Source organism: Salmo salar, chromosome ssa10, assembly GCF_905237065.1.
Source record: "Salmo salar chromosome ssa10, Ssal_v3.1, whole genome shotgun sequence".
Classification (NCBI taxonomy): Eukaryota; Metazoa; Chordata; class Actinopteri; order Salmoniformes; family Salmonidae; genus Salmo; species Salmo salar.
Window position 1 is genome coordinate 87482713 of NC_059451.1, and position 256037 is coordinate 87738749.

The window sequence follows — 256037 nt, forward strand, 5'->3', positions numbered from 1 at the left end:
CTTAATCACAATCCATATATTTCCCTTGAAACAGTGCTTTTGTGCACTCCTGTGCACAAGAGTAACTTAGACAAATTGTTAGTCAAATTTAAAACAAGGAGGTAGATGACCCAACTTCAGCTGGAGTTTAGATAAGATCAATGTGTAGACTCACTAAACAGGGAGGAAAGAGAGATGTACTAGTGTCACTAAACCCATGTCTGCCTATTTGTCTTTTTTCTTCCATCCATATAACTTTCGAGCTACTACATCTCTCTTTTTTTCTGACTAGTTTAACATTATTTACTATAGATAAACATTATGACCTTCCATTGATTTTAGTGGTGGATAGAGGCAAAGTAACGTTTGATTTCAAGACAGATGAAGAGCCTCCCTAGAGCATTTGGACTCTATGATGCCTCCATTTGTTTCAGAGACAGGCCAAATCCCATATTGGGATTATACACAATATACAAACAAAAGTATGTGGACACCCCTTCAAATTAGTGTATTTGGCTATTTCAGCCAGACCCGTTGCTGACAGGTGCATAAAATAGAGGACACAGCCATACAGTCTCAATAGACGAACATTGGCAGTAGACTGGCCTTACTGAAGAGCTCAGTGACTTTCAATGTGGCACCGTCATAGGATGCCACCTTTCCAACAATCAGTTCGTCAAATTTCTGCCCTGCTAGAGCTGCCCCGGTCAATTGTAAGCAATGTAATTGTGAAGTGGAAACATCTGGGAGCAACAACGGCTTAGCCGCGAAGTGGTAGGCCACACAAGCTCACAGAACAGGAAAGCTGAAGTGCACAGCACATAAAAATCATCTGTCCTCGGTTGCAACACTCACTACCAAGTTCCAAACTGCCTCTGGAAGCAACGTCAGCTCAAGAACTGTTCTTCGGGAGCTTCATAAAATAGGTTTCCATGGCAAAGCAGCCACACACAAGCCTAGGATCACAATGTGGAATACCAAGCGTAGGCTGGAGTGGTGTAAAGCTTGCCACCATTGGACTCTGGAGCAGTGGAAATGCGTTCTCTGGAGTGATGAATCATGCTTCACCATCTGGCAGTCCGACGGACAAATCTGGGTTTGGTGGATGCCAGGAGAATGCTACCTGCCCCAATGCATAGTGTCAACTGTAAAGTTTGGTGAAGGAGGAATAATGGTCTGGGGCTGTTCATGGTTCGGGCTAGGCCCCTTAGTTCCAGTGAAGGGAAATCTTAACGCTACAGCATACAATGACATTCTAGATGATTCTGTGCTTCCAACTTTGTGGCAACAGTTTGGGGAAGGCCCCCTGTTTCAGCATGACAATGCCCCTGTGCACAAATAAGACCCATACAGAAATGGTTTGTGGAGATCGGTGTGGGAGATCTTGACTTGACTGGCCTGAGCATAGCTCTGACCTCAACCCCATCGAACACTTTTGGGATGAATTGGAACGCAGACTGTGAGCCAGGCCTAATCGCCCAACATCAGTGCCCAACCTCACTAATGGCTGAATGGAAGCAAGTCCCTGCAGCAATGTGGATCTAGTTTCCACATCTAGTGGAAAGCCTTCCCAGAAGAGTGGAGGCTGTTATAGCAGCAAGTAGGGGACGCACTCCATATTAATGCCCATAATTTTGGAATGAGATGTTCGACGAGCAGGTGTCCACATACTTTTGGTCATGTAGTGTATCTTTCTTATACAAACTCCAGAAGGTATGGATGTAGACTGATGATGTAGGAGGGGGTGCAATAACCCCCCCCCCCCCCACCCTCTTTCTCAATGATCTGAGCAGGCTCATATGATTTTGATAGACATCCTATATTCCTCAGATAATTTGGAATTTCTGGAAAACCATTAGAATCTGAAGAAACACCAGTGCACTTCCTTTGACTGTGGAGGACACATCTACATGGAAAACAGCCCAGGTCTTGACAATCTTCCTTTTGAACTGATAATACTATACTGTGCAATATTACAGAGTTGTGAGAATTCACAAGGTTGCAATACATCAATGACCCTTGGAATGTATAAAGTAACTGTATCAGAGGCTGCATCATAAGTAACACCTGTAGACTATAATCTTATAAGAGGGAAATGTAAGGTGGCGTATAATTGAAATTGCACTAAGAATTATCATTGTATTAGATTTAGCAGTGTTCATTTAGACTTAGTATTTGTATCAGTGTTTTCTTTATTACTGAAATATGAGTTTCTCTGATTTGCTAGGAGTGATACTTTACATTCAATTGGCGTTGTATTTATTTTTTATTCATTTGCACTGATTGGATGTTGACGATCGGATGTTTTTAAATATACATAATGCTTGTCAAGATTGCAGACATCAAAATATTTTTATTTTTTTGATTAATCATCATCTTCTGTAACAAAAGAAATCCATGGTTATAATGCATCATTGTCTATGGCTTTGCAAGGACAGTATTGTACATGGGCAGAACTGGACTAAAGTCACAATGAAACAAAACATGTATGCAATGACAATAAATGTAGTTAAAAATAAAAGTGAGCATTTTACAAGTGCTCTCGTTTGTGTGTGGGGAAGAGGGAGGGGTGGAGTATTTTACCAAAAGGAGGCCTATCATGAAATTATAGTATTTTACCAAAAAGAGGCCTATCATGAAATTATAGTATTTTCTAATGTATATGTGATCAGTTTATTTTCTAAGCAGAATAATTATTTTACATGATTTCTGTAAGAACTATATGATAGCTGTTAGCTCATCAAAAATGTAAGGAAAACTCAATTTTGGGGGTGGGAGTAGAGGGTGCCACTGAGGGTAGAGGTTAACAAGCAGTACAGATTCTAAGTATTTTTGCTCCTTCATTACTTTCATCCAGTGGGATATGATCCTGCTTACAAGACTCTGGGAAACAGGAAAAAAAAACTGCAAGATCTCATTGGATTAGGTTGAATTTCTGCCTCATCAGGGTCATCAGTATTAGATCCATGATGTCCAGTTTGAAGTTGGTGCTGTTGAAAGGTGTAAGGAAAGAAACGTGCAAAGAATGCAAGAAAAGGTAGGCCAGTGTAAATTGTTGAGCTGGTGTCGTTCTTGAACGGTTTTGGTTAATAGTTCCTCAACTTTGTTACATTGGATTTGTTTATGACAGGTGGATTTGTTTGGAGGCCATTTTGTCATGTAGCTGAATCTTCCCACTTGATTTGAATTCCGCAGTTTGCATCTGGTCATCCTCATATTTAGTAAAGTTACAGCTTTGCGGTAAACTGTCACCATGACGATCATCTGTACAAAATGTAAGAGTGTTAACTACTTATTTTTTGCAAACTTGACCAATGCCACATACACGTCATGTTGGGAACTGTAAATACGACCTTCCTACTGGGAAAATACACATGAAGGCCCCTCCAACTTGTAATTACGACTGGAAACGACTGATTTCAGTCCCTGAACTCTGATGTCATGCACCGCTGAAAATGGCAGCGATTTCGGCTATCAATGATGAGAAGGTTTCTTGCTTTCCTTCCGAGCACTTGAATGCTCAGTCGTTCCTCCGATCACTCCGACATGACACACCACTCAAACATAAAAAACAAGTAAGTTAGCTAAATACAATGTGTCTCAAATCAATTAGGTAACGTTAGCTAGCTACATTTTCTAACCTGAATGCATGTTCTCATATCTACACAGACTAGCAGCTTGTTGTTGGCAAAGAAAGTAAACAGGTAGGCTACCATGTGACTAACATTAATTGCAGCTGACCTACTAGTATGGTCAATGTGTTCAGAGTTGGATCGTGTTTACATAGCTAGAGCAGCATGTAAGTATATTATTTCATTACATGTTAGCACCTTTCCCACTTGGCTAGCTAGTGTTAGCTTTAACGTTACACACATTACTTGTTTGAATTGATGACGTCCTGAACAGTAGTTGCCTTTCCTTCTTTACATGGGCATCGTAGCCAAGATACTTTTCTGGAATAGGGTGCTCCTCTGTAGGTTTCCTGTCCACAAAGTGGAAAGAGCAATTCAGGGTAGTTTCGGGTATTTATTCAAATGTGTGGCTTTAAGCCAAATCTGAATGGATGCCTCGTCTTTTGAGGTGGGTGCAGATCGTATGGCAGTCCAGGGCGACCAAATGTCCCAGATTGTGCGGGACAGTCCTGCATTTTGGCTCTTTGTCCCGTGTCCTGCAACCAAACAATCATGTCTCGCATTTAATCAACGAATTCAAACACCTCAAATTTAGAATAAAAATGTAGATTTGCCCCATATTCTAGTCAGACATTCCAACCTGTCTCTTGCATCGCGTGGCATTTATGAAAATATATACAGTTGATGTCAGAAGTTTACATACACTTACGTTGGAGTCACTAAAACTTGTTTTTCAACCACTCCACAAATGTCAAATGTTAATTAACAAACTATGGTTTTGGCAAGTCTGTTAGGACATCTACTTTGTGCATGACACAAGTAATTTTTTCCAACAATTGTTTACAGACAGATTATTTCACTTATAATTCACTGTATCACAATTCCAGTGGGTCAGAAGTTTACATACACTAAGTTGACTGTGCCTTTAAACAGTTTGAAAATTCCAGAAAATGATGTCATGGCTTTAGAAGCTTCTGATAGGCTAATTGACATAATTTGAGTCAATTGGAGGTGTACCTGTGGATGTATTTCAAGGCCTACCTTCAAACTCAGTGCCTCTTTGCTTGACATCATGGGAAAATCAAAATAAATCAGTCAAGACCTCAGAAAAAAAATTGTAGAGCTCCATAAGTCTGGTTTATCCTTGGGAGCAATTTCCAAATGCCTGAAGGTACCACGTTCATCTGTACAAACAATAGTACGCAAGTATAAACACCTTTGGGACCACGCAGCCATCATACCGCTCAGGAAGGAGAAGCGTTCTGTCTCCTAAAGATGAACGTACTTTGGTGCGAAAAGTGCAAATTAATCCCAGATCAACAGCAAAGGATCTACTGAAGATGCTGGAGGAAACAGGTACAAAAGTATCTATATCCACAGTAAAACAAGTCCTATATTGACATAACCTGAAGGCCGTTCAGCAAGGAAGAAGCCACTGCTCCAAAACCGCAATAAAAAAGCCAGACTATGGTTTGCAACTGCACATGGGGACAAAGATCATACTTTTTGGAGAAATGTCCTCTGGTCTGATGAAACAAAAATAGAACTGTTTGGTCATAATGACCATCATTATGTTTAGAGGAGAAAGGGGGAGGCTTGCAAGCCGAAGCACACCATCCCAACTGTGAAGCACGGTGGTGGCAGCATCATGTTGTGGGGGTGCTTTGCTGCAGGAGGGACTGGTGCACTTCACAAAATAGATGGAATCATGAGGATGGAAAATTATGTGAATATATTGAAGCAACATCTCAAGACATCAGTCAGGAAGTTAAAGCTTGGTTGCAAATGGATCTTCCAAATGGACAATGACCCCAAGCATACTTCCAAAGTTGTGGCAAAATGCCTTAAAGACAACAAAGTCAAGGTATGGGAGTGGCCATCACAAAGCCCTGACCTCAATCCTATAGAAAATGTGTGGGCAGAACTGAAAAAGCGTGTGCAAGCAAGGAGGCCTACAAACCTGACTCAGTTACACCAGCTCTGTCAGGAGGAATGGTGTCACGGGCTGGCTCGAAAAAACAGGAGAGGTAGAGTCAGGCGCAGGAGACAGAGAGTTCTTGACCACACTTCTTTATTCAAGAAAACTGGATGTGGTCGCCAAAAACATAGGGACGCAGTCCTTAAATAATTCTGCGGTGGTGTACACAATGAAACCAACTACAGGCAGAGGAAAACCAGCACACGTTCCTCAAGCACATAAACCGGACAAGAAACACAATCACGCACAAACACAAACATCCTACGCTAAACTAAATACCCCCCCCCCCTACTAATGACTAACCCAAAACAGGTGCGTGCCTACCTAGACCTAACCAACAGAAAGTGAAACAAAAAGGATCGATGGCAGCTAGTAGGCCGGGCGACGACGACCGCCGAGCTCCGCCCGGCCGAGGAGGGGCGCCACCATCCGTCGGTGTCGTGACAGTACTCCCCCTGACGCGGCTCCCGCAGCGCGCCGACGCTCGGCCTCGAGGACGCCCGGAGGGCGAGGCGCAGGGGCGATCCGGATGGAGGCTGTGGAACTCCCGGATGAGCGCTGGGTCCAGTATGTCCTCCACCGGTACCCAGCACCTCTCCTCCGGGCCGTACCCCTCCCAGTCCACGAGGTACTGCAGGCCCCTCGCCCGGCGTCTGGAGTCCAAGATGGACCGGACTGTGTACGCCGGGGGCCCCCCAATGTCCAGGGGGGGTGGAGGGACCTCCCGTACCTCATTTTCCTGCAGCGGACCAGCTACCACCGGCCTGAGGAGAGACACATGAAACGAGGGGTTAATACGATGATAAGAAGGAAGTTGTAATCTGTAACACACCTCGTTTATTCTCCTCAGGACTTTAAATGGCCCCACAACCCGCGGACCCAGTTTCCGGCAGGGCAGGCGGAGGGGCAGGTTCCGGGTCGAGAGCCAGACTCTCTCCCCTAGGGTGAACACGGGGGCCTCGCTGCGGTGCCGGTCAGCGCTCGCCTTTTGTCGCTCCCTGGCTCGTTCCAGGGATTCCTGCACAGCGTCCCAGGTCTCCCTTGAGCGCTGAACCCATTCCTCCACCGCAGGGGCCTCCGTCTGGCTCTGATGCCATGGCCCCAGGACCGGCTGATAACCCAACACACATTGGAATGGTGACATGTTGGTGGAGGAGTGGCGCAAAGAGTTCTGAGACATTTCGGCCCATGGCACGAACCTTGCCCACTCCCCTGGCCGGTCCTGGCAGTAGGACCGCAGAAACCTGTCCACCTCCTGGTTTACCCTTTCTACCTGCCCATCACTTTCGGGGTGAAACCCCGAGGTCAAACTGACCGAAACCCCCAGTCGCTCCATAAACGCCCGCCACACTCGGGACGTGAACTGGGGGCCTCGATCTGAGACGATATCCTCGGGCACCCCGTAGTGCCGGAAGACGTGGGTGAATAAGGCTTCCGCGGTCTGCAGGGCCGTAGGAAGACTGGGTAACGGAAGCAGACGGCAGGATTTAGAGAACCGGTCCACAACGACCAGGATCGTAGTGTTGCCCTGAGACGGCGGGAGATCGGTCAGGAAATCCACCGCCAGGTGGGACCATGGTCGTTGTGGAACCGGGAGGGGCTGTAATTTCCCTCTAGGCAGGTGCCTGGGAGCCTTACTCTGAGCGCACACCGAACAGGAGGAGACATAGTGCCTCACGTCCCTCACCAAGGTGGGCCACCAGTACCTCCCACTAAGACCACACACTGTCCGCTCAACCCCTGGGTGACCCGAGGAGGGAAGCTTGTGAGCCCACCGAATCAGACGATCGCGAACACCGAGCGGAACGTACTTACGACCCACTGGACACTGCGGAGGAGTAGGCTCCGTCCGTAACGCCCGCTCGATGTCCGCGTCCACCTCCCAGACCACCGGTGCCACCAGGCAGGAGGCTGGAAGTATGGGAGTGGGATCGGTGGACCGTTCCTCGGCGTCATGGAGACGAGACAGTGCGTCGGCCTTAGTGTTCCGGGAACCTGGGATATACGAGATGTTAAACTGAAATCTCGTAAAGAACATCGCCCACCTGGCTTGACGCGGGTTCAGTCTCCTCGCCGCCCGGATGTACTCCAGATTGCGGTGGTCAGTCCAGATGAGAAAAGGGTGACGCGCCCCCTCAAGCCAATGTCTCCACACCTTCAGGGCTCTGACCACAGCCAACAGCTCCCTGTCCCCCACATCATAGTTACGCTCCGCCGGACTCAACTTCCTAGAGAAGAAGGCGCAGGGGCGGAGCTTGGGGGGGGCGCCCGAGCGCTGGGACAGCACGGCTCCTACCCCAGCCTCGGACGCGTCCACCTCCACTATGAAGGGCAAAGAGGGGTCCGGGTGCGCCAGCACCGGAGCGTCGGTGAACAAAACCTTCAGACGACTAAAGGCCCTGTCCGCCTCTGCGGACCACCGCAACCGCACCGGGCCCCCCTTCATCAGTGAGGTAATGGGAGCCGCCACCTGCCCAAAGCCCCGGATAAACCTCCGGTAGTAATTGGCAAATCCCAAAAACCGCTGCACCTCCTTCACCGTGGTGGGAGTCGGCCAATTACGCACGGCTGAGACGCGGTCACATTCCATCACTACCCCTGATGTGGAAATTCGATACCCCAAGAAAGAGACGGCTGGTTTGGAAAACTCACATTTCTCAGCCTTGACGTATAGGTCATGCTCCACCAGTCGCCCAAGCACTTTACGCACCAGAGACACATGCTCGGCGCGTGTAGCGGAGTAGACCAGAATGTCATCGATGTACACCACTACACCCTGACCGAGCAGGTCCCGGAGAATCTCGTCCACAAAGGATTGGAAGACTGCGGGAGCATTCTTTAACCCATACGGCATGACGAGGTACTCATAATGGCCAGAAGTGGTACTAAATGCAGTTTTCCACTCGTCCCCTCCTCGGATACGCACCAGATTATATGCACTCCTGAGATCCAATTTCGTGAAGAAGCGTGCCCCGTGAAATGACTCCATCGCCGAGGCGATGAGAGGTAGTGGGTAACTGAAACCCACTGTGATGGCATTTAGACCTCTATAGTCAATGCACGGGCGCAGACCTCCCTCCTTCTTCTTCACAAAAAAGAAGCTCGAGGAGACGGGTAAGTTAGATGGCCGAATGTATCCCTGCCTCAAAGACTCAGTGACGTATGTTTCCATAGCCACTGTTTCCTCCTGAGACAGGGGCGTGACTACGAGGAAGTGCAGCGCCCACCTGGAGGTTTATTGCACAGTCTCCTCGTCGATGAGGTGGTAATTGGGTCGCCTTCGTTTTACTGAAGGCGATAGCCAAATCGGCATACTCTGAGGGAATGTGCACGGTGGAGACTTGGTCTGGACTCTCCACCGTAGTCGCACCGATGGAAACTCCTATGCACCTGCCCGAGCACTCATTTGACCACCCCTTAAGAGCCCTCTGTCCCCACGAAATCTTAGGGTTGTGAGTGGCTAGCCAGGGAATCCCTAGAACCACTGGAAACACTGGGGAATCAATGAGGAAAATACTAATCCGCTCCTCATGACCCCCCCGCATTACCATGACCAGTGGCACAGTGACCTCCCTGACCAGCCCTGACCCTAGTGGTCGACTGTCTAGGGCGTGCACGGGGAAGGGTTGGTCCAACTGGACCAGGGGAATCCCTAACTTAGCCGCGACCCCACGGTCCATAAAACTCCCCGCCGCGCCTGAATCGACTAGCGCCTTAAACCGGGAGTGAGGGGAGAAACAAGGAAAAGACACTGACACATACATGTGACGGACAGGGGGCTCTGGGTGAGGCTGGTGCTGACTCACCTGAGGTGTCAAAGGAGCGCTCTGCCTGCCTTCTGGACTCCCAGGTGAGTCTCTCCAGCACCGGTCCACAGTGGTTAACCAATAGTAAAGGGCTTACATGTGTTCCATATATATATATATATATATATATATATATATATATATATATGTTACAGGAGAAGGTCAATTTGAATGAGGTGCACATGAGGTGCAGGAGCGAACTCCCCCTCCAGTCTTCCTGGCTGCTGCCCCCCCTATCTCCATAGGCATGGGAGCAGGAGGGCTGGAGGGTGGAATGAGCAGGGCCAGGGTCGGACGTCCGCGGGCGGCCAGCAGATTGTCCAGTCGGATGGACAGGTCCACCAGTTGGTCCAGGGTGATGGTCGTGTCCCGACAGGCTAATTCCCGGCGGACGTCCTCCCTCAAACTACAACGGTAGTGATCTATAAGGGCCCTCTCATTCCACCCTGCTCCCGCGGCCAGGGTCCGGAACTCGAGAGCAAAATCCTGCGTGCTCCTCGTCTCCTGCCTCAGGTGAAACAGCCGCTCACCCGCCGCTCTCCCCTCCGGGGGATGATCGAATACTGCCCGAAAGCGGCGGGTGAACTCTGGGTAGTTGTCCCTGGCTGAGTCCGGACTGTCCCACACGGCGTTTGCCCATTCCAGGGCCTTACCCGTGAGACAGGAGACGAGGACGCTGATGCTCTCCTCCCCCGAGGGAGAGGGACGAACGGTCGCCAGGTATAACTCCAACTGGAGTAAGAAGCCCTTACACCCAGCGGCCGTCCCATCGTACTCCCTGGGGGGAGCGAGTTTCACCCCACTGGTACTGGGTGCTGTGGGTGCTGGTGGGGGCGCAGGCTGTTGACCTGCAGCGTTCAGGGGGCCGATTTCTGTCACGGGCTGGCTCGAAAAAACAGGAGAGGTAGAGTCAGGCGCAGGAGACAGAGAGTTCTTGACCACACTTCTTTATTCAAGAAAACTGGATGTGGTCGCCAAAAATATAGGGACGCAGCCCTTAAATAATTCTGCGGTGGTGTACACAATGAAAACAAACCACAGGCAGAGGAAAACCAGCACACGTTCCTCAAGCACATAAACCGGACAAGAAACACAATCACGCACAAACACAGACATCCTACGCTAAACTAAATAACCCCCCTCCTACTAATGACTAACCCAAAACAGGTGCGTGCCTACCTAGACCTAACCAACAGAAAGTGAAACAAAAAAGGATCGATGGCAGCTAGTAGGCCGGCGACGACGACCGCCGAGCTCCGCCCGGCCGAGGAGGGGCGCCACCATCCGTCGGTGTCGTGACAAATGGGCCAAAATTCACCCACTTTATTGTGGGAAGCTTGTGGAAGGCTACCCGAAACGTTTTACCCAAGTGAAACAATTTAAAGGCAATGCTACCACTTACTAATTGAGTGTATGTAAACTTCTGAACCCACTGGGAATGTGATGAAAGAAATGAAAGCTAAAATAAATCATTATCTCTACTATTATTCTGACATTTCACATTCTTAAAATAAAGTGGTGATCCTAACTGACCTAAGACAGGGAATTTGAATGACTTTCTGAGACATTGCTTAACTTCAGATGAATTATCTCTAGACTAGGAAGTTCCAGACTAAGGTAAGTAAGGACTAACCAGTTCATCTTTGTAAAGCCTAATTAGAGCTGACCTGAGGATTCTTCAGAAATCAGGGATGGGACATTAATAAGCATTGTGTGGAATTGGAGCAAGTCACCTAAACCAAAAAAGGTTGATGATCAAAACATTGTTTTAAAAAATCCCTCACTTTCCCCCAATTATTATGATAGGTGTATACTGATGATATTATAGTAGTCATCGTCAAACAGAGTCAAGTATACTGAACAAAATGATAAACGCCACATGCAATAATTTCTAAGATTTTAATGAGTTACAGTTCATATAAGGAAATCAGTCAATTGAAATAAAATCATTAGGCCCTAATCTATGGATTTCACATGACTGGGTAGGGGTACAGCCATGGTTGGGCCTGGGAGGGCATAGGCCTACCCACTTTGCAGCCAGGCCTAACCACTGGGGAGACAGGCCCAGCCAATCAGAATGAGTTTTTTCCCCACAAAATGGCTTTGTTACAGAGAGAATTTCCCCCACCCCCTTCAGATGATCCCGCAGGTGAAGAAGCTGGATGTGGGCGTCCAGGGAAGGCGATTATGAGCCCGGTTGGACTTACTGACAAATTCTCTAAAACAATATGTGAGAGAACTTGGGAAGGTTGAACACCAGACGGGCTGCGGCGTTCTGGATGAGTTGTAGGGGTTTAATGGCACAGGCAGGGAGCCCAGCCAACAACGAGTTGCAGTAATCCAGACGGGAGATGACAAGTGCCTGGATTAGGACCTGCGCCGCTTCCTGTGTGAGGCAGGGTCGTACTCTGCGAATGTTGTAGAGCATGAACCTACAGGATCGGATCACCGCCTTGATGTTAGTGGAGAACGACAGGGTGTTGTCCAGGGTCACGCCGAGGCTCTTAGCACTCTGGGAGGAGGACACAAGGGAGTTGTCAACCGTGATGGCAAGATCATGGAACGGGCAGTCCTTCCCCGGGAGGAAGAGCAGCTCCGTCTTGCCGAGGTTCAGCTTGAGGTGGTGATCCGTCATCCACACTGATATGTCTGACAGACATGCAGAGATGCGATTCGCCACCTGGTTGTCAGAAGGGGGAAAGGAGAAGATTAATTGTGTGTCATCTGCATAGCAATGATATGAGAGACCATGTGAGGATATGACAGAGCCAAGTGACTTGGTGTATAGCGAGAATAGGAGAGGGCCTAGAACAGAGCCCTGGGGGACACCAGTGGTGAGAGCACGTGGTGCGGAGACAGATTCTCGCCACGCCACCTGGTAGGAGCGACCTGTCAGGTAGGACGCAATCCAAGCCTGGGCCGCGCCGGAGATGCCCAACTCGGAGAGGGTGGAGAGGAGGATCTGATGGTTCACAGTATCAAAGGCAGCAGATAGGTCTAGAAGGATGAGAGCAGAGGGGAGAGAGTTAGCTTTAGCAGTGCGGAGAGCCTCCGTGACACAGAGAAGAGCAGTCTCAGTTGAATGCCCAGTCTTGAAACCTGACTGATTAGGATCAAGAAGGTCATTCTGAGAGAGATAGCAAGAGAGCTGGCCAAGGACGGCACGTTCAAGAGTTTTGGAGAGAAAGGAAAGAAGGGATACTGGTCTGTAGTTGTTGACATCAGAGGGATCGAGTGTAGTTTTTTTCAGAAGGGGTGCAACTCTCGCTCTCTTGAAGACGGAAGGGACGTAGCCAGCGGTCAAGGATGAGTTGATGAGCGAGGTGAGGTAGGGGAGAAGGTCTCCGGAAATGGTCTGGAGAAGAGAGGAGGGGATAGGGTCAAGTGGGCAGGTTGTTGGGCGGCCGGCCGTCACAAGACGCGAGATTTCATCTGGAGAGAGAGGGGAGAAAGAGGTCAAAGCACAGGGTAGGGCAGTGTGAGCAGGACCAGCGGTGTCGTTTGACTTAGCAAACGAGGATCGGATGTCGTCAACCTTCTTTTCAAAATGGTTGACGAAGTCATCTGCAGAGAGGGAGGAGGGGGGAGGAGGATTCAGGAGGGAGGAGAAGGTAGCAAAGAGCTTCCTAGGGTTAGAGGCAGATGCTTCGAGTTTAGAGTGGTAGAAAGTGGCTTTAGCAGCAGAGACAAAAGAGGAAAATGTAGAGAGGAGGGAGTGAAAGGATGCCAGGTCCGCAGGGAGGCGAGTTTTCCTCCATTTCCGCTCGGCTGCCCGGAGCCCTGAACTGAATGCCCAAAAAACATTTCCACTGCATTTCAGCCCTGCCTCAAAAGGACCAGCTGACATCATGTCAGTGATTCTCTCGTTAACACAGGTGTGAGTGTAGATGAGGACAAGGCTGGAGATCACTCTGTCATGCTGATTGAGTTCGAATAACAGACTGGAAGCTTCAAAAGGAGGGTGGTGCTTGGACTCATTGTTCTTCCTCTGTCAACCATGGTTACCTGCAAGGAAACACATGCTGTCATCATTGCTTTGCACAAAAAGGGCTTCACAGGCAAGGATATTGCTACCAGTAAGATTGCACCTAAATCAACCATTTATCGGATCATCAAGAACTTCAAGGAGAGCGGTTCAATTGTTGTGAAGAAGGCTTCAGGGCGCCCAAGAAAGTCCAGCAAGCGCCAGGACCATCTCCTAAATGTGATTCAGCTGCGGGATCGGGGCACCACCAGCGCAGAGCTTGCTCAGGAATGGCAGCAGGCAGGTGTGAGTGCATCTGCATGCATATTGAGGTGAAGACTTTTTGTGGATGGCCTGGTGTCAAGAAGGGTAGCAAAGAAGCCACTTCTCACCAGGAAAAACATCAGGGACAGACTGATATTCTGCAACAGGTACAGGGATTGGACTGGGGTAAAGTCATTTTCTCTGATGAATCCCCTTTCCGATTGTTTGGGGCATCCGGGAAAAAGCTTGTCCGGAGAAGACAAGGTGAGTGCTAACATCAGTCCTGTGTCATGCCATCAGTAAAGCATCCTGAGACCATTCATGTGTGGGGTTTCTTCTCAGCCAAGGGAGTGGGCTCACTCACAATTTTGCCTAAGAACACAGCCATGAATAAAGAATGATACCAACACATCCTCCGAGAGCAACTTCTCCCAACCATCCAGGAACAGTTTGGTGATGAACAATGCCTTTTCATGCATGATGGAGCACCTTGCCATAAGGAAAAAGTGATAACTAAGTGGCTCGGGGAACAAAACATTGATATTTTGGGTCCATGGCCAGGAAACTCCCCAGACCTTAATCCCATTGAGAACTTGTGGTCAATCCTCAAGAGGCGGGTGGACAAACAAAAACCCACAAATTCTGACAAACTCCAAGCATTAATTATGCAAGAATGGGCTGCCATCAGTCAGGATGTGGCCCAGAAGTTAATTGACAGCATGCCAGGGCGGATTGCAGAGGTCTTTAAAAAGAAGGGTCAACACTGCAAATATTGACTCTTTGCATCAACTTCATGTAATTGTCAATAAAAGCCTTTGACACTTATGAAATGCTTGGAATTATACTTCACTATTCCATAGTAACATCTGACAAAAATATCTAAAGACCCTGAAGCAGCAGACTGTGTAAATTAATATTTGTCTTTCTCAAAACTTTTGGCCATGACTGTACACCTCAAGCAAAGGTGTATACTCAGGAGATGAATCTCTGAACTTAACAGCGGCATTTTTACACTTTTGTGTCATCGCACTTCCCTTACTCGATGGTGGTGACTCTGCTTCTAAAATACGTAGTGGTCACGTTCCAGGCTGGCAGCATTGCAGGCACATGACAGATCTTATCAGATTTCCACAGCATGTGATATAGCAATATTTTGGGGGGTTGTTTGTGTTTGGCGTCGTATCAAACAGCTGCTGTTGTACATCTATTTGCCTTTCTCGGCATTGATCTTCCTCAGGCATAACTTTGTCTCCTTGCCTTCCCGCTCGTAGATGCAATACAACCAGAGAGGAAGAAGCAAATATGCTCTTTGATACAACATCTGCAATGCAGTCAGTCTGGAACAAGGGACCATGGTTTCGGTCTGGAAGTATGCCTTTGACTGCACATACAGGATTGCAGTTTAACTGAAGAACGGCCCAGAAAAATAATTCCCATGGAAGGCCCCATAGACAAGTCAAATTTGAAAATTCCTAGTAAGACACACAAAACATCCATTAAATTATTCAAATAATTGTCACTGAGGACGATTTATTTTCCATCACTCACAGCCGAAGATATTAACATTTTATATTCATACTCTGATGTTACGAGCCCAGCTAGACAAGACCCCTGACCTGGAATACCTCATGATCAAAGGCCGACCCAACTATCTCCCAAGAGAATTCTCAACTGTTTGTATCATTGTGTACATCCCCATACAAGCCAACACCATGTGGCACTCAAGGAATTACACAGGACTTTAATAAATCGGTAACAGCTTTTACCGAGGCTGCATTCATTGGACTTTTAAGGAAATTTAATGAAAAGTCTCTTTCAATTCAACACGTCTGTCACGTCCTGACCAGCAGAGGGCGTTTTGCTTAGTCTTGGTCAGGATGTGGCAGGGGGTTTGTGTTTGTTAAATGTTGGGTTGATGATTGGGACTTCCAATTCAAGGCAGGTGTGTATAGTTGCCTTTGATTGGAAGTCCTATATAGGTGTGAGCCGCCCGCCAGTCAACAGTCACCAGAGCCGCCCGCCAGTCAACAGTCACCAGAGCCGCCCGCCAGTCAACAGTCACCAGAGCCGCCCGCCAGTCATACGTCACCAGAGCAGCCCGCCAGTCATACGTCACCAGAGCCGCCCGCCAGTCATACGTCACCAGAGCCGCCCGCTAGTCAGGAGCCGCCAGAGCCGCCCGCTAGTCAGAAGCCGCCAGAGTGGCCAGACTGCCCGGAACTGCCAGAGTGGCCAGACTGCCCGGAACTGCCAGAGTGGCCAGACTGCCCGGAACTGCCAGAGTGGCCAGACTGTCCGGAACTGCCAGAGTGGCCAGACTGCCCGGAACTGCCAGAGTGGCCAGACTGCCCGGAAATGCCAGAGTGGCCCGTCAGTCAGGATCAGCCCGAGGGGCCCTCCTGTCCCCCGGCCCAGCCCGAGGGGCCCTCCTGTCCTCCGGCCCAGCCCGAGGGGCCCTCCTCCGGCCCAGCCCGAGGGGCCCTCCTGTCCTCCGGCCCAGCCCGAGGGGCCCTCCTGTCCTCCGGCCCTGCCCGAGGGGCCCGTCTGCCAGGGTCAGCCCGAGTGGCACGTCTGCCCGGCGCAGCTAGCGGCGCCACCAAAGTGGGCGACGCCAAAGGGGGAACGAGGTCCACGTCCTGCACCTGAGCCACCTCCATGATAGGTGGGTTGGGGAGGGAGGGTGTAGCACAGTGCCGTCGGTGACGGCAGCCACCCTCTGTTCCCTCCCCTTATGGTTTAGGGGTTATTGTTTGTTGGTTTTGTTGGGGTATTGGGGATTTTCTTGTGTTTTTCTTTTTTAAGGTGCATCCCGGAGTCTGCACCTTGAGGGGGGGTACTGTCACGTCCTGACCAGCAGAGGGCGTTTTGCTTAGTCTTGGTCAGGATGTGGCAGGGGGTTTGTGTTTGTTAAATGTTGGGTTGATGATTGGGACTTCCAATTCAAGGCAGGTGTGTATAGTTGCCTTTGATTGGAAGTCCTATATAGGTGTGTGTGTTTGTCTTTGGGGTTGTGGGGAATTGGTTTTGTACTGCGTTTCATCGCCTGCAGAACTGTTGTAAATCGTGAGTACCGTTCATTGTTTTGTTTTCCCTGTGGATGCTTTTTTCATTTACCAATTAAAATAATGAGTGTCCACACTTCCGCTGCGCCTTGGTCCTTCTCTCTCCTGTCTGACATTTTCGCCGAAGAGTACGACTTATTTTGTGACAACGTCTCTTGCCTCACTCGCAGGGGAAAAACTTTAGACCATTGTTATTCTCCATTCTGAGACAAATGCAAAGTCCTCCCTTGCCCCCCCCATTCTGAAAATCTGACCACGCCTCCATTCTGCTACTCCCCGCCTATAGGCAGAAATTAAATTACCCGTGGTAAGGTCTGTTCAATGCTGGTTAACCAATCGGAATCCATGCTACAGGAAAGCTTGATCACACGGACTGGGATATGTTCTGGGCCGCCTCTGGGAATAACATTGACAAATACACTGACACAGTCTCTGGGTTCATCAGGAAGTTTATAGAGGATGTTGTTCCTAAAGTGAGGATTAGAACATACCCAACCAGAAACCGTGGATAGAAGGCAGCATTCACGCCAAACTGAAACCACCGCTTTAACCACGGTAAAGTGACTGGAAACATGGATGATGACCTCTGCAAGACAATCAGAGGCAAAAAAACAGTAAAGGGATAAAGTTGAGTCGCAATTCAATGGCTCAGACAAAAGACACGTGGTAGGGACTTCAGACAATCATGGATTATAAATGGAAAACCAGCCACCTCGAGGACACAGAGGCCTCACTGCCAGATAAGCTAAACACCTTTTCACCCTCTTCGAGGAAAACAACACAGAGCCGCTGCTCACGAGATCTGTGGGCCCCCGATCTCTGTAGCTGATGTGAGTAGGACCTTCAAGGACCTTGCAAGGCCTCCGGCCCAGACTGCATCCCAAGCTGCGTCCTCAGAGCATGCCACGGCCAGCTGGCTGGAGTGTTTACAGGCCTTTTCCAACTTCTCACTATCCCAGTCTGTCATCACCACTTGCTTCAAAATGGCCACCATTGTTCCTGTACCCAAGCCAGCGAGGGTAACTGAACTAAATAACTATCACAACCCTCACTTCTGTCATCATCAAGTGCTTTGAAAGTCGAGGACCATATCACCTCCACCATACCCGACATCCTTCACCCACTACCATTTGCATACCGCCCCAACAGATCCACGGACAACTCAATCGCCGTTGCACTGCACACCGCCCCATCCCACCTGGACAAGAGGAATACCTACAGTACCAGTCAAAAGTTTGGACAACCTACTCCTTCCAGGGTTTTAATTTATTTTTACTATTTCTACATTGTAGAATAATAGTGAAGACATCAAAACTATGAAACAATACATATGGAATCATGTAGTAACCAAAAAAGTGTTAAACAAATCAAAATATATTTTATATTTGAGATACTTCATTGTAGCCACCCTTTGCCTTGATGACAGCTTTGCACACTCTTGGCATTCTCTCAACCAGCTTCATGAGGCATGTAGTCACCTGGAATGCATTTCTATTAACAGGTGTGCCTTGTTATAAGTTAATTTGTGGAATGTCTTTCCTTAATGTGTTTGAGCCAATCAGGTGTGTTGTGACAAGGTGGGTGGGGGGGGGGTACAGTATACAGAAGATAGCCCTATTTAGTAAAATACCAAGTCCATATTATGGCAAGAACAGCCCAAATAAGCAAAGAAACAACAGTCCATCATTACTTTAAGACATGAAGGTCAGTCAATCTGGGAAACTTTCAAAGTTATTGAAATTTCTTCAACAATGACCCAACACACCTCCAGGCTGTGTAGGGGGTATTTGACCAAAAAGGAGAGTGATGGAGTGCTGCATTAGATGACCTGGCCTCCACAATCACCCTACCTCAACCCAATTGAGATGGTTTGGGATGAATTGGACCGCAAAGTGAAGGAAAATCAGCCAACAGGTGCTCAGCATATGTAGGAATTTCTTCAAGACTGTTGGAAAATCATTCCAGGTGAAGCTGGTTGAGATAATGTCAAGAGTGCAAAGCTGTCATCAAAGCAAAGGGTGGTTACTTTGAAGAATCTAAACTATAAAATATATAGTGCTCAAAACTTGAGAGAAATAATATTTTTGTGCTAATGGCGCGTTTCTGCAAACTTTTTTTTCAGCTCATGAAACGTGGGACCAACACTTTTTGGTTACTACATGATTCCATATGTGTTATTTCATAGTTTTGATGTCTTCACTATTATTTTACAAAATAGAAAACAGTATAATTAAAGAAACCCTTGAATGAGTAGGTGTGTCCAAACTTTTGACAGGTATTGTATATCACAGTAAACTTGAAGTCATGCGATGATATGTTGTGTGGTCCTTCCACTATGACCCAGGAAAACATGCGGTTTATTAGGCTATAGACAGTGCTGTAAAGTACTTAAGTAAAAATACTTTAAAGTACTACTTAAGTAGTTTTTTGTGGTATCTGTACTTTACTATTTATATTTTTGATTACTTTTACTTACTACATTTCTAAAGAAAATAATGTACTTTCTACTCCTTACATTTTCCTTGACCGTCAAAAGTACTCGTTACATTTTGAATGCTTAACAGGACAGGAAAATGGTCAAATTCACGCACTTATCAAGAGAACATCCCTGGTCATCCCTAATGGCTCTGATTTGGCGGACTCACTAAACACAAATGCTTCATTTGTAAATTATGTCAGTGTTGGATTGTGCTCCTCACTATCCATAAATAAATAAAAAAACAAGAAAATTGTGCCGTCGGGTTTGCCTAATACAAGGAATGTGAGATGATTTATACTTTTACTTTTGATACTTAATTATATTTTTTAAATTACATTTACTTTTCATACTTAAGTATATTTAAAATCAAATACTTTTAGACTTTTACTGAAGTAGTATTATACTGGGTGACTTTCACTTTTACTTGAGTCATTTTCTGTTAAGTTATCTTTACTTTTACTCAAGTATGACATTTGGATACTTTTTCCACCACTGGCTATAGATGAAATAAGTTATGAACTTCACAAGGTGGTGAATGTGCAAGGTGATGAGCTTGATGCTTCTTTCCAATAAATATCGAGTGTCTTATTCTGGTGACATGATGATCGATGTTTGGCTGCCGTTTGACAAATACAAATAATATCGCTCTTATCCATAATAATCTCATACTGTAGGTACTGTAGCCTTCTGGCACTGTATCAGCGAGCTGTTGGATGTAGCGCATGTGCCGAGACCAGAGTCGGCACATCTGCTAAATAACGCAACACTTTTGTGTTTTGGTTTTTGTGACAAAACCATCAGTAGAGTTGAAAATGCAATGCAAACCCATTTAACTTGTATTTTTATTCAGTACATGGGATTTTGACAGTAAATGTAATTTTATGTGAACTGCATCATTGGGAAAAATGCGCATATTATTTTATGCAGATTTTTGAATATTCGCATGAAAATCGGTCGCAAATTGGATGGAAACCTAGCTATTGTCAACAATAGACAATAAAACCACTTTGCCATTACGTTCTAGGTAAAAGGGTTACACTTTGAGCCCTTCTGAATGGTAAGACATTGACAAGAAATTGTAATTTTCCCATCACAGAGTAAAACCACAAGTGTGATGAGTGATGCATTCCAGGGAAGGAGGAGTTGATTATTTCAGTTTCATTTTAGATAGTTAACCAAATGACTAGACAGCTTTTTCCTGTCTTCTGGAGAATTCTGTGGTGGCAAACACGCATGCGTAGTCGTGTTGGTCTCATGTTTCATGAGCTGAAATAAAAGATCCCAGACATGTTCCATATGCAAAAAAAGCTTATTTCTCTCATTTTGTGCACAAAAGAGACTGAAAAACAGCTATCTCAAGGCCATCAGACTGTAAAACAGCCATCACTAACACAGAGAGGCTGCTGCCTACATACAGACTTGAAATCATTGGCCACTTTAATAAATGGATCACTAGTCACTTTAATAATGCCACTTGAATAATGTTTACATATCTCGCATTACTACTCTCATATGTATATACTGTATTTTATACCATCTATTGCATCTTGCCTATACCGCTCTGTCATTGCTCATCCATATATTTATATGTATATATTATTATTCCATTCCTTTACTTAGATTTGTGTGTATTAGGTAGTTGTTAGATTACTTGTTAGATATTGCTGCACTGTCAGAACTAGAACCACGAGCATTTTGCTACACTCACATTAACATCTGCTATCCATGTGTATGTGACCAATATGATTTGATTTGAGGTGGGTGTGCTGTCCTTCCTGTCATCTTACTCTAATGGTGACTCAGAAGTCACCTGACCTGTCCCAGGTCTCTTGGTTTCCATAGCCTTTCATACTTATGCTGGCCTTTTTGAATTGTAATATATAAAAATCCATGTCATGAGAATCTATGAAGTATGTGTTTTTCTGTTTTATCTACAGTACCCCTACATCCCAGCACACATGACCAAACCCAAAGAGCACAATAATCTCATCCTTGTTCACTTGCAGGAAAAAGGTACTTTGACCAGCCTGTAATGTTTGACTGTGACATAGTTCATATCGATTGATTGATGCTGATGGCTGTGGTTACAAACATGATGTAGTAGTTAAGCAGACGATCACATGTTGCTGTGTAGTTATTATGTTGATATACTCTGCAGTGTGTCTGTGAGCGGATGTGGATATTGTCGTCTCCCAGATTTCCAGACTGCCCGGAACTGCCAGAGTGGCCAGACTGCCCGGAACTGCCAGAGTGGCCAGACTGCCCGGAACTGCCAGAGTGGCCAGACTGTCCGGAACTGCCAGAGTGGCCAGACTGCCCGGAACTGCCAGAGTGGCCAGACTGCCCGGAAATGCCAGAGTGGCCCGTCAGTCAGGATCAGCCCGAGGGGCCCTCCTGTCCCCCGGCCCAGCCCGAGGGGCCCTCCTGTCCTCCGGCCCAGCCCGAGGGGCCCTCCTCCGGCCCAGCCCGAGGGGCCCTCCTGTCCTCCGGCCCAGCCCGAGGGGCCCTCCTGTCCTCCGGCCCTGCCCGAGGGGCCCGTCTGCCAGGGTCAGCCCGAGTGGCACGTCTGCCCGGCGCAGCTAGCGGCGCCACCAAAGTGGGCGACGCCAAAGGGGGAACGAGGTCCACGTCCTGCACCTGAGCCACCTCCATGATAGGTGGGTTGGGGAGGGAGGGTGTAGCACAGTGCCGTCGGTGACGGCAGCCACCCTCTGTTCCCTCCCTTATGGTTTAGGGGTTATTGTTTGTTGGTTTTGTTGGGGTATTGGGGATTTTCTTGTGTTTTTCTTTTTTAAGGTGCATCCCGGAGTCTGCACCTTGAGGGGGGGGTACTGTCACGTCCTGACCAGCAGAGGGCGTTTTGCTTAGTCTTGGTCAGGATGTGGCAGGGGGTTTGTGTTTGTTAAATGTTGGGTTGATGATTGGGACTTCCAATTCAAGGCAGGTGTGTATAGTTGCCTTTGATTGGAAGTCCTATATAGGTGTGTGTGTTTGTCTTTGGGGTTGTGGGGAATTGGTTTTGTACTGCGTTTCATCGCCTGCAGAACTGTTGTAAATCGTGAGTACCGTTCATTGTTTTGTTTTCCCTGTGGATGCTTTTTTCATTTACCAATTAAAATAATGAGTGTCCACACTTCCGCTGCGCCTTGGTCCTTCTCTCTCCTGTCTGACATTTTCGCCGAAGAGTACGACTTATTTTGTGACAACGTCTCTTGCCTCACTCGCAGGGGAAAACTTTAGACCATTGTTATTCTCCATTCTGAGACAAATGCAAAGTCCTCCCTTGCCCCCCCCATTCTGAAAATCTGACCACGCCTCCATTCTGCTACTCCCCGCCTATAGGCAGAAATTAAATTACCCGTGGTAAGGTCTGTTCAATGCTGGTTAACCAATCGGAATCCATGCTACAGGAAAGCTTGATCACACGGACTGGGATATGTTCTGGGCCGCCTCTGGGAATAACATTGACAAATACACTGACACAGTCTCTGGGTTCATCAGGAAGTTTATAGAGGATGTTGTTCCTAAAGTGAGGATTAGAACATACCCAACCAGAAACCGTGGATAGAAGGCAGCATTCACGCCAAACTGAAACCACCGCTTTAACCACGGTAAAGTGACTGGAAACATGGATGATGACCTCTGCAAGACAATCAGAGGCAAAAAAACAGTAAAGGGATAAAGTTGAGTCGCAATTCAATGGCTCAGACAAAAGACACGTGGTAGGGACTTCAGACAATCATGGATTATAAATGGAAAACCAGCCACCTCGAGGACACAGAGGCCTCACTGCCAGATAAGCTAAACACCTTTTCACCCTCTTCGAGGAAAACAACACAGAGCCGCTGCTCACGAGATCTGTGGGCCCCCGATCTCTGTAGCTGATGTGAGTAGGACCTTCAAGGACCTTGCAAGGCCTCCGGCCCAGACTGCATCCCAAGCTGCGTCCTCAGAGCATGCCACGGCCAGCTGGCTGGAGTGTTTACAGGCCTTTTCCAACTTCTCACTATCCCAGTCTGTCATCACCACTTGCTTCAAAATGGCCACCATTGTTCCTGTACCCAAGCCAGCGAGGGTAACTGAACTAAATAACTATCACAACCCTCACTTCTGTCATCATCAAGTGCTTTGAAAGTCGAGGACCATATCACCTCCACCATACCCGACATCCTTCACCCACTACCATTTGCATACCGCCCCAACAGATCCACGGACAACTCAATCGCCGTTGCACTGCACACCGCCCCATCCCACCTGGACAAGAGGAATACCTACAGTACCAGTCAAAAGTTTGGACAACCTACTCCTTCCAGGGTTTTAATTTATTTTTACTATTTCTACATTGTAGAATAATAGTGAAGACATCAAAACTATGAAACAATACATATGGAATCATGTAGTAACCAAAAAAGTGTTAAACAAATCAAAATATATTTTATATTTGAGATACTTCATTGTAGCCACCCTTTGCCTTGATGACAGCTTTGCACACTCTTGGCATTCTCTCAACCAGCTTCATGAGGCATGTAGTCACCTGGAATGCATTTCTATTAACAGGTGTGCCTTGTTATAAGTTAATTTGTGGAATGTCTTTCCTTAATGTGTTTGAGCCAATCAGGTGTGTTGTGACAAGGTGGGTGGGGGGGGTACAGTATACAGAAGATAGCCCTATTTAGTAAAATACCAAGTCCATATTATGGCAAGAACAGCCCAAATAAGCAAAGAAACAACAGTCCATCATTACTTTAAGACATGAAGGTCAGTCAATCTGGGAAACTTTCAAAGTTATTGAAATTTCTTCAACAATGACCCAACACACCTCCAGGCTGTGTAGGGGTATTTGACCAAAAAGGAGAGTGATGGAGTGCTGCATTAGATGACCTGGCCTCCACAATCACCCTACCTCAACCCAATTGAGATGGTTTGGGATGAATTGGACCGCAAAGTGAAGGAAAATCAGCCAACAGGTGCTCAGCATATGTAGGAATTTCTTCAAGACTGTTGGAAAATCATTCCAGGTGAAGCTGGTTGAGATAATGTCAAGAGTGCAAAGCTGTCATCAAAGCAAAGGGTGGTTACTTTGAAGAATCTAAACTATAAAATATATAGTGCTCAAAACTTGAGAGAAATAATATTTTTGTGCTAATGGCGCGTTTCTGCAAACTTTTTTTTCAGCTCATGAAACGTGGGACCAACACTTTTTTGGTTACTACATGATTCCATATGTGTTATTTCATAGTTTTGATGTCTTCACTATTATTTTACAAAATAGAAAACAGTATAATTAAAGAAACCCTTGAATGAGTAGGTGTGTCCAAACTTTTGACAGGTATTGTATATCACAGTAAACTTGAAGTCATGCGATGATATGTTGTGTGGTCCTTCCACTATGACCCAGGAAAACATGCGGTTTATTAGGCTATAGACAGTGCTGTAAAGTACTTAAGTAAAAATACTTTAAAGTACTACTTAAGTAGTTTTTTGTGGTATCTGTACTTTACTATTTATATTTTTGATTACTTTTACTTACTACATTTCTAAAGAAAATAATGTACTTTCTACTCCTTACATTTTCCTTGACCGTCAAAAGTACTCGTTACATTTTGAATGCTTAACAGGACAGGAAAATGGTCAAATTCACGCACTTATCAAGAGAACATCCCTGGTCATCCCTAATGGCTCTGATTTGGCGGACTCACTAAACACAAATGCTTCATTTGTAAATTATGTCAGTGTTGGATTGTGCTCCTCACTATCCATAAATAAATAAAAAAACAAGAAAATTGTGCCGTCGGGTTTGCCTAATACAAGGAATGTGAGATGATTTATACTTTTACTTTTGATACTTAATTATATTTTTTAAATTACATTTACTTTTCATACTTAAGTATATTTAAAATCAAATACTTTTAGACTTTTACTGAAGTAGTATTATACTGGGTGACTTTCACTTTTACTTGAGTCATTTTCTGTTAAGTTATCTTTACTTTTACTCAAGTATGACATTTGGATACTTTTTCCACCACTGGCTATAGATGAAATAAGTTATGAACTTCACAAGGTGGTGAATGTGCAAGGTGATGAGCTTGATGCTTCTTTCCAATAAATATCGAGTGTCTTATTCTGGTGACATGATGATCGATGTTTGGCTGCCGTTTGACAAATACAAATAATATCGCTCTTATCCATAATAATCTCATACTGTAGGTACTGTAGCCTTCTGGCACTGTATCAGCGAGCTGTTGGATGTAGCGCATGTGCCGAGACCAGAGTCGGCACATCTGCTAAATAACGCAACACTTTTGTGTTTTGGTTTTTGTGACAAAACCATCAGTAGAGTTGAAAATGCAATGCAAACCCATTTAACTTGTATTTTTATTCAGTACATGGGATTTTGACAGTAAATGTAATTTTATGTGAACTGCATCATTGGGAAAAATGCGCATATTATTTTATGCAGATTTTTGAATATTCGCATGAAAATCGGTCGCAAATTGGATGGAAACCTAGCTATTGTCAACAATAGACAATAAAACCACTTTGCCATTACGTTCTAGGTAAAAGGGTTACACTTTGAGCCCTTCTGAATGGTAAGACATTGACAAGAAATTGTAATTTTCCCATCACAGAGTAAAACCACAAGTGTGATGAGTGATGCATTCCAGGGAAGGAGGAGTTGATTATTTCAGTTTCATTTTAGATAGTTAACCAAATGACTAGACAGCTTTTTCCTGTCTTCTGGAGAATTCTGTGGTGGCAAACACGCATGCGTAGTCGTGTTGGTCTCATGTTTCATGAGCTGAAATAAAAGATCCCAGACATGTTCCATATGCAAAAAAGCTTATTTCTCTCATTTTGTGCACAAAAGAGACTGAAAAACAGCTATCTCAAGGCCATCAGACTGTAAAACAGCCATCACTAACACAGAGAGGCTGCTGCCTACATACAGACTTGAAATCATTGGCCACTTTAATAAATGGATCACTAGTCACTTTAATAATGCCACTTGAATAATGTTTACATATCTCGCATTACTACTCTCATATGTATATACTGTATTTTATACCATCTATTGCATCTTGCCTATACCGCTCTGTCATTGCTCATCCATATATTTATATGTATATATTATTATTCCATTCCTTTACTTAGATTTGTGTGTATTAGGTAGTTGTTAGATTACTTGTTAGATATTGCTGCACTGTCAGAACTAGAACCACGAGCATTTTGCTACACTCACATTAACATCTGCTATCCATGTGTATGTGACCAATATGATTTGATTTGAGGTGGGTGTGCTGTCCTTCCTGTCATCTTACTCTAATGGTGACTCAGAAGTCACCTGACCTGTCCCAGGTCTCTTGGTTTCCATAGCCTTTCATACTTATGCTGGCCTTTTTGAATTGTAATATATAAAAATCCATGTCATGAGAATCTATGAAGTATGTGTTTTTCTGTTTTATCTACAGTACCCCTACATCCCAGCACACATGACCAAACCCAAAGAGCACAATAATCTCATCCTTGTTCACTTGCAGGAAAAAGGTACTTTGACCAGCCTGTAATGTTTGACTGTGACATAGTTCATATCGATTGATTGATGCTGATGGCTGTGGTTACAAACATGATGTAGTAGTTAAGCAGACGATCACATGTTGCTGTGTAGTTATTATGTTGATATACTCTGCAGTGTGTCTGTGAGCGGATGTGGATATTGTCGTCTCCCAGATTTCTCCCAGCACTGTTTGCAGTCCCAAGAACTATAAGCTGGTGACTGCCTCTCTGTTTGAGCTGTATGACAATGCACCAGGCTACGGGCCAATCATATCCAGTCTCCCACAGCTTGTGAGCAGGTAAGGTACTCCTGTATATTCACCATAATATGAAATACTGTAATTCATAAGACAAAATTAAATTAATTCAGCTTGAAGATGGACAGACGTGCATTGTTTTTAGATTCGTTTGTATATTCACAATACAAGCTTTTTATTTTTGTTGCAGGTTCAACTTCATTTACAATGAAATCCCAACAACCTGAGTGTGGTGACCAAGGACTGTCTCTGTGAGTTCAGTGTGAGCAGAGGAAAAGGGGCAAGCAGGATTCCACTACACCTGCCTTTAAACAGAGTGCCCAGTGGTACTAAACATTTGAATATTGATCTGTATAGAAAATAAGATGTTTTTAATCGTTTTCTGTGTCAACTTTTTTATTCTTACAGAATTATAACTTTGTGACATGAAACCTTTTTGTATTCACAGAAAAGTAGAATTTTTATGTTGGTGTAGATGTTAACAAAATAAAACAGTGTGCTTTTGTGTTTTTAATCATTGTAACATACTTCATTGTCTTTCTTGACTTTTTAATGAATTACCAAGGAGTTATCTTTTATTTTCAATTAAAGATGGTTTTAAAACATTAAACTAAGAAACAGTTTTCTTTAATATACTGACCAGATTGTAATATTGCTGTTTCAATACTAGTGATAGCATAGCTATTACACCAGTCTTAAAAAGTTTCAAAAGTTTGTCTATTCCAACTGATCACCATAAGACTATTCTACATCAATAGCGGTGTATAGAATGTTGTTCATTTGTCAATTAAGCATATTGTTCAGATGATGACAATATGACAACTTTCATCTTAGTGGCCATAAGTGACAGCATGTCTAGACTGATATTGAAAGCAAGACTTGTACTGCCAGTGTGTCATTTGTGCCAACAACTTACACAACAGTTGTGGTCATTGGTTTTGTGGTCAAATGGTGTTGTCATAAACTCAATTCGTGACACTGGTAATGTGGCATATGCTGATAAAGAATGTTACAAGATAGCATTGTAAAAATGGAATAGCCTACACAAGGATCAAACAGAACTAGCTATAAATGTCCAGTATAGTCAGAGCATTGGGAATGGAGAATAGCAGAGCTTCTAACCTCCAGGATCACAGCTTTGTCAGGCAACTACTGACCATAACATCTATAAGCAAGAAAAATGGATAGACAATGTCCACAGATTGTTTATTTTCTTCAAAAGATTTTTAGTATGAGGACAGTTTCCTTTCTTGTAATCTGCTATCTACCACTGTTGCCCTCAAATATCTATCTTCTTAATAAATGCAAAATTATGTAAAATGCTTCAGGTGATACACAATGTATAGAATATTTTTGAAAAGGTGCCAAGTAGGCTAACATTTGATTGGTGAACCAAGTGTGTGTGGGGGGAGGAGTAGATGTTGTCATGCTCATTTAAAACATGAACCAAGTTATTTTCCTGAGCTTCTGTTTCTCTTCACTCTGCTGCGGAGTACTAACACAAAGCCATTTCACCATGCAGCCGACCAACTTTTCTACCTCCTTCAACTTTGATGGGAACTTTACTTCCAACCGTACCACCATCTTGGACAGCAATCTCACCTCCAACAATACCTCCAGGGACTTTAATGTTCTAGCCCCTTGCTTGGTTCTGGGGCTGTGCTTTCTAGTGGGACTGCCTTGCAATATAGCAGTGATCGTCACCATTGCTAAAAAAATCAAGCACGTGAGGTTGAAGGAGAACAAGAGCTTCTCTCTGAAGTTGATCCTGAGCCTAGCTGTTTCAGACGCTTTGTCCCTCAGCACCATCCCTCTGGTCATCTACGTACTGACCTATGAATGGACCCTTGGTACTTGGATGTGTGGCCTCTCCACCTACGGCCTGTACTGCTGTTTGTATGGCAGTGTTCTGAATGTCACTTTGATAGGTGTGCACCGGCTCTGCATTGCGAAGAATGAGACTAGAAACACAATGAGCAACCCTTCCAAGGAGCAACACCTCAAGAAGCGACATAATAAGATGCTGGTGGGCCTCTGGGTACTGGTGTGTGTTCTCGCCTTCCCCATTGTCTTCACTCGAGGGGTTGAGCCCAAGAGGGGGCGGCTGAGGTGCCAAAGGAGTACAAGGTTGGAATGGGAGAAAGTGTCCATTCTTCTGATGGAGACTATTTTTGGGTTTGTCATCCCTTTCTCCATCCTGGCCACATGTTACTTTTGTTTGCAGAAGAGGACCAAGCCAGAGGACACAGAAGAGGAATGCTCAATGCATCGAAAGGCTGTCTCAAGGCATCAGAGAATGAAAAATCTAGTGACCAGCATTTTAGTAAGCTTCTTTATATTCTGGATACCTGTAAATGTCATCAATGTGGTAGATATTGTAACTACTTTAGTCAGAACGGCTCATCCGGGGGACTACAACAACATTAAATCTTTTAGGAGGATGGTTGGGGATAATGCCAAGGCTCTGATCTTAATCAACAGCTGTTTGAACCCCTTCTTGTATGCCCTTGTTTATGAAAGGCAAGTGAGAATTAAGCCACAGAATCAGAATCAAACCAACCCCATGAATGCAACTTCACGTCTATCTGATTAGTGTGATTACTGCAGTAGCTTCATGTGGAGCCAACACAGTGGTGTAGTGCAATCAGGCAGGTGATCAAACAAGTTCTTTGGCGGAATATGTGTCTGCATTTTGGTTGTAACATTTACATTACTTTGAACTTTCAGTGGACAACCCCATCAGTGTCTTTCAGAACCCCTCCTAAAACCCCACCTGTTTCGTTTAGGTTGTTTTCAGTGACTCTTTTACTTCCCCTTTCTGTTTGAGCAAAATGTTTGGTTTTCTTGCTGGGGAATGTAAAATATGTTCTAAATGAATGTTTTTATTACCAACCAATAATGATCTTATGATTAGAAGAATGTAAGGATACATTTTGTGGTATCTTTTTAGATACTTAGCTACATCATTGTGTTTTACACAAGCCAGAATCCGAATGAATCAAAGTCGAATAGTGGATGATCTGAATTTCTCTGCAAGCCCTCTCCTTTTGTCTTTTTCTGTTATCAAAGCGTGTTTGATTTGTCTATATTTATTTGATGGGTAATATTTTGTGATCGCTTGTCAAGTAGGCAAGTGTGGTTTGTCTCTGACATGTATAGCTCTCTGTCTCTCAAAAGCTTAAGCCTCACAGTTTCCAGTGAAACACCAAAACACTTGGTGGATGAAAAATCATCAGAGCAAAACTATCAAATGATGTGTGCTATAAAACAGGCCTCCTGAATATTTCACAATCTTTTCACAATCTAAAACTCATTGATTTGCTGAATTAAATGTTTGACGCTAAATTGGTATCAGATACCTGATTATGAACTGACCAAATAACTATTTTATATGAAGAAGAAAAACCATATCAAGGCTTTGAATAAAGTGCATATTGTAATAGTGTATCATCTGTTGTTTCTAACTGTGTAGAGAAACAATCCTGATAACATCGTTGTTTTATGTTTTAATTAATGATGAATGTAATTATCACTGAACAATGTTGCTGCATTGATGTATTTGATGTATTTTATGGTGAAAGGAATTGCTAATAAATCATTGCCTGTGGTGGCTTGATGTAGTGTACATGTAGAAGAAGTAAACAGCTATTTGTTTGTTATACATTTGCCTTTTGTGGTATGGCCTTTGTTTTATCTGATGTTTCATTTGCATACAAAGTGTGCGTGTGTGTGTGTGTGTGTGTGTGTGTGTGTGTGTGTGTGTGTGTGTGTGTGTGTGTGTGTGTGTGTGTGTGTGTGTGTGTGTGTGTGTGTGTGTGTGTGTGTGTGTGTGTGTGTGTGTGTGTGTGTGTGTGTGTGTGTGAAATTATGCCCAACTTCTTTTACACTAGCTGTGGCTATACTCCATAATCCCTCAAATACAGTAACATTGACAAAGTCAGTGTGTTAGGAATAATCAGGCAGGGTCACCGCTGTGTAGTAATAGACTGACCTTGCAATCATTGCTGAAATTCATAAGGCCACATGAAGATAAAACACAAGTAAACATTGCCATCAAGTGTCTTCATAATAGGATTCATGCTTAATATTGCTGCACTGGTATAGACCAGAGGCCTTTTCTTTCCCTGGGACCCCCTCCCAGACAAACTGGTGAACCAGGGACCCCAATCATACGTTAGCGAAAACATGTTTCCACATCTTGTCTTATCATCAGGTGAATGATAATGGCAAGGAGACGTAATCAACATTTTAACATGAATACATTTGGTTGATCGTTTTTCATTATTTTGACCTCCCCACATTATAATTGTAAGAGGTGTAAACTCTAACATAGCCTATTAGCTAGAAAGGTAACTCCAAACATACAGTTGAAGTCGGAAGTTTACATCCACCTTAGCCAAATACATTTAAACTCAGTTTTTCACAATTCCTGACATTTAATCCGAGTAAAAATCCCCTGTTTTAGGTCAGTTAGGGTCACCACTTTATTTTAAGAATGTGAAATGTCAGAATAATAGTATAGAGAATTATTTATTTCAGCTTTTATTTCTTTCATCACATTCCCAGTGGGTCAGAAGTTTACATACACTCAATTAGTATTTGGTAGCATTGCCTTTAAATTGTTTAACTTGGATCAAACGTTTTGGGTAGCCTTCCACAAGCTTCCCTCAATAAGTTGGGTGAATTTTGGCCCATTCCTCGTGACAGAGCTGGTGTAACTCAAATCAAATCAAATTTATTTATATAGCCCTTCTTACATCAGCTGATATCTCAAAGTGCTGTACAGAAACCCAGCCTAAAACCCCAAACAGCAAGCAATGCAGGTGTAGAAGCACGGTGGCTAGGAAAAACTCCCTAGAAAGGCCAAAACCTAGGAAGAAACCTAGAGAGGAACCAGGCTATGAGGGGTGGCCAGTCCTCTTCTGGCTGTGCCGGGTGGAGATTATAACAGAACATGGCCAAGATGTTCAAATGTTCATAAATGACCAGCATGGTCAAGTAATAATAATCACAGTAGTTGTAGAGGGTGCAACAGGTCAGCACCTCAGGAGTAAATGTCAGTTGGCTTTTCATAGCCGATCATTGAGAGTATCTCTACCGCTCCTGCTGTCTCTAGAGAGTTGAAAACAGCAGGTCTGGGACAGGTAGCATGTCCGGTGAACAGGTCAGGGTTCCATAGCCGCAGGCAGAACAGTTGAAACTGGAGCAGTGGCACAGCCAGGTGGACTGGGGACAGCAAGGAGTCATCATGCCAGGTAGTCCTGAGGCATGGTCCTAGGGCTCAGGCCCTCCGAGAGAAAGAAAGAAAGAAAGAGAATTAGAGCGAGCATACTTAAATTCACACTGTAACTGATTTAGGTTTGTAGGCCTCCTTGCTCGCACACACTTTTTCAGTTCTGCCCACACATTTTCTATAGGATTGAGGTCAGGGCTTTGTGATGGCCACTCCAATACCTTGACTTTATTGTCCATAAGCCATTTTGCCACAACTTTGGAAGTATGCTTGGGGTCATTGTCCATTTTGAAGACCCATTTGAGACCAACCTTTAACTTCCTGACTGATGTCTTGAGATGTTGCTTCAATATTTCCACATCATTTTCCTTCCTCCAAAATAGATGCCATCTATTTTGTAAAGTGCACCAGTCCCTCCTGCAGCAAAGCACCCCCACAACATGATGCTGCCACCCCCCGTGCTTCATGGTTGGGATGGTGTCCTTCGGCTTGCAAGCCTCCCCCTTTTTCCTCCAAACATAATGAGGGTCATTATGGCCAAACAGTTCTATTTTTGTTTCATCAGACCAGAGGACATTTCTCCAAAAACGATGATCTTTGTCCCCATGTGCAGTTGCAAACCGTAGTCTGGCTTTTTTACGGCGGATTTGGAGCAGTGGCTTCTTCCTTGCTGAGCGGTCTTCAGGTTATGTCGATATAGGATTCGTTTTACTGTGGATATAGATACTTTTGTACCTGGTTCCTCCAGCATCTTCACAAGGTCCTTTGCTGTTGTTCTGGGATTGATTTGCACTTTTCGCACCAAAGTACGTTCATCTCTAGGAGACAGAATGCATCTCCTTCCTGAGCGGTATGACGGCTGCGTGGTCCCATGGTGTTTATACTTGCGTACTATTGCTTGTACAGATGAACGTGGTACCTTCAGGCATTTGGAAATTGCTCCCAAGGATGAACCAGACTTGTGGAGGTCTATAATTCTGATTGCCTGATTTCTTTTGATTTTCCCATGATGTCAAGTGAAGAGGCACTGAGTTTGAAGGTAGGCCTTGAAATACATCCACAGGTACACCTCCAATTGACTCAAATTATGTCAATTAGCCTATCAGAAGCTTCTAAAGCCATGACATAATTTTCTGGAATTTTTCAAGCTGTTTAAAAGCACAGTCAACTTAGTGTATGTAAACTTCTGACCCACTGGAATTGTGATACAGTGAATTATAAGTGAAATAATCTGTCCGTAAACAATTGTTGGAAAAATGACTTGTGTCGTGCACAAAGTAGATGTCCTAACCGACTTGCCAAAACTATAGTTGGTTAACAAGAAATATGTGGAGTGGTTGAAAAATGAGTTTTAATGACTCCAACATAAGTGTATGTAAACTTCAAACTTCAACTGTATGTCCAAGTCAAGAAAGCTTACCAGCAGCCAGCAACACTTGCTGCACTGGTAGCCTGTTCACCAGTGCTTTTTCAAAGCCTATGTTATTCCAATGAGTGTAATTTTCTATTTTCTACCGTAGGTATGTATTCTCTTGTTGCTAGCGATAAATCCCACTAGGGACCCCAGACTCCCGGTTGAATACCTCTGGTATAGACTCATCATATCCCTAAGACATTTTTTTAAGCGTAAAGAGCTGGACTGTATCTACGTCAAGCCATAAGCATGAGTTATGATCCTTATGTGAGTAGCAGAGATTCAGTTCCATTAGAGCAGCGGTTCTTGCACTATAAGTGAGAACTATTTTCATTGTATGTTAAAAATAATACACTTTGGCTGTTAAGACAATTATACTTTGACCATTGTCTCCCATTTTATTTTATTGTGATGTTAATGACATTTGTTTTTTATTATAATTATTTGGTGCACGTCGCTAGATACAGTATAGCCTAGCTTTTAGCTAGCTAGCTGCTCTATACCCTAACTTGCTAGAAAGTTATAGAAACAAGTTGAGTAAAAAGTAATTGAACGTAATGTTTTATTATCAACTAAAACAATATGTTTATTCTGTCGAATGAAAAGGTCATATTTTGCCATCTCCCAAAATAAATGTGATCTCTGACGAGAGACTAGGCTCTCCTCCACCTTTTCTTGAGTTGTTAAACCCTATCCTATACTCTCCGTCCAGTAGCGGAACGAGATTGTATGAAGTTTAAGCACAACATAATAAAATACATCACGATCACGCTGGATCTGATTGAATGTAGGCCTTAGTTCTACATTAAGATATTAACAATTTCGTTTCTGTAATGTCCCAGAAGCCTCATTTATACCTGCCGCTAACATGCACCCTTTGTCCTAATCTTGTCCACATTCTGATTGTGCCCACATTTTCAGAAATATGTGTCTCATATCCATCCACTGTGTCCGTACTATGACCAGATTTCCAGGTCCTTCCCTGTATGCAAATTATTTGACACATATTCTTTCATTTATTTATTTATTTTAAGACATATTGATGCCATAAGTCAATGGTGCCCCCTGTCAATGATTTTAGAGGGTGGGATAATGATGGTTTAAATGGTTTCACTCTCCATGTCCATCTACATTTGTAAGATATCCAGTCACAATGCGTGTCTGACTACCTCAGGAGGTGGTCAGGAAGACCTGATCACAATCAGATCACAATGAGTCTTTTAATCATCTACACCTGTCTAAAAATGTGGACACAATCAGAATGTGAACAAGATCATGACAAAGGACGCATGTTAGAACCAGGTATAAACGGAGCTAGAATCACTGCGGCCCGGGGCCTCCTGAGTGATGCAGCGGTCTAAGGCACTTAAGCGTCACTACAGACCCAGGATTTGATCCCAGGCTGTGTCCCAACCAACCTTGACCGGGAATCCCATAGTGCGGCGCACAATTGGCCCAGTGTAGCCCGGGTTAGGGGAGGGTTTGGCCGGAGGGTCTTTACTTGGCTCATTGTGCTCTAGCGACTCCTTGTGGCATTCCGGGCGCTTGCAGGCTGACTTTGGAATCACAATTGGATATTATGAAATTGGGGAGAAAAAGGGGATAAATACAAAAAAATATGTATACAGTCGTGGCCAAAAGTTTTGAGAATGACACAAATATTAATTTCCACAAAGTTTGCTGCTTCAGTGTCTTTAGATTTTTTTGTCAGATGTTACTATGAAATACTGAAGTATAATTACAAGCATTTCATAAGTGTCAAGGCTTTTATTGACAATTATATGAAGTGACTGATGGCAGCCCATTCTTGCATAATTAATGCTTGGAGTTTGTCAGAATTTGTGGGTTTTTGTTTGTCCACCCGCCTCTTGAGGATTGACCACAAGTTCTCAATGGGATTAAGGTCTGGGGAGTTTCCTGGCCATGGACCCAAAATATCGATGTTTTGTTCCCCGAGCCACTTAGTTATGCAAGGTGCTCCATCATGCCGGAAAAGGCATTGTTCATCACCAAACTGTTCCTGGATGGTTGGGAGAAGTTGCTCTTGGAGGATGTGTTGGTTCCATTCTTTATTCATTGCCGTGTTCTTAGGCTAAATTGTGAGTGAGCCCACTCCCTTGGCTGAGAAGCAACCCCACACATGAATGGTCTCAGGATGCTTTACTGTTGGCATGACACAGGACTGATGGTAGCGCTCACCTTGTCTTCTCCGGACAAGCTTTTTTCCGGATACAATTGGAAAGGGGATTCATCAGAGAAAATGACTTTACCCCAGTCCTCAGCCGTCCGATCCCTGTACCTTTTGCAGAATATCAGTCCGTCCCTGATGTTTTTCCTGAAGAGAAGTGGCTTCTTTGCTGCCCTTCTTGACACCAGGCCATCCTCCAAAAGTCTTCGCCTCACTGTGCGTGCAGATGCACTCACACCTGCCTGCTGCCATTCCTGAGCAAGCTCTGTACTGGTGGTGCCCCGATCCCGCAGCTGAATCAACTTTAGGAGATGGTCCTGGCGCTTGCTGGACTTTCTTTGGTGCCCTGAAGCCTTCTTCACAACAATTGAACCACTCTCCTTGAAGTTCTTGATGATCCGATAAATGGTTGATTTAGGTGCAATCTTACTGGCAGCAATATCCTTGCCTGTGAAGCCCTTTTTGTGCAAAGCAATGATGACGGCATGTGTTTCCTTGCAGGTAACCATGGTTGACAGAGGAAGAACAATGATTCCAAGCACCACCCTCCTTTGAAGCTTCCAGTCTGTTATTCGAACTCAATCAGCATGACAGAGTGATCTCCAGCCTTGTCCTCGTCAACACTCACACCTGTGTTAACAAGAGAATCACTGACATTATGTTTTTTTGAGATTCAGTTCATTTGCATGGCAAAGAGGGACTTTGCAATTAGTTGCAATTCATCTGATCACTCTTCATAACATTCTGGAGTATATGCAAATTGACATCATACAAACTGAGGCAGCAGACTGAAAATTAATATTTGTGTCATTCTCAAAACTTTTGGCCACGACTGTACAGTACCAGTCAAAAGTTTGGACACACCTACTCATTCAATTGTTTTTCTTTATTTGACTATTTTCTACATTGTCGAATAATAGTGAAAACATCAAAAGTATGAAATAACACATATGGAATCATGTAGTAACCAAAAAAAGGGTTAAACAAATCAAAATATATTCTATAGTTTAGATTCTTCAAAGTAGCCAACCTTTTCCTTGATTCAGTTGGCTTCCCTGTGGCTCAGTTGGTAGAGCATGGTGATTGCAACACCAGCGGTACATTTTAGTCATTTACCACACGCTCTTATCCAGAGCAACTTACAGTAGTGAATGCATACATTTCATGCATTTTTTTTTTTTGTACTGGCCTCCCATGGGAATCGAACCCACAACCCTGGCATTGCACACACCATGCTGGCGTTGCAAACACCATGCTCTACCAACTGAGCTACAGGGAAGCATTATGTGTGCAACACCAGGGTTGTGGGTTCGATTCCCACAGGGGGCCAGTACAAAAAAAATGAAAATGAAAATGCATGAAATTAAAATGAAATGTATGTATTCACTAATGTAAGTCGCTCTGGATAAGAGCGTCTGCTAAATGACTAAAATGTAAAAAATGTAATGTAAAATGTAATGACAGCTTTGCACACTCTTGGCATTCTCTCAACCAGCTTCACCTGGAATGATTTTCCAACAGTCTTGAAGAAATTCCCACATTTGCTGAGCACTTGTTGGCTGCTTTTCCTTCACTTTGCAGTCCAATTCATCGCAAACCATCTTAATTGGGTTGAGGTAGGGTGATTGTGGAGGCCAGGTCATCTGATGCAGCACTCCATCACTCTTCTTCTTAGTCAAATACTCCTTACGCAGCCTGGAGGTGTGTTGGGTCATTGTCCTGTTGAAAAACAAATGATAGTCCCACTAAGCGCAAACCAGATGGGATGGCATATCGCTGCAGTGTCACCAGCAAAGCACCCCACACCATCACACCTCCTCCTCCATGCTTCACGGTGGGAACCACACATGCGGAGATCATCCGTTCACCTACACTGCGTCTCACAAAGACACGGTGGTTGGAATCAAAAATCTCAAATTTGGACTCATCAGACCAAAGGACAGATTTCCACCGGTCTAATGTCCATTGCGTGTGTTTCTTGGCCCAAGAAAGTCTCTTCTTCTTGTTGGTGTCCTTTAGTAGTGGTTTCTTTTCAGCAATTCGACCATGAAGGCCTGATTCAAGCAGTCTGCTCTGAACAGTTGATGTTGAGATGTGTCTGTTACTTGAACTCTGTGAAGCATTTATTTGGGCTGCAATTTCTGAGGCTCGTAACTAATGAACTTTGCCAAGAGTGTGCAAAGCTGTCATCAGGGCAAAGGGTGGCTACTTTGCAGAATGTCAAATATAAAATATTTTGTTGTTTAACACTTTTAACACTTTTTTGGTTACCACATGATTCCATGTGTTATTTCATAATTTAGATGTCTTCACTATTATTCTACAATGTAGAAAATAGTACAAATAAAGAAAAACCCTGGAATGTCCAAACCTTTATATATATATAATCATGGCGGTCCAGCATACAGAGCCCCAGGGAGGGAGAGACACACTTGACAAGGAGATCAGATATCTCTCAGGAGTTGGTGTTAGTGCTGAAGTTACTTGGGTACAATTATATTCCAATTAACTATAACCATTTCTAGTATATGCAATTTCACTCACAGCACATAGCTTCTTAAAGAGAGAGTAGGTTTGACGTTTATTTTTTAATGAAAATATATTAAACATATATTTTCCAGTTATGCAATGTCCTTAACATATATATTTCAAATCTTAAAACACAGATTTGAGACCATAATAACATCACCACAAATACCAGTCTGCTTTGTTTTCAATGTATTATTTTTACTTGATAGGGGTTTCAACTATATCCACAACAACATGTTGCAGTGCTTTATAGTACAATATGTAATCTGATACTTAGAATACAGCCAATCAGGTTTTAGAAAACTGGACAATGGAAACTGGAGTGTTAGCAGATTCCTCTGCTTCATGTGGAGATGTCTCCAGGACTCAAGAACTAGTAAAACACACCCGCTGGCCAAGCTAACTCACATCCCTCTGGTACAGCTATTGGAAGTGGGGATATGATACAGCTGCTCCAAAGTTTTTTGAAGTATCAAGAATGGTTACTGTTATGCAAACAGACATTACCATCAATATTGTGTGTGTGTGTGTGTGTGTGTGTGTACACATACATTTGGTAAAATGCAGAGATGTAGCTCACAAACAACCACTCCCTAATTTGCTCATCAATTTACAAGGGTGTTGAGTGTATGCTAATGAAACAAATGCACTTCTCACACCTTTACCCCCTTAGCGGGTTTCCCTGGCCTGCAGGGTGCAGTGTGCTGTCCAGGAAGTGCTAGGGGGAGGGAAAGCAGAGTTATTCCTGTATGAGGTGAGTGACTTCTAGAACAGTGGCGCCACAGAGGAGTCCAAACCAACCCTTTTTAGATCACAGAGAGCATGCAGGACTATGAGAGAGTCTGGGAGAGTGTGGTGGATACAACAAGCACTCTAGGAGCAGCAGACAGACGGATAAAGCTTTGTGCTTTTGAAGAACAAGGGAAGTTGTAATGCTGAAAAAAATACATCAATTCATATTTCTTTTAACCTCAGATTTTTTACCTCCAAATCAGGTTTGTTCTTTTCATTCTTACTTCTATCTCAAAGGAAGAGATGGTATTATAAGACAGTCTTCTAATTGGGGCATTTTAATTACCATGTAGAACTACTAAAATGAATCCTGTCCCATGACAGCAGTATATCTGAGAATGTTATTAACTGTCAAGGAAACCTCTCCCTCCCAGCCCCTACCCAGAATGCCTTACACTCACAACACGATCCCCAGCCTCCTTTGACAGCTCCAAGGAAAGCTATTCATTTTCTGTCAACATATCCTACAGCTCACCTGACAAGTACATTACTTTTACAAAATCCACCATATTTGATCATCTGGGATGAAAAACAGCATTAAGTACTACATACATTGTGTTTGAAATGTAAACATCCTTAATCAACGCATTATAACAATAATGATAACAATTATAATAAGCAGAGCAATAATTACAGTATAGGAATAATAATAATGGCCATTGTCTAAAAACTACATCATGTTTTCCATAAGGTCTCAAAAAACATATATATATATGTAGTGGAAGTTCATTTTCTTTGACTTTTTTTCTGGCTAATAGTAACTTAAATATTTACAATGATTAATTTACAACCAATGGCCCAGCCCAGTCAGATAATTGTCCTTTTTTTAAATGAAAAGCACAAGAGGAGGATGAAGGGCCCATGTGTCTGTGACAGTGGCCCACTGGGTGGGTGGGTGATGTGTGTCCCAGTGTGGACTCCCCATATCAGTGTCTCAGGACAGGAGGTTCACATGGCCACCAGCTGGCCCAGAGCCATGCGGAACTGCTGTGTGCAGCCGGCCAGCTCCCGCACCCTCTCCGTCATGTCTCGCGCTGCACCGGGGGACGGGTACTGCAGCGCTGCAGTCTTGGTGCTCACCACGATGTCCTTGAGTTTGTCACACAGCGTGTTACTGTGCTGGGCCACATGCGCCCGCACCTCTGGGGACTTGGCCTGTCGCGAGAGCGTGTCCCCGATGAACACCAGCTTGTGTGCGCTGAGGATGACAAACTTGCTGTGAGCCACAAAGATCTTGGGCGGCTGGTTGTTGTTGATGGAGGAGTAGAAGGCGTCGATGGCGTTGGTGAGGGTGGTGACGTTGGACTCACACTGCTCTGAGTAGAAGAGCAGCAGCTGCCGGTCGCCCATGCTCAGCTTGCTCCGCTGGGCCGTTGGGTAGTGGGGAGGCGGAGTCCAGCCTGAGATATCGTTGTTGATTGGCCGGCTGACTTCCTGCTCCAGTCGCTCAAACTGTTTCAGCTGCAGTAGATGGGAACACAGAGAGTAAATAAATATCTGCCTGATCTGTAAACATCCCATATGAACTGACTGAAACCACAGCCTCTGAGACACCAATGTAACATTACAGTCACATATAATGTCCTTCCAAACACTCCCTTATTACTGACAAAGGCTGTGTTTAGACAGGCAGCCCAATTCTGATATTTGTTTTACTAATTGGTCTTTTGACCAATCATATAAGGGCTTTCCCAAAAGCATCTTAAGGCTAAGTACATCGTTAGAACCGTTAGATCATTGTTAGAACCATTGGATCCTATTGTTCTAAGATGAACTTAACCTTAAGATGCTTTTGGGAAACCGGGCCCTTATATGATTGGTCAAAAGACCAATTAGTAAAACAAATATCAGAATTGGGCTGCCTGTCTAAACACAGCCTTTTACACATCCACTCGCTCACTGACAGACCCACAGGTCCTCACCTGCTGCTGTTCCAGTGTGGTTTTGTTGTGTCTGGTCCCTTTCTCTAATAATTGCCTCTGATTCTTCTCAAACTCCTCCTTACCCTGGAAACCAAAGGACGGAAAGAAGAGTAAACTTACTTACTGTTCCAAGCACACAGACACAAACACGCTCAGACAATGCTGGGATGGAATTTGAATTCTACTGGCTGAAGGAAGGATCACCCATATAAAATGATCCGTCTGACTCAACGTGTGATAATTCTCCTAATCAGCAGAGGGCAGTATGAGCTCATATCAGACCAGACCACACAGCAGCTCTGCCACGACCCTGAGGGTAGGTGACACATCAATTCAGGGTTTGTATGTTAGTGTGCTACACACACATAAAGCACTGAAACAGTGAATATATAAATGTCTTTTAGATAATAATAATTTGGTGGGTGCTTATATTTTTCCTATTTCACACATGAACAAGTGTGTATTAATATGTATGAGTGAATTGGAAATGTGTTTTTTTGCATATCCCAACTCAGAGAGTGGGGTCACGGCCAGGCTCTGGCATTATCAACTGCAACCCTGGAGAATTAGGGTTAAGTGCCTTGCTCAAGGGAACATCGACAGATGTTTCACCTTGTCGGCTTCGAACTAGCAACATTTTGGTCACTGGCTCAACACTCTTACCGCAAGGCTACCTGCCACCCACAATGATATCATATCGTCTTACCATCATCTGTTCCTCTTTCGCAACCACAATACTGCTGCACGTGAGAAAACAACAGCAGCAATGGACAGAGAAAGTGATGATGTATGATGGTATGTAGAGAAACACGCCTGCACATGTAGTAATGATGATTGATGATGACACCTGAAGCAGTGCACCATGGGAGTATGTGTCGCCCACATGGGGAAGCCTTGTATGGGGCGTTGATCTGCTGGCTGTGGTGTGGAAATGGAGATACACCTGGAGTCTATCCTCTCTCTCATCTCACACACCGGCGTATCATTGAACACAGACAGACACCATGGCTCGACATGCTTAACATAATCCATGGGCTAATGTAGAGTGCTGCTGATTGTTCCGAACCACCGTACCGTTATGAGGAAGTACTGGTGCTGTTGATTCAGAGTACCAATATACACCAAACTAATTCTCTACTGATAAATGAGGACATAAATGTGTGATGATCTGTGCTGTGGTTTCATAAGAGGAGGTTTTACCTGTAAATGCACATAGTCATAGTCCTCCATCCAGCCCTCCTCGGTGGTCTCGTACGGCCGGTCACGGGTCTCCTCCTCGGCTGTGAGCTTGGGCGGGGACGGCAGGGGACGGGACTGGATGTTGGCTCTCCCGTCTCCCATCTGATAGGCTGAGATGTTGTTGTTGGTCATCTGACCCATGAGGTCAGCAGTGTGGGGGACGGGGGGCAGAGGAAGCTGCTGCTGCTTGTTTGTCCTTTTGAAGAGCAGTGAGGCGTTGCCATGGAGAAAGGAGGCCAGCTGTTTGGTGTCGTCAGGCACACCCCGGGCACACATGACCAGCCGGTCCAGGTCATCCCCACTGCTGCCTGCTGAGGGCGTCATCAGGGCAGAAGGGGCCCAGGCCACAGCATCCAGAGCCTGGCTGGACTTGACAAGGCCCTGGAAGGCCTCCTCCATCTTCTGCACCTGCTTGCCTAGCTTGGCCTGTAATGTGCGGTCAGTGGCCTGGGCAGAATTGGCCACAGCCCCCCTGGCAAACTCCAGCAGGTCCCTGACAGCCACCCTCATCCTGTCCACCGCCTGCCTGATGGCTGGCAGGTTGGCCTCCATCTGGGTGGGGCTGCGCCAGTTCCCACTAATGAAGGACATGAGGAGGGAGACGGAGCCCTCCACCCCCTGCTGCAGGCGGGAGAGGCGCTCCATGGCCTGATCTAGATCCAGGATCAACAGCTTCCCCGGGCCGGCCTGGCCGGGCACCGCCAACTCCCTGACTGGCACCATGTCCAGAGAGGAGGTGGACAGGTTGCTGCGGGTGCTGCCCGTACTGGAGGCAGACAGGCGTTTGAAGCTGACCGTCAGCTCCTCTGTGGCGCCCGCATCTCGCACCACCTGAGGGGGGATGTCATAGATGGAGTCCTCGCCTGCAGGCCGCTCGCGGGGGAAATCGTACACATCCTGGGGGTCATGGGGTCCACCCTTCCTCAGACTGGCGGGGATGTCGTAGATCTCCTGACCCAGGGGGGCATCTGGGTGGTGCTTTCCGGTGAGGGGAGGGGGAGGGATATTGTACACATCTTCAGGGATGGGGGGCTCAGGCCCCCCAGGGATCAGATAGCCCTGGTTCTGGCTCTCCAGACTCTTCAGCTTGGCAAAGTGGGGGGGCACGTCATAGGTCTCCTCCCTGATAGGAGTGTCTGGAACATCCTTACTGACGGAGGGGGGGAAGTCGTACACCTGGGAGGGAGACAGAGGCAACGTCAAACACACACACTGTACTTACCCTCACTGCCATAGGACATCATAATGACATCAAACACACATTCTGATAAGGAGAAGGGGTGGTTACTTTAAGACACCACCTATCAAGTACAGATGGTAAAGCCCACTGGGATTGATGAGTATCCCCCTGTGTCCCTCCTCTACTACAACAACAGACAGAGAGGATGTGTTAGCGGTGCAGTAACTACAGCCTCACCGTTTGCTGAGAGAGCAGTTGGCTCTTGTCCACACTGGGGGGCGTGTCATAGATGTCTTGACCACTGGGGGGGCCTTTCACCGCCATTGGGGGCGTGTCATACACCTGGAGGGGGGGGGGGGACGACACAATGCACAGAGAGATAAAACACACACCCCACAATAAAGAACAATTTACATACACACATCAGATATATACACACACACACACACACGCACACACACGCACGCACGCACGCACGCACGCACGCACGCACGCACGCACGCACACACACACACACACACACACACACACACACACACACACACACACACACACACACGTTCATACTTGCACACATACAGACACACATAAATATACAATCAGCAATAAGAGCTCAGCTGCAGCAGACTCAATTTATGAGCATATTAAAAAGGGAGGAACAAATTAAATCAAGCTTCTGAGGGCGTGTTGGATGAATCCAGTTTAATGTGGAGGAGGTGGGGAGGGACCCAGACACTCTGCCCACTTTGTCCTCTAATCTCCTTTCTCCCTGGGGCCCCTCTTTTCTCCACTGCCTTCCCTACAATGAATGAGGGAGGGAGGCATTATTGAGGCTGCAGGCTGAGAGGGGGTCAGTGAGGGCGCTGACACACGCAACATGGGGACCATCTCTCCCACTCCTACACAGAGGACACACATCCTGTCTGGGACTGACACGCACACAGGGAGCTGGACGGACTGGAGCATGACCAAAGTTGGAAACAACTGGAGAAAATCTCTTATACAGCAGAGACTTAACCTCAGTGCTAACGCTGTTCTGACTAAACCTCTGTGCAACGCTGTTCTGACTAAACCTCTGTGCTAACGCTGTTCTGACTAAACCTCTGTGCAACGCTGTTCTGACTAAACCTCTGTGCTAACGCTGTTCTGACTAAACCTCTGTGCTAACGCTGTTCTGACTAAACCTCTGTGCTAACGCTGTTCTGACTAAACCTCTGTGCTAACGCTGTTCTGACTAAACCTCTGTGCTAACGCTGTTCTGACTAAACCTCTGTGACACTGGTCAGTTGTTGCCTTGCCTGACGACTCACCCTGAATTTATTCCCGCTGCTCTAGCGATCGCTACATTCAGTCTGAAACTGACAACCTAAAGTCGTTGTGTGACTTCAAAATGAGGGGCGCCGTACAAAACAAATTCATCAGCGATTGGATGGTCTCCAACAAATCTAACCAATCAGAGTATCAAAGTTGATAACGTCATCATGTAAGCCGGCTCTGGCCCAACCCATCAGTTTCTGGGGCCAATCGGAACAGTCAGAATGTGTTTACATTCTAGAAATCATATGGGAGGGAGGCAAATCCAGACTCATCGTGGAGAAAAAACGTCAGTTGGCCTGGAGCGATGTGGATATGTAGGCAGGTAAAGTTGTGCATGCATTCGCCACGGTAGGACATGTCTGAAAACTATAAGGATATGTGTGTGATGCCCACAAAATGCAACATTCAAAATAATGTGAAGATATTACTGCGACAATGCTGCAGAATGTGTGTTGAGAGGATGCCTATTGAAAAAACATTCTTTTCTAAGGCACTGTTAAATTCAATACAATCCCACAATGCACTTCAGCCTGGAGCAGCAGCTAGGGAATTAACTTTGCCGTCAGTCTTGTATGAGTAAACTTCTGGAACACTCTGCCCTGCAGCAGCCACAGTCCTGTCTCTCTCTCTCTCTCCAGCCCATGAAAAGTCTGTTGTTTTGCACACTACTTTTAGAGCTTTGATTAGTAGAGTATTTCACGACTACACTGAACAAAAATATAAACATGCACAATTTCAAAGATTTTACTGAGTTAGAGTTCATATAAGGAAATCAGTTAATTAAATTCATTCATTAGGCCCTAATCTATGGATTTCACGTGACTGGGAATACAGATATGCATCTGTTGGTCACAGATACCTTAAAAAAAGTAGGGGCGTGGATCAGAAAACAAGTCAGTGGCTGCGGTCTAAACACTTAAAAGACAAACCCTAAAAACCTTTAGGACTACCTTTAGGCCAGACTTGCAAGAGTGGCCAAAAGGGTGTTTAGCATCCCCAGTGGCTCTGCAACTGTGGAGTATATATAGGTGGTGATGGAAGTCACCAAGTCAATGAGCTTGGTAATGAGTTTTAGAGGGCAGTTTAAAGCTACAGCTTTTAGGTTATTGGCTGTATTAAACAGATCTTTATTGATAATAAACATCAGATTGATGCACCATGTGTGACACACACGTACATTCACAAACACACAACCCAATCTACTGCCAGGGTCTGACAAGGGACCCTCTCTAAAGTTTGTGATGCTGAGGCAGGATTATCTGCTAGCTGGTTGTCAATGAGCATTGCACCTGAGGAGGAACAGAGTAAGTGGTGTCTAAGATTCAACTTCATCCTCGTTTCTCTATGACCTGACGGCAAACAGCAGCAGACTGACAAGCCAACTCCTCCATCCTCGTTTCTCTATGACCTGACGGCAAACAGCAGCAGACTGACAAGCCAACTCCTCCATCCTCGTTTCTCTATGACCTGACGGCAAACAGCAGCAGACTGACAAGCCAACTCCTCCATCCTCGTTTCTCTATGACCTGACGGCAAACAGCAGCAGACTGACAAGCCAACTCCTCCATCCTCGTTTCTCTATGACCTGACGGCAAACAGCAGCAGACTGACAAGCCAACTCCTCCATCCTCGTTTCTCTATGACCTGACGGCAAACAGCAGCAGACTGACAAGCCAACTCCTCCATCCTCGTTTCTCTATGACCTGACGGCAAACAGCAGCAGACTGACAAGCCAACTCCTCCATCCTCGTTTCTCTATGACCTGACGGCAAACAGCAGCAGACTGACAAGCCAACTCCTCCATCCTCGTTTCTCTATGACCTGACGGCAAACAGCAGCAGACTGACAAGCCAACTCCTCCATCCTCGTTTCTCTATGACCTGACGGCAAACAGCAGCAGACTGACAAGCCAACTCCTCCATCCAATCTTGAACTCCTAACACACAGAAAATTGCACTCCCATCTCTCGCCATGTGACTGGCCCCAAACAAACAGATTAGCAATTATAATTCTGCACAAACAATGTGATACAATCTGTTCCCCGGGCCTTTGGGGAATTAGAGTGACAGAGAGAGGAGGCAAGAGGGACTACAGTATGAATACCAAATCCACCTCCACAACCATTGGGCACCTTGCCAAAACACTTTGTCAGAATCTTGAATTCAGGCGATGCAATTTGTTTGGAGTTGGTATTCAGCGGGTACACTGATCTGATCACAGTTTGGAGTGAAAATGAGATGGTTGTGTTACTCCTCTCAGCAGAAAACCAAAGCCAGGGCCCATTGGATTGTCCACTGAACCCACTGACTGATCCTAGGCCTGCTATCTGAACTTGAATGCAATGATATCCCTCCAGTCCCAGCACTATATTCTTTCATCAAACAGCTTTTCCTCTCTTTCCCTCATTCTCTCCTCCCTCCAGCTGGTTCTCTTTCCCTCATTCTCTCCTCCCTCCAGCTGGTTCTCTTTCCCTCATTCTCTCCTCCCTCCAGCTGGTTCTCTTTCCCTCATTCTCTCCTCCCTCCAACAGATTATCTTTCCCTCATTCTCTCCTCCCTCCAGCTGGTTCTCTTTCCCTCATTCTCTCCTCCCTCCAGCTGATTATCTTTCCCTCATTCTCTCCTCCCTCCAGCTGGTTCTCTTTCCCTCATTCTCTCCTCCCTCCAACAGATTATCTTTCCCTCATTCTCTCCTCCCTCCAGCTGGTTCTCTTTCCCTCATTCTCTCCTCCCTCCAGCTGGTTCTCTTTCCCTCATTCTCTCCTCCCTCCAGCTGGTTCTCTTTCCCTCATTCTCTCCTCCCTCCAGCTGGTTCTCTTTCCCTCATTCTCTCCTCCCTCCAGCTGGTTCTCTTTCCCTCATTCTCTCCTCCCTCCAGCTGATTATCTTTCCCTCCTTCTCTCCTCTCTCATTCTCTCCTCCCTCCAGCTGGTTCTCTTTCCCTCATTCTCTCCTCCCTCCAGCTGGTTCTCTTTCCCTCCTTCTCTCCTCTCTCATTCTCTCCTCCCTCCAGCTGGTTCTCTTTCCCTCATTCTCTCCTCCCTCCAGCTGACTATCTTTCCCTCCTTCTCTCCTCTCTCATTCTCTCCTCCCTCCAGCTGGTTCTCTTTCCCTCATTCTCTCCTCCCTCCAGCTGGTTCTCTTTCCCTCATTCTCTCCTCCCTCCAGCTGGTTCTCTTTCCCTCATTCTCTCCTCCCTCCAGCTGGTTCTCTTTCCCTCTCTTTTACCATGTCTTGCAGCCATTTGTCCTGATATGTTGTGCTTGAATGCATGTGACTTGTTTTGGGAATAGATGATGTCAGTAGAGAGAATGGCTGTGTGTTTCTCTATCTGCTTCAGGAGCCTGTGTGTGTATGTGTGCCTGTGTGTGTGTGTATGTATGTGTGCCTGTGTATGTGTGTGTATGTGTGCCTGTGTGTGTGTATGTGTGTGTATGCGTGCCTGTGTGTGTGTATGTGTGTGTGTATGCATGCCTCTGTCTGTCTGTCTGTCTGTCTGTCTGTCTGTCTGTCTGTCTGTCTGTCTGTCTGTCTGTCTGTCTGTCTGTCTGTCTGTCTGTCTGTCTGTCTGTCTGTCTGTCTGTCTGTCTGTCTGTCTGTCTGTCTGTCTGTCTGTCTGTCTGTCTGTGTTTCTGTGTGTGTGTGTGTGTGTGTGTGTGTGTGTGTGTGTGTGTGTGTGTGTGTGTGTGTGTGTGTGTGTGTGTGTGTGTGAGGAGGGATGACACAGAAAGTGGGTTCACCTTCAGATCCAGAGCGCATGCAGCTCAGGACACGCTGCTCACTGTGCTTTGTGGAAAAATACAACCTTTTTCTAACGCCTCCAGACAATGAAATATCTACTTCCCTTGCTAGTAATGTATGACCTCCTCTAAAAATAAATGTGGAATCACAGAGCCGCCGTGGGTTTAAACACACAAAGAGAGTGAGAGAGAGAGAGACAGAGAGAGGGAGAGAGAGACAGAGAGAGAGACACACAGAGGGAGAGAAAGAGAGACAGAGAGAGACAGAGAGAGGGAGAGAGAGACAGAGAGAGAGGGAGAGAGACAAACAGAGAGAGGGAGAGAGAGACAGAGAGAGGGAGAGAAAGACAGAGAGAGGGAGAGAGAGACACAGAGGGAGAGAGACACAGAGAGAGAGAAAAGAGAGAGAGAGAGAGACAGAGAGAGGGAGAGAGAGACAGAGAGAGAGGGAGAGAGACACACAGAGAGAGGGAGAGAGAGACAGAGAGAGGGAGAGAGAGACACAGAGGGAGAGAGACACAGAGAGAGGGAGAGAGAGAGAGAGAGACAGAGAGAGGGAGCGAGAGACGGAGAGAGGGAGAGAGAGACAGAGGGAGAGAGAGACAGAGAGAGAGAGAGAGAGAGACAGAGGGAGAGGAGACAAAGAGAGGGAGAGAGAGACACAGAGGGAGAGAGAGACAGAGAGAGAGAGACACACAGAGAGAGGGAGAGAGAGACAGAGAGAGGGAGAGAGAGACACAGAGGGAGAGAGACACAGAGAGAGGGGGAGAGAGACACAGAGAGAGGGAGAGAGACACAGAGAGAGAGGGAGAGAGACACAGAGAGAGAGGGAGAGAGACACAGAGAGAGAGGGAGAGAGACACACAGAGAGAGGGAGAGAGAGACAGAGAGAAGGAGAGAGAGACACAGAGGGAGAGAGAGACAGAGAGAGAGGGAGAGAGAGACACAGAGAGCGGGAGAGAGAGACACAGAGAGAGGGAGAGAGACAGAGAGAGGGAGAGAGGCAGAGAGAGGGAGAGAGACAGAGAGATACAGAGAGAGAGACAGAGAGAGGTTTAATATTCCCAATACATCAGATATTAATGAGAAGTTAATGAGACACTTCGCAGAAAGACGACCAGTCGAGTCAGGAAGTGTGTAAGCCAGCAGAGAAGAAAAATAGCCATCAATCTTGTGAAGAGGACGAAATGACTTCAGTGATATCAGAGACAATAAGTGGCGAGGCAGGACAGTGAGAGGACATGAATACCACACCCCCTCTCATACACAGGACACCACCATCACTGGGGTGGTCAAGGGTAAGAGGTCAAAACTAGTGTGGCTCAATTGCTGATGATATGGAAGATGAGAAATTGTATCTTCAGTGATGTGTGTCTGGATGTGGGTGTGTTACTGTATACTAGAAAAGCGGGAGAGTGCAGCATTTAAAACATAAATACAGGTGAGAGAGAGAGAGAGAGAGAGAGAGAGAGAGAGAGAGAGAGATGAGGCAGTGAATGAACTGAGAGAGAAAGTATGCAGGGCATTCTACGCCATTAAAAAACAAATTCAAATTGAAATACCGATTCAAATTTGGCTAAAACTAGTTGAATGTGTCATTGAACCAATTGCACTTTATGGCAGCGAGGTGTCGAGTCCACTTGCAAAACAAGATTTCACAAAATGGGACAAACACCCCATTGAAACATTGCATGCAGAGTTCTGTAAGATTCTCCTACATGTCCAGAGGAAAACTACAAACAATGCATACAGGGCAGAATTAGGCCAATATCCACTAATAATAAAAACTCAAAAAAGAGCAATTCAGTTTTGGAAACATCTAAAATACAGTGACCCCCTCTCATATCATTACCAAGACCTGCAATGCCAAGAGCTGAGCAAAGAAAATAGTCCCCTCATCCAGCTGGTCTTGGGGCTGAGTTCACAAACCTGTTCTACTAACACACTGAAGCCCCAGGACCAGAACATCCAATCAATCAGAATAAAACAAATTACAACACAATCAGAACAAAACTGCATTGCTTATTGGGAAACACAAGCACAAGCACAAAGAAAAATGCAGTGCTATCTGGCCCTAAATCGACAGTACACCGTGGCTAACTATTTTATCAGAACCTTAGAAAAACCTTGACAAAGTACAGGCTCAGTGAGCACAGTCTTGCCATTGAGAAGGGTAGACACAGGAAAACCTGGCTCCCTGTAGAGGAAAGGCTGTGCAACCACTGCACAACAGCAGAACCTGAGACAGAGCTGCATTTCCTGACAAAATGTCCAAAATATAAAACAATTAGAGACTGTCATTTCCCCAAATTTGAAACCCTTATTCAAGGTTTCAAAGACCTCTCTGATGAGAGTAGCCTACCCGTCCTGTTGGGGGAGGACGCAGAGAGCTGTGGGTTGGCAGCGCACTACATTGCTGCCTGCCATAAGATGAGGGACAGTGTCTGACAGACCAATCAACCTGCACATGTCCTCTACTGTATGCTTATTGTTATTGTTCAATGTATGGTTATTTTGACCCTTGGTTATTGTTGTTACTGTTGTCCCGTTGACAATTTTGATTCTTATTATTTTCATATTGTAAATATCAAAAGTAAGCTTTGGCAATATGTACATTGTTACGTCATGGCAATAAAGCAAATTTGAATTGAAATTGAGAGAGAGAGAGAGAGAGAGAGAGAGAGAGAGAGAGAGAGAGAGAGAGAGAGAGAGAGAGACTAGCTGACTCCTCACCTGTTGGCTGTACTGGGCGCGGGTTGGGGGAACGTCATAGATATCCTGTGACTGCTGGGAGGGAGGCATGTGTCTGGGAGGGACGTCATACTCATCCTGCTCCGACTTTCCCGTGTCATACACATACACCTGGCCCACCCGCGTCGGCACCACCACCTGACGGAGAGAGAGAGCGAGAGAGGCATGAGGTTAGTGAAATGGTCCGTTATAAGATTTTATCAAATTGATGCATCTTTAAGTCTTATGTAGAGTTGAAGTCAGAAGTTTACATACACCTTAGCCAAATACATTTAAACTCAGTTTTTCACAATTCCTGGCATTCAATCCTAGTAAACATTCCCTGTCTTAGGTCAGTTAGGATAACCACTTTATTTTAAGAATGTGAAATGTCAGAGTAATAGTAGAGAGAATTATTTATTTCAGCTTATATTTCTTTCATCACATTCCCAGTGGGTCAGAAGTTTACATACACTCAATTAGTATTTGGTAGCATTGCCTTTAAATTGTTTTACTTCGGTCAAACATTTCGGGTAGCCTTCCACAAGCTTCCCACAATAAGTCGGGTGAGTTTTGGCCCATTCCTCCTGACAGAGCTGGTGTAACTGAGTCAGGTTTGTAGGCCTCCTTGCTCGCACACACTTTTTCAGTTCTGCCCACAAATTTTCTATGGGATTGAGGTCAGGGCTTTGTGATGGCCACTCCAATACCTTGACTTTGTTGTCCTTAAGCCATTTTGCCACAACTTTGGAAGTATACTTGGGGTCATTGTCCATTTGGAAGACCCATTTGCAACCAAGCTCTTCCTGACTGATGTCTTGAGATGTTGCTTCAATATAGCCACATAATTTTCCTCCCTCATGATGCCATCTATGTTGTGAAGTCCCCCAGTCCCTCCTGCAGCAAATCAATCTTAGTGTCGGTAAACTTCTGACCCACTGGAATTGTGATACAGTGAATTATAAGTGAAATAATCTGTCTGTAAACAATTGTTGGAAACATTACTTGTGTCATGCACAAAGTAGATGTCCTAACCGACTTACTAAAAATATAGTTTGTTAACAAGAAATGTGTGGAGTGGTTGAAAAACTTCCGACTTCAACTGTACTTTATAAAAGACTGTAAAAACACCAGCAAATCAGCTCCAAGTGATTTCAATTTTCTTCTGTTCAAAAGTACTCCCACACATAACAGAGAGATATACGCTGACTGTACAAACAATGGAACACCCCCTTTTGCCCTCAGAACATGCTCCATTAGTCGGGGCATGGACTCTACAAGGTGTTGAAAGCGTTCCACAGGGATGCTGGCCCATGTGGACTCCAATGCTTTCCACAGTTGTGTCAAGTTGACTGGATGACCTTTGGGTGGTGGACCATTCTTGATACACATGGGAATCTGTTGAATGTGAAAAACCCAGCAGTGTTGCAGTTCTTGACACACTCAAACCATTGTGCCTGGCACCTACTATCATACCTCGTTCAAAGGCACTTAAATCTTTTGTCTTGCCTATTTACCCTCTGAATGACACACATACACAATCCACGTCTCAATTGTCTCAAGGCTTAAAAATCCTTCTTTAACCTGTCCCCTCCCCTTCGTCTACACTGATTGAAGTGAATTTAACAAGTGACATCAATAAGGGATCATAGCGTTCACCTGGATTCACCTGGTCAGTCTATGTCATGGAAGGAGCAGGAGTTCCAATTGCATTGAACATTCAGTGTATGTGATCATGTACAAATGTAAGCAAGGTTTGAAATGATTATGTTTTAGTCAAATATTATATCTGTTTGGGCTTCTTGCAGTCAATTTGCAGTCTACTAATTATTTGTAATTATGTTCAGGCCCCCTGACCATCCACTCAATAAAAAATTGTCCCACGGCTGAATCTAGTTGATGATCCCAGCCGTAGATGATAACAGTAGAGAACACATTATATCGACTCAAGACTCAATCTTAATGAAAACCTCCTGACCCACAGTGAGGAGCCAAAACAGCCTGTAACAGAGTCAGGGTCTGGATTAACCCCAGAGGCAGTAAAAACAGAATGGGGGTCTTGGCCGGTCAGCGTGGGAACAACGCCTGTCCTATTGTCTGCCTGTTTACCCACAGTATTATAGTCTCAGTGTTATGTCAACTGTCTGGGCCTGGGAAATGAAAACAGACTGACTGACAACAGCACACTGGCTGCTCTCAATACAGAGACAGTAACTGGAACATAAGTGTCCATCCAAACTAGTAGTCAAATGTAGTATTCAATACATCACAGGATATTGAAAATCAAATCATTAGCACTTCCTATCAGGACCATATCATGTCATGTCATCATCACATAATGTCAGTGCTCCTTGGAAGTCTATCTGAGCTCCTCTGGCTGTGTGTGTGTGTGTGTGTGTGTGTGTGTGTGTGTGTGTGTGTGTCTTTCCCCTCTCCTCTCACTTCCTTTAATCTGGCCCTGCTATCGATCCCCTGCAGGCAAGGGCTATGGAATCACACAGATAAGGAATGTTGTTATCTCTCTCCCAATCAGGGCACTGGGGAAATCTGTGATTATCTACTCCCAGCTACAGATACACTGCTGCTGCTGCATTCACTACTGATGGGAGAGGAAAATAGCAGTCCAATCACACACACACCAGTGCTAATAAACCGTCTGCAACCTCCCGACTACAGTACCAGTCAAAAGTCTGGACACACCTACTCATTCATGGGTTTTTCTTTATTTCGACTATTTTCTACATTGTAGAATAATAGTGAAGACATCAAAACTATGAAATAACCCATATGGAATCATGTAGTAACCAAGAAAGTGTTAAACAAATCAAAATATATGTTACTGTCACGTCCTGGCCAGTATAAGGTTAATTGTTTTTGTAGTTTGGTCAGGACGTGGCAGAGGGTATTTGTTTTATGTGGTTCGGGGTGGTGTGTTTGTGTAAAGGGTGTTTGATTTAGTATTTCCGGGTTTTTGGTTTATGGTCTATGTGTTTGTATTCTATGGTTAGTCTGGTGTGTGTGTTTCTATGTTTGGTTAATTGGGGTTGGGACTCTCAGTTGAAGGCAGGTGTTGTCTATCTGCCTTTGATTGAGAGTCCCATATATTAGGGTGTGTTTGTGTGTGATTTGTGGGTGATTGTTCTGTGCTTAGCCGTGTGCCTAGTCAGACTGTTATTGTCGTGTTATTGTTTTCCTGTGGATGCCTTACTGGAGTCTATTAAAGTATGAGTATTCACAGTCTCGCTGCGCCTTGGTCCTCTTCTCTCCAGTATGACATTTTCAAGGATGAGTACAACTTATTTTGTGACAGAATCACCCACCACTCAAGGACCAAGCAGCAGAAGAAGGAGCAGAGGGACTTCGAGTTGGACTGGCGGGAGAAATGGACCTGGGAGGAAGTTCTGGACGGGGCCGGACCTTGGCACCAGGCTGGGGATTATCGCCGCCCGCAGTGGGAAATTGAGGCAGCCAAGGCAGAGAGGCGGTGGTACGAGGCCAAGTACGCGCTGAAGGAGAAGCACGAGAGGCACCCCCAAGAAAATGTTTTGGGGGGCACACGGGTAGTTTGGCTAGGCGTAAGAAGAGCCGGAAGCCAGCTACCCGTGGTTATATGGAGGAGCGTATGGGGTGGAGAGCGCTATGTTTCGCTGAGGAGCGCACTATCTCACCCATACGCACGCACAGTCCGGTGCGCGTTATTCCAGCCCCTCGCAGGTGCCGTGCTAGAGCGGGCATCCAGCCTGGTAGGAGGATGCCTGCGCAGCGCATCTGGTCGCCGGTACGCCTCCGAGGACCAGGCTACCCAACTCCCGCTCTACGCACGGCTACCATCAGGCCCCTGCACAGCCCAGTCTGCCCTGTACGAGCACCCCGCTCGTACAGGGCTACTAGTTCCATCCAGCCAAGACGGGTTGTGCAGGAGGTAAGATCGAGACCGACTGTGCGCCTCCATAGCCGTGGGTTTCCAGCTCCTGTCTCTCGTGCGGACCCGGAAGTTCGTCAACCCAGTCCGACTCGTCCTGTTCCCGCTCCCCGCACTAGCCTGGAGGTGCGTGTTCATAATCTGGTAAGCCCAGTACCAGCACCACGCACCAGGCTACAAGTGCGTAAACCCAGCCACGCCAGTCAACAGTCGTCATCAGAGCTGCCCGCCAGTCAACAGTCGTCATCAGAGCTGCCCGCCAGTCAACAGTCGTCGTCAGAGCTGCCCGCCAGTCAACAGTCGTCGTCAGAGCTGCCCGCCAGTCAACAGTCGTCGTCAGAGCTGCCCGCCAGTCAACAGTCGTCGTCAGAGCTGCCCGCCAGTCAACAGTCGTCGTCAGAGCTGCCCGCCAGTCAACAGTCGTCGTCAGAGCTGCCCGCCAGTCAACAGTCGTCGTCAGAGCTGCCCGCCAGTCAACAGTCGTCGTCAGAGCTGCCCGCCAGTCAACAGTCGTCGTCAGAGCTGCCCGCCAGTCAACAGTCGTCAGAGGCCAGAGCTGCCCGCCAGTCAACAGTCGGAGTGGCCAGAGCTGCGCCGACCAGTCGACAGTGGTCAGAGCTGCCCGCCGTCAACAGTGCCGGAGAGGTCAGACTGCGCTGAACTGCCGGAGTGGCCAGACTGCGCTGAACTGCCGGAGTGGCCAGACTGCCCAGACTGTCCCGAACTGCCAGACTGCCCAGACTGTCCCGAACTGCCAGACTGTCCCGAACTGCCAGACTGCCCAGACTGTCCCGAACTGCCAGACTGACCCGAACTGCCAGAGTGGTCCGACTGCCCCCTCGGCGATGCCAGAGTGGTCCGACTGCCCCTCGGCGATGCCAGAGTGGCCCGACTGCCCCTCGCGATGCCAGAGTGGCCCGACAGCCTGGAACGGCCGGAACCAGAGCCACCTCCAGAAATAGGTGGGTTGGGGAGGGGGGGTGTAGCACAGTGCCGTCGTTGACGGCAGCCACCATCCCTTCCCTCCCTTTAGAAAAGGGGAATTTTTTTTGGTGTTGCTTGGGGTTATTTTTTGTTAAGGTGCTTCTGGGGTAGCACCTTTAAGGGGGGGGTACTGTCACGTCCTGGCCAGTATAAGGTTAATTGTTTTTGTAGTTTGGTCAGGACGTGGCAGAGGGTATTTGTTTTATGTGGTTCGGGGTGGTGTGTTTGTGTAAAGGGTGTTTTGATTTAGTATTTCCGGGTTTTTGGTTGATGGTCTATGTGTTTGTATTCTATGGTTAGTCAGGTGTGTGTGTTTCTATGTTTGGTTAATTGGGGTTGGGACTCTCAGTTGAAGGCAGGTGTTGTCTATCTGCCTTTGATTGAGAGTCCCATATATTAGGGTGTGTTTGTGTGATTTGTGGGTGATTGTTCTGTGCTTAGCCGTGTGCCTAGTCAGACTGTTATTGTTTTCCTGTGGATGCCTTACTGGAGTCTATTAAAGTATGAGTATTCACAGTCTCGCTGCGCCTTGGTCCTCTTCTCTCCAGTACGACATTTTCAAGGATGAGTACAACTTATTTTGTGACAGTTACATTTAAAATTCTTCAAAGTAGACACCATTTGCCTTGATGACAGCTTTGCACACTCTTGGCATTCTCTCAACCAGCTTCATGAGGTAGTCACCTGGAATGCATTTCAATTAACAGGTGTGCCTTGTTAATATGTGGAATTCCTTTCCTTAATGCGTTTGAGCCAATCAACTGTGTTGTGACAAGGTAGGGGTTGTATACAGAAGATGGCCCTATTTGGTAAAAGACCAAGTCCACATTATGGTAAGAACAGCTCAAATAAACAAAGAGAAATTACAGTCCATCATTACTTTAAGACATGAAGGTCAGTCAATCCGGCACTTTTCAAGAACTTTGATAGTTTCTTCAAGTGCAGTCGCAAAAACCATCAAGCGATATGATGAAACTGGCTCTCATGAGGTCCGCCACAGGAAAGGAAGACCCAGAGTTACCTCTGCTACAGAGGGTAAGGTCATTAGAGTTACCAGTCTCAGAAATTGCAGCCCAAATAAATGCTTCACAGAGTTCAAGTAACAGACACATCTCAACATCACTGTTCAGAGTAGCCTGCATGGCCTTAATGGCCGAATTGCTGCAAAGAAACGACTATTAAAGGACAATAAGAAGAAGAGACTTACTTGGGCCAAGAAACACGAGCAATAGACATTAGACCGGTGGAAATCTGTCCTTTGGTCTGATGAGTCCAAATTTGAGATTTTTGGTTACAACCGCCATGTCTTTGTGAGACGCAGAGTAGGTGAACATGTGTGGTTCCCACCATGAAGCATGGAGGAGGAGGTGTGATGGTGTAGGGGTGCTTTGCTGGTGATACTGTCGGTTATTTGTTTAGAATTCAAGGCACACTTAACCAGCACGGCTACCACAGCATTCCTAATGCAATACGCCATCCCATCTGGTTTGCGCTTAGTGGGACTATCATTTGTTTTTCAACTGGACAATGACCCAACACAACTCCAGGCTGTGTAAGGGCTATTTGACCAATAAGGAGAGGGATGGAGTGCTGCATCAGATGCCCTGGCCTCCACAATCACCCGACCTCAACCCAATTGAGATGGTTTGGGATGAGTTGGACTGCAGAGTGAAGGAAAAGCAGCCAACAAGTGCTCAGCATATGTGGAAACTCCTTCAAGACTGTTGGAAAAGCATTCCAGGTGATGCTGGTTGAGAGAATGCCAAGAAAAAACCCTTGAATGAGTAGGTGTGCCCAAACATTTGACTAGTACTGTATATGTGATAAATATAGAAAATGCACTGTACTGTTCTCTGTTTAGTGTCATTTTTGCCTCAGTGGATCGGCGTTAGTGTTTTCTGCCCAAATTCCCCAAAATATTTGGCGATTGGCGTGTATTTGGCACACGTACAGCTAGGCCTACGCACTAATGGCAGAGAAAAAAGATGACAGAAAAACTTCATGTAGCCTATAGATATGAATTGCCAAAAAATTATACATGTACGGATTTTTTCATGCATTGTTTTCTCTTAATTCAATCCGCCCGCCACCCACCCGCCCTTCATCCACACAATATTTCATGACCCTAATCCCGCCCACCCAGCGAGGTTATGAGTAAACACACACACGAGCGCAGTCAATCCCATTTCCCAAAAAACTGAAAGGATCCCTGTTCCTTTCCTCTGGAGCCTAGGCTACAGTGAGGGTGTGTGGTTCTGGTCGTGTCTGCTAGCCTGTCTCTTCAGTGCCAGACAAGGTCAAAACCAAACATGAAGAAGCAAGCTGAGGAGATCTCTAGACGTCACTAAAGCAGCCATGCCTAGCTCACTACGGGTTTCAGAGGCGATAACTTCACAGAGTTCTGACAGGTTCCCCTGGTCCCATCCCCCCTTCTCTCTAGCTGATCCCCTCACTGCCAAACACCCCACACCCCCTCTGGACACCCCAGTGAGGAACGAGGGGAGGGACTGCTCCCTATAGGGCGTCACTATCTCAGCCTGGCCGACAAAGGAAGCATTGGAGTCCATGCCGATGCATGTTAGTGTTCAGCTGATGGGGACCAGGATCAAAGGGTCGTGATTAGCATGACACAGTGACAGAGGAAGTGGATCTCTCCAGTGACTGATAGACACTGGATTAGATACAGCCAAGCCACAATCCATACAAAATAATGGAATGACATAGGGCATGGGCAAAGAAGCCCTAAAAAACACTATACTATACAATACAAAAACCTCACTGATACTAACTATACAGACTTGGATAAACTTGGATTAGCTAACACAATGTGACATTGGAACACAGGAGTGATGGTTGCTGATAATGGGCCTCTGTACGCCTATGTAGATATTCCATAAAAAATCTGCCGTTTCCAGCTACAATAGTCATTTACAACATTAACAATGTCTACACTGTATTTCTGATCAATTTTATGTTATTTTAATGGACAAAGAAATGTGCTTTTCTTTCAAAAACAAGGACATTTCTAAGTGACCCCAAACTTTTGAATGGTAGTGTATATTTGTAGCAACTTGTGCAATATGTTATGAGAAAAAGAAAATCACGTTCTTCATTTCACCTGCCATATCATTTTTCATTATGAAGCTTAAGATTTGTCCCCAGTCACATGAAATCAAATCAAATTGTATTTGTCACATGCACCGAATACACACAATTGTAGACCTTACCATGAAATGCTTACTACGGAGAGCGTTATCACACGTCCGGAACAGCTGATGCTCTCATGCATGCTTCAGTGTTGCTTGCCTCGAAGCGAGCATAAAAGGCATTTAGCTCATCTGGTAGGCTCGCGTCACTGGGCAGCTCGCGGTTGGATTTCCCTTTGTAGTCCGTAATAGTTTGCAAGCCCTGCCACATCCGACGAGCGTCAGAGCCGGTGTAGTAGGATTCAATCTTAGTCCTGTATTGACGGTTTGCCTGTTTGATGGTTCGTCTGAGGGCATAGCGGGATTTCTTATAAGCGTCCGGATTAGTGGCCCGCTCCTTGAAAGCTGCAGCTCTAGCTTTTAGCTCGGTGCGGATGTTGCCTGTAATCCATGGCTTCTGGTTGGGATATGTACGCAAAGTCACTGTGGGGACGACGTCATCGATGTACTTATTGATGAAGCCTGTGACTGAGGTGATATATTCCTCAATGCCATTGGATGAATCTTGGAACATATTCCAGTCTGTGCTAGAAAAACAGTCCTGTAGTGTAGCATCCGCGTCATCTGACCACTTCCCTATTGAGCGAGTCACTGGTAGTTTGTCACACAACACAATATGTCTCAAGTTGAGGGAGAGTGCAATTGCCACACTGACTGCAGGAATGTCCACTTGGGCTATTGCCAGAGAATTTAATGTTCATTTCTCTACCATAAGCAACCTCCAGCGTTGTTTTAGAGAATTTGGCAGTACATTCCCCCGGCCTCACCCCGCAGACAAAAGTTTACATACAGAAGTTTACATACACTAAGTTGACTGTGTCTTTAAACAGCTTCTGATAGGCTAATTGACATAATTTGAGTCAATTGGAGGTGTATCTGTGGATGTATTTCAAGGCCTACTTTCCAACTCAGTGTCTCTTTGCTTAACATCATGGGAAAATCAAAAGAAATCAGCCAAGACCTCAGAAAAAAAATGGTAGACCTCTACAAGTCTGGTTCATCCTTGGGAGCAATTTCCAAACGCCTGAAGGTACCACGTGCAACTGTACAAACAATAGTAAGCAAGGATAAACACCATGTGATCACACAGCCGTCATACCGCTCAGGGAGGAGACGCGTTCTGTCTCCTAGAGATGAACGTACTTTGGTGCAAAAAGTGCAAATCAATCCCAGAACAACAGTAAAGGACCTTGTGAAGATGCTGGACGAAACAGGCACAAAAGTATCTATATCCACAGTAAAATGAGTCCTATATCGACATAACCTGAAAGGCCACTCAGCAATGAAGAAGCCACTGTTCCCAAACCACCATAAAAAAGCCAGACTACTGTTTGCAACTGCACATGGGGAAAAATATCGTACTTTTTGGAGAAATGTCCTCTGGTCTAAAATAGAACTGTTTGGCCATAATGACCATCGTTATGTTTGGAGAAAAAAGGGGGAGGCTTGCAAGCTGAAGAACACCATCCCAACCGTGAAGGACAGGGGTGGCAGCATCATGTTGTGGGGGTGCTTTGCTGCAGGAGGGTCTGGTGCACTTCACAAAATAGATGGCATCATGAGCAAGGAAAATTATGTGGATATATTGAAGCAACATCTCAAGACATCAGTCAGGAAGTTAAAGCTTGGTCGCAAATAGGTCTTCCAAATGGACAATGACCCCAAGCATACTTCCAAAGTTGTGGCAAAATGGCTTAAGGACAACAAAGTCAAGGTATTGTAGTGGCCATCACAAAGCTCTGACCTCAATCCTATAGAAAATTTGTGGGCAGAACTGAAAAAGTGTGTGCGAGCAAGGAGGCCTACAAAACCTGACTCAGTTACACCAGCTCTGTCAGGAGGAATGGGCCATAATTCACCCAACTTATTGTGGGAAGATTGTGGAAGGCTACCTGAAATATTTGACCCAAGTTAAACAATGTAAGGGCAATGCTACCATATACTAATTGAGTGTATGTAAACTTCTGACCAACTGGGAATAAATCTAAAATCTAATAAAGCTGAAATAAATAATTCGCTCTGCTATTATTCTGACATTTCACATTCTTAAAATAAAGTGGTGATCCTAACTGATCTAAGACAGGGAATTTTTACTGGGATTAAATGTCAGGAATTGTGAAAAACTGAGTTTAAATGTATTTGGCTAAGGTGTATGTAAACTCCCGACTTCAACTGTAAACACTTGCATACACAAATTGCACGCACCCTCATGCACCAGCCTTTACTGTTCATTCTGCTCCCCTTCTCTGGCTCTACTTTGTGGAGGTTATCTCAGTAGCCTGCTTGACTGGTATTTAAGAAACCAATCACATTATTTGCTAATGAAACGCCACAACTCTCCCGGATCCTCTAATAATATTTGCTCTCCCAGTCAGGCTGCCTGCCACTTGAAAGGTGACAGCCCAGCTAAACGGGTAATTAAGCCATTGCCCATTAAATAAATCTGACAATCTGCCTCTGTTAATATGTCTCATCCCTGTGTCCTGTCTGTATCCTTCCTCCATCTCCTCCCCTACAGCTTCCCTTAGTTCCCCATTCATTCAGAACCAGTGACTAAAGAAATAGAGTAGATGTCCTTAGATTCATATTTGAATCTCTCCATACAGCAAACTCCCTCCCTCCCTCTCCCTCCTCCTCCCCCCTTTTTATTCTCCTCCTTTCCCTGCCTTCAATTCCTAGTCTCTCCAGACAACCCATTCTCCACAGAGCTAACCAGCATCACACAAGTTTAAAGAACACAGCAGGTGTTTCATCTAACACATCCTAGGACAATATCGCACAGCCTCCTCTGCAGCCTTCTCTAACACAAAACACTCATTCTCCTCTCATACTGAGATATAGATCAGATCATAACATGTACTGTAGGCTCCCCTTGAGCTAAAGAACACCTACCTTTTACAACAACATAATAACAACATACCCGATCCTTTGTGCTAGACGGGTGATGGGATGGAATATGCAAGCACTACTGACAACATGTCATTCTGAGTTTATTCATAATTATTATTCTTGACTTGTGTATTGTCTGGCATGTTGTTCTGGTTCAGATGAATGTAAACAGACTACAGAAATATGGATCACACATACCATCATGTTCCTGGGCGCGTCACACTACTATTGACAGCAGTAAGTGAGAGTCAGATATCTATCACTTAACCTGGCTCTTATCGACAGATCCTCCATAAGCTATTAAAGAGATTAGAGGGCAACATTATTGGTTTTTGGTCATTGATCACATGGTAACGAGCCAGCCCTATCAATGCCCTCCTCAGCTGGCCCTTAACCTCCTCTACGTTAATGGGGGATCCCTCTGAGGCCATGAACTGCATAACTAATGGTGATCAATAGTGTGAATTATCAATGAGGAAGGTGTTGGAGAGGGGAGGGCACGGGGGCACATATGGGCTTTGGCTCTTAGCCAAGTCCTCATCAATAGTGTTGAAAGGCTTCTGTCAATGGGAGTGGGGGGGCAACACCCAGCAGCCAGCTGTCACAACATTCTATCAGGTCATAATAATGATGTCACTAAAAGACGAGGAGCCATTGAGGTTGTGGAACAATGGGGAGCGGTGACGCTCTGACCTGAGCCCTCACTGCTTTACTGGGCTGGCAGCTGGCCATGAGGTCTGTCTGTTGGAACAGAGGTCACCCCGAGGAGAGAAACAGATTGTAGACCCCCCCACCACCCACAGTCCACTGACCCCTAACCCAGATGACACCATGTCTGTCTGTTCAGATCGTTTCAGAACACAAGGGTTTTTTCCAGTCCACCTGCAATAGGCAAGACAAATAAAACTTCTGCTGAGCCTTGTGAAGTGGTCTTTCAAGTGAACAAAGGTCAGAGTACTAAGATTAATATTCCACGTTGGATGTCACGTTTTAAAATGAAAGTGCTCACATGTTTTAAAATGAAACTGCTCATGTTTGAACATTTAACTCAGAGTTTTATGGCTTCTTTAATACCCATACCATAAGAACTTTTTGATGCTAATAAACGCCATTTAGCAGACACTTTTTTCCAAAGTGACTTACAGGACCCTGAAGTTACAAGCACCATGCTCTAACAACTGAGCTACAAATGACCACATTTAAACACCTACAGTACATTCACACACCTTAGATAAGGTGTTACCAATAACCTAATAATCATCATTTCATACCTATGATTAGGTGAATTCAATGAGATGTAGGTTTTGATAGAAAATGCAGTCTGAATATACTGCTGTGTGTTTGTTACTCCCAGAGGAAGCCCATTTCAGTTCACATGCAGCGTGAGAGTGTTGTAAAGTTAACACAGTGCCCTGACCAGACCATGAATAACAAAGCTCTGAGTGCTATTGCACAAAAAGGGTCAAAGTCCAAATGCTGAGGGGAGTTGAAGTAACTTCACACATCTTTTTTCTTCATGAGGATTAGGTGGCCGACCTTGCAGGAAAATTCCTCCACAGACCCCCCCCCCCATCTCAGCCTGATGGGAGGCCATCTGTGGCACAAGCTGTGAACATTCCTTTTTTTGTAGAGGGGGATAGAGGGATGTGTAGGAGGGACGGGGGGCACTCTGTGTCCTGCTGGCATGGAGGAATCATTCAGTTGTTCAGCAGATGATGACATTCCCTCCAAGCCTCTCTTTTCAATGTTATTGTCCTCATCTTTTCTCATACATGGCTGAGGGACTTGGGAGTGGAGCCCCTGCCTCACAGCTGCACAGGTTACAGGCATGATCAGCTGTGATGTCAGCTCCCGTCCCAGCGCAGCACAGGGCATGGCAGGCTGCAGCTGTGTCATGGCAACCCAGCTCCCGGGTCCTCAGCTGGAGTGTGATGTGGCTGCCAGAGAAGAGAGAACTCATCTGCATCACCGCCCACTCCAAGATGGCGGAGAGAGAGAGAGGGAGGCAATGTGGCTTGGACACGGTACAGGTCAGACACAGAGCACAGATTACAGGACAGAGGAAAGGTCAAATAAGGGTCAATCGAAGCAGTCCAAAAGGTAGTCATTTTATCCTATATGTACACGGTAAACTGCACATTTATAAATGAATTAGACAAGGTTCCAACAGACCACGTCAGCTAGATATAGTAGTGGCATAGGCTTTCAATTCTGAGCATGCTCTTAAATAAGGTTTTAATCCTCCCTCAGACATAGGATTGTTTAACCTAACATTTTCAAAGCAGCTGGTGTGTGACCCAGATGAGAGCTGATATCCCTCTCAGCAGCAGCAGCAGCAGCAGCAGCAGCAGCAGTAAATGGGAGCAGAGAAGTAAAGCCTGGCTGTAGCGGAGTCAGTGTGGGGGGTTGAGACGCTGACGCAGGGTGGTAGATTTACAGCCCCATATCCCTGGTTCCCTGGTCCAGGCTGCAGGATTAATCAGAGCCTAATTAACTGCATTTGTGTCGGAGCTCTCCGACATGTGGCATGCCCCGGGCCAGTGTGGTTCAGCCTGGTGAGCCTGGCAGGACTGGGGTACAGTACTCCTGGAGACAGGGAGCCCCCAACCACTAATCTGCAAAGACCCCCTCAACAGCCCCACAGGCCTGGGATGCATGCCACACATAGCTGCCATGACTGGGCAGGGCGCGAGTGGCTGGGAGCACCACTCTCTACTCCTCTCTCTGCAACTCTCTCTTTCTGTGTGTTTATCTACAGTCCCCACATAAAACACCACAATCTTTCTTCACCATCTCCTGGCAACACAACACTTAGGTCTGTCTCTGCTCTCTCCAACCTATTCATTCGAATGGACGTGACTGCGTTACCGTGGAAACGCAGTGAGAGGGTATCTGTCACAGGACAGGTCAGAGGAGAACAGGAAAAGCCTTCAATATCTATCTATTCATCTCTACTTTCTATGATTACATAGAGAGATAGTCAAGTGGGAATAGAAATGCTTGTATGTTGTTTGCATCTACTGTATGTTGTTAGCCTAACAATGAGCAGTTGTAAGCATTTCATTGTTAGTCTACACCTGTTTACGAAGCATGTGACAAATAAGACTTGATTTGTTAGGCTATGTTTTTAACATGAATGACATTAGAACATAGCCCAAAGTAGCATTTGGTCCCTATTATTTCAAGCTTCATGTATTTCCTGTCTCCTTAATGGTTAGTCCATTTTATCCCTGACCCTACTGAGAGGACCGTGAAAACATCAAAGAGCCAGCCCCTACTGAAGCCGAGACCACTGGGTTTACTACTCACTAATAGGTCCAAGCTCACACACCACACACACACCCACCCACACACACTCACAAACAAACACCCATACATGGACACAATCACACACACATCCTCACACTAATGACTCTCCTCGGAAGTCAGGAGTGTGTGTTGAGTTGACAGAGGAGATGCAGTGTGTGTGTGTGTGTGTGAGGACACGCTGAACCCTGTGTCCCTCCACTCCGACCTGGCCTCTCTCCAGTTTGCCTCTCCCAGCCCAGAACAAAGAGGCTCTGGTTCCTGTGAAATATCATCCCTTTGATGAGGGCCACTGGATAACACAGAGGCTTGTGGGGACCTGTTGTTTATGCTGAGGGCAGATCCATGTCCCCGTGTCCCTCGTTACCCCCCTATCGACTCCCCCCCATCCCGCCCCTCTATCTGATGTAGGCTTTGTGGGGAGGTGATAACAGGACCAGGGCTGGAATTGTACATGAGAGCCCAAAAAGGCCCCACCCGCGCTCCACTGCTCAGGGCACTGTGTCCCCTCTAATTCCCTCTGCACTCTCTCACTCAACCCTTCCCTCCTTCTCCCTCTTTTCTCCCTTTCTCTCCCCCTTTCTCTACACTATCAGAGCAGAAAATGAGTCCACAGCAGGTAATGGAGGAGAGACCTGGCAGGCAAGAAACAAGGCTTTTAAAAACACACACACACACACACACACACACACACACACACACACACACACACACACACACACACACACACACACACACACACACACACACACACACACACACACACACACACACACAGACCTCACTCAGACTGCATCACATCTACAGAGGCAGTGTGTGTGACTCACATATAGATTCACCTGGGTCCGCAGTGAGAGGCTATACAGTAGAGATCCCTCAGTGCTACTGACCAATGAGCCCACAGTCAGTGGTGGAAAAAGTACTCAATTATTGTCATACTTGAGTAAAAATAAAGATACCTTAAAAGAAAATGACTCAAGTAAAAGTGAAAGTCACCCAGTAAAATACTATTTGAGTAAAAGTGTAAAAGTATTTGGTTTTAAATATACTTAAGTATCAAAAGTAAATGGAATCACTAAAATGTACTCAAGTATCAAAAGTAAATCTATAAATCATTTCAACTTCCTTATATTAACCAAACCAGACGGCACCATTTTCTTGTTTTTATTTATTTACTGAAAGCCAGGGTCACACTCCAACATTCAGACATAATTTACAAACGAAGCATGTGTGTTTAGTGAGTCCACCAGATCAGAGACAGTAGGGAGACCAGGGATGTTCTGTTGATAAGTGTGTGGACCATTTTCCTGTCAAAATGTATGAATGTAGTGAAGAAAAAGTTAAAAGTTGCCAAAAAATATAAAAAGTAAAATACAGATACACCAAAAAACAACTTAAGTAGTACTTTAAAGTATTTTTACTTCGGTACTTTACACCAGTTCCCACAGTAAGAACCACTGTGAGGTGGCAGCCAGATGGACATCCTCTATCTCCTTCGTCCCTGGGTACCGGCCTGTACACACAGCTCACCAGTCCTCAACTCACGCTCACGCACCAACACCCTTCACAGAGAAATGCCTGACCAGACACCATCCATGAGAGGTTACCACATACCTACACAGTTCCCTTTGGTGATGCCATGGACTAGAAGAGTGAACTCTGTTCCTATAAAGACTAACCTAACCACTTCAGTACTTCGCTGTCCCAAACCAAACACACTTCAAGTTGGGCTTCTAAAGCTTGGGCTCAATTGAAGGCCATAACTGAGGACGGGCAGAGCAATTAAAGCTGCATGCCAGCATTGAGTCATTACTATACTAGCACTACTGTTAGTGCTGAAGCATGGGCTCAGGCTGAGGAGGACTGACTGGAGCTCCAACCACAGCTACCTGACCCTCCCAGTGTTCTCTTCCCAGAGCACAGCCCAGAACAGCTGGGCAGGGACGCTCACATCTGGAGCCTCTATTTATACACTGTCACAGTCACACAGTCCCAGTGCCACAACATTCTGAGAACCTATTCTGAATGCATGGTGGAGCACCGTGCAGAGATGCTTATGGAGTCACTCAGCTCCAGCTCTACATTACATTGCAGTGGAAAGGCCTGGGGAGCAGGGAGTCTAACGACTGTCACTGTCATTCTGCCTCTGAACAAGGCAGTTAACCCACTGTTCCTAGGCCGTCATTGAAAATAAGAATTGGTTCTTACCTGACTTGCCTAGTTAAATAAAGGTAAAATAAAAAATAAAAATAGAAATTAAGCAGCGTGGGGCAAGGCCTCCCTCCCTCCTCCCTCCTCCCTCCCTCCCTCCCTCCCTCCCTCCCTCCCTCCCTCCCTCCCTCCCTCCCTCCCTCCCTCTCTCTGCTCGGGCATGTGCAGTGATGTGGCCCGAATCAAAGAGCCCCTTTTAGAAGGGCACTCAATGCCTACCAATTAGGCCCAGAGATACCCTTTTAATCTACGGAGACATTAACCCCAGAGTGCCGCAGAGCACTGGCTACATTCACACAATCAGACAGGAACGCTTGCTTCGTTAGGAGGATGAGGGAGGGTGTGGGAGGAGGAGAGATATAGAACGGGAGTGAAGAAAGAAAGGAAAGAGACTCCTAAAAAGAATTGGGATTGTGATAGAGTGTGTGGCAGAGAAGAGAAGAGATCCTCTGGCATCCAGGCTGAGACGAAGCGAAGCTACAGAGGCAGTGTGGGAGTGAGGCACAGAGAGAGGCAGTGTGGGAGTGAGGCACAGAGAGAGGCAGTGTGGGAGTGAGGCACAGAGAGAGGCAGTGTGGGAGTGAGGGTGTGGGAGTGAGGCACAGAGAGAGGCAGTGTGGGAGTGAGGCACAGAGAGAGGCAGTGTGGGAGTGAGGCACAGAGAGAGGCAGGGCACATAGAAACGTGTGGGTTACAGCTAAAGAAGGCCACAAAATTACAAGCCCACGAGGCAATAACGGGAATACAAAGCACCCATCTCATCTCTATGGATGAGCACACTTCCAAACTCCGGACTGACAGCTGCACTGCTTTTAGACTGATGCTCCAGTCTGCGGAAGAGTGCCTCCTCGCTGTGAACATCCTCACATTCACTCTCTCTTTCAATTCAATTCTCCCTCTCCCTCTCACACACACACACGTGTGCCTGCGTGTTCACTTATATATGTGGGTGCTCACACGTACACCTAAGACCATATTTAGTATATTTATGTGCTAGATGGGTGAAGAGATAATGTCCCAGTGCTCAGTCAGAGTTACACCTACAGGCAGCAATTACACCTACAGGCAGCAATTACACCTACAGGCAGCAGTTACACCTACAGACAGCAGTTACACCTACAGGCAGCAGTTACACCTACAGACAGCAGATACACCTACAGGCAGCAGATACACCTACAGGCAGCAGTTACACCGACAGGCAGCAGTTACACCTACAGGCAGCAGTTACACCTACAGGCAGCAGTTACACATACAGACAGTAGATACACCTACAGACAGCAGTTACACCTACAGGCAGCAGTTACACCTACAGACAGCAGATACACCTACAGGCAGCAGTTACACCTACAGGCAGCAGTTACACCTACAGGCAGCAGATACACCTACAGGCAGCAGATACACCTACAGGCAGCAGTTACACCTACAGGCAGCAGTTACACCTACAGACAGCAGATACACCTACAGACAGCAGTTACACCTACAGGCAGCAGATACACCTACAGGCAGCAGATACACCTACAGGCAGCAGATACACCTACAGACAGCAGTTACACCTACAGGCAGCATATACACCTACAGGCAGCAGTTACACCTACAGGCAGCAGATACACCTACAGGCAGCAGTTACACCTACAGGCAGCAGTTACACCTACAGACAGCAGATACACCTACAGACAGCAGTTACACCTACAGGCAGCAGTTACACCTACAGGCAGCAGTTACACATACAGGCAGCAGTTACACCTACAGACAGCAGATACACCTACAGACAGCAGATACACCTACAGGCAGCAGATACATCTACAGGCAGCAGTTACACCTACAGGCAGCAGATACACCTACAGACAGCAGATACACCTACAGACAGCAGATACACCTACAGGCAGCAGATACACCTACAGGCAGCAGATACACCTACAGACAGCAGTTACACCTACAGGCAGCAGATACACCTACAGGCAGCAGATACACCTACAGACAGCAGATACACCTACAGGCAGCAGATACACCTACAGGCAGCAGATACACCTACAGGCGGCAGCATGCAGCCATTTCTTCAGCAGGAGGTCACACACACTTCATTTTCTCTCCCCTCACGTCTCACTCTCCCCCCTCACTCCACGACGACCCCTCCCCCAAAAAGTCTGCCTGCTCCTCCAGATAAGGCCCCCCTCCTCCACCCTACATTTCAGGTGAGTGCCCACCAGGTCTTTTTAAACACACATTTACTTTCAGAGCAGGGAGTCCACAAAACCACCGGCAGAATCTCAACCCCCCCCCAGAGCAGAGCAGAGGGAAGGAGAGCATAGATGAGCTTGTGCTGTTAGCCCCGGGCTGCCTGCTCCTTATCACAGCGTCTCTCACCTGCAAGCAGGTCAGGGTCATTAGAGGCTGCAGGTGATAAGAAGGCTTGATCTACCTACCTCGGCCTAATCAAAGGAGCCCAGGTTCAAACAGGCCGTCCTGCCTCCACCTCTCCCCTAACCATCTGCTTCACACAAAGCAATGAGCTCTGCCATGAACGTGTCATTCAGTCACAGACACACATTGTGCTTTGAATACTTTCTAGACAGTTGCAGGAGAGCGTGGTTGTAAAGATCAGGTAGTAGCTCCAGTCCCCACTCACAGTGGTGTCTGTCATTCCTCCCAACAGTCAAAGCCTGAGTGGTGCAACTCTCAAGCCCCTATCAGCTTAGCAGTTATCACCAGTAAATCAGTGGATTCTCCTACAGACATACAAGAGCAAGTTCATGACCTCTAATAGCAACACTACTAAAGGTACTGAGGGCGATAGCTAAGAGTCTTCATAACTTTGATCAAAGATATCCTTTCTGATGAATTGGGTTGCAGAGACACAGAGTGCAGTGGCGTTTTCAGCTCCAACGCAGTTGGGTGTTTACTGAGGCCACTCAGGTTCTGTGTCTGTCCTCTCAGAAGGGAAGAGGACGGAGGGACAGCGGTCAATTGTTTACTTGTTACTTTCTCCGGCTGGGCTAAGCTGTTGCCATGGTTTGAAGGAGAGGTGGGGGTTGTTTTTGGGGGCGGCTGGGTGGCATACCAATGCAGCATAAATGGATTAGGTAGAAAACTGAAAAACACAGTTGGTTGGAGAGTGGGGACTGAGCGAAAGGAGGGGGGGGCTGAGTGTGTCAGGGTTTTGAAGGGCGCGTGCCGCCACGCCCCTCCTCAGACGTCCTGTTTGATGTAAGGCCTGCTAACCAATCACAGTTGTTCCAGCTGCTGCTTGGCCTTCCGCAACCCTCTCCCACCTCCTGCCCCCGCCCCCCAGACCCGGACAAGGCCTGGCTGGCACAGCTGACTGGGATCAGGGCGCCCCCCTACTCCCCTTCAAACGCGCTAGTCTGCGGGAGGCTCCTTGTACAGGGGCATTCTTACCATCCTCCTCCCCCCTCCACCCATCACCCCTCCCTGAACAGCTTCTACCCCCAAGCCATAAGACTGCTAAATAGTTAGTTAAATAGTTAGTTAAATAGTTAAATAATTAGTTAAATAGTTAGTTAAATAGTTAGTTAAATAATTAGTTAAATAGTTAGCTACCTGGATGATCTGCATTAACCTTTTTTGACTCATCACATAGCTGCTGCTACTGTTTATTATCTGTCGCTTTATTCCTAGTTATATGTACATATCTACCTCAATTACCTCACACCCCTGTACATCGAATCAGGTACTGGTACCCAGTGTATATAGCCAAGTTATCGTTACTCATTGTGTATTTATTATTACTTTCATTCCATGTTTTACTTTTCTATTATTTCTCTATTTTCTTTCTCTCTGCATTGTTGGGAAGGGCCCATCAGTAAGCATTTAACTGTTAGTCTACACCTGTTGTTTACCAAGCATGTGATGAATAAAATGTGATGCCAGTCCATCTGAGGAAAAGGCTGAGGGGGTCGGGCCTGATTAACAACCTCACACTGTGGAGATGGGGTTAGAGTGAGCTTCTGAGTGTGTGTTAAGCGTCCTGCTTTTCAGATGCTTTGCCAAGTGTTCTGTGTAGCTGTAACCTTGTATCTGTACTAGTTTCTACCTCCTCCAGTTGAGCAGCAAAGGATGCTGAGACAATGCCTGGGTTTTTCATCACTCCCTAATTAGTGTTCATCCCAGTTTGTATGTGAGAGCTTTGTGTGTGTGTGTTTGTGTGTGTGCATCCATGTGTGCGTGTGTGTTGGCTCGGTGTCTGTCATCTCTTCTCTCAGCAGGAACTCCTTATCTTGTATTGAGAAACTGGAAGTGGTGGAGTAGGGGGCGGGGTGAAGCGATTCAGTATGGGCACAAGGACAAGTGATAACAATTAAGGGCATTCACAAGGTAAATGCATGCATGAAGAACCTGCACACCACAGCGTAGAGAGCAAAATTAGCTAATGCGTCAGTGAAGAATTACCTTGATAAAAATCCCTACCACTTCACCACCATGTTAGGCATTTCAGATCCTGCTAGTGCCACTAACTTGAGGCTGTGGTGAGATAAAAACCATAGGGGATTTTCACTTGTACTACTCCCTACTAGTGCTGCTTCTCCTCCCTGTACGGCCTGTTGATGACATACAGAGCATTCCAAAAGACTGAGGCATCACTCTACAATCATCCAATGGAACATTTGGAAACACCCTGCTCTGGGCTGGAGTGTGAACTCTGTTGAAGTTCTCTGATAGTCTTATCACTAGCCAGGAGCTATCATGGAAATGATGTTTCTCCTCATAGATCCTTTCCACTGTGACTCTGTGAGCCCTGGCCTTGGACTCATCTTTCGCTCCCGAGTGACGCAGCGGTCTAAGGCACTGCATCTCAGTGCTAGAGGCGTCACTACAGACCCTGGTTCGATCCTGGGCTGTAACACAACCGGCCGTGATCGGGAGTCCCATAGGGCGGCGAACAATTGGCCCAGTGTCGTCCGGGTTAGGGGAGGTTTTGGCCGGGGTAGGCCGTCATTGTAAAATAAGAGTTTGTTCTTAACTGACTTGCCTAGTTAAATCAAATCTTTGATCCACTGATGCCTTTCTCTGATGTTGCTCATGTCACCTCAAACAGAGGTTGTCTCAGCCTGGGAGCCATTCACTCTCTTTTTCTACAGCTGTTATTCTCCCCTCGTTTTCAGGTTGTTTTCAGGTTGCACCCATTGATCATTGGTGACAGGTAAAAGGTTTAACACACAGCAGGGGGACACAAAGGCAATGTATGCTTTGCTCTGTCAGTCACTTACTCACTCACTATTGTACATTTCACTCTCTTTTCCTTCTGTGTGCTTCAGTATTTCCGAGTCATCTCAGGACTTATTGAGAGGTAGATTTTCAACATGGCAAGGCCCATCTCCAGCCCCCATCCCTGTGAGGGACAAATCCCTGTGGTCATGCCTCTCACAGAGCCCTGCTAGGGGTTACGGTGGGGGGGGCTATAGGATTAGATATACAATACTGTATATATTATATCATTCCCTTTCTATGGCAGCAGCAGCCTCATCTAAGACGGTGAGCTGTCTCATGTGCGATGCCCCCTCCTGCAGGGACCAGGTGCACCTTGTCGCTGCCTCCCCATCACTCTTCCATCATCATCATCACACTTCACTTCCCAGCGCTGCTCTCACACATGGCTGAGTGCACTAAGGCAGGCCTGGGGGGCACTCCCTGCAGAACACCAGTCACAACACACTGCACAGTTACAACACTGCCTGGCTTGTACTGGTACCCCCCCCCTTTCCAGCCTGCTGCCTGCTGCCTAACAGATCAAAACGCTTACTCACCCACCTCCAGGAGATAGATACCTGAATTATTAAACACCCCATTATTTATTCCAATGTCTGTCCCCCTCTTCTCTCCCCATCCCCCCTCTCTCTCTTTTGGGTTTTCTTTTATCATTCTATCCTCTGTTTTGTTTCCTGTCATCCCTGCGGCTTTGAAAATGACAGAGAACCTTGAGCTGTTTTTTAGAGTGAGAACAGACAGAGACTGGAGGACATGAGGGAGAAACAATAACAGGAAGATGCTCAGATCCCAACCAGGATGAGGTCAGATGACAATGAGAGCTTAAAGCAGCTATTTTAGACCTGAATATCTAACAAGACAGTCTGTATTTATGGTTTTAGAGGAATGTGTTTGTTGTGTTATGTGAATATGTGTCTCAAAAAGTTTTTCTTACCTTTCCTAGAGGTTTAGAGTCCCAGCTCCTCTTTTCTATGGAGGGGGGGATCTGAGTCTGGTTCAGTGAGGGGGGAACCTGGTAGATATCCTGCCCAGGAACAGGCCCTCTTGCTGAAGGGGGCACCTGGTAGATGTCCTGGACAGGAGCTGGCCCCATGGAGGGAGGCACCTGGTAGATGTCCTGAACAGGGGCGTGGTACTGCTTCTGGGCGAGCATGGGGGCCTTGGGTGGGGCTTGGGGGCCCGTGGGTATCTGGTACAGGCTTGAAGGGGAGGGCTTGCCATGGTTGGGGGGCATCATGTAGATGCTGTCGGGTAGGGCGGGGACAGGCCCAGGGTTGGAGAAGGCAGGGTGCATGGCTGTGTACTGGGAGGAGGGGGAGGGCTTAGTGTAGGCACTCTGCGGGGGGAAGGCCAGCTGGCTCGGGCTCTGGGTCTGGGCAGAGCCAGCCTGGGAGGCCTGGAGGGGTGGAGGCTGCTGCTGCTGGCCCGCCTTGTCATACATGCCCACCAGGATCTTGAGGCGGTTGCCGGGGACGATGCCCTGGCGTCCATGCAGAGAGCAGAGCCACCAGCCGTCCAGACCCTGGGTGTCCCGCTCTAATACCGTCATGATATCACCCTTCCGGAAGGACAGCTCATCTGGGGACTCGGCCACATTGTCGTACAGGGCCTTGGCCAGAACGTTCTGCAGAAGACAGGAAAGAGAGAGTTAGTTCATTATTCCTTAACATTTACAGAAAGGATGTGTCTACTACTATTGTTGTAGTACCCTTCAGTGAGAAAAACCTCTTGCTTCCATAATGTTGGACTGTCACATGCCCTAGTGCTGGTGCAGGCTGACTCCCCAGACTTAATGCCTTCCAGGACAGTGAAATAACTATCATTTACAGCTGACACCTAGCAGGACACAACACAGGCTCCATCTGTCTGCCCAGCGCAAACAGCCACCCACTCACTCTGGGACGCTTTGAAACTAAACTAATATTTGGAGTGTGCCCCTGACCGGTACCTCCTCCTCTCCCTCCCCTGGCACTAGTACAGAGTAGTACGACAAGCCTGGCATGGGCCCAGATCACACACACACACACACACACACACACACACACACACACACACACACAGGGCCCCTTCAAGTGGCCCCCTTCACTAAACCTCAGGTCACACACAGCCCTCCATCAATGTCCCCAAGCTAAATGAACTAAGTCTGATTAGTTAATTGTGAGGAGCCTCCACTTCCTGATTTATTGCCTGGCTTCCCGTTGTCCACCTTAGTGTCTTTGTGATTATTAAGAGAGGAAGAGAGAGTGAGAGTCAATACTGCCGTATTAATCAGAGGGGCCTCTCATTCCTTGCTCCTATTCATCTGTCTATTCAGCACCCAGGCCTCTACCTAGGAGCAATGCCACACAGGACACAGGGCTGATCATTTACGTGCCCAGAGAGCTCCCGCTCTGTCTCCCGCCCGCTTGCACATGGCTCGCTCCCTCCCCAGCCCAGATTGACTATCACTGGGATAAGGATGTTTGTGCCGAGCCTGACTGGGTGTGGGGAGCGGGGTTCAAGGCAGGAGATAGTGTGCGTCTGCTCACAGTGTAGTTATTAATATGGAGTCGTCTTGTCAGGAAGCAGAGGTTCCCCCGTCTAAAACCCATTATAACACACCCTGACCTGACAACCCCCCCTCTCTCGGTCATTCTCTCTGATACAGATACACACACACACACACGTACACGTACACACTCATACGGCACAGCATTACATTTAAATAGGATAAGAGTGATGATAATTATAGATGTGCTGGCCCCAATCGAACCCACAACCCTGGTGTTGCAAACACCATGCTCTACCAACTGAGCTACAGGGAACTGAGCTACAGGGAAGGTGCTCAATACCAGAAATAAAATGTCCCACATTCTTTGTGCTGCCTGAATCCCAGTCAGGTAAGGAATGTACCATCCCCCCACCCTGGCTCCTTCAGTCTCATGATGAGATATCAAACACCCCTGTTCCCTGTTCCCTGTTCCACTGCCAGATAGACAATTACAACACACCCTGGGTTGCCTACTCTCTGTGTGCCAGATATGGTCAATTATAAACATATGGGATTATTGTGCTATTACATTACCCAGACGGTAATGGCAATGTTAATGTACGTTCAGATGGTCCCTATATGTAGTCAACGTAAGGAATCAGAATTGTCCCAGTGTTGAGTCAGGGTTGCTGTGATGTGATGCATCGCTGTCTGCGTCATGTGTATTCAGGGATTGAGTCAGAGCATATTGGGGTGGTGATGAATGCAGGGCTGTGTGCTGGTCTATTGGAGGGACAGTCAGGGCCTATCTCCCGGTCACAGTCTGATGAATGGCCTTCTTGTAATGTGAGAGGGACAGCTACTCTGAGTCCACGACCCATCACGGCTGAGGAGGTTCTGGAAGGCAGAGCCACACACACACACACAGCGCCCTACTATAGCCTCTGAGTGGTTCTCTTGTGGCCAGAAGCTGTCTGGGATGTCACCATGCAGGCCGAACACACACTGACCAGGCAGAGACACATACACATACACACACTGACACACACACATTGACTGTGAAATAATGAGGGGTCCTCAGACTAGTAGAAAGAGCCCATTATACTATGAGTTTTACTCACAGCAACATCTTTCTCAGGACTACAGAGTGATTCTCCATTTCCCACCAGGGATGTATCAAATCAGCTGGTGTTAACGGATAAATGGATTCTACTCAACGTGGACAGATAAATGGTTTAAAGTAATCCCTACCTTCAAAAAGGCCACGTGAAATTTGAATGGTTTTAAAGTGGATGTTAACTGAGGTTTGAATAGAATGAGAGTCAGAAGTATAAATTCTTCTATATGCTTAAGTGGCAATGAGGTAATGATACGGGTAGCATGGTGCCTCATATTGCCTAGTCTTCCATTTTATCTTTACTCTCCCTTTCCAGCTTGTCCTCTTTATCTATTCCATCCATCTCTCCCTTCAGAAAAAAAGAAAGAGATTCCTTTGACGGCCATGCTTTGTCTGCTGCTCTCTGTCATAAGTTCATTTCCTGTTGGAGTGAGAGAGTGGACAGAGAGGACTGATGACATCACAAGATTTGAACTTTGCCTTTATTAGCTGAAGTGCCTGCCTGCCTGCCAAATCTCAGTATAACTCACCCACAAATCTCTCCCTGTTTTTCTCCCTCTGGCCACAGAAACAGGAAGTGCTTAGAGAATGATTCATGTGCCGTTCTGATTGGGTATGAGTAAATAACTAGATGACTACTAGTCTCTCTCCCTACTATAAATTGCATATATGATGTACTCACCGCCCCAGACACAGCTGAGGGTGAGGGGAAATCAGCATGTCTAGAAAACTCAAAGTAGGCTGCCGGGTCACAATTTGTTTCTATTCTGCCAACCTCCAACTCTAGTCAAAACAGCAAGGGCTCATTTGAATCTGTTGTTCCAACAACAATGTTGTTCAGGTGGCCATACTAACCCAGTGGCTGTCTGTGCTGTGCTCCATTTCCTTTGTTTGGGTAGAAACCTGACAATAGCAACAGTGAGTCACTGGGGTCCAGCAGTTTTCTAGCTGTGTATAGCTAAGTCACTATGCTAACACATTACTGTGGAGGTCCCTGTGGTAATGGCAGGTCAAAGCTTGTCCCCATCACCTTAGAGCCGGGAGCAGACAAAGTCTGACGGCAAAGGTTATTATCACTCCACGAAAGAAAGAGTGGAGAAGAAAGAGGTGAAGAGAGAGAGAGAGTAAAAGAGAAGGATATTCATCATCCAGAGGCCTAAAAGTTCATTGATTTGCATTTAGAAGGGTCATGGCTAAACGGGGATCTTACCCATTTACACTTAACAGCAAGCTGAAGAGGTTAGGGTAAGAACTAGGGAAAGAGTGATGGTAGAAATTAAGGAAAGGGAGAGAGATCCACAGGAAGAGAGGGAGAGGAAAAAGAGGTGCAGTGGGTCTGGGAGAGGGAAGGAAACGGCTGCAGTGTCCATTCAGACAGCCACTGAGCAGGAAGTAATGTGGCAGCTGGTTGAGCACGCTCAGTGCAGAAAGGTCAGTGAAGGGGAAGGCAGCAAGCGCCTGTGTGTGTGTGTGTGTGTGTGTGTGTGTGTGTGTGTGTGTGTGTGTGTGTGTGTGTGTGTGTGTGTGTGTGTGTGTGTGTGTGTGTGTGTGTGTGTGTGTGTGTGTGTGTGTGTGTGTGTGTGTGTGTGTGTGTGTGTGTGTGTGTGTGCGTGTGAACGTGAGAGGGGAGGGCAGGGTGGCCTTTGTCTTTTGCCTCTACGTAACCCTGTGGGACACACACTGGTCACAAGGGTGTATGTGTGTTTTGTACATGACTATATATTTGTCCCACGGAGACAGGACCTTGGGCACAGACATTTTATGAAACCCCCTCTCTCCTCGACTTACAAAGCATCACAGCAATAAGTCATGTCTTTTGCAAACAATACTCTGCCCTTTCTCCTTTGTGCTGTTTCTGTCTCTCTGTTCTCCCCATCCAGCCCCTACCCTTTTAAACAAACGCCCCCTCAGTCATCCAAAGTTTTTATTAGTTTAAAACAGATAGACGCCGCAGACACAACAAGGCTGTCTCTGCTGCTTAAATCACATTAGCCACCTGAGCCTGGCCAAACAATGCCACTGGGTTACAAAAAGTCAACTTTTAGTTTTTTGGTTTGGGGGTAGACTTCTGAGAAGTCACTGGCTTTCTCTGGGGCTACGTAGCATGCAAGCACATAGCCTCTGACTCTTCAGATGCTCACAGCAGCATAGCAGCAGTGCACAGACTGCAATTACAGCAAAGCCTTGGCTAGGCCTGTGTGTAAGCCAGTGGTATATGACATACTCACAGACAGGGAGCGGACTCAGTATCAGATGGAGGGATCAGACACACTCCCTGTCTGTCTGTCTGTCTGTCTGTCTGTCTGTCTGTCTGTCTGTCTGTCTGTCTGTCTGTCTGTCTGTCTGTCTGTCTGTCTGTCTGTCTGTCTGTCTGTCTGTCTGTCTGTCTGTCTGTCTGTCTGTCTGTCTGTCTGTCAAGCAGAAAAACAGGGCCAGAGTGAGGGAATGGAGAGATGTGACTCAGTCAGTCCAATGGGGATTTTGTTTTGGTCTTTATCAGCTGAGACAGACACTGCTGTGACACACAGACACAATGTGCTGCTGCTGCTGCGGTATTGGCGTCTTCCCACAAGGTAGCATGCAACAATTTGGGTCTACCTCATAAAAAGACCAGCGAGAAGCCCATATGGGACCATTTGTAGGCAAATAATGTGAACAATAAACTACAGTAGTCAAATAGGGTCTAGCCGCAGGAAAAGAATCCTGAAGGACAAGACTTAACACAAATAACCTATAAGAGACAATAGCATAAGGTATCCTAGAGGTTAAAGAGGCACACAACACTCTCCTAGTTGAAAATAGGCTATATCAGTCAATTCCATTTTTTATGACTATTTTTGAGAATTTATGTTGTTATTCCAGTGAATGTGTGTATGTGTTGGTCTGTTACACCTTGATCTCTCTCCATGTCCTTGGTATTCTCCGGACAAGCCCAGACCCGTCTCCCAGGAGCTCCAGCTCTCAGCGGGCCACTCATCAGAACATTCCACAACCTCTACATACACCTCTCCTGTTACCTCACAATCCAAAGGTGTCACAACACCCCTTCTACAACACGCTACACAAAATACAAACACAGACGTTCATACTAGCTCTAAAGACTCATTCATAAGATGGCAATCAACATAGCATACTTTCAAATCTTATCAGTCACACCTACAATACATAGGCCAAGTCAAATAAAGGATTTCACACAAATAGACATTCACGCTAAAGCATGCTAAAATGTATGCCACTATTATGAATCATCTCTTCTCAAAGTTGAAAAAAAGAGACAAATAACACACAAAGAGCTTCAACCCCTCCTCCCTGTCAAGTTCCAACAGCGGTAAGAAAACATCTCTGAGTCTTGTAGCTACAGGCTACAACAAAGTGCTTGAGCTCTGCCCATTGCACAAGACTGAGTGACAGGCTAACTGGTGAGTGTGTGGTGGAACTCCACCCTGAACGCCACACAAAGCTGACAGCAGTTCCACTGTTGTAATCACATAGCGAGAGAGGAAGGACAATGACACCCAGTTCTGATTTCTCCTATCTACATACCAAAACAATTTCTCCTCTCATCTATAAACACAGGCAGTCGCAATGGCAAAAACATGTACAGAACTCTCAATGCCCGACAATAAATCCTAAAATTACAGCCTTGAGTGGGGATACAGTGGAGATACAATGATTTTCCAGAGCGTGAAACGTCATTGTGACCTCAGCCAAACATTCCAGTGGTTAGGTGTGAGAGACAAGGCCAGGAATTCAGGGAGCACTCTGATACATTTCAGGGGAAGGGAAATACAAAGACAAGATAAGGATAGGCCTACTGCTTAGGATGGAATGTGAAGGTTCAACCAAGCAGTAGTGGCACAGCTCCACAGGTTTTTAGAGCATCTGCATGTGCCTCACAGAACTACCTCAGTCAATCTGTTTCGATAAAATATCAGTGGATATGAGTTCTGTTCTGTTAGCTTTGACAACAGCATTCCCTGGCTCATTCAACTGCCCTGAGGGCATCAAACCAACCTGGCTGTGTGAGGAGAAAGCCCAGCGCTATTGTAACTAGATCAGACAGCTGAAAACCCAGCGCTTTGTGCAGAATCTATTTTGCCTGGTGTAGGCCTAGCTAGGTGTTCTGCTCTGCAACGGGTTTCTTATCTGAACTCCCTCCGTCTCTGCCTCTATTCCTCCAGTAAAGCCCAATTATCCCCCACATAAAGCAGGTGCCCTGGGGAGAGTGCAGTTTGACTACAGCAGAAAACATGTGCCCCCAGGCCCTGTTGTTTGCTGCTGAACTGGGAAAAGAGAGATACTGTCAGTGCTACCTGCGGAAGAGACTGGGTGAACTGTGTTTAAGAGATTAGGCCAGCCACAAACCAAGGTCTGTTTCAAACATGTAGTTTTCTTCAACGTAAAGCTCTTTGAAAAACACCATGAAATTATGATGTTTAGCATCTACATGATGACTCCTTCATGACAAAGAACCTAACAGAACAAATTCAACATAATTATTTGCATGATAGCACACTGATGCTATCGGGAAGTATTCTTCCTTGACTTTTCCATATTTTGTTACGTTACAGCCTAATTCTAAAATTGATTAAATAGTTTTTTTTGTCCCTCATCAATCTACACACAATACCCCATAATAACAATGCAAAAACAGGTTTGCATAAATTTTGCAAATGTGTTAAAACTTTAAAACTGAATTATCACATTTACAGCCTTGAGTCTTCTTGGGTATGACGCTACAATCTTGGCACCCCTGTATATGACGAGTTTCTCCCATTCTTCTCTGCAGATCCTCTCAACCTCTGTCAGGTTGGATGGGAAGCGTCGCTACACAGCTGTTTTCAGGTCTCTCCAGAGATGTTCGATCAGGTTCAAGTCTGGGCTCTGGCTGGGCAACTCGAGGACATTCAGAGACTTATCCCAAAGCCACTCCTGTGTTGTCTTGGCTGTGTGCTTGGGGTCATTGTCCTGTTGGAAGGTGAATTTTTTATCAAGGATCTCGCTGTCCTTTGCTCCGTTCATCTTTCCCTTGAGCCTGACCAGTCTCCCAGTCCCTCCCTCTGAAAAACATCCCCACAGCATGATGCTACCACCACCATGCTTCACCGTAGGGATGGTGCCAGGTTTCCTCCAGACGTGACACATGGCATTCAGGCCAAGGAGTTCAATCTTGGTTTCATCAGACCAGAGAATATTGTTTCTCATGGTTTGAGTCCTTTAGGTGCCTTTTTCCATACTCCAAGAGGGCTGTCATGTGCTTTTTACTGAAAAGTGGCTTCCGTCTGGCCACTCTACAATAAAGGCCTGATTGCTGCAGAGACGGTTGGCCTTCTGGAAGGTTCTCCCATCTCCACAAAGGAACTCTGGAGCTCTGTCAGAGTGACCATTGGGTTCTTGGTCAGCACCCTGACCAAGGCCTTTCACCCCTGATTGCTCAGCTCGTCCGGGCGGCAAGCTCTAGGAAGAGTCTTGGTGGTTCCAAACTTCTTCCATTTCAGAATGATGGAGGCCACTGTGTTCTTGTAGACCTTAAATGCTGCAGATATTTTTTTGGTATCCTATCCCCAAATGTGTACCTCGACACAATCCTGTCTCTGAGCTCTACGGACAATTGCTTTGACCTCATGCCTCGGTTTTTGCTCTGACATGCACTGTCAACTGTGGGACCTCTATATAGACAGGTATGTGCCTTTCCAAATCGTGTCCAATCAATTCAATTTACCACAGGTGGACTCCAATCAAGTTGTAGAAACATCTCAAGGATGATCAATGGAAACAGGATGCACCTGAGCTCAATTTTGAGTCTCATAGCAAAGGATCTGAATACTTATGTAAATAAGGTATTTCTGTTTTTTATTTTTAATACATTTGCAAAAATTTCTAAAAACCTGTTTTCGCTTTGTCATTATGGGGTATTTTGTGTAGATTGATGAGGGAAAACAATAATTTAATCAATCTTAGAATAAGTCTGTAAAGTAACACAATGTGGAAAAGTCAAGTGGTCTGAATACTTTCCGAATGCACTGAATTTGAGTCACTAACATCTTCACACGTTCAAGTTTGGTATATATTTTAGGTCTGTGTGTACCAATAATCTGTTTTTAACCTATATCTGAAACCCTGTGACTCATGGTTGGTTGTGCAGACACGTCAGAGCTGACAGTTTCACCAGTGTGGACTGACCCTCCTTGTATCAACCTTCCTGCTACACCTGGGCTGAGTCACAGCCTAGTGCTTGCTATCCCAGTGGGTATTACTACGCTCAGTGACTGTGTGGCACCTATAATCTCTCTGAGGGAAGGGACTGACTGACTGGGTGAGGGGTTTCACTGCCAGACCTCCCAGGGGATGACAGGGGGAAATCCACCCCAGCACCCAGGCAGACAGGGGGCTGTGAGTCAGTCAGAAATGAGTCAGGCCTAGGAGACAGGGGCGAGAGGCAAGGGCCTTCGAGTTACTCAGTTGAGCTCTCTGTAGGCCTGAGAGCCACTCTTCCTTTGACCCCCACAGACACCCCCACTTACTCATTCAGTCACTACTGCATGGTGGGAATCCACTTAATCTATTTATACCAGAGTTTCCCAAACAAGGGGTCGCCTGATTTGAAAATGGGGTCATGAGAGGAAATGTGTGTTTGGTTCATAGAACCAGGGTTAAGTCAGTAACCTCTGGTAGCAGCTAGATGCAGATGTAATTAACAGAATGGTTTCTGTTTTCTTCCTAGAAATGTGGCTCTATCTTTTTAATGCTTTAAGTTACAAAATATTAGAACATCACTGAAAGATAACTGTCAGGAACACATACATACAGTATGTGCTGTTTCCCTCTACTATGCGCACAAGTCGTTAGAACCGAGAGGACAAGACCAAGCACTAAATCAATTATGTTCTTTTCTACACAAAATATCATACAACATTATTGCCTGATGATCTTCTGAATTTACCAATACCTTTGATGCATTTCAGTCACTTCAAACCATACTGTCTACAGATTGAAATACAGTCAAAAATATTGTTAGACTGATTTGTAATAGGTTGTCATATTAATAAAAATGTTTTAAAGTTAACATTGGCCGTTGATTACATGACTTGTTTTACATGGTGGGTCACAAATTGTTTTTTATATCAAAATGGGGTCGCTGGCCAAAAACGTTTGGGAATCCCTGATTTATAAACTAGCATCACGGCTGGCTTCATTAACCCCTCCTTCTGAAATAGCAAGCCGATAGCTAGCTAGCACGTTACAAGGCATTCACTGCATTGTCAAGTTGAGCTTCTCTCAAAATGGCATCCATGATTACTAAGGCCAACCTGGGAAATAAACATCTCTTAGACATGAAGGCTAAACCCTCCATCTACATAACCTCATTACAGTCACCAATCAGCCATTGTTAATTAAAGACAGTTAAGAAAATTCTAAAAGACATATGGTAATGCCAGTGGTGTTTGTTGATTTTGTAATTACATGTGTTCTAATGTGTGTGTGAAACCCCAGGCCAAGTGATAAACAAGGGGACTATCCGAGGCCTCTCCAGGGGGTCGGCCCCAGTGCTGCTAAAGAGCATAAACCTCTCAGACGGAAATGCAGTATGGTCCTGTCAACCAAATACCAAACCCCTGTGTAATTACAGCACTACAAGCTTACAGGATGCCAACACTTTCAAACAATAGCAAGGAACGGACGGTACTGCCAAGACTCCAGCAGCAGGCCACTGCACTCTTTTCTCTCCCCTCTACTCTCTCCATAAAACCTTCATCTTTAAACTTTCTCCTGAGTCAGCAGAGCCAGCCCAGAGCAGCGGAGCTCAGTGGCTCTCCCTCCTGTCTGGCTGTTCCAAAGCCCTTTCTTCTAACAGCGTCTTAATTCCTCCAACTCTCCCCCTTTCAGAGAAGAGGGGCCTTTACAAACCATACAGGACAGCAGAAAATAACATGAAACTTTGTTCAGGAACTAGTATGAAAAAGACCAAGGAGAGTTTACTTGTGTTCTATTCTTCTCCTTTCGTGTGTAGAATTTGAACTTAACATTTCTATCTAGCTAAAATACTCAACACAATACACATTCTGAGACATAGCACAGCAAACAAAGTAAGTTGTGCTGATAACTAACAAAAGGAAAGATACAGAGAAAACATGTTAACTCAAGTTCCCCCCACTCTTGTCCTTTTCTTCCCGCAGTGTGCTGCCCTCCCTCTCTTTTTTCCACATCTCTACTCTTTCCCATTTGGGGCATTTAGTATGTCCTGACAAAAGTGTTCACACAGCAATGGGAACAGCAAACACACACATTACACACTCACCAGATAGTTCATTTTCAGCCCTCTTGTGTGAGTCCGTCTGACAGACTCCAGACAGGAGTAACAGGGCAGCGATTTGGCCCTGGAAACAGCCCCTGTGTCTAGCCACCAGTTAAAGTTCCCTGTTGTCTCGCTCCCAGGCAGAAAGACTTGGGCAGATCCTAACACATTCTCTGGCACTGTGATCTCAGAGTGCAAGAATGAGACTGTCCCATTTACATCTCTCTCTCTCTCTCTCCGTGTCTGTCCTTCGCTGCTTCTCCCGACTCCCTCTTGCTCTCCGTCTCTGGCCAGGGGAGGGAGGGAAGAATGCGCAGTAATCCGACACCCCCCAGTTCCTGCACAATCCCGACGTTCCCACTCCCGGGCTGTGATTGGTTGAAGGACCTCTTCTTATGTTAATGAATCTTGCCCTCTCTCTCCCCCTGGCTGTGTGGAATGTTTAGTGCCTGTGCTCAGACCTTGGAGGGACACAGACACTGAGTTTTTCAAAAAAATGAATTACCCCAGCAGAACACACATACCTCCCCCAGCTACCTCGGCTCACTCTTTTCCTCCTCACCAATCTCATCTCTATTTCTATTATCTGCCCACTGGCTATAGACTCACTTGGCAATCCCCTCCTCACTAAAACTATTCTTATTTCTCTTTCGTCTCATCAGTCTCCCATTGTTGCTCAGATACATAAACACATTATACACACATTATACACTCCGTATTTTATTTTATTTAACCTTAACAAATTGTTGTTTACAATGACGGCCTACCCCGGCTAAACCCGGACGACGCTGGGCCAATTGTGCGCCACCCTATGGGACTCCCAATCACGGCCGGTTGTGATATCGTTACATGTTAGTCAATCTAATAATGCATGTCTAAACACTATTACGGGCAGTGTGTTGTACTACAGCACACACATTCAAATCCAAGACAATCTATCCACCTGACAGGTGTGGCACATCACGAAGCTGATTAAACACCATGGTTATTACACAGGTGCACCTTGTGCTGGGGACAATAGAAGGCCACTCTAAAATGTGCAGTTTTGTCACACAACACAATGCCACAAATGTCTCAAGTTTTGAGGGAGCGTGCAATTGGCATGCTGACTGCAGGAATGTCCACCAGAGCTGTTGCCAGAGAATTGAATGTACATTTTTCTACCATAAGCCGCTTCCAACGTTGTTTTAGAGAATTTGGCAGTACGGCCAACCGGCCTCACAACCGCAGACCACATGTATGGTGTCGTGTGGCTGAGCGGTTTGCTGATGTTAACTTTGTGAACAGAGTGCCCCATGGTGGCTGTGAGGTTATGGTATGAGCAGGTATAAGCTACGGACAATGAACACAGTTGCATTTTATCGATGGCAATTTGAATTCACAGAGATACCGTGACGAAATCCTGAGGCCCACTGTTGTGCCATTTATCCACCGCCATCCCCTTATGTTTTAGCATGATAATGTACGGTCCCATGTCGCAAAGATCTGTACACAATCCCTGGAAGCTGAAAATGTTCCACAGGCCACAATCAACAGCACGATCAACTCTATGCGAAAGATCTGTCGCGCTGCATGAGACAAATGGTGGTCACAACAGCTCCCCTACCTTTTTTAAAGGTATCTGTGAACAGATGCATATCTGTATTCCCAGTCATGTGAAATCCATAGATTAAGGCCTAATGAATTTATTTATATTGACTGATTTCCTCATATGAACTGTGCCTCAGTAAGATCTTTGAAATTGTTGCATGTTGCGTTTATATTTATGTTCAGTATAATATCAACTGGGTAGAATATCTCAGTGTCGGTCATGCAGCCCCTACCCAACAACCACAAAATAAATTAGTAAATCATTTTTTTTATATTATACAAGGGCTGTCCTTTGAGAAATTAACTTGGTAAATCAGAGTATAACACAAAAACTGTATAAGTGTCACACCCTGATCTGTTTCACCTGTCTTGGTGATTGTCTCCACCCACCTCCAGGTGTCTCCTGTTTTCCCCATTAGTCCCCGGTGTATTTATCCCTGTGTTTCCTGTCTCTCTGTGCCAGTTCGTCTTGTTTTGCCAAGTCAACCAGCATTTCTCCTAGCTCTTATTTTTCCCAGCCTGTTTTTTTCCTAGCCCTCCTGGTTTTGACCCTTGCCTGTCCTGACGCCGAATCCGCTTGCCTGACCACTCTGCCTGTTCTGACCTCGAGCCTGCCTATCCCCTTGTACTGTTTGGACTCGACAGTTCACTGAATCCCTGCCTGTCCTGACCTCGAGCCTGCCTATCGCCTGGTACTGTTTGGACTCTGACCTGGTTTATGAACTCTCGCCTGTCCCCGACCTGCCTTTTGCCTACCCCTTTTGGTGTAATAAATATCGGAGCTCAACCATCTGCCTCCTGTGTCTGCATTTGGGTCTCGCCCTGTGCCCATATAATAAGCGTATATAACATAAGTAGTTCCACAAGGGAAATCTCACAAGACTGTTAAGATGCCATTAAAGTACTCCGAAAAATCTGGAGGTTGTTGAAGAAAGCGTTAAGTCCGTATCTAAGGTAGAGTTCACGGCTCAGGGAAAACAAACAATGAGGGATGTCATCCATTACATTACATTACATTACATTTAAGTCATTTAGCAGACGCTCTTATCCAGAGCGACTTACAAAATGGTGCATTCACCTTATGATAACCAGTGGAACAACCACTTTACAATAGTGCATCTAAATCTTTTAAGGGGGGGGGTTAGAAGGATTACTTTATCCTATCCTAGGTATTCCTTAAAGAGGTGGGGTTTCAGGTGTCTCCGGAAGGTGGTGATTGACTCCGCTGTCCTGGCGTCGTGAGGGAGCTTGTTCCACCATTGGGGTGCCAGAGCAGCGAACAGTTTTGACTGGGCTGAGCGGGAACTGTGCTTCCTCAGAGGTAGGGGGGCCAGCAGGCCAGTGGTGGATGAACGCAGTGCCCTTGTTTGGGTGTAGGGCCTGATCAGAGCCTGAAGGTATGGAGGTGCCGTTCCCTTCACAGCTCCGTAGGCAATCACCATGGTCTTGTAGCGGATGCGAGCTTCAACTGGAAGCCAGTGGAGAGAGCGGAGGAGCGGGGTGACGTGAGAGAACTTGGGAAGGTTGAACACCAGACGGGCTGCGGCGAGTTGTAGGGGTTTAATGGCACAGGCAGGGAGCCCAGCCAACAGCGAGTTGCAGTAATCCAGACGGGAGATGACAAGTGCATGGATTAGGACCTGCGCCGCTTCCTGTGTGAGGCAGGGTCGTACTCTGCGAATGTTGTAGAGCATGAACCTACAGGATCGGGTCACCGCCTTGATGTTAGTGGAGAACGACAGGGTGTTGTCCAGGATCACGCCAAGGTTCTTAGCACTCTGGGAGGAGGACACAAGGGAGTTGTCAACCGTGATGGCGAGATCATGGAATGGGCAGTCCTTCCCCGGGAGGAAGAGCAGCTCCGTCTTGCCGAGGTTCAGCTTGAGCTGGTGATCCGTCATCCACACTGATATGTCTGACAGACATGCAGAGATGCGATTCGCCGCCTGGTTATCAGAAGGGGGAAAGGAGAAGATTAATTGTGTGTCGTCTGCATAGCAATGATAGGAGAGACCATGTGAGGATATGACAGAGCCAAGTGACTTGGTGTATAGCGAGAATAGGAGAGGGCCTAGAACAGAGCCCTGGGGGACACCAGTGGTGAGAGCGCATGGTGCGGAGACAGATTCTCGCCACGCCACCTGGTAGGAGCGACCTGTCAGGTAGGACGCAATCCAAGCGTGGGCCGCGCCGGAGATGCCCAACTCGGAGTGGGTGGAGAGGAGGATCTGATGGTTCACAGTATCAAAGGCAGCAGATAGGTCTAGAAGGATGAGAGCAGAGGAGAGAGAGTTAGCTTTAGCAGTGCGGAGAGCCTCCGTGACACAGAGAAGAGCAGTCTCAGTTGAATGCCCAGTCTTGAAACCTGACTGATTAGGATCAAGAAGGTCATTCTGAGAGAGATAGCAGGAGAGCTGGCCAAGGACGGCACGTTCAAGAGTTTTGGAGAGAAAAGAAAGAAGGGATACTGGTCTGTAGTTGTTGACATCGGAGGGATCGAGTGTAGGTTTTTTCAGAAGGGGTGCAACTCTCGCTCTCTTGAAGACGGAAGGGACGTAGCCAGCGGTCAAGGATGAGTTGATGAGCGAGGTGAGGAAGGGGAGAAGGTCTCCGGAAATGGTCTGGAGAAGAGAGGAGGGGATAGGGTCAAGTGGGCAGGTTGTTGGGCGGCCGGCCGTCACAAGACGCGAGATTTCATCTGGAGAGAGAGGGGAGAAAGAGGTCAAAGCACAGGGTAGGGCAGTGTGAGCAGGACCAGCGGTGTCGTTTGACTTAGCAAACGAGGATCGGATATCGTCAACCTTCTTTTCAAAATGGTTGACGAAGTCATCCGCAGAGAGGGAGGAGGGGGGAGGGGGAGGAGGATTCAGGAGGGAGGAGAAGGTAGCAAAGAGCTTCCTAGGGTTAGAGGCAGATGCTTGGAATTTAGAGTGGTAGAAAGTGGCTTTAGCAGCAGAGACAGAAGAGGAGAATGTAGAGAGGAGTGAGTGAAAGGATGCCAGGTCCGCAGGGGAGGCGAGTTTTCCTCCATTTCCGCTCGGCTGCCCGGAGCCTTGTTCTGTGAGCTCGTAGTGAGTCGTCGAGCCACGGAGCAGGAGGGGAGGACCGAGCCGGCCTGGAGGATAGGGGACATAGAAAATCAAAGGATGCAGAAAGGGAGGAGAGGAGGGTTGAGGAGGCAGAATCAGGAGATAGGTTGGAGAAGGTTTGAGCAGAGGGAAGAGATGATAGGATGGAAGAGGAGAGAGTAGCGGGAGAGAGAGAGCGAAGGTTGGGACGGCGCAATACCATCCGAGTAGGGGCAGAGTGAGAAGTGTTGGATGAGAGCAAGAGGGAAAAGGATACAAGGTAGTGGTCGGAGATTTGGAGGGGAGTTGCAATGAGATTAGTGGAAGAACAGCATCTAGTAAAGATGAGGTCAAGCGTATTGCCTGCCTTGTGAGTAGGGGGGGAAGGTGAGAGGGTGAGGTCAAAAGAGGAGAGGAGTGTAAAGAAGGAGGCAGAGAGGAATGAGTCAAAGGTAGACGTGGGGAGGTTAAAGTCACCCAGAACTGTGAGAGGTGAGCCATCCTCAGGAAAGGAACTTATCAAGGCGTCAAGCTCATTGATGAACTCTCCAAGGGAACCTGGAGGGCGATAAATGATAAGGATGTTAAGCTTGAAAGGGCTGGTAACTGTGACAGCATGGAATTCAAATGAGGAGATAGACAGATGGGTCAGGGGAGAAAGAGAGAATGTCCACTTGGGAGAGATGAGGATTCCAGTGCCACCACCCCGCTGGCTCGATGCTCTAGGGGTATGCGAGAACACGTGGGCAGACGAAGAGAGAGCAGTAGGAGTAGCAGTGTTATCTGTGGTAATCCATGTTTCCGTCAGCGCCAGGAAGTCTAGGGACTGGAGGGTGGCATAGGCTGAGATGAACTCAGCCTTGTTGGCTGCAGACCGGCAGTTCCAGAGGCTGCCGGAGACCTGGAACTCCACGTGGGTCGTGCGCGCTGGGACCACCAGGTTAGAGTGGCAGCGGCCTCGCGGTGTGAAGCGTTTGTATGGCCTGTGCAGAGAGGAGAGAACAGGGATAGACAGACACATAGTTGACAAGCTACAGAAGTGTTGTTTCTTGTATTATTGTCTCCTGTGTCTTTAGAGAACTGTTTCACTTTGATATCCTTTTTCTTCATCCAACACCTAGTCATCCATCTAAACCAGATTAAGCAGGTCAGGAGGTCAAATACAGGCCAACTTCTCAATCAATATTCCAGAACTAAGTCAACACCAATAGCTTCAAATGGAACCATTCAGTCTCCATGCAGATATGTCTAACACTCAAACATGACTCACCTCACCTCCATGTGGCATACTACACTATTAAATCAATAGTGGCTAGACTTTGTTATGAGAAAGAAAGGTAAGCAGGATACGGTATAGTTATGAGTGAGGTATGTGAAAATGAGAGAGTTAGAAAGAGAGAGAGAGAGACTTCCTAACCTCCTGCCAAATGTATGACCATACACATACTTTCCTCAGATTACACAGACCCACAAAGAATTCAAAAACAAATCCAATTTTGATAGACTCCCATATCTATTGGGTGAAATACCACAGTGTGCCATCACAGCAGCAAGATTTGTGACCTGTTGCCACAAGAAAAGGGCAACCAGTGAAGAACAAACACCATTGTAAACCCATATTTATGTTTATTTATTTTCCCTTTTGTACTTTAACTATTTGCACATCGTTACAACACTGTATATAGACACAATATGACATTTTAAATGTATCTATTCCTTTGGAACTTTTGCTATGGCAATGTAAACATATGTTTCCCATGACAACAAATCCCTATGAATTGAATTGAATTGAATTGAGAAAGAGATAGAGAGTGTTATCTTGGAGGTGGGGGCTGTGTGGTGTGAAAAAGGGCGGGGACACATTTTCCTTACAGAATGAGGGCTATGGGTAGACCACTACGTAGCCTACATAAACTACAGTCAAAGTGGTGTAATGCATGGAGGGCAACAGCACCTACTACAATCATAGACTATGGAGAACAAAAACACCACACAAAGCACTAGAAATGTCAGTAGGCTGTGCGAGTCAGAATAGAGGTGACAGTCTAGCAGGGCTCACACTGTCCCATGGGCCGAACCACTGAGGTAGCAGGCACTACTGTCAAGCCTCAGAACTAATGTTGTCACGAAACCAGAATTTTGACTTCGATACGGATACCAGGTTTATCACCACGATATTCTATACCAAAATCATATTCAAAACCAAAACGATACTTTATACCGAAACGATACCACAGCAAAAAAAGAAAGCATATTAGCTAGTCACAGAATAAACACTGGGCTTTATCTATTTAAACATTGAAGAATATGTAGAACTGGTAGAACAACTAAAATAACAAATAGAATATACAGTGAGGGAAAAAAGTATTTGATCCCCTGCTGATTTTGTTTGTTTGCCCACTGACAAAGAAATGATCAGTCTATAATTTAAATAGTAGGTTCATTTGAACAGTGAGAGACAGAATAACAACAAAAAAATCCAGAAAAACGCATGTAAAATTTTTTATAAAATGATTTGCATTTTAATGAGGGAAATAAGTATTTGACCCCTTTGCAAAACATGACTTAGTACTTGGTGGCAAAACCCTTGTTGGCAATCACAGAGGTCAGACGTTTCTTGTAGTTGGCCACCAGGTTTGCACACATCTCAGGAGGGATTTTGTCCAACTCCTCTTTGCAGATCTTCTCCAAGTCATTAAGGTTTCGAGGCTGACGTTTGGCAACTCGAACCTTCAGCTCCCTCCACAGATTTTCTATGGGATTAAGGTCTGGAGACTGGCTAGGCCACTCCAGGACCTTAATGTGCTTCCTGTTGAGCCACTCCTTTGTTGCCTTGGCCGTGTGTTTTGGGTCATTGTCATGCTGGAATACCCATCCACGACCCATTTTCAATGCCCTGGCTGCGGGAAGGAGGTTCTCACCCAAGATTTGACAGTACATGGCCCCGTCCATCGTCCCTTTGATGCGGGGAAGTTGTCCTGTCTCCTTAGCAGAAAAACACCCCCAAAGCATAATGTTTCCACCTCCATGTTTGACGGTGGGGATGGTGTTCTTGGGGTCATAGGCAGCATTCCTCCTCTTCCAAACACGGCGAGTTGAGTCTCATCTGACCACAACACTTTCACCCAGTTGTCCTCTGAATCATTCAGATGTTCATTGGCAAACTTCAGACGGGCATGTATATGTGCTTTCTTGAGCAGGGGGACCTTGCGGGCGCTGCAGGATTTCAGTCCTTCACGGCGTAGTGTGTTACCAATTGTTTTCTTGGTGACTATGGTTCCAGCTGCCTTGAGATCATTGACAAGATCCTCCCGTGTAGTTCTGGGCTGATTCCTCACCGTTCTCATGATCATTGCAACTCCACGAGGTGAGATCTTGCATGGAGCCCCAGGCCGAGGGAGATTGACAGTTATTTTGTGTTTCTTCCATTTGCGAATAATCTCACCAACTGTTGTCACCTTCTCACCAAGCTGCTTGGCGATGGTCTTGTAGCCCATTCCAGCCTTGTGTAGGTCTACAATCTTGTCCCTGACATCCTTGGAGAGCTCTTTGGTCTTGGCCATGGTGGAGAGTTTGGAATCTGATTGATTGATTGCTTCTGTGGACAGGTCCTTTTATACAGGTAACAACCTAATTAGGAGTGCTCCTAATCTCAGCTCGTTACTTGTATAAAAGACACCTGGGAGCCAGAAATCTTTCTGATTGAGAGGGGGTCAAATACTTATTTCCCTCATTAAAATGCAAATCAATTTATAACATTTTTGACATGCATTTTTCTGGATTTTTTTGTTGTTATTCTATCTCTCACTGTTCAAATAAACCTACCATTAAAATTATAGACTGATCATTTCTTTGTCAGTGGGCAAATGTACAAAATCAGCAGGGGATCAAATACTTTTTTCCCTCACTGTATTCTATTATATATTCAATTGTTTTAATTAAACACCATATTAAATAACAGAAGAACATCTTAAATGTTCCTTATGAAAAACCATATCTGAGACTAATTTGACAATAACATCTAAATTGTTTTAAAATGTAAATTGATACATATCAGGTTTAATTTGCTCATGTACAGTATGGTCATAATATTGGTTCAAATGACATTCATTAGACCAGGGGTTCTCAAACCTCTCCTCGGGAACCCCCAGTCTTTGCATGTATTTGAACTATTCCACAGCTAGCACACCTGATTCAAATAGTCAACTAATCATCAAGCCCTTGACTGGGTGAATCAGGTGAGTTAGTTCAGGGATACAACAGAACTGTGAAATGTCTGGGGACACCAAGGAGATGTTTGAGAATCACTGCATTAGACCTATGATTCATTATTCATTACAGGAAAATAACTGAATGTATTAAATTAATAGTTTAGTTCCAAAATGACAAGCTAATTTCTGAAGCTTCTATATTGCTATAGTCTACACACCATAAAATCAAATCAAATTGTTATTGTCACATGCTTCATAAACAACACGTGTAGACTAACAGTGAAATGTTTACTTACGGCCCTTCCCAACAATGCAAAATACTTTTTATTGTATTTTTTATAATAGAAAATAAAAAATAGTAACACGAGAAATAAATACACAATGAGCTATATACATGGGGTACCAGTACCGACTCGATGTGCAATGGTACGAGGATATTGAGGTAGATATGTACATATAGGTAGGGGTAAAGTGACTAAGCAACAGGATAGATAATAGACAGTAGCGCTGACACCATAGAAATACAATGGATTTTACACAGCATACTACCAAAGACTACAATATGAAGATAGGCAGAAACTGCTTCTCCAATAATAATCCCTGATCACACTTGTAGGCGATGTCATGGCGACGTTGGCTAGCTAAACTCATGCGTAGAAACACGTCATCGGGTCTAACAGTTGTCTCGCGCTGAACCGCGCATGTGCTGGCCGTCAAATCAAAGGCACTTCTTCGATATCAAGTTGTTTTTTAAGAAAATGAAAACATGTCCTTTCACGAGGTTGGAGTTATAACATGTTCAACTACTTAAGATAGTGGCTCGAATCTAGGTTGCGCTTTTAGATTTAGAGAAAATGAACCACTAGAGAATCATTTTTCACTTTTCTCACTGACTTCTCAAATCCCAAACCCCGGCCTGGTCTGTTTGGTCTGTTTCGCAGTGTTTTTGAAAGTCTCACAATATTGCGCCTCAAATCAAATCAAATTGTATTTGTCACATACACATGGTTAGCGGATGTTAATGCGAGTGTAGCGAAATGCTTGTGCTTCTAGTTCCGACCATGCAGTAATATCTAACAAGTAATCTAACAATTTCACAACAACTACCTTATACACACAAGTGTAAAGGAATGAATAAGAATATGTACATAAAAAATATGTGAATGAGTGATGGCCGAACGGCATAGGCAAGATGCAGTAGATGGTATAGAGTACAGTATATACATATGAGATGAGTAATGTAGGGTATGTAAACATTATATAAAGTGGCATTGTTTAAAGTGGCTAGTGATACATTTATTACATCCAATTGTTAATTATTAAAGTGGCTAGAGATTGAGTCAGTATGTTGGCAGCAGCCACTCAATGTTAGTGATGGCTGTTTAACAGTCTGATGGCCTTGAGATAGAAGCTGTTTTTCAGTCTCTCGGTCCCAGCTTTGATGCACCTGTACTGACCTCGCCTTCTGGATGATAGCAGGGTGAACAGGCAGTGGCTCGGGAGGTTGTTGTCCTTGATGATCTTTTTGGCCTTCCTGTGACATCGGGTGGTGTAGGTGTCCTGGAGGGCAGGTAGTTTGCCCCCGGTGATGCGTTGTGCAGACCTCACCACCCTCTGGTGAGCCTTACGGTTGTGGGCGGAGCAGTTGCCGTACCAGGCGGGGATACAGCCCGACAGGATGCTCTCGATTGTGCATATGCAAAAGTTTGTGAGTGTTTTTGGTGACAAGCTGAATTTCTTCAGCCTCCTGAGGTTGAAGAGGCGCTGCTGCACCTTCTTCACCACGCTGTCTGTGTGAGTGGACCATTTCAGTTTGTCCGTGATGCACCTCTGGGTTTAGAAACTGTGATACTACGATTCCAAGAGTGCATTTCAACTCCCAGGGTGTAATGCGCCACCCAAGTCTGCTGGCTGGCTAGTGGCTACTGCTAGCAAGCCCAGACAAATGCAAAGTACTCTAAATATATTGCTGTCATAGCTAAGTTATGATTGCATTTCACATTACTTTTGGGTTGTAATCATATTATAATGCTCACATGAATGTCATGCTGAATATACAGTACCAGTCAAAAGTTTGGACACACCTACTCATTAAAGGGTTTTTCTTTATTTTTACTATTTTCTAATAATAGTGAAGACCTCAAAACTATGAAATAACACATAAGGAATCATGTAGTAACCAAAAAAGTGTTAAACAAATCAAAGTATATTTTATATTTGAGATTCTTCAAAGTAGCCACCTTTTGCCTTGATGACAGCTTTGCACACTCTTGGCATTCTCTCAACCAGCATCACCTGGAATGCTTTTCCAACAGTCTTGAAGGAGTTCCCACATGGGGTGGCAGTTAGCCTAGTGGTTAGAGCGTTGGACTAGTAACCGAAAGGTCGCAAGATCGAATCCCTGAGCTGACAAGGTAAAACATATGTTGTTCTGCCCCTGAAAAAGTTAGTTAACCCACTGTTCCTAGGCCGACATTGAAAATAAGAATTTGTTCTGACCTGCCTAGTTAATAAAGGTTACAATAAAATGCTGAGCACTTGGCTGCTTTTCCTTCACTCTGTGGTCCAACTCATCCCAAACCATCTCAATTTGGTTGAGGTCAGGTGATTGTGGAGGCCAGGTCATCTGATGCAGCACTCCACCACTCTCCTTCTTGGTCAAATAGCCCTTACACAGCCTGGAGGTCCTGTTGAAAAACAAATGATAGTCCCACTAAGTGCAAACCAGATGGGATGGTGTATTGCTGCAGAATGCTGTGGTAGCCATCCTGGTTAAATGTGCCTTGAATTCAAAATAAATCACAGACAGTGTCACCAGCAAAGCACCCCCACACATCACACCTCCTCCTCCTCCATGCTTCACGGTGGGAACCACACATGTGGAGATCATCCCTTCACCTACTCTGCGTCTCACAAAGACATGGCGGTTGGAACCAAACATCTCAAATTTGGACTCATCAGACCAAAGAACAGATTTCCACTGGTCTAATGTCTATTGCTCGTGTTTCTTGGCCCAAGAAAGTCTCTTCTTCTTATTGGTGTCCTTTAGTAGTGGTTTCTTTGCAGCAATTCCACCATGAAGGCCTGATTCACACAGTCTCCTCTGAACAGTTGATGTTGAGATGTGTCTGTTACTTGAACTCTGTGAAGCATTTATTTGGGCTGCAATTTGTGAGGCTGGTAACTCTTATGAACTTATCCTCTGCAGCAGAGGTTACTCTGGGTCTTCCTTTCCTGTGGCGGTCCTCATGAGAGCCAGTTTCATCATAGCGCTTGATGGTTTTTGCGACTGCACTTGAAGAAATTTTCAAAGTTCTTGAAATTTTCCGGATTGACTGATCTTCATGTCTTAAAGTAATGATGGACTGTCCTTTCTCTTTGCTTATTTGAGCTGTTTTTACCATAATATGGACTTGATCTTTTACCAAATAGGGCAATCTTCTGTACAGTATACCACCCCTACCTTGTCACAACACAACTGATTGGCTCAACCGCATTAGAAGGAAAGAAAGAAGCCAAAGGTCCTGAGTTGTATCAATCTCCATGGTGATTGAGCTGTTTCACTGAAGTAGACTCACTTCTGGTGCACAATACACACATACACAGCACTCATTCACACACACACACGTGTGAAGTTCAGAGTTTTACATGGTCTCATGGGGCTGTTGTCTCATGGGACCCGTACAACAGTCCCAGTCTCTCTCGTCAGACCCTCGGTGAGATCACAGCTATCAATTAAACAGAGAGCCAGTTCAGACACTGAGATTAGACCATCGCAAGAGTCAGACATTACTTCAATTAGACTCCCTCCCCTCCTCCCCTCTCACTACTTAGCTAATGAGCCACCCCCCACCTGGGCCCACTAATCAATCCCCCTGGCCTAGGAGAGAAGACCTGAGCCCAGAGTAACAGGCTTAACTACCTGTCAAAATACCACATGGCACAAAGAAAGACATTCAATGATGGTACACACATAGACCTGTAAACCTGACCAGAGAATATTGCGTTGGTGGCTAAATATCTCAGAAGAAGAAGATATAACAGTGGACTACAAGTCATTAACCGCAGGCACAGACAGTTGCACCCGCAGCACATAATTCAGACACATCTCTCAGCTAGACCTTCAGTCCAAGTGGGTCTGCCTGGCTTGCATCTGGGGTCTGTTGGTTCTGTCGTTGCTGTGCAGCAGAACACTGGGTCCATTGTGCTGGTGTTGTCCAGACCATAGCTGTCCAACTGCCCATGCATTCCTCACACCTACACACTGAGTGCCTCTCCTGGCCCAGCCTCACCCGCCACAGCCCTGGTCCCTGGCCCCTATGGCCCACTGCTCCAGCCAGCACACAGCCTTTGTCACTCACACATTGTACAAATGCCTGAAAACACTGGCTCCCCTTCGCCATGCTCAGACAGAACAGACTTATCATTAAGGAGGACAAGAGATGTAGTTCACCAAATGTGAATAAGGAAATATGGAAATTCTGTTTCCTAGTGAATTGAGGTTATGTTTCTGTCTCTCTGTGAATTCACAGGAAGTACAGAGGTCCTACTGGGACTGTTGCTGGGCAGGACCACAGTCTCTCCAGCTCTCTCTCCATCATCTCCCCAAAACCAGCTCACAATGGTGAATCACGTGGATCACTAATTACTTAATTAACCCCTTAAAAATGACTTATTCAATAATGTGTGTGATGTTCAGCATTAAATGAGCCCATTCTACAGTGAGAATTTATGAATTTTAGTATAAGCCTATGACAATGTGGATTTTAGTATTCCATAATTCAAATAGATATTTAATCATTATTAGGGTCTGACTAAACCTCAAGCTGTCATTTGTACTGATTAACCCTACTACTGTAAGCCTCTGGCAAGTAAGCCGTTATAATTGAAAGGCATTTCTTTTGATTCCAAACAGTTGTATCATGCACACACTCATATCCAAACTATGCATAATAACAAAGGGTGTCCTGTGGGGAATGGGCCCGTGCTGCAAAACTGTGACATCATTCATAGTGGCTGAGAGTGAAACAATGCACATCCTTGTGTACGACATCCACCCCCCTGGTCAACAGGAATATTCCCGCAGCTTCGAAGAGCAAAAACTAAAAGACTGATTATCTCGTTGTGACTGTGTCAGTCCTGCTGTGCAGTCTGTAACATAAGGCTTTTCAAAGGCTTAAGATGGAAGAGTGGGGAAATCCTCCAACAACACAGTAATACACTCATCCACAACAAAACACAACCAAGCTTGCACGCACACGTTGGATGGACAGTGACACACACACACACACACACACACACACACACACACACACACACACACACACACACACACACACACACACACACACACACACACACACACACACACACACACACACACACACACACACACACACACACACAGGACAAAGTCTGTCCTCTTACAGGATACAGCATCAAAGATTCTGAAAGTGTGATCTGACATTTTGGATCTTCGCTCCAGACTGGCAGTTTGAGGAAGGAGACTCTGCTATCTGGGATGCACAGGAAAAAACAGGCTATAGCCTACCATGATAAAATAACAATATTCACTGTAAGTGTTTACAAATCCCCGTCCCCCGAGTAATAGGATTGATCTGAACAGCTTCAACATTCATTTCCATAGATAATTGCATTTGTTTATTCTCTGATTTTATATTTCATTTGTTTTCTTATCAGGAAAGCTTGTTAATACTCTGAGATGATTAAAAACCACAAAGTGAGTATTTCTTTCATCAAAGCTCGCTCCACAAAGCTGCCTGTTCCTCAGTATAAGCGCTCTGAAGCACAGGGGTAATTTCCCTCTCTCTGTTTCGCTGCAATAAAAAGATTAGCATTAATGCGTCAGGAAGCAAATGGCATTATCTCTGTGTGTGGAGAATGGGAGGCTGATTGTATTTCCAGGCTAAACGAGAGAAGATGATCCCTGGAGGAACTCATTGTTTAGGGAAAAACGTCTTCCTCGCTGAGACGCTTAGGCGTTCTGCATGCAGAGGAGAGGAGCTCCTATAGGACCTCAAACTCTCCCAAAATATGCAATCTTTCCACTGCCAAGTTAATTAGATTCTCCTGATCTGCCTTTTCATTTTAATCTCTATTATAGTTGGATGTCGTTGTGCTGCCATTAGTTCATTTCCACTGAAGAGTAATCAGCTAAAATCTTGTGAAATCTGCTGCCTGGCTCCGGGCTCCTGGCTCCGGGCTCCTGGCTCCGGAGCCAAACACAAATACTGAGTTCAGTTTAATCCACCAGAAGAGACAGAACAAATATTACAACAAATATTATGGTTAAACTCAAATATACTAATTGATTAAAAAATATATATAATCTTTGTAAATTATATTATAAATAGGACTGGTGGAGTTCTGTCACACATGCAGCTAACAAAAATATCTACATTAGTACATTAGAGTGTCTAGTTTGAGAAACAAATGCCTCACAAGTCCTCAACTGGCAGCTTCATTAAATAGTACCCGCAAAACACCAGTCTCAACGTCAATAGTGAAGAGGAGACTCCGGGATGCTGGCCTTCTAGGCAGAGTAGCAAAGAAAAAGCCATATCTCAGACTGGGCAATAAAAAGAAAATATTAAGATGGGCAAAAGAACACAGACACTGGACAGAGGAACTCTGCCTAGAAGGCCAGCATCCCGGAGTCGCCTCTTCACTGTTGAGACGGGTGTTTTGCGGGTACTATTTAATGAAGCTGCCAGTTGAGGACTTCTGAGGCGTCTGTTTCTCAAACTAGACACTCTAATGTACTTGTCCTCTTGCTCAGTTGTGCACTGGGGCCTCCCACTCCTCTTTCTATTCTGGTTAGAGCCAGTTTGCGCTGTTCTGTGAAGGGAGTAGTACACAGCTTTGCACAAGATCTTCACTTTCTTGGCAATTTCTAGCATGGAAAGCCTTCATTTCTCAGAACAAGAATAGACTGACGAGTTTCAGAAGAAAGTTCTTTGTATCTGGCCATTTTGAGCCTGTAATCAAAACCACAAATGCTGATGCTCCAGATACTCAACTAGTCTAAAGAAGACCAGTTTTATTGCTTCTTTAATCAGAACAACAGTTTTCAGATTTGCTAACATAATTGCAAAAGGGTTTTCTAATGATCAATTAGCATTTTAACAAGATGATAAACTTGGATTAGCTAACACAGCGTGCCATTGGAACACAGGAGTGATGGTTGCTGATAATGGGCCTCTGTACGCCTATGTAGATATTCCATAAAAAAATCTAAATTCCCTGGCTTTCCAGAAATCCTGGTTAGAGGAATGCGGGTTTCCTGCTTATTTCCTCCTAATTCTAGGAAACCTCCGACCGGGTCTTCGGGAAATCCAGGGAATTTATTGAAAGTTTTATTTTGCAACCCTAACTCTACCATAACTTCGGACTTTCCAACCATCATTTCCAGGAAGGGGACCTTTTCCTATGGGCACAGTGGCAGGACTGAGTCACTTCAAAAATAATGACGCTAGTTGGTCACCATCACTAAGCACGTCAAAATAGGCATGACACAATTACAATACTTGTAATATACCTGTAATATTGATGTTTATCACTATAACCTATAGCTTGAACAACACAGCCAAACCATTGTTTGGAGCAGATGTCTGGAGAATTGGAGATATATGAAGGATTTCCGCTATGTTCCTTCAAATAACTGCAATAATCCCACTAGTCATAGGCAGAGTTATATCTCTGAAGATGCCTTTCCCTCTCTCCATCTAACTGATGTGTGTTTGTATTACTGACTCTGCTCTGTGGTCTTGTATCTGAGGTGTTGGGTGTGAACCGGAGCCCAGCCGTAGCCCTGTACAGATGAAATAACAGGCAGCCCCAGAGAGGTGTTGAGGTGAGAGCACCGGCGCCAGCCATGACAGGCCATCAGTAACTGCCATCTAATGTAATATCATTACAATTCTTACTGAAGTGTGACTACGGTCTAATTTAATTTGATTAGTCAGCTCAGCCATTTGTAACTGTCAACTAGGCTACTGTAATATTACCACCATACAGCCACAGCCTCCCTTGTGGATGGGGATCACGGACCAGGCAAGCTTCTTGAGAGAAATATGGACTATAAATACACTTGTTCAAACGGTAAAGTTTGACAAAAAAAATATGTATTCATTTCAACACAGGTACAATACCTAACCGTGTTCAAGTGCCACACGGATGTTCCTAGCCCTGTGAAACCATGACAACAGATGACAGCTAATGAGGAATAAGTGAACAGTGTGGGTCAGGGTTCACAGAGCTATAATGAGTTCTGTAGCTATGCACTGCATTCCAATCAGCTTTCTTCATCATTTATGGGAAAAAATGTATGAAATGTATGAAATGAAATGTATGCATTCACTACTGTAAGTCGCTCTGGATAAGAGCGTCTGCTAAATGACTAAAATGTAAAATGTAAAAAAATGTAAAAGAGCTCTCGACTAGTGGAACCATAAAAATAAAATAAAAAAAACAGCCCAAAAACTATTAATTGGAGGAAAATAACATACAGGTCAGAGCTGTTAACTAACTAGTCAACACATACCAGGGCTGAGCAGAGAGAAATGTATACAGAGATATATAGGTAGTGTATTCTGTATATGGCTCTGGGGATGAGAGCGCACTACTGCCCCCTAGGAGATTACATACATCAAGGTAACCATGGAATCAGTGGCCACCATAACGGTTGTATTTGTTTATACTGCAAACATAAGACAAGCATCCCATAATCACGTCCAAATGTCCTTGCAGTATAACCAAAGAGATCTATGTAATTGGACAGCCTTCGACCAAATTAGCACATGGTGCCAACCAGTGGTAGATTTTCCAGGACACTACTGGCCCTCTCTGATATGTTAGTGATCTGGTGAAGTGACAGGAGTGAACCGTGGTCAAATTTCCATGTCTCTGTTCTGTGTTTGTCCTACAAGGCCAAAGTGGTGTAAGGTCAGGCATCTTCACCTTGCAGCTATCACCTTGAGGGCCATCCATTACCCCTGTGAGGCCCACAACCTCTAAGGTTCGCTGGCTCCACTACAGCCCAGTGAAACATGACACTCATTCATGAGGGCCTGGAATGTGTGTTAGTGAGAAACAAGAGGTGAAGGGACCGTTGTTTTAACAAAAAGATTTAAGAGCAGGTAGGGTGGTGGCTGTAGTGGTGACAAATCATCTGACGACCCACCCCACTGACTATCCCTCTCTATGACATCACCACACGGACGAGGTCAGGGGTCAGTCAGATCCGGCATCGTGATCGGTGCGTTCCACTGAGCTTTGTGACAGAGGAGGCGGTGTGTGTCAGAGCTGCATGGGGAATAACGGTGTCTAATGAGCAGATCAGTATCAGCACAGCTCTCTGATGCCTGCTGTGTCGCTAACACCACCAAGACACTTAAACACCAGCTCCCTGCTCCACACACTAACTCACACACTCAGCCTGCCTGCCTGCTTGGGATTAAGTGAATAGGCGCTTGTGCCAGTCAAACTGAAAGACAGGCCGGGCTAATAAACCAATTAGTGGCTTGGATAGCATGGAAGCGAAAGGGCTCTTAGACCTCATATAGATGAATTGTAAGGAAACAGACACACTATTCACACTGCTGGTGAACACATACAGTAGGCATACTGTAGTGGCCACACTGCCAACGGCACCACTTCACTGGAACCAACTATTCGTCCATGCCTTGATGTCACCCTCTAGACAAAGCCACCATGCACATTCATCTCCTTGCCTCTCACCCCCTGGAATAGGAATGACATCATACACAATACGTTTAGAATGGCAAATGAGATTGCTAGGTTGTGTTCCACTTCCAAGAGGCAAAAACACTGGGGGGCACTGGAATTCATTGGACAATTTGGAGGCTCCACTTTTAGACAGCAGGAGGTGCTTCACAGTCAATCCCAACCCCAGAGCCAAGGCAGCAAGAGCACTGCCTACAACCACATCACGAGCACATCATGGTGTCATTATCTCTGGGTGGTGGGGTCAGAACCAACGCAGCCTGGGAAATTGCTATAAAACCTGTGAAAGCCTCTAACAGACTGTAGTGTAGAGAATACCGATTGTGGTATTACAGCCCATCACCATGGAGTTCAGTGAATATGAAGAGAGGAGGGTTATAATCAAAATGATGACAGGGACAAGAAGGACTGATGGACAGTCACATTACAGGCTGATAGCGGACCATGAAGCAACCCCTGTGCAGTGGCACTGTTGTGTTGGACCCTCCCTCTGCTAATGCTGTAGTACCCTCCCTCTGCTAATGCTGTAGTACCCTCCCTCTGCTAATGCTGTAGTACCCTCCCTCTGCTAATGCTGTTGTGTTGTACCCTCCCTCTGCTAATGGTGTAGTACCCTCCCTCTGCTAATGCTGTTGTGTTGTACCCTCCCTCTGCTAATGCTGTAGTACCCTCCCTCTGCTAATGCTGTGTGTTGTACCCTCCCTCTGCTAATGCTGTTGTGTGTACCCTCCCTCTGCTAATGCTGGTGTTGTACCCTCCCTCTGCTAATGCTGTTGTGTTGTACCCTCCCTCTGCTAATGCTGTGTGTTGTACCCTCCCTCTGCTAATGCTGTAGTACCCTCCCTCTGCTAATGCTGTTGTGTTGTACCCTCCCTCTGCTAATGCTGTAGTACCCTCCCTCTGCTAATGCTGTAGTACCCTCCCTCTGCTAATGCTGTTGTGTTGTACCCTCCCTCTGCTAATGGTGCAGTACCCTCCCTCTGCTAATGCTGTTGTACCCTCCCTCTGCTAATGCTGTAGTACCCTCCCTCTGCTAATGCTGTTGTGTTGTACCCTCCCTCTGCTAATGCTGTTGTACCCTCCCTCTGCTAATGCTGTTGTGTTGTACCCTCCCTCTGCTAATGCTGTTGTGTTGTACCCTCCCTCTGCTAATGGTGCAGTACCCTCCCTCTGCTAATGCTGTTGTGTTGTACCCTCCCTCTGCTAATGGGTGTTGTACCCTCCCTCTGCTAATGATGTTGTGTTGTACCCTCCCTCTGCTAATGGTGTAGTACCCTCCCTCTGCTAATGCTGTTGTGTTGTACCCTCCCTCTGCTAATGATGTTGTGTAGTACCCTCCCTCTGCTAATGCTGTGTGTTGTACCCTCCCTCTGCTAATGCTGTTGTGTTGTACCCTCCCTCTGCTAATGATGTTGTGTAGTACCCTCCCTCTGCTAATGCTGTTGTGTTGTACCCTCCCTCTGCTAATGCGGTGTAGTACCCTCCCTCTGCATAATGATGTTGTGTTGTACCCTCCCTCTCCTATAATGATGTTGTGTAGTACCCTCCCTCTCCTAATGCTGTTGTGTAGTACCCTCCCTCTCCTATAATGCTGTTGTGTTGTACCCTCCCTCTCCTAATGCTGTTGTGTTGTACCCTCCCTCTCCTAATGATGTTGTGTTGTACCCTCCCTCTCCTAATGCTGTTGTGTTGTACCCTCCCTCTCCTAATGCTGTTGTGTTGTACCCTCCCTCTGCTAATGCTGTTGTGTTGTACCCTCCCTCTGCTAATGCTGTTGTGTTGTACCCTCCCTCTCCTAATGCTGTTGTGTTGTACCCTCCCTCTCCTAATGCTGTTGTGTTGTACCCTCCCTCTCCTAATGATGTTGTGTTGTACCCTCCCTCTCCTAATGCTGTTGTGTTGTACCCTCCCTCTCCTAATGCTGTTGTGTTGTACCCTCCCTCTCCTATAATGCTGTTGTGTTGTACCCTCCCTCTCCTAATGCTGTTGTGTTGTACCCTCCCTCTCCTATAATGATGTTGTGTTGTACCCTCCCTCTCCTAATGCTGTTGTGTTGTACCCTCCCTCTCCTAATGGTGCAGTACCCTCCCTCTGCTAATGCTGTTGTGTTGTACCCTCCCTCTGCTAATGGTGTAGTACCCTCCCTCTGCTAATGATGTTGTGTTGTACCCTCCCTCTCCTAATGATGTTGTGTTGTACCCTCCCTCTCCTAATGATGTTGTGTTGTACCCTCCCTCTCCTATAATGCTGTTGTGTTGTACCCTCCCTCTCCTAATGATGTTGTGTTGTACCCTCCCTCTGCTAATGATGTTGTGTTGTACCCTCCCTCTCCTATAATGCTGTTGTGTTGTACCCTCCCTCTCCTAATGATGTTGTGTTGTACCCTCCCTCTCCTAATGCTGTTGTGTTGTACCCTCCCTCTCCTATAATGTTGTTGTGTTGTACCCTCCCTCTCCTAATGCTGTTGTGTTGTACCCTCCCTCTGCTAATGCTGTTGTGTTGTACCCTCCCTCTGCTAATGGTGTAGTACCCTCCCTCTGCTAATGCTGTTGTGTTGTACCCTCCCTCTGCTAATGCTGTTGTGTTGTACCCTCCCTCTGCTAATGCTGTTGTGTTGTACCCTCCCTCTGCTAATGCTGTTGTGTTGTACCCTCCCTCTGCTAATGCTGTTGTGTTGTACCCTCCCTCTGCTAATGCTGTTGTGTTGTACCCTCCCTCTGCTAATGCTGTTGTGTTGTACCCTCCCTCTGCTAATGTTGTGTAGTACCCTCCCTCTGCTAATGCTGTTGTGTTGTACCCTCCCTCTGCTAATGCTGTTGTGTAGTACCCTCCCTCTGCTAATGCTGTTGTGTTGTACCCTCCCTCTGCTAATGCTGTTGTGTTGTACCCTCCCTCTGCTAATGCTGTAGTACCCTCCCTCTGCTAATGCTGTTGTGTTGTACCCTCCCTCTGCTAATGCTGTTGTGTTGTACACTCCCTCTGCTAATGGTGTTGAGTTGTACCCTCCCTCTGCTAATGGTGTTGTGTTGTACCCTCCCTCTGCTAATGCTGTAGTACCCTCCCTCTGCTAATGCTGTAGTACCCTCCCTCTGCTAATGCTGTAGTACCCTCCCTCTGCTAATGATGTTGTACCCTCCCTCTGCTAATGCTGTTGTGTTGTACCCTCCCTCTGCTAATGCTGTAGTACCCTCCCTCTGCTAATGCTGTTGTGTTGTACCCTCCCTCTGCTAATGCTGTTGTGTTGTACCCTCCCTCTGCTAATGCTGTAGTACCCTCCCTCTGCTAATGCTGTTGTGTTGTACCCTCCCTCTGCTAATGCTGTTGTGTAGTACCCTCCCTCTGCTAATGCTGTTGTGTTGTACCCTCCCTCTGCTAATGGTGTTGTGTAGTACCCTCCCTCTGCTAATGCTGTAGTACCCTCCCTCTGCTAATGCTGTTGTGTTGTACCCTCCCTCTGCTAATGGTGTAGTACCCTCCCTCTGCTAATGCTGTTGTGTTGTACCCTCCCTCTGCTAATGCTGTAGTACCCTCCCTCTGCTAATGCTGTTGTGTTGTACCCTCCCTCTGCTAATGCTGTTGTGTTGTACCCTCCCTCTGCTAATGCTGTTGTGTTGTACCCTCCCTCTGCTAATGCTGTTGTGTTGTACCCTCCCTCTGCTAATGCTGTTGTGTTGTACCCTCCCTCTGCTAATGGTGTAGTACCCTCCCTCTGCTAATGCTGTTGTGTTGTACCCTCCCTCTGCTAATGCTGTTGTGTAGTACCCTCCCTCTGCTAATGCTGTTGTGTTGTACCCTCCCTCTGCTAATGCTGTTGTGTTGTACCCTCCCTCTGCTAATGCTGTAGTACCCTCCCTCTGCTAATGCTGTTGTGTTGTACCCTCCCTCTGCTAATGCTGTAGTACCCTCCCTCTGCTAATGCTGTTGTGTTGTACCCTCCCTCTGCTAATGCTGTTGTGTAGTACCCTCCCTCTGCTAATGGTGTTGTGTTGTACCCTCCCTCTGCTAATGCTGTAGTACCCTCCCTCTGCTAATGCTGTAGTACCCTCCCTCTGCTAATGCTGTAGTACCCTCCCTCTGCTAATGCTGTTGTGTTGTACCCTCCCTCTGCTAATGCTGTAGTACCCTCCCTCTGCTAATGCTGTTGTGTTGTACCCTCCCTCTGCTAATGCTGTTGTGTTGTACCCTCCCTCTGCTAATGCTGTTGTGTTGTACCCTCCCTCTGCTAATGCTGTTGTGTAGTACCCTCCCTCTGCTAATGCTGTTGTGTTGTACCCTCCCTCTGCTAATGCTGTTGTGTAGTACCCTCCCTCTGCTAATGCTGTTGTGTAGTACCCTCCCTCTGCTAATGCTGTTGTGTAGTACCCTCCCTCTGCTAATGCTGTAGTACCCTCCCTCTGCTAATGCTGTTGTGTTGTACCCTCCCTCTGCTAATGGTGTAGTACCCTCCCTCTGCTAATGCTGTTGTGTTGTACCCTCCCTCTGCTAATGCTGTAGTACCCTCCCTCTGCTAATGCTGTTGTGTTGTACCCTCCCTCTGCTAATGCTGTTGTGTAGTACCCTCCCTCTGCTAATGCTGTTGTGTTGTACCCTCCCTCTGCTAATGCTGTTGTGTTGTACCCTCCCTCTGCTAATGCTGTTGTACCCTCCCTCTGCTAATGCTGTAGTACCCTCCCTCTGCTAATGCTGTTGTGTTGTACCCTCCCTCTGCTAATGGTGCAGTACCCTCCCTCTGCTAATGCTGTTGTACCCTCCCTCTGCTAATGCTGTAGTACCCTCCCTCTGCTAATGCTGTTGTGTTGTACCCTCCCTCTGCTAATGCTGTTGTACCCTCCCTCTGCTAATGCTGTTGTGTTGTACCCTCCCTCTGCTAATGCTGTTGTGTTGTACCCTCCCTCTGCTAATGGTGCAGTACCCTCCCTCTGCTAATGCTGTTGTGTTGTACCCTCCCTCTGCTAATGGTGTAGTACCCTCCCTCTGCTAATGATGTTGTGTTGTACCCTCCCTCTGCTAATGGTGTAGTACCCTCCCTCTGCTAATGCTGTTGTGTTGTACCCTCCCTCTGCTAATGATGTTGTGTAGTACCCTCCCTCTGCTAATGCTGTTGTGTTGTACCCTCCCTCTGCTAATGCTGTTGTGTTGTACCCTCCCTCTGCTAATGGTGTAGTACCCTCCCTCTGCTAATGGTGTTGTGTTGTACCCTCCCTTTGCTAATGCTGTTGTGTTGTACCCTCCCTCTCCTAATGCTGTTGTGTTGTACCCTCCCTCTCCTATAATGCTGTTGTGTTGTACCCTCCCTCTCCTATAATGCTGTTGTGTTGTACCCTCCCTCTCCTAATGCTGTTGTGTTGTACCCTCCCTCTCCTAATGCTGTTGTGTTGTACCCTCCCTCTCCTAATGCTGTTGTGTTGTACCCTCCCTCTCCTAATGCTGTTGTGTTGTACCCTCCCTCTGCTAATGCTGTTGTGTTGTACCCTCCCTCTCCTAATGCTGTTGTGTTGTACCCTCCCTCTCCTATAATGATGTTGTGTTGTACCCTCCCTCTCCTATAATGTTGTTGTGTTGTACCCTCCCTCTCCTAATGCTGTTGTGTTGTACCCTCCCTCTCCTAATGCTGTTGTGTTGTACCCTCCCTCTCCTATAATGCTGTTGTGTTGTACCCTCCCTCTCCTAATGCTGTTGTGTTGTACCCTCCCTCTCCTAATGCTGTTGTGTTGTACCCTCCCTCTCCTAATGCTGTTGTGTTGTACCCTCCCTCTCCTATAATGATGTTGTGTTGTACCCTCCCTCTCCTAATGATGTTGTGTTGTACCCTCCCTCTCCTAATGCTGTTGTGTTGTACCCTCCCTCTCCTAATGCTGTTGTGTTGTACCCTCCCTCTCCTAATGGTGTTGTGTTGTACCCTCCCTCTCCTAATGCTGTTGTGTTGTACCCTCCCTCTCCTAATGCTGTTGTGTTGTACCCTCCCTCTCCTAATGCTGTTGTGTTGTACCCTCCCTCTCCTAATGTTGTTGTGTTGTACCCTCCCTCTCCTAATGCTGTTGTGTTGTACCCTCCCTCTCCTATAATGATGTTGTGTTGTACCCTCCCTCTCCTAATGCTGTTGTGTTGTACCCTCCCTCTCCTAATGCTGTTGTGTTGTACCCTCCCTCTCCTAATGCTGTTGTGTTGTACCCTCCCTCTCCTAATGCTGTTGTGTTGTACCCTCCCTCTCCTAATGCTGTTGTGTTGTACCCTCCCTCTCCTATAATGCTGTTGTGTTGTACCCTCCCTCTCCTAATGCTGTTGTGTTGTACCCTCCCTCTCCTTAATGCTGTTGTGTTGTACCCTCCCTCTCCTAATGTTGTTGTGTTGTACCCTCCCTCTCCTAATGCTGTTGTGTTGTACCCTCCCTCTCCTAATGCTGTTGTGTTGTACCCTCCCTCTCCTAATGCTGTTGTGTTGTACCCTCCCTCTCCTAATGCTGTTGTGTTGTACCCTCCCTCTCCTAATGATGTTGTGTTGTACCCTCCCTCTCCTAATGATGTTGTGTTGTACCCTCCCTCTCCTATAATGCTGTTGTGTAGTACCCTCCCTCTCCTAATGATGTTGTGTTGTACCCTCCCTCTCCTAATGCTGTTGTGTTGTACCCTCCCTCTCCTAATGATGTTGTGTTGTACCCTCCCTCTCCTAATGCTGTTGTGTTGTACCCTCCCTCTCCTAATGCTGTTGTGTTGTACCCTCCCTCTCCTAATGCTGTTGTGTTGTACCCTCCCTCTCCTAATGCTGTTGTGTTGTACCCTCCCTCTCCTATAATGCTGTTGTGTTGTACCCTCCCTCTCCTAATGCTGTTGTGTTGTACCCTCCCTCTCCTATAATGCTGTTGTGTTGTACCCTCCCTCTCCTAATGCTGTTGTGTTGTACCCTCCCTCTCCTAATGATGTTGTGTTGTACCCTCCCTCTCCTATAATGCTGTTGTGTTGTACCCTCCCTCTCCTAATGATGTTGTGTTGTACCCTCCCTCTCCTAATGCTGTTGTGTTGTACCCTCCCTCTCCTAATGCTGTTGTGTTGTACCCTCCCTCTCCTAATGCTGTTGTGTTGTACCCTCCCTCTCCTAATGCTGTTGTGTTGTACCCTCCCTCTCCTATAATGCTGTTGTGTTGTACCCTCCCTCTCCTAATGCTGTTGTGTTGTACCCTCCCTCTCCTAATGTTGTTGTGTTGTACCCTCCCTCTCCTAATGTTGTTGTGTTGTACCCTCCCTCTCCTAATGTTGTTGTGTTGTACCCTCCCTCTCCTAATGCTGTTGTGTTGTACCCTCCCTCTCCTAATGCTGTTGTGTTGTACCCTCCCTCTCCTATAATGCTGTTGTGTTGTACCCTCCCTCTCCTAATGCTGTTGTGTTGTACCCTCCCTCTCCTAATGCTGTTGTGTTGTACCCTCCCTCTCCTAATGATGTTGTGTTGTACCCTCCCTCTCCTATAATGCTGTTGTGTTGTACCCTCCCTCTCCTAATGTTGTTGTGTTGTACCCTCCCTCTCCTAATGCTGTTGTGTTGTACCCTCCCTCTCCTAATGCTGTTGTGTTGTACCCTCCCTCTCCTAATGCTGTTGTGTTGTACCCTCCCTCTCCTAATGCTGTTGTGTTGTACCCTCCCTCTCCTAATGCTGTTGTGTTGTACCCTCCCTCTCCTATAATGCTGTTGTGTTGTACCCTCCCTCTCCTAATGTTGTTGTGTTGTACCCTCCCTCTCCTAATGCTGTTGTGTTGTACCCTCCCTCTCCTAATGTTGTTGTGTTGTACCCTCCCTCTCCTAATGCTGTTGTGTTGTACCCTCCCTCTCCTAATGCTGTTGTGTTGTACCCTCCCTCTCCTAATGATGTTGTGTTGTACCCTCCCTCTCCTAATGCTGTTGTGTTGTACCCTCCCTCTCCTAATGTTGTTGTGTTGTACCCTCCCTCTCCTAATGCTGTTGTGTTGTACCCTCCCTCTCCTAATGCTGTTGTGTTGTACCCTCCCTCTCCTAATGATGTTGTGTTGTACCCTCCCTCTCCTAATGTTGTTGTGTTGTACCCTCCCTCTCCTATAATGATGTTGTGTTGTACCCTCCCTCTCCTAATGCTGTTGTGTTGTACCCTCCCTCTCCTAATGTTGTTGTGTTGTACCCTCCCTCTCCTAATGTTGTTGTGTTGTACCCTCCCTCTCCTATAATGCTGTTGTGTTGTACCCTCCCTCTCCTATAATGCTGTTGTGTTGTACCCTCCCTCTCCTAATGATGTTGTGTTGTACCCTCCCTCTCCTAATGATGTTGTGTTGTACCCTCCCTCTCCTAATGCTGTTGTGTTGTACCCTCCCTCTCCTAATGCTGTTGTGTTGTACCCTCCCTCTCCTAATGATGTTGTGTTGTACCCTCCCTCTCCTAATGTTGTTGTGTAGTACCCTCCCTCCCCTATAATGATGTTGTGTTGTACCCTCCCTCTCCTAATGTTGTTGTGTTGTACCCTCCCTCTCCTAATGCTGTTGTGTTGTACCCTCCCTCTCCTAATGCTGTTGTGTTGTACCCTCCCTCTCCTAATGCTGTTGTGTTGTACCCTCCCTCTCCTAATGCTGTTGTGTTGTACCCTCCCTCTCCTAATGCTGTTGTGTTGTACCCTCCCTCTCCTAATGCTGTTGTGTTGTACCCTCCCTCTGCTAATGGTGTAGTACCCTCCCTCTGCTAATGCTGTTGTGTTGTACCCTCCCTCTGCTAATGATGTTGTGTAGTACCCTCCCTCTGCTAATGCTGTTGTGTTGTACCCTCCCTCTGCTAATGCTGTTGTGTTGTACCCTCCCTCTGCTAATGGTGTAGTACCCTCCCTCTGCTAATGGTGTTGTGTTGTACCCTCCCTCTGCTAATGATGTTGTGTAGTACCCTCCCTCTCCTAATGCTGTTGTGTTGTACCCTCCCTCTCCTATAATGCTGTTGTGTTGTACCCTCCCTCTCCTAATGCTGTTGTGTTGTACCCTCCCTCTCCTAATGCTGTTGTGTTGTACCCTCCCTCTGCTAATGCTGTTGTGTTGTACCCTCCCTCTCCTAATGCTGTTGTGTTGTACCCTCCCTCTCCTAAAATGCTGTTGTGTTGTACCCTCCCTCTCCTAATGCTGTTGTGTTGTACCCTCCCTCTCCTAATGCTGTTGTGTTGTACCCTCCCTCTCCTAATGCTGTTGTGTTGTACCCTCCCTCTCCTAATGTTGTTGTGTTGTACCCTCCCTCTCCTAATGTTGTTGTGTTGTACCCTCCCTCTCCTAATGCTGTTGTGTTGTACCCTCCCTCTCCTAATGCTGTTGTGTTGTACCCTCCCTCTCCTAATGCTGTTGTGTTGTACCCTCCCTCTCCTAATGCTGTTGTGTTGTACCCTCCCTCTCCTAATGCTGTTGTGTTGTACCCTCCCTCTCCTAATGTTGTTGTGTTGTACCCTCCCTCTCCTAATGCTGTTGTGTTGTACCCTCCCTCTCCTAATGCTGTTGTGTTGTACCCTCCCTCTCCTAATGATGTTGTGTTGTACCCTCCCTCTCCTAATGCTGTTGTGTTGTACCCTCCCTCTCCTAATGCTGTTGTGTTGTACCCTCCCTCTCCTATAATGCTGTTGTGTTGTACCCTCCCTCTCCTAATGCTGTTGTGTTGTACCCTCCCTCTCCTATAATGCTGTTGTGTTGTACCCTCCCTCTCCTAATGCTGTTGTGTTGTACCCTCCCTCTCCTATAATGCTGTTGTGTTGTACCCTCCCTCTCCTAATGCTGTTGTGTTGTACCCTCCCTCTCCTAATGCTGTTGTGTTGTACCCTCCCTCTCCTAATGATGTTGTGTTGTACCCTCCCTCTCCTATAATGATGTTGTGTTGTACCCTCCCTCTCCTATAATGATGTTGTGTTGTACCCTCCCTCTCCTAATGCTGTTGTGTTGTACCCTCCCTCTCCTAATGCTGTTGTGTTGTACCCTCCCTCTCCTAATGCTGTTGTGTTGTACCCTCCCTCTCCTATAATGATGTTGTGTTGTACCCTCCCTCTCCTAATGCTGTTGTGTTGTACCCTCCCTCTCCTATAATGATGTTGTGTTGTACCCTCCCTCTCCTAATGCTGTTGTGTTGTACCCTCCCTCTCCTAATGCTGTTGTGTTGTACCCTCCCTCTCCTATAATGATGTTGTGTTGTACCCTCCCTCTCCTAATGATGTTGTGTTGTACCCTCCCTCTCCTAATGCTGTTGTGTTGTACCCTCCCTCTCCTAATGATGTTGTGTTGTACCCTCCCTCTCCTAATGCTGTTGTGTTGTACCCTCCCTCTCCTAATGCTGTTGTGTTGTACCCTCCCTCTCCTAATGTTGTTGTGTAGTACCCTCCCTCCCCTATAATGCTGTTGTGTTGTACCCTCCCTCTCCTAATGCTGTTGTGTTGTACCCTCCCTCTCCTAATGATGTTGTGTAGTACCCTCCCTCTCCTAATGCTGTTGTGTTGTACCCTCCCTCTCCTAATGCTGTTGTGTTGTACCCTCCCTCTCCTAATGCTGTTGTGTTGTACCCTCCCTCTCCTAATGCTGTTGTGTTGTACCCTCCCTCTCCTAATGCTGTTGTGTTGTACCCTCCCTCTCCTAATGATGTTGTGTTGTACCCTCCCTCTCCTATAATGATGTTGTGTTGTACCCTCCCTCTCCTAATGCTGTTGTGTTGTACCCTCCCTCTCCTAATGTTGTTGTGTTGTACCCTCCCTCTCCTAATGATGTTGTGTTGTACCCTCCCTCTCCTATAATGCTGTTGTGTTGTACCCTCCCTCTCCTAATGATGTTGTGTTGTACCCTCCCTCTCCTATAATGCTGTTGTGTTGTACCCTCCCTCTCCTAATGCTGTTGTGTTGTACCCTCCCTCTCCTAATGCTGTTGTGTTGTACCCTCCCTCTCCTATAATGCTGTTGTGTTGTACCCTCCCTCTCCTAATGCTGTTGTGTTGTACCCTCCCTCTCCTAATGCTGTTGTGTTGTACCCTCCCTCTCCTATAATGATGTTGTGTTGTACCCTCCCTCTCCTAATGCTGTTGTGTTGTACCCTCCCTCTCCTAATGCTGTTGTGTTGTACCCTCCCTCTCCTAATGCTGTTGTGTTGTACCCTCCCTCTCCTAATGCTGTTGTGTTGTACCCTCCCTCTCCTAATGCTGTTGTGTTGTACCCTCCCTCTCCTATAATGCTGTTGTGTTGTACCCTCCCTCTCCTAATGCTGTTGTGTTGTACCCTCCCTCTCCTAATGCTGTTGTGTTGTACCCTCCCTCTCCTAATGATGTTGTGTTGTACCCTCCCTCTCCTAATGATGTTGTGTTGTACCCTCCCTCTCCTAATGCTGTTGTGTTGTACCCTCCCTCTCCTAATGATGTTGTGTTGTACCCTCCCTCTCCTAATGCTGTTGTGTTGTACCCTCCCTCTCCTAATGCTGTTGTGTTGTACCCTCCCTCTCCTAATGCTGTTGTGTTGTACCCTCCCTCTCCTAATGCTGTTGTGTTGTACCCTCCCTCTCCTAATGATGTTGTGTTGTACCCTCCCTCTCCTAATGCTGTTGTGTTGTACCCTCCCTCTCCTATAATGATGTTGTGTTGTACCCTCCCTCTCCTATAATGATGTTGTGTTGTACCCTCCCTCTCCTAATGCTGTTGTGTTGTACCCTCCCTCTCCTAATGCTGTTGTGTTGTACCCTCCCTCTCCTATAATGCTGTTGTGTTGTACCCTCCCTCTCCTAATGATGTTGTGTTGTACCCTCCCTCTCCTATAATGCTGTTGTGTTGTACCCTCCCTCTCCTAATGCTGTTGTGTTGTACCCTCCCTCTCCTAATGCTGTTGTGTTGTACCCTCCCTCTCCTAATGCTGTTGTGTTGTACCCTCCCTCTCCTATAATGCTGTTGTGTTGTACCCTCCCTCTCCTATAATGATGTTGTGTTGTACCCTCCCTCTCCTATAATGATGTTGTGTTGTACCCTCCCTCTCCTATAATGATGTTGTGTTGTACCCTCCCTCTCCTATAATGATGTTGTGTTGTACCCTCCCTCTCCTAATGATGTTGTGTTGTACCCTCCCTCTCCTATAATGATGTTGTGTTGTACCCTCCCTCTCCTAATGCTGTTGTGTTGTACCCTCCCTCTCCTAATGTTGTTGTGTTGTACCCTCCCTCTCCTAATGTTGTTGTGTTGTACCCTCCCTCTCCTAATGTTGTTGTGTTGTACCCTCCCTCTCCTAATGTTGTTGTGTTGTACCCTCCCTCTCCTATAATGCTGTTGTGTTGTACCCTCCCTCTCCTATAATGATGTTGTGTTGTACCCTCCCTCTCCTATAATGCTGTTGTGTTGTACCCTCCCTCTCCTAATGCTGTTGTGTTGTACCCTCCCTCTCCTAATGCTGTTGTGTTGTACCCTCCCTCTCCTAATGCTGTTGTGTTGTACCCTCCCTCTCCTATAATGCTGTTGTGTTGTACCCTCCCTCTCCTAATGCTGTTGTGTTGTACCCTCCCTCTCCTAATGCTGTTGTGTTGTACCCTCCCTCTCCTAATGCTGTTGTGTTGTACCCTCCCTCTCCTAATGCTGTTGTGTTGTACCCTCCCTCTCCTAATGCTGTTGTGTTGTACCCTCCCTCTCCTAATGATGTTGTGTTGTACCCTCCCTCTCCTAATGCTGTTGTGTTGTACCCTCCCTCTCCTATAATGCTGTTGTGTTGTACCCTCCCTCTCCTATAATGATGTTGTGTTGTACCCTCCCTCTCCTAATGCTGTTGTGTTGTACCCTCCCTCTCCTAATGCTGTTGTGTTGTACCCTCCCTCTCCTAATGCTGTTGTGTTGTACCCTCCCTCTCCTAATGCTGTTGTGTTGTACCCTCCCTCTGCTAATGCTGTTGTGTTGTACCCTCCCTCTCCTATAATGCTGTTGTGTTGTACCCTCCCTCTCCTAATGCTGTTGTGTTGTACCCTCCCTCTCCTAATGCTGTTGTGTTGTACCCTCCCTCTCCTAATGCTGTTGTGTTGTACCCTCCCTCTCCTAATGTTGTTGTTGTGTTGTACCCTCCCTCTCCTAATGCTGTTGTGTTGTACCCTCCCTCTCCTAATGCTGTTGTGTTGTACCCTCCCTCTCCTATAATGATGTTGTGTTGTACCCTCCCTCTCCTATAATGTTGTTGTGTTGTACCCTCCCTCTGCTAATGCTGTTGTGTTGTACCCTCCCTCTCCTAATGCTGTTGTGTTGTACCCTCCCTCTCCTAATGCTGTTGTGTTGTACCCTCCCTCTCCTAATGTTGTTGTTGTGTTGTACCCTCCCTCTCCTAATGATGTTGTGTTGTACCCTCCCTCTCCTAATGCTGTTGTGTTGTACCCTCCCTCTCCTATAATGTTGTTGTGTTGTACCCTCCCTCTCCTATAATGTTGTTGTGTTGTACCCTCCCTCTCCTATAATGCTGTTGTGTTGTACCCTCCCTCTCCTATAATGTTGTTGTGTTGTACCCTCCCTCTCCTAATGTTGTTGTGTTGTACCCTCCCTCTCCTAATGCTGTTGTGTTGTACCCTCCCTCTCCTATAATGTTGTTGTGTTGTACCCTCCCTCTCCTATAATGTTGTTGTGTTGTACCCTCCCTCTCCTAATGCTGTTGTGTTGTACCCTCCCTCTCCTATAATGTTGTTGTGTTGTACCCTCCCTCTCCTATAATGTTGTTGTGTTGTACCCTCCCTCTCCTAATGTTGCTGTTGTGTTGTACCCTCCCTCTCCATAATGCTGTTGTGTTGTACCCTCCCTCTCCTATAATGCTGTTGTGTTGTACCCTCCCTCTCCATAATGCTGTTGTGTTGTACCCTCCCTCTCCTAATGCTGTTGTGTTGTACCCTCCCTCTCCATAATGCTGTTGTGTTGTACCCTCCCTCTCCTAATGATGTTGTGTTGTACCCTCCCTCTCCTAATGCTGTTGTGTTGTACCCTCCCTCTCCTAATGCTGTTGTGTTGTACCCTCCCTCTCCTAATGATGTTGTGTTGTACCCTCCCTCTCCTATAATGCTGTTGTGTTGTACCCTCCCTCTCCTAATGCTGTTGTGTTGTACCCTCCCTCTCCTAATGCTGTTGTGTTGTACCCTCCCTCTCCTATAATGTTGTTGTGTTGTACCCTCCCTCTCCTAATGATGTTGTGTTGTACCCTCCCTCTCCTATAATGTTGTTGTGTTGTACCCTCCCTCTCCTAATGCTGTTGTGTTGTACCCTCCCTCTCCTAATGATGTTGTGTTGTACCCTCCCTCTCCTAATGGTGTTGTGTTGTACCCTCCCTCTCCTATAATGTTGTTGTGTTGTACCCTCCCTCTCCTATAATGATGTTGTGTTGTACCCTCCCTCTCCTATAATGATGTTGTGTTGTACCCTCCCTCTCCTAATGCTGTTGTGTTGTACCCTCCCTCTCCTAATGCTGTTGTGTTGTACCCTCCCTCTCCTAATGCTGTTGTGTTGTACCCTCCCTCTCCTATAATGCTGTTGTGTTGTACCCTCCCTCTCCTATAATGATGTTGTGTTGTACCCTCCCTCTCCTAATGCTGTTGTGTTGTACCCTCCCTCTCCTAATGCTGTTGTGTTGTACCCTCCCTCTCCTAATGATGTTGTGTTGTACCCTCCCTCTCCTAATGCTGTTGTGTTGTACCCTCCCTCTCCTAATGCTGTTGTGTTGTACCCTCCCTCTCCTAATGCTGTTGTGTTGTACCCTCCCTCTCCTAATGCTGTTGTGTTGTACCCTCCCTCTCCTATAATGCTGTTGTGTTGTACCCTCCCTCTCCTAATGTTGTTGTGTTGTACCCTCCCTCTCCTAATGTTGTTGTGTTGTACCCTCCCTCTCCTATAATGCTGTTGTGTTGTACCCTCCCTCTCCTAATGTTGTTGTGTTGTACCCTCCCTCTCCTAATGATGTTGTGTTGTACCCTCCCTCTCCTATAATGCTGTTGTGTTGTACCCTCCCTCTCCTAATGTTGTTGTGTTGTACCCTCCCTCTCCTAATGATGTTGTGTTGTACCCTCCCTCTCCTATAATGCTGTTGTGTTGTACCCTCCCTCTCCTAATGCTGTTGTGTTGTACCCTCCCTCTCCTATAATGTTGTTGTGTTGTACCCTCCCTCTCCTAATGCTGTTGTGTTGTACCCTCCCTCTCCTAATGCTGTTGTGTTGTACCCTCCCTCTCCTAATGATGTTGTGTTGTACCCTCCCTCTCCTAATGCTGTTGTGTTGTACCCTCCCTCTCCTAATGCTGTTGTGTTGTACCCTCCCTCTCCTAATGCTGTTGTGTTGTACCCTCCCTCTCCTAATGCTGTTGTGTTGTACCCTCCCTCTCCTAATGCTGTTGTGTTGTACCCTCCCTCTCCTAATGCTGTTGTGTTGTACCCTCCCTCTCCTAATGCTGTTGTGTTGTACCCTCCCTCTCCTAATGCTGTTGTGTTGTACCCTCCCTCTCCTAATGCTGTTGTGTTGTACCCTCCCTCTCCTAATGCTGTTGTGTTGTACCCTCCCTCTCCTAATGCTGTTGTGTTGTACCCTCCCTCTCCTAATGCTGTTGTTTTGTACCCTCCCTCTCCTAATGCTGTTGTGTTGGACCCTCCCTCTCCTAATGATGTTGTGTTGTACCCTCCCTCTCCTAATGATGTTGTGTTGTACCCTCCCTCTCCTAATGATGTTGTGTTGTACCCTCCCTCTCCTATAATGCTGTTGTGTTGTACCCTCCCTCTCCTATAATGCTGTTGTGTTGTACCCTCCCTCTCCTAATGCTGTTGTGTTGTACCCTCCCTCTCCTAATGCTGTTGTGTTGTACCCTCCCTCTCCTAATGCTGTTGTGTTGTACCCTCCCTCTCCTAATGCTGTTGTGTTGTACCCTCCCTCTCCTAATGATGTTGTGTTGTACCCTCCCTCTCCTATAATGCTGTTGTGTTGTACCCTCCCTCTCCTAATGATGTTGTGTTGTACCCTCCCTCTCCTATAATGTTGTTGTGTTGTACCCTCCCTCTCCTAATGATGTTGTGTTGTACCCTCCCTCTCCTAATGCTGTTGTGTTGTACCCTCCCTCTCCTAATGTTGTTGTGTTGTACCCTCCCTCTCCTAATGCTGTTGTGTTGTACCCTCCCTCTCCTAATGCTGTTGTGTTGTACCCTCCCTCTCCTATAATGTTGTTGTGTTGTACCCTCCCTCTCCTAATGCTGTTGTGTTGTAACCTCCCTCTCCTATAATGCTGTTGTGTTGTACCCTCCCTCTCCTATAATGCTGTTGTGTTGTACCCTCCCTCTCCTAATGCTGTTGTGTTGTACCCTCCCTCTCCTAATGCTGTTGTGTTGTACCCTCCCTCTCCTAATGCTGTTGTGTTGTACCCTCCCTCTCCTAATGCTGTTGTGTTGTACCCTCCCTCTCCTATAATGCTGTTGTGTTGTACCCTCCCTCTCCTATAATGCTGTTGTGTTGTACCCTCCCTCTCCTAATGATGTTGTGTTGTACCCTCCCTCTCCTATAATGCTGTTGTGTTGTACCCTCCCTCTCCTAATGCTGTTGTGTTGTACCCTCCCTCTCCTAATGATGTTGTGTTGTACCCTCCCTCTCCTATAATGCTGTTGTGTTGTACCCTCCCTCTCCTAATGCTGTTGTGTTGTACCCTCCCTCTCCTAATGATGTTGTGTTGTACCCTCCCTCTCCTAATGCTGTTGTGTTGTACCCTCCCTCTCCTAATGCTGTTGTGTTGTACCCTCCCTCTCCTAATGCTGTTGTGTTGTACCCTCCCTCTCCTAATGCTGTTGTGTTGTACCCTCCCTCTCCTATAATGCTGTTGTGTTGTACCCTCCCTCTCCTAATGTTGTTGTGTTGTACCCTCCCTCTCCTAATGCTGTTGTGTTGTACCCTCCCTCTCCTATAATGATGTTGTGTTGTACCCTCCCTCTCCTAATGCTGTTGTGTTGTACCCTCCCTCTCCTAATGCTGTTGTGTTGTACCCTGCCTCTCCTAATGTTGTTGTGTTGTACCCTCCCTCTCCTAATGCTGTTGTGTTGTACCCTCCCTCTCCTATAATGATGTTGTGTTGTACCCTCCCTCTCCTAATGCTGTTGTGTTGTACCCTCCCTCTCCTAATGCTGTTGTGTTGTACCCTCCCTCTCCTAATGCTGTTGTGTTGTACCCTCCCTCTCCTATAATGATGTTGTGTTGTACCCTCCCTCTCCTAATGCTGTTGTGTTGTACCCTCCCTCTCCTAATGCTGTTGTGTTGTACCCTCCCTCTCCTAATGTTGTTGTGTTGTACCCTCCCTCTCCTAATGATGTTGTGTTGTACCCTCCCTCTCCTATAATGCTGTTGTGTTGTACCCTCCCTCTCCTAATGATGTTGTGTTGTACCCTCCCTCTCCTATAATGCTGTTGTGTTGTACCCTCCCTCTCCTAATGCTGTTGTGTTGTACCCTCCCTCTCCTAATGATGTTGTGTTGTACCCTCCCTCTCCTATAATGATGTTGTGTTGTACCCTCCCTCTCCTAATGTTGTTGTGTTGTACCCTCCCTCTCCTAATGCTGTTGTGTTGTACCCTCCCTCTCCTAATGCTGTTGTGTTGTACCCTCCCTCTCCTAATGCTGTTGTGTTGTACCCTCCCTCTCCTATAATGATGTTGTGTTGTACCCTCCCTCTCCTAATGATGTTGTGTTGTACCCTCCCTCTCCTAATGATGTTGTGTTGTACCCTCCCTCTCCTAATGCTGTTGTGTTGTACCCTCCCTCTCCTAATGCTGTTGTGTTGTACCCTCCCTCTCCTAATGCTGTTGTGTTGTACCCTCCCTCTCCTATAATGCTGTTGTGTTGTACCCTCCCTCTCCTAATGTTGTTGTGTTGTACCCTCCCTCTCCTATAATGCTGTTGTGTTGTACCCTCCCTCTCCTAATGCTGTTGTGTTGTACCCTCCCTCTCCTAATGCTGTTGTGTTGTACCCTCCCTCTCCTAATGATGTTGTGTTGTACCCTCCCTCTCCTATAATGCTGTTGTGTTGTACCCTCCCTCTCCTAATGCTGTTGTGTTGTACCCTCCCTCTCCTAATGTTGTTGTGTTGTACCCTCCCTCTCCTAATGCTGTTGTGTTGTACCCTCCCTCTCCTAATGTTGTTGTGTTGTACCCTCCCTCTCCTATAATGCTGTTGTGTTGTACCCTCCCTCTCCTAATGCTGTTGTGTTGTACCCTCCCTCTCCTAATGTTGTTGTGTTGTACCCTCCCTCTCCTAATGCTGTTGTGTTGTACCCTCCCTCTCCTAATGCTGTTGTGTTGTACCCTCCCTCTCCTAATGCTGTTGTGTTGTACCCTCCCTCTCCTAATGCTGTTGTGTTGTACCCTCCCTCTCCTAATGCTGTTGTGTTGTACCCTCCCTCTCCTATAATGCTGTTGTGTTGTACCCTCCCTCTCCTAATGCTGTTGTGTTGTACCCTCCCTCTCCTAATGCTGTTGTGTTGTACCCTCCCTCTCCTAATGCTGTTGTGTTGTACCCTCCCTCTCCTATAATGATGTTGTGTTGTACCCTCCCTCTCCTAATGCTGTTGTGTTGTACCCTCCCTCTCCTAATGCTGTTGTGTTGTACCCTCCCTCTCCTAATGATGTTGTGTTGTACCCTCCCTCTCCTAATGCTGTTGTGTTGTACCCTCCCTCTCCTAATGCTGTTGTGTTGTACCCTCCCTCTCCTATAATGCTGTTGTGTTGTACCCTCCCTCTCCTAATGCTGTTGTGTTGTACCCTCCCTCTCCTATAATGCTGTTGTGTTGTACCCTCCCTCTCCTAATGCTGTTGTGTTGTACCCTCCCTCTCCTAATGCTGTTGTGTTGTACCCTCCCTCTGCTAATGCTGTTGTGTTGTACCCTCCCTCTCCTAATGCTGTTGTGTTGTACCCTCCCTCTCCTAATGCTGTTGTGTTGTACCCTCCCTCTCCTATAATGCTGTTGTGTTGTACCCTCCCTCTCCTAATGCTGTTGTGTTGTACCCTCCCTCTCCTAATGCTGTTGTGTTGTACCCTCCCTCTCCTATAATGATGTTGTGTTGTACCCTCCCTCTCCTAATGCTGTTGTGTTGTACCCTCCCTCTCCTAATGATGTTGTGTTGTACCCTCCCTCTCCTAATGCTGTTGTGTTGTACCCTCCCTCTCCTATAATGCTGTTGTGTTGTACCCTCCCTCTCCTAATGCTGTTGTGTTGTACCCTCCCTCTCCATAATGCTGTTGTGTTGTACCCTCCCTCTCCTAATGCTGTTGTGTTGTACCCTCCCTCTCCTATAATGCTGTTGTGTTGTACCCTCCCTCTCCTAATGCTGTTGTGTTGTACCCTCCCTCTCCTAATGATGTTGTGTTGTACCCTCCCTCTCCTAATGTTGTTGTGTAGTACCCTCCCTCCCCTATAATGCTGTTGTGTTGTACCCTCCCTCTCCTAATGCTGTTGTGTTGTACCCTCCCTCTCCTAATGCTGTTGTGTTGTACCCTCCCTCTCCTAATGCTGTTTTAATCCCATCACATTGTTATTTGCACAGCCGCTTGGAGTCAGTGTGAGAAGACATTAGCAGTGTTTTATCAGCCCTAGATCAGATCTGCTTAAGGAATGAAGAACGCCCTGGCTGATGAGCTGGCAATTGGAGCTTCATTTAGAGGCCATGGCTGAGATAGAGACCTGCACAGTGGGAGCCGCCATTAGAGAGCTGACGGGGCGCACAGCACTGCCACACAACCAAGTATAGCTCAGAGAGAAAAAGAGAAAGAAAGAGAAAAGAGGAGAGTGGGAAGAGGAAGGAGAAGAATAAGGAGAGGGGAAATGGAGGAGATTGGCAAGTGATGAGTAGTGACTAGAGTGTAGGGGAGATTGATTAAAAGATAGAGGGAGCGATAGGATGGATGGAAGGGATGGAGATGAGAGCAGAAGGGAAGCAACACAGAAAAGAATAGCAGCCTCTACACAGTTTCAGCTCGAGAAGAGGCACCAGCCCAGCTAACAACAAATGTTCCCACAACTTTAGAGAACGTTCTCTTAAGAGTCTCATTAGGTCATTAAATAACAATTTTAGAGGAATGTTCTTGTGATGTGCAAGGATGTCTCCAAGAGACCATCCCCTTAATGTCAAATACATCTTACCCAGAACATTAAGATCGTATGTTCTGAGAACAAGGCAACCATGTCCTGTGTATGTTTGGTGGGATGTTGATGAAATATTCTCCTAACCCATAGAAAACTGGACACGAATGTTCTTGCAACGTCCCATGAAACAAATCAAATGTATTTGTCACATACACATGGTTAGCAGGTGTTAATGCGAGTGTAGCGAAATGCTTCTGCTTCTAGTTCCGACCATGCAGTAATATCTAACAAGTAATATAACCTAACAATTCCACATCAACTACCTTAAACACACAAGTGTAAAGGAATGAATACGAATATGTACATAAAAATATATAAATGAGTGATGGCCGAACGGCATAGGCAAGATGTAATAGATGGTATAGAGTACAGTATATACATATGAGATGAGTATTGTAGGGTATGTAAACATATAAAGCGGCATTGTTTAAAGTGGCTAGTGATACATTACATCAGGATGGCAAGATGCAGTAGATGGTATAGAGTACAGTATATACATATGAGATGAGTAATGTAGGTTATGAAAACATTATATAAAGTGGCATTGTTTGAAGTGGCTAGTGATACATTTAATTACATCAAGATGGCAAGATGCAGTAGATGGTATAGAGTACAGTATATACATATGAGATGAGTAATGTAGGTTATGAAAACATTATATAAAGTGGCATTGTTTGAAGTGGCTAGTGATACATTTAATTACATCAAGATGGCAAGATGCAGTAGATGGTATGGCGTACAGTATATACATATAACATTAATATTGGATATTCTGAGAACATGGTAAGCACGTTCTGGGTATGTTTTGTTTGAAATTAAGGGAACGTTCTCACTCTAACGCCAAAACACGCTAAAAAGGTTCTCAGAAGGTTTTTGCTTACATAGATATAATGTTCCCAATAACTAACAAAAAAATGGCCACTCAACCATTAGGGGAACATTACGGGTAACATTACAAACTCGTTCTCTCTCCCTAGAATTGCTAGTTGGGAGGTCAGTGGATGTCTGGAGGCAGTGGCACACTTACTCATTAATCATCACTGTAAACATGCAGTAGAGAACCCACATACATGCACAGTGCACACACCATGGATGTTTAGCTAGAACATCAATCAAACTGGTTAAGCAAACTGCACCACGCTCCAAAAACTAATCTCTCTGGTTAGTCCTGTGTTACATCTGGCCCTAGCCCATTTCTATAACAGGTTCAAGGTTCAGTTGTATATTCATCAACCAGTCAGTACTGACCACACGATGCAGTACTGTACCTACCTCTGATGATGCCCTCTGCAGGCAGTCAAACATTCTACAGAACACCTGGGAAGGAGGAAGTGATGAGATGACAATAATAAGTAAGGGAAGCGAGCAGCAGCTCGACACCAACATGCCCATCTTCATTTAATGCTAATTCTGTTTTGGAAAGCAGTGAAGCACCAACATCCCAGTGTCTGTGAGCATAAGCGTGAGCGTGTGTCAGGACCTAACTTCCTAACCTGTCAAGTCCTGTTCATATTTCATCGTTATGAATCTTGTTCTGGAGGCAGCACTGCAGAGTGGTCACTAGCTGTCACAGCCACAAAGTCATCAAATCCAAACTTTTAAACCTAACCCTAACCTTATCTCTAACCTTAACCACACTGCTAACCCTAATGCCTAACCCTAACCTTAAATGAAGACTGAAAATAACATTTTAGTTGTCATGAATTTTTACAACATAGCCAATTTTGACTTTGCAGCTGGTTTGTCTAAGGTCAAATCGCTCAGTTCTGCCTCCAGGACAAGACTCATGACAATAAACGTCAACATGCAAATGTGCCTGGAAATATTCCACCCTGTAGTAACACGCTATCATTGAGTGTGTAAAATGTCTTGTTAACCTCTCCCAAGCAGTCTCTAAGGTCTTCCTGTGGCTGCGGTGAAAACGTGTTGGGGAGGGGAAATCCCTGGTGACTTGCTGAGAGAGGTAACAGTACAGTAGAGTGCTGGGAGATAAGGGCTGATGAAACAACCTGTTGTTGACACAGCTGGCCTAGCCACCTCTGATCTGCTCTGTTTTATCTCTTTGTCTTTCATTACTTCAAAGCAACAAGGCCCTTTGAACCAACACAGACACAACCTAGGCCTAAACATAGACCTTTTCCAGGTTTAGAGAACAACTGCCAAAAAGTGTTAGTGTCACAGTTACAAAGCTTTAGCTAACGTAACATAGTGAACTAGACAGGTGAGAAGTTATTTAAGTGTGCATTATGGAAACAAACTAATTGAGGTATTAGATATCTGGTAATGTTTCAGGTGTCCATGTGTCGAGCAAACAGCACAAAAGACTGTTTGAACTGTCTGAGGAACAATAGCAGTCAGTGCTCCACCTGGGAACCCTATTATTACGCCCCCACACACAGCCAGCCCATCTCCCATGGCACTCCTAGGGACAGGCACCTCAAAGAGACCACAGCCTATATCAGCTTATCACATGATCCAGGTAACTGACCATGGATGTAGGAAACTAAACCTATGGATGTTACATTGAGCTGGGTGAATGGAATATGAATGACAGTCATCCAATATGCTGTAGTTGAAATAAGGCCATACTCGTTAAAAAAATTGTCCTCCCTAATAGTAAACAGCACTGACCACCACTGACTGACACACACACACACTAAACAGAGAGAGAGACTAGCACATTGCTGCTTCTGCTGACACAGGCCTCGGGGTCAGAGAGAGAGGTTACTATGGCTACCAGCCCTGAAGGACCCTTTGAGACAGACCGGTCTTGTCCAGTTCTGCTGATAAGACAATCGATGTGGCGCGCCGCATTCTTCTGTGGCGATCCATCAGCACAGGTCACACGCAACACGCCACAATGATTATACATGGGCTATGTCCTCTAACCCACTGCTCATTCTTCATCCTCTCTACACAGCACATAGCACAGGTTGTCTCACTGGACACAACAGAGCTGCCTCAGAACACCTACAGCTAGCGCCACTAATCACACTGCCATCAGAGCATAAAGTATGCCTGAAAACACCTCCTTCTGTTGTGGGACTCTGTAGGTTTTAACAAGTAAAACATAGTTAAATGTAGCAAAGTGTTTTCTCTGTGGTAAAACAAACAGTGACGGCGGTCAGCCAGAAAGCAGGTCAAGTAAACACGACCAATCAGCGCTGCATGGAGGGAGCGCAGGCCCTCTGATAATGCATCTCAGCCTCCTCCAATTAGCATTGCTCTGGGGCGGAGGGAGGGAAGGAGGGAAGGAGGGAGGAAGGGAGGGAGGGATGAGGAGGGAGGGAGGCAAGGAGGGACAGAGGCAAGGAAGGAGGGGGGAGAGGAGGGTGGGAGATGCAGCACATTATGGTATAACAATGTTGTAGCATCACTGTTTACAAAAAATAAACATCTAGTCACTATGTTACATAGTAATAACCGTTTCTAGCGTTTGGGTTGTACAATTATTTTAATACATTTAAAGGACGCATTAAATCAGTCTGCAGATTCTGATTTTTAAGCCTCAGACACACCAACTTTCTGTTGATCACATAGCACAGATCGTATGTCGATCAGCCTCTTTAAAAATATTCCACACCACAAGGTGGCAGTAGCTTTTTTTAAGCAAAGTTTGGCTTGTGACTGCTGTTGATAGCTAATGTTAGCTAACTAGCAAGCTGTGCTAATGTCACAGATAGAACCAGCGGAGCAACTTTGGTTTTAGAAGTGGTTTGTACAAAACGATATAATACAGTACCAGTCAAAAGTTTACTCATTCAAGGGTTTTGCTTTATTTTTACTATTTTCTACATCGTAGAAAGTGTTAAAACCTGTTGGGGCTAGGGAGCAGTATTTTCACGGCCGGATAAAAACGTACCCGATTTAAACTGGTTACTACTCTTGCCCAGAAACGAGAATATGCATATAATTAGTAGATCTGGATAGAAAACACTCTAAAGTGTCTAAAACTGTTTGAATGGTGTCTGTGAGTATAACAGAACTCATATGGCAGGCCAAAACCTGAGAAGATTCCATACAGGAAGTGCCCTGTCTGACAATTTGTTGTCCTTCTGTTGCATCTCTATCAAAAATACAGCATCTGTGCTGTAACGAGACACTTTCTAAGGCTTCCATTGGCTCTCTAAAGCCGCCAGAAAGTGGAATGGGGTGTCTGCTGTCTCTGGGCAAAGTACAGCAGCTCTGTTTGTGAGTGGTCAGCCTGGGGACAGTGAGACTGAGATGCGCGTGTGCACGAGACTTTTTCTTTCAGCCTTTGAATGAATACAACGTTGCCTGGTTGGAATATTATCGCTATTTTACGAGAAAAATAGCATAAAAATAGATTTTAAACAGCGTTTGACATGCTTCTAAGTACGGTAATGGAATATTTTGAATTTTTTTGTCACAAAATGCGCCCGCGTGTTACCCTTCGGATAGTGACCTGAACGCACGAACAAAACGGAGGTATTTGGAGATAACTATGGATTATTTGGAACCAAAACAACATTTGTTGTTGAAGTAGAAGTCCTGGGAGTGCATTCTGACGAAGAACAGCAAAGGTAATCCAATTTTTCTAATAGTAATTCTGAGTTTAGTGAGCCCCAAACTTGGTGGGTGTCAAATTAGCTAGCCTGTGATGGCCGAGCTATGTACTCAGAATATTGCAAAATGTGCTTTCACCAAAAAGCTATTTTAAAATCTGACACCGCGATTGCATAAAGGAGTTCTGTATCTATAATTCTTAAAATAATTGTTATGTATTTTGTCAACGTTTATCATGAGTAATTTAGTAAATTCACCGGAAGTTTTCGGTGGGTATGCTAGTTCTGAACATCACATGCTAATGTAAAAAGCTGTTTTTTGATATAAATATGAACTTGATTGAACAAAACATGCATGTATTGTATAACATAATGTCCTAGGAGTGTCATCTAATGAAGATCATCAAAGGTTAGTGCTGCATTTAGCTGTGGTTTTGGTTTGAGAAACATGAGCAATGGACATTACACCGGTGGAAATCTGTCCTTTGGTCTGATGAGTCCAAATTTGATATTTTTGGTTTCAACCGCCGTGTCTTTGTGAGACGCAGAGTAGGTGAACGGATGATCTCCGCATGTGTGGTTCCCACCGTGAAGCATGGAGGAGGTGTAATGGTGTGGGAGTGCTTTGCTAGTGACACTGTCTGTGATCTATTTAGCATTCAAGGCACACTTAACCAGCATGGCTACCACAGCATTCTGCAACGATACACCATCCCATCTGGTTTGCGCTTAGAGGGACTATCATTTGTTTTTCAACAGGACAATGACCCAACACCTCCAGGCTGTGTAAGGGCTATTATCCAATTGGATAAACACTCCAAACAGCCTACCCAACCGCTCGGAGGCATCTGCATGGTGCTAAAGCACACCTTTGCCTTGTTTTGTACCACATTCCAAAGATAAAACTGGGGGGGGACAAAAATGCAATTTCAGAATGTGGGGGGGACATGTCCCCAGTGAAAGTTGCGTACCTGGATAGTACAATGAGACAGATATTTCACTGTATGTATAAATGTGAAGTAGCCGGTTGGCTTTTCCACTCGCTACCAAATATGGTGGTGAGAGGAAGCTCAGTGGCCGGAAGTGGGAGAAGATGGATCATGATGGATTTTGGCAGACATTCTGCTAATTTTCTCATCGATTAAACATTTGATCTCAATACAGTTTTCTGTTTCCAAAACTAGAATATGTAATTTCCAAGATGGCGTAGCAGTCGGTCGTGTGTTGTGTCTGTCTTATTATTTTCCTTTGTCTTATCCAGTGTAAATAGCCATTTTTCTCGTATACATTTTAATCTCACTTTCTATCTACAAACTAAATATATTTTCCTGCAACCTGCCTCACCCAATGTGGTACGGTCCTGCTATTTTTATTCCTTATAACTGGAACCTTTATCAGGAGCTAGCCAGCTAACTAGCTACTAGTCTTTGTTATCCACGGTTAGCAGTCTTCACCTTTTAGCTCGGACACCGCCAGCTTTAGCTCGGACAATACATGCCAGTCTGCACAGCGCGATATCAACCCAGAGCATATCAGACTGCTTTTCTCTACCACATCACCGGATTCCTGCCGATCTGGATCATTACACCGGATCATCGCAGCTAGCTAGCTGCTACCGAGTGGCTACTGTTAGCTAACGTCTCTGTCCCGAAGCAAGCACCAGTTAGCCTTGAGCTAGGCCCATATACCAACTAATTCTAGGGCTACAATACCTCTTTTTCCAATTGGCCTGGACTCTTTGTTGTCGACGCGGACCCCCTCCGATCAATCACGACTGGTCTGCCGGTCGTGTGGTCTCAACGTGATTTTCCGTTGTGATGTAGCCGAAGACCCATCTTCTTGCCCCGGCCTGCTAGCTTTCTAAGCGCCATGTCTCCCACTTGCCTAGCGTAGTACTGACAACTGAACAGCTCCCTGACTCACCTATTGCTGTTCTTTGTACCCTATGATCACTCGGCTACACAGCTGATGCCCCCTGGTCTGTTTCAATAACACGGTACCTCATTTTGTTTATGTGTCGGCCCCAGCCTCGAACTCATGTCCTGTATGTACATAACTGACCCTCTGCCCATTCATCGCCATTTACCCGTTGTTGTCTTAGCTCTCCCGATCAACACCTGTGGCTGCTTTATGCCTCTCTCTACTGTCAATATGCCTCTCTCTTATGTCAATATGCCTTGCCAACTGCTGTCTCGGCTAGTCCTTATTGTTTTATTTCACTGTAGAGCCCTCAGTCCCGCTTGTATGTACATTATGCCCTGAATCTATTCCACCACGCCCAGAAATCTGGTCCTTTTATTCTCTGTTCCCAACGCACTAGACGACCAGTTCTTATAGCCTTTAGCCGTACCCTTATCCTACTCGTCCTCTGTTCCTCTGGTGATGTAGAGGTTAACCCAGGCCCTGTAGACTCCAGTACCACACCTATTCCCCAGGCGCTATCCTTTGTTGACTTCTGTAACCGTAAATGCCTTGGTTTCATGCATGTTAACATCAGAAGCCTCCTCCCTAAGTTTGTTTTATTCACTGCTTTAGCACACTCCGCCAACCCTGATGTCCTAGCATGTCTAAATCCTGGCTTAGCAAGGCCACCAAAAATTCTGAAATGTTCCATCCCCAACTAGAACATTTTCTGCCAAGATAGAACTGCCAAAGGGAGCGGGGTCGCAATCTACTGCAGAGAAAGTCTGCAGAGTTCTGTCATGCTATCCAGGTCTGTGCCCAAACAGTTCGAGCTTCTACTTTTAAAAATCCACCTTTCCAGAAATAAGTCTCTCACTGTTGCCGCTAGCTATAGACCCCCCTCAGCCCCCAGTTGTGCCCTAAAACACTTCATTGAGCAGGCCTTTCTAATCGACCTGTCCCGGGTATCCTGGAAGGATATTGACCTCATCCCGTCAGAATAGGATGGCTGGTTATTCTTTAAAAGTGCTTTTCTCACCATCTTAAATAAGCATGCCCCATAAAAAAATGTAGAACTAAGAACAGATATAGCCCTTGGTTCACTCCAGACTTGACTGCCCTTGACCAGCACAAAAACATCCTCTGGCGTACTGCATTAGCATCGAATAGCCCCCGATGCTAATATGCAACTTTTCAGGGAAGTTAGGAACCAATATACACAGTCAGTTAGGAGGGCAAAGCCTAGCTTTTTCAAACAGAAATTTGCATCCTGTAGCACAAATTCCCAAAAGATTTGGGACACTGTAAAGTCCATGGAGAATGAGAGCACCTCCTCCCTGCACTGAGGCTAGGAAACACTGTCACCACCGATAAATCCACGATAATTGAGAATTTCAATAAGCATTTTTCTACGGCTGGCCATTCTTTCCACCTGGCTATCCCTACCCCGGGCCAACAGCTCTGCACCCCCTGCAGCAACATGCATAAGCCCCCTTGTTCAGGGGCAGAAGAACAGATTTTTACTTTGTCAGCTTGGGGATTTGATCTTCCAACCTTTCGGTTACTAACACTCTAACCACTAGGCTACCTGCCGCCCCAATCCCTTACCGATCTCTGCACAGCCCATCTGTACACAGCCCATCTGTAAATAGCCCATCCCTATATTGTTATTTATTGCCTTACCTCCCTAATCTTATTACATTTGCACACACTGTATATCGATTTTTCTATTGTGTTATTGACTGTGTTTCTTTATCCCATGTATAACTCTGTGTTGTTGTTTTTGCCGCACTGCTTTGCTTTATCTTGGCCAGGTCGCAGTTGTAAATGAGCACTTGTTCTCAACTGGCCTACTTGGTTAAATAAAGGTGACATTTAAAAAAAAATGCGTGTTTGTTCTGCCCACTAGGATTAATTTGCTTCCTTCGGAAACAACAGGCTGTGGTCTATCTTGAGTTAGTTATACAAATCTTTGCTAATGTTGTTGCTAACTAAATATAATTTGTATTAAGCCCTTGTTGATACTAGCCAGACGGCCACAAGTAGATTAATAATGTAGCTAGCAAAATTATGAATAAATCACAATGGAATTGTTTTTGAATGAAGCAGCTGCCTGTTAGCAACCGAAAATCAGTGGAGTAGCTAGCTATGTTGTGCTAACTGGCAAATGGTGATGCGAACCGTCTAGCTAATGTTAGCTAGCAAGCAAACTAGCACTGGCAGTATGGTATAATAGAGAGTGAAATTCATTATTTCTTCATCATCTTGCTAGACAGTTAGCTTTGTAAAGTATTTAGTATTGTGTGCATTGTGCTGCACTTACCACCCCGTTTGTTACATATTAAGTGTGTGACTGCCTGGCTCAGCTAACTAATAAACAAGTCCACATTATCAAACCTAACAAAAACATCCTACTATGTTCAAGCACAAAACTCCGCCCCCAGGTGGTAAGGGTAGGTAACAACACATCTGCCACACTGATCCTCAACACAGGGGCCCCTCAGGGGTGTGTGCTCAGCCCCCTCCTGTACACCCTGTTCACTCATGACTGCATGGCCAGGCACGACTCCAACACCATCATTAAATTTGCCGATGACACAACAGTGTTAGACCTGATCACCGACAACAACGAGACAGCCTATAGGGAGGAGGTCAGAGACCTGGCCGTGTGGTGCCAGGACAACAACCTCTCCCTCAACGTGATCAAGACAAAGGAGATGATTGTGGACTACAGGAAAAAGAGGACCGAGCATGCTCCCATTCTCATCGACGGGGCTGTAGTAGAGCAGGTTGAGAGCTTCAAGTTCCTTGGTGTCCACATCACCAACAAACTAACATGGTCCAAGCACACCATGACAGTCGTGAAGCGGGCATGACAGAACCTATTCCCCCTCAGGAGACTGAAAAGATTTGTCATGGGTCCTAAGCATCCTGCCATCCCAGGACCTCTATACCAGGCGGTGTCAGAGGAAGGCCCTGAAAATTGTCAAAGACTCCAGCCACCCCAGTCATAGACTGTTCTCTCTGCTACCACACGGCAAGCTGTACCGGAGCGCCAAGTCTAGGACCAAGAGGCTTCTAAACAGCTTCTACCCCCAAGCCATAAGACTCCTGAACATCTAGTCAAATGGCTACCCAGACTATTCACATCCCCCCCCCTCACTGCCACTCTCTGTTGTCATCTATGCATAGTCACATTAATTAACTCTACCTACATGTACATACTACCTCAACTAACCGGTGCCCCCGCACATTGACTCTGTACTGGCACCCACCTGTATTTAATTACTTGTTACTTTTATCTCTTATTCTTATCTGTATTTTTTGAAACTGCACTGTCGGTTAGGGGCTCGTAAGTAAGCATTTCACTGTAAGGTCTACACCTGTTGTATTCGGCGCATGTGACTAATAGAATTTGATTTGATTTGATAAGGAGAAGACAAGCGATTAAGACATTCATTTTGATTAAGACATTAATGAGCGAGCTAGGACGGATATAACTATAACTACTATATCAATATAACTATTTATTCAGCACTTTTGAAATGTACAGCAACAGAATTCAGAACATGGACCGTTTTTACAGTGTTCTCCATGTACCTCCTGAGAAAGCACTGAGCTAGGCTGAAACACCTGTATGTTGGAGCTGCCTTACTCAAGAAAGCAAAAAAGAGACCATGTTTGTTTGTGGCTTTATTAACTCAATGATTATAAAAATAATGTTTTAGCTAAACAGGTGGGGCTCAAAACAGGTGGGGATCTTCTCCACCTGCCCTGAATGACGGGTTGCCACTGCAGCTTTATTGTTTTAGTTAGAACAATTCTGATGAAAAGGGGATGGATTACACTGGAAAAACGGCCCTATTGTTTTCCTTTTTCTTGTCATTCCTGTCGGCTCCCCTCCGTGGAGGTTCATGCTCTCTAATTGGCTCAAAGTCAAGTTGTCAGCCACTGATGAGCAGGGCGATTCTACAAGTAGAAAAGGCAGGGTCATCAGTACCAGGTCGGTACGCAGCAGGTTTGTCTATTGTTCTAGCAAGAGAAGGAACGGCCTCCTACAGTGCCTATCGGCCGTCAGTTCTCTGTGTGTCTGACCTCTTAAATCCCCTACTCTCCCTCAGCCTGCTCTCTCTCTCTTACCAGGCAGGAGAGACTGATAGGTAAAACACTGCTCAGTGATCTGTCCTCCTAGCTCCACAACAAGCCAGTGTGCCTAGGTCAGTCAGCACACACACACAAACACACACACACACAAAAACAAATACAGACACACACATCAACTCAGATCAGCATCACGTAGGGCTGTGACGATTATGGAATTTTGGGTAAAGAATAATTGTCATGCAAATGGCCATGGCTATTGTCAAACTTGTCATTTTTGTTGAAAAGTATTTTGAGCTTGTAATGTATCATCGCATCTTTGAAAATTAGCAACAACATACCTAATGAATAGAACCCACTGTTGGTGACAACCCCGTCTCAAAAACTAACTTATTTTGACACCCACCCTTCTAAAATGAATAATAGACGATTATGACGCTAAGTTCACGTTATTGTCCATAATTGTCAGTTACATGATTATGCGATTATTGTGCCAGGCCTACGTCACAGGGCACTCTGGATAGAGGGAGAAAAAATAAGGCGGGTTGAGCAGAGCTAGAACACTGCATCCCTGAGAGCACATGAGCAAGGGGTGCAGAGAGAGCTTTTTATACCTCCTCATAAGTGGAGTAGGCTAATTGGAAAATGAGTCCTACTTTAATTCAAAATAATAACAATAGCATTTCCTGGCCCTGCTTATTCAGAGATGAAAACTTTTCAAAAGGCTATGTCAGCCCACGCAGGGGAAACGCTTTTACATATTCACCTCTGGCTGTTCCTCCCAAACATGATCGATGAAGTCCCAGGAGGAAGGAGGGGCCTAAATACTGGGAGGACACTGACTGGGGAGCATACTGACAAAAACATTTCATTTCTGGTTCTTCAGTGAATGTTTGTTGTCTAGCAGCAGCATCCCATCAGGATTTAAAGGGGGAGCAGTGGGATGCGGTTTGTGCGGAGGAGGAGATGGAATGAGGGCTGGCTGGAATGAGATTTGTGTTAACGCTGATTTAGAGTCCCTCAGACCAATGTCAATCACATGTCAATGACCAGAGCCTGTAAGAAGCCTGAGAGGACTGGGGGAGGATTAAGGCTGTGAGTTCACAGATGGCACCAAAGTCATCTATTCTCAGGAGGGCACTGTAAAAAGTGAAATAAAAGCAAGCCTAAATATCTTATATTGAGTGATAATTCACTTTAAATTTGTTTTTGTTTTCTTGTTTTTTTGTACCAAGCTAAATTATCTAACATCATGTAACCTAAAAAAGTCTTAATACAAGTAATTTATCTTATTTATTTAATTTCGGAAGTCTGTTCCAAAGTATTCCCACGCATAATAGAGATATATGTGATCGTATACAAATGTAAGCAAGGTTTCAAATGATAGTTTCAGTCAAATATTACATCTATTAGATTTAACCTTTATTTAACAAGGCAAGTTAATTAAGAACAAATTCATATTTACAACGATGGCCTACCCCGGACGAGACTGGGCCAAATGTGCGCCGCCCTATGGGACTTCCGATCACGGCCGGTTGTGATACAGCCCTAGATCGAACCCGGGTCTGTAGTGACGCCTCTAGCACTGCGATGCAGTGCCTTAGACTGCACCACTGACGATCCCTGCAGTAGAGAGAATCTGAGTTGTAAGTTCCTCAGGTGGTTAAAGAAATCCAGGACCTCTCCAAATACTACCGCTGCACCACCGAATTGCTCCATCCACGACCGCAAGGCCCTCCAGCGGGTGGTAAAGACGACCAGTACATCACTGGGACTGTGCTCCCACCCATCCAGGACATCTACTCAAAACAATGCCTGAGGAAGGCCCGCAGCATCATCAAGGACCCCACACACCCCAGCCACAAGCTGTTCACTCCCTTACCATCGGGCAGATGGTATTGGAGCATGAGGTTTGATACCAACAGGCTCAGAGAAAGTTTCTATTTGCAAGCCATCAGACTGTTGAACACCTGAACTGGACTGACCACCTGCTCTGATTCTCTGCACCTTAGCACACATGCACTCACTCACATACACACAGGTCAAAACAGCTGCTACCAGACTAATTATTATAGCTAAATATGGCAAAATGTAAATACTTACCCCCCAAAACACAAGTAAATATTGGACTATAAATTGTGCCTTCCTGTATTATACTTATGCTAAAATGTTTATTCTATTCTACTGAGCCATTTACTTTAAGTTCATATTCTTATCTTTTATTATTTTTGTTGCATTGTTGAAAAGGAACCTGGAAGTAAGCATTTTGTTGGACAGTGCACGTCTCCCCTGTACATACTGTACGACTAATAGCGTTGAAAAGGGTCGAAAACTTTCCGGTAAATTTCCAAAAATTCCGATGGGAAGTTAAGCCCGGAATTTTGGGAATTTTGCTTAAATTCATCAAAAAAGTTAGCTTATAACAGTGAACCTTTTTTGTGGGATACACATAAGGCAATTCTAGGTCTTGTGGCATATTTGGTAACCTCTTACATCTAGACGTTCCGCTAGCGGAACACCTGCTCCAATATCCAATGATAGGCGTGGCGCGAATTACAAATTCCTCAAAAATACAAAAACTTCAATTTTTCAAACATATGACTATTTCACAGCATTTTAAAGACAAGACTCTCCTTTATCTAACCACACTGTCCGATTTCAAAAAGGCTTTACAGCGAAAGCAAAACATTAGATTATGTCAGCAGAGTACCAAGCCAGAAATAATCAGACACCCATTTTTCAAGCTAGCATATAATGTCACAAAAACCCAGAAGACAGCTAAATGCAGCACTAACCTTTGATGATCTTCATCAGATGACACACCTAGGACATTATGTTATACAATACATGCATGTTTTGTTCAATCAAGTTCATATTTATATCAAAAAACTGCTTTTTACATTAGCATGTGACGTTCAGAACTAGCATACCCCCGCAAACTTCCGGGGAATTTGCTAACAATTTACTAAATTACTCACGATAAACGTTCACAAAAAGCATAACAATTATTTTAAGAATTATAGATACAGAACTCCTCTATGCACTCGATATGTCCGATTTTAAAATAGCTTTTGGTGAAAGCACATTTTGCAATATTCTAAGTACATAGCCCAGCCATCACGGGCTAGCTATTTAGACACCCGGCAAGTTCAGCACTCACCAATATCAGATTTACTATTATAAAAGTTTGATTACCTTTTGTTGTCTTCGTCAGAATGCACTCCCAGGACTGCTACTTCAATAACAAATGTTGGTTTGGTCCAAAATAATCCATCGTTATATCCGAATAGCGGCGTTTTGTTCGTGCGTCCCAGACACTATCCGAAATGATAAATCAGGGTCGTGCGCATGGCGCAATTCGTGACAAAAAAAATCAAAATATTCCATTACCGTACTTCGAAGCATGTCAACCGCTGATTAGAATCCATTTTTATGCCGTATTTTTCTCGTAAAAAAGCGATAATATTCCGACCGGGAATGTCCATTTAGCTAAACAGAGGAAAGAAAACAAAGCTTTCGGTCGACGCGGGCACGAGCCTGAGTCTCACAGTACTGTAACCAGCCACTACCCAAACGCGCTACTTTTTTTCAGCCAGAGCCTGCAAAGCCACGATTCAGCATTTCACCGCCTTCTGAGAGCCTATGGCAGCCGTAGGAAGTGTCACGGGACAGCTAAGATCCTCACTCTTCAATAAACAGAGACAAGAAGAACGACACCTTGTCAGACAGGCCACTTCCTGCATGAAATCTTCTCAGGTTTTTGCCTGCCATATGAGTTCTGTTATACTCACAGACACCATTCAAACAGTTTTAGAAACTTTAGGGTGTTTTCTATCCAAAGCCAATAATTATATGCATATTCTAGTTACTGGGCAGGAGTAGTAACCAGATTAAATCGGGTACGTTTTTTATCCAGCCGTGAAAATACTGCACCCTAGCCATAACAGGTTAAACATTCCCCAAATCAATGGAATTGCAACCCTCTGCATGTACAGTGCGTTCTTCGATCACATGTACAGCTGATTCTCCAGATATTGCACACTAATGAGATGCTATTGAGCCCACACTGTCTGAGCCAAGGACTACATGCTTACAAGTTTTGATTACAATACTGGGTGGGGTGAATATATTTTATATGACATAGATGATTTTTTGTTAAATAGTAGCCTACAGCTAAGTGTTTTTAAATCATTTCTAAATTGTTAACAATTTCTGCTAATTAGTTTTTGCTACCATGTGGGTTTTAGCTTGCTTGAGCCTGCTAACTGAGGAGTGTTAATTCACCTGTTTCCATACATGTTTAATGTTAAAACATTTATCTTACAAAGGAGTTGTTTAATCCAACTGCTTAACTATTTATCTGTACATTGAATTGTATTTGGGGTTTCTTTACTTTTTTTTCTTCTAATCTTTACAGGAAAATGCCACGGGCACTATCTGATGTGTGGAGACATTTCACTGCAGCTAATGCAGAAGGAAAAGCTGTAAACACTTGCAAATACTGTGCCAAATCATATGTGAAGAATGCAACAAAGATGCAGAATCATCAGGCCAAGTGCATAAAGTTCCCTCAGCGCTCACAACAAGCAAGCTCTGACAAAAGTGCCTCCACTTATATTTGAGGGGAAAATTATGAATCAGACACCTTATCGATAGCAACAGCTCATGGTCCTCCTGGAATCTGAAGTTTTTTTTGACTCAATGGAGGAATGTAGTCAGAGAAATGCTGATGAATGTCTTGCTCGAGCTGTGTATGCAACTGGTTCACCTCTGATGCTCACAGGCAATATGTATTGGAAAAGATTTCTGAATGTTCTTCGCCCAGCATACACCCCTACAACCAGACATGCTTTATCTACTCATTTGCTGGATGCAGAGTTCAAGTGAAGGTCAAGCAAATCATAGAGAAAGCAGACTGTATTGCAATCATCTCTTATGGGTGGTTGAATGTTCGTGGGCAAGGAATAATTAACTACATCATCTCCACCCCTCAACCAATATTCTACAAGAGCACAGACACAAGGACAACAGACAAACCAGTCTCTACATTGCAGATGAGCTGAAAGCAGTCATCAATGACCTTGGACCACAGAAGGTATTTGCACTGGTGACAGACAATGCTGTGAACATGAAGGCTGCTTGGTCTAAAGTGGAGGAGTCCTACCCTCACATCACACCCATTGGCTGTGCTGCTCATGCATTGAATCTGCTCCTCAACAACATAATGGCACTGAAAACAATGGATACACTCTACAAGAGAGCCAAGGAAATGGTTATGTATGTGAAGGGTCATCAAGTTATAGCAGCAATCTACCTCACCAAGCAAAGTGAGAAGAATAAGAGCACCACATTGAAGCTGCCCAGCAATACCCGTTGGGGTGGTGTTGTCATCATGTTTGACAGTCTCCTGGAGGGGAAGGAGTCTCTCCAAGAAATGGGCATATCACAGTCTGCCGATATGGACAGCCCCATCAAGAGGTTCCTCCTGGATGATGCATTTTGGGAGAGAGTGGTAAGCAGCCTGAAACTCCTAAAACCTATAGCAGTAGCCATTGCACGTTTTGAGGTAGACAATGCCATCCTGTCTGATGTTCAGACTCTGCTTGCAGATGTAAGAGAAGAAATCCGTACTGCCCTGCCCACTTCACTGTTGCTCCAAGCATTGGAAACTGCAGTTTTGAAATATATCAAAGCAGCATACATGTTGGACCCCAAGTATGCTGGCAAAAGCATCCTGTCTGGTGCAGAGATCAACAAGGCCTATGTTGTCATCACTACCGTGTCTCGCCACTTTGGCCTGGATGAGGGCAAGGTTCTTGGCAGTCTGGCAAAGTACACTTCCAAGCAAGGGCTTTGGGATGGAGATGCAATATGGCAATCATGCCAACATATCTCATCAGCCACCTGGTGGAAGGGACTTTGTGGATCTGAGGCTCTTTCCCCTGTTGCCTCCATCATCCTCCAAATCCCATCAACATCAGCCGCCTCAGAGCGCAACTGGCCCTTGTTTGGGAACACACACACCAAAGCACGCAACAGGCTGACCAGTACAAGGGTTGGAAAAGTGGTGGCCATCTGGTCAAATTTGAGACTTTTTGAGCATGACAACGAGCCATCATCAACGAGGTTGGAAAGTGACAGTGAAGATGAGGCCTCAGAGTCTGATGTTCAAGAGGTGGACATTGAGGAGGTCCAGGGAGAAGACATGGAAGCCTGAGAGGAAGACAACCAAAGCTTTAGTATCTAGACTATCATTTTACAGATGTATGTTGAAAAAGTTTTTGGGAGATGCAATGGATCATTGAGGATCATTCAATATTTCCTTTCTTTTGTTGTTCAGTGAAATCATCCCATGTGTAGAGTCAACTCATTTAATTAAAGTTCAATTCGTAACTTTTTTAATTTCTATTAGAAGGATTTAATAATTTGCAATTATGTCTACTTATGATTAAGGTAAAAGGTTTATGTTTCTGTCTCCATATGATATGGAAAACTACATCCAATGCAAAAATATACATTCAAATGGTATTAATATTAATTTGCATATATTTCCATTAATTCCCATATATTCCCGTTCATTCCCATATATTCCCACGGAAAGTTTCCACCTCCGAATATTCCCCAAAATTTGCAAACATAACTAATAAAACGTTAAACTTGAAACATTGGAGGAGGAGCTGAAAAATAATGCCGCTGCAAAACAGCTCCTATGTTCTGTTTAAGCTCAGAGCACACATGGCTGCATGCTCACTCTACATTGTGAAACTGGGGCGAATGGCTCAAATGAACCTGCACTGGTGGCATTTAGGGCATAGACCTACTCCCTGCCGCTTGGCAAAAGCAGTATTTACGTAGCAGATTTCCCCCGCTTACAATCCTGATTCTACAAGCCCAAAGCTGTGCAGCTCTTGCATGTAATAGCTCTGAAACATTGAAAATCACCTCTACAGCAATGCAACAATGCATCGGGGGTCAGCCATCCTAACCCCCCCACACACACACACACACACAAACACACACTGGTTATAGCTAGCTAAAGCCTGTGTAGCAGAATGAGAGATATGACTGCCTTGGCTTTTGAGAGACAGACAGGCTGAGGCCCAGGGCAGGTAGTGCCAGTAGGGTGACCACATTTAAAATACCCAAATGCAGGACAACAGGGTGATTTTGCGGGACATTTGTCGGACAGTGTAGCCTACATGTACCTACACCCCCCTGCCACGCCTTACTCCGCTAATCTTAATTACCGTAAGGTCAAAATCGAAGTAAGCATACACCGATTAAAACACCCGTTTTTCTGAGCAACCTTTTGAATTATTAAAACATGTAAACTCCTTAATCGGCGTTCCAGCAGTATTTGATCCGCACATGTGCTAGCACCAGCCGAGCGAGCCTCCCTCTTTAGCACGAGTGAAGTTTGGGACAAATTAACATATACGTCTTAGAAGTAGTTTTCACATACAAACCTTATATGTCCAAACTCCAAATCAAATATGATTCCCAAAAGTAACATGTTTGCTGTGGTAGAACGTTTATTTTGATTGGTGATTTTCTGGATTTAGTGCCATCAGGTTGCCTGATTTCAGATGTGTCCATGTAAACAGGATTATTAGGGAAATCGTTCTTCTTCTTCTAAATGTTTTAATCAAAGTATTTAATTAGTCTGACTATCCAAAGTAATTATTATTGTGTGCATGTAACTATTGTGTGCATGTAACTGCACTCACTACTGTCAATCGAAAGATAATTTTTCATAATGAATTGATCTCAATCAGTTTCATGGGAATATGCAATTAGATTTTCTTGAATTAAATCAAATCAAATGTATTGATAAAGCCCTTTTTACATCAGCATATGTCACAAAGTTCCTATACAGAAACCCAGCCTAAAACCCCAAACAGCAAGCAATGCAGATGTAGAAACACGGTGGCGAGGAAAAACTCCCTAGAAATGCAGGAACCTAGGAAGAAACTTACAGAGGAACCAGGTTCTGAAGGGTAGCCAGTCCTCTTCTGGCTGTGCCGGGTAGAGATTATAAGAATACATGGCCATTAAGGCCAGATCGTTCTTCAACGATGAATGGTGGAAAAATGTATGCAAATTAGAACAGATGGTGTTAACAAACTATGTAGCCTTCCTGTATTTTGTTTTAATCCAAGCACATCCTGCCTAGTGGCACCAGGTTTTGGCAGCATCATACTTTTTTTGTGACTATTCAGTTAACCATCCTAAAATCTCATAAGAAATGAGGTGGTGTTTTCGGTGTAACAGTAAAGTTATACTAAGCTATTATATTTGGTTCTGTTATGTAGTATAGTAATTAATCATTATGTGATCTTCCAAGATTCAGCTTTGATCTAACTTGACTAAATCAACACCATTGTGAGAAGTGGCAGCTCCGGCAGCGCTACAGCCCTGCTCCTGCTGTACCGAACAAAACGTAGACTATAAGAAGTACCACAGTATGAATCATAATACCCATAAAGTGGTCAAACAAGGAAATGGTTCCAATCGTTTCTTCACCATTCATTTTTCCCATAGAGGATTTTACAAACACTTAAAATAAGGGCTGTGTTTTGTGTAAGATTACCCTGGTGTGACATTTTGCTAACCATGTAAATCTCTCGAGGACATGGTGACTTTTATCAATGTATTCGCCTGTATTTACCCTCCAAAATAGATACGCTAATTAGCTGCTAATGTGGCTATCATAAAGGACTACAAATGCCATGACGATCTGGACAAGACTGCCGAATCGAGGTAAGATTCTCGGGATTAACTTTTGAATGTTAGTGAAATGTAGTAATGAATAAATTGTTTATCTAGAATTTTGCACGAAAGGATTTGAGAAATGTGATTGGTTGATGATAGGCCTATGACATTGGCCTTCGCCTTGTCTTGCACTGCACAAAATATCAGATCTCAACAACAATTGGAGTGTTAAATATCACCAGTACCACATTATTATGATGTATATGCAATGTGCAATGTGACTACAAGACACAGGCTGGAATGTCTGACTGAAATACGTGGTGTTTGAATTTCTTGATAAAATGCGGGACAAGATTATTTGGTTGCAGGACGCGGGACAAAGGGACAAAATGCAGGACTGTCCCGCACAATCCGGAACATGTGATCATCCTAAGAGCCAGATTCTTTCCTCAGGTCTAATAGTCCTGTCAGAGCTAATAATCCCCCAGAGCATGCTGCTGAACTACAGGCCATAGCACTAACCGAGATCTCAGCGCTCATTCATAAACACATGAACAATATTCAGACCTACTGTACAGACAGACCACCTACCATCACACTAAGCTATAACAACACAGGGGGTAGATACACAAACCCTGCCATGACCTGACAGACAAACCTTACAGGCTAAGAACACAATAACAACGGCACATCCCGAGACCTCAATTATCTTACAATATTAACTCTAATGCAATAGCTGTGGATAGACTCCTCTCCGCTCCCTCCTCTTTCTACAAAACAGTATATTGCGATATATACAGTGCCTTCAAAATGTATTCATACCGCTTGACTTATTACACATTTTATTGTTTTACAGCCTGAATTCAAAATGGATTAAATATATATTTTTATCACCCATCTACACACCATACCCCATAATGACAAAGTGAAAACATGTTTTTAGAAATGTTTGCACATTTATTGAAAATTAGATACAGAAATATCTTATTTACATAAGTATTCACACCCCTGAGCCAATACATTGTAGAAGCACATTTGGCAGCAATTACAGCTGTGAGTCTTTCTGGGTAAGCCTCTAAGAGCTTCCACACCTGGATTGTGCAACATTTGCCAATTATTATTTTCAAAATTCTTCAAGCTTTGTCAAATTGGTTGTTAGTCATTGCTAAATAACTATTTTCAGGTTGCCATATGGAACTCAAAGACTACAAGGTGAAGACTCATATTTCCCATCCTTTATATCCCAGGACAGGAGCACAGCAGCAGCAGTAAAGGTTCAATGTGTGGGCTTCATCTAGGCAGCTAAACACCACAGCCTTTGTTCTGCTCCACTGAACCGTGTTATATTGATATTCACATACCATTAAAATATGCTTTAATGCATAGTGTGTTGGTATGTGTGTGATTGCGTGCGTGTGTGTAATGTTACTGGGTTCTGTAGCATGTCCAGGGGCCATGGTGATATGTAGATCAGGGGATGTGTGTGATGGACAGCAGAGGAGAGAGCCTCCACCCAGCCAGGGTAAAAGCCTACACATACTCTATATGCTGTACACGCAACCAACCCCTATACATCTCATGGCACACCATGATGTATGTAATGATGACAGCAAAAATAACCTTAAGGTTGGTAACCCAGTACCACTACCGATGGTCACACTTTTCCATTCCATGTAAGCAGAGATCTCACATGCAAACACACAGGAAACCTCAAACACTCTAAGCTATGTACACTATGGGGAAAGGTGCACATAGAGGTGCAGTAGTCAGATAGTTAAAGAGCTGCAGAACATTCCTTCTAACTGCCCTGTGCTTCCCTACCCTGCAGCAGCCTCTTCTCTCCTCAGAGACCTCACTACAATACACACAGACATGATGATAAGGAAAACGAGAAATGACTTCATTACAGAGAAATAAAATTATAAGTTGCTGGTAAATCAAAGCCTAATCATCTGAAAACCAATTAGAACTCTGAGCTACTGAGGCGGGTATCTTCCCTTAATCTACAATAATGATGTGAGACTACAGAGCCACAGAAAACTGGGAAAGTCATTTCTCTGCATGGAAATAGCACAGCCTCGTTTTTCCCATTAGAGTTAAGCCCTTAGTTTGATGTCTATCAATGCATGACATGAACAGAGGAAGGGCTATAGATAGCCAGCTACAGCTAGCTCATCTGGACTGCATGGGGAATGGGCAGAGCCTCCAACTACGATGTGGAGTTTAGAGGCCTGGGCATAAGACATGTCATTGCACATGAGACAACTCCTAACAGAGGTGACCTACATTCATATTATGGATTTCAGTGAGTTTCTGTGTTAGAGAGAGCCTCGTGTAGTCTACATAGAACATCCACATTCACAGAAAGTTTGTTTCTCCAAGTTAACTGCTTCGTTAGAGAAGATAAACTGTTTTAAAGGTTTGTTACCATGGAAATAGAACATTCTTTCCCAGGGCAGATTGTTTGGGATCTTAAGATTCCAGAATGGGAGGAGGAAATGGAATAGTGGTTGGAGAGTGGAACTACAACACTAAATCTGAAAGGATCTGTTATAGGCTATGGTAGCATTCATTGTCAGCTTTTATGTAGATTTGAATGAGGGTGCATGCTGAGAACTGGCATATAAATCAACAACTAAAATCAACACCATCGAGTTCATCCGCCACTCAATTTGCTGCGACATGTAATAAGGACACTGCTGCCACGTTGCATAAGGCCAGTGATTAGTCTCTGTTATATGCGTTAACTAGGCACTGATAGCCAGCCACCATGACTCCATTGTTTCCACAACATTGAGCCCTGCCAGCTCTTTACTCCCTGTCACCATATTTAGAGTAGCCAGCCACTCTGGAACCTGCTGCACTACACACTGACCTGCTGATGGTAGTTTGGTATTAAAGCATTATTAAAGCTGTTATGCAGCCCCCATTCACAAGTATGTCTGTCTGCCTGTTATGTGCCTGTGATTGCATGCAAGCCAACCCTCCTAAGACCTTGATACTAAAAGCTCTGAGTGTGAACGCAAAAACACACACACATAGGCTAATGTTGAAACACACACTAATGTGAGACCTTGTCAATACTGCCCTGTACCAAGCCAGCCAAGTTTCCAGGCACCCAGTGTGGACAAATGAATGCTCCATTTGTTGACCTGAGTGTACTGGGCATGCCCAGTGCGGTTGCAGCGTATCCCAAAGGGGCCTCTCGGAGATGCTGGGAACGTGATAAGGAAGTACAGATCACACGTCTCCTACTACTGTACTGTGACTACTGTAACAGCGTAATAAGGGTCGGCTGTTAGCTCTCCTTTCTGTCACAGACGTTCTGTACTACCATGTAGCTAACAACAATGCCATTATTGTACTGACAATGGAAGTCATGTTGTTAATTATTCATATACTGTACATCTCACCACTTTACCTTTTATCCACCCCTAGTAAATAGAACCACTCCTTCTACAGAACAGACTTGTAGTAAAGGAAGAGTAAGGATGAGAGTTGGTTCTGACTGCTGAAGGCAGTGCACTGTGTCTGTCCACTCATGCCCATGAGGGATAAAGGGAGGCTTGCGTGGCTGGGAGACCATTGAGTGAGATTTCCCTGAGGGCCAGCCAAGGAAATTGCAGATCTGCAGAGCTGTCTTGGGCCCTGCTTGATTCCCCTCCAGAAATCCTAGATAAGATTGTCCAATTCCTAAACTGCCCCCTTTGACCAGGAGAGGAGGATTTTCAGTAAGCCTGATGCACATTTTCACAAGTCAGGCTGCCGCTCAGACTGCTCTGCCTCATCTGCAGCTATCTCAGTGACAATCACTGGCAGCGCAATAACACACATACACACAGACACCTGATCAATGCAGATGTCAAGTCTCTCTGTCTCTCTCTCTCCGTCTCTCTCTAGACTATTAGCCAGGCAGTGATGAGAACACGTTAGCTATCTCAGCATGAAGGAACAGGAAGCTTGTAGCAGCCCAGAACAATGCTTCTCCCAGCTGGACTCTCTACCGGTGGCCATTGTGTTGATGGCCAGAGGATGTGCAGCTCTAGCCCCTGGCCTAGCACACACCAGCTAACACCGTCACTGACACACACATCACTCATACACACACAACACACCCTCAAACACATCTTTCCATCCTCACACCCATTAACACACACCAGTCAGTCATCAAACATGCATTCACCAACACATTAATCTGCCATCGAAGCACATCGATTACATAATTCAACAAAGTTAACAGGCCAGTTTTTTAGAAAGTATGTAAGAAAATATTAGCAAAAAATAAATAAATAAACGTTTGAATACACTAAAGTTAAAAAAAAGTTGCACATTAAAATAACAATAACGAGGCTATATACAGGGGGTACCGGTACCGAGTCAATGTGCAGGGGTACAGGTTAGTCGAGGTAATTGAGGTAATATGTACATGTAGGTAGGGGTAAAGTGACATAGATAATAAACAGTGAATAGCAGCAGCGTAAAAAAGGGGGTCAATGCAAATAGTCCGGGTAGCCATTTGATTAACTGTTTAGCAGTCTTATTGCGGTGTCAGAGGCCTTCCTTTGACACCGCCTGGTATAAAAGTCCTGGATGGCAGGAAGCTTGGCCCCAGTGATGTACCGGGCCGTACGCACTACCCTCTGTCGCGCCTTGCGGTCGGATGCCGAGCAGTTGCCATACCAAGCGGTGACGCAACCAGTTAGGATGCTCTCGATGGTGCAGCTGTCCTATAAATGGCCTAAATTGTACTATGGAGTTTGAAAAAAAATCAAAAAGGGTCAACGTAACCTTAAATAAAAGGTACAGTAAACTCATGGTCCAGGATTGCGAAATATAGCTTTGGTTAGGTGGGAAATCCATTATGGGAGCCAACAGCACAAGGTCTTCCGCCCTTCAGCACGGAGTGATTTCTGTCCATTTCCTGCAATTCCCTTCAATCTCCTCAGAGGGGGATTCTGCTGGGAAGCTGACAGCATTACTTTTTACTGTGGGAAAGTACAGCTAGCTACTGTACATCAGCACATCAACCGTTCGCTAATATCGGTTAACCCTGAACAAAAATGTAATTTGGTCAGATGTTTACATAGTCTGTCCACAAGAGATTAATTGTTCACTATCACCATGCTTTTCAATGGGCAAGAGCATTAAAGCTTCAAATGGGTGATACAGTGTTCTAACGATGCACTAAGAGTAGAGGAATTTGATATTATCCTTTAACATTCACCATACCCAGCTAAAAAGGAGGCTTTAAACATACTTAGAGGAGATACATAAATTACAGGGGCCTGAAAATACCGTATTGAATCCAGAAGAACAGAAGGACACCATGACTTCATTGAGAGACTCAAGGCTGTCTATGGGGTCATGTGACGGGGCTGCATGCCTTGAGTAAAAATACCCCAGCGTCCATCCGTTCCTCCACTCCTCTGGAAATACTGCAGGGGTATATTTCAGGAGCTGCTGCTACCCAGAGACAGACTCTGACTCTCCCTGGACCTGGAGCCGTCCCAAGACCACAGCTGAGGCGGGTGGCACGGATTCAAAGAGCTTTAGACAGAGCCTTTGCGAAGAGCTGACTGGGCTCTAAAATACAATCCAGACCACATCAGAGCAAACTTACTGTATCCTCCACCATGTCAGCAATACGTTCCACATTCTGCTGTTTATTTAGGGGCTGTTTCTAGGCTATAACATGCATTCTCATGTAACTGGTGTGAAATGGGTAGCTAGTTAGCGGTGTGCGTCACTCGCTCTGACACCTCGAAGTAGTTGTTTCCCTTGCGCTGCAAAGGCCGCGGCTTTTGTAGAGCGATAGGTAACGATACTTCGTGGGAGGCAGTTGCTGATGTGTTCAGAGGGTCCCTGGTTCAAGCCCAGGTTGGGGCAAAGAGAGTGAGGGAAGCAACACTGTTGCACCCACATAACATCCTCACAGAACTTGTGTCATCATAAGAGTTATCATAACGGTTGCATAATATCTGCAATCTTGGGTGTTATCTGTAGTAGTAAATTACCACCGCTGTACGCTACCCGTGTGCATACAGTTCCTCTGCCAATTCAACTGTCTACAGACCCTAATTTGTCTCAGATAATGACCTAGATCCATGGAACCAGGGCATGCATATTCATCTGCACATCTGATTTGAACAGCTGAATTTAGTGCTCTTGAACTTAATGTTCGCAGGAAATAAATGGTATTTGAGTTATTCTGGGGCTAAAATAGACTCCTGGAAGAGGAGGAGGTGCAGGCTGGGATGATCAACTCAAATCAAATGTATTTATATAGCCCTTCTTACATCAGCTGATTTCACAAAGTGCTGTACAGAAACCCAGCCTAAAACCCCAAACAGCAAGCAATGCAGGTGTAGAAGCACGGTGTGAAGTGAGCAGAGTAGGGCTGTGTGGGGGTGATGATGACAGGACATCAGGCTGGACCTGGCCCAGTTTGGCTCAGCAACACTTTCCAGCCCCTGCTGCTCCTGCTGTCTGTCTGTTGGACCGCGCCTGGGTTCAGCTCAGCTCTCAGCTTCTGGGACCAGACTCTGGAGTGATCCCACATTCCAGCATGGCGGTCCAGGAGTCTGCCCAACAGCTTTCAAACCCGTAGCTGAGACACATAACCTATTCAGGCCATTCCAGAAACGCTGAGGCAACACTGTTAGGATAGTGTTATTTCTCAGTTTGTTTTGGTAGATGCATTGGCTGCCAGGGCTCCTGTGAGGATCATATTTCCTGTGCTTCTGAAGCAGCTAGTCCGACTGTACAAATGTGTTTACGTCTTTGCATACAAATGTTGAAAATAAGATCCATTTATGTGACTTGAAAGAGGACTAAAAGCATACAAGAGTCTGTCTCTACATCACTCAAGCTCATCATCTCTGTGCTTGAATTTCTCTTTCCATCTCTCCATCCAAATAGTGGTATTATTCCCCTTTACCCCTATTTTCTCGACTTCAATCCCTCTCTCATTTCCTTTCCTCCTTTCACCTCTCTCTATGGCCTCCACATCTTTCACCAAAGCCCTCGATTCCCTCCTCTATTCCATATTTCATCTCTATCTCTCTCCCTCTCTCCCGGATCGGCCCCTTCCTCACTTCTCTGGGTTCTGCGAAGTGGAATGGTCTCTGAATGAGGAGTAAATTGCTTGCCCTCTCGGTTCAAAACCAATTCAGCTGTGGCTCTGAGGATGGCAGCTGAGCAGATGAAGTTCCTGGCCAACTGGGCGACGGGGGCGTAGGATGTGACGGACAGGTCAGCCCACAGACTCCAAACAAGCAGCACTGGCACGTGTCTGTCAGCTCATGGCAAATACCCAGAGATAAACAACATCACAGGCCACATGCGGACTGAGAAGCATCAGTCAAGTGGGGATATGGGGTCTGAGAAGCATCAGTCAGGTGGGGATATGGGGACTGAGAAGCATAAGTCAGGTGGGGATATGGGGGACTGAGAAGCATCAGTCAGGTGGGGATATGGGGGACTGAGAAGCATCAGTCAGGTGGGGATATGGGGGACTGAGAAGCATCAGTCAGGTGGGGATATGGGGAGTGAGAAGCATCAGTCAGGTGGGGATATGGGGAGTGAGAAGCATCAGTCAGGTGGGGATATGGGGAGTGAGAAGCATCAGTCAGGTGGGGATATGGGGAGTGAGAAGCATCAGTCAGGTGGGGATATGGGGAGTGAGAAGCATCAGTCAGGTGGGGATATGGGGACTGAGAAGCATTAGTCAGGTGGGGATATGGGGAGTGAGAAGCATCAGTCAGGTGGGGATATGGGGGACTGAGAAGCATCAGTCAGGTGGGGATATGGGGACTGAGAAGCATCAGTCAGGTGGGGATATGGGGAGTGAGAAGCATCAGTCAGGTGGGGATATGGGGAGTGAGAAGCATCAGTCAGGTGGGGATATGGGGAGTGAGAAGCATCAGTCAGGTGGGGATATGGGGACTGAGAAGCATCAGTCAGGTAGGGATATGGGGAGTGAGAAGCATCATTCAGGTGGGGATATGGGGAGTGAGAAGCATCAGTCAGGTGGGGATATGCGGACTGAGAAGTATCAGTCAGGTAGGGATATGGGGAGTGAGAAGCATCAGTCAGGTGGGGATATGGGGAGTGAGAAGCATCAGTCAGGTGGGGATATGGGGACTGAGAAGCATCAGTCAGGTGGGGATATGGGGGAGTGAGAAGCATCAGTCAGGTGGGGATATGGGGGAGTGAGAAGCATCAGTCAGGTGGGGATATGGGGGACTGAGAAGCATCAGTCAGGTGGGGATATGGGGACTGAGAAGCATCAGTCAGGTGGGGATATGGGGAGTGAGAAGCATCAGTCAGGTGGGGATATGGGGAGTGAGAAGCATCAGTCAGGTGGGGATATGGGGACTGAGAAGCATCAGTCAAGTGGGGATATGGGGAGTGAGAAGCATCAGTCAGGTGGGGATATGGGGACTGAGAAGCATCAGTCAGGTGGGGATATGGGGGACTGAGAAGCATCAGTCAGGTGGGGATATGGGGGACTGAGAAGCATCAGTCAGGTGGGGATATGGGGACTGAGAAGCATCAGTCAGGTGGGGATATGGGGGACTGAGAAGCATCAGTCAGGTGGGGATATGGGGGACTGAGAAGCATCAGTCAGGTGGGGATATGGGGACTGAGAAGCATCAGTCAGGTGGGGATATGGGGACTGAGAAGCATCAGTCAGGTGGGGATATGGGGACTGAGAAGCATCAGTCAGGTGGGGATATGGGGACTGAGAAGCATCAGTCAGGTGGGGATATGGGGACTGAGAAGCAACAGTCAGGTGGGGATATGGGGACTGAGAAGCATCAGTCAGGTGGGGATATGGGGAGTGAGAAGCATCAGTCAGGTAGGGATATGGGGACTGAGAAGCATCAGTCAGGTGGGGATATGGGGGACTGAGAAGCATCAGTCAGGTGGGGATATGGGGACTGAGAAGCATCAGTCAGGTGGGGATATGGGGACTGAGAAGCATCAGTCAGGTGGGGATATGGGGAGTGAGAAGCATCAGTCAGGTGGGGATATGGGGAGTGAGAAGCATCAGTCAGGTGGGGATATGGGGGACTGAGAAGCATCAGTCAGGTGGGGATATGGGGAGTGAGAAGCATCAGTCAGGTGGGGATATGGGGACTGAGAAGCATCAGTCAGGTGGGGATATGGGGGACTGAGAAGCATCAGTCAGGTGGGGATATGGGGGACTGAGAAGCATCAGTCAGGTGGGGATATGGGGACTGAGAAGCATCAGTCAGGTGGGGATATGGGGACTGAGAAGCATCAGTCAGGTGGGGATATGGGGACTGAGAAGCATCAGTCAGGTGGGGATATGGGGGACTGAGAAGCATCAGTCAGGTGGGGATATGGGGACTGAGAAGCATCAGTCAGGTGGGGATATGGGGGACTGAGAAGCATCAGTCAGGTGGGGATATGGGGGACTGAGAAGCATCAGTCAGGTGGGGATATGGGGGACTGAGAAGCATCAGTCAGGTGGGGATATGGGGACTGAGAAGCATCAGTCAGGTGGGGATATGGGGAGTGAGAAGCATCAGTCAGGTGGGGATATGGGGACTGAGAAGCATCAGTCAGGTGGGGATATGGGGGACTGAGAAGCATCAGTCAGGTGGGGATATGGGGAGTGAGAAGCATCAGTCAGGTGGGGATATGGGGACTGAGAAGCATCAGTCAGGTGGGGATATGGGGGACTGAGAAGCATCAGTCAGGTGGGGATATGGGGACTGAGAAGCATCAGTCAGGTGGGGATATGGGGGACTGAGAAGCATCAGTCAGGTGGGGATATGGGGACTGAGAAGCATCAGTCAGGTGGGGATATGGGGGACTGAGAAGCATCAGTCAGGTGGGGATATGGGGGAGTGAGAAGCATCAGTCAGGTGGGGATATGGGGACTGAGAAGCATCAGTCAGGTGGGGATATGGGGGACTGAGAAGCATCAGTCAGGTGGGGATATGGGGACTGAGAAGCATCAGTCAGGTGGGGATATGGGGACTGAGAAGCATCAGTCAGGTGGGGATATGGGGAGTGAGAAGCATCAGTCAGGTGGGGATATGGGGAGTGAGAAGCATCAGTCAGTTGGGGATATGGGGGACTGAGAAGCATCAGTCAGGTGGGGATATGGGGACTGAGAAGCATCAGTCAGGTGGGGATATGGGGAGTGAGAAGCATCAGTCAGGTGGGGATATGGGGAGTGAGAAGCATCAGTCAGGTGGGGATATGGGGAGTGAGAAGCATCAGTCAGGTGGGGATATGGGGAGTGAGAAGCATCAGTCAGGTGGGGATATGGGGACTGAGAAGCATCAGTCAGGTGGGGATATGGGGAGTGAGAAGCATCAGTCAGGTGGGGATATGGGGAGTGAGAAGCATCAGTCAGGTGGGGATATGGGGAGTGAGAAGCATCAGTCAGGTGGGGATATGGGGACACGGTGTGTTAGGGGAGTCTTCGTCATTTGATTCTGACTTCATCTTCAATCTACTCCCCCAATGTTGCTGAAATCCAACCCACCCCTTAGCCCTGGTCTCCTATGGCTCAGGACCAAAATCCATTTAGCCCTGGTTCCCACCACCTCCACAGACCAATGACTTCAGAGCCATCTTTCCTTTAAACCCCCTGAGAGAAACCTGAAGCTCCAATGCCTGCAAGCCCTGATGTCTGCAGCCTTCACTGTAGCCATTTCCCAGCTAAGGCCTAAGGCCCTGCCAACCCTGTCATAACAACCTTACCAAACCTTATTGACTAAGATGGAAAAGGGCCGTCTTACACTGTCCTGGAACACCTATCTAACCCCAGGAAGACCAGGTAACAGCTGTACCCTTTGACCTCTGACTTCAGTGATCAGTACACCTTCTGTTTGAGGATGTAGCAGAGCATCTGTGTAGGAAGAGGCACTAGCGACCATATGCCACCTGCTTATCAAAGATCCTAGTGGGAATGAGGAGTGGTGGAGGTATCCCATATGTCCCTACTACCAGCTGGAGCCAAATAGAGAGCTGAAATACCACATCAGCAGTCTATAAGGACATCTAATTTCAAAATCCTAGCTTTAGCCAAAACATTAGATTCTGCATTAATTTAATGCACAGTTTTTACGAGTTAAAGTGGATCTTAAAACTATACCCGCTGACTGAACTGAAATCTAACATCCTGTGTGTATAAAAAGGCCTTGGTGTTACGCTCTGAGCATAAGTATGGATATAAAAGGCAGCTGAGGAACATTAATGTTTACTGATGAGCATACTGAGCTCCCAGGAGCCCAACCAAAATGCTGGCCCGGTGCTTCTAAAATAGAACTAAACCGTGTGGTGCTCTGTAAGTCTCTCCAAGTGGAAAGATGCTCCAAGAACAAAAACCTGCCATACACATGGCATTACAGATAGCCTCCTACTGTCTTGTGTGTGTTGGTGTTATTGTGTATGTGTGTATGTGTGTGTGAGTGTGTGTGTGTGAGCGAGAAAGAAAGTCAATGTATATTTAAGCAATAAGGCACGAGGTATGACAAAACATGTATTTTTATTGCTCTAATGACGTTGGTAACCAGATTATAATAGCAATAATTAGTAAAAATAAATGTTTTGTCATACCAGTGGTATACCACGGCTGTCAGCCAATCAGCATTTAGGGCTCGAACCACCGAGTTTAAAATCATGTGTAGAGGTGTGTGACATGGGTGTAATGTGCAGAGTTAGTGTGTATGGGTGTGAGTGTGTGTAATGTGGGTGGTTGGTGTGTATGGGTGTGTGTGTGTGTAATGCGGGTGGTTGGTGTGTATGGGTGTGAGTGTGTGTAATGCGGGTGGTTGGTGTGTATGGGTGTGTGTGTGTGTAATGTGGATGGTTGGTGTGTATGGGTGTGAGTGTGTATAATGTGGGTGGTTGGTGTGTATGGGTGTGAGTGTGTATAATGTGGGTGGTTGGTGTGTATGGGTGTGTGTGTGTGTAATGTGGATGGTTGGTGTGTATGGGTGTGAGTGTGTATAATGTGGGTGGTTGGTGTATATGGGTGTGAGTGTGTGTAATGTGGGTGGTTGGTGTATATGGGTGTGAGTGTGTATAATGTGGGTGGTTGGTGTGTATGGGTGTGAGTGTGTATAATGTGGGTGGTTGGTGTGTATGGGTGTGTGTGTGTGTAATGTGGATGGTTGGTGTGTATGGGTGTGAGTGTGTATAATGTGGGTGGTTGGTGTGTATGGGTGTGAGTGTGTGTAATGTGGGTGGTTGGTGTATATGGGTGTGAGTGTGTATAATGTGGGTGGTTGGTGTGTATGGGTGTGAGTGTGTGTAATTTGGGTGTGCGTGTGAGCACTGGGTATGTGTGTAATGTGTGTGTAAGGACTGTGGTCATAGGGGCAGCAATAATCTCCCTTGACTCACAATCACACAAAAAGAAGACAAATAATTGCCTTCACTCAAGCCTGTGAAGCGTGATTTTGTGCGAGAAATCAAAACAATCTTCAAAATCATAAATGACCTTCTATCTCCCCCCAAAGCCGCAGTAATAACGGGTGGAGTCCTTTCATTATCCTTCACAAGCCAGGCTTAATCCCGGGAACTGGCAATAAAGAGGCGCGTTAGGCACATAAAGGTCGCTCCACAAGCGGAAAATGGGAGCCGCAACATTCGGTTAACACTATGGTGCTGCTGATGCAATGGTAATCCTGCAACTGCATTGATGAGGGATAGGGGCAGCGCCACACAAAAGGTCAACAACAAGTGTCTAAATGACATAGAGTCAGCATCATGAAATTCTTTCCCTCTGTCTAGCTCTATATCTCTCTGTCTATCTCTCTGTCTAGCTCTATATCTCTCTGTCTAGCTCTATATCCCTCTGTCTAGCTCTATATCTCTCTGTCTAGCTCCATATCTCTCTGTCTAGCTCTATATCTCTCTGTCTAGCTCTATATCTCTCTGTCTAGCTCTATATCTCTCTGTCTAGCTCTATATCTCTCTGTCTAGCTCCATATCTCTCTGTCTAGCTCTATATCTATCTGTCTAGCTCTATATCTCTCTGTCTAGCTCTATATCTCTCTGTCTACCTCCATATCTATCTGTCTAGCTCTATATCTCTCTGTCTAGCTCTATATCTCTCTGTCTAGCTCTATATCTCTCTGTCTAGCTCTATATCTCTCTGTCTAGCTCCATATCTATCTGTCTAGCTCTATATCTCTCTGTCTAGCTCTATATCTCTCTGTCTAGCTCTATATCTCTCTGTCTAGCTCTATATCTCTCTGTCTAGCTCTATATCTCTCTGTCTAGCTCCATATCTATCTGTCTAGCTCTATATCTCTCTGTCTAGCTCTATATCTCTCTGTCTAGCTCTATAACTCTCTGTCTAGCTCCATATCTCTCTGTCCAGCTCTATATCTCTCTGTCTAGCTCTATATCTCTCTGTCTAGCTCCATATCTATCTGTCTAGCTCTATATCTCTCTGTCTAGCTCTATATCTCTCTGTCTAGCTCTATAACTCTCTGTCTAGCGCCATATCTCTCTGTCTAGCTCTATATCTCTCTGTCTTTCTCCTCCTCATCTTTTCCATCCTCTTTTCCGCTATCTTTTTGCCCTTTCTCTAAATCCCCAATCAGAAATGGCCTAACCTCCATCAGTAGATAAGTCAGAGCAGAGTGACAGGGCTGGCCCACAAGGAATGACACATTTCCACCAAGAGCAGGCTCATGTCAGGGAGGGAACAGGGCAGAGAGAGCGTCAGGGAGGGGAAAATCTAATGAAATCAATGAAATCAAGTCACGCGCCGAATACAACAGGTGGAGTAGACCTTACAGTGAAATGCTTACTTACAAGCCCTTAACCAACAATGTGGTTTTAAGAAAAATAAGTGTTAAGAAAGTATTTACTAAAATAAACTGAAGTAAAATAAAATAAAAAATAAAAATAAATAAGAAGAAAATAGAAAAATAACAAATAATGAAAAAGCAACAATGAAATAACATTAACGAGGCTAAATACAGGGGGTACCGGTATAGAGTCATTGTGCAGGGGCACAGGTCAGTTGAGGTAATTAAGGTAATATGGACATCTAGGTAAAGTGATAATAAACAGAGTAGCAGCAGCATAAAAATGGGGGGGGGGTCAATGCAAATAGTCCGGGTAGCCATTTGATTAGATGTTCAGGAGTCTTATGGCTTGGGGGTAGAAGCTGTTAAGAAGCCTTTTGGACCTAGACTTGGAGCTCCGGTACCGCTTGCTGTGCAGTAGCAGAGAGAACAGTCTATGACTAGGGTGGCTGGAGTCTTTGGCAATTTTTAGGGCCTTCCTCTGACACCGCCTGGTATAGATGTCCTGGATGGCTGGAAGCTTGGCCCTAGTGATGTACTGGGCCGTACGCACTACCCTCTGTAGGCGGTGATGCAACCAGTCAGGATGCTCTCGATGGTGCAACTGTAGAACTTTTTGAGGATCTGAGGACCCATGCCAAATCGTTTCAGTCTCCTGAGGGGGAATAGGCATTGTCGTGCCCTCTTCACGACAATGCCTATTGGGGAGGGAACAGGGCGGAGAGAGGGCATCAGGGAGGGGAGAATGGGGACTGATAGGGCTGATGGAGGTCACACAGAAGGGCAAAGAGAAAGAGAATGATCCCTCCCTCTCAAATGTAGAGAAAAATACTTAAAAGTCATCCACAGGTTAGTTTATCATCATAAAACCCATTATGCCATAATCAATTCTCATTTCCATTATAACTCAAAACCACACCAACAGATTTCCCTACATGTTAAATGGTACAGTAATGGCGCACAAGAGCAGAAGGCGCTAAATGTCTGAATTAAAGATGGAAACATAAACCTTAATTTATCTGTCGGAATCCATCAATCACCAGATTGGATCCGGCTGAGCCTGTGCATACATTATTCATAATGCATCAGTGATTTGGGAAATGTAAATGCACAAAGCAACTGTAACCTTCACTCAGATTAGAGGTTCTTTACATTGCGTGGGCACAGATTAAAGGCTCTTCACACTGTTAGCTGCTCATAGATAATACATTACTAGCACAGGCTCATGCTCACACACACACACACACACACACGCACACGCACACGCACACGCACACACACACACACACACGCACACTATCTGAGCCTGCTCTCTGCAGCCCAGCGGTCCTACTCTCCGGCCTGCTGTGTGGCGCAGTGGGCTAAGCTGATTACATCTGACTGTTGGTCTAGTGCTTCTCTCAGGTACCTCTTGAGAACTTGAGCATGCAAAAACACTGACTCAGCTGGGGCTGCAGTAATTAGTTTTTGCTTAGAAAATTAATCTAACGAAACAGCAGCCCTGCCGTGGAGTTGATCATCTCTAGTAAGAAATGTCCACTATCCACCATAAGGCTCTAAGAGACGTACAGTACAGTAGCCTACTAACTCCCTGACCCACTGCAGGGGCCTATGTCTTAAATCTTAAGCAGAAACACATTAGTCCTGTGTTTCATGGAAATGCTGCTGCATGCTGAATGTCATGGTGTTGTGGAGTCATCAGGGGGTTTACTAGAGGTTTATAAGAGAGGAGATTAGGACTAAATGAGGGGGAGGTCTTACTGCTAGGAGCTACATAACATTATCTCTTTATAACACAATGTTTTGGCTGCAGATTCAGCAGTGGGCATATTGATGTTGTACTACTCCTAGGGATGGGCATATTGATGTTGTACTACTCCTAGGGATGACATATTGATGTTGTACTACTCCTAGGGATGGGCATATTGATGTTGTACTACTCCTAGGGATGGGCATATTGATGTTGTACTACTCCTAGGGATGACATATTGATGTTGTACTACTCCTAGGGATGACATATTGATGTTGTACTACTCCTAGGGATGACATATTGATGTTGTACTACTCCTAGGGATGGGCATATTGATGTTGCACTACTCCTAGGGATGACATATTGATGTTGTACTACTCCTAGGGATGACATATTGATGTTGTACTACCTAGGGATGAATATGATGTTGTATACTCCTAGGGATGACATATTGATGTTGTACTACTCCTAGGGATGACATATTGATGTTGTACTACTCCTAGGGATGAATTTGATGTGTACGGATGGCATATTGATGTTGTACTACTCCTAGGGATGACATATTGATGTTGTACTACTCTAGGGATGACATATTGATGTTGTACTACTCTAGGGATGGACATATTGATGTTGTACTACTCTAGGAGAATGGTATACCCTAGGGATGGGCATATTGATGTTGTACTACTCCTAGGGATGGCATATTGATGTTGTACTACTCCTAGGGATGACATATTGATGTTGTACTACTCCTAGGGATGGGCATATTGATGTTGTACTACTCCTAGGGATGGGCATATTGATGTTGTACTACTCCTAGGGATGACATATTGATGTTGTACTACTCCTAGGGATGACATATTACATTTTTTGACTGTTCAGGTGCTCGCTCTATTATTTATTGTTGTACTCTAGTACTTTGAATGAAAAAATAATACATTTTTAGAACACAAGGGCAAGGCCCGCACTGGAATAAAATGTGTGCATTTATCTATATGCCAACAGTGTACATCAATGCATAATTTATTTTAAGATTAGCAAAAAACATGATGTAATATAACAGAATAAAATATAACAGAATATTTTTCTAAATGTAAAAGTTGCCACTGCGGAGTGATCTGGAACAGATATTCTCAAAGAGAGATCATTTGAAACGGGGCTTTTAGTTTCACACATTGAAAGACCATTTTTTTCAGGGTTACAAATCAAAATTTGTCTTCTTTTCGATATAGGCCAACAGACATTCCATTTAGTTTATTCTGCCTGTTTGGAATTTTCTAAATGGATGAACAATTCCACATTGAGCACTGCATGGGGATGAATTATGGACACAACATCTGTTTAGTGAGTAGGCTTAATGATTCTGATATAAATACGCTGTCTTTCTCAAACAAATGTTTTTGCATATTTTCAGTGTGGAACCTGTCTATGTTTAGGGGGGTTATAGCCAAAGCTCACCAATTCATAATGGTAATAGCAGTTTGCAAAGTAACCTAAGCAGAAAATAGACAAGAACCAATTATTCCAAAACTGTAGCTCATTTTTGGAAGACATATTTCCATACTTCAATCAACCAGTCCATTTTACATTTGTGATAAAACTGTCGGCAAGGAATGTAGCTTGTATATCCTATCAGTTAGAGGCATTTCATTCTGTAGGCCTAATGGGAGCTTGTAGATCCTATCAGTTAGAGGCATTTATTTCTGTAGGCCTAATGGGAGCTTGTATATCCTATCAGTTAGAGGCATTTTATTCTGTAGGCCTAATGGGAGCTTGTATATCCTATCAGTTAGAGGCATTTCATTCTGTAGGCCTAATGGGAGCTTGTATATCCTATCAGTTAGAGGCATTTCATTCTGTAGGCCTAATGGGAGCTTGTATATCCTATCAGTTAGAGGCATTTATTTCTGTAGGCCTAATGGGAGCTTGTATATCCTATCAGTTAGAGGCATTTCATTCTGTAGGCTTAATGGGAGCTTGTATATCCTATCAGTTAGAGGCATTTATTTCTGTAGGCCTAATGGGAGCTTGTATATCCTATCAGTTAGAGGCATTTCATTCTGTAGGCCTAATGGGAGCTTGTATATCCTATCAGTTAGAGGCATTTCATTCTGTAGGCCTAATGGGAGCTTGTATATGCTATCAGTTAGAGGCATTTCATTCTGTAGGCCTAATGGGAGCATGTATATACTATCTGTTATAGGCATTTCATTCTGTAGGCCTAATGGGAGCTTGTGTGCGAACTCGGCACGTGTGTAGAGGGAGCGGTCGGAATGCAATTGAGTGAGTGAGACATTGAGGGGAAAGGGAATTTATGGAACTGTGCAATGAATGCTTACCTTGGTTTCTTTGTTGTTGTGCCCCACAAATGCACATGTACAAATGGAACACTAGAGTCATAGCAAATGAATATCTTCCAGACAAAATTTCAAAGCACATTCCACCAAATAGCTGTACAGCATTCGAAAAAAATTGGATCTCTGATTAAAGATCGACTTTTGACGTCCGTTCGAGTACTCGATTACACATACACATCCCTTAACTACTCCCCTCTCCTCCCTACACCCTCTCTCCATCCTCTCTCTCCCCTTCCCCATCCCCCTCTCTCCAGCTCATGCTCTTCAGTTGACCCTTTCACTTGCTCACTCGTTTATGCTGCCAACAGCTTTGCATTTCAAATGATGATCAATTCTCTGGACCGGCGCTGTCCTTCTCTGCCAAATTGACTTGCCAATTTCCAGCTAAATAAGTCGCTAAGCCCACACCTAACCACGTGGGTGATAATGCACACGTGAGCGTGATCGATGGGTGGCCATTAACAGTGCCACTACGTAGATCAGCCAGGAGATTTACGAAGCCAGGGATGGGATGCTTTGGCAGAAGGAACAGACAAAATACACACACACACACACTCTTGCCGTCTGTCTGTCTGTCTGTCTGTCTGTCTGTCTGTCTGTCTGTCTGTCTGTCTCACGGCTGCTCAATTTGACCCTCACTTACCTCACACATATAGCATCGAGCAAAAAAACTGCACCAACATACTGTTCATGACACCCGCATATGCACATCACACTGACACAAACATACCACTCTCTCCCCCTGTCATGAAGACACAAGTACGCAGGGCTAATGAGAAGCACATAATGAGATGATGTGATTTAGAGAGCAGTGAAACAACGCAGAGGGGTTATTATGCTCTGACAGTCTAACCAGAAGGCACTGACAAACCCTGGGTTTCATTATGGCTCCTATAAAGGCCACAGAGGAATATCAATCCAATTCAATTCAAGTGGCTTTATTGGCATGGGAAACATATGTTAACATTGCCAAAGCAAGTGAAGAGATAATATACAAAAGTGAAATAAACAATACAAATGAACCGTAAACATTACACTCACAGAAGTTCCAAAAGAATAAAGACATTACAAATGTCATATTGTGTATATATACGGTGTTGTAACGATGTGCAAATAGTTAAAGTAAAAAAGGGAAAATAAATAAACATAAATATGGGTTGTATTTACAATGGTGTTTGTTCTTCACTGGTTGCCCTTTTCTTGTGGCAACAGGTCACAAATCTTGCTGCTGTGATGGCACACTGTGGTATTTAACCCAGTAGATATGGGAGTTTATCAAAATCGGGTTTGTTTTCTAATTCTTTGTGGATCTGTGTAATATGAGGGATATGCGTCTCTAATATGGTCATACATTTGGCAGGAGGTTAGGAATATCTCTCTCTCTCTCTCTCTCTCTCTCTCTCGTCAGGAGATCACAACTCTGTGGGAAGCCACCTCTGCCTCAGCCTGGCCCACATTCTCACAGGCTCATATCAAACAGGACGATATAAGAGCATAAGTAGGGACTTCTCCTCAGGGAGGTGAGTGCGGGATTGTGTTTTGTGATGGTGATTTTCCCTGGGAGGGAAGGCATAATATTTCTGACCACAGGGCTGACATCCAGTGCTGTCTGTCTAGGCCAGATCACTGGGGACAAACCAGGAGACAGTGTGAGGAAAATGACACCAGGCTTTGAAATGAGAAGATAACTGCTTGGGTCTCACACTGAGTTGTATAGAGGTGACAGGTAGCCTGGCGGGTAGGAGCGTTGGGCCAGTAACCAAAAGGTTGCTGGATTAAATCCCAGAGCTGACAAGGCAAAAATCTGTCGTTCTGCTCCTGAGCAAGGCAGTTAACCCACTGTTCCCCGGGCACCGAAGACGTGGCTGTTGATTAAGACAGCCCCCTGCACCACTCCGATTCAGAGGGGTTGGGTTAAATGCGGAAGACACATTTCCGTTTAATGGATTCAGTTGTACAACTGACTAGGTATCCCTCTTTCCCTTTCCCCCACTGACCAATACACTGTATACTGTACAGCCCATCATATACCAAGACAAAGGCTGTACTGCCCATCATATACCAAAGACAAAGGCTGTACTGCCCATCATATACCAAGACAAAGGCTGTACTGCCCATCATATACCAAAGACAAAGGCTGTACTGCCCATCATATACCAAAGACAAAGGCTGTACTGCCCATCATATACCAAAGACAAAGGCTGTACTGCCCATCATATACCAAGACAAAGGCTGTACTGCCCATCATATACCAAGACAAAGGCTGTACTGCCCATCATATACCAAGACAAAGGCTGTACTGCCCATCATATACCAAGACAAAGGCTGTACTGCCCATCATATACCAAGACAAAGGCTGTACTGCCCATCATATACCAAGACAAAGGCTGTACTGCCCATCATATACCAAGACAAAGGCTGTACTGCCGATCATATACCAAAGACAAAGGCTGTACTGCCCATCATATACCAAGACAAAGGCTGTACTGCCCATCATATACCAAGACAAAGGCTGTACTGCCCATCATATACCAAGACAAAGGCTGTACTGCCCATCATATACCAAGACAAAGGCTGTACTGCCCATCATATACCAAAGACAAAGGCTGTACTGCCCATCATATACCAAAGACAAAGGCTGTACTGCCCATCATATACCAAGACAAAGGCTGTACTGCCCATCATATACCAAGACAAAGGCTGTACTGCCCATCATATACCAAGACAAAGGCTGTACTGCCCATCATATACCAAGACAAAGGCTGTACTGCCCATCATATACCAAGACAAAGAGGAAGAAACTGGAATAAGAAGATGATGGGATAAACATGGAAAGAATAGCAGATGGGGAGGAGAAAAGGAGGGAGGAGGGGAGAGGGTGGGAGGGGGAGAGAAGGAGGGAGGAGGAGAGAGGGTGGGAGGGGGAGAGGAGGAGGAGAGGAAGAGAGAAGGAGGGAGGAGGAGAAAGGGTTGATGGATGAGAGGAGGAGCGGATGAGAGAAGGAGGGAGGAGGAGAAAGGGTGGGAGGAGGAGAGGAGGAGAGAAGGAGGGAGGAGGAGACGAGGGAGAAGAAAGGGTGGGAGGAGGAGTGGGAGGAGAGAAGGTGGGAGGAGGAGGAGAGGGTGGGAGGAGGAGAGAGAAGGGAGAGAGGGTGGGAGAAGGAGAGAAGGAGGGAGGAGGAGACAGGAGGGAGGGAGGAGAAGAAAGGGTGGGAGGAGGAGAGAAGAAGGGAGGAGGAGAGAGGGTGGGAGGAGGAGACAAGGGAGGAGAGAGGGTGGGAGGAGGAGACAAGGGAGGAGAGGGAGGAGGGAGGAGGAGAGGGACGAGAGGAGGGAGGAGGAGACGAGGGAGGAGAGAAGGAGGGAGGAGGAGAGAAGGGAGGAGAGAGGGTGGGAGGAGGAGAGGAGGAGGGAGGAGGAGAGAGTGGGGAGGAGGAGAGGAGGAGGGAGATGGCCAGAAAGATGGATAGGGATGAAGAGAACAGTGAAGAACAGAAAAAGAGAGAAATCGAGGGAGAGCCGCCAAATAGAGTGGCGTTTGCTACTAGAAATAGCCAAGATAATAAATAACAGCAATAGCTACAGAGTCCTGGCTGAGAGATACATGGCTGCTGCTGCTGCCAGTCCACCGCCACATAGACTGACAGAGAACCACACTGCTGAGCATTCACACACTTTCTCAGACACAGGGATTAACACATATAAGGATGCACACACACGCACAGAACGGAATTTCAGCACACAGTGCTATTCATTACTGAGCATTCCCACACTGACTCAGAAGCTTTCACACACACGCGCAAGTACTTGCAATGCCTTATGTAAGGAAGCATGTTGTTTTACTTCACACACACATCCCTCTGTTTGCTTGCTGTTGAATTTGTGCTGTTGCCAGTGTCTTCGATCTGTGTTGTCAGTTTTGTCTTCCATTGTTTTTTGTTGTTGTGCTTTTTTAATCCCAGCCCCCGTCCCCACTGGAGGCCTTTTGCCTCTTGCCAGTCCGTCATTGTAAATAAGAATTTGTTCTTAATTGACTAGCCTGGTTAAAAAAAAAAATGTTTTAAACATGCACACAGTCCTCCCACAAGATACCAGATTATCACACACATACTGCATTGTGACAAGGATTGATGGGGGACAGTAGAAGAATGTAAGATCACATACATAGGGTAGCTCTCCCACACACACTCATTCAACGGCCCACACATATCTACACACCCCTTTACACACACTGTCCTCTAAAACGCACATTGGTACGAACCAAATACTCAATCTTCTTGCAGAATCTCTCTCTCTCGCACGCACGTACGTACGCACACACGCGTGCGCACACACACACACACACACACAGTCTCTCTTCAGTGAGTGAGCAGAGTGAGAAAAGTGAATTCCCCAGGGAGTGTTGGAGCAGGAATGTTCTGGCATGCAGCAGTGGCTCTGCTCCTCCATTGTGTGTCTGACTGTTTGAGCGTGAGTGAGGACAGACTCCACACAGCCCCAGTCACACCACACACACTGCTCTGCTCTACTGCTCTCCTCTTAGCCACGGGGGCTAGCTTTTCAGAAAGGCTGATGCTACCTTTTCTCCCTGAAATACAGGCAGTTCAACGATGGAAGGAGAAAATTCAAGCAAGACGTATTAGCTGTAGATCAGATAAAACCAACCAGTCGCAAGACATGGCCTTTAGTGGAGATTCATATGACAGGCTGACTGTGGATGGGCCCTTGGTAATAGTAGGTCAGCTGTGAATGACTGATGATAGACACGCAATAGTCAATACCATTACTGAATTCTATAAGACCCTGGATGGGATGACTAGATAGCATCAGAACACCTTTTCAGTGTACAGTGCTATTGGAATAGAAAATAACTGAATGATGGACAGTTGCTATGTGTGGTCCATTGACACCTGATGATGGTATATTTAGGGAAAAAGAGACATGCGGCAGTATACATATGTATTAGAGGTCGACCGATTAATCGGAATGGCCGATTAATTAGGGCCGATTTCAATTTCATTTTATTTTTTACACCTTTATTTAACTAGGCAAGTCAGTTATGAACACATTCTTATTTTCAATGACGGCCTAGGAACGGTGGGTTAACTGCCTTGTTCAGGGGCAGAACGACAGATTTTTACCTTGTCAGCTCGGAGATTTGTTTTTGCAACCTTCCGGTTACTAGTCCAACACTCTAACCACCTGCCTTACATTGCACTCCACGAGGGGCCTGCGTGGCAGGCTGACTACCTGTTATGCGAGGGCAGCAAGAAGCCAAGGTAAGTTGCTAGCTAGCATTAAACTTATCTTATAAAAAACAATCAATCTTAACATAATCACTAGTTAACTACACATGGTTGATGATATTACTAGTTTAACTAACGTGTCCTGCGTTACATATAATCGATGCGGTGCCTGTTAATTTGTCATCGAATCACAGCCTACTTCGCCAAACGGGTGATGATTTAACAAGCGCATTCGCAAAAAAAGCACTGTCGTTGCACCAATGTACCTAACCATGAACATCAATGCCTTTCTTTAAAATCAATACACAAGTGTATATTTTTAAACCTGCATATTTAGTTAATATTGCCTGCTAACATGAATTTCTTATAACTAGGGGAGTTGTGTCACTTCTCTTGCGTTCCGTGCAAGCAGTCAGGGTATATGCAGCAGTTTGGGCCGCATGGCTCGTTGCGAACTGTGTGAAGTCCATTTATTTCTAACAAAGACCGTAATTAATTTGCCAGAATTGTACATAATTATGACATAACATTGAAGGTTGTACAATGTAACAGCAATATTTAGACATATGGATGCCACCCGTTAGATAAAATACGGAACGGTTCAGTATTTCACTGAAAGAATAAACGTTTTGTTTTCGAAATGATAGTTTCCGGATTCGACCATATTAATGACCAAAGGCTCGTATTTCTGTGTGTTATTATGTTATGTTATTATGTTATAATTAAGTCTATGATTTGATTTGATAGAGCAGTCTGACTGAGTGGTGGTAGGCAGCAGCAGGCTCGTAAGCATTCAACCAAACAGCACTTTCGTGCGTTTTCCAGCAGCTCTTCGTTGTGCTTCAAGCATTGAGCTGTTTATGACTTCAAGCCTATCAACTCCCGAGATTAGGCTGGTGTAACCAATGTGAAATGGCTAGCTGGTTATCGGGGTGCGCGCTAATAGCGTTTCAATCGGTGACGGCACTCGCTCTGAGACCTTGAATTAGTTGTTCCCTTTGCTCTGCAAGGGCCGCGGGATTTGTGGAGCAATGGGTAACGATGCTTCGAGGTGGCTGTTTTCGATGTGTTCCTGGTTCGAGCCCAGGTAGGAGCGAGGAGAGGGACGGAAGCTATACTGTTACACTGGCAATACTAAAGTGGCTATAAGAACATCCAATAGTCAAAGGTATATGAAATACGAATGGTATAGAGAGAAATAGTCCTACAATTCCTATAATAACTACAACCAAAACTTCTTACCTGGGAATATTGAAGACTCATGTTAAAAGGAACCACCAGCTTTCATATGTTCTCATGTTCTAAGCAAGGAACTTAAACGTTAGCTTTCTTACATGGGACATATTGCACTTTTACTTTCTTCTCCAACACTTTGTTTTTGCATTATTTAAACCAAATTGACCATGTTTCATTATTTATTTGAGGCTAAATTGATTTTATTGATGTATTATATTAAGTTAAAATAAGTGTTCATTCAGTATTGTTGTAATTGTCAATATTACAAATAAAGTGTAAAAAATCGGCAGATTAATCGGTATCGGATTTTTTTGGGCCCTCCAATAATCGGTATCGGCGTTGAAAAATCATAATCGGTCGACCTCTAATATGTATGTTTAAATGTTTATTCATATTTCTACCTGCAGCTGTTTATAGCATAAATATGATCATTTCTCCTGAGCTGTCAGTTGTAAACAAATTAATGTGTCAGCTGACTGCTGGATTAAGATGCTTCCTCAGTCAGTGTGTGTGTGTGTGTGTGTGTGTGTGTGTGTGTGTGTGTGTGTGTGTGTGTGTGTGTGTGTGTGTGTGTGTGTGTGTGTGTGTGTGTGTGTGTGTGTGTGTGTGTGTGTGTGTGTGTGTGTGTGTGTGTGCGAGTACAAAAAACATGTTGACTCACCTTACTTGTAGAGAAACTCAAATGCTATCCTGTTCTCTTTCATGTCGCCGAAACGGTCTATGACTCTGTCATACAGTAGACTACATGCTTTTAGTTGTTGTTGTCCTAGGCTACCTGGCTAAAATGCTTGCTCACTAGTCTAACTTCCTTTCATGGGCAACGATGAGCCAGCTAGTTAACATTAGCCTTCTACATCTAGCTATGTGGAACTTCCATCCTCTCAGGCCAGGGGCACAATGTATGAATTAATGGTTGGATCAGAATCGCCGTTATAAAATCATTGTCCAGTACCAAGAATTAAGTAAAACCATAAGTCCAAATCAAATCCTTATCTCCATCCATGGCTAATTTAGGAAAGGGACAATGTCAGCTAGCTAACCACCAGAGGACAACAACACAAGGACATGCAACAATTCAAACTGGCTTCCCTTGACACTTTCTTTGGTACTCCAGGACCTTACATTCAGCCTCTTGTGAATTGTGGGGAAATGATGAAACACAGACAGACAAAAGACCAATTATTTCAGTTTTTTTCTTTTGGTCAGTTTTTGGGGGAAGCCTGGCTTCCCTTGGATGAGTGTGTGTGTGTGTGTGTGTGAGAGTGTGTGTGACTGTGAGTGTGTGTGTGTGTGTGTGAACTTGGAGGGTGAAGGCAGAGCATCCAAGCTGGGGAGATCACCATGTGTGAATGTTTGTGTTAATGTGTGTGCGTGTTTGAATGCCTGTGTGGGTATGTACATGCATGTGTGTGTGTCTGAATTACAAATAGGCTACATCAACTGGTTGATGGTAGCCGTTTGCACCGTTGTAGTACATTGTATTCTATGCATTTTGGACGACTTATAAGCAACCTCGCCTCATGTGTAATAATGCATTTGCTGTGAGTTATGTGTACCTATCTAGTAGACTAGAGATTTACATGTGATAGACACAAAGAAGGGAGGGAGGCTGATGGCTAACTGTTGCCCATACAAATAGCCAGGGCCTGATCGGGGTTATGGAAATGCACCAATTATGAATATGTATGTGGAGCATCATCTATGACAAGCTCCAAATGTCAGGCTTCTGAGAGGGAGATATGAGGGCTGTCGATAGAGCCCCGGCAGACGTCCCATTTAACCCCCTTGTGTCCTACATCGCATGGCTGCTGGCAAGGAGGGAGGGAGAGTGAGGGGCGAGAGAGGCTGCAGCTGAGCTGAGATGTGCCTTTGGGGAAACTGAGCTCATATTAAAGATAAGAATACTCTGTACTCTGGTAGAGGTGCTACATTCTCAATAGGCCACATCAATTCATGGCATGTTATGAATGCTTGTACGTACGGCTGCATGCATTCATGTATATCTGTCCATATGTCCCATTGTACTGTATTCAGAACATGCATATTGCCAAAATGTTTGCATTTGTAAAAGCATGCTACACTGTAAACTATAATAGCAACCTATATACAGTACATGTAGCATGAAAATAAAACACTGGGAAAACATTGCAATAGATGCTATTATATTCCACCTATAGTAAATCAGTTGATTACGGCCTGCAAAGGTTAAATTCATAATATCAAAGGAGGGATGACTAAAAAGCCACAGATGTGAATGGTGAATGACAGGGTGTTTAGTATTTAAGCCTTGCAGAGTTGGAGCATTGGGACCCCTGCTACTAGCCAACTGGGACTTCATGTTCACCTAAGCATGCTTAACTCTATGGGCTGATCCCATCCAAACATCAGTTTAATTTCCCTCATATTATGGTTGACTGGAGGAATTAACCCATCAAATACAGCAGGAGGATACTCTCCACGGGGACTCCCAGTCTATAAGCATTTTGGCAGGCCATCGAGGAAATACACCCATCACCCAAGCAACAACATTGGATGCTTTGAAAAATCTGCATTCCCAATAAGAAGATACAGACTCAAATGTAGCCTATAGCAGACGCTATGTTGACAGCTTCAACGTTGTAATAACAATGTTACTACACTATTACCGCAAGACTAGTAGTGTACAAATGGAAATGAGCTGTTGTACACCAGCCATCTTCCAAAACACCCCCATATCTAACTTGATTTCTATGGGAAATCTTAAATGATATCTACACAATGGAAAAGTGTGCAAGAATGATTTGTCCACTGGGTTAGGTGGACAGTCACACCATGGCCCTGTCTGTTTGTCTTTGATTTCCCAGTGACATGTGTGGCAGCCAGGTGAAGGGGCTCAGACTAGTTGGCATGGAGATGAGGGAGTCATTACGGCGCTGGGTTTACCGATGGTGTTTAGGAGACTCGTCATCCTGTCTGCACAGAGAACAGCAGCTGTTGCCATCAAACCCGGGCCGCAAGGCATGGGATTTGCAATCCGGACTGTGTTTGTTGAATACAGCGCAGAGAAGCTACAGTAACTGAGGGTAAAAACATATGTACAAACCAAACACAGTCCTACTCAAGAGTATAATACATACACTCTTAAAAAAAAGGGTTCCAAAAGGGTTCTTCAGCTGTCCCCATAGGATAACCCTTTTTGTTCAAGGTAGAACCCTTTTTGGTTGCAGGTAGAGCCCTTTTGGGTTCCATGTAGAACCCTGTGTGGAAAGGCTTCTACATGGAATTGAATAGGGTTCTACCTGGAACCCAAAGTGCTCTACCTGGAACCAAAAATAGTTATTCAAAGGGTTCGCCTATGGGGACAGCTGAAGAACCCTTTTAGGTTCTGGATAGCACCTTTTGTTCTAAAAGTGTAGCCTAATACAGTTAGTGATTCATAATGTGCTCAAACACTTAGCGAAGCAAACAAGGAAATAACGCTTGTTCATTACACATTTACATCGCTGTAATCGAATGAGCCTGTAAGCATGGGTGATTTAAGCAATAAGGCACAAAGGGGTGTGGTAGGTGGCCAATATACCATGGCTAAGGGCTGTTCTTATGCCAGACGCAACACGGAGTGCCTGGATACAGCCATTAGCTGTGGTATATTGGCAAACAAACCCCCAAGGTGCCTTATTGCTATTATAAACTGGTCACCAACATAATTAGAGCAGCAAAAATAAATGTTTGTAATACCCGTGGTATTAGGTCTGTTATACCATGGCTTTTAGCCAATCAGCATGGCTCGAACCACCCAGTTCATAAAATGGTATATATCATGTCTCCAGATGATCTACAGGCAAAGATGCCTCCATATATTTCAGTGTTTAGGAGACAACTTCAACCCTGTAATCAGCACATTTTACTCCCTAAACCTGACATAGGGAAAACAATGAGTTCTGAATTTCAAGCAGCAAGATACACAAACTTGGGATTTCTTCACAAACTGCTAGGGTTGAGATGTGTATTGCCGAAGGAATCCTCACACAGGTTAGAGCACGCTATTTTAGATATCTGTGTGCATAACAACACATGCCAAGCTAGATAGAACATTGCTTAGCCAATTGGAACAGTCATATCCTGAATATCTACACACACCTACAGTAAACAACCCAAATACACATCAAAGAATGGAACTGGTACCTTTTGATATGATAAGGGTACACAATTGGGCTATTTACTGATTTGCAGGCTGTTGGATTAATGGTGCAAAGCAACAGAAAACACAACAGAAAAAGACAACAGAAAGCAAAAATGTTCTCTCCATCAAAACTGCATATTCCTAATCCTATTCACATAACTGCATAATCCTATTCACTACAAACATGGTGAAGTATTAAGTGTCCAAGTACAATACGTTTGGCCTTAGACTCAAACTATACTGGTGGTTACACAATTGCAGTATCCAACTCAACACTATGTAACTCACAAAACTCAGGCTGCAACGTTGGCACTCCTACAAGTCAAATTTGACAGTTTGCCAACAGCCTGACAGCAAGCAGTCTGCGTTGGAGCTTGCACTCCTAGAGTGTGGACATTTTTACAAATTAGAGAAACATTGAAAATACATATCTCATATCATTATAACTGTGGTATTACAATTATATTACAAAACCAATACACGAGACGTAGCATACTCATCACTGACACATAGCCTAGTGCATTTCAAATGCCAGAGCAGCAAAGGAAATTACACTTGACAACATCGTATCGCTGACTATCTGTAGGCAACAAAAGTTCATGCCAAATGTAAAATATAACCTTTAAATAAGACTTACCGGAACAGACATCTTGTGATGAGTTGTAAGAGTAGGCTATGCCTCTCCTAGGCTACTTAATAATTAATAGGTTATTTAAAACAAGCAGTGGACTACTTTTCACCAGAAAAAAAAACTACTTTTCTTCAGGACTCCTTCGATGTCAGGCTTTATTCCATGCTTTTCCTTTATAATGTATCAACGTCGGTGACAGTTCAGCGTACAGGTTGAGTTTGGAATGAATGTCAGGGATATATGGTGGGATTTTCCAAGCTAGGAGCAGCCCACCAAATGCGGCGAAGTCCACCTCATGAACGTCCAGAGAACCCGTGTCTCCAATACCGTAAACACTTTCTACTATGGTTCTTCTACGTCACACGTTTCGTTTATCCTCCCAAGAATCCAACGTATAAAACGAATATAATAATGTTTTAAATCGCACCAGTGTCATACAGAAGGAAAATAATATTTGCTCAACAATCTTGCGGCGGCCAGGTTGGGCAGCTGCGTGTATAACTGCTGCTGCTGCGGTTCTAATGGAATCATCAAGTTTTATTTAAAGGGATGGTCTCTTTTTTCCACCATCAAAAAGAAGATGCAGCAATAAGCTAGTTTTTTTTAACGTGATACGGCTATAGCCTGCCCTAACTGATCCTGTTAAACTCATGTGCTTTTGCATTTGATAAAGAAAATCTATTGAATTCTATGCATTTACATCAGAATAATTTCTATGTCCCCTAAGGTTGCCACTTAAAGGGAATGTCTACATTGTAGTCGGCTGACGAAGCGAATTGTCCAATAGGCTACATTTATGGAAAGTACCACATCTGAAAGAGAGGTTGTTGTCAAATGTATTACAATAATTAATGTAAAGTTTAATCAATGAAACATTTAGTTATACAATAAAGTGGCCTAACCTAGGCTACATGCCTAGGTGGAAGTGTAGGTGCCTTTTGAAGTGATTTTGAGACATATCACAAATCACCTTATGCACTGCTCTATGATCACCCTCTCTTCAAATGCATAAGCACTACGGACCCTAATAAGCACTTTCATGGTAGAAATGAATTTATGCTATGCTTGATTAAGAAACCATGATAGTGAACAGGAAACACCTCAGAGATGGTTTGAGATATAATGCATTGTATTACTTTTTATGAGCATGTACAGTATGACCCCTTTAATCATTCAGACTAAATAACAGACAGTTTGATCCATTGGGAAACTAAATTATAAGCCTTGTTATAAGACATTGTAAATGCTCAAGTATGCTTATAAGAAGTTCTAAGGAATTATACCTGGATGAAGTGTTACCAAAGCCTTTAGGAGCTTCCAGTGGTTGGATAGCAGGGAGGGAAGGCATACTGGCTATTTGCTCCTGCTGTTATTTGAGATTCTTGTGTCAGTGATTGTTTATAATTATCCTCCCAAAGGTGTTGGCTATTTTAAAATCAGCTTCCCCGTTTGAAAACGAAGCCCTTGATGAGAGACAGCTACACATGCTTGGAGGTGAAGTGTGTGCCAGATACACTACATGAACAAAAGTATGTGGACACCTGCTCGTCGAACATCTCATTCCAAAATAATGGGCATTCATATGGAATTGGTCCCCCCTTTGATGCTAAAACTGCCTCCACTCTTCTGGGAAAGCATTCGACTAGATGTTGGAACATTGCTGCGGGGACTTGCTTCCATTCAGCCACAAGAGCATTAGTGAGGTCTCGCACTGATGTTGGGCAATTAGGCCTGGCTCACAGTCGGCATTCCAATTCATGCCAAAGGTGTTCGATGTGGATGAGGTCAGGGCTCTGTGTAGGCCAGTCAAGTTCTTCCACACTGATCTCGACAAACCATTTCTGTATGGACCTCATTTTGTGCAAAGGGGCACTGTCATGCTGAAACAGGAAAGGGCCTTCCCCAAACTGTTGCCACAAATTTGGAAGCTCAGAATCATCTAGAACATAAGTTTATGCTGTAGAGTTAAGATTTCCCTTCACTGTAACTAAGGGGCCTAGCCCGAACCATGAAAAACAGCCCAGACCATTGTTTCTCCTCCACCAAACTTTACAGTTGACACTATGCATTGGGGCAGGTAGCATTCTCCTGGCATCCGCAAAACCCAGATTAGTCCGTTGGACTGCCAGATGGTGAAGCCTGATTCATCACTCCAGAGAACGTTTTCACAGCTCCAGAGTCCAATGCCTTTGAGCTTTACACCACTCCAGCCAACGCTTGGCATTGCACATGGTGATCTTAGGCTTGTGTGCGGCTCCTGTACCATGGAAACCCATTTCATGAAGCTCCCGACAAACAGTTCTTGTGCTGACGGAACTCGGTAGTGAGTGTTGCAACCGAGGACAGACGAGTTCTGTGAGCTTGTGTGGCCTACCACTTTGCAGCTGAACCATTTTTGCTCCTAGATGTTTCCACTTCACAATAACAGCACTTACAGTTGACTGGGCAGCTCAAGCAGGGCAGAAATTTGACAAACAGACTTATGAATTTAAAACACAGATTCAACCACAAAAACCAGAGGGGTTTTCCAATTCCTCGCAAAGAAGGGCACCTATTGGTAGATATGTGAGAAGAAAAAAAAGCAGACATTGAAATCCGGTTGAGCATGGTGAAGTTATTAATTATACTTTGGGTGGTGTATAAATACACCCGGGGGACTCATTTAGGGTTCAAATTGGGATTTTGTAGGTGTTTAAATCAGGGTCAGTGTGAGGGTAAAGATTTGTGTTTGAGTTAGTGTGAGGTTTGAGACATCAACCTCAGTGTCACGTGTGTCGTAAGGAGTGGACCAAAATGCAGCAGGTATATGGATCATCTTCTTTACTTTATTAAAGAGAAGACACTTAAACAAAACAAATGACGAAAACAGTCCAGTAAGGTGCACAGACTATACTAGGAACAACCACCCACAAACACAAGTGAAAAACAAACACACTTAAAAATGGCCTCCAATTAGAGACAACGACAACCAGATGCCTCTAATTGGAGGTCATTGAAAAAACAACAGAAATAGAAAACTAGAATAAACATAGAAATAGAAAATATAGAACATAAATCAAAAACCCCGAAACACACAAAACAAACACCCCCTGCCACGCCCTGACCAAACTACAATAACAAATAACCCCTTTTACTGGTCAGGACGTGCCACTCAGTGGAGGATTAAAGGTTACAGTAGGTTCTTCACACTAATAAGACTCCTTTCCATTGACAACAGCAGCAACTGTCTACAATCTATACTGCTCAAAAAAATTAAGGGAATACTTAAACAACACATCCTAGATCTGAATGAAAGAAATCATCTTATTAAATACTTTTTTCTTTACATAGTTGAATGTGCTGACAACAAAATCACACAAAAATAATCAATGGAAATCCAATTTATCAACCCATGGAGGATTTGGAGTCACACTCAAAATTAAAGTGGAAAACCACACTACAGACTGATCCAACTTTGATGTAATGTCCTTAAAACAAGTCAAAATGAGGCTCAGTAGTGTGTGTGGCCTCAACGTGCCTGTATGACCTCCCTACAATGCCTGGGCATGCTCCTGATGAGGTGGCGGATGGTCTCCTGAGGAATCTCCTCCCAGACCTGGACTAAAGCATCCGCCAACTCCTGGACAGTCTGTGGTGCAACGTGGCGTTGGTGGATGGAGCGAGACATGATGTCCCAGATGTGCTCAGTTGGATTCAGGTCTGGGGAACGGGCGGGCCAGTCCATAGCATCAATGCCTTCCTCTTGCAGGAACTGCTGACACACTCCAGCCACATGAGGTCTAGCATTGTCTTGCATTAGGAGGAACCCAGGGCCAACCGCACCAGCATATGGTCTCACAATGGGGTCTGAGGATCTCATCTCGGTACCTAATGGCAGTCAGGCTACCTCTGGCGAGCACATGGAGGGCTGTGCGGCCCCCCAAAGAAATGCCACCCCACACCATGACTGACCCACCGCCAAACCGGTCATGCTGGAGGATGTTGCAGGCAGCAGAACGTTCTCCACTGCGTCTCCAGACTCTGTCACGTCTGTCACGTGCTCAGTGTGAACCTGCTTTCATCTGTGAAGAGCACAGGGCGCCAGTGGCGAATTTGCCAATCTTGGTGTTCTCTGGCAAATGCCAAACGTCCTGCACGGTGTTGGGCTGTAAGCACAACCCCCACCTGTGGACGTCGGGCCCTCATACCACCCTCATGGAGTCTGTTTCTGACCGTTTGAGCAGACACATGCACATTTGTGGCCTGCTGGAGGTCATTTTGCAGGGCTCTGGCAGTGCTTCTCCTGCTCCTCCTTGCACAAAGGCGGAGGTAGCGATCCTGCTGCTGGGTTGTTGCCCTCCTACGGCCACCTCCACGTCTCCTGATGTACTGCCCTGTCTTCTGGTAGCGCCTCCATGCTCCGGACACTAGGCTGACAGACACAGCAAACCTTCTTGCCACAGCTCGCATTGATGTGCCATCCTGGATGAGCTGCACTACCTGAGCCACTTGTGTGGGTTGTAGACTCCGTCTCATGCTACCACTAGAGTGAAAGCACTGCCAGCATTCAAAAGTGACCAAAACATCAGCCAGGAAGCATAGGAACTGAGAAGTGGTCTGTGGTCCCCACCTGCAGAACCACTCCTTTATTGGGGGTGTCTTGCTAATTGCCTATAATTTCCACCTGTTGTCTATTCCATTTGCACAACAGCATGTGACATGTATTGTCAATCAGTGTTGCTTCCTAAGTGGACAGTTTGATTTCACAGAAGTGTGATTGACTTGGAGTTACATTGTGTTGTTTAAGTGTTCCCTTTATTTTTTTGAGCAGTGTATATAAATGTTGCTTCTCAGCCATCTCTCTCTTCCACATTCCCTTGGCCTTTAATCTGATCTTTATGTCTTCTTTATCTATCCTCTTCCCCTTTCTTTCAATCTGTTGTTTTGTCACGAGGCAAGGCTCGTAGTAAAGGCTCTAAGTAAATTTGATTAAGTTTGATAAGCTTTATTGTTCTACTGGAGGAAGTTATTTTGGCGTCATCGTCAAGCGCAGGTTGCACACAAGTATTTCAAGTTCACCTTCATACATGCTCGCAAGTTAGGTGAGAGGTGAACAGTGGTAAAATTAAACTGAGCAAAATAAATAGTGAAAGTTGAGTGAGTTTAAAAAGGTATTTGAAGGGTAACAGCAAGGTGGAAGTGAGCAGTCAGTGAAGGAAGGAGACAAGCTGGGAAAATCACTTGGGGCTCACAAAGTCACTTAACCATCCAAGAGAAGTAACAGAAAACATAAGAGAGAAGGTGTATTTGAATAAATATGAGGATGTCTTGCTCTCCACAGCTCTGGAGAGTGTACAGGCCTCTCTCGGAGTGTGTATGCATGTACAGTACCAGTTAAATGTTTGGACACACCTACTCATTCAAGGGTTTTTCTATTTTTATTATTTTCGACATTGTAGAATAATAATGAAGACATCAAAACTATGAAATAACACATATGGAATCATGTAGTAACCAAAAAAAGTGTTAAACAAAATCTAAATATATTTTATATTTGAGATTCTTCAAAGTAGCCACCCTTTGCCTTGATGACAGTTTTGACAAAGTAGGGGTGGAATAGAGAAAATAGCCCTATTTGGTAAAAGACCAAATCCATATTATGGCAAGAACAGCTCAAATAAGCAAAGAGAAAAGACAGTCCATCATTACTTTAAGACATGAACGTCAGTCAATGCGGAACATTTCAAGAACTTTGAAAGTTTCTTCAAGTGCAGTCGCAAAAAACATCAATTGCTATGATGAAACTGGCTCTCGTGAGGACCGCCACAGGAAAGGAAGACCCAGAGTAACCTCTGCTGCAGAGGATAAGTTCAGTAGAGTTACTAGCCTCAGAATTTGCAGCCCAAATAAATACTTCAAGTAGGTCAAGTAAAAGACACATCTCAACATCAACTGTTCAGAGGAGAGTGCGTGAATCAGGTCTTCATGGTCGAATTGCTGCAAATAAACCACTACCAATAAGAAGAAGAGACTTGCTTTGGCCAAGAAACACGAGCAATGGACATTAGACCGATGGAAATCTATCCTTTGGTCTGATGAGTCCAAATTTGAGATGTTTGGTTCCAACCACCGTGTCTTTGTGAGATGCAGAGTAGGTAAATGGATCTCCGCATGTGTGGTTCCCACCGGGAAGCATAGAGGTGGTGAGATGGTGTTTTGCTGTTGACACTGTCAGCACACTGTGTGCAATAATAGTGTTTAATTTTTGAATGACTACCTCATCTCTGTACCCCACACCCTACAAATGGTCCCTCAGTCGAGCAGTGAATTTCAAACACAGATTCAACCACAAAGAGCAGGGAGGTTTTCTGATTAAAAAAAAAAAAACATTGAACATGGAATATCCCTTTGAGCATGGTGAAGTTATTTATTACAATTTGGGTTGTGTATCAATACACAGTCACTACAAAGATACAGGCATCCTTCCTAACTCAGTTGCCGGAGAACAAGGAAACCACTCAGGGATTTCACCATGAGGCCAATGGTGACTTTAAAGTAGTTAGAGTTTAATGGCTGTGATAGGACAAAACTGAGGATGGATCAACAACATTGTAGTCACTTCACAATACTAATCTAATTGACAGAGTGAAAAGAAGGAAGCCTGTACAGAACAAAAATATTCCAAAACAGGCATCCTGTTTGCATCAAGGCATTAAAGTTATACTGCACAAAATGTGGAAAAGCAATTTACTTTTTGTCCTGACTACAAAGTGTTATGTATGCGGCAAATCCAATAGAACACATCACTGAGTACCAACTCTCCATATTTTCAAGCATAGTGTTGGCTGCATCATGTTATGGGTATGCTCGTAATCGTTAAGGACTGGGGAGTTTTTCAGGATAAAAAAACAAAAACAGAATGGAGCTAATCACAGGCAAAATCCTAGAGGAAAACCTGGTTCAGTCTTCTTTCCACCAGATACTGGGAGATTAATTCCCCTTTCAGCAGAACAATAACCTAAAACACAAGGACAAATCTAGACTTACTAAGAAGACAGTGAATATTCCTGAGTTTCCGATTTGCAGTTTTGACTTAAACCTACTTCAAAATCTGTGGCAAGACCTGAAAATAGTTGTCTAGCAATGATCAACAACCAATTTGTAATGGCTGCCGAAGGTGCTTCTACAAAGTATTGACTCAGGAGTGTGAATACTTACGTAAATGAGATATTTCTGTATTTACATTTTCAACACATTTCCAAAAATGTCTAAAAACATGTTTTCACTTTGTCATTATGGGGTATTGTGTGTAGATGAGAGAATTTTTTTTTGCATTCAGGCTGTAACACAACAAAATGTGGAATAAGTCAAGTGGTCTATATACTTTCTGAAGGCACAGTACATGCAACATACAAGTTTCCTATCACAAATTTAGATTTTAAATATTTTGGGCATCAGAGCAAATCTTGAGTCAGAAAAGGATATTCATATGATAGGTAAGAACCAATACTTAAAAAAAGAACTGAAAAGAACATAACTAACAAAATTACAGGTAACGAAAATGTACGCATAATCCAATGTATAGATTAATGTATAGAATTTATTACAAATTAAATTAAATAAAACAATTCTACAGCACAACGAGAGAGTCGTCTTGAAAAACTAACAATGACGTAATAACCCATTCCTTCTGGGAGTGCCATGAAGTCCAAAAGTTATGGATGTATTCAGAAGTATTCTGGGTTCGAGCCCAGGCTCTGTCGCAGCCGGCCGCCATGTGGCGGCGCACAATTGGCCCAGCGTCGTCCGGGTTTAGGGATGGTTTGGCTGGCAGGGATATCCTTGTCTCATCGTGAACTAGCAACTCCTGTGGCGGGCCGGGCGCAGTGCACGCTGACCAGGTCGCCAGGTGTACGGTGTTTCCTCCGACACATTGGTGCGGCTGGCTTCTGGGTTGGATGTGCATTGTGTTAAGAAGCAGTGCGGCTTGGTTGGGTTGTGTTTCGTAGGACGCATGGCTCTCGACTTTCGCCTCTCCCGAGTCCGTACGGGAGTTGCAGACTGCAACAACTACCAATTGTATAACACGAAATTGGGGAGAAAAAAGGGAGAAAAAAGAAAAATAAGTATTACAAATGTAATTTTACTTTGAATCCGTCTGTCTGCATATTTCAAGACATGTCATATGAGGGGGCAGTGAGATAGTTACCTTATGGATTGGAGGATACTCTTCTCGTCAATTGTCTTGAAAAAAAATGTACACTTAAACTGGAAATCTACCAATCATCCATAGTTAAGACCATGAAAAAATTATACATTTCATTATCTGAATATTGAAAAAGCGTGGGCAATGGAGAGGAACAAAATGGTGCAATTTTAGGACATATGGGGGAGAGTAGTGCAGGCACTGGAGATAGGGGTGAGAGCAGGTGGGTCTGGGCAGAAGTGAGATTGTTGATGTTTGTGTATGTCTGTATGTTGTATGTTTCATTTTGTATCGTTAGACAAAAGTAAATCATAATTATCTCCATCCAATATGCAACTGTTTGTGTGAGCGTGTTTATGAATAATATGCATGTCTCAAATCAAATTAAATGTTATTTGTCACATGCTTCGTAAACTACAGGTGTATACTAACAGTGAAATGCTTACATACGGGTCCTTTCCCAACAATGTGAGAGTACAGTACACGGGATCTCTATCTAAATCTGCTTATATATAATATAGAGTAAGTTTCATCTAGTAACATGAAGCACAATTAGAAGAAACAAACAAATGTAGAGTTTACACCCATGGGGATGAAGGGTGGATCCCTATGTAACGTAAACAAGTCAATTACCCTCTATGAAGGATGCACAGGCGTCTCCTCCTTTCCCTTCCAAACACTCAGGCAGGAAACACAGAAGCAGTGGCGGGGGCCTGGATACAGAGGAAATGAGGTTGAAAGATACTGTGTGACTGGAGTCTTCTGACCTTATTTAGGACAGAGCAGAGTGGGTAAGATGGCAGGCACCCGCCCAAGGCCTGTGAGGGATAGGAGGGAGGTGGGTTGGGGGTGTAGGACCTGGGGGGGGTGAGGAAGATAGAAACAGTTGCATTTTGGGAAGAGGGGGGCAGGGAAGGACTGGCAAGGGTATGATGAAATGGTAGTGTGTGTCTGTAGACAGTTGTCTGGAGAGAGGGGAAGAGCCTTGGTAGGGGGAAGAGGAAGGGTGGAATATAAGGCCTTAGGGAGGTGAGGGGTACAAACGAGCAAAACAAGACCATCAGTACTAAAACAACAACTTCAAACCAAATGACAAGCTTTATTCCATGTGACACAGTACAGCAACATGATGACAACACAAAACAAGTCTAAATTCACCTGTGATTATTCAGACACACTTGAATTCAGACACATTCATTTAACAACCAGTAACTAAGACTAAAGTCCCTGAATTCACCTGTCTGTCTGTCTGTCTGTCTGTCTGTGTGAGTGAGTGCCTACTACTGAACAGCCATACATTGACCTTGTAATAGGAGGTGTGTCATTACGTTGAGAAAACACTTGAGGAACATTTAGCAATCCTCTCCCCTCTTAGCTCAGGTTTAACAGGCAGCTAAGCTGACCTGTTGATAAAACATACATATTTTATCATGTCAGAATCTCTGATTGTTGTTGGTATAAATAAGGTACATAATAGTGAGACCATTTTTTATCTTCAGATTAGCTGGAACAACTCCAGAGAATCACAGTGTGCAACAAGGAGGTGAAATGCAATCAACTTGAACTCTTCCCATGAACAGCGCACCAAACTGAATCACTGCAGGAGGTAGAGAGGGATGGCACAACTATCTGAGCTCTTTCAAGTCAATGCCATAAAGTCTGATTCAGAGTTCAGGGTGTGCTACTCATTCTCCTCTTCTCACTCCTGGAATGCTTTCCCTTTTTTTTGATTATGGCAAATGTACAGAAACACCCAGCCACACAGCCATGTGCTGAGGCAAGCAGGTTAGCAGTGCAACCACACCTCTAAATCGGGAAGAGGGAGGAAGCCACTGAGACAGACAGTCAGGGGTCTGAGTCCAGGTGACTCAGGTCACACACAGGTCCAGGAACAGATGGCGGTTTAATGAGAGTGCTGAGTGTAAACTGGGTATGTGAGGTCTGATAGGTCAAGGAGCAGCCAGCAGCAGGTACAGTCAGTAGGCCATCCAGAGACATGGACAGTCCAGCGGCCAAGTATTGGGCTGAGAAACGCTGGGAGGAACTGGGCAGGCATGTACAATTGTGACACACACAAAATGTAAGTGTATCTGTAACATTATTCCTTGTCCTCGTTTCATGATGTTGCCGAGACGCACTTTCTTTTCCTGCTCAAACTGCCGGTGGTCAACTCTCTCCAGGAAATTATTTCTTTCCACATACCTAAAAAGAAACACAGAAAAAATAATTACTAAATCAAACAAACATCTAGCAGGAGATATTAAGAAGTACCCACGTGTGCGCGCACAGACACACACACACACACACACACACACACACACACACACACACACACACACACACACACACACACACACACACACACACACACACACACACACACTGGACTTTATGTAAACTGGAAACAAAATATCCTGAGGTTGCAATTATTGTACCTGGGGATTTTAACAAAGCAAATTTGAGAACATGGCTACCTAAATTCTATCAGCATATTGATTGTAGTACTCGCACTGGCAAAACTCTGGATCACTGCTACTCTAACTTGCGCGATGCATGCATCCCGCCCTCCCTTCGGCAAATCTGACCACGACTCCATTTTGCTCCTCCCTTCATTTAGGCAGAAACTCAAACAGGATGTAACCGTGACAAGGACTATTGAACGCTGGTCTGACCAATTGGCATCCACTCTTCAAGATTGTTTTGATCACGCGGAATGGGACATGTTCCGAGTAGCCTCAGAGAATAATATTGATTTATACACTGATTTGGTGAGTGAGTTTATAAGGAAGTGTATAGGAGATGTTGTACCCACTGTGACTATTAAAACCTACCCTAACCAGAAACCGTCGATAGATTGAGGCATTCACGCAAAACTGAAAGAGCGAACCACCACATTTAACCATAGAAAGTTGACTGGGAATATGGCCGAATACAAACAGTGTAGTTATTCCCGCCGGAAAGCAATCAAACAAGCAAAATGTCAGTAGAGAGACAAAGTGGAGTCGCAATTCAATGGCTCAATCACGAGACGTATGTGGCAGGGTCTACAGACAATCACGAACTACAAAAAGAAAACCAGCCATGTCACGGACACTGACGTCTTGCTTCCAGACAAACTAAACACCTTCTTTGCCCGCTTTGAGTATAATACAGTGCCACCGACATGGCTCGCTACCAAGGACTGTGGGCTCTCCTTCTCCGTGGCCGATGTGAGTAAGACATTTTAACGTGCTAACCCTTGCAAGGCTGCCGGCCCAGACGGCATCCCTAGCCGCGTCCTTCAGAGCATGCGCAGACCAGCTGGCTGGAGTGTTTACGGACATATTCAATTTCTCCCTATCCTAGTCTGCTGTGCCCACATGCTTCAAGATGGCCATCATTGTTCCTGTACCCAAGAAGGCAAAGGTAATTGAACTAAATGACTATCGTCCCTTAGCACTCACTTCTGTCATCATGAAGTGCTTTGAGACTAGTCAAGGATCATATCACCTCCACCTTACCTGTCACCCTAGACCCAGTTCAATTTGCGTACTGCCCCAATAGGTCCACAGACGATGCAATCACCATCACACTGCACACACTGCCCTATCCCACCTAGACAAGAGGAATAACTATGTAAGAATTATGTTCATTGACTACACCTCAGCATTCAACACCATAGTACCCTCTAAGCTCATCATTAGGCTCGAGGCCCTGGGTCTCAACCCCACCCTGTGCAATTGGGTCCTGGACTTCCTGACGGGCTGCCCCCAGGTGGTGAAGGTAGGAAACATCATCTCCACTTCGCTGACCCTCAACACTGGGGCCCCACAAAGAGGCGTGCTCAACCCCCTCCTGTACTCCCTGTTCACCCATGACTGCATGACAATGCACGCCTCCAACTCAATCATCAAGTTTGCAGATGACAACAGTAGTAGACTTGATTACCAACAATAACGAGACAGCCTATAGGGAGGTGGTTAGGGCACTCGGGGGTGTGGTGTCAGGATAACAACCTCTCACTCAACGTCAAAAAAACAAAGGAGATGATCGTGGACTTCAGGAAACAGCAGAGGGAGCACCCTCCTATCCACATCAACGGGACAGCAGCGGAGAAGGTGGACATTTTTAAGTTCCTTGGCGTAAGATCCTCCGAAATGGTCCACCCACACAGACAGAGTGGTGAAGTGCTATGATGAAACTGGATCTCATGAGGACCGCCACAGGAATGGAAGACCCAGAGTTACCTCTGCTGCAGAGGAAAAGTTCATTAGTGTTACTAGCCCCAGAAATTGCATCCCAAATAAATGCTTCACAGAGTTCAAGTAACAGAAACATCTCAACATCAACTGTTCAGAGGAAACTGTGTGGATCAGGCATTCATGGTTGAATTGCTGCAAAGAAACCACTACTAAAGGACACCAATAAGAAGAAGAGACTTGCTTGGACCAAGAAACACAAGCAATGGACAATAAACCGGTGGAAATTTGTCCTTTGGTCTGGAGTCCAAATTGGAGATGTTTGGTTCCAACCGTCATGTCTTTATGAGACACGGAGTGGGTGAATGGATGATCTCCGCATGTGTATTTCCCTGCATAAAGCATGAAGGAGGTGTTATGGTGTGGAGGCGCTTTGCTGGTGACACTGTGTGTGATTTATTTAGAATTCAAGGCAAATGAATCAGCATGGCTACCACAGCATTTTGAAGCAATACCCATACCACCTGGTTTGGGCTTAGTGGGACTATCATTTGTTTTTCAACAGGACAATGACCCAACACACCTCCAGGCTGTGTAAGGGCTATTTAACAAGAAGGAGATTGATGGAGTGCTGCATCAGATGACCTGGCCTCCACAATAACCCGACCTCAGCGCAATTGAGATGGTTTGGGATGAGTTGGACTGCAGAGTGAAGAAAAAGCAGCCAACAAGTGCTAAGCATATTTGGGAACTCCTTCAAGACTGTTGGAAAACAATTCCTCATGAAGCTGGTTGAGAGAATGCCAAGAGTGTGCAAAGCTGTCATCAGGCAAAGGGTGGCTACTTTGAAGAATCTCAAATATTTTGATTTGTTTAACACTTTTTTGTTATTTCATAGTTTTGATCTTCATTATTACAATGAAGAAAATAGTAAAATTAAGAAAAACCCTTGAATGAGTAGCTGTGTTCAAACCTTTTGAATGGTACTGTACATAGGCTTGGAATCACTGGTCACTTTAATAAAAGAACACTAGTCACTTAAATAATGTTTACATAATGTTTACATACTGCTTTACTCATCTCATACGTACAATTGAAGTCGGAAGTTTACATACACCTTAGACAAATACATTTAAACTCAGTTTTTCACAATTCTTGACATTTAATCCTAGAAAAAATTCCCTGTCTTAGGTCAGTTAGGATCACCACTTTATTTTAAGAATGTGAAATGTCAGAATAATAGTAGAGAATGATTTATTTCAGTTTTTATTTCTTTCATCACATTACCAGTGGGTCAGAAGTTTACATTCACTCAATTAGTATTTGGTAGCATTGCCTTTAAATTGTTTAAGTTGGATCAAACGTTTCAAGTAGCCTTCCACAAGCTTCCCATAATAAGTGGTGAATTTTGGCCCATTTCTCCTGACAGAGCTGGTGTAAGGCTTGTAGGCCTCCTTGCTTCCACCCGCTTTACCAGTTCTGCCCACAAATCTTCTATAGGATTGAGGTCAGGGCTTTGTGATGGCCACTCCAATACCTTGACTTCGTTGTCCTTAAGCCATTTTGCCACTTCTTTGGAAGTATGCTTGATGCCATCTATTTTGAAGTGCACCAGTCCCTCCTGCAGCAAAGCACCCCCACAACATGATGCTGCCACCCCCCGTGCTTCACGGTTGGGATGGTGTTCTTCGGCTTGCAAGCCTCCCCCTTTTTCCTCCAAAGATAACGATGGTCATTATAGCCAAACATTTCTATTTTTATTTCATCAGACCAGAGGATATTTCTCCAAAACGTACGATCTTTGTCCCCATGTGCAGCTGCAAACAGTAGTCTGGCTTTTTTATGGTGGTTTTGGAGCAGTGGCTTCTTCCTTGCTGAGCGGCCATTCAGGTTATGTCGATATAGGACTCGTTTTACTGTGGATATAGATACTTTTGTACCTGTTTCCTCCAGCATCTTCACAAGGTCCTTTGCTGTTGTTCTGGGATTGATTTTCACTTTTCGCACCAAAGTATGTTCATCTCTAGGAGACAGAACGCATCTCCGTCCAGAGTAGTATGACAGATGCGTGGTCCCATGGTGTTTATACTTGCGTACCATTGTTTGTACAGATGAACGTGGTACCTTCAGGCCTTTGAAAATTGCTCCCAAGAACGAACCAGACTTCTGCAGGTCTACAATTTCTTTTCTGAGGTCTTGGCTGATTTCTTTTGATTTTCCGATGATGTCAAGCAGAGGCACTGCTTTTGAAGGTAGGCCTTGAAATACATCCACAGGTACACCTCCAATTGACTCAAATGATGTCGATTAGCCTATAAGAAGCTTCTAAAGTCATGACATCATTTTCTGGAATTTTCCGAGCTGTTTGAAGGCACAGTCAACTTAGTGTATGTAAACTTCTGAACCACTGGAATTGTGATATAAGTGAATTAATCTGTCTGTAAACAATTGTTGGAAAAATTACTTGTGTCATGCACAAAGTAGATGTCCTAACTCACTTGCCCTAAACTATAGTTTGTTAACAAGAAATTTGTGGGGTGGTTGAAAAACGAGTTTTCATGACTCCAACCTAAGTCTATGTAAACTTCCATCTTCAACTGTATATACTGTATTCTATTTTACTGTATTTTAGTCAATGCCACGGCGACATTGCTCAATCTAACATTTATATATTCCATTCTTTTACTTTTAGATTTGTGTGTTTTGTTAGATACTACTGCACTGTTGGAGCTAGGAACACAAGCATTTCGCTACATCCGCAACAACATCTGCTCAATATGTGTATGTGACCAATAAAATTTTATTTCATTTCCATCTTCTTTTTCTTCTCCTAGCATGGCCTATGCACACCACATAGAGCCTTCTCCCATACATAAAGGGACAGCTAGAAAGATACCACTGCACCCAAAGTTCCTCCCCAAAGCCATTACCAGCTGCCTCACGGCTCACGCCCACCACTGGTTGTTGTCTGGCCCTGGATCAGAGGGAGGCCTCCTCACTGGCCCCCCAGCCTGTGTGTGACCCCCCCGTGGGAGAGCAGGCCCAGGGCATAGCCCTACCATAGGGCTGTCTGGAGCTCCAAGAACAGCTATGTGGTCTCCCAGTGTGGCCTAGTGGACCGCCCTCGGCCCACTGCTGCCTCTCTCTCAGGACCCTGGCCTAAGCAACCACATCCCTCCCAAAGAGACAGAAAAACACTGAGAAAAGGGAGGAACTGGGAGAAAGCAGCCATTTAGCGTGTCGGATAGGCTGTATTTCTGAACTCTCCAACTACAGTCTTTAATTGAATGTATATTTACTTCATCTCACCACTATCTAGATTGGCTGAATATACAGCAAGACTCTTCTCTCTCATCTCCTATACTGAAGCACAGACAGACATAGCCAAAACCAGGGTAAGTGGTGGTAGTGTGACATCTCTGCCTGCATGGTTGAAAGCCTCCTCTACTCTCAATAGGCAGTGAGAGTTAATCATCCCAATGTCTCCAAGGCTGCTCCAATGATGTCATGCTAGATTAGCATCCCCCATGGTGGAGACCAAATCATCCCAAAGCAGTGGGACTGGAGAAATGAGAGAGCTAGCTCACACAGAGGAGTGCTGGGTAGCCATGGAGACAGGTGCAGGCTGGGTTGATGATGATTACGGGAAGAGATAATACAGAGACCTCAACCAGTGGCAGCAGGTATGTCATCCCCAGCCCCAATGCAGGCTGGGTAATCACAGGTGAGCAGATGTCTGACTCCTTTTATTGGGTTTAAGAGACAAATGAACCCTTAAAGGCGCAGTGCAGTCCAAATTCTGTTTTTCCTATGTTTTGTATCATATTGTACATCATCTCATGAAACTATATAAAAAATGTTATTTCCTGATAGTTGCTGGTTGAAAATAAAATGTACACAGAACCTTCTAATCAGCAGGTTTTGCATGAGTGGAGTTTTCGCTTGCCTGGTGATATCAGAAGGCAGTATAAGTTAATAGACCAATACCATAGAGATTTCCAAACCTCTCTGCCAATAACATCTAGTTTTCAGGTTACGTCCCTCCCAGACAGTCCTAGCAAAATTTAAGCTCTAGATTTTTTTGCTATTGCTAAAAAGCAATTTTTGTTTATTTTTTACCATTTTATTAATGGTAAGTATTACAGTAAGGTATCCCTCCTGACAAAATTGGGTCATCTGCACACATTTTTCACCCAATCCACATCACTTTGTTATTTTGGCATCATTAATTTATCTGTCATTTCATAATGTTTCCACAAAGCAGGTCACCTCCCTGTGAGTGAACACTTGAACTAGGCTAAGTTATAAGCCTCAAGGTGACAGCCTTTTAGTGGTTGAGGAGATAGGAATATAGCATGCTGGGTAGTTTGTTGTCTACACAGATTACTTTTATCCCTTAGCTCTCACTGTGAGCTACACACACCATAAGACTGGCCTACATCTCTTCAATATTCATTATACATGGTCAAAAGCAAATAGATGTTCAGAAGAAAGTTGTAGTTAATTTAGACCAGGGGATGGGCAACTTTGATGTGGGTGGGAGCCACACAAAAAAAAATGCGGAACTCATGAGGGGCCGCAGTGGCTCACAGGTCTGCGTACACACATCCATACCCACATGCAGTCAGAGTCAACCCTTGCCTTTTGGGGGCCGTAAGCTAAATTTTGTGGCAAGCAAAAAAATATAGCGGCCCCCCTCTTGACAGTGAAGAGAAACAATTGAAGTTTTAGATTTAATTTCCTGCAATTCCACACATTTTGCCATAGGGTTGAGACAAATGTTTGCAGTTTTCAATATGATATCTGATGATATCATTCGACCTTGCTTACTACAAGTTTAGATAGCTGGCCACTAAACTAACTTACCAATCTAAAAATGTTTAGCTGACATGGGCTAATTGAGTAACTGTCAGTGACTGACATAATAGAACACATCCTGATGCACAAGCACATTTTGAAATTGCACCCTGTGAATTCTATTATTCTAACTTTTAATAGTAAGTTGAGACCCCAAAATGAATCCGCAGGCTTACAAAAAGGGGGTGGCCCATGGGCTGCCATTTGCCGATTTAGAGTCAACTCTCACTCTCATTTCACAGCCTGACTATCTCCTATGTGGTTTGTGTGAGTGACAGAAATAGGCATATGTATGATGCACACATATCTATTCATATCCACAGAACATAGGGGGAGGGGGGAGGTGAATATGCACCACTTTACTGTAGGTGTCTTTTCTCACTCCTGTGGTTGGCTGCTCTGAAACACTCACTGCATACAACAGGCACATAGGACAAGTGCCTCGGTGTAATTGTGGGGTTTCAAAAATGTGCTCCGAAAAGAGCAGGTTAAAAACGCATATGAATACACACGGGATCTCACCTAACCACACACCTATACACTGCAGCAAAGGGCAAGCTATAGTAGTGCATTCATCAGCATCGAGGAGTGAAAGGCCTTATCTGCAGAGCTCCTGTGTAAATGGATGTGGACTGCTATTGCTATGTACAGAGCAGGTGCTGCTCTGCACCCGACTCCCTGCCCCCCTCTAACCTCATATATAACCTGCTCTAGACTGTGTTTTCTTAGCTCTGCTCCGTACATTTCCTTTCCTGTGACGCAGGAACAGGGACCAGCAGCCAGGCTGCATAGCTCATCAGTCAGAGACACAGAGGAGGATGGTGGGGGGGCTGTTCAATTATTCATCTGTTCAACAGTAACCTTTAGGAAAGAATAATGCCACTGCAGGGCCTCTCTGACAGCAGAGAGAAAATCCTGTTCTGGGAGAGGAGAGGCAGGCAGGAAGGGAGATGAGCGCCACTGAAAGCCCAGGATGTCAGTTGATGCTGGTATTCTGAGCAGGCATTCAGATGGACAGCTGCTCCATAGCTACAGGTCAGGCAGGGGGATTATAGGCATTGATTGAAACTCAGTGTTAAATTCAAATCTTCCATCCATCATATCTAAACCAATATCACAACAATCTCAATGAAAATGATCAAATCAACTTGATTGGAGGGACACAACACACTCCCCGCCTCTTGTCATGAGCCATCCAGCCGTTGCCGAGAACCACATACCGGATTTCTTAACAGGGTTGTTAGCAATTGATTTTTAAGAGTATTACTTGCGCATACCTAGCTCAAATTCTAGATGTTGGATTAAAACTAGAATATAGCGTCCATAAAGTGAGCATTGGACATAAAAAATGATGGACTGACAAAATTTGGAGGTGCAACAGTTTTTATTAAATGCATAACTTAGCGCTCTCACGCACACATTTCCGTCGTTAAGAAACAACGATGTGCTACCTTTTTGTAGCATTTCTGACAATGCTAACATCTTTTTTCAGCTGAATCTCAGAGTTCTAACACCAGGTTGGTTGCTCGGCATCAACACAACTGCTTACAGAATGCTGCCAGTCAAGAAGTGTATGCGAACAAACCTAGGTTACTGTATATAGCTAGCTATATGGTGGTATTCAAGCTGAGGTTAATCAATAAATGTAAACAGATATTTTAGATTAGGTATGTAACTTTAGCTACCTAGCTAATGTTAGCTTGCTTGTACAAAGTTCAGCAGCTAGCCTCTGTAGCTAGCTAACACCAGTCAGTTAAAAGCTAGCTAGCTAGCCAATGAATGTGGTTATGTTAAGCGAGGGAAGCTAGCTAACTATATTTAGCCAAATAAGGTTTTTCACATAAGGCTGAAGTCATCATGTGTAAACTGCTGATCTCGTGTAATCGGAGCACAAACAAATATGCACAAATAAACTAGCGAACATCCTTGGCTGCTATGATAGCCAATTAACTTTAGCTGGCTAAGTAACCTTAGCTAACATTACAATCTTAGGTTGGCTAACGTGTATGGCCAGTTCATGCACCACAATAGAGCATATTTTCTTACACAAAAAATAACTAGTTAGTTAGTTACGTATAAAATCACAGAACTTAGGGAAACAGCTACCCTACTTCACATTAATTTGCAGTGCGCAGACCAAGTTATGGTAAGATGAGGTATCCTGATTTCAGACAGGACAAACACTGCAATTAGCAACGCTAAATTTCCTCGAAGAAGAACCAAGACCACACAAACCATAGCCGAGAAAACAAATTGTTTTGTTAAAAGAACAGTAAGTGACATATGAACTGCATATAGTAAATGGTTGAACCCTAAGCGCACATGTAAACAGAACCTCAGTTGTGCATGCTAGCATCAATTTACAAGACACGAATGACAAAATTGCTGTTACAAACATGTTTAGAATAAATTCCAGCATCGGCATAAACTCTTTCTCCTGCTGTCTTGTCATTTTTATAAACCAAATTTATGCTGACTAATCAACACAGTGTCAAGTTACTTTTCAGTGTGTTCACAGAAAATCTGAAGTTGCCATCCAAAAGTAAAAAGTAGTCAGGGGGTTGCACATGGTGCACGAGGGTAAAACATCATCACTCCGAATTAGGGTTGCACATTTTGGGGAATATTCAGAGGTGGAAACTTTCCGTGGGAATATATGGGAATTAACGGAAATATATGCAAATTAATATTAATACCATTGAAATGTAGATGTTTTTTGCATTGGATATATTTGCCATATCATAAAGAGACAGAAACATAAACCTTTTACCTTATCATGAGTAGACATAATTGCAAATGATTAAATCCTTCCAATAGAAATTTAAAAAACAATTTAGTTACGAATTGAACTTCAATTAAATGAGTTGACTCATCATATGGGATGATTTCACTGAACAACAAAAGGGAATATTGAATGATACCCAATGATCAATCGCATCTCCCAAAAACATTTTCAACATACATCTGTAAAATGATAGTCTAGAAACTAAAGCTTTGGTTGTCTTCCTCAAAGGCTTTCATGTCTTCTCCTGGACCTCCTCAATGTCCACCTCTTGAACATCAGACTCTGAGGCCTCATCTTCACTGTCTCTTTCCAACCTCGTTGAAGATGGCTCGTTGTCATGCTCAAAAAGCCTCAAATTTGCCCAGATGGCCACCACTTTTCCAACCCCTGTACTGGTCAGCCTGTTGCGTGCTTTGGTGTGTGCGTTCCCAAACAAGGGCCAGTTGCACTCTGAGGCGGCTGATGTTGGTGGGATTTGGAGGATGATGGAGGCAACAGGGGAAAGAGCCTCAGATCCACAAAGTCCCTTCCACCAGGTGGCTGATAAGATATGTTGGCAACACTGCCATATTGCATCTCCATCCCAAAGCCCTTGCTTGGAATTGTACGTCGCCAGACTGCCAAGAACCTTGCCCTCATCCAGGCCAAAGTGGCGAGACACGGTAGTGATGACACCATAGGCCTTGTTGATCTCTGCACCAGACAGGATGCTTTTGCCAGCATACTTGGTGTCCAACATGTACGCTGCGGCGTGTATGGGGTTCAGGCAGAAGTCTTTACACTTTTCAGAACTACAATTTCCTCTGCTTGGAGCAACAGTGAAGAGGGCAGGGCAGTACGGATTTCTTCTTACATCTGCAAGCAGAGCCTGAACATCAGACAGGATGGCATTGTCTCTGTCACTCTGTGCAATGGCTACTGCTATAGGTTTCAGGAGTTTCAGGCTGCTTACCACTCTCTCCCAAAATACATAATCCAGGAGGATCCTCTTGATGGGGCTGTCCATATCGGCAGACTGTGATATAGCCATTTCTTGGAGAGACTCCTTCCCCTCCAGGAGAACATGATGACAACACCACCCCAACTGGTGTTGCTGGGTAGCTTCAGTGTGGGGCTCTTATTCTTTGCTTTGTGAGGTAGATTGCTGCTATAACTTGATGACCCTTCACATACCTAACCATTTCCTTGGCTCTCTTGTCGAGTGTATCCATTTTTTCCAGTGCAATGATGTCCTTGAGGAGCAGACTCAATGCATGAGCAGCACAGCCAATGGGTGTGATGTGATGTTAGGACTCCTCCACTTTAGACCAAGCAGCCTTCATGTTCGCAGCATTGTCTGTCACCTTGGAGCAAATACCTTCTGTGGTCCAAGGTCATTGATGACTGCCTTCAGCTCATCTGCAATGTAGAGACTGGTGTGTCTGTTGTCCTTGTGTCTGTGCTCTTGTAGAATACTGGTTGAGGGGTGGAGATTATGTAGTTAATTATTCCTTGCCCACGAACATTTGACCACCCATCAGAGATGATTGCAACACATTCTGCTTTCTCTATGATTTGCTTGACCTTCACTTGAACTCTGCATCCAACAAATGAGTAGATAAAGCATGTCTGGTTGGAGGGCTGTATGCTGGGCGAAGAACATTCAGAAATCTTTTCCAATACACATTGCCTGTGAGCATCAGAGGTGAACCAGTTGCATACACAGCTCAAGCAAAACATTCATCAGCATTTCTCTGACTACGTTCCTCCATTGAGTCAAAAAAACTTCTGATTCCAGGAGGACCATGAGCTGTTGCTATCGATAAGGTGTCTGATTCATCATTTTTACCTCGAATAGAAGTAGAGGGACTTTTGTCAGAGGTTGCTTGTTGTGAGTGCTGATGGAACTGTATGCACTTGGCCTGATGATTCAGCATCTTTGTTGCATTCTTCACATATGATTTGGCACAGTATTTGCAAATGTACACAGCTTTTCCTTCTACATTAGCTGCAGTGAAATGTCTCCACACATCAGAGAGTGCCCGTGGCATTTTCCTGTAAAGATTAGAAGAAAATGACCAACAACAAAAAAAGATCACAGATAAATAGTTAAGCAGTTAGATTAAACAACTCCTTTGTAATATACAGATAAATAGTTAAGCAGTTAGATTAAACAACTCCTTTGTAATATACATGTTTTAAAATTAAACATGTATGGAAACAGGTGAATTAACACTCCTCAGTTAGCAGGCTCAAGCAAGCTAAAACCCACATGGTAGCAAAAACTAACGACATTTTTTTTTTACAATTTAGAAATTATTTAAACACACTTTGCTGTAGGCTACTATTTACTAGTTAACAAAAAAATCATCTATGTCATATAAAATATATTCACCCCACCCAGTATTGTAATCAAAACTTACCAGAAAGCATGTAGTCCTTGGCTCAGACAGTGTAGTAGTGTGGGCTCAATAGTATCTCATAGCGTGCAATATCTTGAGAATCAGCTGTACATGTGATGGAAGAGTGCACTGCACATGTGATGGAAGAATGCACTGTGCATGCAGAGGGTTGCAATTCCATTGAATTGTGGATAGTTTAACCAAAATATGCCACAAGACCTAAAATTGCCTTATGAATTTAAGCAAAATTCCCCAAATTCCAGGGCTTAACTTCCCATGGAAAATCTCCGGAAATTTCCGGGAAAGTTTCTGACCCTTTGCAACCCTACTCAGAATCACTGCTTGCCGAACATTCCGTGTGCCATCCTGGTCTCATGTAAAGCTGGGACACTGAAATTAGTATGATGTTATGTTTGGTATGGTTACATAAGACAGTAGATTACTTAAAACCTCTTAAGGATCCGCCCCTTTATTTCAATTTTCACCTAAAATGACATACCCAAATCTAACTGCCTGTAGCTCAGGACGTGAAGCAAGGATATGCATATTCTTGATACCATTTGAAAGGAAACACGTTGAAGTTTGTGGAAATGTGAAATTAATGTAGGAGAATATAACACATTAGATATGGAAAAAGATAATACAAAGACTTTTTTTTTTTTTTAAATGCAAGAGAAAGGCCATATTGTATTATTCCAGCCCAGGCACAATTTAGATTTTGGCCACTGGATAGCAGCAGTGTATGTGCAAAGTTTTAGACTGATTCAATGAACCATTGCATATATGTTCAAAACCACATTTCTGGGGAAGGGTACCAAAACATTTCTGCAGCATTGAAGGTACCCAAGAACACAGTGGCCTCCAACATTAAATGTAAGAAGTTTGGAACCACCAAGACTCTTCCTAGAGCTGGCCGCCCGGCCAAACTGAGCAATCGGGGGAGAAGGTCCTTGGTCACTCTGACGGAGATCCAGAGTTACTCTGTGGAGATGGGAGAACCTTCCAGAGAGACAACCATCTCTGCAGCACTCCACCAATCAGGCCTTTATGGTAGAGTGGCCAGACGGAAGCCACTCCTCAGTAAAAGGCACATGACAGCCCGCTTAGAGATTGCCAAAAGGCACCTGAAGGACTTTTAAACCATGAGAAACAAGATTCTCTGGTCTGATGAAACCAAGATTGAACTTTTTGCCTTGAATGCCACGCGTCACGTCTGGAGGAAACCTGACACCAACCCTACGGTGAAGCATGGTGGTGGCAGCATCATGCTGTGGGGTTGTTTTTCAGCGGCAGGTACTGGAAGACTAGTCAGGATTATGGGAAAGATGAACAGAGCAAAGTACAGAGAGATCCTTGATGAAAACCTTCTCCAGAGCGCTCAGGATCTCAGACTGGGGCAAAGGTTCACCTTCCAACTAGACAACGACCCCTAAGCACACAACCAAGACAACACAGGAGTGGCTTCGGGACAAGTCTCAGAATGTTCTTGAGTGGCCCAGCCAGAACCCGAACTTGAATCCGACATAACATCTCTGGAGAGACCTGAAAATAGCTGTGCAGCCCCCCCCCCATCCAACCTGACAGAGCTTGAAAGGATCTGCAGAGAAGAATGGGAGAAACTTCCCAAATACAGGTGTGCCAAGCTTGTAGCGTCATACCCGAGAAGACTCAAGTCTGTAATCGCTGCCAAAGTTGCTTCAACAAAGTACTGCATAAAGGGTCTGATATTTCAGTTTTTATTATTTTATACATTTGCGTGTAGATTGATGAGGGGGGAACAACGATGTGGAAAAATTGAAGGGGTCTGAATACTTTCCGAATGCACTGTATAAAGTGTCATATTGGGATGCAAACTCAAAATTGAATACTGTATCTGACATGGTACAGGTCTTATTTTTTTTAAAGCCCATAATCATGTGTGTGAGGTGTACACGTTTGTTTCAAAGTAGATTTGTTTAAGAGAAACTCTGTGTGACCCTGATATAGCCCACTGCAGTAAAAGGTTTTAAGACAAAAATGAGGGTGGTTGGTCGGAGTGGAAGGATGGACGTATAACACGATTGTCTAGCAACCCAAAAGTTCAGTGTTCCAATCTCATCATAGACAACTTTAGCATTTTAGCTAATTACCAACTTTGCAACTACCTACTACTTTTTAGCTACTTAGAAACTACTTAGAATGGTAGCTAACCATTCCCATAACCCTATCCCTTTAACATAACTCCTAACCATAACCTTAACCCCTAGCCTAGCTAACGTTAGCCACCTAGCTAACATTAACCTCCTAGCTTACCTTAGTGGCAACAAATTGGAATTCGTAATATATCATACGCAATGGAAATTCATAACGTATCGTACGAATTGAAATTCGTAACATATACAAATTCCAATTCGTAACATATAGCTTCCCTGTGGCTCAGTTGGTAGAGCATGGTGTTTGCAACTGTGCAATGCCAGGGTTGTGGGTTCGATTCCCACGGGGGGCCAGTACAAAAAATAAAAAATAAATAAAAAAGATGCATGAAATGAAATGTATGCATTCACTACTGTAAGTCGCTCTGGATAAGAGCGTCTGCTAAATGACTGAAATGTAAATGTATATAATGTGAAATGGATGATGGCCGTCCACAAATTAATACATACCATACGAAACATAACATATCATACTATACTGAAGGACAACATAAACGCAACATGTAAAGTGTTGGTCCCATGCCTCTCAAGTTGAGGGAGCGTGCAAATGGCATGCTGACTGCAGGAATGTCCACCAGAGCTGCTGCCAGAGAACTGAATGTTAATTTCTCTGGCTTCCTGAGTTGCGTGGCAGTCTAAGGCACTGCATCGCATCACTACAGACCCGGGTTCGATCTCAGGCTGTGTCACAACCAGCCGTGACCGGGCGGCACACAATTGGCCCAGCGTCGTCCAGGTTAGGCCGGGGGGAGGCTCCTCGTGGCGGGCTGGGTGACTTCGGTTGTCAGTTGAACAGGGTGTGGCTGGCTTGCAGGTGTTAAAGAGCGCGGTTTGGCGGGTCATGTTTCAGAGGACGCATGACTCGTCCTTCACCTCTCCCAAGCCTGTTGGGGAGTTGCAACGATGAGACAAGATCGAAATTGGGGGAAAAATATTTTACCCCCTTTTCTCCCCAATTTCTGTCTGTAATAAAGCCCTTTTGTGGTGAAAAATGTATTCTGATTGGCTGGGCAGGCTGGTCCACCCATGGCAGCGCCCTTGCCCAGTCATGTGAAATCCATAGATTAGGGCCTAATGCGTTTATTTCAATTGACTGATTTATATGAACTGTAACTCAGTAAAATCTTAGAAAAATGTTGCATGTTGCATTTATATTTTTGTTCAGTATAAATGGAGTGTCTCGGATTTACATACAGAATAATACGAAATGCTATACAATCAGGTTGCAGCAGCGTGCAGTCAAAAGAAAACAAAATGCTTGCTAACTTGGTTAACTACTTGATTAAATCAACTGTTTTAACCAAGCAAGAGAAATAAATGTGGAATCACTACTGAGTGAATTAACAAAATCATTTTGGAACGAACGCTTCCAAAAATGTGAATGGTCTGTCGAAGTCAACAAGGTGTTAAGTTCCTAGTGTAATGGTTAGGGTTCCCACCTGTGGGTCATTGCATTGCGGGTTTGCCTCCTGGAGGAGATATTTTGACAATTCTTTTGTTAAACCTCTTAGATGTAAAGTCCCCTGTTTAGGGGACCTGCATGGTTCTGGTACCGATTCCGAACAACATTTTCCCTTATAAATCAATCTGTGAACACTGTAGATCAAAATGGCTTGAATTGCGTGATAGCCCTGGTTTCCACGGACACAGAGGCTGCAGTCCAAATTCAAAGTAGACAGACCTTGGCCCTAAACAGCCCTTGAATGACGTTTTACATTGTCACATCGGAGAGACAATGTCCTTAGTTGAAATCTTGAAATTGAGCTCAAAAACAACCAACCTAAAGCTATGAATGTACCTAGCAAGCTAACGTAGCTAGCTAGCTACAGTTACCCATAGCTGGCTAACTAGTTTTATAGTTTGGTAATTTATTCCAATATGTCTATGAAGTTAGCTACGTTTTATAGGGTCCTCACTACAAGACAAATCCACTTTGCCAATGCTAAAATAAATGTCATCTATATATTTGTTTTAGTAAGCTAGCTTACAAAATTCATAATTTTGTCTGACATGCCGAAAATGCAGCTGTGTTGATTAAATTTGACACTTTCTGGCCACCAGAGTATGACACGTGACCACAGTTTGCATTGAATTGTGGGTCATATCAACCCCACAAGTGATAATTCCCTTGAGCTAAATCGAGAGGGCAACGTGAGGAATTGGACCTCCACTTAAGACAAACTGCATCCAGTTTCGACAGGGATTCCCGCAAGTCAAAGAGGCTGGCACGAGTGCGGAGGGCGTAAAAATAACGTATTTGGACTGCAGCCAGATTATATTTTCTGAGCCTGTGTGATGTAGGATGTGAAATCTGAAACCACTTGAAGCTGGGATGTCCTTCCTACCATTTAATTCGCTCTTCCGAATGTCCATCAAATCCTGGCTGAACCCTACGTCACAGCCACTGACAAAGGACATCCCTGCAATTGTTACATCATAGCGGAGCAGGAGAGTGGTTTCATCAAGGTAGCAAATTCAGAGATTGATTTATAGACATTCTAAAATAATTCATAGATTTTAATCAAAAAGGTTCTGTTTGTCATAGACGGACAAGATTAATATGAGATTAAAGTAAATCATACAATATAATAGTTTAAAAGCGTGATTTTTATAATATTACCGTTAAACAACTTTATATCACTTAAGCACAGCAGGCATCAAGTTACTTGCCGATAATTTTGCATAAAAAAGGTCTATCATTACCAAACACAATTAAATGCTTTCAATTGCCAATTTATAGGCATGACTTATTTAGGCATCTTAATAAGGCTGGACTGCTGCAGAGCTCAACCAGGTACAAGATGTCAATCATCACAAAGCACTTCTCTATAGGGGATTCTCTTCATGACTATCCACAGTCCAACCTGCTGATGACTACTGTAGACAGTGTGAGGATTTAGTGACCAGCCGAAGGAAGACGACACGACAGCACCCTCCTCAGGGGACAGGTACTCAGTGTAAAGCCAATTAGTACACACCTGGGCCCACTGATTGGCTTGGTGTCTCCTCTATATAGGTGTGCCAAGAGATGAGCTCGAGGAGGATTGGGAGCAGACACGGGGACTGTGAGGACGTCGGACTTTCCTACCTCAGAGAAAGCTTCTTCATCTGATGCACCTTGGCTCTATGTTAAGCAAGGCAGGCTATTGATAGAGGGAAGCAATCCCCCTGTAAATATGATGTGTAGACGATAGTCTAAAGACAAGGGGAGCCGTTTGTTGTTTCGTGTTCCCTTTTTGGCCATGGCCTTTTGGTCAACTGGTTAGTTTATGTTTAGATTTTTTATGCTGTTGGACGCTACCTTGTACTGGAATTATTTTGTCGGGCGAAAGAAAACCCGTTTAGTGATAATCCAAAAGAAAAGGAACCACAACCACTGCCTCCGGTCTGTTCATTTCATGCCTCCCGCCTGTGTTAGGATGTTTCGGACTAGCTGATCCGTCACAACAGATAGAGGCCACTGGTATCAGAGACAGATGTGTTCTGTAGCTCAGGATTAGTACTGGACAGTAGATATATAGTACTGGACAGTAGATATACAGTCCATCAGGATAAGGCTGGTGGGTAGAGGAAAAATACTTTAACTGATCTATCAGCTTACCAGCCTGTGGAACTGGTGGAGTGGTGTTGCAGTATACTGTATGGCATCGCTGGTACTACTAGAGAGACTCACCCCTCTTTGCCGCGGTTGTGGATGGCCAGCTCGTCCCCGATGCCTTCCTCGTCTTTGAAGGCGTTCCAGTCCATCTTAGACTTCTCTAACGTGCTCATCTTCTGTTTCTTCCCCCCGAGGCGGTTCAGGATGCTGCCCATCCCTGCAGGCCTCTTCACACTGAGGGGGACACATATAAACGTTACACAATAAAAGAGAACACAGAGGGGAGGTGCTTCATTGTGACATGGGGCTGATGAAGTTGGCTGTTTTTGCAAGCCCCATCTTCAGAAAACAGCAGAGCAATAAATGAAATTAGAGCCCGACCGATATTGTCAGCCGATATTGGCCTTTTACCGCTATATCGGTATCAGCCGATAATTCCACTAATAAATAGGATGAAAAATGGGAATCTCATGCTTATCTGAACACTTGATATGATTAATTTCACAATGTAAAACAAAATCTACATTTGAAACATATTTGTTGGACAATTGCTGTTTAGGATGGCAATTAATAAGAATTCAGTGTGGAATAATTACACTTGAATTACACTTGAAACAGTATTTCGACAGATATATCGTAAAGTTTTGTCCCCCAAAAAATCTGAATCGGTATCGGACCCTAAAAAACACTGATCGGGCTCTAAATGAAATAGTTACAAGCTCTAATGCTCACAATGAAGAAAATTGAATAATGGGGGAAGGGAGTGAATGAGGGAAGAGAGGAGAGAAAAGAAGAGACAGGACAGAGGAAATAGACAGATTTCAGATTATAAAACCAAACAAAACAGGCTCCCAAATTGAAATGATTCTTCTAGCAGTTTATTTCAGAGCATCACCTCGTTTCTTTGTGCAGCTGTGTGAACAAAGATGTCAGTCCATTTTGATACAGAAGAAAGTCATCCTGACACTGAGGTTTCTCTTGGCTGCAGCAATGAAATGTTAAACAATGTGTGCTGAGAAATAGCTGAAGACGTCACACTAACACGCCTCCCCCACAAGGGGACATAGGGGGAGGCAGAGGGTCTTTTAGGGTGCTGGCGGAGTGGTTGGGGCACCATCAGACCTTGGAGGTACTGGACGGTGTCGGGGGTCCAAGGACGAGCACTTTCATGCTCAGTTGAGTCATATTGCAGGTCCCTTCTAGAAGAACAGACTCAAAATGTGTTTACACTAATGCTTTCCTCTCTTTGTTTGCATCTGTGTGTGTCAGCAGACAGTAAAGACAGGGTGTGTTTAACAAGGGCGTCTCCTATATCAAGGTTTTTGTGGATAACCAGGAAAGGGAAGTGACACTGAAACGGAGGTCAACATAAGAAGACATGGCTGCACACACACACACACACACACACACACACACACACAGTGTTACCCGCACGTGTAAACCCACACACACCCATGTATCCCACTCTGACCATGTTGATAACAAGCCTGTTTATAGAGTTCCAGCCCATTGGAAGTGTGTTACAACAAGCTGCTCATAATCTAAAATGCCTGTAACAGGCTGGCTATAAAATGAAACGGCAAGGAGAGGACAAACACACAATGGCAAACATAATCCAGCTGGAGGTAGGGCAAACGACAAGCCTGAATCAATAACACATTGTCAGTCATACAGTGCTACTACAGTATAATGCTACTAAAAGTACTGAAGTGAATTAACACAGAAAGAAAGAGAGGAATAGGAGAAAGTCCCCTGGTCCACACTAGGCAGATACTTTCTCGTTCCACAGAGAGGATAAGGGTGCTTTGAAGAGAAACAAGGGTAAAGTCTGCCTGACAGAATGCATTTGCCATCTGTACCGGCTGTCAGCATTGCTCAGAGAGAAAAGGACGGCGGGCAACAGAAATGCAAGGGGGTCACTTTTCTTCTGCATTGTTTTGTTTGTGGGTGTGATGCCCTTCAGGAACAGATCAATTTCCGGCAGAATGGCAGAATGCTCACACACACACACACGTCTTATCCTACCAACACACAACCAAACTCCCCCTAAAGAACACACTCCCTTAGTAATGTACACACACACACACACCACGCTGACTGAACATGTCACATAAGCCCATGCTTATACGCAGATTTCTGCCAGCTGTGCCAACTGAGCACTGTTCCCACGGCAGCCTGACATGGGCCAGACTAAACATCCAAATAGCTTAGCACATGCACATACACACACACACCATCGTTCTGCACCTACAAAAACAATAATATCCACTTAGAACACAGTGTATGGTGAACAGAACTACATGGAGTTAAACAAAAACTGGTAAATGAATTAAGATCATATCTAATATTGTTTTTGTTTTCCCTGACCTAATCCTGGAGAAGCTCGCAAGACAAGCGCTGCAAATGTCCCAATCACTGTACAGCATCATCGGCCTCTGCTAAACACTAGGCTGCTGCTGCTCAGTCATGTGCAAGCAGCAAGCCTTAATGCAGCAAAGTGAGCCTCAGCCTCCCCCAACACAGGCTACAGATCTATAGAGGACAGTTACACAACTCCAGTGTTAATATTTCAACATGTGTGTGACTGTGTAAAGGTTTGTGAGTCTCATGTAGTGGCACAACTTCTCTATTACAAGCAATGGCTGCACATGAATGGACAAAGCCATCGATCACATGACACCATTCAATCCTATCTGAAGACTAAATAGCACATTGAAGTGAAATGAACGGTTAAAGGTTAAAGGAAAATTCCACCCAAAAACTATCTTTTTGTATTGGTTTCATTAGTCCATTGTTGATATGGTCCCAAAATATTTTTCATGCATGTTGCATCATATGATGCAAACTAGAGGTCGACCGATTATGATTTTTCAACGCCGGTACCGATTACTGGAGGACCCAAAAAAGCCGATACCGATTAAATCGGCAGATGTTTTAAAATGTTTTATTTGTAATAATGATAATTACAACATTACTGAATTAACACTTTTATTTTAAGTTAATATAATATATAAATCAAATCAATTTAGCCTCAAATAAATAATGAAACATGTTCAATTTGGTTTAAATAATGCAAAAACAAAGTGTTGGAGAAGAAAGTAAAAGTGCAATATGTCCCATGTAAGAAAGCTAACGTTTAAGTTCCTTGCTCAGAACATGAGAACATATGAAAGCTGGTGGTTCCTTTTAACATGAGTCTTCAATATTCCCAGGTAAGAAGTTTTAGGTTGAGGTTATTGTAGGAATTATAGGACTATTTCTCTCTATACCATTTGTATTTCATATACCTTTGACTATTGGATGTTCTTATAGGCACTTTAGTACTGCCAGTGTAACAGTATAGCTTCCATCCCTCTCCTCGCCCCTACCTGGGCTCGAACCAGGAACACATCGACAACAGCCACCTTCGAAGCATCATTACCCATCGCTCCACAAAAGCCGCGGCCCTTGCAGAGCAAAGGGAACAACTACTCCAAGTCTCAGAGCAAGTGACGTTTGAAACGCTATTAGCGCGCACCCCGCTAACTAGCTAGCCATTTCACATCGGTTACACCAGCCTAATCTTGGGAATTGATAGGCTTGAAGTCATAAACAGCGCAATGCTTGAAGCATTGCGAAGAGCTGCTGGCAAACGCACGAAAGTGCTGTTTGAATGAATGCTTACGAGCCTGCTGCTGCCTACCACCGCTCAGTCAGACTGCTCTATCAAATATCAAATCATAGACTTAATTATAACATAACACACAGAAATACGAGCCTTAGATCATTATTATGGTCAAATCCAGAAACTATCATTTCGAAAATAAAACGTTTATTCTTTCAGTGAAATACGGAACCGTTCCGTATTTTATCTAACGGGTGGCATCCATAAGTCTAAATATTCCTGTTACATTGCACAACCTTCAATGTTATGTCATAATTACGTAAAATTCTGGCAAATTAGTTCGCAACGAGCCAGGCGGCCCAAACTGTTGCATATACCCGACTCTGCGTGCAATGAACGCAAGAGAAGTGACACAATTTCCCTAGTTTAATATTGCCTGCTAACATGAATTACTTTTAACTAAATACGCAGGTTTAAAAATATATACTTCTGTGTATTGATTTTAAGAAAGGCATTGATGTTTATGGTTAGGTACATTCGTGCAAGGATTGTGCTTTTTTTCACAAATGCGCTTTTGTTAAATCATCCCCCGTTTGGCGAAGTTGGCTGTCTTTGTTAGGAAGAAATAGTCTTCACAGTTCGCAACGAGCAAGGCGGCCCAAACTGCTGCATATACCCTGACTCTGTTGCACAGAACGCAAGAGATGTGACACAATTTCCCTAGTTAAAAGAAATTCATGTTAGCAGGCAATATTAACTGAATATGCAGGTTTAAAAATATATACTTGTGTATTGATTTTAAGAAAGGCATTGATGTTTATGGTTAGGTACACATTGGTGCAACAACAGTGCTTTTTTCGCGAATGCGCTTGTTAAATCACCCATTTGGCAAAGTAGGCTATGATTCAATGATAAATTAACAGGCACCGCATCGATTATATGCAACGCAGGACAAGCTAGATAAATTTGTAATATCATCAACCATGTGTAATTAACTAGTGATTATGTTAAGATTGATTGTTTTTTATAAGATACGTTTAATGCTAGCTAGCACCTTACCTTGGCTCCTTGCTGCACTCGCATAACAGGTAGTCAGCCTGCCACGCAGTCTCCTCGTGGAGTGCAATGTAATCGGCCATGATCGGTGTCCAAAAATGCCTATTACCGATTGTTATGAAAACTTTAAATCGGCCCTACTGTATTTTGAAAACTTGATTTCTGACATGCAATACATATTGGTACTAATATCAACGATGGACTAATGAAAGAAATACCAAAAGATATCAAATCAAAATCTAATCTTATTGGTGACATATACATATACTGCTCAAAAAAATAAAGGGAACACTTAAACAACACATCCTAGATCTGAATGAAATAAATAATCTTATTAAATACTTTTTTCTTTACATAGTTGAATGTGCTGACAACAAAATCACACAAAAATAATCAATGGAAATCCAATTTATCAACCCATGGAGGTCTGGATTTGGAGTCACACTCAAAATTAAAGTGGAAAACCACACTACAGGCTGATCCAACTTTGATGTAATGTCCTTAAAACAAGTCAAAATGAGGCTCAGTAGTGTGTGTGGCCTCCACGTGCCTGTATGACCTCCCTACAATGCCTGGGCATGCTTCTGATGAGGTGGCGGATGGTCTCATGAGGGATCTCCTCCCAGACCTGGACTAAAGCATCCGCCAACTCCTGGACAGTCTGTGGTGCAACGTGGCGTTGGTGGATGGAGCGAGACATGATGTCCCAGATGTGCTCAATTGGATTCAGGTCTGGGGAACGGGCGGGCCAGTCCATAGCATCAACGCCTTCCTCTTGCAGGAACTGCTGACACACTCCAGCCACATGAGGTCTAGCATTGTCTTGCATTAGGAGGAACCCAGGGCCAACCGCACCAGCATATGGTCTCACAAGGGGTCTGAGGATCTCATCTCGGTACCTAATGGCAGTCAGGCTACCTCTGGCGAGCACATGGAGGGCTGTGCGGCCCCCCAAAGAAATGCCACCCCACACCATGACTAACCCACTGCCAAACCGGTCATGCTGGAGGATGTTGCAGGCAGCAGAACGTTCTCCACGGCGTCTCCAGACTCTGTCACGTCTGTCACGTGCTCAGTGTGAACCTGCTTTCATCTGTGAAGAGCACAGGGCGCCAGTGGCGAATTTGCCAATCTTGGTGTTCTCTGGCAAATGCCAAACGTCCTGCACGGTGTTGGGCTGTAAGCACAACCCCCACCTGTGGACGTCGGGCCCTCATACCACCCTCATGGAGTCTGTTTCTGACCGTTTGAGCAGACACATGCGCATTTGTGGCCTGCTGGAGGTCATTTTGCAGGGCTCTGGCAGTGCTCCTCCTTGCACAAAGGCGGAGGTAGCGGTCCTGCTGCTGGGTTGTTTCCCTCCTACGACCTCCTCCACGTCTCCTGATGTACTGGCCTGTCTCCTGGTAGCGCCTCCATGCTCTGGACACTACGCTGACAGACACAGCAAACCTTCTTGCCACAGCTCACACTGATGTGCCATCCTGGATGAGCTGCACTACCTGAGCCACTTGTGTGGGTTGTAGACTCCGTCTCATGCTACCACTAGAGTGAAAGCACCGCCAGCATTCAAAAGTGACCAAAACATCAGCCAGGAAGCATAGGAACTGAGAAGTGGTCACCACCTGCAGAACCACTCCTTTATTGGGGGTGTCTTGCTAATTGCCTATAATTTCCACCTGTTGTCTATTCCATTTGCACAACAGCATGTGAAATTTATTGTCAATCAGTGTTGCTTCCTAAGTGGACAGTTTGATTTCACAGAAGTGTGATTGACTTGGAGTTACATTGTGTTGTTTAAGTGTTCCCTTTATTTTTTTGAGCAGTGTATTTAGCAGATGTTATTGCCGGTGTATCAAAATGCTTGTGTTCCTAGCTCCAACAGTGCAGTAGTATCTAACAGTGCAGTAGTATCTAAAAAAAATCACAACAATACACACACACATCTAAATGTAAAAGAATGTAATTATAAAATATATAAATATAAGATCGAGCAATGTCGGAGTGGCATTGTTTTTGTGTGGAGTTTACATTTACTTTTCTTTCCTGAGGTCTTGGCTGATTTCTTTTCTTTTGATTTTCCCATGATGTCAAGCAAAGAGGCACTGAGTTTGAAGGTAGGCCTTGAAATACATCCACAGGTACACCTACAATTGACTCAAATGATGTCAATTAGCCTATCAGAAGCTTCTAAAGCCATGACATAATTTTCTGGAATTTTCCAAGCTGTTTAAAGGCACAGTCAACTTAGTGTATGTACATTTCTGACCCACTGGAATTGTAATACAGTGAATTATAAGTGAAATAATCTGTCTGTAAAGAATTGTTGTAAAAATGACTTGTGTCATGCACAAAGTAGATGTCCTAACCAACTTGCCAAAACTATAGTTTGTTAACAAGAAATGTGTGGAGTGGTTGAAAAACGAGTTTTAATGACTCCAACCTAAGTGTATGTAAACATCTGACTTCAACTGTATATACAGTATCGAGGCTATAACAGTAGCGAGACTATATTCATTCACCGGTAAGTCGGGCTGATTGAGGTAGTACGTATATGTAGATATGGTTAAAGTGACTATGCATATATGATAAACAGAAAGTAGCAGTAGCGTAAAAGAGGGGTTGGCAAGTGGTGGGTGGTGGGACACAATGCAGATAGCCCGGTTAGCCAATGTGCGGGGTCACTGGTTGGTCGGGCTAATTGAGGCAGTAAGTACATGAATGTACAGTTAAAGTGACTATGCATTTATGATAAACATAGAATAGCAGCAGCGTAAAAGAGGGGTTGGGGGGGGGCAAACAATGCAAATAGTCCGGGTAGCCATTTGATCACCTGTTCAGGAGTCTTATGGCTTGGGGGTAAAAACTGTTGAAGCCTTTTTGTCCTAGACGTGGCACTCCGGGACCGCTTGCCATGCGGTAGTAGAGAGAACAGTCTATGACTGGGGTGGCTGGGGTCTTTGACAATTTTTAGGGCCTTCCTCTGACACCGCCTGGTGTAGAGGTCCTGGATGGCAGGCAGCTTAGCCCCAGTGATGTACTGGGCCATACGCACAACCCTCTGTAGTGCCTTGGAGTCGGAGGCCGAGCAATTGCCGTACCAGGCAGTGATGCAACCAGTCAGGATGCTCTCGATGTTGCAGCTGTAGAACCTTTTGAGGATCTAAAGACCCATGCCAAATCTTTTTAGTTTCCTGAGGGGGAATAGGCTTTGTTGTGTCCTCTTCACGACTGTCTTGGTGTGTTTGGACCATTCTAGTTTGTTGGTGATGTGGACGCCAAGCAACTTGAAGCTCTCAACCTGCTCCACTACAGCCCTGTCGATGAGAATGGGGGCGTGCTCGGTCCTCCTTTTCCTGTAGTCCACAATCATCTCCTTAGTCTTTGTTACATTGAGGGATAGGTTGTTATTCTGGCACCACCCGGCCAGGTCTCTGATCTCCTCCCTATAGGCTGTCTCGTCGTTGTCAGTGATCAGGCCTACTGTTGTGTCGTCTGCAAACGTAATGATGGTGTTGGATTCGTGCCTGGCCATGCAGTCGTGGGTAAACAGGGAGTACAGGAGGGGACTGAGCACGCACCCCTGAGGGGCTCCAGTGTTGAGGATCAGCATGGCAGATGTGTTGCTACCTACCCTCACCACCTGGGGGCAGCCCGTCAGGAAGTCCAGGATCCAGTTGCAGAGGGAGGTGTTTAGTCCTAGGATCCTTAGCTTAGTGATGTTCTTTGAGGGTACTATGGTGAATGTTTCAAAGAGCAACTTCTTAAGTGTACGATTTTAAGATAAATCGATTCAAGGACATACATCTGGTGTATTTTGAAGCAATTATTGGTACCATGACTGTCTTTGAAACATTATACTTACACGAAGATTGCCATTTTTCCATTCACTATAATGGGGGATGGATCCCGTTTTCTGCTAACAATACCTGCAGTACCGTGGTCGGCCTTAAACCTCCGTGGCTTCAATGAGAGGGGGCAGTCGTCCAATGAGGGATGGTGTGAGAGGGATGAAGGAGAAACTAGAAAGCAACACAAAGCAGTTTCTTAGAGAACAGGCACGATAAACAGTGCAGCTATAGACACATACAGTACATGCTCACACATAACGCCCCTGTAATCCAGGCTCCAAACCGCTGTGACAGGTGATCAATAGACCATCAGGTCTCAACTGATACTCAATCCAGCCTGTCCCCGTCCCTGTGTGGTGGGCTGGGGAAGGTCTAGGCAGTGTGCCAGGCTGCAGCACTCCTCTCTCTGTGTCTTTGTGTCTGTCTGGGGAGAATGTTAAACGTACTGCCCAGGCTGCAGGGGAGAATGTTAAATGTACTGCCCAGGCTGCAGGGGAGAATGTTAAACGTACTGCCAAGGCTGCAGGGGAGAATGTTAAACGTACTGCCCAGGCTGCAGGGGAGAATGTTAAACCTACTGCCCAGGCTGCAGGGGAGAATGTTAAACGTACTGCAAAGGCTGCAGGGGAGAATGTTAAACGTACTGCCCAGGCTGCAGGGGAGAATGTTAAACGTACTGTCCAGGCTGCAGGGCCTGTTTGGAGAAACACACAGAGTCTGGCTGATAGGAGGCTGGCAGTAATCACAATCCAGTTTACTTGAAGATTGAGGTCTCCCATGACCAGAGCCTCGCTCTATAGCTGTCTCAAACAGGGAGACTGATAACACACAGAGCATGAAGACACACACACTTACTGTACACAGTACACACATGATAAATACACACAACAAAATGGGAATGATGACACACACACGCAGCTCTGCATCCTTGGCACAAGGAAGGAGAGGAGCAGAAAAGGCGAAGCGAGGTGAGGAGAGGTGGGGCTAAGAGCCTCCTCCACCCCCTGCAGACAGACAGGACTGTGACATGGCCGTCTCTCTGGCAGGATGCAGCCGTCATAAAGGCTCCTCAAAACAAACCCTCTCTATTCTTCTACTGTTGCCTCAATAGGAAATACATTCCTCAGCTCAGCCGAGCTCGGCCTCCCAACCACATTCCATTGTGCTGCAGAAGAAATGTGTCCCCTTCTCAGGGAGGGCTGCCAGATTGGGACTGACCCCAAGTATTCACCCATAACAACCAAATGGACCACTAGAATAGATTCTTTGATGTGCGGTCAACAATGGGTGCTGATGATTAGGAATAACAACTACTATGCTCTGTTACACTACAGACCAGAACACCATGGTCAAATCCTATTCGTCGTGGACCTAAAACTTCCCCTGTCTGTCCCGTGTCTGTCTTAGCTGTGCTGAGAGGTCTGTCTGGGCAACGGGGCAGGGAGATGCTTGAATGACCCAGATATCAGGGAAAAAATGTGTATGAATGCTCCTGGAGCAGTGGCCAGGTAGGACAGAGAGGACCTTAACATCAGCCAGGGAGAGGGAGCAGTATCCAGAGGAAAGAGGAGTTATGCATCACAATGGTCCAATACAACCCAATCACAATCCTTTCATTACAAGCGCAAACTTCTAGCCAGTGGACAGTCAGTGATAGTGCATAGCCTATGTGATTATGAGTGTGTTTTGGATACGAGAATAGGGACAGTAGAGTAGGTTAAATCATATTTGCTAAAGCTTTATTCCACTGCAACCTTGACAGTTTGAATAGAGACCTTTGAAAGCCTTATTATTAAAACAAGCCCATAATATCAAACTAAATGAGCCAACAACAGCCGTACCAGAGCCCCACTCTGTCCTCCAACTGGCCTACAGTACAGACTCTCTCTCTCTGGTGCAAGACTCAGGTGACTGAAGTGATGCCAAAATGGACTAAACCGTATTTTGTGTGTGTGTGTGTACTCTGACATGCCCATTTGAACTTTCCTCAGAAGATTAAACCCCTCCCTTCCTCTCTTTCCATCTCTCTCGCCATCCCTCCCATCTTCAAAGCCTGGTCCAGTCAGGAATGTGTTGCCGGGGTGCTGGTATCTCATGCCCTGCCCTGGGTGAGTAAGTGAGTCAGTGAGTGAGTGACGGCTCTAGGTTAGGGTGAACAATAGGGAACACCTGCTGTGGAGGGGCTCTTTTATACTGCTGCCACCTGTTCCCAGGTCAGCTGGCCAACCACCCTCTGGCTACTGCCACCTGGTTACACACACACAAACCTTGACCTACCTGGCCAGGCACACCCCTGGGACACCGCCACAGGTCCCCTCTGGCATACACAGCCCCTTCTGTCCCCTAACAGGTCTAGCCACACTGTACCTGCAGCAGTAGCTGGTTACTCTGCGCTGCTCTGTCTAGCTGTGATGTGTCTTAAGTGAATAACGAAACAGCACATTGGTTAATATCTCCTCTCCCCTGCTGGGCCTCTCCACGGGGGCCTCGCTCCACACTTACACACACTCACCAGCCCTCTAGCTCGCTCTCACACAGGCTATTCATACAGTACTCCTCCCCATGAGTCCCACTCAATATTTCCTGGGTCTCAGGGCACCTCTAACAGTTTAAACTTTTTCTCCCAGAGAATACCCCCATCACACATGTTCCTCTGCTGCTGTGGTTTCCAGGGAAACTGTCAAACATACCAACTCAAAAGGAAAGAGGGAGGTCTGGGGAAATGTGAAATGTGGCTCAGGGTTTGGGTGTCTCAGGTAGGTGTGTGTGTGTGTGTGTGGACATTGTCTGGACAAACAGGAAATAAACATTTGGGATTACAGGATTGTGCAATTGTGGGTTGATGCTATGCAGTACTGCAGACACACTCATACTGATATCCACTGACACGGCAAAATCACTGCAACATTTCTTCTGTAACCTACTGAGAAATCTACATGGCGAGTGTAACCTACTGAGACATCTACATGGTGAGTGTAACCTACTGAGACATCTACATGGTGAGTGTAACCTACTGAGACATCTACATGGCGAGTGTAACCTACTGAGACATCTACATGGCGAGTGTAACCTACTGAGACATCTACATGGCGAGTGTAACCTCTACATGGCGAGTGTAACCTACTGAGACATCTACATGGCGAATGTAACCTACTGAGACATCTACATGGTGAGTGTAACCTACTGAGACATCTACATGGCGAGTGTAACCTACTGAGACATCTACATGGTGAGTGTAACATCTATATGGTGAGTGTAACCTACTGAGACATCTACATGGCGAGTGTAACCTACTGAGACATCTACATGGCGAGTGTAACATCTACATGGCGATTGTAACTTACTGAGACATCTACATGGTGAGTGTAACCTACTGAGACATCTACATGGTGAGTGTAACATCTACATGGCGAGTGTAACCTACTGAGACATCTACATGGCGAGTGTAACATCTACATGGCGATTGTAACCTACTGAGACATCTACATGGCGAGTGTAACCTACTGAGACATCTACATGGCGAGTGTAACCTACTGAGACATCTACATGGTGAGTGTAACCTACTGAGACATCTACATGGTGAGTGTAACATCTACATGGCGAGTGTAACCTACTGAGACATCTACATGGCGAGTGTAACCTCTACATGGCGAGTGTAACCTACTGAGACATCTACATGGCGAATGTAACCTACTGAGACATCTACATGGTGAGTGTAACCTACTGAGACATCTACATGGTGAGTGTAACATCTACATGGCGAGTGTAACCTACTGAGACATCTACATGGTGAGTGTAACCTACTGAGACATCTACATGGCGAGTGTAACCTACTGAGACATCTACATGGTGAGTGTAACATCTATATGGTGAGTGTAACCTACTGAGACATCTACATGGCGAGTGTAACCTACTGAGACATCTACATGGCGAGTGTAACATCTACATGGCGAGTGTAACCTACTGAGACATCTACATGGCGAATGTAACCTACTGAGACATCTACATGGTGAGTGTAACCTACTGAGACATCTACATGGTGAGTGTAACATCTACATGGCGAGTGTAACCTACTGAGACATCTACATGGTGAGTGTAACCTACTGAGACATCTACATGGCGAGTGTAACCTACTGAGACATCTACATGGTGAGTGTAACATCTATATGGTGAGTGTAACCTACTGAGACATCTACATGGCGAGTGTAACCTACTGAGACATCTACATGGCGAGTGTAACATCTACATGGCGATTGTAACCTACTGAGACATCTACATGGTGAGTGTAACCTACTGAGACATCTACATGGTGAGTGTAACCTACTGAGACATCTACATGGCGAGTGTAATAGACATCTACATGGCGAGTGTAACCTACTGAGACATCTACATGGCGAGTGTAACATCTACATGGCGATTGTAACCTACTGAGACATCTACATGGCGAGTGTAACCTACTGAGACATCTACATGGCGAGTGTAACCTACTGAGACATCTACATGGTGAGTGTAACCTACTGAGACATCTACATGGTGAGTGTAACATCTATATGGTGAGTGTAACCTACTGAGACATCTACATGGCGAGTGTAACCTACTGAGACATCTACATGGCGAGTGTAACATCTACATGGCGATTGTAACCTACTGAGACATCTACATGGCGAGTGTAACCTACTGAGACATCTACATGGTGAGTGTAACCTACTGAGACATCTACATGGTGAGTGTAACATCTACATGGCGAGTGTAACCTACTGAGACATCTACATGGCGAGTGTAACCTACTGAGACATCTACATGGCGAGTGTAACCTACTGAGACATCTACATGGTGAGTGTAACCTACTGAGACATCTACATGGTGAGTGTAACATCTACATGGCGAGTGTAACCTACTGAGACATCTACATGGCGAGTGTAACCTCTACATGGCGAGTGTAACCTACTGAGACATCTACATGGCGAATGTAACCTACTGAGACATCTACATGGTGAGTGTAACCTACTGAGACATCTACATGGTGAGTGTAACATCTACATGGCGAGTGTAACCTACTGAGACATCTACATGGCGAGTGTAACCTACTGAGACATCTACATGGTGAGTGTAACATCTACATGGCGAGTGTAACCTACTGAGACATCTACATGGCGAATGTAACCTACTGAGACATCTACATGGCGAATGTAACCTACTGAGACATCTACATGGTGAGTGTAACCTACTGAGACATCTACATGGCGAGTGTAACCTACTGAGACATCTACATGGGGAGTGTAAACTACTGAGACATCTACATGGCGAGTGTAACATCTACATGGCGAGTGTAACCTACTGAGACATCTACATGGCGAATGTAACCTACTGAGACATCTACATGGTGAGTGTAACCTACTGAGACATCTACATGGCGAGTGTAACCTACTGAGACATCTACATGGCGAGTGTAACCTACTGAGACAACTACATGGCGAGTGTAACCTACTGAGACATCTACATGGTGAGTGTAACCTACTGAGACATCTACATGGCGATTGTAACCTACTGAGACATCTACATGGGGAGTGTAAACTACTGAGACATCTACATGGCATGGCGAGTGTAACCTACTGAGACATCTACATGGTGAGTGTAACATCTACATGCCAAGTGTAACCTACTGAGACATCTACATCGCGAGTGTAACCTACTGAGACATCTACATGGCGAGTGTAACCTACTGAGACATCTACATGGTGAGTGTAACATCTACATGCCAAGTGTAACCTACTGAGACATCTACATGGCGAGTGTAACCTACTGAGAAATCGACATGGCATGGCGAGTGTAACCTACTGAGACATCTACATGGTGAGTGTAACTTCTACATGCCAAGTGTAACCTACTGAGACATCTACATGGCGAGTGTAACCTACTGAGACATCTACATGGTGAGTGTAACCTACTGAGACGTCTACATGGCGAGTGTAACATCTACATGGCGATTGTAAGCTACTGAGACATCTACATGGCGAGTGTAAACTACTGAGACATCTACATGGCGAGTGTAACATCTACATGGCGAGTGTAACCTACTGAGACATCTACATTGCGAGTGTAACCTACTGAGACATCTACATGGTGAGTGTAACATCTACATGCCAAGTGTAACCTACTGAGACATCTACATGGTGAGTGTAACATCTACATGGCAAGTGTAACCTACTGAGGGACATCTACATTGCGAGTGTAACCTACTGAGACATCTACATGGCGAGTGTAACTACGACATCTACATGGCGAGTGTGAACCTACTGAGACATCTACATGGCGAGTGTAACATCTACATGGCAAGTGTAACCTACTGAGACATCTACATGGCGAGTGTAACCTACTGAGACATCTACATGGCGAGTGTAACCTACTGAGATGTCTACATGGTGAGTGTAACATCTACATGGCGAGTGTAACCTACTGAGACATCTACATGGCAGTGTAACCTACTGAGACATCTACATGGCGAGTGTAACCTACTGAGACATCTACATGGTGAGTGTAACCTACTGAGCCATCTACATGGTGAGTGTAACATCTACATGGCGAGTGTAACCTACTGAGACATCTACATGGCGAATGTAACCTACTGAGACATCTACATTGTGAGTGTAACCTACTGAGACATCTACATGGTGAGTGTAACATCTACATGGCGAGTGTAACCTACTGAGACATCTACATGGTGAGTGTAACATCTACATGGCGAGTGTAACCTACTGAGACATCTACATGGCGAATGTAACCTACTGAGACATCTACATGGTGAGTGTAACCTACTGAGACATCTACATGGCGAGTGTAACCTACTGAGACATCTACATGGGGAGTGTAAACTACTGAGACATCTACATGGCGAGTGTAACATCTACATGGCGAGTGTAACCTACTGGGACATCTACATGGTGAATGTAACCTACTGAGACATCTACATGGGGAGTGTAACCTACTGAGACATCTACATGGCGAGTGTAACCTACTGAGACATCTACATGGCGAGTGTAACCTACTGAGACATCTACATGGCGAGTGTAACCTACTGAGACATCTACATGGCGAGTGTAACCTACTGAGACATCTACATGGCGATTGTAACCTACTGAGACATCTACATGGGGAGTGTAAACTACTGAGACATCTACATGGTGAGTGTAACATCTACATTGCGAGTGTAACCTACTAAGACATTTACATGGCGAGTGTAACCTACTGAGACATCTACATGGCGAGTATAACCTACTGAGACATCTACATGGCGAGTGTAACCTACTGAGACGTCTACATGGCGAGTGTAACATCTACATGGCGATTGTAACCTACTGAGACATCTACATGGTGAGTGTAACCTACTGAGACATCAACATGGCGAGTGTAACCTACTGAGACATCTACAAGGCGAGTGTAACATCTACATGGCGAGTGTAACCTACTGAGACATCTACATGGCGAGTGTAACCTACTGAGACATCTACATGGCGAGTGTAACCTACTGAGACATCTACATGGCGAGTGTGACCTACTCAGACATCTACATGGTGAGTGTAACATCTACATGGTGAGTGTAACCTACTGAGACATCTACATTGCGAGTGTAACCTACTGAGACATCTACATGGCGAGTGTAACCTACTGAGACATCTACATGGCATGGCGAGTGTAACCTACTGAGCATCTAATGGTGAGTGTAACATCTACATGGCGAGTGTAAACTACTGAGACATCTACATGGCGAGTGTAACATCTACATGGCGAGTGTAACCTACTGAGATATCTACATGGCGAGTGTAACCTACTGAGACATCTACATGGTGAGTGTAACATCTACATGCCAAGTGTAACCTACTGAGACATCTACATGGCGAGTGTAACCTACTGAGACATCGACATGGCATGGCGAGTGTAACCTACTGAGACATCTACATGGTGAGTGTAACATCTACATGCCAAGTGTAACCTACTGAGACATCTACATGGTGAGTGTAACCTACTGAGACATCTACATGGTGAGTGTAACCTACTGAGACATCTACATGGCGAGTGTAACCTACTGAGACATCTACATGGGGAGTGTAAACTACTGAGACATCTACATGGCGAGTGTAACATCTACATGGCGAGTGTAACCTACTGGGACATCTACATGGTGAATGTAACCTACTGAGACATCTACATGGGGAGTGTAACCTACTGAGACATCTACATGGCGAGTGTAACCTACTGAGACATCTACATGGCGAGTGTAACCTACTGAGACATCTACATGGCGAGTGTAACCTACTGAGACATCTACATGGCGAGTGTAACCTACTGAGACATCTACATGGCGAGTGTAACCTACTGAGACATCTACATGGGGAGTGTAAACTACTGAGACATCTACATGATAAGTGAACTAAGACATCTACATGGCGAGTGTAACCTACTAAGACATCTACATGGCGAGTGTAACCTACTGAGACATCTACATGGCGAGTGTAACCTACTGAGACATCTACATGGCGAGTGTAACCTACTGAGACGTCTACATGGCGAGTGTAACATCTACATGGCGAGTGTAACCTACTGAGACATCTACATGGCGAGTGTAACCTACTGAGACATCTACATGGCGAGTGTAACGAGACATCTACATGGCGAGTGTAACCTACTGAGACATCTACATGGCGAGTGTAACCTACTGAGACATCTACATGGCGAGTGTAATGGACATCTACATGGCGAGTGTAACCTACTGAGACATCTACATGGGGAGTGTAAACTACTGAGACATCTACATGGCGAGTGTAACATCTACATGGCGAGTGTAACCTACTGAGACATCTACATGGCGAGTGTAACCTACTGAGACATCTACATGGCGAGTGTACACATCTACATGGCGAGTGTAACCTACTGAGACATCTACATGGCGAGTGTTCATGAGACATCTACATGGCGATTGTACCTACTGAGACATCTACATGGCGAGTGTAACCTACTGAGACATCTACATGGCGAATGTAACCTACTGAGACATCTACATGGTGAGTGTAACCTACTGAGACATCTACATGGCGAGTGTAAATACATCTACATGGGGAGTGTAAACTACTGAGACATCTACATGGCGAGTGTAACTAGACATCTACATGGCGAGTGTAACCTACTGGGATCTACATGGCGAATGTAACCTACTGAGACATCTACATGGCGAGTGTAACCTACTGAGACATCTACATGGCGAGTGTAACCTACTGAGACATCTACATGGCGAGTGTAAGAGACATCTACATGGCGAGTGTAACCTACTGAGACATCTACATGGCGAGTGTAACCTACTGAGACATCTACATGGCGATTGTAACCTACTGAGACATCTACATGGGGAGTGTAAACTACTGAGACATCTACATGGTGAGTGTAACATCTACATGGCGAGTGTAACCTACTAAGACATTTACATGGCGAGTGTAACCTACTGGATCTACATGGCGAGTGTAACCTACTGAGACATCTACATGGCGAGTGTAACCTACTGAGACGTCTACATGGCGAGTGTAACATCTACATGGCGAGTGTAACCTACTGAGACATCTACATGGCGAGTGTAACCTACTGAGACATCAACATGGCGAGTGTAACCTACTGAGACATCTACATGGCGAGTGTAACATCTACATGGCGAGTGTAAACTACTGAGACATCTACATGGCGAGTGTAACCTACTGAGACATCTACATGGCGAGTGTAACCTACTGAGACATCTACATGGTGAGTGTGACCTACTGAGACATCTACATGGTGCCATGGGAGTGTAACCTACTGAGACATCTACATGGGGAGTGTAAACTACTGAGACATCTACATGGCGAGTGTAACATCTACATGGCGAGTGTAACCTACTGAGACATCTACATGGCGAATGTAACCTACTGAGACATCTACATGGTGAGTGTAACCTACTGAGACATCTACATGGCGAGTGTAACCTACTGAGACATCTACATGGCGAGTGTAACCTACTGAGACAACTACATGGCGAGTGTAACCTACTGAGACATCTACATGGCGAGTGTAACCTACTGAGACATCTACATGGCGATTGTAACCTACTGAGACATCTACATGGGGAGTGTAAACTACTGAGACATCTACATGGCATGGCGAGTGTAACCTACTGAGACATCTACATGGTGAGTGTAACATCTACATGCCAAGTGTAACCTACTGAGACATCTACATCGCGAGTGTAACCTACTGAGACATCTACATGGCGAGTGTAACCTACTGAGACATCTACATGGTGAGTGTAACATCTACATGCCAAGTGTAACCTACTGAGACATCTACATGGCGAGTGTAACCTACTGAGAAATCGACATGGCATGGCGAGTGTAACCTACTGAGACATCTACATGGTGAGTGTAACTTCTACATGCCAAGTGTAACCTACTGAGACATCTACATGGCGAGTGTAACCTACTGAGACATCTACATGGTGAGTGTAACCTACTGAGACGTCTACATGGCGAGTGTAACATCTACATGGCGATTGTAAGCTACTGAGACATCTACATGGCGAGTGTAAACTACTGAGACATCTACATGGCGAGTGTAACATCTACATGGCGAGTGTAACCTACTGAGACATCTACATTGCGAGTGTAACCTACTGAGACATCTACATGGTGAGTGTAACATCTACATGCCAAGTGTAACCTACTGAGACATCTACATGGCGAGTGTAACCTACTGAGACATCTACATGGTGAGTGTAACCTACTGAGATGTCTACATGGTGAGTGTAACATCTACATGGCGATTGTAACCTACTGAGACATCTACATGGCGAGTGTAACCTACTGAGACATCTACATGGCGAGTGTAACCTACTGAGACATCTACATGGTGAGTGTAACCTACTGAGCCATCTACATGGTGAGTGTAACATCTACATGGCGAGTGTAACCTACTGAGACATCTACATTGCGAGTGTAACCTACTGAGACATCTACATGGTGAGTGTAACATCTACATGCCAAGTGTGCCCCTACTGAGACATCTACATGGCGAGTGTAACATCTACATGGCAAGTGTAACCTACTGAGACATCTACATGGCGAGTGTAACCTACTGAGACATCTACATGGTGAGTGTAACCTACTGAGCCATCTACATGGTGAGTGTAACATCTACATGGCGAGTGTAACCTACTGAGACATCTACATGGCGAATGTAACCTACTGAGACATCTACATTGTGAGTGTAACCTACTGAGACATCTACATGGTGAGTGTAACATCTACATGGCGAGTGTAACCTACTGAGACATCTACATGGTGAGTGTAACATCTACATGGCGAGTGTAACCTACTGAGACATCTACATGGCGAATGTAACCTACTGAGACATCTACATGGCGAATGTAACCTACTGAGACATCTACATGGTGAGTGTAACCTACTGAGACATCTACATGGCGAGTGTAACCTACTGAGACATCTACATGGGGAGTGTAAACTACTGAGACATCTACATGGCGAGTGTAACATCTACATGGCGAGTGTAACCTACTGGGACATCTACATGGTGAATGTAACCTACTGAGACATCTACATGGGGAGTGTAACCTACTGAGACATCTACATGGCGAGTGTAACCTACTGAGACATCTACATGGCGAGTGTAACCTACTGAGACATCTACATGGCGAGTGTAACCTACTGAGACATCTACATGGCGAGTGTAACCTACTGAGACATCTACATGGCGATTGTAACCTACTGAGACATCTACATGGGGAGTGTAAACTACTGAGACATCTACATGGTGAGTGTAACATCTACATTGCGAGTGTAACCTACTAAGACATTTACATGGCGAGTGTAACCTACTGAGACATCTACATGGCGAGTATAACCTACTGAGACATCTACATGGCGAGTGTAACCTACTGAGACGTCTACATGGCGAGTGTAACATCTACATGGCGATTGTAACCTACTGAGACATCTACATGGTGAGTGTAACCTACTGAGACATCAACATGGCGAGTGTAACCTACTGAGACATCTACAAGGCGAGTGTAACATCTACATGGCGAGTGTAACCTACTGAGACATCTACATGGCGAGTGTAACCTACTGAGACATCTACATGGCGAGTGTAACCTACTGAGACATCTACATGGCGAGTGTGACCTACTCAGACATCTACATGGTGAGTGTAACATCTACATGGTGAGTGTAACCTACTGAGACATCTACATTGCGAGTGTAACCTACTGAGACATCTACATGGCGAGTGTAACCTACTGAGACATCTACATGGCATGGCGAGTGTAACCTACTGAGACATCTACATGGATGCAAGTGTAACTACTGAGACATCTACATGGCGAGTGTAAACTACTGAGACATCTACATGGCGAGTGTAACATCTACATGGCGAGTGTAACCTACTGAGATATCTACATGGCGAGTGTAACCTACTGAGACATCTACATGGTGAGTGTAACATCTACATGCCAAGTGTAACCTACTGAGACATCTACATGGCGAGTGTAACCTACTGAGACATCGACATGGCATGGCGAGTGTAACCTACTGAGACATCTACATGGTGAGTGTAACATCTACATGCCAAGTGTAACCTACTGAGACATCTACATGGTGAGTGTAACCTACTGAGACATCTACATGGTGAGTGTAACCTACTGAGATGTCTACATGGCGAGTGTAACATCTACATGGCGATTGTAACCTACTGAGAAATCTACATGGCGAGTGTAACCTACTGAGACATCTACATGGCGAGTGTAACATCTACATGGCGAGTGTAACCTACTGAGACATCTACATGGCGAGTGTAACCTACTGAGACATCTACATGGCGAGTGTAACCTACTGAGACATCTACATGGCGAGTGTAACATCTACATGGCGAGTGTAACCTACTGAGACATCTACATGGTGAGTGTAACATCTACATTGCGAGTGTAACCTACTGAGACATCTACATGGCGAGTGTAACCTACTGAGACATCTACATGACGAGTGTAACATCTACATGGCGAGTGTAACCTACTGAGACATCTACATGATAAGTGAAACCTACAGAGACATCTACATGGCGAGTGTAACCTACTGAGACATCTACATGGTGAGTGTAACCTACTGAGACATCTACATGATAAGTGTAACCTACTGAGACATCTACATGGCGAGTGTAACATCTACATGGCGAGTGTAACCTACTGAGACATCTACATGGCGAGTGTAACCTACTGAGACATCTACATGGCGAGTGTAACATCTACATGGCGAGTGTAACCTACTGAGACATCTACATGGCGAGTGTATCCTACTGAGACATCTACATGGCGAGTGTAACATCTACATGGCGAGTGTAACCTACTGAGACATCTACATGGCGAATGTAACCTACTGAGACATGTACATGGCGAGTGTAACATCTACATGGCGAGTGTAACCTACTGAGACATCTACATGGCGAGTGTAACCTACTGAGACATCTACATGGCGAGTGTAACATCTACATGGCGAGTGTAACCTACTGAGACATCTACATGGCGAGTGTATCCTACTGAGACATCTACATGGCGAGTGTAACATCTACATGGCGAGTGTAACCTACTGAGACATCTACATGGCGAATGTAACCTACTGAGACATCTACATGGTGAGTGTAACCTACTGAGACATCTACATGGCGAGTGTAACCTACTGAGACATCTACATGGGGAGTGTAAACTACTGAGACATCTACATGGCGAGTGTAACATCTACATGGCGAGTGTAACCTACTGGGACATCTACATGGTGAATGTAACCTACTGAGACATCTACATGGGGAGTGTAACCTACTGAGACATCTACATGGCGAGTGTAAACTACTGAGACATCTACATGGCGAGTGTAACCTACTGAGACATCTACATGGCGAGTGTAACCTACTGAGACATCTACATGGCGAGTGTAACCTACTGAGACATCTACATGGCGATTGTAACCTACTGAGACATCTACATGGGGAGTGTAAACTACTGAGACATCTACATGGTGAGTGTAACATCTACATTGCGAGTGTAACCTACTAAGACATTTACATGGCGAGTGTAACCTACTGAGACATCTACATGGCGAGTATAACCTACTGAGACATCTACATGGCGAGTGTAACCTACTGAGACGTCTACATGGCGAGTGTAACATCTACATGGCGATTGTAACCTACTGAGACATCTACATGGTGAGTGTAACCTACTGAGACATCAACATGGCGAGTGTAACCTACTGAGACATCTACAAGGCGAGTGTAACATCTACATGGCGAGTGTAAACTACTGAGACATCTACATGGCGAGTGTAACCTACTGAGACATCTACATGGCGAGTGTAACCTACTGAGACATCTACATGGCGAGTGTGACCTACTCAGACATCTACATGGTGAGTGTAACATCTACATGGTGAGTGTAACCTACTGAGACATCTACATTGCGAGTGTAACCTACTGAGACATCTACATGGCGAGTGTAACCTACTGAGACATCTACATGGCATGGCGAGTGTAACCTACTGAGACATCGACATGGCATGGCGAGTGTAACCTAGTGAGACATCTACATGGCGAGTGTAACCTACTGAGACATCGACATGGCATGGCGAGTGTAACCTACTGAGACATCTACATTGCGAGTGTAACCTACTGAGACATCTACATGGTGAGTGTAACATCTACATGCCAAGTGTAACCTACTGAGACATCTACATGGCGAGTGTAAACTACTGAGACATCTACATGGCGAGTGTAACATCTACATGGCGAGTGTAACCTACTGAGATATCTACATGGCGAGTGTAACCTACTGAGACATCTACATGGTGAGTGTAACATCTACATGCCAAGTGTAACCTACTGAGACATCTACATGGCGAGTGTAAACTACTGAGACATCTACATGGCGAGTGTAACATCTACATGGCGAGTGTAACCTACTGAGATATCTACATGGCGAGTGTAACCTACTGAGACATCTACATGGTGAGTGTAACATCTACATGCCAAGTGTAACCTACTGAGACATCTACATGGCGAGTGTAACCTACTGAGACATCGACATGGCATGGCGAGTGTAACCTACTGAGACATCTACATGGTGAGTGTAACATCTACATGCCAAGTGTAACCTACTGAGACATCTACATGGTGAGTGTAACCTACTGAGACATCTACATGGTGAGTGTAACCTACTGAGATGTCTACATGGCGAGTGTAACATCTACATGGCGATTGTAACCTACTGAGAAATCTACATGGCGAGTGTAACCTACTGAGACATCTACATGGCGAGTGTAACATCTACATGGCGAGTGTAACCTACTGAGACATCTACATGGCGAGTGTAACCTACTGAGACATCTACATGGCGAGTGTAACCTACTGAGACATCTACATGGCGAGTGTAACCTACTGAGACATCTACATGGCGAGTGTAACCTACTGAGACATCTACATGGTGAGTGTAACATCTACATTGCGAGTGTAACCTACTGAGACATCTACATGGCGAGTGTAACCTACTGAGACATCTACATGACGAGTGTAACATCTACATGGCGAGTGTAACCTACTGAGACATCTACATGATAAGTGAAACCTACTGAGACATCTACATGGCGAGTGTAACCTACTGAGACATCTACATGGTGAGTGTAACCTACTGAGACATCTACATGATAAGTGTAACCTACTGAGACATCTACATGGCGAGTGTAACCTACTGAGACATCTACATGGCGAGTGTAACATCTACATGGCGAGTGTAACCTACTGAGACATCTACATGGCGAGTGTAACCTACTGAGACATCTACATGGCGAGTGTAACATCTACATGGCGAGTGTAACCTACTGAGACATCTACATGGCGAGTGTATCCTACTGAGACATCTACATGGCGAGTGTAACATCTACATGGCGAGTGTAACCTACTGAGACATCTACATGGCGAATGTAACCTACTGAGACATCTACATGGTGAGTGTAACATCTACATGCCAAGTGTAACCTACTGAGACATCTACATGGTGAGTGTAACATCTACATGGCAAGTGTAACCTACTGAGACATCTACATGGCGAGTGTAACCTACTGAGACATCTACATGGCGAGTGTAACATCTACATGGCGAGTGTAACCTACTGAGACATCTACATGGCGAGTGTAACCTACTGAGACATCTACATGGCGAGTGTAACATCTACATGGCGAGTGTAACCTACTGAGACATCTACATGGCGAATGTAACCTACTGAGACATCTACATGGTGAGTGTAACCTACTGAGACATCTACATGGTGAGTGTAACATCTACATGGCGAGTGTAACCTACTGAGACATCTACATGGTGAGTGTAACATCTACATGGCGAGTGTAACCTACTGAGACATCTACATGGCGAATGTAACCTACTGAGACATCTACATGGCGAGTGTAACCTACTGAGACATCTACATGGGGAGTGTAAACTACTGAGACATCTACATGGCGAGTGTAACATCTACATGGCGAGTGTAACCTACTGGGACATCTACATGGTGAGTGTAACCTACTGAGACATCTACATGGGGAGTGTAACCTACTGAGACATCTACATGGCGAGTGTAACCTACTGAGACATCTACATGGCGAGTGTAACCTACTGAGACATCTACATGGCGAGTGTAACCTACTGAGACATCTACATGGCGATTGTAACCTACTGAGACATCTACATGGGGAGTGTAAACTACTGAGACATCTACATGGTGAGTGTAACATCTACATTGCGAGTGTAACCTACTAAGACATTTACATGGCGAGTGTAACCTACTGAGACATCTACATGGCGAGTATAACCTACTGAGACATCTACATGGCGAGTGTAACCTACTGAGACGTCTACATGGCGAGTGTAACATCTACATGGCGATTGTAACCTACTGAGACATCTACATGGTGAGTGTAACCTACTGAGACATCAACATGGCGAGTGTAACCTACTGAGACATCTACAAGGCGAGTGTAACATCTACATGGCGAGTGTAACCTACTGAGACATCTACATGGCGAGTGTAACCTACTGAGACATCTACATGGCGAGTGTAACCTACTGAGACATCTACATGGCGAGTGTGACCTACTCAGACATCTACATGGTGAGTGTAACATCTACATGGTGAGTGTAACCTACTGAGACATCTACATTGCGAGTGTAACCTACTGAGACATCTACATGGCGAGTGTAACCTACTGAGACATCTACATGGCATGGCGAGTGTAACCTACTGAGACATCTACATGGTGAGTGTAACATCTACATGCCAAGTGTAACCTACTGAGACATCTACATGGCGAGTGTAAACTACTGGAGACATCTACATGGCGAGTGTAACCTACTGAGATATCTACATGGCGAGTGTAACCTACTGAGACATCTACATGGTGAGTGTAACATCTACATGCCAAGTGTAACCTACTGAGACATCTACATGGCGAGTGTAACCTACTGAGACATCGACATGGCATGGCGAGTGTAACCTACTGAGACATCTACATGGTGTGTGTAACATCTACATGCCCAGTGTAACCTACTGAGACATCTACATGGTGAGTGTAACCTACTGAGACATCTACATGGTGAGTGTAACCTACTGAGATGTCTACATGGCGAGTGTAACATCTACATGGCGATTGTAACCTACTGAGAAATCTACATGGCGAGTGTAACCTACTGAGACATCTACATGGCGAGTGTAACATCTACATGGCGAGTGTAACCTACTGAGACATCTACATGGCGAGTGTAACCTACTGAGACATCTACATGGCGAGTGTAACCTACTGAGACATCTACATGGCGAGTGTAACCTACTGAGACATCTACATGGCGAGTGTAACCTACTGAGACATCTACATGGCGAGTGTAACCTACTGAGACATCTACATGGCGAGTGTAAACTACTGAGACATCTACATGGCGAGTGTAACATCTACATGGCGAGTGTAACCTACTGGGACATCTACATGGTGAGTGTAACCTACTGAGACATCTACATGGCGAGTGTAACCTACTGAGACATCTACATGGCGAGTGTAACCTACTGAGACATCTACATGGCGAGTGTAACCTACTGAGACATCTACATGGCGAGTGTAACCTACTGAGACATCTACATGGCGAGTGTAACCTACTGAGACATCTACATGGCGATTGTAACCTACTGAGACATCTACATGGCGAGTGTAAACTACTGAGACATCTACATGGCGAGTGTAACATCTACATGGCGAGTGTAACCTACTAAGACATCTACATGGCGAGTGTAACCTACTGAGACATCTACATGGCGAGTGTAACCACTGAGACATCTACATGGCGAGTGTAACCTACTGAGACGTCTACATGGCGAGTGTAACATCTACATGGCGAGTGTAAGACATCTACATGGCGAGTGTAACCTACTGAGACATCAACATGGCGAGTGTAACCTACTGAGACATCTACATGGCGAGTGTAACATCTACATGGCGAGTGTAACCTACTGAGACATCTACATGGCGAGTGTAACCTACTGAGACATCTACATGGCGAGTGTAACCTACTGAGACATCTACATGGCGAGTGTGACCTACTGAGACATCTACATGGTGAGTGTAACATCTACATGGTGAGTGTAACCTACTGAGACATCTACATTGCGATTGTAACCTACTGAGACATCTACATGGCGAGTGTAACCTACTGAGACATCTACATGGCATGGCGAGTGTAACCTACTGAGACATCTACATGGTGAGTGTAACATCTACATGCCAAGTGTAACCTACTGAGACATCTACATGGCGAGTGTAAACTACTGAGACATCTACATGGCGAGTGTAACATCTACATGGCGAGTGTAACCTACTGAGATATCTACATGGCGAGTGTAACCTACTGAGACATCTACATGGTGAGTGTAACATCTACATGCCAAGTGTAACCTACTGAGACATCTACATGGCGAGTGTAACCTACTGAGACATCGACATGGCATGGCGAGTGTAACCTACTGAGACATCTACATGGTGAGTGTAACATCTACATGCCAAGTGTAACCTACTGAGACATCTACATGGTGAGTGTAACCTACTGAGACATCTACATGGTGAGTGTAACCTACTGAGATGTCTACATGGCGAGTGTAACATCTACATGGCGATTGTAACCTACTGAGAAATCTACATGGCGAGTGTAACCTACTGAGACATCTACATGGCGAGTGTAACATCTACATGGCGAGTGTAACCTACTGAGACATCTACATGGCGAGTGTAACCTACTGAGACATCTACATGGCGAGTGTAACCTACTGAGACATCTACATGGCGAGTGTAACCTACTGAGACATCTACATGGCGAGTGTAACCTACTGAGACATCTACATGGTGAGTGTAACATCTACATTGCGAGTGTAACCTACTGAGACATCTACATGGCGAGTGTAACCTACTGAGACATCTACATGACGAGTGTAACATCTACATGGCGAGTGTAACCTACTGAGACATCTACATGATAAGTGAAACCTACTGAGACATCTACATGGCGAGTGTAACCTACTGAGACATCTACATGGTGAGTGTAACCTACTGAGACATCTACATGATAAGTGTAACCTACTGAGACATCTACATGGCGAGTGTAACCTACTGAGACATCTACATGGCGAGTGTAACATCTACATGGCGAGTGTAACCTACTGAGACATCTACATGGCGAGTGTAACCTACTGAGACATCTACATGGCGAGTGTAACATCTACATGGCGAGTGTAACCTACTGAGACATCTACATGGCGAGTGTATCCTACTGAGACATCTACATGGCGAGTGTAACATCTACATGGCGAGTGTAACCTACTGAGACATCTACATGGCGAATGTAACCTACTGAGACATCTACATGGCGAGTGTAACATCTACATGGCGAGTGTAACCTACTGAGACATCTACATGGCGAGTGTAACCTACTGAGACATCTACATGGCGAGTGTAACATCTACATGGCGAGTGTAACCTACTGAGACATCTACATGGCGAGTGTATCCTACTGAGACATCTACATGGCGAGTGTAACATCTACATGGCGAGTGTAACCTACTGAGACATCTACATGGCGAATGTAACCTACTGAGACATCTACATGGTGAGTGTAACCTACTGAGACATCTACATGGCGAGTGTAACCTACTGAGACATCTACATGGGGAGTGTAAACTACTGAGACATCTACATGGCGAGTGTAACATCTACATGGCGAGTGTAACCTACTGGGACATCTACATGGTGAATGTAACCTACTGAGACATCTACATGGGGAGTGTAACCTACTGAGACATCTACATGGCGAGTGTAACCTACTGAGACATCTACATGGCGAGTGTAACCTACTGAGACATCTACATGGCGAGTGTAACCTACTGAGACATCTACATGGCGAGTGTAACCTACTGAGACATCTACATGGCGATTGTAACCTACTGAGACATCTACATGGGGAGTGTAAACTACTGAGACATCTACATGGTGAGTGTAACATCTACATTGCGAGTGTAACCTACTAAGACATTTACATGGCGAGTGTAACCTACTGAGACATCTACATGGCGAGTATAACCTACTGAGACATCTACATGGCGAGTGTAACCTACTGAGACGTCTACATGGCGAGTGTAACATCTACATGGCGATTGTAACCTACTGAGACATCTACATGGTGAGTGTAACCTACTGAGACATCAACATGGCGAGTGTAACCTACTGAGACATCTACAAGGCGAGTGTAACATCTACATGGCGAGTGTAACCTACTGAGACATCTACATGGCGAGTGTAACCTACTGAGACATCTACATGGCGAGTGTAACCTACTGAGACATCTACATGGCGAGTGTAACATCTACATGGCGAGTGTAACCTACTGAGACATCTACATGGCGAGTGTATCCTACTGAGACATCTACATGGCGAGTGTAACATCTACATGGCGAGTGTAACCTACTGAGACATCTACATGGCGAATGTAACCTACTGAGACATCTACATGGTGAGTGTAACATCTACATGCCAAGTGTAACCTACTGAGACATCTACATGGTGAGTGTAACATCTACATGGCAAGTGTAACCTACTGAGACATCTACATGGCGAGTGTAACCTACTGAGACATCTACATGGTGAGTGTAACCTACTGAGATGTCTACATGGTGAGTGTAACATCTACATGGCGATTGTAACCTACTGAGACATCTACATGGCGAGTGTAACCTACTGAGACATCTACATGGCGAGTGTAACCTACTGAGACATCTACATGGTGAGTGTAACCTACTGAGCCATCTACATGGTGAGTGTAACATCTACATGGCGAGTGTAACCTACTGAGACATCTACATGGCGAATGTAACCTACTGAGACATCTACATTGTGAGTGTAACCTACTGAGACATCTACATGGTGAGTGTAACATCTACATGGCGAGTGTAACCTACTGAGACATCTACATGGTGAGTGTAACATCTACATGGCGAGTGTAACCTACTGAGACATCTACATGGCGAATGTAACCTACTGAGACATCTACATGGTGAGTGTAACCTACTGAGACATCTACATGGCGAGTGTAACCTACTGAGACATCTACATGGGGAGTGTAAACTACTGAGACATCTACATGGCGAGTGTAACATCTACATGGCGAGTGTAACCTACTGGGACATCTACATGGTGAATGTAACCTACTGAGACATCTACATGGGGAGTGTAACCTACTGAGACATCTACATGGCGAGTGTAACCTACTGAGACATCTACATGGCGAGTGTAACCTACTGAGACATCTACATGGCGAGTGTAACCTACTGAGACATCTACATGGCGATTGTAACCTACTGAGACATCTACATGGGGAGTGTAAACTACTGAGACATCTACATGGTGAGTGTAACATCTACATTGCGAGTGTAACCTACTAAGACATTTACATGGCGAGTGTAACCTACTGAGACATCTACATGGCGAGTATAACCTACTGAGACATCTACATGGCGAGTGTAACCTACTGAGACGTCTACATGGCGAGTGTAACATCTACATGGCGATTGTAACCTACTGAGACATCTACATGGTGAGTGTAACCTACTGAGACATCAACATGGCGAGTGTAACCTACTGAGACATCTACAAGGCGAGTGTAACATCTACATGGCGAGTGTAACCTACTGAGACATCTACATGGCGAGTGTAACCTACTGAGACATCTACATGGCGAGTGTAACCTACTGAGACATCTACATGGCGAGTGTGACCTACTCAGACATCTACATGGTGAGTGTAACATCTACATGGTGAGTGTAACCTACTGAGACATCTACATTGCGAGTGTAACCTACTGAGACATCTACATGGCGAGTGTAACCTACTGAGACATCTACATGGCATGGCGAGTGTAACCTACTGAGACATCTACATGGTGAGTGTAACATCTACATGCCAAGTGTAACCTACTGAGACATCTACATGGCGAGTGTAAACTACTGAGACATCTACATGGCGAGTGTAACATCTACATGGCGAGTGTAACCTACTGAGATATCTACATGGCGAGTGTAACCTACTGAGACATCTACATGGTGAGTGTAACATCTACATGCCAAGTGTAACCTACTGAGACATCTACATGGCGAGTGTAACCTACTGAGACATCGACATGGCATGGCGAGTGTAACCTACTGAGACATCTACATGGTGAGTGTAACATCTACATGCCAAGTGTAACCTACTGAGACATCTACATGGTGAGTGTAACCTACTGAGACATCTACATGGTGAGTGTAACCTACTGAGATGTCTACATGGCGAGTGTAACATCTACATGGCGATTGTAACCTACTGAGAAATCTACATGGCGAGTGTAACCTACTGAGACATCTACATGGCGAGTGTAACATCTACATGGCGAGTGTAACCTACTGAGACATCTACATGGCGAGTGTAACCTACTGAGACATCTACATGGCGAGTGTAACCTACTGAGACATCTACATGGCGAGTGTAACCTACTGAGACATCTACATGGCGAGTGTAACCTACTGAGACATCTACATGGTGAGTGTAACATCTACATTGCGAGTGTAACCTACTGAGACATCTACATGGCGAGTGTAACCTACTGAGACATCTACATGACGAGTGTAACATCTACATGGCGAGTGTAACCTACTGAGACATCTACATGATAAGTGAAACCTACTGAGACATCTACATGGCGAGTGTAACCTACTGAGACATCTACATGGTGAGTGTAACCTACTGAGACATCTACATGATAAGTGTAACCTACTGAGACATCTACATGGCGAGTGTAACCTACTGAGACATCTACATGGCGAGTGTAACATCTACATGGCGAGTGTAACCTACTGAGACATCTACATGGCGAGTGTAACCTACTGAGACATCTACATGGCGAGTGTAACATCTACATGGCGAGTGTAACCTACTGAGACATCTACATGGCGAGTGTATCCTACTGAGACATCTACATGGCGAGTGTAACATCTACATGGCGAGTGTAACCTACTGAGACATCTACATGGCGAATGTAACCTACTGAGACATCTACATGGCGAGTGTAACATCTACATGGCGAGTGTAACCTACTGAGACATCTACATGGCGAGTGTAACCTACTGAGACATCTACATGGCGAGTGTAACATCTACATGGCGAGTGTAACCTACTGAGACATCTACATGGCGAGTGTATCCTACTGAGACATCTACATGGCGAGTGTAACATCTACATGGCGAGTGTAACCTACTGAGACATCTACATGGCGAATGTAACCTACTGAGACATCTACATGGTGAGTGTAACCTACTGAGACATCTACATGGCGAGTGTAACCTACTGAGACATCTACATGGGGAGTGTAAACTACTGAGACATCTACATGGCGAGTGTAACATCTACATGGCGAGTGTAACCTACTGGGACATCTACATGGTGAATGTAACCTACTGAGACATCTACATGGGGAGTGTAACCTACTGAGACATCTACATGGCGAGTGTAACCTACTGAGACATCTACATGGCGAGTGTAACCTACTGAGACATCTACATGGCGAGTGTAACCTACTGAGACATCTACATGGCGAGTGTAACCTACTGAGACATCTACATGGCGATTGTAACCTACTGAGACATCTACATGGGGAGTGTAAACTACTGAGACATCTACATGGTGAGTGTAACATCTACATTGCGAGTGTAACCTACTAAGACATTTACATGGCGAGTGTAACCTACTGAGACATCTACATGGCGAGTATAACCTACTGAGACATCTACATGGCGAGTGTAACCTACTGAGACGTCTACATGGCGAGTGTAACATCTACATGGCGATTGTAACCTACTGAGACATCTACATGGTGAGTGTAACCTACTGAGACATCAACATGGCGAGTGTAACCTACTGAGACATCTACAAGGCGAGTGTAACATCTACATGGCGAGTGTAACCTACTGAGACATCTACATGGCGAGTGTAACCTACTGAGACATCTACATGGCGAGTGTAACCTACTGAGACATCTACATGGCGAGTGTGACCTACTCAGACATCTACATGGTGAGTGTAACATCTACATGGTGAGTGTAACCTACTGAGACATCTACATTGCGAGTGTAACCTACTGAGACATCTACATGGCGAGTGTAACCTACTGAGACATCTACATGGCATGGCGAGTGTAACCTACTGAGACATCTACATGGTGAGTGTAACATCTACATGCCAAGTGTAACCTACTGAGACATCTACATGGCGAGTGTAAACTACTGAGACATCTACATGGCGAGTGTAACATCTACATGGCGAGTGTAACCTACTGAGATATCTACATGGCGAGTGTAACCTACTGAGACATCTACATGGTGAGTGTAACATCTACATGCCAAGTGTAACCTACTGAGACATCTACATGGCGAGTGTAACCTACTGAGACATCGACATGGCATGGCGAGTGTAACCTACTGAGACATCTACATGGTGAGTGTAACATCTACATGCCAAGTGTAACCTACTGAGACATCTACATGGTGAGTGTAACCTACTGAGACATCTACATGGTGAGTGTAACCTACTGAGATGTCTACATGGCGAGTGTAACATCTACATGGCGATTGTAACCTACTGAGAAATCTACATGGCGAGTGTAACCTACTGAGACATCTACATGGCGAGTGTAACATCTACATGGCGAGTGTAACCTACTGAGACATCTACATGGCGAGTGTAACCTACTGAGACATCTACATGGCGAGTGTAACCTACTGAGACATCTACATGGCGAGTGTAACCTACTGAGACATCTACATGGCGAGTGTAACCTACTGAGACATCTACATGGTGAGTGTAACATCTACATTGCGAGTGTAACCTACTGAGACATCTACATGGCGAGTGTAACCTACTGAGACATCTACATGACGAGTGTAACATCTACATGGCGAGTGTAACCTACTGAGACATCTACATGATAAGTGAAACCTACTGAGACATCTACATGGCGAGTGTAACCTACTGAGACATCTACATGGTGAGTGTAACCTACTGAGACATCTACATGATAAGTGTAACCTACTGAGACATCTACATGGCGAGTGTAACCTACTGAGACATCTACATGGCGAGTGTAACATCTACATGGCGAGTGTAACCTACTGAGACATCTACATGGCGAGTGTAACCTACTGAGACATCTACATGGCGAGTGTAACATCTACATGGCGAGTGTAACCTACTGAGACATCTACATGGCGAGTGTATCCTACTGAGACATCTACATGGCGAGTGTAACATCTACATGGCGAGTGTAACCTACTGAGACATCTACATGGCGAATGTAACCTACTGAGACATCTACATGGCGAGTGTAACATCTACATGGCGAGTGTAACCTACTGAGACATCTACATGGCGAGTGTAACCTACTGAGACATCTACATGGCGAGTGTAACATCTACATGGCGAGTGTAACCTACTGAGACATCTACATGGCGAGTGTATCCTACTGAGACATCTACATGGCGAGTGTAACATCTACATGGCGAGTGTAACCTACTGAGACATCTACATGGCGAATGTAACCTACTGAGACATCTACATGGTGAGTGTAACCTACTGAGACATCTACATGGCGAGTGTAACCTACTGAGACATCTACATGGGGAGTGTAAACTACTGAGACATCTACATGGCGAGTGTAACATCTACATGGCGAGTGTAACCTACTGGGACATCTACATGGTGAATGTAACCTACTGAGACATCTACATGGGGAGTGTAACCTACTGAGACATCTACATGGCGAGTGTAACCTACTGAGACATCTACATGGCGAGTGTAACCTACTGAGACATCTACATGGCGAGTGTAACCTACTGAGACATCTACATGGCGAGTGTAACCTACTGAGACATCTACATGGCGATTGTAACCTACTGAGACATCTACATGGGGAGTGTAAACTACTGAGACATCTACATGGTGAGTGTAACATCTACATTGCGAGTGTAACCTACTAAGACATTTACATGGCGAGTGTAACCTACTGAGACATCTACATGGCGAGTATAACCTACTGAGACATCTACATGGCGAGTGTAACCTACTGAGACGTCTACATGGCGAGTGTAACATCTACATGGCGATTGTAACCTACTGAGACATCTACATGGTGAGTGTAACCTACTGAGACATCAACATGGCGAGTGTAACCTACTGAGACATCTACAAGGCGAGTGTAACATCTACATGGCGAGTGTAACCTACTGAGACATCTACATGGCGAGTGTAACCTACTGAGACATCTACATGGCGAGTGTAACCTACTGAGACATCTACATGGCGAGTGTGACCTACTCAGACATCTACATGGTGAGTGTAACATCTACATGGTGAGTGTAACCTACTGAGACATCTACATTGCGAGTGTAACCTACTGAGACATCTACATGGCGAGTGTAACCTACTGAGACATCTACATGGCATGGCGAGTGTAACCTACTGAGACATCTACATGGTGAGTGTAACATCTACATGCCAAGTGTAACCTACTGAGACATCTACATGGCGAGTGTAAACTACTGAGACATCTACATGGCGAGTGTAACATCTACATGGCGAGTGTAACCTACTGAGATATCTACATGGCGAGTGTAACCTACTGAGACATCTACATGGTGAGTGTAACATCTACATGCCAAGTGTAACCTACTGAGACATCTACATGGCGAGTGTAACCTACTGAGACATCGACATGGCATGGCGAGTGTAACCTACTGAGACATCTACATGGTGAGTGTAACATCTACATGCCAAGTGTAACCTACTGAGACATCTACATGGTGAGTGTAACCTACTGAGACATCTACATGGTGAGTGTAACCTACTGAGATGTCTACATGGCGAGTGTAACATCTACATGGCGATTGTAACCTACTGAGAAATCTACATGGCGAGTGTAACCTACTGAGACATCTACATGGCGAGTGTAACATCTACATGGCGAGTGTAACCTACTGAGACATCTACATGGCGAGTGTAACCTACTGAGACATCTACATGGCGAGTGTAACCTACTGAGACATCTACATGGCGAGTGTAACCTACTGAGACATCTACATGGCGAGTGTAACATCTACATGGCGAGTGTAACCTACTGAGACATCTACATGGTGAGTGTAACATCTACATTGCGAGTGTAACCTACTGAGACATCTACATGGCGAGTGTAACCTACTGAGACATCTACATGACGAGTGTAACATCTACATGGCGAGTGTAACCTACTGAGACATCTACATGATAAGTGAAACCTACTGAGACATCTACATGGCGAGTGTAACCTACTGAGACATCTACATGGTGAGTGTAACCTACTGAGACATCTACATGATAAGTGTAACCTACTGAGACATCTACATGGCGAGTGTAACCTACTGAGACATCTACATGGCGAGTGTAACATCTACATGGCGAGTGTAACCTACTGAGACATCTACATGGCGAGTGTAACCTACTGAGACATCTACATGGCGAGTGTAACATCTACATGGCGAGTGTAACCTACTGAGACATCTACATGGCGAGTGTATCCTACTGAGACATCTACATGGCGAGTGTAACATCTACATGGCGAGTGTAACCTACTGAGACATCTACATGGCGAATGTAACCTACTGAGACATCTACATGGCGAGTGTAACATCTACATGGCGAGTGTAACCTACTGAGACATCTACATGGCGAGTGTAACCTACTGAGACATCTACATGGCGAGTGTAACATCTACATGGCGAGTGTAACCTACTGAGACATCTACATGGCGAGTGTATCCTACTGAGACATCTACATGGCGAGTGTAACATCTACATGGCGAGTGTAACCTACTGAGACATCTACATGGCGAATGTAACCTACTGAGACATCTACATGGTGAGTGTAACCTACTGAGACATCTACATGGCGAGTGTAACCTACTGAGACATCTACATGGGGAGTGTAAACTACTGAGACATCTACATGGCGAGTGTAACATCTACATGGCGAGTGTAACCTACTGGGACATCTACATGGTGAATGTAACCTACTGAGACATCTACATGGGGAGTGTAACCTACTGAGACATCTACATGGCGAGTGTAACCTACTGAGACATCTACATGGCGAGTGTAACCTACTGAGACATCTACATGGCGAGTGTAACCTACTGAGACATCTACATGGCGAGTGTAACCTACTGAGACATCTACATGGCGATTGTAACCTACTGAGACATCTACATGGGGAGTGTAAACTACTGAGACATCTACATGGTGAGTGTAACATCTACATTGCGAGTGTAACCTACTAAGACATTTACATGGCGAGTGTAACCTACTGAGACATCTACATGGCGAGTATAACCTACTGAGACATCTACATGGCGAGTGTAACCTACTGAGACGTCTACATGGCGAGTGTAACATCTACATGGCGATTGTAACCTACTGAGACATCTACATGGTGAGTGTAACCTACTGAGACATCAACATGGCGAGTGTAACCTACTGAGACATCTACAAGGCGAGTGTAACATCTACATGGCGAGTGTAACCTACTGAGACATCTACATGGCGAGTGTAACCTACTGAGACATCTACATGGCGAGTGTAACCTACTGAGACATCTACATGGCGAGTGTGACCTACTCAGACATCTACATGGTGAGTGTAACATCTACATGGTGAGTGTAACCTACTGAGACATCTACATTGCGAGTGTAACCTACTGAGACATCTACATGGCGAGTGTAACCTACGAGACATCTACATGGCATGGCGAGTGTAACCTACTGAGACATCGACATGGCATGGCGAGTGTAACCTAGTGAGACATCTACATGGCGAGTGTAACCTACTGAGACATCGACATGGCATGGCGAGTGTAACCTACTGAGACATCTACATTGCGAGTGTAACCTACTGAGACATCTACATGGTGAGTGTAACATCTACATGCCAAGTGTAACCTACTGAGACATCTACATGGCGAGTGTAAACTACTGAGACATCTACATGGCGAGTGTAACATCTACATGGCGAGTGTAACCTACTGAGATATCTACATGGCGAGTGTAACCTACTGAGACATCTACATGGTGAGTGTAACATCTACATGCCAAGTGTAACCTACTGAGACATCTACATGGCGAGTGTAAACTACTGAGACATCTACATGGCGAGTGTAACATCTACATGGCGAGTGTAACCTACTGAGATATCTACATGGCGAGTGTAACCTACTGAGACATCTACATGGTGAGTGTAACATCTACATGCCAAGTGTAACCTACTGAGACATCTACATGGCGAGTGTAACCTACTGAGACATCGACATGGCATGGCGAGTGTAACCTACTGAGACATCTACATGGTGAGTGTAACATCTACATGCCAAGTGTAACCTACTGAGACATCTACATGGTGAGTGTAACCTACTGAGACATCTACATGGTGAGTGTAACCTACTGAGATGTCTACATGGCGAGTGTAACATCTACATGGCGATTGTAACCTACTGAGAAATCTACATGGCGAGTGTAACCTACTGAGACATCTACATGGCGAGTGTAACATCTACATGGCGAGTGTAACCTACTGAGACATCTACATGGCGAGTGTAACCTACTGAGACATCTACATGGCGAGTGTAACCTACTGAGACATCTACATGGCGAGTGTAACCTACTGAGACATCTACATGGCGAGTGTAACCTACTGAGACATCTACATGGTGAGTGTAACATCTACATTGCGAGTGTAACCTACTGAGACATCTACATGGCGAGTTTAACCTACTGAGACATCTACATGACGAGTGTAACATCTACATGGCGAGTGTAACCTACTGAGACATCTACATGATAAGTGAAACCTACTGAGACATCTACATGGCGAGTGTAACCTACTGAGACATCTACATGGTGAGTGTAACCTACTGAGACATCTACATGATAAGTGTAACCTACTGAGACATCTACATGGCGAGTGTAACCTACTGAGACATCTACATGGCGAGTGTAACATCTACATGGCGAGTGTAACCTACTGAGACATCTACATGGCGAGTGTAACCTACTGAGACATCTACATGGCGAGTGTACTGACATCTACATGGCGAGTGTAACCTACTGAGACATCTACATGGCGAGTGTATCCTACTGAGACATCTACATGGCGAGTGTAACATCTACATGGCGAGTGTAACCTACTGAGACATCTACATGGCGAATGTAACCTACTGAGACATCTACATGGCGAGTGTAACATCTACATGGCGAGTGTAACCTACTGAGACATCTACATGGCGAGTGTAACCTACTGAGACATCTACATGGCGAGTGTAACATCTACATGGCGAGTGTAACCTACTGAGACATCTACATGGCGAGTGTATCCTACTGAGACATCTACATGGCGAGTGTAAACATCTACATGGCGAGTGTAACCTACTGAGACATCTACATGGCGAATGTAACCTACTGAGACATCTACATGGTGAGTGTAACCTACTGAGACATCTACATGGGGAGTGTAAACTACTGAGACATCTACATGGCGAGTGTAACATCTACATGGCGAGTGTAACCTACTGGGACATCTACATGGTGAGTGTAACCTACTGAGACATCTACATGGGGAGTGTAACCTACTGAGACATCTACATGGCGAGTGTAACCTACTGAGACATCTACATGGCGAGTGTAACCTACTGAGACATCTACATGGCGAGTGTAACCTACTGAGACATCTACATGGCGAGTGTAACCTACTGAGACATCTACATGGCGAGTGTAACCTACTGAGACATCTACATGGCGATTGTAACCTACTGAGACATCTACATGGGGAGTGTAAACTACTGAGACATCTACATGGTGAGTGTAACATCTACATTGCGAGTGTAACCTACTAAGACATTTACATGGCGAGTGTAACCTACTGAGACATCTACATGGCGAGTATAACCTACTGAGACATCTACATGGCGAGTGTAACCTACTGAGACGTCTACATGGCGAGTGTAACATCTACATGGCGATTGTAACCTACTGAGACATCTACATGGTGAGTGTAACCTACTGAGACATCAACATGGCGAGTGTAACCTACTGAGACATCTACAAGGCGAGTGTAACATCTACATGGCGAGTGTAACCTACTGAGACATCTACATGGCGAGTGTAACCTACTGAGACATCTACATGGCGAGTGTAACCTACTGAGACATCTACATGGCGAGTGTGACCTACTCAGACATCTACATGGTGAGTGTAACATCTACATGGTGAGTGTAACCTACTGAGACATCTACATTGCGAGTGTAACCTACTGAGACATCTACATGGCGAGTGTAACCTACTGAGACATCTACATGGCATGGCGAGTGTAACCTACTGAGACATCTACATGGTGAGTGTAACATCTACATGCCAAGTGTAACCTACTGAGACATCTACATGGCGAGTGTAAACTACTGAGACATCTACATGGCGAGTGTAACATCTACATGGCGAGTGTAACCTACTGAGATATCTACATGGCGAGTGTAACCTACTGAGACATCTACATGGTGAGTGTAACATCTACATGCCAAGTGTAACCTACTGAGACATCTACATGGCGAGTGTAACCTACTGAGACATCGACATGGCATGGCGAGTGTAACCTACTGAGACATCTACATGGTGAGTGTAACATCTACATGCCAAGTGTAACCTACTGAGACATCTACATGGTGAGTGTAACCTACTGAGACATCTACATGGTGAGTGTAACCTACTGAGATGTCTACATGGCGAGTGTAACATCTACATGGCGATTGTAACCTACTGAGAAATCTACATGGCGAGTGTAACCTACTGAGACATCTACATGGCGAGTGTAACATCTACATGGCGAGTGTAACCTACTGAGACATCTACATGGCGAGTGTAACCTACTGAGACATCTACATGGCGAGTGTAACCTACTGAGACATCTACATGGCGAGTGTAACCTACTGAGACATCTACATGGCGAGTGTAACATCTACATGGCGAGTGTAACCTACTGAGACATCTACATGGTGAGTGTAACATCTACATTGCGAGTGTAACCTACTGAGACATCTACATGGCGAGTGTAACCTACTGAGACATCTACATGATAAGTGAAACCTACTGAGACATCTACATGGCGAGTGTAACCTACTGAGACATCTACATGGTGAGTGTAACCTACTGAGACATCTACATGATAAGTGTAACCTACTGAGACATCTACATGGCGAGTGTAACCTACTGAGACATCTACATGGCGAGTGTAACATCTACATGGCGAGTGTAACCTACTGAGACATCTACATGGCGAGTGTAACCTACTGAGACATCTACATGGCGAGTGTAACATCTACATGGCGAGTGTAACCTACTGAGACATCTACATGGCGAGTGTATCCTACTGAGACATCTACATGGCGAGTGTAACATCTACATGGCGAGTGTAACCTACTGAGACATCTACATGGCGAATGTAACCTACTGAGACATCTACATGGCGAGTGTAACATCTACATGGCGAGTGTAACCTACTGAGACATCTACATGGCGAGTGTAACCTACTGAGACATCTACATGGCGAGTGTAACATCTACATGGCGAGTGTAACCTACTGAGACATCTACATGGCGAGTGTATCCTACTGAGACATCTACATGGCGAGTGTAACATCTACATGGCGAGTGTAACCTACTGAGACATCTACATGGCGAATGTAACCTACTGAGACATCTACATGGTGAGTGTAACCTACTGAGACATCTACATGGCGAGTGTAACCTACTGAGACATCTACATGGGGAGTGTAAACTACTGAGACATCTACATGGCGAGTGTAACATCTACATGGCGAGTGTAACCTACTGGGACATCTACATGGCGAATGTAACCTACTGAGACATCTACATGGGGAGTGTAACCTACTGAGACATCTACATGGCGAGTGTAACCTACTGAGACATCTACATGGCGAGTGTAACCTACTGAGACATCTACATGGCGAGTGTAACCTACTGAGACATCTACATGGCGAGTGTAACCTACTGAGACATCTACATGGCGATTGTAACCTACTGAGACATCTACATGGGGAGTGTAAACTACTGAGACATCTACATGGTGAGTGTAACATCTACATTGCGAGTGTAACCTACTAAGACATTTACATGGCGAGTGTAACCTACTGAGACATCTACATGGCGAGTATAACCTACTGAGACATCTACATGGCGAGTGTAACCTACTGAGACGTCTACATGGCGAGTGTAACATCTACATGGCGATTGTAACCTACTGAGACATCTACATGGTGAGTGTAACCTACTGAGACATCAACATGGCGAGTGTAACCTACTGAGACATCTACAAGGCGAGTGTAACATCTACATGGCGAGTGTAACCTACTGAGACATCTACATGGCGAGTGTAACCTACTGAGACATCTACATGGCGAGTGTAACCTACTGAGACATCTACATGGCGAGTGTGACCTACTCAGACATCTACATGGTGAGTGTAACATCTACATGGTGAGTGTAACCTACTGAGACATCTACATTGCGAGTGTAACCTACTGAGACATCTACATGGCGAGTGTAACCTACTGAGACATCTACATGGCATGGCGAGTGTAACCTACTGAGACATCGACATGGCATGGCGAGTGTAACCTAGTGAGACATCTACATGGCGAGTGTAACCTACTGAGACATCGACATGGCATGGCGAGTGTAACCTACTGAGACATCTACATTGCGAGTGTAACCTACTGAGACATCTACATGGTGAGTGTAACATCTACATGCCAAGTGTAACCTACTGAGACATCTACATGGCGAGTGTAAACTACTGAGACATCTACATGGCGAGTGTAACATCTACATGGCGAGTGTAACCTACTGAGATATCTACATGGCGAGTGTAACCTACTGAGACATCTACATGGTGAGTGTAACATCTACATGCCAAGTGTAACCTACTGAGACATCTACATGGCGAGTGTAAACTACTGAGACATCTACATGGCGAGTGTAACATCTACATGGCGAGTGTAACCTACTGAGATTTCTACATGGCGAGTGTAACCTACTGAGACATCTACATGGTGAGTGTAACATCTACATGCCAAGTGTAACCTACTGAGACATCTACATGGCGAGTGTAACCTACTGAGACATCGACATGGCATGGCGAGTGTAACCTACTGAGACATCTACATGGTGAGTGTAACATCTACATGCCAAGTGTAACCTACTGAGACATCTACATGGTGAGTGTAACCTACTGAGACATCTACATGGTGAGTGTAACCTACTGAGATGTCTACATGGCGAGTGTAACATCTGCATGGCGATTGTAACCTACTGAGAAATCTACATGGCGAGTGTAACCTACTGAGACATCTACATGGCGAGTGTAACATCTACATGGCGAGTGTAACCTACTGAGACATCTACATGGCGAGTGTAACCTACTGAGACATCTACATGGCGAGTGTAACCTACTGAGACATCTACATGGCGAGTGTAACCTACTGAGACATCTACATGGCGAGTGTAACATCTACATGGCGAGTGTAACCTACTGAGACATCTACATGGTGAGTGTAACATCTACATTGCGAGTGTAACCTACTGAGACATCTACATGGCGAGTGTAACCTACTGAGACATCTACATGACGAGTGTAACATCTACATGGCGAGTGTAACCTACTGAGACATCTACATGATAAGTGAAACCTACTGAGACATCTACATGGCGAGTGTAACCTACTGAGACATCTACATGGTGAGTGTAACCTACTGAGACATCTACATGATAAGTGTAACCTACTGAGACATCTACATGGCGAGTGTAACCTACTGAGACATCTACATGGCGAGTGTAACATCTACATGGCGAGTGTAACCTACTGAGACATCTACATGGCGAGTGTAACCTACTGAGACATCTACATGGCGAGTGTAACATCTACATGGCGAGTGTAACCTACTGAGACATCTACATGGCGAGTGTATCCTACTGAGACATCTACATGGCGAGTGTAACATCTACATGGCGAGTGTAACCTACTGAGACATCTACATGGCGAATGTAACCTACTGAGACATCTACATGGCGAGTGTAACATCTACATGGCGAGTGTAACCTACTGAGACATCTACATGGCGAGTGTAACCTACTGAGACATCTACATGGCGAGTGTAACATCTACATGGCGAGTGTAACCTACTGAGACATCTACATGGCGAGTGTATCCTACTGAGACATCTACATGGCGAGTGTAACATCTACATGGCGAGTGTAACCTACTGAGACATCTACATGGCGAATGTAACCTACTGAGACATCTACATGGTGAGTGTAACCTACTGAGACATCTACATGGCGAGTGTAACCTACTGAGACATCTACATGGGGAGTGTAAACTACTGAGACATCTACATGGCGAGTGTAACATCTACATGGCGAGTGTAACCTACTGGGACATCTACATGGTGAATGTAACCTACTGAGACATCTACATGGGGAGTGTAACCTACTGAGACATCTACATGGCGAGTGTAACCTACTGAGACATCTACATGGCGAGTGTAACCTACTGAGACATCTACATGGCGAGTGTAACCTACTGAGACATCTACATGGCGAGTGTAACCTACTGAGACATCTACATGGCGATTGTAACCTACTGAGACATCTACATGGGGAGTGTAAACTACTGAGACATCTACATGGTGAGTGTAACATCTACATTGCGAGTGTAACCTACTAAGACATTTACATGGCGAGTGTAACCTACTGAGACATCTACATGGCGAGTATAACCTACTGAGACATCTACATGGCGAGTGTAACCTACTGAGACGTCTACATGGCGAGTGTAACATCTACATGGCGATTGTAACCTACTGAGACATCTACATGGTGAGTGTAACCTACTGAGACATCAACATGGCGAGTGTAACCTACTGAGACATCTACAAGGCGAGTGTAACATCTACATGGCGAGTGTAACCTACTGAGACATCTACATGGCGAGTGTAACCTACTGAGACATCTACATGGCGAGTGTAACCTACTGAGACATCTACATGGCGAGTGTGACCTACTCAGACATCTACATGGTGAGTGTAACATCTACATGGTGAGTGTAACCTACTGAGACATCTACATTGCGAGTGTAACCTACTGAGACATCTACATGGCGAGTGTAACCTACTGAGACATCTACATGGCATGGCGAGTGTAACCTACTGAGACATGACATGGCAGACTAGTGAGACATCTACATGGCGAGTGTAACCTACTGAGACATCGACATGGCATGGCGAGTGTAACCTACTGAGACATCTACATTGCGAGTGTAACCTACTGAGACATCTACATGGTGAGTGTAACATCTACATGCCAAGTGTAACCTACTGAGACATCTACATGGCGAGTGTAAACTACTGAGACATCTACATGGCGAGTGTAACATCTACATGGCGAGTGTAACCTACTGAGATATCTACATGGCGAGTGTAACCTACTGAGACATCTACATGGTGAGTGTAACATCTACATGCCAAGTGTAACCTACTGAGACATCTACATGGCGAGTGTAACCTACTGAGACATCGACATGGCATGGCGAGTGTAACCTAGTGAGACATCTACATGGTGAGTGTAACATCTACATGCCAAGTGTAACCTACTGAGACATCTACATGGCGAGTGTAACCTACTGAGACATCTACATGGTGAGTGTAACCTACTGAGATGTCTACATGGCGAGTGTAACATCTACATGGCGATTGTAACCTACTGAGAAATCTACATGGCGAGTGTAACCTACTGAGACATCTACATGGCGAGTGTAACATCTACATGGCAAGTGTAACCTACTGAGACATCTACATGGTGAGTGTAACATCTACATGGCGAGTGTAACCTACTGAGACATCTACATGGCGAGTGTAACCTACTGAGACATCTACATGGCGAGTGTAACCTACTGAGACATCTACATGGCGAGTGTAACATCTACATGGCGAGTGTAACCTACTGAGACATCTACATGGTGAGTGTAACATCTACATTGCGAGTGTAACCTACTGAGACATCTACATGGCGAGTGTAACCTACTGAGACATCTACATGACGAGTGTAACATCTACATGGCGAGTGTAACCTACTGAGACATCTACATGATAAGTGAAACCTACTGAGACATCTACATGGCGAGTGTAACCTACTGAGACATCTACATGGTGAGTGTAACCTACTGAGACATCTACATGATAAGTGTAACCTACTGAGACATCTACATGGCGAGTGTAACCTACTGAGACATCTACATGGCGAGTGTAACATCTACATGGCGAGTGTAACCTACTGAGACATCTACATGGCGAGTGTAACCTACTGAGACATCTACATGGCGAGTGTAACATCTACATGGCGAGTGTAACCTACTGAGACATCTACATGGCGAGTGTATCCTACTGAGACATCTACATGGCGAGTGTAACATCTACATGGCGAGTGTAACCTACTGAGACATCTACATGGCGAATGTAACCTACTGAGACATCTACATGGCGAGTGTAACATCTACATGGCGAGTGTAACCTACTGAGACATCTACATGGCGAGTGTAACCTACTGAGACATCTACATGGCGAGTGTAACATCTACATGGCGAGTGTAACCTACTGAGACATCTACATGGCGAGTGTATCCTACTGAGACATCTACATGGCGAGTGTAACATCTACATGGCGAGTGTAACCTACTGAGACATCTACATGGCGAATGTAACCTACTGAGACATCTACATGGTAAGTGTAACCTACTGAGACATCTACATGGCGAATGTAACCTACTGAGACATCTACATGGCGAGTGTAACCTACTGAGACATCTACATGGCGAGTGTAACATCTACATGGCGAGTGTAACCTACTGAGACATCTACATTGCGAGTGTAACCTACTGAGACATCTACATGGTGAGTGTAACCTACTGAGACATCTACATGGTGAGTGTAACCTACTGAGACATCTACATGGTGAGTGTAACATCTACATGGCGAGTGTAACCTACTGAGACATCTACATGGCAAGTGTAACATCTACATGGCGAGTGTAACCTACTGAGACATCTACATGGCGAGTGTAACCTACTGAGACATCTACATGGCGAGTGTAACCTACTGAGACATCTACATGGCAAGTGTAACATCTACATGGCGAGTGTAACCTACTGAGACATCTACATGGCGAGTGTAACCTACTGAGATATCTACATGGCAAGTGTAACATCTACATGGCGAGTGTAACCTACTGAGACATCTACATGGCGAGTGTAACCTACTGAGACATCTACATGGTGAGTGTAACCTACTGAGACATCTACATGGGGAGTGCTTGTCTTGCTTCTTATCCATAAAACACTGGCTGCCTCTAACCAGTAAAAAACTAACAAATCCCATGCAAGAACACAAAAATGATGCCTCCTCAACACAAACGTAAGCACCATCTGAAAGAACTTCCACACACGCACTACAGGCAGGCAGGTGTGATGCATCAGGTCCTGTGAAACACAACCTGAGACATACTTTTAACAACACCGCCTTCCGCTTCACCCAGTGGGCTTCCACCTACCCACACCTTATAATGGCTGCTAGAGAGCTGTGTGTGTGTGTGTGTGTGTGTGTGTGTGTGTGTGTGTGTGTGTGTGTGTGTGTGTGTGTGTGTGTGTGTGTGTGTGTGTGTGTGTGTGTGTGTGTGTGTGTGTGTGTGTGTGTGTGTGTGTGTGTGTGTGGCAGTCACAGTGTGCACACTGGTTGCTAATGTGTAGACAGAGACTGTCAGCTCTCTCCTGTCACAGCTCCCCACACGTCACTGACACAATGTGTTCAACTTCCAGTGTCGCAGTTACAGCCTGTCACCACCACAGACCTAGCTTAACCTCACTCAGGCTCAGGCTGTCCTCAGCCCTGCCAGCTACACATAGACCTGCCTCCTGAAGACATGCTAGAGGTTACAGGTAGTGCAAGTGGTTGACTTACAACAACGCCAAGGAAAGGACATTCACAGAAACATACTAACACAAGTGGATGGATACACCCCCCCAAACACAACCCAGTTTTAAGTGCTTAACTGCAATGAAATGTTTAGTGTCTTCAGAAAGTATTCACACCCCTTGACTTGTTCCGCATTTTGTTGTGTTATAGCCTGAATAACATTTACATATGTTTTTGTCACTGGCCTACAACTACTACACACAATACACCATAATGTCAAACTGGTATAATGTTTTTACAAATAAAAAACGGAAATGTTTTGAGTCAATAAGTATTCAACCCCTTTGTTATGGAAAGCCTAAATCAGTTCAGGAGTAAAATGTGCTTAACAAGTCACATAAGTTGCATGGACTCATCCGATGTGCAACAATAATGTTTAACATGATTTTTTAATGACTGCCTCATCTCTGTACCCCACACATACAGATAATTGTAAGGTCCCTCATTCGAGCAGTGAATTTCAAACACAAATTCAGGCCAGGGAGGTTTAAAATGCCTTGCAAAGAAGGGGACCCATTCGTAGATGGGTAAAAAAATACATCTAAAAGCAGACACTGAATATCCCTTTGAGCATGGTGAAGTTATTAATTACACTTCAGATTGTGTATTAATACACCCAGTCACCACAAAGACACAGCCGTACTTCCTAACTCAGTTGCCGGAGAACAAGGAAACCGCTCAGGGATTTCCCCATGAGGCCAATGGCGACTTTAAAATTGTCAGAGTTTAATAGCTGTGATAGGAGAAAACTGATGACGGATCAACAACATTGTAGTTACTCCACAATACTAACCTAATTGACAGATTGAAAAGAAGGAACTCTATACAGAATAAAAATTATTCAAAACATGCATCCTGTTTGCAATTAGGCACTAAAGTACTGCAAACAATGTGGCAAAGCAAGTCACTTTTTGTCCTGAATACAAAGTGTTATGTTTGGGGCAAATTCAACACAACACATTACTGAGTACCACTCTTCATATTTTCAAACATAGTGGTGGCTGCATCACGTTATGGGTATGATTGTAATCGTTAAGGACTGGGGAGTTTTTCAGGATAAAAAAGAAACGGAAGCACAGGCAAAATCCTAGAAGAAAACCTTGTTTAGTCTGCTTTCAATAGACACTGGGAGATGAATTCAACTTTCAGCAGAACAATAACCTAAAACACAAGTCCAAATCTATACTGGAGTTGCTTACCAAGAAGAAGGTGAATGTTCCTGAGTGGCCGAGTTACAGTTTTGACTTAAATCTGCTTGAAAATCTATAGCAAGACTTGAAAATAGTTGTTTAGCAATGATCAACAACCAATTTGACAGAGATTGAATAATTTTGAAAATAATAAAATGGGCAAACGTTGCACAATCCAGGTATGGAAATTAAGACTGACCCAGAAAGACTCACAGCTGTAATCGCTGCCAAATGTGCTTCTACAAAGTATTGACTCAGGGGTGTGAATACCTATGTAAATTAGATATTTCTGTATTTCATTTTCAATACATTTTCTAAAAACATGTTTCTCTGTCATAATGGGGTATTGTGTGCAAACGAGTGAGAAAAACTATTTAATCCATTTTGAATTCAGGCTGTAACACAACAAAATGTAGAAAGCATTTAAGGGGTATGAATATTTTCTGAAGGCACTGTATAAATTCTAGAGGGCAGGGCATATGTGACAGGTCTATAATGAACAGTCCCTAACTCAAACACAAACACACACACACACACGCACACGCACACGCACACACACACAGCATAAATGAGTTGACACAGTGAGTTGACACTCACAGCAGGCCGTGGAGGTGTATTAACTGTAAGAATGTTCTCACAGTATCCCCAGGGAGAGTGGAGGGGCTCCTCCAGATGTCTGTAGCCACAGGGAGAGTGGATGGGCTCCTCCAGAAGTCTGTAGCCACGAGGAGAGTGGATGGGCTCCTCCAGATGTCTGTAGCGAGGAGAGTGGAGGGGCTCCTCCAGATGTCTGTAGCCACGGGGAGAGTGGAAGGGCTCCTCCAGATGTCTGTAGCCACGAGGAGAGTGGAGGGGCTCCTCCAGATGTCTGTATCCACGGGGAGAGTGGAGGGGCTCCTCCAGATGTCTGTATCCACGGGGAGAGTGGAGGGACTCCTCCAGATATCTGTAGCCACGGGGAGAGTGGAGGGGCTCCTCCAGATATCTGTAGCCACGGGGAGAGTGGAGTGGCTCCTCCAGATATCTGTAGCCACGGGGAGAGTGGAGGGGCTCCTCCAGATGTCTGTAGCCACGGGGAGAGTGGAGGGGCTCCTCCAGATGTCTATATCCACGGGGTGAGTGGAGGGGCTCCTCCAGATATCTGTAGCCACGGGGAGAGTGGGGCTCCTCCAGATATCTGTAGCCACGGGGAGAGTGGGGCTCCTCCAGATATCTGTAGCCACGGGGAGAGTGGAGGGGCTCCTCCAGATGTCTGTAGCCACGGGGAGAGTGGAGGGGCTCCTCCAGATGTCTGTATCCACGGGGTGAGTGGAGGGGCTCCTCCAGATGTCTGTATCCACGGGGTGAGTGGAGGGGCTCCTCCAGATATCTGTAGCCACGGGGAGAGTGGGGCTCCTCCAGATATCTGTAGCCACGGGGAGAGTGGAGGGGCTCCTCCAGATGTCTGTAGCCACGGGGAGAGTGGAGGGGCTCCTCCAGATGTCTGTAGCCACGGGGAGAGTGGAGGGGCTCCTCCAGATGTCTGTAGCCAGGGGGAGAGTGGAGGGGCTCCTCCAGATATCTGTAGCCACGGGGAGAGTGGAGGGGCTCCTCCAGATATCTGTAGCCACGGGGAGAGTGGAGGGGCTCCTCCAGATATCTGTAGCCACGGGGAGAGTGGAGGGGCTCCTCCAGATATCTGTAGCCACGGGGAGAGTGGAGGGGCTCCTCCAGATATCTGTAGCCACGGGGAGAGTGGAGGGGCTCCTCCAGATGTCTGTAGCCACGGGGAGAGTGGAGGGGCACCTCCAGATGTCTGTAGCCACAGGGATAGTGGAGGGGCTCCTCCAGATGTCTGTAGCCACAGGGAGAGAATGCAGGACCCCTAAAAACACACACACTCTAAGGCTGCTGCCTACCTGTAAGGGGTGTACCCAGCTGCTCCTCATCCTCTCATCAGCAGACCCAGGCCAGGAGGAAGTCCTTGAAAGGATAATACACTTTGTGCCCATTTAAAAGGTCATTGGTAGATCTCCTCTCACAGCTCAAGGCCAATAGAAAAGCCATGCATATTTTAAAGTGGTAATTTGTGCAGAAAAAGAGGTGATGACCCTGATAAATCACAATTATGAAAGAAGAGGAGGATTAAAGAGAGTGTTGTTATAAGGTGGTGTAACCATGTAAGGTGAGGTTAAAAGCTATACAATGGACATTTCATCTCACCGGTCACCTGACCGGGCAGTGTGTACACACAACAAACACACAGATGCTTCTCTTCGGGTGACTACATCAATCTCCTCAACAGTTATCATGACACCACAGAACTCTACCTAAACATAGAAACCTCAACATAAGATACGACACACAGCTCGTGCATTCTAGATGGTGCATGTACAGCAGGTTTCTATAAAGAGGTCTCACTGGTAGGTGAGGATGCTCTTTGCTCTGCAGCTGAATGAGGCTCCTCCACTTAAGGTAGTATCTTTTAGCACCCTCTCATTACAAGCATAGCAACGTGTAACACTCAGACATAATAACCTATGGTGGTGAGAAACATCTGATAGCCCTGCTGAAACATAACACCATGACTGGTCCTTCACTTAGGTGCGTTGACACTAGTGCTGAGCGATTCACAGAAATGTTGGTTATTTTGGGGGTTTTAAATTGACCGACATCGGTTCAATTATTTGAATTCCATTTCCTTCCATTTTTTTCTGTGAGCTCAATGCGCACATTGCACAGTTTTTCTAGAGATACATCAGATCCAGCCTGAACTGTGGAATTTAATAGGGAGTTGTTGTTTCCAACAGGCCAATAGTCTACATACACTACATGACCAAAAGTATGTGGACAACTGCGGGTCAAATATCTCATTCCAAACTCATGGGCATTAATATGGAGTTGGTCCTCCCTTTGTTGCTAATTCAGCCTCCACTCTTCTGGGAAGGCTTTCAACTAGATGTTGGAACATTGTTGCCGGGACTTGTTCCCGTTTAGCCACAAGAGCATTAGTGACGTCAGGCACTGACGTTGGGCAATTAGGCTTGGCTCCCAGTCTGCGTTACAATTCATCCAAAAGGTGTTCGATGGGGTTGAGGTCAGGGCTCTGTGCAGGCCAGTCAAGTTCTTCCACACCGATCTCGACAAACCATTTCTATATTGCCCTCACTTTGTGCACAGGGGGCATTGTCATGCTGAAACAGAAAAGAGCCTTCCCCAAACTGTTGCCATAAAGTTGGAAGCACAGAATCGTCTAGAATGTTATTGTATGCTGTAGCGTTAAGATTTCCCTTCACTGGAACTAAGGGGCCTAGCCCAAACCATGATAAACAGCCCCAGACTATTATTCCTCCTCCACCAAACTTTACAGTTGGCACTATGCATTCGGGCAGGTAGCATTCTCCTGGCATCCGCCAAACCCAGATTCATCCTTCAGACTGCCAGATGGTGACACGTGATTCATCACTCCAGAGAACGCAAACAGTTCTTGCGTTGACGTTGCTTCCAGAGGCAGTTTGGAACTCGGTAGTGAGTGTTGCAACTGAGGACAGACAATTTGTACGCACTTTCAGCAATCAGCAGTCCCATTTTGTGAGCTTGTTTGGCCTACCGCTTCCTGGCTGAGCCGTTGTTGCTCCCCAACGTTTCCTCTTCACAATAACAGCACTTACAGTTGACCGGGGAAGCTCTAGCAGGGCAGAAATTTGATGAACTGACTTGTTGGAAAGGTGGCATCCTATGACGGTGCCACGTTGAAAGTCAATGAGCTCTTCAGTAAGGCCATTCTATTGCAAATGTTTGTCTATGGAGAATGCGTGGCTGTGTGCTTGATTTTATACACCTGTCAGCAACTGGTGTGGCTGAAATAGCCAAATCCTCTTATTTGAAGGGGTGTCCACATACTTTTGTATACACAGTGTAGTTTATATGCATAAAACATGGTAATTAACTACAATGACCACAATCCATTTTGCATCTACTTGTCCAGTCTGTGTTTTCTTTTACACCTGCTACGGAAGAGACAGAAGAATGCATGAGCATGAGGTGATATAAAGAGCAGCTTTTGCTGATCTAAGTGATTGATAGTTGGTATTCAGCAGTCATTAAAGTCTGCCTTTGAAGAACTACCAAATAGTGATTTTGTCAGACAGATATAAGCAGCAGTTCTATAGAGATGAGATGATGACCTGGAATGAAATAATAAAGTCATCAAATAATATACACAACTCAAATATTGTATTAAAGTAAAGTCATGTGAATAAATGATGGTTAATAAGTGATAAGCAGTAATGGGAAGTCACTACCCTGATGGGACTTTTACGAATTGTTTTATTCTGTGTTGTTAGAGTATTCAACCCACATAACGCATAGGGCATTTAATGTCAAATAAATAAATAAATATCGAAACCGAAATCCGGGATTTAAAAACAAATCGAACCAAAACCGAGCCGACCTCAAAAAGCACTAATCGCTCAGCAGTAGAGGACACACACACCTCTGATGAAGGAAAAGAGTTTATGTTCCTAAATCTGGGGAGCCCTCGTCGTCTGTCACACCTCTCTTCACTGACAGCAGACTCATTATCTCTGCTCTATAACCATTCATTAATTCCCTCAGTCACACTCTTCCCCTTTCCCTGGTCCCTACTGCTGCTGGCTCTGACCCCACTTACCCCCTGACCCCTCACCTCTGGAGGGCAGCCTGCTCTCAGAGCTCTCAGCGAGATGGGAAACATGAGTGAGCTACAGAGCTCCAGAGGATGGTCCACAGCCATAGAGTCCAATGATGAGAAAACTACTACTGTTGTCGCTGCAGCATACCTCACTGGTAGTCTCTCATCACCCTCTCTACTGTTCTAGATGTAGGCCTATAGAAGCCTTCCTTTCCCCGATTTATAAAAGTTATGAACAGAGTTAAGCAGAGACCCTTTGAAATAACACTGCAGAACTTTGTAGAATTCATGAGAATGTTCTGATCTGGGAGCAAAATGTTCCAGTCAGGCTCGAACTCACACACACTTACAAAAATGTGTACACACACACATATATACGCACTCAGTCACACACTAAATTGAGAAGTGTGTGCACAAAAATACAGACAGACATGCTTATAATGTATGACTTGGGTGTAGAGTCAAGCCAGACTTAATGTATGATAGCTTTCCTCTCCATCTCCGTAAAAACAAAGAAAAGGTTTATTTTTAGGCCCCTGAGATGTCCCTCTATAATTAGAAAAGCAGCCCTCTAAGCTGAGAACATATGGAAATCATTAGCCTTTGCAGACATACTTACTCTCTCACGAAGCATGTGCGTGCGCACACACAAATACATTCACACACACACACACACACACACCGAACAGAGGTCATATACACAAAAATACAGGAAAATATCAACCAACGCAACTGCCCTGTTAGCATTGAAATACTCACACACCATAAGACAGGCTTATTTTATAGACAGCCAGCTACAGTCAGGAGCAAAGAGAGGGAAGTTAACAATTACATTAATGAAGAAGGGTAATTCCAAGGTAACAGAATAATGCTGACACCGTATGTCAAACAAAAACCAATGATTGCAAAGTTAAACAAACCTTACAACTCTATACACAAGGACTACTTGTAACAATTTCCACAGAAAATTGTACTAAAACACATTTACTTGAAGAACAGATGCAAAGTTCGGTAACAGAATGATGGTTTGTGCTGCTGTGCCGTCATTGTGTTACCAAACTTTGCATCTGCACTGTTCTTCATATGTTTGATCCTGTCCCAAGATCGATGTGTTTTGGACAAGTGTTTTTGCAACAATGTCTGTAGTTTTTGGAGTCAATGTAGAATTGTGCCCTCTGTTGGCCCTTTTTGGTCTACCACCTACTGGTTTAATTGTGTCCAGGGCAGTGCAGGATACAATCGCTTTTGCTACTATCTTTGCCAAGAAATGTAAAGTCCTGGAGTGGAAAAACGGTCACCCACCATCGCATAGTCAATGGCTGCAGGACTTGATTAACTTTTTAGAACTAGAAAAAAAATGATACATTTTAAAAAGGGAAGAAATATGTATTTCCTCCCTCCTTCAGAGGCAAGACTTTCCAGGTAATTTACTTGACTGACTGTCGCTGCTTTTGTAATTATTATTTATTTTCCAAATATCTGATGTGCCTCCATTCTGTTGAACTGATTTGAAACGGCTGAGAATCTGCTACCATACCCATCCATGGACCTTTGAGCTGTGCTTCTTGGCCCTGGCCCTGGGGACCCATTCAGCCTCTCATTGGGG

The 256037-nt window shown here is 45.1% G+C and overlaps 1 protein-coding gene and 1 long non-coding RNA gene across 5 annotated transcripts; both read right to left on the reverse strand.

Annotated features, from left to right (window-relative positions):
* Positions 1-38379: 38379 nt before the first annotated feature.
* Positions 38380-172567, reverse strand: LOC106560839 (breast cancer anti-estrogen resistance protein 1). Of its 4 annotated transcripts, none has more exons than XM_014124197.2 (8): positions 172064-172567; positions 124899-124943; positions 73934-74623; positions 51262-51417; positions 43710-43814; positions 42254-43468; positions 41054-41137; positions 38380-40592 (listed from the first exon to the last, which is right to left on the reverse strand). In XM_014124197.2, the coding sequence occupies exons 1-8, from the start codon at positions 172073-172075 to the stop codon at positions 40080-40082; spliced, it is 2820 nt and encodes a 939-aa protein (XP_013979672.1). In that variant the 5' UTR covers positions 172076-172567; the 3' UTR covers positions 38380-40079. The 4 variants fall into 4 exon arrangements, with proteins under 4 accessions (XP_013979672.1, XP_013979671.1, XP_013979674.1 ...); XM_014124196.2 differs by having other exon boundaries at positions 38380-40595; XM_014124199.2 differs by lacking the exon at positions 124899-124943 and having other exon boundaries at positions 38380-40595.
* Positions 172568-181321: 8754 nt separating this feature from the next.
* On the reverse strand, positions 181322-202342 carry LOC123724458 (uncharacterized). The gene is made up of 2 exons (XR_006757018.1): positions 200309-202342; positions 181322-182444 (listed from the first exon to the last, which is right to left on the reverse strand). It is a non-coding gene; the product is annotated as an uncharacterized lncRNA (long non-coding RNA).
* Positions 202343-256037: the final 53695 nt, after the last annotated feature.

Bases quoted from the DNA above. Each gene is read 5' to 3' on its own strand.
- LOC106560839 (XM_014124196.2), bottom strand. The intron at 43,469-43,709 runs GTGAGGCTGTAG...TCTCCCTCCCAG, and splicing joins AACTGCTCTCTCAGCAAACG to GTGTACGACTTCCCCCCCTC. The intron at 40,596-41,053 runs GTGAGGACCTGT...TCCCATCTACTG, and splicing joins CCACACTGGAACAGCAGCAG to CAGCTGAAACAGTTTGAGCG.